The sequence below is a fragment of the Archocentrus centrarchus genome, chromosome 2, assembly GCF_007364275.1.
Source record: "Archocentrus centrarchus isolate MPI-CPG fArcCen1 chromosome 2, fArcCen1, whole genome shotgun sequence".
Taxonomy (NCBI): Eukaryota; Metazoa; Chordata; class Actinopteri; order Cichliformes; family Cichlidae; genus Archocentrus; species Archocentrus centrarchus.
In genome coordinates, this window is record NC_044347.1 from 4936352 (window position 1) to 5201109 (window position 264758).

Below are 264758 nucleotides of genomic sequence, written 5' to 3' on the forward strand. Positions count from 1 at the left end.
CCAACAACGTCCAAAGAACTGCAGGCCTCAGTTAAGGTCAGCGTTCATGCCTCCACCATCAGAAAAAGACTGAGCAAAAATGGCCTGCATGGCAGAGTTCCAAGAAGAAAACCACTGCTGAGCAAAAAGAACATTAAAGCTCGTCTCAATTTTTCCAAAATGCATCTTGATGATCCCCAAGACTTTTGGGACAAAATTCTGTGGACCGATGAGACAAAAGTGGAACTCTTTGGAAGGTGTGTGTCCCATTACATCTGGCGTAAAAGGAACACTGCATTTCAGAAAAAGAACATTATACCAACAGTAAAATATGGTGGTGGTAGTGTGATGGTCTGGGGCTGTTTTGCTGCGTCAGGACCTGGAAGACTTGCTGTGATAAATGGAACTATGAATTCTGCTGTCTACCAAGAGATCCTGAGGGAGAATGTCAGATCATCTGTTCGTGTACTCAAGCTTAAACGTACTTGGGTTCTGCAGCAGGACAATGATCCTAAACACACCAGCAAGTCCACCACTGAATGGCTGAAGAAAAACAAAATGAGGGCTTTGGAGGGGCCTAGCCAAAGTCCTGACCTGAATCCTATTGAGATGTTGTGGCATGACCTTAAAAAGGCCGTTCATGCTCGAAAACCCTCTAATGTAACTGAATTAGGACAATTCTGCAAAGATGAGTGGGCCAAAATTCCTCCAGAACGCTGTAAAAGCCTCATTGCAAGTTATCGCAGACGCTTGGTTGCAGTTGTTGCTGCTAAGGGTGGCCCAACCAGTTATTAGGTTTAGGGGGCAATCACTTTTTCACACAGGGCCATGATGGTTTGGATTTTTTTTCACCTTTACTAATAAACACCTTCATTTACAACTTGCATTTTGTGTTTACTTGTGTTGTCTTTGACTATTGTTTAAATTGGTTTGATGTTCCGAAACACTTAAGTGTGACAAACATGCAAAAAAACAGAAATGAGGCAGGGGGCAAACACTTTTTCACACCACTGTATATATTCTACCACTGGGATCAATTTTTAGGAAGTATAACCTGTTCTTTCATTGTTCTGCAGCCTTTCTTGGACATCTCGGTTTATGCATCCATAAATCTGTTAAAAATCTTGGTGTGATCATCAACAACTCCTTTAACTTTGATAGGCAGATTAGTTCTGTAGTGAAATCTATTTTTTTCCAGTTGAGATTGTTGGCTATAGTGAAGCGTTATCTTTCTTATAATGACTTTGAAAGAGTCATACATACTTTTATCATGTCAAGACTGGATTACTGTAATTCTTTGTATGTTGGTTTACCACAGTAATCTCTCCACCGGCTTCAACTGGTCCAGAATGCTGCTGCTCGACTTTTAACAGGGACGAGGAAGCGTGAGCTTATTACTCCAGTTTTAGCTTCACTTCATTGGCTTCCTGTCAATTTTAGGATCAATTTTAAGAGTTTAAACAGGCTGGCCCCTCTGTATTTGTGTGATTTTATTCATGTCCACACTCCTGTCAGAGCATTAGGGTCTGCCAGTCAGATGATCCTAAAAATTCAAACCTTAAATGATGCAGTTCTATGTTGCCTTTAAATGATGATGATACTTGATGATGATGATACTTTATTGATCCCACAAAGGGGAAATTACAGTTAACAGAACACTCATCCGAGAAGACAAACAGAACAAACATGGGGAGACAGGTGAACTGTGGCCATGCTGCCCCCCTTCTGGAGGTGCTGCCATTAAAAAGACAGAAACAATAGTGAAAACATATAGAGCTGAGTGCGGAAAAACAAATCATCTTTTACTTTGTATACATATGCACATACACAGTATAAGGTTACAAAAACCTCTGTGATAGAGCAGAAACATATAGCATGGGAGCACTAGGGTGGGGAGGGATGGACAGGGGAGCCAGCGGAGGTGTGTGTGTGTGTGTGTGTGGGGGGGGGGGGGGGTCGGGCTACTGTGGGGCTGACTCAAACTCCCTCCTCAGCTAACAGTTCTGATAAGATGTAGAGTTCATCAGCAGCTAGGTCAGGGAGATCAGTCCAACACAGGTCAGAAGAAGACAGGACGGCGGGGGGGTAGAGCATCTGTTTACAAACATCCCGGAGACAATTTGATAATCAGCAGTCCAAGAACGCCATGGAGCCAAATTCCTGATTGTACGACTTGTTTTGGTGCAGACTGTACTGATTAAATTGTTGACAGCCTTCAGTCTTTCTGGCACCTCTCTGTGGAGAAAAATCCAATTCATCCAAATCTTCTTGGTTCGTTCCTTCGCCGTGCAGAAACAGATACATACATCTCCAAAATCTTACCCCTCAGAATCAGCTCCAGATATACAGAGTCTGAGTTTGAGTCTGTACCTTCCTGCATTCCCATCATAAGCAGCATTACCAAGGCCAGACAGCTGCCCAGACTTCCTGAATTGCAACGACAAGCCAGGTATCTCCAGGTCCAATTCGGAGAAACCCCAGTGTCAATAAGCCAAATGTGTGTGTCCTCCATTGACAATACGGCCAGGCACGTCATCTATCCCACCACACAGGAATCCATAACGTAGCCAGCTGGAATGTCAATTAATAAGAGTGAATAGGGTTCTCCTTCCCCCAATCTCCTCATGGTGAAAATTTGATCAAAACAATGGCGTTGACCAGCTGACCAGATCCATAATTATAAATTCCAGTTCGGAAGTTGTGTGAAAAGAGGCTCTAAAGCAGCAAAGCAGGGCAAAAAGGAAGGGCTTTTACCACCTTTTCACCTGTTCCTCAGCAACCAAATGCAACATGTTACCATATAATTTTCTGATGGGTTGATATGGTCCATTTCTTCACCAATAGGAGAGGTACGAAGGACTATTAGGGCCACATTGAGAAAAAAATACATAAATTGTGAGTCTGCTATAGTCTGGTATACCTTCTACAAAATGTGGCCCTAATATTCCTTCATATTTATGTGTATTTATGTGTAGTGGACCTAATTCGATTGGGGCCTCTTGGCCAGGTCATGTTTGTAAATGAGAACTAGTTCTCAAACATTTTTACCTGGTAAAATAAAGGTTTAAAAAAAAAAATATATATATATATATATATAAACGGCATGTCAGGAATCATTTTGTTTTGTTTCTTTGTTTTTTTTTTTATTTATTTGGAAGCACTTCCTGCTACTGTTTCTTCCTGCACAAAAGGTGTGTCAAACAGGAAGAAGTATGGCATAAATTATTGTTCATAACTCTTTATTTGGCCTATCAACACAATTTAAAAACTAATAAATAGTATTAAGTCTGCAGTTTCAATTCATGTTGAAATGGAGACTCAGCTTAGCAGCATCCTGATGCTATGTCATCTCAAATCGGCGATGTCATTTTGATGCACCGGTGTGTCCATCGACCGCGCACAGGCAAGCGCACACAGACACACACATTCATAATGCACTTTATCCATCACATTGGGCGTGTGATGGATAAAAGGGTGTGAAAGTACAGCAGTAAAATAAATCTCATCACATCAGTTTGTCTCATCTGCAGCAAACTAACTGCAGCTGACATGAACTGAATCATCTGAGCTGAACTGAGCTTCAGAGAAACACAACATCCTGATATTCACTCTGAAGCTTTGAGTGGAAAAAGACAGAAAAACAACATGTGGATCCTGGAATAATGGCAGCTTCCATCTTTAAAGGACTGAAGAGGGAGAAGTTTACAAGGAATCATTGAGAACAGTTTCAAACATCAACTGATTGAATCCATGAATCTGAAAACGTGTTTGTGAGTGAAAGAGACAGACATGTACAGACTGAACTATCTGTTCAACAGTCAGAGTTTCTCTGACAGGAGGAAACTCTTTACACTAAACTCAGCACAGAGACATTGAGGCACCAGGCTGACCAAGCCAGAACCCAATCCCAGGATAAAGAGGTTCAGTGAATGTGGTGTTGATGGTGTGGAGGTGGATCAGAGTGTCAGAGGAGACTCTGTAGAAGGACAGAGTGCCAGCAGGACAGTCCACATACACTGCTACTCTGTGAGAGACAGAGGAGGAGGAGGAGGAGATGGATGTTTTTTTGTCTTTGTGACAGAAAAAGTAACGACCATCATAATGAGAGCACCACAGACTCCAGGACTGCTCATTCCTTCCAACCAAACAGTCATAACCGTCTCCTTTCCTTCTGATTCTTTTGTAACTCAGTGCTATATCAACCAGTCCACTCCACTCGACCTCCCAGTAACAGCGACCAGTCAGACCATCTCTACACAGCAGCTGAGGCCAATGGTCATCAAATCTGTCTGGATGATCAGGATATGACTGAACCTCCTTGACATATGTCACCTTCCTGTTGTTGTCAGACAGTTGTAGTTTTGTGTTCACTGTGTTTGTGTTGATTGTGAGTTGACAGGAATCTGATGGAGAGAACAAACACAATCCAGCTGCAGTTATTGATCCATCATCTGTTCATTGATTGACACTTTGATGATGACTCCTGACATCAGAGATGTGAATGAGTGATGTGACAGTTTGAAGATGGTTGAATGTGTGCTGCTTTGTTTTCATCAATCACATTAAAAACACACTTACACTTCCTCAGACCTGGACTCAACCATCGGACTCCAGCAGGCTCCACTCTGAAAAGAGGAGCATGCACACATGGACATTACATCGCTCTCATACACGTACTGTTAGACACTGATAAAGGAACAGTCCAACATTTGGACTTGTACTGTGTGTCGGTGACCTTTAAATTCTCAAACATATTTGAGCAGTTGGATATTTTTACATCCATTTTAAATAGTTACATGTAATGACTGTCCTCTTAGTTTTATGTTGAATTTCATACCGTTTTTGCTAAAGGGTAATAATGAATATCAGTGACATACAGTGAGTACAGAAAGTATTCAGACCCCTTTAAATTTTTCATTTGTTTCACTGCAGCCATTTGCCAAAATCAAAAAAGTTCATTTTATTTCTCATTAATGTACACTCACCACCCCATCTTGACAGGAAAAAAACAAAAAACAAATGTAGAAATGTTTTCAAATTTATTATAAAAAAAACATGAAATATCACATGGTCATAAGTAGGGCTGCAACGATTCATCGATTAACTCAATTAATTTGATTCTAAAAATTTATCGACACAAATTTACTGTGTCGATGCTTCGTTTAAACTCTGCAGCGCTCAGCTGTCTCCGTGTAAGCGGCGCTCCTCACTAGCATTAGCAGCATTAGTGCTCTGTCGTCTTTTTGTGGGTTTATTGGTGGCTGGCAAACCAACATAGAACTTCATTACCGCCACCTACGTGTGAATCACGCACGCACACACACACACGCACTCCGTGGAATACGGCTCCGTAACATGCGGGGTTCCGTACTTTACGGGACGGGTGGCAACTGTCGCTGACATGCATTTCCACGCCTCCACTGCTCTCTGTGTGTCTGTGTGTTGTGCTCGCTGAGAATTTCAGCTGCTATTTTTGTCTTTACTTCAGCTGTAGCTACCAGAACTGGTTTGCTAGCGAGCGCGGGCCATTAGCACTAGCGATGGTTCGGTACCGGAAGGCCCGCCCCCCAGGACCGAGGGGCTCCTTCAAAATATTTTTTATACTTTAATCCCTTATTAGTGACTAAATATAGACCTGCAGTAGAAACGTATCTTCGAGAATGCTTGTGAATACAAAGCATTACACCATTACTCACACATGCACCATGGCTCCCGCAGCCACTAGTTTTTCAAAACACTCATAGCAGGCAGCGGTTTGAACTGCGCAAAGAGGTGAAGCTGTTCAGGGGCGGAGATTCTGGAGGGGCTGGGAGGGCGGCACACCCCCGGCCCGAGGCTAGAGGGGGCCCGGATGGGAGAGAGGAGAGGAGAATAAGATTTCAGGTAGCCAGGCCTCTTTCACGTCCGAGGCAAGGTGGAGAAGGAGGGCCCTGTCTTGATTATATCGCAATATGCATGGCTCAGTGTGCACAGTATACAACCCACTATTACATCACCCATCATTCATGTTTTACACGGGGGTTTTAAAGGTTGCCACAGTCAGGACTGAGTCATGGTTGCTCAAAACTTTACAAGACCGACTGACTTTAGTGATGTAGTAGGTGTAAAATATTGAATAAGATGTTGGACTGCATGACTGGCTTTATTTTCACTCTAAAGGCCGTTTCACACCGGATGCGTTGCGTAAAAACGACATGAAATTCCGAATCTTTCGGATGTGAACTTGTCGAAACCTATATACACACCGGACACGCTGCGTTTTTGTGAATAAATCGGCCTCGTAAAACGCACTGTGAAAGAAAGAAAGTCGACATCAAACAATGATGTAAGATAAGGAAGAAACAGATTCTGGGTTCATCCAACTCACAAGAAAGCAGCAGCAGGGACAGTTTCATGGTTTGATCCAGGAGTTGAAGCTGCATCGCGGCCGCTTTGGCGCATACTTCAGGATGTCAGTGGGCAGTTGTTGGAGGCAGAGTTGGGATCACATGTGAGGAGGCAGAGAATAATTTCAGAGAGCCGACTGGATTAGAAGAGCGTGTAGCTGTGTGTCTGAGGTAAAATTTACTGTTCCCAGCTGTATATTCAGTACATCGGTGCGCGTTTTGAGTGCTTGCTAAATGCAGCGCTCTGATTGGTCAGATCTGTTTGTGCATCCGGTGCGTCCGGTGTGTAAAGGACCAGACGCATAAATTCCGTGCGAATGTCTTGTGCATTAAAAATATTTTTCGGACTCTCCTTTTCTTAATGCAGCCGTTCACACCAACCTCGTCATTTCACAGGACGAATTTGCAGCATTTATTTATTATTTATATATTATTTATTTTCGGATCAAGTTCGATTTTTCTAACTTTCGCAAGCGAACAAACAGGTCTGACCAATCAGAGCGCTGCACTTAGCAACATGTGAGGTCATAGCTCAAAACGCGCACCAATGTACTGAATATACAGTCATGTGGGAACAATAAAATCATAATATTTTACCTCAGACACACAGCTACACGCTGCTCCGGGTCAGTCAGCTCTCTAATATTATCCTCTGCCTCCTCACATGTGATCCCAACTCTGCCAACAAGAGCTCAAACTGTCCCACTGACATCCTGAAATATGCGTCAAAGCATCCGTGATGCAGCTTCAACTCCGGGATCAAACCATGAAACTCTCCCTGCTGCTGCTTTCTTATGTGCTGGATGAAACCATAAACTCTCTTTCTTCCTTCTCTTGTTTAGAAACATCAGGACCATTACATCATCGTTTGATGTCGACTGCATTTTTTTCCCTCCGTGCGTTATATAGGGAGGATTTAGTCGCAAAAACGCAACGCGTCCGGTGTGAAAGGGCCTTCAGTCGGCTCTCTGAAATTATTCTCTGCCTCCTCACATGTGATCCCAACTCTGTTAACAACAACTGCCCACTGATGATATGAAGTATGGGCGAAAGCATCCGTGATGCAGCTTCAACTCCGGGATCAAACCACGAAACTCTCCCTGCTGCCGCTTTGTTATGAACTGGATGAACCCAGAATCTCTGTTTCTTCCTTCTCTTGTTTAGCAACATCACAACCTCATTACATCATCGTTTGATGTCGACTTCCTTTCTTTCACAGTGCGTTTTATGAGGGCGATTTATTCGCAAAAACGCAGCGCGTCCGGTGTGTATGTAGGTTACACGACAGGTTCACATCCGAAACATTCGGAATTTCATGTCATTTTTACGCAACGCATCCGATGTGAAACGGCCTTAAAGGCCTTAAGTGGAACATTTTTACGGACTAAGCTAACATGAGTGGCACTTCATAACATACACATTCCCACTGTTCTGGGCATGTGTATGTTGTAAAATGATGTTATGATAAGCTTTATTATTTGGGTATAAAGGGCCTGGTCACTTGCCCTGCTCCCGGCCCGGCTCTGATTTGTTCTGCTAGTGAAGCTGTTATAAAGACGGTGAGCTCAAGTAGTGCAAAAGGAAACGTTTTTCCAGCGTCCAAAACAGCAGCTTTTTCTTTTATTAACCACCATTAAAATCTTTACTGGGAAACAGCTGGAGGTCCTTTATCAAGCACCTGATCAGCAAGAGTTAAGGTGAAGAAAAGAGAACTTTGTAGCTGCTCCATCCACCGCTGTTTGTTCACAGGGGAAAAACTGCAGTACGGAAGTTAAAATATGCAGATAAACTGTTAATATTAATAACTTATCCGATTACTCGATTAATCGATGGAATAATCGATAGAATACTCAATTACTAAAATAATCGATTTATGCAGCCCTAGTCATAATTATGCAGACCCATGCGCGTAACTTGCAGGGAGGTTATGACCCCCCCCCCCCCCCCCCCCAATAATCTGATCCAATCACTATAACCCCTCAATAAAGTCTAATTTCAATTTACAGTAAACATCTTACATTAATAACATGTTAATTTTCTTTATTCATTATCAATTATTGGTAAAATATTAGCATGTTTAAACATTTGGTAATGTAACCCCCCCTCTCCCCACAACAACTTGGTATCACCCAACCAGTGGCGGTTTCTGATATGGGCGACATGGGCAGCCGCCCAGGGCGGCATTTCATCTAGGGCGGCATGACCGCCCCCCTCCCCCCAACGCATTGCGATCGCCGCCGCAACGCCTACCGCACTACTCCACGTGTGGGGTAATGGGCGCCCTCTATTTGCTGTGTATTGCATGTAGCTTTCTGCCATGGTCTGACAGGTTGTAACAGAAGAAAAAGGGCAGGCGGGGGATTCTCTCTCTGTCTCGCTGTCACTGCTTCACTCGATCGTCACACACACAGCGCTGCCCCGCCCCCTTCTCCTCTCAGCCTGGGGTGCGAGTCGAGTGAAGCAGTGATGGCGTGAGAGTGAGACTGTCAGCCGGGTTCATTCATTCATGCCTGTACAGTTTGGGCCTGGTTACAGCCAACAGTAACCGCTGAATTATAAATAAAGGCGACTTTTGCTGGCAGTCTCTTGCCAAACCTTTTATCCTCACGGACACTGCCATATCAAGATTAACGCGAAGTGTATGTCCTAATATTGAAAAGTTTTGCGAGATCTCGCAAAAGTAACTCAGGATCTCGCAAAACTTTTGCGAGATATGCAAAACTGACTCTTTTTTTTTTTTTTTCCTCCCATGTTCCACAGAATGAATCTGTGCGTCTAATAAAATTAGATGCACACAACTGATAGAACACAAAGCCAATTTCATTTATAATACTGTAAATATGGTCATTAAATCACAGTATTTGTGTGAACCCGAATCCTGATAAAAAAAATAACACAAATACGAATCTAGACAGTTTGGACAAATGTTGGTGGATGGCGCAGTGTTGCCAGATTGGACAGCTTGTGAACACATTGGGGTGGAATATTATATAGATATTTCTATATAATTATAAAATTATATAGATATATAATTTTACAATAAAAACTTCCTAAAAACCTACCAAATATGGTGAAAAGCAGCCAAAATTTTAACAAGTTACCCAAAGCTTGTATATTTAAATATATATCACACCTGGTGCTATTAACATGAGTTTCAGTGGAGGTTTTGTTGTGTTGGGCTGGCAACTGTCAGTCAGATCTGACAACCCTGGGGATGGGCGGTGGTGGTGGCGAATTGTGGCAGATGGAAGGGAAAAGGTCAAAGCCATCAGGTGCACAGTTTAGGAAAAAGAGAAAAGAAGAAGAGGAGAAACAAGCAAAGATAAAGTTAAGCAGAAGCTGTGTAATATTTCAGTTTCTTCCATGTTTTTTCAAATAAAAATTTAAAAGAAATTCTGAGTGTGCCTGTGATGGTGGGGGGACCTTCTGTTAAAGCCTGTCTGTCAGACAATGGCAGAAAGCTACATACACCACACAGCAGTCGCTCATTACCCCCCCAAGTGTAGTAGTGCGGCGATCGCTATTGTGTGTGTGTGTGTGTGTGTGTGTGGGGGGGGGGGGGGGGGGGGCGCCGGCGGGAATGCTCGCCCAGGGCGCCAAACAGGCTAGGACCGCCACTGCACCCAACCCACTTTCTCTACCAAGTGGCGACGTTCACGTTTGCTTGTGGAAGCAGCTGCTGGGGAGTGGGTGTAGTTCCAAGAAAATGAGAAGAGCGACAAAAAGCGGACAACCAACAATTTTTCATTGTTGGTTGACAACATCCCCTTGTAAAAAGCTGAAAAATCAAAATGAGGTAATTAATAACTATGCTGCTGTGTAACAGACACTATGAATACCGGTTCAGGTATTTTAGCTCTGTTAGACCTGCTCCTCCTAATCTAACAATGAGTCAAAAAAAAAAAAAAAAAAAAAAGATAAAAGTGGTTATTTGCACACACATGGCACAGTACGATACCTGTAATATGTAATAAACTAAACTCATTATACAAGCATATAGTTTTACTCAAGTGAACACACACATAACATTTTATGTATTTAGTTATTAATAACTAATATTAGTACTGATAACAGGACTGAAGATGAGAGTCCCAGAAAGGTCCAGGATGAGACTCTTTATATTTTAAACACATCACGTTAAAACCTTTTTCTCTACAGAACGTGTTTAATAGTAAAGATTGCATTAAACTCTCACATGCTCAGTGGAGAACAGACTGATGTAAAATATTGTAATTATTATATTTGGCCAAATTAAAACAGTTTTTTTAAAAGTGGAATGAGGGGCTGCAAAATTGGTAGTAAAACAAAAGAGGTTCATGAAAGATATTTGTTACTGTTTGAAGAAATGTGAAAAATGTAAGCCTTAATTGTTGAAGGTGCAGAGTAAATACCAAGAAAGTTAAATAAATACATAGTAAAAGCATTACAATGTATTTCTAATACGGTTAACCCAAAATTCTCCTGAATCCTTAATAAATAAATTAAAAAAATGGGCAGAGATTCAGTCATTTTCCCATTTTAGGCTGATGAATGAAATTCTTGTATTTTTGCCAGTTATATTATGGAGCCATGTGACTACCAGGGGACCCCCGAGAGAAATGTGACATAATAAAACCTGCATTTAAAGGGTTAAAATCCTGAAAATGATTGATTGGTATTTTTGAATAGGTCTTAAGTTGATCAAGTGACTTAGGAAAAAAAGCAAAAAACATATTGATGTATGATAATTTTATAGTAGTTTTTAGGTGTGTGTACTTTTTTGCCACAAGAGTGTCCAGAGGGTGCAAAATGCTTTCAAAATGTAATGAAAAAAAAAAAAAAAGATTTCCTGCAAAAAATCATGCCACTAGCTGCTAAACAGTCAAAATAATTACCAAATGAAAAAAAAAAGGTTAAAAAAATGTACAAAAACGGCCGAGGTGGGCATAAGTGTTAACCCCCCCCAATGTTGGACCCAAACTTACGCCCTTGTACAGACCCTTTGCTCAGTATTGAGTAGAAAGACCCTTTTGAGCTCGTACAGCCATCGGTCTTCTTAAGAATTATGCAACAAGTTTTCCACACCTGGATTTGGGGATCCTCTGCCATCCTTCCTTGCAGATCCTCTCCAGTTCCTCAGGTTGGATGGTGAACGTTGGTGGACAGCCATTTTCAGGTCTCTCCAGAGATGCTCAGTTGGGTTTAGGTCAGGGCTCTGGCTGGGGCAGTCAAGAATGGTCACAGAGTTGTGGTGAAGCCACTCCTTTGTTATTTTAGCTGTGTGCTTAGGGTCATTGTCTTGTTGGAAGGTGAACCTTCGACCCAGTCTGAGGTCTTGAGCACTCCAGAAGAGGTTTTCTTCCAGGATATCTCTGTACTTGGCCGCATTCATCTTTCCTTCAATTGCAACCAGTCGTCCTGTCCCTGCAGCTGAAAAACAGCCCCATAGCATGATGCTGCCACCACCTTGTTTCACTGTTGGGATTGTATTGGGCAGGTGATGAGCAGTGCCTGGTGTACTCCACACATACCACTTAGAATTTACACCAAAAAGTTCAATCTTCGTCTCATCAGACCAGAGAATCTTATTTCTCATAGTCTGGGAGTCCTTCATGTGTTTTTTCATATGTCTGCACTGAGGAGAGGCTTCTCTGCCATAAATCCCCGACTGGTGGAGGGCTGCAGTGATAGTTGACTGTGGAACTTTCTCCCATCTCCCTACTGCATCTCTGGAGCTCAGCCACAGTGATCTTTGGGTTCTTCTTTACCTCTCTCACCAAGGCTCTTCTCCCACCATTGCTCAGTTTGGCTGGACGGCCAGGTCTAGGAAGAGTTCTGGTCATCCCAAACTTCTTCCATTTAAGGATTATGGAGGCCACTGTGCTCTTAGGAACTTTGAGTGCTGCAGAAATCCTTTTGTAACCTTGGTCAGATCTGTGCCTTACCACAATTGTGTCTCTGAGCTCCTTGGGCAGTTCCTTCGACCTCATGATTCTCATTTGCTCTGACATGCACTGTGAGCTGTGAGGTCTTATATAGACAGGTGTGTGCCTTTCCTAATCAAGTCCAATCAGTTTAATTAAACACAGCTGGGCTCCAATGAAGCGGCAGAACCATCTCAAGGAGGATTAGAAGAAATGGACAGCCTGTGAGTTAAATATGAGTGTTACAGCAAAGGATCTGAATACTTATGACCATGTGATATTTCATCACATTTTTAATAAATTTGGAAAAATTTCTACATTTCTGTTTTTTCCTGATGAGATGGGGTGCTGAGTGAACATTAATGAGAAATAAAATGAACTTTTTGGATTTTAGCAAATGGCTGCAATAAAACAGAGTGAAAATTTTAAAGGGCTCTGAATACTTTCTGTACCTACTGTAGTTTCGGTAAGGCGTGCTCTGAGCAGAGAAAAAAAATAAGAGTTTTTTCTTGTTAATAAGCATCTGGTTGACAGCGGCACTTTTTTTTTTTAACCTAATGTGCTCAAGGATACGTTGATATGCAGGTTGGAGGAGCCAAAAGTTGCAAACCAGCCTTATGATGAGTAGGTGACCCGCTCTACCTCCTGACGTACAGCTACCCCACAACAATTGTCTTAAGAAACAGTATAGCAGATAAGTGTCATAATCTTTCATAGTCAACTATTAAATGTTACAAATTATTCATGTTTTCTATTTTGTTGGTGGAGCTAGGCCAGCAGTTTCCTCTTAATTGCAGTGCTTATAGTAATACAGGACAAGCATGCCATGAATCCATTTCTGTACAGAGATGAAACTTACATCACAGTCACAGGATAAAAAACGAAAAAGAAAAAAAGAGGAATATTCTTTCCAAGAATTACTTTTAACAGGCTCCTATTATCTGCAGTCATGGTTGAAAATGTAGGCACCCCTGAAAAAGTTCTAGAAAGTATTTCTCCCAGAAAATTATTGCAATCACACATAAACCAAGAACCAACATTGTGGAAAAATATCAACAATCTCAGGGTTATAAGTCCATCTCCAGAGGTCTTGATGTTCCTTAGTTTATGGTGTGCAACATAATCAAGATGTTTACAGCCCACTGCAGTGTAGCTAATCTCCCTGGACGTTGATGGAAGAGAAAAACGGATAAAAGGTTGCAACGCATGATAGTCTGGATGGTGGATAAGCAGCTCCAATCAGGATCCAAAGAAATTGAAGCTGTCCTGCAGGCTCAGTGTGCATCAGTGTCAGCGTGAACAATCCATTGACTTTTGAATGAAAGGAAATTGTTGCGGCCTCCGACGCGCATCGCTCGGATCCGCTATGGCGGGGGTAGTTCAATCTTCGGACGCGTGAATTAAGTTTTGCATCGTATTTATTTACACTTGAAAAATGCTTTACAATCGTAGCCAAGATCACGGTCAAAAAAGCTTTGTCCTACCACCCCACCAGCTGATTGAAATCTCCCCACACCTGATCCCAGCGCACCTCAAATCAGCTCGCAAAAGGCGGAGCCGTGACAGTCTCTTCCCTTGCCACCATGACATAACAAAGTAAACAGGTTCTAACAATACATATAACAAATATTTATCAAAGCATAATACAGAAATGGCGCCAACAGAAATGCTGTGGCAGTAGACCCAGAAGGACCCCACTGCTGACACAGAGACATAAAAAAAGCTACACTGCAGTTTGTCAAAATATATGTGAGTAAGCCAAAATCCTTCTGGGAACAATGTCTTATGGACAGATGAGACCAAGATAGAGCTTTTTGGTAAAGTACGCCATTCTACTGTTTACTGAAAACAGAATGAGGCCTACAAAGAAAAGAACACAGTACCTACAGTCAAATATGGAGGAGGTTCAAAGATGTTTTGCTGCTTCTGTCACTTGATTCCTTGACCATATGCAAGGCATCAAAAAATCTGAAGATTTTGGATCACAATGTAGGACCCAGTGTCAGAAAGCTGGGTTTGCATCCAAGGTCAAGGGTCTTCCAGCAGGACAATGACCCCAAACATACTTCAAAAAGCACAAAGAAATAGAAAAAAACAAAAAGCTGGAGAGTTCTGAAGTGCCCGGCAATGAGTCTGGATCTAAATCCCAGTGAACACCTGTGGAGAGATCTTAAAATTTCTGTTCGGAAAAGGCACCCTTCAAATATAAGAGACCTGGAGCAGTTTAAAAAAGAAGAGTGGTCCAAAATTCCAGTAGGCAGGTGGAAGAAGCTGGCTGATAATTATAGGAAGCGGTTGATTTCAGTCATTTTTTCCAGAGGGTGTGAATCTAAATATTAAGTTGAGGGTGACAGTAAAATGATCCAGCCCATTTTTGGAGTTTTGCATAGAATTATATGAATTTTGTTTTTTTTTTTCCATGTATAAAACATGTGCATAACAAGATATGTGATTGCAATAATTAAAACAATTGCAATAATAAAAAATAAAAATTAATTTCTTCCTCTATCAGACACTGTCTGTGGCTGCAACAGGCCTCTCCATACCTGAGAGTTTCCAGTCTCAGCTGCTCCAGCAGCTTCACTCCTGCCTTTCCTGGATGGTTGTAGCTCAGGTCCAGCTCTCTCAGATGGGAGGGGTTGGAGCTCAAAGCTGAGACCAGAGACTTACAACCTTCTTCTGTGATCAGGCAGCCTGACAGCCTGCGGACACCAAGGAAGTTACTTAGCAGTCCAACTGGATGTAATTAATGTCATCTCCAACAAAGTATATTAAAAAAAATGAAATGAGATTAAGAACTAACAAAGTAATTTTGGTTTAAACATTAAATTCTAATAGACTAATAAATCTACATAAAGAGTGGTGATGAAGTTGGCAGAAAAATAATTAGTTTTGCAGCTATTTGGTAAAGTACTGGAAAGCCCTGGATGTCAACAATATGATTTCACTAAATTAGAATTATTATTCACATTATTTTCATTCAGTGTAAAAAAAATCATGAAAATTCGGAGCACATTTGACGACAAACTATTTTAACTTTCAATGTTAAAGACATTGAAATGTAGAACTGTGAAGACTTTCAAGACACACAAAAAAAAAAACACACTCTGAATACATTAAATTGTCATGATTACTGAAATCATTTTGAATCCCAAACCAATGAACAGTGTAGCAAAGGCTCTACTTCTATAGAAGGTTGCTTACTTAGGCTGCAAATGCTAACCGGATTTTAAATGATTTTAAAGAGCCTGACCTGAGTGTTTCCAGTTTTGAGTGTAGAATTTCCAGTCCAGAAAACAACTTTTTCACTCCCGAGTCTCTCAGGTCATTGTTACTCAGGTCCAGCTCTCTCAGACAAGACAATTGGGAGCTGAAGAGTGAAGACAGAGCCTCACAGCTTCGCTCTGAGAGGTTACAGCCTGTCAGTCTGATGAGACATTAATAAATAATTTTAAAAAGTTTAGTTTTTGTTTTTTTGCTTGCTTGTTTGTTTGTTTTTTCATTTCTCTTAAAAAGATGGCAGTGACTTTCAAGCATGAAAATTTATGATAACTTACAGAGCTTTGTTGGAGGCTTTGACCACTGGCAGCAGCCTCAGCAGAGCCTCCTCTGAAGCAGAGTATTTCTTCAGGTCAAACACATCCAGATCTTCTTCTGATGACAGTAAGATGAAGAACAGAGCTGACCACTGAGCAGGAGACAGTTTATCTGTGGAGAGACTTCCTGATCTCAGGGACTGTTGGATCTCCTCCACTAGAGAACGATCATTCAGTTCATTCAGACAGTGGAACAGGTTGATGCTTTTCTCTGCAGACAGATTCTCACTGAGCTTCTCCTTGATGTACTGGACTGTTTCCTGATTGGTCTGTGAGCTACTTCCTGTCTGTGTCAGAAGACCTCGTAGGACAGTCTGATTGGTCTGCAGTGAAAGACCCAGGAGGAAGCGAAGGAACATGTCCAGGTGTCCATTTGGACTCTGTAAGGCCTTGTTCACAGCACTCTGGTAGAGGTGTTTCTCTGTCTGGGAGGTTGTTTGTTGTTCTTCCAGCAGATTGAGTCCAGAGTTGATGAAGGTCAGATGGACATGAAGAGCAGCCAGAAACTCCTGAACACTCAGATGGATGAAGCAGAACACCTTGTCCTGGTACAGCCCTCTCTCCTCTTTAAAGATCTGTGTGAACACTCCTGAGTACACTGAGGCTGCTCTGATATCGATGCCACACTCTGTCAGGTCTGATTCATAGAAGATCAGGTTTCCTTTCTGCAGCTGATCAAAAGCCAGTTTTCCCAGAGACTCAATCATCTTCCTGCTCTCTGGACTCCAGTGTGGATCTGTCTCAGCATCTTCATCATACTTGACCTTCTTCACTTTGGTCTGAACCACCAGGAAGTGGATGTACATCTCAGTCAGAGTCTTGGGCAGCTCTCCTCTCTTTCTGGTTTTCAGCACATCCTCCAGAACTGTAGCAGTGATCCAGCAGAAGACTGGGATGTGGCACATGATGTGGAGGCTTCGTGATGTCTTGATGTGGGAGATGATCCTGCTGGCCTGCTCCTCAGCTCTGAATCTCTTCCAGAAGTACTCCTCCTTCTGTCGATCAGTGAACCCTCTGACCTCTGTCATCATCTGAACACATTGAGCAGGGATCTGATTGGCTGCTGCAGGTCGTGTGGTTATCCAGAGGCGAGCAGAGGGAAGCAGGTTCCCCCTGATGAGGTTTGTCAGCAGCACATCCACTGAGGTGGACTCTGTAACATCAGTCAGGATCTCAGTGTTGTGGAAGTCCAGAGGAAGTCGACACTCATCCAGACCATCAAAGATGAACAAAACCTGGAAGTCTTCAAAGCTGCAGATTCCTGCTTCTTTGGTTTCAGTAAAGAAGTGATGAACAAGTTCCACCAAGCTGAACTTTTTCTCTTTCAGCACATTCAGCTCTCTGAAAGTGAATGGAAACATGAACTGGATGTCCTGGTTGGCTTTGTCTTCAGCCCAGTCCAGAGTGAACTTCTGTGTTAAGACTGTTTTCCCAATGCCAGCCACTCCCTTTGTCAGCACTGTTCTGATTGGTTCATCTCTTCCAGGTGAGCCTTTAAAGATGTCTTCTTGTCTGATTGTTGTTTCTGGTCTGTCTGGTTTCCTGGATGCTGTTTCAATCTGTCTGACCTCATGTTCATCATTGACCTCTGCAGCCCCTCCCTCTGTGATGTAGAGCTCTGTGTAGATCTGATTCAGAAGGGTTGGGTTTCCTGCTTTAGCGATCCCCTCAAACACACACTGGAACTTCTTCTTCAGAGCAGATTTAAGTTTATGCTGGCACATAATGGGTAATTCTCAAAGAACACACGAAAGATATAGTCTTAAAAAACATGAACTTCATCACACATCACTTTCCGATATCATTAAGGAAATGTAAATTTACAAATTTCATATGATTTAAATAATATTTTATATCTTTACAGAAATCCTCTTACTGCTTTGCAGACGCTCAGCCAACTCATTTTGCTTCATTTTCCTCAGGAAGTACAAAATGATCTTCACAAATTTCTCTCTGCTGCTCCTCCTTTGTTCTTCATCCTCACTATCCAAAACCTCCTCATCCACCCTACAACTATCTAAGCATTCTGCCTGGTCTTGACTCAGAATCTTCTTGACTTTCTTCAGCTCATTTTTCATATAGGTGATGAGATTGTCCTCCAGGAGCTGGAACAGAATCACCAGATCACGTCAGGTCATAGTGAAAATCCACTGGTTTACAACCAAAACACTTCTGAAACAAATGTAGCCAAATGTCACATTTGGATCACTAGAAATTGTTCGCTGCGTCCAGTTTTTATTACTTGGTACCCAGACTCTTCCAAGACTAAAAGTTGTCATTTGAAACCAGACCACTGATCTTAGTGTGTTCAAATTTTGATGAAATTGAGTTTCTGTGAATTGGAGTTGTTTAAAGTATGAAATGCAAAGGTCAAATCTCAGATGTTATGATATTATCTTAAATTGACCATTCAGCCTATACTCCGACCCTGGAGCTGGCTTTCCTAGTAAGAGCAAACCTGTAATGCTGCAAGCCAAAGCTGAATGTTTTTTTTTTGTTTTTTTGTTTGTTTTTTCAGTGCATTAAAAACATCCCACAAAGAGTATTTGTCATTTTCTTTCACAATGTACTGTTAGAAGCATCATGACTCAAAGATGTCATAGCAGTGAAATGCATGTAATTGGATTTCCTCGACTGGCGTTTGGTTCTGCAGACCATCAGACACACATAGCCAGGGGATAAAATCAAGATATGCCTTCTCTAATCTGAGTAACTATTGAAATTGTTTGAGGTTGGTTGACTGAGAGCCAACAGATCGTTATCATAGGGTACAGAGTCTCAAATTGGGAGTGGTGGCTTTGAAGGAAAATGTGCAGTGTGCAAACCTTCCATCAGCCAGTCATCCAGTACTTCACGGAGATTGATCAATCAATCAATGACATTGTAGCCAATCCACTGCTTTAATTTTCCTATTTTAGATTCAGCCCATTAAAATTAATAATTTATTTTATCTTTCAGGCAATTTCTGAAAATTGTAGACCAGTGTGATACACTAGTCCAGCATGGAGATGACTAAAAAGAATAGATGTAAAGGTAGTTGTACAGACCATAAAAATGGAGTCCAGTTGTGTTTGATGCTGCTGGGCAGACTGACCACTGAGAACCTCTGAACTCTCCTGATCCACTCTGTGGAGGATTCATCAAGGATTAGCTCACATCAGTGCACAGAGAAAACACAAGCTAGATGTTCATGAAGTGATGCTTGGATGTGACCAGTGAACCAGATAGCTCCTTGTACTGGTAAAGGTTTACTAGTTGTTGCTCAGCATAACCCACAGGGATTGTACAGCTGTTTTTAACTATCAACTCAGTTTGATCTCTAGTGCTATCGAGCAATGTTAATGTTAATGTCAATGTCAAATTTATTTACAGTATACAGCACATTTAAACAAGCAGAGTGGACCAAAGTGCTTCAGTATTGAGTAAGATAACTGTCAAAAAGATGTGTGCATAATTCTAACATTCACATTCATAATTGTGAAACTTTGCAGATTAGGATTGTTTTTCTGTGAGTATGAATCTAAAAGCTGTGAGTGCAAAGTCCTGTGAATACAACTCTCTCCCTCTGTGTGGACACAAATTCAAGTTTGTTATGGAAGGCCGTTTTAACATAAAATCCGTTTGTCTGACAATCCGTAATTACATTTCAGATATCTAAAACTGCATTTTGACTAGACAAAACTACATTTTGACTATCCAGCAATTTAAGATATCCGCAATTACATTCTGACTAGTAAGAATAATAATTCAAGACATCTTCAATTACATTTTGACGAGTGAAAATTCCTTTCAAAATATCTCAAATGACATCACCAGATTCGTCATTTGACGGGTCAAACATCCGTAATTACATTTTAAGATATCTAAAATGTAATTTTGACTAGTCAAAATTATGTTTTAATCTGAATTTAGCGATTGCAAGTAAGCCCCTTGTGCTGTACTGAGCTGTTCAAACAATTGCCTGTGTAGAATTTCAGGTGGCTGCAATGGCGCTGGCCGTTGTGGACAAAATTGTAATAAAATGCAACAATATAGAAAGAGCTCCTCAGTATGGGATATGTGGAGAGAGTGAGAATCGTGTACTTAAAAACTGCTTCAGAAATCTGACTTTTTTCTCAGAATTCTGACTTTATTCTCACAATTCTGACTTTATTCTCACAATTCTGACTTTAATCTCACAATTCTGACTTTTTTCTCACAATTCTGACTTTAATCTCACAATTCTGACTTTAATCTCACAATTCTGACTTTTTTCTCGCAATTCTGACTTTAAAGTCAGAATTCTGACTTTTTTCTCGGAATTCTGGGTCTTTGAAGTAATCAGCTTAATGACAGACATGCAGAGGCGTGCAGTTGGTGAACCAACCTGCGGACGGACAATGGCTGATTTAAGTGAGTTTCTACGTGGGCGAGGGGTGCCAGAAGACACCATTTCAATAATGGAAGAGCAGAAGGTGAGTAACAAAGACAGTTTGTCGGCTGGCACTTTTTTCTCAGCAAGTTACCGTTTGTTGTTAGCATGTTTGTTAGCATGTTTAGCATGTTTGTGTGAAATTCTTCTAACTAGAATTCTGTGTCAGTACTATAGAATATGGAAATAGGAGGCTACACTCACTCTGCACTACAACTAAAAACAAGCTTAATGTTGGCTATGTTTTTAGCACCCTGAACTTTGACCCCGGGGTCATGTGACGTCTATTCGCGCGACCAATGGAAATGTAGAATGACTGTTACTGGGCGTATTGTACACATGAAGACAAATATAAATAAATACATACATAATAATAAATAACAGAATAATACCGGCCAGCAAACACTAAACACTAATCTGCAGAGAAGAAGAAAGAAAAGAATCATTTTCTTCAAAGTTCACATTGCAAAACAATTCAATTAAATTTTATTTATACAGCACCAAATCACAACAAACAGTCACCTCAAGCTGTGTCAGTGTCTCCAATTAACAGGAAAACCATGTATTCCGGGACAAATACAATAATGGGATAAGGGAGCTACAGTATGGCCTTTAAGCAAACAAAAGAAAGTCCAAGTCAAACTCTCTCACTGCATCCAGCAGTAAATAACCATGTGTACACAGAGTTCCATTGAGCAAATGGTTTAGTGTTTGCTGGCCGGTATTATTCTGTTATTTATTATTATGTATGTATTTATTTATATTTGTCTTCATGTGTACAATACGCCCGGTAACAGTCATTCTACATTTCCATTGGTCGCGCGAATAGACGTCACATGACCCCGGGGTCAAAGTTCAGGGTGCTAAAAACATAGCCAACATTAAGCTTGTTTTTAGTTGTAGTGCAGAGTGAGTGTAGTCTCCTATTTCCATATTCTATAGTACTGACACAGAATTCTAGTTAGAAGAATTTCACACCCCGGTGGTATACGTCGATCGGTTGATGAAGGACGGGATACAACCACTTGCTAAGCGCTAGTCCCCGCTTGCTAAGTAATTGTGGTCATAGCGATCACTTCTAATAGCGAACCGGTGAAATTCCCAGCCCGGTGCAGCTGACTAGAACCGTGCTGAGAGTTAGGCTAGCATAGAGTATAAATTGTGATTTCAGTCTTGAACAGTCTTAAACTGATATTAGCAGACGGCTAGCGCCCATAATGTGCTGCTTAATTGCCGTAGTAAACATACTCAGCTCAAACTGAAAAGAAATACAATAATACTCAAAAACCCGTCAATTCGCCGACTTTGAAGTAATGTGAGACGTGGCCTATTTGCCTAACATTATAAGCTAACAAACATGCTAACAACAAACGGTAACTTGCTGAGAAAAAAGTGCCAGCCGACAAACTGTTTTTGTTACTCACCTTCTGCTCTTCCATTATTGAAATGGTGTCTTCTGGCACCCCTCGCCCACGTAAAAACTCACTTAAATCAGCCATTGTCCGTCCGCAGGTTGGTTCACCAACTGCACGCCTCTGCATGTCTGTCATTAAGCTGATTACTTCAAAGACCCAGAATTCCGAGAAAAAAGTCAGAATTCTGACTTTAAAGTCAGAATTGTGAGGAAAAAAGTCAGAATTGTGAGATTAAAGTCAGAATTGCGAGAAAAAAGTCAGAATTCTGAGAATAAAGTCAGAATTGTGAGATTAAAGTCAGAATTGTGAGATTAAAGTCAGAATTGTAAGATTAACGTCAGAATTGTGAGATTAAAGTCAGAATTGTGAGATTAAAGTCAGAATTGTGAGAAAAAAGTCAGAATTGTGAGAATAAAGTCAGAATTGTGAGAATAAAGTCATAATTCTGAGAATAAAGTCAGAATTCTGAGAATAAAGTCAGAATTCTGAGAAAAAAGTCAGAATTGTGAGAAAAAAGTCAGAATTGTGAGATTAAAGTCAGAATTGTGAGATTAAAGTCAGAATTGTGAGATTAAAGTCACAATTCTGGCTGTTTTTTTGTTTTTTTCCAATGCCCCATTTTTTTTTATAGTGGCCCTAATCCTCTTCCGTAGTGTTTCAGATAGTCAGTAATTCATTGACGATATCTTGAATTGAAGCCGCCATAAAACTCAATGGTAAATCTGACGTCATTTTGACTAGTCAGAATGTAATTAGAGATATCTCAAATAGGGATTTTGTCTAGTCAAAATATAATTAGAAATATCTTAATTTACTAATAGTCATAAATCAATTTCAGATATCTGGAATGTAAGTGTGGTGAATCAGACTTTATGTTAAATCAGCCTGCCATAAGTTTGTGGGTACGAGTAGAAAAGTGTTGAAATGACATCAGAGGGCGGAGTAATCTATCCACCATTATGCCAAACACAGCCTGCTCCAAATTCAAAGATGGCTGAGGACAGTGGACCGGGTGGAGCTACTACCTCAGATATTACTTTAAATAGTATTTTTTTCTTAATATATGTCTATAAATACTGGATACATGTGTCACCTGAGCTGGTAGCTCCACCCTGTCAGGAACAACATTTAGACACACATTACCTCTCTGCAGGAGGATGAACACATCTTCTAAAGTCATAAACAGTCTCCTTTGACACGTCGCTCTTTAAGGACACACAGCTGGGTTCAGGTTCAGGTTCAGGTCCAGGTTCAGGTTGGTTCCTGTGAATAATGATGCAGCAGTGATGTGAGTGCTGAGCTGTGACATGGAGAAGAGTCATGGACAGTTAGAGATGGTCATCTCACCTCTGAGCTTTGGTCTGGCTCTCATGTTCCCCACACAGAGTGGTTTTAGAGGGAGGGACTCCCTCCTCTCTGTCCTCACACTGATCCATGCTGCTGAATTCACATCAGCTCACACACTTTCTACCTTCACCTGCAAAGGAAACACACATCATTCATGTGCACATCAACTGAAATCCTCCCTTCATCATGTGTGCTGTCCAAATATCAGCTGCTTCCTTTCTCTTACTGTCAGTCAACTAGATGGAGTCATATGGCTGACAGAGACATTCACTGACACACAAGCTCAATTCTAATCCCCATCTCTACCTACAAAGTCTCACTGCCTTTGCATTTGACCAGAATGTTTCCTGTTCCAAACCAACTAGACTTTAGGGTCAGCGGACTACATGGAATTTTTATGTATCCTTGATCCAAGCAGAGTCCAAAATGGCTCAACAGATATCTGCTCTCGTTCCCTGGTGAGTTCACCATGAAGAAAACACCACACAGGGCCTGCATGAGTGACTGAAAAATCAGACTCAAAGTTACCACTGGTGGAAAATTCCCAAATAAAAGCTCTCAGATTCAGGAGTGTTCTCAGTAAAATGTAGTGAAAGTAAATGTAGTGAAACAGACAGTGGTGGCCAAAGTACTGACATTCTGTACTTAAGTAGAAGTACAAGTACTTGTGTTAAAATCTACTCTGGTAAAAGTTAAGTACTGGTTCAACTTCTGTACTCAAGTAAAAGTAAAAAGGTACAGGCTCTGAAATCTACTCAAAGTAGGAAAGTAAAAGTAGCTCTTTGGAGGACGTTTCTTCCTCTTTCTTCCATCTTTCTCCATCTGAGTGAAGTTATCGCTCATTCTTTGCTCTGCCTTAAAATACAGCAGCTGTTCTTCACACTGTGTGACACACTGCAGACACTTTTATTGTCCTCTACTTTTTCTGTCATTTATTTTCCTCACCGTTCAGGTTGCAGCCTCTATGTAAAGCGCAACTTCCTCTGGCTCTTCCCGGTCTCCGAGCGAGCGCTGCAGGAGCCTCTCCCTCTACCGTGTGGGTGTCTGTTCCCTTCCAAGAAAAAACCGCTCGCAGTCAAAAGCCGGCTCCCGCACTGACCGGAAATGCAAACATTTCTCAGACGCATTAAACCTAAAGTAACGAGCTTGTTTTGAAAATGTAAGAAGTAGAAAGTACAGATACTTGTGTAAAAATGTAGTGAGTGAAAGTAAAAAGTTGTCAGAAAAATAAATACTCAAGTAAAGTACAGAGCCTGTGGGACTCCGGAGGCAGCTGACAGGTATCGACAGGCCAAGCGGAATGCAGCTCGGGTAGTGGCCAAAGCAAAAACTCGGGTGTGGGAGGAGTTCGGTGAGGCTATGGAAAAAGACTTTCGGACGGCATCGAAGCGATTCTGGCAAACCGTCAGGCGACTCAGGAGGGGAAAGCAGTGCTTCACTCACACTGTTTATAGTGCGGGGGGGGTGCTGCTGACTTCAACTGAGGCTATAGTCGGACGGTGGAAGGAATACTTCGAGGACCTTCTGAATCCCACTGACACGCCTTCTGTAGTGGAAGCAGAGTCTGGGGATGAGGGGGATGACTTGACCATCACTGGGGGTGAGGTCACTGAGGTAGTTAAACAACTCCTTGGTGGCAGAGCCCCTGGGGTGGACGAGATTCGCCCTGAGTTCCTGAAGGCTCTGGATGTTGTAGGGCTGTCTTGGTTGACACGCCTCTGCAACATCGCGTGGAGATCTGGGGCAGTGCCATTGGATTGGCAGACCGGGGTGGTGGTCCCCATCTTTAAGAGGGGAGACCGGAGGGTGTGCTCCAACTTTCGGGGGATCATACTCCTCAGCCTCCCCGGTAAGGTCTATGCCAGGGTGCTGGAAAGGAGGGTGCGTCCGTTAGTCGAACCTCGGATTCAGGAGGAACAATGCGGTTTTCGTCCTGGTCGTGGAACGCTGGACCAGCTCTTTATCCTCTCAAGGATATTCGAGTGTGCGTGGGAGTTTGCCCAACCAGTCTACATGTGCTTTGTGGACTTGGAGAAGGCATTCGACCGTGTTCCTCGGGGTGTTCTTTGGGAGGTTCTGCGGGAGTATGGGGTGTCTGGCCCATTGTTGCGGGCCATTCAGCCCTTGTACAACCACAGTGAGAGCTTGGTCCGTATAGCCGGTAATAAGTCGGATTTGTTTCCTGTGGGTGTTGGACTCCGTCATGGCTGCCCTTTGTCTCCGATTCTGTTCATAATTTTTATGGACAGAATTTCTAGGCGTAGCCAGGTGGCGGAAGGCTTCTTCCTTGGTGGCCTCAGAGTCTCATCTCTGCTTTTTGCAGATGATGCGGTTCTGTTGGCTTCATCAGGGGGGGGCCTCCAGCTCGCAGTGGAACGGTTCGCAGCCGAGTGTGAAGCGGCTGGCATGAGAATCAGCACCTCTAAGTCTGAGGCCATGGTCCTCAGCCGGAAAAGGGTGGAGTGCCATCTCCGGCTCAGGAACGAGTTCTTGCCTCAAGTGGAGGAGTTTAAGTATCTCGGGGTCTTGTTCACGAGTGATGGGCGAAGGGAACGGGAGATCGACAGGCGGATCGGGGCTGCTTCTGCAGTGATGCGGACGCTGCACCGGTCCGTCGTGGTGAAGAGGGAGCTTAGCGTAAAAGCGAAGCTCTCGATTTACCGGTCGATCTACGTTCCTACCCTCACCTATGGTCACGAGCTTTGGGTAGTGACCGAAAGAATAAGATCGCGAATACAAGCGGCAGAAATGAGTTTCCTTCGAAGGGTGGCTGGCCTCTCCCTTAGAGATAAGGTGAGGAGTGCGGCCATCCGGGAGGGGCTCAGAGTAGAGCCGCTGCTCCTCCACATCGAAAGGAGCCAGTTGAGGTGGCTCGGGCATCTGATTAGGATGCCTCCTGGCCGCCTCCTGGGTGAGGTGTTCCGGGCATGTCCCACCGGGAAGAGGCCCCGTGGTAGACCCAGGACACGCTGGAGAGATTATGTATCTCGGCTGGCCTGGGAACGCCTTGGGGTCCCTCCGGATGAGCTGGAGGAGGTGGCTGGGGAGAGGGAAGCTTGGGCTTCTCTGCTTAGGCTTCTGCCCCCGCGACCCGGCCCCGGATAAGCGGAAGAAAATGGATGGATGGATGGTAAAGTACAGATACCTGAAAAATCTACTTAAGTACAGTAACATAGTATTTGTACTTCGTTACTGGAAACAGGTGCCATTTTTCCACTACGAATGGCTAATACAAAACCTTATAGCCATTTTTTTAAAAAGTGCCTAAGTTTCAATAAGAATATTCAAATACGAATTAAAAACAATAGGTTACTGCTGCTGCTCTTTTCTGGACTCTGATCACGCTCAGAAAATGGCGGACACAGTCGGCCTCCTCCCGATTTCATAACTCCAGTGCGAATCAATTACGATGAACTAACGATGAAACAGCAGATTTTCTTCTGTTTCTAAGCTGCACACAGCTGATGTTAGCCAAGAAAACCCCACAGACTGCTTCACTACCTTCACGCGGAGCTTCACACGGAGACGATCATCGTCAGTCAGTAGAAAGACAAAGTTTATGAAAGTGAAAGCACCCAAAGAGGCATTTGTGGGCAACTTCACAATTAGAAAAATCAGAAACAGCTGTATACCTTTTCATTTCCTGTTATTGAAGATTAGTTTAAAATGATTTGTTGTATCCTTATTAATCAAATCGGAACTGAACAGAGTAGCAGGAAGCCTCAACACCATGAGAATATCAGCGTTTGTCTCTTTGACATTTTTGCACTTTAACAGACTGTAATCTTTATATTCTCATTTATACACGGTACCCTTTTAGTGCCTGTCAACCTTTTTTTTTTTTTTTTTTTTTAAACTTGCAAATCCTCTGCTACATTAGGGTAGTAAATACTCTGCAGTAAATGTGTCATAATGTCAGTATTATTGTCCGTGCAGTTGTAGTTACTGACAGTATATACAGACACACAGAGATGTTAGTCTCAATCAGATTGCAGGCTGTTTTAAATTATACCCATTTTATAAGAGAGTTCATCTACTCTCCTGATTATTTCACCCAAACTTTCCTCATAAAATCCTTAAGATGAACGTTAATTTGGTCTGAAATCACAGAATATTAGAAAAAAGTGTGAGTGTGATTTCCTAATAAGAGGAACAGAAACTCTTAGTGTTTCTCATTGACTCTTGTGACAAGTTGGTCTTTAAGGACACAAAGCTGGGTTGAGGTTCAGGTTGGTTCCTGTGAATAATGATGCAGCAGTGATGTGAGTGCTGAGCTGTGACATGGAGAAGAGTCATGTACAGTTAGAGATGGTCATCTCACCTCTGAGCTTTGGTCTGGCTCTCATGTTCCCCACACAGAGTGGTTTTAAAACTACCCTATTACCACATCTGGGTCATTCAGACCACTGCTCCATATTTCTAACTCCGGCATACACTCCCCTCAAAAGAAGATCAAAAACTATCACAAAGACTGTCCAAATATGGCCTAATGAAGCTTCCTCACAGCTGCAGGATTGCTTTGAAAAAAACAACTGGGACATCTTTGAGGATCAAGACCTGGAAGTGTACACATCAACTCTGCTACATCAAGAACTACGTGGACAGTGTAACAAAGAACAAAAGCATCACGGTTTACCCAAACCAAAAACCCTGGATGACAAAAGGGGTCCGGATTCTCCTCAACAAGCGTAACATCGCATTCAGGTCTGGGGACAGAGCCTTATACAGCATGGCAAGAACCAACCTGAAGAGAGGCATCAAGGAGCCAAGATTGCCTACAAGAAGAAAATTAAGGACCACTTTGCCAACAATAACCCACGTCAGGTGTGGCAGGGTATTCAACATATCACCAACTACAAGTCCAGGAACTGTATGACTGCTGGGGGTGATGCCTCATTGGCAGAGAAGCTTAATTGCTTCTTTGCACGCTTTGAGGTGGCAACAGCGGAGACAAATACAAGACCTCCATAAGTCTCCAATAACCACATCATCATGGTGCAAGAACACAAGGTGAGACGTGCACTTAAAGCAGTGAACGTATAGTGAGTGAATATAGTGAAGCTCCAAGAGGTTAAAAATAAAAAGCCCTTTAAGTATTTCAGGGCCACAGCTGTGGCGATTTAGTCATCTGTTACTGTTATTGCAGAGCGAAGCACATGACAGGATTTTGAATGACACTTCAGGACAAATTGTACATAAAATTAAGCAAACTGCTTCTTTTTGTTTCTCCAAATTAAAATCTTAGAGCAAATCAATTAGATCGCAGACTCTGTGACTTAAGAAGAGCTCCACTAACAAATTTTCACTTTTATCTAAATGCAGCTTTTTACTGTACAAACTGATCTTTATGCCTCAGTTCAAATGTCATTTAGCAGCTGATTTTTGTCCTTCATTATCTGTGTGTGTATGTGTATCTGTGTGTGTGTATGTGTGTGTATCAGGATTATTATAGTTAAAGAAAAATAAGGACATAACAAAAACTGAAATTGAAAAAACATTGTCGTTAACTGAAATAAATAAATAACTAAAATTAAAAAGAAAAAACAATAACCAAATAAAACTGTATTGTGAGTTTAAAAAACTAAAAAACTAACTAAAATTATAGATAAAATGACCTTCCTTTTCTTGTGTGTCATTTTATTTAAAAGCCTTATCTATTGATCATTTTCCGCTCTCCGAGTTTAAGCTGGGAGCGCCGTCGGGCAGCTGTGTGCGTGCTCACCGCGCTGGTCCCATGTGGAGTTTCTTTGAGTCCGATAATACAGATAGAAGAGCGTCTTGTTGTGAATGATGAAAAATATATGGAACACGTCTCAGTGAGGAAAAAATACCAACATCAAAGTCCACCTGAGACACAAGGCAGCTACGGAAACCGCTCTGAACGGAACAGCTCCGGGGAAATGTGACAACTCCTCGCTGCCACTCAGCTGCAACGTTGTGATGAACCTGTTCCGTCTTTGTGTGTTTCCGGCTACTTTATCAGTGAGAGAATAACAATCAGGAACAATCAATACAAGGACTCACAAATTCAATTCAATTCAATTTTATTTATATAGCGCCAAATCACAACAAACAGTCGCCTCAAGGCGCTTTGTATTGTGGGTAAAGACCCTACAATAATACAGAGAAAACCCAACAGTCAAAACCCCCTATGAGCAGCACTTGGCGACAGTGGAAAGGAAAAACTCCCTTTTAACAGGAAGAAACCTCCAGCAGACCCAGTCTCAGGGAGGGGCAGTCATCTGCCGCGACCGGTTGGGCTGGACAAATGTCAACAAATTCCTGGAGGGAGCTGCTGAAACTGTCGGAATGGACTCGAGGGAATGAAGAAAGTGAAAAAACAGGGACAAATATGTTTGCAGCCAAAAAACTGAGCACAAAGAGCGAGGACCAAAAAAAGTCCCAGCCGGCACCACATATAAAACACCAGCACACGACTGTAAGGTAATGAACACACACAATCCAGCTACACAAGCAGAAATGCGACATGAGGGCGGCCACATATGGAGCATCTAACCAAGCTAGCTCCAAAACAGAAGCTGTTGTTAATCTGCTGCACTGACACTGAACTTTATTGTAGTTTATTGTAGAATTTATTGAGTTTGGGAGATCATATTGTTCTTTGTTTCTCCCTGTTGATGTTCATGTGTGTCCTTAATATTACACACATTTAGCACGTAGTGCTGCTGTCTGTGAACAGCTGGTTGTTGAATATATTTCTTTAAAGGGTATCTTTGAGTTTTTATTACACAAGAGTTACTCTTGTACCTTGAATCTTGCACCTGACAAAATATGAAAAACTAAAACTAATACTGAGACTAACGAAACTAAACTAAAACTAAGCAATAAACCAAAAATAAAAACTAATAAAAACAAGCAAAACTGCTCTGAAAGCTAATTAAAACTAACTGAATTAAAGAAAAAAAAGGAAAAACTAACTAAAACTAAAGGATAATTTAAAATCCAAAACTATTAAAGCCCTGGTGTGTATCCGTGTGTGTGTGTGTGTGTGTGTGTGTGTGTGTGTGTGTGTGTGTCTGTATGCACGCAGGCCGCACCTTTATCTCTTCACTGGAAAATATGCTGTCTGACTGGCCTGACTTAGTTCACACACTAATGTGTGAAAACATTTTCACTATCAAAGGCTGGCTCAAAAATACATTTGGTGCTTTTTGAGAATCATAAAGTGGTTTCTGCTCTCATGTTCATCCTAAAAACATTCAGATCATCTCCATCATCATATACCTGCTGTGATGGGACTGTTTTTTCAGAGTCATCGATCACAGCATGACTGTCTGTGCAGTACTGACAGACTGAGTCAGTGATGTTAAACACAGCCTTTGTAGAACCAGCTAATATCCCACTGCTGATGTTTTCAGCCACAAACCTGAGCAGATTATTGATATGAGCTTTGACATTAAATCAGGCTGAGCAGGAGGTGAGGAGCCAATAAGAGTGCTGATGAAATTTAAAATGTGACTGATATGTAATCATCTTTAAATAGTTTGGGTAATTAGCAGACAGATCTGAGTTAATATGACAGCTTTTGGTCTGTCTAATCCTGTCACTGAGTATCATGACTCCTCTGTCTGGGAGTAAACAGTCAACATTACTTTCTGCTGGAGGAGAGCCAACAGTTTGTGGCGCAGTGTTTTTAATCAGAGGCTGATATGTTGAAGCTATTGTGTATCCAGGCTACATCTATGTTAAATATAGACTCACAAAGTCTGCTATGAACCACTGTGTAACTGTGTTGACCCCAAAGTTCAGAGCCTCTCTACCAGCCATCTGCTCAAGCTCAGGCCACATTTAGTGAGCAACAAAGCTGCCTGCAGTCATCAGTGAGTGGATCCACAGTAAGAACAAATCTGAGGTCATTTGCTGACCATCAACTAACTCTGAGCTGTTACTCTCTCTTTCACTCATGCTTGCTCTCTCTCTCTCTCTCGCTCTCTCTCGCTCTCACACACACACACACACACACACACACACACACACACACACACTCACACACACACACACACACACACACACACACACACACACACACACAGAGCCTTTTATGAGTCGTTTACCGTGAACTGTGGAGCTTCAAATTATTGCTGCTTCTGCTGGACCTAAGCTGCACATCTATAGCCTAATCATGTGGAGTGTCTTCAAACAATGATCCAAAGTTTGTCCTGAAATCAGAGCTGAACATCCAAACCTCACAGAGCAGAAACAAACAGTAAAGTTCCTGAAGACAAACTGTTAAAGGAAGAAACAGCAAACTTACAGTTTCTGCAAACAGAGCAGAAGAAGAAGAAGCTCCACTCCACACCTGGACACCAAAGTCTGACACACAGGTGAGCTGATTCCTGGAAGGAGGTGGAACTCCACCTGAAGCAGCACAGGTGGGAGGGGCTCAGCAGGAGCAGCAGTCTGGTTCATTTAACATCCTTCAAGTTCCTGAACATCAGACTTTAATGTGAAAGTGAAACTTCCTCTTTGCTCCTTTTCCCATTTTGGCCATTTGAAATTCTCCTTTGATTTTCTCAGAGAGGAAACAGGAACATTTCCCTCCTTTCTTTCCTGCTTCCTTCACATTAAATCTGCACTTTGATTTCCCTCAAACAACATGTTCATAAAGGAGGCACAGCTGAACTTCACAAAGCCTCTGAGCTCTGAATAATACAGTGATCTCATTAATAAGATCAGAATTTCTTTAGTCATGCTGTCTCTACACAAACAGAAAGCATTTATGTTTACACTGAAAACAACACGGCTGGTTCAACTGGTTTGACTCACATAGTGTATGACAGTATGCACCTGGAACACTATGGTTACCTATGCAACATAACTAACCATAGTGGATTTTCGTAAGGGCAGGTGGGAGGTGTTGGTAGAGGAAGTTAAACATCACCTGCTGTGCTCAATCCAGTCCAGATTAAATGACTATACTGCTACTGCTATTGAGAACGTTAATGTATCACTAAATCTAAAAATGTGTGTTTGATGTTTGTGTGTTCAGATGTGACTGAGCTCTGATGGTTTTGGACTTCTGGTGAATGTCCATGTCTGCTACAGACCACAACTAACAGCTCTCATTACTAGAAATCTCGCCAAATTTACCAGCCATTTATCAGACCTCCAACAAACAAAGTGATTGAAACCAGCAAAAAACAATTTAAGCACAAATCCACAAAGAAAGAACAATATAACATCCTCCTGGCTCCCTGTTAAATCTAGAATAGAATTTAAAATACACTGCTCAAAAAAATAAAGGGAACACTTAAACAACACAATATAACTCCAAGTAAATCAAACCTCTGTGAAATCAAACTGTCCACTTAGGAAGCAACACTGATTGACAATCAATTTCACATTCTGTTGTGCAAATGGAATAGAAAACAGGTGGAAATTAATGGCAATTAGCAAGACACACTCAATAAAGGAGTGGTTCTGCAGGTGAGGACCACAGACCACTTCTCAGTACCTATGCTATCTGGCTGATGTTTTGGTCACTTTTGAATGTTGGTGATGCTTTCACATTCGTGGTAGCATGAGACGGACTCTACAACCCACACAAGTGGGTCAGGTAGTGTAGCTCATCCAGGATGGCACATCAATCTGAGCTGTGGCAAGAAGGTTTGTTGTGTCTGTCAGCGTAGTGTCCAGAGGCTGGAGACGCTACCAGGAGACAGGCCAGTACACCAGGACACATGGAGGAGGCCATAGGAGGGCAGAAACCCAGCAGCAGGACCGTTACCTCCTCCTTTGTGCAAGGAGGAACAGGAGGAGCACTGCCAGAGCCCTGCAAAATGACCTCCAGCAGGCCACAAATGTGTATGTGTCTGCACAAACGGTTAGAAACCGACTCCATGAGGATGGTATGAGGGCCCGACGTCCACAGATGGGGGTTGTGCTCACAGCCCAACACCTGCAGGACGCTTGGCATTTGCCAGAGAACACCAGGCTTGGCAAATTCACCACTGGCGCCCTGTGCTCTTCACAGATGAAAGCAGGTTCACACTGAGCACATGTGATAGACGTGACAGAGTCTGGAGACATCGTGGAGAGCGATCTGCTGCCTGCAACATCCTTCAGCATGACCGGTTTGGAAGTGGGTCAGTAATGGTGTGGGGTGGCATTTCTCTGGAGGGCCGCACAGCCCTCCATGTGCTCGCCAGAGGTAGCATGACTGCCATTAGGTACCGAGATGAGATCCTCAGACCCCTTGTGAGACCATATGCTGGTGCGGTTGGCCCTGGGTTCCTCCTAATGAATGAATGAATGAATGAATGAATGAATGAATGAATGAGTTTATTGCCATGTGGGTGAACAAGTTCACACATTGGAAATTGCAGTTACAGAACACCATCCAAGAATACACAAAACACAACACACATGGGGGGATATGTGTCCTGGGGTCATGCAGCCGACTTGCAGCGCTACCTTTGGCAGGAGGAGAAAACAACACATCATGGGGAAGTTAGGTTAAAAAAAAGTCATCTGGTACAGTGCTCAAAAAGAGCACTATACCAGGGTCCAAAAAAACCACCTTAGCAACGCATTTGCACATGTAAAGCTAGGACAGCGGCGGTAGGTGAGGTCAGGTCAGGAGGGAATGCAGACGGAGACGAGAGGTGGGGGCATTGTGGAGCCAGATGCCAGGTCCTAGCCAAAACAGTTCGCTGATAGTGATGGAATTTCATCAGCAGCCGTGGTACACCAGATCCAGCTTCACAAATCACAACGCGGAGTGGGGGGAAGAGCAGCCGCACACAGAGCCCTGGAGAGAGATATGGTTGCCAACCCAAGGCCGGCAGGGGAGCCGAATTCCTGATAACAAATGTTGTTTTGGAACAGGCTGCTTGTTTTTCCAACAGCCTTCAGTCTTACTGGGAAACCATTCAAAAATCCAATATTCCAAATTCGTTGATTGCCGTCCTCACTGTGCAGAACCGAACTATATCTCCTGATCTAACCCCTCTCGCCTGCGAGCTCGCTAATCTTGCGGCTCAGGTCCACCAGGCTTTGAGTCTGAGTTTGTACGGCTCTGCTCAGCCCTTCCACCTGGGTCAGCAGCCTCTGCAGATGGCGAACCGCCGTCCAGATTTTCTTAATTTGCCAGTAAAGCAGGTATCCACCGAGCCCAAACAGAGAAGATGCCGCTACCAAAAAGCCGAATATATATGCGTCTTCCACGTCTTCCACTCCAAGGGCTGAGAAGCACACAGGTCTCCACGAGCTCCAAGAGTCGATGACGTATCCAACCGGGTCTGTTCCACTCGGACACGCAGGCTCCCCTGTCCCGGATCTCATAGTGGAAAAAATTTGATCAATGATGGAGAATGCCCAGTTTGCCAGATCCATGTTTCAATCTTGTTCTTATTCGGACAGTGTGTAAAAGACGCTCTCACAGCAAGCAGCAAGCGGAGAGATGGGGAGGGCAGGGAGAGAGAGATAGTGCGACCGTCTCCGACAAGAGCAGGAAGAAGATAATGCAGGACAATGCTAGACCTCATGTGGCTGGAGTGTGTCAGCAGTTCCTGCAAGATGAAGGCATTGAAGCTATGGACTGGCCCCTCCATTCCCCAGACCTGAATCCAATTGAGCACATCTGGGACATCATGTCTTGCCCCATCCACCAACATCACGTTGCACCACAGACTGTCCAGGAGTTGGTGGATGCTTTATTCCAGGTCTGGGAGGAGATCCCTCAGGAGACCATCTCATCAGGACCTCATCAGGAGCATGCCCAGGCACTTTAGGGAGGTCATACAGGCACGTGGAGGCCACACACAATACTGAGCCTCATTTTGACTTGTTTTAAGGACATTACATCAAAGTTGGATCAGCCTGTAGTGCGTTTTTCCACTTTTGTGTGTGACTCCAAATCCAGGCCTCCATTGGTTAGTAAATGTGATTTCCATTGTTGATTTTTGTGTGATTTTGTTGTCAGCACATTCAACTTTGTACAGAACAAAGTATTCAATGAGAATATTTCATTCATTCAGATCTAGGATGTGTTATTTGAGTGTTCCCTTAATTTTTTTGAGTAGTGTATTCTTGGCTGAGTGCCAACCCTTGAAAAAAACCTTTTGTTCAGGATGCAGTATAAGTGGAGTAATATTTCCAGATCTTCTGGCAAGAACTTTTTTCAATTATTTCAAGGTCTATGTTTATGAGTGAGATTGGGTGGTAGCTGGATTGGAGTGAGAGTCTTTGCCTTGTTTAAGAAGCAGGCTCATGTTGGTGGAGTTTAGATTTGGAGCTATTTCATCATACTAACAGCAGTAAAATAAATCTCAGGATGAACTCTGGCTGCGCACCAAACTTGTGTTCATTGGGCAATAATGTGTGAACGTCTCTGAGCAGTTTGTAAATTGATGTTTTGGGTCAGTGCAGCTCAGTGATTCCTCTCTGATATCACAGTTTGTCTCATCTGCAGCAAACTAACTGCAGCTGACATGAACTGAATCATCTGAGCTGAACTGAGCTTCAGAGAAACACAACATCCTGATATTCACTGTGAAGCTTTGAGTGGAAAAAGACAGAAAAACAACATGTGGATCCTGGAATAATGGCAGCTTCCATCTTTAAAGGCCTGAAGAGGAAGAAGTTTACAAGGAATCATTGAGAACAGTTTCAAACATCAACCGATTGAATCCATGAATCTGAAAACGTGTTTGTGAGTGAAAGAGACAGACATGTACAGACTGAACTATCTGTTCAACAGTCAGAGTTTCTCTGACAGGAGGACACTCTTTACACTAAACTCAGCACAGAGACACTGAGGAAGACAGTGAGACTGTAAATCCAGGATAAAGAGGTTCAGTGAATGTGGTGTTGAAGGTGTGGAGGTGGATCAGAGTGTCAGAGGAGACTCTGTAGAAGGACAGAGTGCCAGCAGGACAGTCCACATATGCTGCTACTCTGTGAGAGACAGAGGAGGAGGAGGAGATTGATGTCTTCTGGTTATTGTGCCAAACAGAGTAACCATCATCATCAGAGCAGAACAGACTCCAGGACTTATTATTCTTTCCAAACACACAGTCAATACATTTTCCTTTCTTGCTGATTCTTCTGTAACTCACTGATATATAAACCTTTCCTCTCCACTCGACCTCCCAGTAACAGCGATAAGTTGGACTATCTCTACACAGCAGCTGAGGCCAGCCATCAAACCTGTCTGGATGATCAGGATATGACTGAACCTCCTTCACACACATCACCTTCCTGTTGTTGTCAGACAGTTTGAGGTTTGTGTTCACTGTGTTTGTGTCGATTGTGAGTTGACAGGAATCTGATGGAGAGAACAAACACAATCCAGCTGCAGTTATTGATCCATCATCTGTTCATTGATTGACACTTTGATGATGACTCCTGACATCAGAGATGTGAATGAGTGATGTGACAGTTTGAAGATGGTTGAATGTGTGCTGCTTTGTTTTCATCAATCACATTAAAAACACACTTACACTTCCTCAGACCTGGTCTCAACCATTGGACTCCAGCAGGCTCCACCCTGAAAGGAGGAGGGGGGTCAGAGCAGCCTAGTCTCTTTCAGCATGCACACATGGATGTTACATCGCTCTCAGACACACACTGTTAGACACTGATAAAGTAACACCCCAACATTTGGACTGATACACTTGAAGGAAATCTCTCTATAGTCCTGTCCTGTGGTGGTCGTGTTCCAGTAAGGCTGTTTCATGGGACCAAAATCATCATTTTGATTATATTATCATATTAATAATATGATTAAGAAGTTGATGGATATCTCCTGTAAAAAGATATTTTAAGCTCCATAACATAATATTTAAGTTAATAAATAATTGTGTTGAGTGATTAAGATTACAGTATCAAAATAATGTTTTGGATTTTCTTCTACTCAAACAGCCTTATGGGAACATGACAACCACAGAACTTGGGAGACATTGCCCCAGAGGCTATCAACCACATACTAGCAGGATGTACAGGGGTTGGACAATGAAACTGAAACACCTGGTTTTAGACCACAGTAATTTATTAGTATGGTGTAGGGCCTCCTTTTGCGGCCAATACAGCGTCAATTCATCTTGAGAATGACATATACAAGTCCTGCACAGCGGTCAGAGGGATTTTAAGCCATTCTTCTTGCAGGATAGTGGCCAGGTCATGACGTGATGCTGGTGGAGGAAAACGTTTCCTGACTTGGTCCTCCAAAACACCCCAAAGTGGCTCAATAATATTTAGATCTGGTGACTGTGCAGGCCATGGGAGATGTTCAACTTCACTTTCATGTTCATCAAACCAATCTTTCGCCAGTCTCGCTGTGTGTATTGGTGCATTGTCATCCTGATACACGCCTTCAGGATACAATGTTTAAACCACTGGATGCACGTGGTCCTCCAGAATGGTTTGGCAGTCCTTGGCAGTGACGCGCCCATCTAGCACAAGTATTGGGCCAAGGGAATGCCATGATATGGCAGCCCAAACCATCACTGATCCACCCCCATGCTTCACTCTGGGCATGCAACAGTCTGGGTGGTACGCTACTTTGGGGCTTCTCCACACCGTAACTCTCTCGGATGTGGGGAAAACAGTAAAGGTGGACTCATCAGAGAACAATACATGTTTCACATTGTCCACAGCCCAAGATTTCCGCTCCTTGCACCATTGAAACCGACGTTTGTCATTGGCACGAGTGACCAAAGGTTTGGCTATAGCAGCCCGGCCATGTATATTGACCCTGTGGAGCTCCCGATGGACAGTTTTGGTGGAAACAGGAGAGCTGAGGTGCGCATTTAATTCTCCATGATTTGGGCAGCCGTGGTTTTATGTTTTTTGGATACAATCCGGGTTAGCACCCGAACATCCCTTTCAGACAGCTTCCTCTTGCGTCCGCAGTTAATCCTGTTGGATGTGGTTCGTCCTTCTTGGTGGTATGCTGACATTACCCTGGATACCGTGGCTCTTGATACATCACAGAGACTTGCTGTCTTGGTCACAGATGCACCAGCAAGACGTGCACCAACAATTTGTCCTCTTTTGAACTCTGGTATGTCACCCATAATGTTGTGTGCATTGCAATATTTTGAGCAAAACTGTGCTCTTACCCTGCTAATTGGACCTTCACACTCTGCTCTTACTGGTGCAATGTGCAATTGATGAAGATTGGCCACCAGGCTGGTCCAATTTAGCCATGAAACCTCCCACACTAAAATGACAGGTGTTTCAGTCTCATTGTCCAACCCCTGTAAGATGCAAGCTGGGACTGAGTACACTGAGAGGCACAATCAAGTGGCTGTGACAGTGTACATGAACATCTGCCACATATGGACTATAAGTCCCCAAGTCCTGACAGGAGATACCACCAAAGATGGTTGAGAACAACAGAGCTAAGTCCCAGCAGGACTTTGAGTTCCAGGCAGGAAAGCAGCTGCTGGTTAACCATCCAGAAATAGTAATGGCTGAGAAGGAAAAGAAGACTACTGTTGTCATAGACGTGGCAATCCCAGTGGGCAACAATATCAGTAAAGAGGAACACAAAAAAATAGAAAAGTATCAGAGCTGAAAGAACAGCTGGAGCCGATGTGGAAAGTAAAGTATGAAATTTATCCAGTCGTAATAGAAGCATTAGGAGCTGTAACCCCAAAACTGGACGAGTGGCTCCAGCAGGTTCCCGGCACCACATCAGAGGTCTCTGTCCAGTAGAGTGCAGTCCTAGAAACAGCTAATGCCGCATTTCCATTAGTACCTACTCAGCATGGCTCGACTTGGCTCAGCATGTTTTGTAGGCATTTCCATTAGTACTTGGTACCAGGTACTTTTTAGTACCCACTCAGCCGGGACTCCAAGCGATCTGAGGCGATCCAAAAATGTAACGTCGAAGGACAGCATGCCACTTATTGCCCAGGGAGTGTCATCACTAGCTGAATCATGAGAGTGACTCCTTCACCAGAATCAACCGTGCCATTTTTAAAACCTGACAGCAAGAAAATGGAGACTCGTAAACCGCTGGGAGGCTTGGTTGAATTCCCAGATTGATGGTTTGTAGTGGTAGTTTTGCAACAACAGAGCCTTCTGAAACGTGCACACAGCAAATACTTAACAATGATGACCTTCATCCATTAAAACTTTGTACGGGGGACTTACACATGATGAAAACAGTATAGTGGCATTTGCTACCGTTAGCTTGCCTCTATCTTATCCATTGTTGTGTTGTGTTTTGAGTCACATACAAATTCCATCAAGAGACTACTGCCCATGTTGCTATATCGACTCCACCAACACTGAGATGGTACTCAATTGCAATGGAAACAAAATAAGACCAAGGCAAGTTGTGTCAAGGCCTCTGGTAGAAGACCCAAGTTTGAGGAACACACACACAGACACACACACACATACCACCTCCAGAGGGTCAAAGGGACATATCCATCCATCCATCCATCATCTGGCAGATATCATCTGTAGCTGCAACAGACCCATCCATACCTGAGAGTTTCCAGTTTTAGGTGCTCCAGCAGCTTCACTCCTGCCTCTCCTGGATGGTTGTAGCTCAGGTCCAACTCTCTTACATGGGAGGGGTTGGAGCTAAAAGCTGAGACCAGAGACTTACAACCTTCTTCTGTGATCAGACAGCCTGACAGCCTGCAGACACCACATGATAGAAAGATCTGTGTCCAAAAAATACTTAAAATACATAAATACAAAAATACATAAATAACTAAATGACTGAATGTTTGTTAACCCACTTAACACTGACTTATGAATCATTCAAGCATGAAAATGGCATTTAACTCAAGGGATGAACCAGTGTTGTGTTAACACATAAACAATTTAACAGAGTACCAGTTTTAAATTGTACCTTCAGGGACTTTTTTACTAGCAGCATTTGTTAAAAAATGGTTAGGGTTGGTTGAGATTTAGTTATTAATTTGTAAAGCAGCACCTACAGACTGCTTTTAAGGTGGAATGTTTTCTTGTATCTTACCTTCATGCAAATGTTGACATTGTGAATCATAAAAGACTTAGCACCAGATTTACTAACACTGCACCAAAGCAAAACTCTGTTTTGGTGTTAAAAAGTTACTCTTACTAAAGAGGCACAGTGAGATTTGGTTCTAGAAGTGTTGCTTTATTTGGGGAGCATCAGACAGATAAAGAGGAGAATCCAGAAGAAAAATGGATATAAGGATCCTTGTTTTACAAGCGGTCAACCTAGTATTTTTGTCACAAGTGAGCCTTTTATTGAGGCTGATGTAGGGCTGAGCGATATGCACCAAAAGTAATATCTCAATATTTTTTAGCTAAATGGCGATATACAATATATATCTCGATATATTTTCTTCCCAAAAGGTATAAACAAAAAGGCCCTTCAGTCAAAGCTACGTGTCCCAAATGTCTCACAGACATTTTTATTAACATTCAGCTGTAGATGTACGTGAGAAATTGCTCAAAAATAAACTATTGGCATATTTAAATAGTAATGGTCCTCAAATGAATTTATGCTTTTTTTCCCTCTATAAGAAGACTCACAGCTGTGCTATTATAATGTAACTAGAAAAGATACAGAACAAAAACAGCAAAAGGCTGACTTATACTTTACAAAGCCAGTCTGGTGAAATCTACTTCATTGGAAAGTACTTCCTCCTGTGCGTACTCCTGTACATTCAGCACTGTGACAGACTGAATGAACAAAATTCCATCTGCAGGATTTTAGCATCTCAGTAAATCCACAGACATATGACGCTGACGTATCAGAGCAACGGGCCCAGCTGCTCAATGCAGCGTACACAAAACACTGCGACAGCGGAGGATTTCAGGTTTCCAAAACTCTCCGACCTCACCAAAAAAAGTAATTAAATTTGTCACTAGTCGCCAGCAGGGTCTGAAAAGCCACTAAATCTAGCAACTAAGTTGGGAACACTGCCATGTGGTTGCTTCCTGCATGACCAATGGGTGAAGTGGAGAGAGGCAGGGCAGTGCGAAGCTGTGCAGAGGCAAACTAAGCGAAAGGCGAACTGGTGGACCTATAAGTATAATTGGAACGCGACCTACACTATATCGATATAAACTATCTGATATCGCATATGAAAATATATCAATATTTTTTTTGAAACTGATATATCACCCAGCCTTAGGCTGAAGACATGAATGCAAAAGTGTACAAGGACAGAAAACTACAGAAAACACAAAATGGGACAACTAGGAAATGCTGGAACTAGGGAACACAGGACCGTAAACAGGAATGACAGAATGTAGACTGAGATGCATGCAGAGACTCTGACACTAGACAAAAGGAGACTGTGACAATAAATTCACAAGATGGGTGAGGAGAAAGCCGGAGTGAATGATTCACAGGTGACTGAAATCATGGGAGATGAGACAAGGAAGTAAATGTGGTGTCTGGTCGATCTTTGTGTTAAACTGTGTGTTAAACTGCATCTATGTATAGGTTTTCTCCTTTAGGATGATGGCCTTGAGTTCAGGGCTGCTTTGATCAGTAAATGGTATGAGAGAGTGTAACCTCTTGTTGCTCTCTCTAAAAAAGGAATGACCTCACATTCATGCAGGAAACAAGCTATACCTGGTTTTTCAGAAAATACTTTATGTAGTGTCTGTACTGCTATGCTAAAATTCTATGTATGCATATGTGTTCTCTTTCCTTAAAGTCTTTACTGGGTTGTGCAAGGCCATTTGAGAGGAAATGTGATGTAAACATCCCCCACACAAAAGAATGCATAGTATGTCCTTGTAGGATCTCTGGCTTGCCATATAAGGAATTGTCCATATGTTTAGCTGTAAGTTAGGAGCTTGGAGCTGTTTTCATAGCCATATATGGAAGTTAGGAATGTGGGGGGTTGCCAACACTATATAATCTCTGTTTCTCCGTTGTTTAGTGGAGTTAGGAAGATTGGGCCTCCTGTCCCCCGATGGCTTTACAAAGCATCGGTTCTGACATTGTCTTTTTTGTAAATAAACTCTATGTTATACATTAAGACTGTTGGCGAAGGATTTCTTCAACTACACCATCATGCTACCGAGAAACAACATTTTTGGTCACACAAACAACTACATAAACTAAAAGCAAAGCACAAGAGACTGACAAAGTAAAACAGGCACACCGAACATGGAGTCGGGAATGCAAACTTCACAACACATAGGAAGACAGAGACACTGAGGTAAGAGACACATGAATGAGCATAACACAAGAGGTAAGACACAACGGGGGGGGGGGAGCATATACTCAGGGGAAAACAGAGGAAAAAGTAAACGCTAAGGCCACTGGAAACTTAAGAACAAATCAAGTATACTTAACAAGAAACACTTGAAACTGTAAAAACCTTAAAATAAATCAAGAATGAACTAGTAAGAACCTTACACACTGAAGAAAATATGAAGAAAGTAAAAAACATTGAACAAACCTGAGATCACACAAAATAAATGAAATTAAAAGTCCAACAACTCAAAAACACTGGGTCACAGACCCAGGACCACGACATTCTCACAGTGAGCAGAGCGTTTTGCAGTGATTCATCTCTTTAGTCACATTTCTACATACAGATTGGTACACACTGAAAACAACTGTGAGTACCTGCTCACTATTTCTCACACAGACAGCAACTTTTATGGGGTTTCATTCTTCTTTTCTTCTCTCGTGTTTATATTGTGTTTGCTGTTCATTTTTTTGTCCCTATGCTTACTACTTATTCATTGGCTTATTTGCTGTTTTCTTGTGATAGTTCACTTTCTTCCCTGTCTCATTATCTTGATTGTCTTTGCCTGTGTCTTTTCCACTGCTGTGTCCACTTCTCCTCACTAGCCCTGTTTATTTATAATACTGTCTTCCCTCTGTTCCTTGGCAGAGAGTCAGTTAGTCATTCTTGTGTATTTCCAGTCTGTTAAGATTGAGAATTTTTTTTCCATCACCTGAAATTAATGTAGATTGCGATTTTACATCTGCCTTCCTAAGAGTGTGCATTTCTGTCCTAATCCTGCACTTAGGATCCATGTTCAGTAACAGCTCGAGACCTGATGGTGAATGAATGTTTTTTCTTATACACATCATGCTTATGGAGAGAATCTGTTATTGGCTGCATTGTATTGGCTGTGCGGTGAACAAAGCAGGACCCAAATGCAGGACTCTGGAAACAGGACTTAAGCTGAAAATGCTCAGCTGTTATTCTGTTCTGTTTTTGTTGCGTTTCCAAGTTTGCTTATGATGTGGTTTTTTTGTATGATTTTCTGTATTATTAGTTATAGTTATTTATATTAAATTCCTGGTTCCTGTTCTTGTCTTCCTCACATCTGTTTTAATGTCTGGTTTATTCTTGTGTCATTTTGTCGTCTCATGTGTTTTATTCCCAGTCTTGTGACAGGTCTGCGTCTCGGTCCCCGTGCTTACTTATTTCCTGTTTTACTTAGTCGTCTCTTGTGCTCTGTGTTAAGTTTACATCCTTGTCTCATTTTGTGATTATGTTCAGCTGTGCTCCCCACTTGTTGCCTGTTTTCTGATTGTCCTGCTGTAGTCTCTCAATCTTCCCCTTGTCTCTGGTCAGAGTCTCATCGTTGCAGTGTTTGTTCTCGTTTCCAGCGTTCCCTAGTCAATATTTCCCAGTTCAGGTTTACCTTAGTTTCTGTTCCTCTGACTTTGTGAGTTTTGTTATGCTAGCAACCAGAATAAAGGCTTCTTTTCTGTTAATCTCTGTCCGCCTGCCTCTGAGTACTGCAATTGGATCTTCACCTCCACACACTCAACACCTTCAGCTTCCATGCACCATGACATATTCAAATACCTAAACTATGACTGCCTGAGAATCTAATAAAGAAACAAAACAGAAATAACAGTAAAAAGGAACAAAACTACAGTAAACTAAGAATCAGTCCAGAACCAAAAGTGATGGGTCACAGACCCAAGATCTTCACAGAAACACATTTGCAAAAACTATGCTGTATTATTCTGTTAGTACTTAATTGTGACCTTGAACTATCTCACTGGGTCTAATTCATATACAAAGATGCAGGCAGTTCATTTCAATAATGATTTACGTAATCTACCAAGAGGAGTGCAGATTGAGTCAAAAATAAACAGCCATGAGTAATAGAACAATGTTCTTTCAATGATAATGCAGAACAGACTATGATGATGGTGAACTGTTTTATTAAACACTGATGGATGACTGTGTGTGGGGTCTCTGTTTTAAACCTGGAATCTCTGTGAGATGACCTGTATAATAAGCAGAAGAACACAAAGCGATGTTTACTGCCAGATCCTGACCCATCCATGTATCAGTAGTTACTGAACCCAAATAAAGGCTTTATACATTCATAACGAGGAGTTACAAGATGCAGCCCCAAGGACCATTTTTCCTATCCACCTCTGCCACCTCTGATAATACTCCATTCACAAATCATATCAGGCACAAAATAAATGATTTTTTTCAGTTGTTAAACATGAAGAAATTTGCAGTCATTGATGAGTCGCAACCCTGAGAACCTACTGCAGATACATGTGCAATAAGGCAAAAATACCTCTCAGTCACAAAACTGTGCCTCTTTAGTAAATCAAAAACCAAAAGATGGTTTGTACTGGTGTAGGCCCTAAATATACTGCATTTCCATGATTGTTTTTGCATGTTTTAATATGTTGTTTCACCTAGTTCCCATTTAATACAATGAAATAAAGAATGGCTCTAGACTTCTGCACAGTACTGTAAATGGAAATCCTCAAACATATTTGGACACTTCACAACACTCCTTGATACTGCATGTTTGATTTTAGGTGATCATCAGTTGAAAAACTTAAAGAATCCTGACCTCAATGTTTCCAGTTTCCAGTGTGTACTTTCCAGTCCTGAAGACAACTCTTTCACACCAGAGTCCTTCAGTTCATTGTTACTCAGGTCCAGCTCTCTCAGACTAGAACACTGCGAAGTGAGAACTGAGGAGACAATTACACAGCTTCTTTCTGAGAAGTTACAGCCACTCAGTCTGAGAAGACAATAATTGACAGGAAAACCATTAAATTAAATGTAAAACACAAAGATTAATAACGTACCTAATGCAATAATTATATGAATGAGCTTGTTAAAGTCAATTATGCTAACACATGCTAAGACAGTGTAAACAGCAGTATTTTTTAAATCAAGTTTTGTGTGGCATTCTAACACTTAGTTTATGCTTACTGTTGTCCCCTTGGCAAATGGTCTTGCAAATACTGGTGTGTACCATATTTGGTGTCTTTTCGCCTGCTGTGTACTGCTCAATTTTTGTAACCTGGGGGATGCACTGCCCAGCTAGTGGGGGCTGGATGAAAGCAATGGATGTATGATAGTGTCGGTCTTTACCGCCATTTCACTGTATGTCGGTACAGGAGTTAAGATATGTCCAGATCTTTAAAGGGAAATGCTGCAACAGTTTGAAAAGATGTCCCTTTCTGAAGAAAACTTCTGAAAAAATCTTGGAAATTTCTTTGCTTCCTGTTTCGACTTGTTTTATTTCTATACCTACATTGATGAAGAGTTTTTTTTTTCCTCAGTAGTGATATCTGATGTTCAGGGGAAGACTACATTTCTGTGATTAATATAAATATAAGGGAAATACCAATGTACATGCCAGCACACTGTGTTGAGGACATCTATGTAATTTTTTGTTTGTAAACAAAAGTTGACTGATTTTTTTCATGCAGTGTAGATGTCAAAAGGAGCTCACATCACAAACATCAAGCTCTTACATGAGCACTTCTAGGTTACAGTGTGAACCTGCCACTCCAGCCAACAGCAGCTCCAATCCTGAATCCCATAGATTATTGTTACTCAGGTCTAGAGCTCTCAGCTCACAGCCCTCTACTCTGAGAATGGTGGACAGAGCTTCACAGCTTCTCTCTGACAGGTTAGAGTTACTGAGCCTGAAGAGAGAAATGACACAAGTATGAGGGGTTTGTTTCCTTGAAAAAGATCATGAAAACTTTGTGATTGCTTACAGAGCTTTATTGGAGGCTTTGACCACTGGCAGCAGCCTCAGCAGAGCCTCCTCTGAAGCAGAGTATTTCTTCAGGTCAAACTTATCTAGATCTTCTTCTGATGACAGTAAGATGAAGATCAGAGCTGACCACTGAGCAGGAGACACTTGATCTGTGGAGAGACTTCCTGAACTCAGGGACTGTTGGATCTCCTCCACTAGAGAACGATCATTCAGTTCATTCAGACAGTGGAACAGGTTGATGCTTTTCTCTACAGAGAGATTCTCATTGAGCTTCTTCTTGATGTACTGGACTGTTTCCTGATTGGTCTGTGAGCTCCTTTCCTTCAGAGGAAGGAGGCATTGTAGGAGAGTATGGCTGGTATATAGCCTCTGTCTTGTTTGTGCCAGTAGGCCTTGTAATAGAGTTTGATTGGTCTTCAGTGAAAGACCCAGGAGGAAGCGGAGGAACAAGTCCAGGTGTCCATTTGGACTCTGTAAGGCCTTGTTCACAGCACTCTGGTAGAAGTGTTGCTCTGTCTGCGAGGTTGATTGTTGTTCTTCCAGCAGATTGACTCCAGAGTTGATGAAGGTCAGATGGACATGAAGAGCAGCCAGAAACTCCTGAACACTCAGATGGATGAAGCAGAACACCTTGTCCTGGTACAGCCCTCTCTCCTCTTTAAAGATCTGTGTGAACACTCCTGAGTACACTGAGGCTGCTCTGATATCGATGCCACACTCTGTCAGGTCTGATTCATAGAAGATCAGGTTTCCTTTCTGCAGCTGATCAAAAGCCAGTTTTCCCAGAGACTCAATCATCTTCCTGCTCTCTGGACTCCAGTGTGGATCTGTCTCAGTTCCTCCATCATACTTGACCTTCTTCACTTTGGCCTGAACCACCAGGAAGTGGATGTACATCTCAGTCAGAGTCTTGGGCAGCTCTCCTCTCTCTCTGGTTTTCAGCACATCCTCCAGAACTGTAGCAGTGATCCAGCAGAAGACTGGGATGTGGCACATGATGTGGAGGCTTCGTGATGTCTTGATGTGGGAGATGATCCTGCTGGCCTGCTCCTCATCTCTGAATCTCTTCCTGAAGTACTCCTCCTTCTGTGGGTCAGTGAACCCTCTGACCTCTGTCACCACGTCAACACACTCAGAGGGAATCTGATTGGCTGCTGCAGGTCGTGTGGTTATCCAGAGGTGAGCAGAGGGAAGCAGGTTCCCCCTGATGAGGTTTGTCAGCAGCACATCCACTGAGGTGGACTCTGTAACATCAGTCAGGATCTCAGTGTTGTGGAAGTCCAGAGGAAGTCGACACTCATCCAGACCATCAAAGATGAACACAACCTGGAAGTCTTCAAAGCTGCAGATTCCTGCTTCTTTGGTTTCAGTAAAGAAGTGATGAACAAGTTCCACCAAGCTGAACTTTTTCTCTTTCAGCACATTCAGCTCTCTGAAAGTGAATGGAAACATGAACTGGATGTCCTGGTTGGCTTTGTCTTCAGCCCAGTCCAGAGTGAACTTCTGTGTTAAGACTGTTTTCCCAATGCCAGCCACTCCCTTTGTCAGCACTGTTCTGATTGGTTCATCTCTTCCAGGTGAGCCTTTAAAGATGTCTTCTTGTCTGATTGTTGTTTCTGGTCTGTCTGGTTTCCTGGATGCTGTTTCAATCTGTCTGACCTCATGTTCCTCATTGACCTCTGCAGTCCCTCCCTCTGTGATGTAAAGCTCTGTGTAGATCTGGTTCAGAAGGGTTGGGTTTCCTGCTTTAGCGATGCCCTCAAACACACACTGGAACTTCTTCTTCAGAGCAGATTTGAGTTTATAAACAACTCCTGCAAGTGTTCCTGAAAGAACACACAGTAAATTAGCTCAATGAAATCATTATTGAATTAGTAATAAATAAGGACATATTTTAATTATCATTAGCACCACACAGGAACTTCTTTATGTTAAGTTTGTGTTGTCATGTGATAGGAAGACAAAAGAAAAGAAACAAAAAAAGTCTTCTTGCTTTTCTATAACCTGTTTCAAAAATATCTATATCTAAATTAACTTACATCATGTTGTTCTACCCCTAGTTTAACTCTTTAGAGAATTCTTCTTACTGCTTTGTAGATGGTCAGCCAGCTTCTCCTGATTCCCTCTCCTCAGGAAGTGCAGTGTGATATTCATAACTGCCTCTCTACTTCTTCTTTCTTCACCCTTCAAAATCTCACAATCCTTCCACTGCCTCACTAAGGATTCTGCATAATTTGGATCCAGAACCTTCTGGATCTCCTTCAGCTCATTCTTCACAAAATTGATGATGTAGTTTTCCAGCAGCTGGAGCAGAATACCACATGAAAAATCTAATCAGACTAAAATCAGGAAGCCAAACATCAATTCCATGTTGGACACATTGACAAGTCACTGGTCTACAAACTGATGCAAGACAGTGACTGAATGGAATAGATATAAAAGTGTTGTACATGTACAGACCTTAAATATAGTGTGGAGCTGTGTTTTATAGTTTTGGGGAAACTGACCACTGGGAACATCTGAGTTCTTGTAGTCTACTCTGTGGAGGAATGAGAAAGAATTATCTCATATTATGTGAGAGACAAACACAGAGACAAATTTGAAAAAAATTGAATAAAGATAAACTCATGATATAGAAAACTGAAGGACTGGGTGTAGGACTAAAACAATCAGAGAAAAAGAAGTAGAGTCCACACACCAGGAGTAACTCCTAAACAACTTTAGTTAGGATCACCTCACATGATGGATCAGGCATAATGGCCCTTCATCAGACCTAGAGAGCACTACAAGACACACACCCTACATATAAACATCTGATCATGATAATGTGATCAAATATAACAACAAACAAAACAAGAAATACATAAACAAATGTTCATGTATTTATAAATATACAAGATGCGATACATCATTAGTGAACGTGATCAAGTGAAAAATTGCATGCTTCCAGTACCTCAGGAACCAACAGAGCTGCTGATTCAGCATCAGTTAGTGTGGATGCAACTCATCTCCAGATATTCAGCAACTTTAAAAGCAGCTTTATATTACATTAATTCAAACAGAAGGGTGCAGAAAACAAGATCCAAAAGGCACAGTTGAAACAAGAAAAATGTGAAACATAAGCTCCAAAATAATCAATACCAATAGAAGTGTCATAATCCTGGGCCGTGTGCCCACCATTTTGTGTTTAGTTCTTTTGATTTTGTTTTAAATAAGTTCTGTTATGTTCTCTGTTTTTGGTTTGGATTATTTATCTTAGTTTCCGGTCTTGTTATTAGTCATTGCTTATGTTTGGTTTCCTAGTTCCCGTTGTTCCTGTCTCCCCTGCGTCTCTGTCCTAGTGTCTGCTTTGTTCATTTGTCATGTCCCTGCATTCTCGTCACTGTTACCATCATTGTTAGTTTCCTGCTGTGTGTTGCTGGTTCAAGATTTATGTTTATTCTTTTGTTCATGTCAAGTTAGGTCATGCTAAGTCCAGTTTAGTGAGCTGATGTTTGAGCCGCTGGCTCTCGTCCAGCCCTTCTTATGTTCGACTCCTGTAAATAAAGCCTAAGTTAAAATTCAGTCTTTCACCTCGGGTGTTGCTGCATTGGGGTCCTCAGCCTGCCTGCCACAGCAGTACCGTATTTTCCAGAGTATAAGTCGCACTTTTTTTCATAGTTTGGCTGGGGGTGCGACCTGTACTCCGGAGCGACTTATATGTGAAATTTATAACACATGAACCAAAATACTCCAGCCACTTGACATCTCCGTGAACCGGAGCTTTAAGGCAGTCTTGCGTAACTTGTGGGCGCAGTGGATGATGGATGGAGAGCACAGCTTAACGGCAACTGGGAGAGTGCGCCACCCAACTTTCCTGGAAGTCATTGGATGGATCAAGAAAACATGGGCTTCAGTGACAACCAAACCATCCTGTTGGGATTCAGAAAGGCTGGAATAATTGGAACTGCAGCTGATGACAGAAGAGGAAGCGGCGCTTTGTCTACCTATGGAGTGTACGGAGTTGTTTAGAAGTGACACCGAGGATGAAGAATTCAATGGATTGATGGTTTGGTTAACTTGTTAGTATGTTCTTTATGCTATGGTTATCTGAATAACTTAATGTTACGTTAACATACCGAACACGTACTCTGTTCGTTGTACGTCATGTAGCTGAATTACGTTAGCATAACGTAGGCGTAACCGTCTTAGCCCTGTTCTTTAATCCATTATTATTTTAAATTGCCTTTTAAGATGGAATTTCTGCTCTGGGTCTCGGATTCTATCAAATAACCCCCCCCCCAAAAAAGTGCGACTTATAGTCCAGTGCGACTTATATATGTTTTTTTCTTCTTTATTATGCATTTTTTGGCTGGTGCGACCTATACTCCGGAGCGACGTATAGTCCGAAAAATACGGTACATGACGAAGAAGGATAAAACCAAGAGAATCAAAATTAAAAGTAAGACTTTTGAAAGGCTTTAGACATAAAATTAAAAGCAAAACAAGATGAAAAACAATGAGTCCATAAGAACAAGAGTGAGTCTACTGTATTAATGTGTCTTCAGAAGTGACGTTTAAGCAAGTCACTTACTGTGAAATTGCTTATCTCCCGAAGGAGGACTGTCAAAATTTGAGGGGTTCTGATTTTAAAGGTCCCTTTTAGATTTGAGGCTGGAAAATGGCTTATGAGAACCAACTCTTTATCCTCTCGAGGTACTTGAGGGTGCTTGAGAGGAATTTGCTTATCCAGTCCACATGTGTTTAGTTAAATTGGAGAAGACATTTAACTACATTTCCCGGGGGGGTCCTCTGAGAGGTGCTTCAGGAGTACAGGCTATTTGGTTATACAAGTGTCAGTAAGAGCTTTGTCCCCATAGCTGGCAATAAGTAAGACCCTTTCCCAGTTGGTGTTGGACTTCACCGGGACTGCTCTTTGCCTGCTGATTATCACCAATTTTCAAAGCACAGAAAGAGTTCGCCTGTATGCGTCTCCATAATGACTCATCACATAAACAGACCATTTTTAAACTAACACATTATCCACATCAAAGCTCTCATGTCTGAATTATGAGGACCTTCTGGAAATAAAACTGGTTTTCTGACTCTATGGTAAGATTGTTGAGTTCCTATTAACTAGAAAATATACTTACTGCCAGGAAAATGTATGTATTTTTTTCAGCATCTATTTGTATGTTCCAAGTTAATGTTCCAACATGTATGGGAGGAAAGTGGAAGCCTAGAGGGAGAAGAAGAGTGTTTATGACCGGGAGAAAGAGAGAGCAGATTTCTCCCATATTGGCTTCTCTTCATTGGCTCCCTGTTAAATCTAGAATAGAATTTAAAATTCTTCTCCTCACATACAAGGTCTTGAATAATCAGGCACCATCTTATCTCAAAGACCTCATAGTACCATATCACCCCAACAGAGCACTTCGCTCTCAGACTGCTGGCTTACTTGTGGTTCCTAGGATACTTAAGAGTAGAATGGGAGGCAGAGCCTTCAGCTTTCAGGCCCCTCTTCTGTGGAACCAGCTCCCAGCTTGGATTCAGGAGACAGACACCCTCTCTATTTTTAAGATTAGGCTTAAAACTTTCCTTTATGATAAAGCTTATAGTTAGGGCTGGATCAGGTGACCCTGAACCCTCCCTTAGTTAAGCTGCTATAGGCCTAGTCTGCTGGGGGGTTCACATAATGCACTGAGTTTTCTTTTCATTCACCTCTTTTTACTCTGTTTCTACCCCACTCTGCATTTAATCATTAATTATTAATAATCTCTGGCTCTCTTCCACAGCATGTCTTTTGTCCTGTCTCTCTCCCCTCACAGCAGATGACCCCCCCTCCCTGAGCCTGGTTCTGCTGGAGGTTTCTTCCTGTTAAAGGGAGTTTTTCCTTCCCACTGTCACCAAGTGCTGCTCATAGGGGGTCGTTTTGACTGTTGGTTTTTTTTTTCATGTAATTAATGTAGGATCCTTACAATTAAAGTGCCTTGAGGAGACTGTTTGTTGTGATCTGCCACTATATAATTAATATGTAATTGAAAATTAAATTCAGCTCTGACATGAAGAGTCATAAAAATCTCGTATGGGGTTAGGTTAACTGTCATTATCAACTGGCCAAAGGTGTGTATATGAGTGTGAAGGATGGTCTGTCTCTCTGTTAGCCTTACAATTAGGGCTGCAACAATTCCTCGAGTAACTCAAATAATTTGATCATAAAATCCTTCCATGCTTTGTTCAAACTCTGCAGCGGTCCAGTGTCTCCCTGTAAGTGGAGCGTTTCACCTGCATCACAGTTCTCCGTTGCTGTCTTCTTCTTTTTTGTGGGTTTAATAGTGGTTGACAAACCAGATTACAGCTGTATTACTGCCACCTACCTGACTGGAGTGCAGATCAGGAGCAGTGATGTCAGTAGCGCGTTACTTAGTTATGCGGGGTGGGACCAAGATGGCGGCTTGAGCAGATGCTCCTTTTCAACCTGTTGCGCCAAACTTGCTAGATTCACTAAACGCTACACATTTATTAATGTTGCTCTTATCAGAAACCCAACCATATTTGACGGCACAACTGTTTTCTCGAGACAGGAAAAGATTCTCTAAGGAGAGCAAAAACCCGCCTGCTACCTCCAGAAACAGCCTGACTTCTGCAGGACACGACTACTCCATGATGGCTGATGCTGCAGACCTGACATTCCCGAACAAAGAAGACTTCCCTCCGCTAACTGTCTTGCCAGAAGGGACCCCTTATAAAGAACCAGCCCACAAAAAAGCCCTCATTGTACAAGGTGAGGAGAAAAGCAGCAACAGTTCCGACATAATTAAAACTCTGTCCAAGCTAATCAAATCCCGTTTTGACACCGTAGAAAAGATGGTCAGCGACAACGCGCTAAAAATCAAGGGGCTCAAAAATCTATTGACTTTGCATTTGAGGAAGTTAAAGATATGAAGAAAAGGGTCGACACAATTGAAAATAAGGCAACAAAAGATGGGGCTACCCTCCTTGAGTTAGAGAAAAGGATCATTGATGCAGAGCGGTACTCCAGACATTGGAAGATGAAGCTTTATGGAGTAGCAGAGACTGTCTCCAAAGAAGATGTGAAGAAAGAAACCATCAGGATCTGCAAGCCATTTTTCCAGAAGGGAAACAACAGCTACCTGATGTGATTGATACTGTTCACCGCTTAGGGAAAATGAAAGAGACTCAAAACTATCAAAGCCACAAATTAATTACTTGCTTTTTGTCTCAACAGTTAGGCTACTTCACCTTACCTTACATCACAATATTCTTGATCTTTGAAATGAATGCCAGCTTCCTTTGAATCATTGCTCTTGAAGGACAAACAGCTGCATTCATGTTCAGATTCTGTTGCTGGAATATCTGGTCTCTGATGGATTCTGATAGAAGATCAAAAATTGTTATATAACCTTAAAATACATATTTTATACAATTAATACATAACAACTCACATTTTACCAAAGGACCATTTTTGTTTGAAATCACGAGGAACGTCTTTTGACCGGTCGCTCTTTATGGACACACAGCTGGGTTCAGGTTCAGGTTCAGGTTGGTTCCTGTGAATAATGATGCAGCAGTGATGTGAGTGCTGAGCTGTGACATGGAGAAGAGTCATGGACAGTTAGAGATGGTCATCTCACCTCTGAGCTTTGGTCTGGCTCTCATGTTCCCCACACAGAGTGGTTTTAGAGGGAGGGACTCCCTCCTCTCTGTCCTCACACTGATCCATGCTGCTGAATTCAGCTCACACACACTTTCTACCTTCACCTGCAGAGGAAACACACATCATTCATGGTCACATCAACTGAAATCCTCCTTTCATCATGTGTGCTGTCCAAATATCATCTGCTTCATCTCAGACTATGGTGTAAGACACAGGAAGCTGGCATCAGCTGCTGTATTCATTGTCAGGACTGGTGCTCATGTAGCACTTTCAACTCGCTAAGACCTCAGGTTTTTACTGCTAGTTGTAGAATATTGACTGCAATGTGCACACAGTAATATTGACCCTTCACAGATGCCGTTGTTCTGGTTTCTGTGCATGCACACTGGGAGTTACATTGTTGTTTATGTTCTGCTCATTTTTTCCACTGGCTACTGCTATGTATACTTGTGACTAGCAGTCATCATTAAAAAAAACAAGTCAACAGATCTGTAATGAGACCCTTTGTTGCCACAACCCATAACACTGGTCACATTCACCCATTCATACAGAAATTTATTCAATCCCACTTTTTTATTGTCCTAATTAGTGTACACACTCACACCCAGTGGATGCAGCCTGGGCAAATTGGGGGGTTTAATATCTTGCCCAAGGATACTTTTTTTTTTTTTTTGCATTTTTGGCCACAGCAGCTTTTCTCAGCAGTGGAGAGAGACAGGAAATGGGGGGGAAATTACAGGGGAAGACACATGGGCAAAGTGGCAACGGGCTGGGACTCGAACCCGCACCGCCTGCACCGCAACGCCAGCCCAAGGATACTTTTACATGCCGATAGTGGAGGAGCCAGGGATGAAACCATCAATCTTCTTATTAGTAGACCTGAGCTGCTCCATATTTTCACTATCAGTCTACCAGATGGATTTGGTACGACTTAAAAGACCATGGGACCTATGACTAAAACATAACAGGAAGTCAACCATTTTGATCTTATTAAGCCATTTTGACAATTTTCTGGTGTCCTTTTCGAAGTCCTCCAAGGGTTTTAATGGGATCAACTTCATATTTGGTCAGTCTTGACTACACTCCTGGGTGAATCAAAATTGCTAACCTTCTGAGTTTTCATTGAAGAGATTGACCCCAGACCTCGATGCTTCAGTGTAAAAATTGTTTCATTTAATGGTGCATCCTGGTGGCATGGCGATTCATTGTGAAACAGGATGTGGTTGTTGAGGTGCTTGGAAAGCTTAAAGTCCTGAAATTTAGCACAAGCCTTCGGCATGATGAAGGCTTTCAGATTTTCTGGCTCTGATCATTGACTATGGCAAAATGAGAATCATCCTCCTATGAGCCTGAAATTTTAATTGGCAGTTCCATGCATGTTATACAGCCACTTGGACTGTAATTAGTGGGTATAGAAGGCATTCAGTAGCTAAAATGACACAACACCCGATTAGCATCTCGGGTTTAAAACATCCATGTCATCATGTGACACTCCTCACCTAGAGCATGTAGGTAGAGCATGTAGGTGAGGAGTGTCACATGATGACACTTTCTTTCATTCACTAACCAAAGCTCATGACAATAGGTAATGGTAAATGGACTGGTTCTTATGTAGCATTTTTCTGCTCTACTTTGAGAACTCAAAGCACTTCATACAACCAGCCTCATTCATCCATTCATAAAAGAACTTCTTTGTTAGATAAAAAGCTAAGTGCTTTCTAACATTCATACTCTGACGGTTACATTGGAGAGCAACTTGGGGTTTAGTATTTTGCCCAAGGATACTTTGGCATGCCAGTGATTTAACCACAAATCTTCTGATGTGTAGGTCACCTGCTTTACCTCCTGAGCTACCCGTGAGCGTGTAGTCATAGATTGACCAGTAAATCGACAGCTTCACTTTTATGTGCAGCTCTGCCTTTACCATGTCAAACCAGTCCAGCTTCTGCATCACTGCAGCCACAGCCCGAATCCATCTGTCAATCCCCCACTCCCTTCTCTCCTCACTCATAAACAAGCCCCAAAGATGCTTACACTTCTCCACTTGGGGCAGGAGGGAGCACTCCACCCTTTTCCAGCTGAGGACCATGGCCTCAGACACAGAGGTGCTAACTGTCATACCTGCCACTTTACACTTGGCTATGAACTGCTCCAGTGCAAGGGGGAGGCCACCACCCAGTGAAGCCAACAGCACCACATCATCTGCAAAAAGCAGAGATGGGATTCTGAGGCCACCAAGGTTAAAGCCTTTCACCACTTCGCTACACCTAGAAATTCTGTCCATAAAAAGTTGAACAGACCTGGTGACAAAAGGCAGCCCTAGTGGAGTTCAATATCTATGTGAAACAAGTCCAACTTATTGCTGGTAATATGGACCAAGCTCTTGCTGCAGTTGTACAGGGACTGAATGGCTTTTAACATCACTCAGCACCCTCCACAGGATACCCCGAGGAATGCAGTCTTCTCCGGGTACAAAGAACATGTAAACTCCCACACACACACACACAAACATCCCTGAGATGGTAAAGAGCTGGTCCTGCGTTCCACGACCAGGATAAAAACTGCATTGTTCCTCTTGAATCTGAGCGTTGACTAATGGCCAAATTCTCCTTTCCAGCACCCTGCCATAGAACTTCCCAGGAGGCTGAGGAGTGTGATCCCCAATATTTGGAACACATCCTCCGGTTCCCCTTCTTGAAGATGGGGACCACTATCCCAGTCTGCCAATCCAGCGGCACCGCCCCAGATCTCCATTTGATGTTGCAGAGACATGTCAGCCAAGACAGCCCTACAACATCCAGAGCCTTCAGGAACTCAGGGTGAATCTTATTCATCCCAGGGGCCCTGCCACCAAGGAGTTTAATTACCTCAGTGACCTCACCCCCAGTGATGGACGAGTCGTCCCCCTTATGCCCAGACTCTGCTTCCTCTATAGAAGGCACATTAGTGGGATTAGGGAGGTCAGGTCAGGTCAGGCAGGCCACACCTCCTGCTTCCTGTGGGTGGTTGGACTACTGGAGGGCCCTATGCTGCCTATTGTCCAAATATCAACTTCTTCTGTTCAGATTCATTTCAGTGTCAGCTGGATGAAGTTGGACAGCACTGAGGCAGAGGAAGCTGCCATCAGGTGCTCTATATCTGCTATCAGTGCACTAAATGGAGTCGTGACACACACGATGCATTCATGAAACACATCATTGGATTTCAGTTTGACTGAAAGGTTCATTTTGTACATTATCGTAAATTGTATCACATTTCCTTGAAATATGAAAATAATTTTGAGGCTACATCAATCACCCATATTAGTCAATTATTGTTGAAGTATGTGCTGTTTACAATTACCTGCTTGATTTATGGTTTTGCTTTTTACTCATTAAATTGATGGAATTTGCACTAATCAGTTGCTTTACATCTTTCTGTGTGTTTCATTAAATAAATGCTTGTTTTTTCTTTTAGCTGAGTATGTTGGAAGGGAAGTTATCAGTGAAAAGTGTCCTTTTTCAGCAGTGATGATCGTTTCACTTCCTTAGATTGCCGCTGTTACTCTGTGGTTTTTGTCCTTTGGAGTTGAGTTGAGGAGAAAACAGAAAATGTCATAAACTGTTGCTATGTGCACAAATGTCACACATGACTGGGATGATGTGTAATATAAAACTCACTGATAAAGAGAAATCAGAGTTCGGCTCACTTAAGGTCTACAGTAAATCATTTATATTTCTTTCAAAAATATTCAGTAGAATAGAAACACCCAGACAGTCCCAGAAACACTGATGCCTGTGACCTTGTTAGTTAAACACTGCACCATAGAAATAACTTTATGTATAATCACCAAACAACAGAGAAGACAATTACATTTTTGATCAATGAAATACAGAATAAATAAACTTAAATAAATCAAACACAATCAAACTCAAACTAAATGGATCACATGTAACTAACAATGTATCTGTGAAATAAGAGCTGAATACTGTGTCCAAAGATTACAGATGAGAAACAGAAGTTCCTGAAGACAAACTGTTCAAGGAGGAAACAAAGCAAACAGAGCAGAAGAAGAAGAAGCTCCACTCCACACCTGGGATGACAAAAGGCTGATTTTCAAATAAGAGGACTTTGTTCTTGCATTAATTGAAGCTGACATGGATGTTTGTGACTGTTTAACTTGGTGTTATTGTCATAGTTGAAGTAACAAATGTACATAATCTGATTGTGCTCTGAACAAAATAAGAAGAACCACCTTCCACTGGTTGGCAATTTCCCAATACCAGCAAAGGCATTTCTCATATTATCCTCGAACTCAGGAGAAACTCTGGCAATCCACTGTTGGAGTCTGTCTTGTGAACTCTAAAGTAGTTTTTGTTTACATAGCACTTTCCTCCCAAATAAACTTAGACATTAAACAGTTTGATGAAGTACAGTAACAGAGGTGCAGTCTGGGTCTTTTTAAACAAACTTGTGAACACTGAACAGTGAAGGCCTGCGGGATGATGCTCATCAAGGTCAGATTACGAGTAAAATCTTCCTGTGAAATGACTGAAATTAAAATAAACTACTGCTTCCATGATAATGTGTCTAGTAATAGAAGACTGCATTACCACAACAGAAGTAGGCCTGATGCTTTTAAAAACTAGTATCACAACCTCAAAGAAATGTTTTCAGCAAATCTCTGAATCCAAACAGCAGCATCACTGTGACAGCTGTCAGGGAGCTGCCTGCAACACACCAGCGAGCAGAGCCAAAGCAAACTACAAACACACAGACAGCCCCACAGATACAGTCATCAGGCAGAACAGCAAAAAAGAAAAGTGAACATTATATACACACTAGAAAATTAGCATTTAATACAGCAAAACGTAGAAGACAGAAGCTGATGGTCCACAGACCAGCATGTCTACCTACTGCCATTTTCAGCACTTTAAGTTACAGAGCTGATCAAATTTATAAAGAAGTTTCAAAATAAAGGACACAGTCCCTCTAACATCTTGATGAAAATAGGAATTCAAAATCAAATCTACTGCTGCTCTCTTTCTCAGATTCTGCTCACACTCACAGATGATCTGTTGGTCGGGCTCCTCAGTCCTGTCCTCCCAGTTCCAGCTTTGAGTTTGTTAACATGAACTTTGGAGCTGCAGATTTCTGCTGGAACAAAGCTGCACACAGCTGATAGGGAAACACCCTGTTTCCACTAACGTCACACAATTTCAAACTCATCTGAGACACAACATCCAAAAAAAGAAGAATTGAAACTTAAGAAGAAGGAAACAGCCAGAAGATTTTCTGGAGAAACTCTGAATCAGCAAAATCAGGAACTTTAGAGGGTTTATAGAAACCAACATCACTGTCCTGTTATTGAACGCAGCCTTCACTGTATTGTGACACTTTGAATCCAACCTGGTTTCACTACGTATTAAAGTTAAGACTGCAGTTTAGTTTGAGCTGCTTTTACCTGAGCTGTGACCTTAATCAGATCAGAACAGTTAACAGCAGAGCTCTTCAACTCGAGGGCCGGTGTCCTGCAGGTTTTAGATGTGTCTCTGCTTCAACACACCTGAGTTAAATATAGAAGTCATTAGCAGGACTCTGGAGAACTTGACTGCATACTGAGGAGGTCATTCAGACATTTGAATCAGGTGTGTTGGTTCAGGGACACATCTAAAACCTGCAGGACACTGGACCTCCAGGCCTGGAGTTGAAGAGCCCTGGTTTACAGTGTTGAGGAGCAGGAAGCCTCTTTTGATGTATCATTAAAAAAAATCATTGTCTCTTTGATATTTTTACACTTCATCTGTTGAATTATTGTCTGCACTTTGCCTTCTTACAAATCTCCGTCATTATTTCATGTGTTTTTGTGTCTGTGATCTTGTTTTGTTTTTTCACTCGCAGTTCTTCTTTGTGGCCATTTGAAGGCAGTAAATTCTCATCAGTCGTATCTGCTGATATCAGTTTAATAATCTCTGTGTTCACATATAGACCATCATTATGATAAACAATTAGTGAATACTCCTTATACAAGTTATATAGTTTCAGTTTAATACTAGATTCTCTGTTGAAGGAATACATTGTTTATATACAACCTGTTGAGCTGCATCTTACTAACACCACATAAGGAAAACATGCAGTAAAGTTACAGCAGTACAAAAGTTGCATAATCACAGGAATTTACCTGCATTCAGGTGCTGATGAAAAAAAAGGTTTTATGTTTGATCTTAATCTGCTGATGAATCTGTTTCACCTGCTGGAATCATGACTGATCAGGACAGATTAGAAAACTGATCATTGTTTGTAGGCTGTTTATCATTGAGAATATTCAATCAGCTAAATTACATTGATCCAAAGTGATTTCTACATCTTCTTTATGAGGCTGTGGGACTTTGTCAGACTTCAATTCTCTGATGTCTCTGAGCTTTAATGTGCAGCAGTCACAGTAGAAACAAACAGCAGCATTGAAAAATAAACATTCGCTTATGAATTGACAACAATTTTCTGCAACATTACTCACTTGACTTGTTTACATGACAAACTCTGGCTGCTCACCAAACTTGTGTTCATTGGACAATAATGTGTGAACGTCTCTGAGCAGTTTGTAAATTGATGTTTTGGGTCAGTGCAGCTCAGTGATTCCTCTCTGATATCACAGTTTGTCTCATCTGCAGCAAACTAACTGCAGCTGACATGAACTGAATCATCTGAGCTGAACTGAGCTTCAGAGAAACACAACATCCTGATATTCACTGTGAAGCTTTGAGTGGAAAAAGACAGAAAAACAACATGTGGATCCTGGAATAATGGCAGCTTCCATCTTTAAAGGACTGAAGAGGAAGAAGTTTACAAGGAATCATTGAGAACAGTTTCAAACATCAACTGATTGAATCCATGAATCTGAAAATGTGTTTGTGAGTGAAAGAGACAGACATGTACAGACTGAACTATCTGTTCAACAGTCAGAGTTTCTCTGACAGGAGGACACTCTTTACACTCAACTCAGCACAGACTCACTGAGGCTCTATCCCAGATTCCAAACCCAGGATAAAGAGGTTCAGTGAATGTGGTGTTGAAGGTGTGGAGGTGGATCAGAGTGTCAGAGGAGACTCTGTAGAAGGACAGAGTGCCAGCAGGACAGTCCACATACACTGCTACTCTGTGAGAGACAGAGGAGGAGGAGGAGGACGAGGAGGAGATGGGTGTTTTCTTGTTATTGTAAGACACACAGTAAGGATCAGTTTTAGAGAACCACAAACTCCAGGAATGATCATTCCATCCAAATGCACCAGCATTACTTCTTCCTTTCCTTTTTATTTTGCTGTAACTAACTGAAAGATCAGACCATCCTCTCCACTCGACCTCCCAGTAGCAGCGACCAGTCAGAGGATCTCTGCACAGAACCTGAGGCCGTTCAAATCTGTGTCGATTATCAGGATATGACTGAAATGGTCGTCCACGTGTCACCTTCCTGTTGTTGTCAGACAGTTTGAGTTCTCTGCTTATTGTGTTTGTGTCAATTGTGAGTTGACAGGAATCTGATGGAGAGAACAAACACAATCCAGCTGCAGTTATTGATCCATCATCTGTTCATTGATTGACACTTTGATGATGACTCCTGACATCAGAGATGTGAATGAGTGATGTGACAGTTTGAAGATGGTTGAATGTGTGCTGCTTTGTTTTCATCAATCACATTAAAAACACACTTACACTTCCTCAGACCTGGGATCAGCCATCGGACTCCAGCAGGCTCCACCCTGAAAGGAGGAGGGGGGTCAGAGCAGCACAGTCTCTTTCAGCATGCACACATGGACGTTACATCGCTCTCAGACACACACTGTTAGACTCTGATAAAGGAACAGTCCAACATTTGGACCAATCCAAATCTAGAACATTGAAATCTGGTTTAGTCACTCAAATACTTTTTAGGTATTTCATTAATCTGTTTATGTTGGCCATTGCCCGGTTCATTCCCTGTCACTTTGGTGAAACAGTAAATATATATTTTCTCTTATTTTTGGTCCTTTGTACCTATTTACATGTATGTATTTGTTGATTATTTACACAGCTATGTTGCTGTGTAAATACTTGCCAACTGTCAACTTCTTCCTCTGCACAGTTTCTGTGGTTGCAGCAGCTCTGTACCTGAGAGTTTTGAGACTCCAGTGTGGATTCGCCACTCCAGAAGATAAAAGCTTCACTGCTGAGTCTCCTGGATGATTGTAGCTCAAATCCAACTCTCTCAGGTGGAACGGGTTGGAGCTTAGAGCTGAAGCCAGAGAACTACAACCTTCTTCTGTGATCAGACAACCTGAAAGCCTGCAGACACAAAATAACTCACATGTCTGAAAGACCTTTTGTCTGCTGTGAATAAGACTATTTCCAACATACAGTTACTGAATCAGAGTTGGTGAGTTAGAAGTTAGCATGTTGGTGTGATCTAGATGTTCAACATCTTGTTTTGAGCAAAATTATACAACCATTTAATGAAGCTGATATGCTTCTTCAAAATTTAATTATGCTGACATATAATATGTTTACTTTATCCCCCAACTCTGTTTAATAGACTTGGACGAACTTTTGGTTTTTAGCAACAATTACTACTCATTAATTTTCTCAAAAAATAAAAATCAAATAGAACATGGTCTGACCTGAGAGTTTCCAAGGTACATTGCAGACTCTTCAGTCCAGTAGAAAGCAGCTTTACTCCTGAGTCTTTCAGGTCATTGTTGCTCAGATCCAGCTCCCTCAAAGATGTGGAATGTGAGCTAAGAAATGAGGAAAGTGGCTCACAGCTTCTCTCTGAGAGGTTGCACATAGACAGTCTAAAAAAGATAATATGACATCAACATATATCTTTATGTGATTAACTGCATGTCTTAGTGATCAAACAAATTACAGAATTCTATAAATGTATCAACCATTATAATCCAGGTTCTAAATGGTCATGAGCTGGAACAGATCATCATAAACTGACCTGAGAATTTCAAGTTTACTGTGTTTAACTTTCAGTCCGGAAACCAGCAGCTTCACTCCTGAATCCTGAAGGTTGTTGTTACTCAGGTCCAGCTCTCTGAGATTAGAGGACTGAGAGCTGAGAACTGAGGACAGAGCTTCACAGCTTCTCTCTGAGAGGTTACAGTCACACAGTCTGAAGAAACATTAATAAAAAGAGAAATGTGAAATGATTTTTATTCTGATTCAAACTTGAATGTTTGATCATTATGTCTCATTTGTAATCATCTAATGTGTTTTCATATTTGTGGAGTTTGGAGATGTCTGGGGATGCATTTGTAGAGGAGACGGGATGACTAGGCTTAGAGAACAAAATAGTATATTTATTGATTAATCTTTTGCTGTATCTATACTCACAGAGCTTTGTTGGAGGCTTTGACCACTGGCAGCAGCCTCAGCAGAGCCTCCTCTGAAGCAGAGTATTTCTTCAGGTCAAACACATCCAGATCTTTTTCTGATGATAGTAAGATGAAGACCAGAGCTGACCACTGAGCAGGAGACAGTTTATCTGTGGAGAGACTTCCTGATCTCAGGGACTGTTGGATCTTCTTCACTAGAGAACGATCATTCAGTTCATTCAGACAGTGGAACAGGTTGATGCTTTTCTCTGCAGACAGATTCTCATTGAGCTTCTTCTTGATGTACTGAACTGTTTTTCTATTGCTTTGGACACGTTCTATCAGTATCATCAGACATTGTGGCAGATGTTGTTTGAGCCATGAGGTACTTCCTGTCTGTGTCAGCAGTCCTTGCAGAAGACTTTGATTAGTATGAATTGAAAGACCCAAAAGGAAGCGGAGGAACAAGTCCAGGTGTCCATTTGGACTCTGCAGGGCCTGATCCACAGCACTCTGGTAGAAATATTTCTTTGCAAATATTCTTCTTTTAAACTTCTTGGAGGTTGTTTGTTGTTCTTCCAGCAGATTGACTCCAGAGTTGATGAAGGTCAGATGGACATGAAGAGCAGCCAGAAACTCCTGAACACTCAGATGGATGAAGCAGAACACCTTGTCCTGGTACAGCCCTCTCTCCTCTATAAAGATCTGTGTGAACACTCCTGAGTACACTGAGGCTGCTCTGATATCGATGCCACACTCTGTCAGGTCTGATTCATAGAAGATCAGGTTTCCTTTCTGCAGCTGTTCAAAAGCCAGTTTTCCCAGAGACTCAATCATCTTCCTGCTCTCTGGACTCCAGTGTGGATCTGTCTCAGCTCCTCCATCATACTTGACCTTCTTCACTTTGGCCTGAACCACCAGGAAGTGGATGTACATCTCAGTCAGGGTCTTGGGCAGCTGTCCTCTCTTTCTGGTTTTCAGCACATCCTCCAGAACTGTAGCAGTGATCCAGCAGAAGACTGGGATGTGGCACATGATGTGGAGGCTTCGTGATGTCTTGATGTGGGAGATGATCCTGCTGGCTTGTTCTATTCTGAATCTCTTCCTGAAGTACTGTTTCTTCTGTGGGTCAGTGAACCCTCTGATCTCTGTCACCATGTCAGTGCACTCAGGAGGGATCTGATTGGCTGCTGCAGGTTGTGTGGTTATCCAGAGGCGAGCAGAGGGAAGCAGGTTCTCCCTGATGAGGTTTGTCAGCAGCACATCCACTGAGGTGGACTCTGTAACATCAGCCAGGATCTCAGTGTTGTGGAAGTCCAGAGGAAGTCGACACTCATCCAGACCATCAAAGATGAACACAACCTGGAAGTCTTCAAAGCTGCAGATTCCTGCTTCTTTGGTTTCAGTAAAGAAGTGATGAACAAGTTCCACCAAGCTGAACTTTTTCTCTTTCAGCACATTCAGCTCTCTGAAAGTGAATGGAAACATGAACTGGATGTCCTGGTTGGCTTTGTCTTCAGCCCAGTCCAGAGTGAACTTCTGTGTTAAGACAGTTTTCCCAATGCCAGCCACTCCCTTTGTCAGCACTGTTCTGATTGGTTCATCTCTTCCAGGTGAGCCTTTAAAGATGTCTTCTTGTCTGATTGTTGTTTCTGGTCTGTCTGGTTTCCTGGATGCTGTTTCAATCTGTCTGACCTCATGTTCATCATTGACCTCTGCAGCCCCTCCCTCTGTGATGTAGAGCTCTGTGTAGATCTGATTCAGAAGGGTTGGGTTTCCTGCTTTAGGAACACCCTCAAACACACACTGGAACTTCTTCTTCAGAGCAGATTTGAGTTTTCTCTGATAAAGGGGAGCAAACACTTCTGAAAATAAAAAATAAGTAAATGAAATTAATAATTTATAGTACTTGAGCAATCACAACATTCAATTTTGTCTGGCGAATGGATGCAGTTCTGTGAAAAACTAAGTACATCCTATGACTGTTTCAGTGTTTTGCTGTGACTGAGACATGGCCTTTGACTGAGCCATTGCAACATTTTGATTAGTTCCTTTTTCACCCATTCTGTTATAGATATGCTGCTGTCCTTGGAATTATTGTCGTCCTGTCCCATGTCCAAATTTAGTCCAAACTTTAGCTGTTTGGTATTTTAACCCTAGAATACTTTAGTATACAATGGAGTTCATAGTTGAATTAATTAATGCAAGGTGCCCTGGTACTGGTAATTATCATCCTCATGCACTCTGCTTGACAGTTAGTATGAGGCATTTTATGCTGCATTTGGTTCTCTCTAAGCATGGAACTGTTCATTTAGTTTTTGTCTGGCCAAACAACATTTTTCCAGAAGTCTTGTGTTTTGCTTATGTGTAACTTTGCAAATCTAAGCTTTGAGAACAGGCATTCTCCCGGAAACCCTCCCAAACAAGCCATTGTTCACTTATTTTTTTAATAATACATTTATTAACCTTAAGATTTAATGTGCTAACTATGGCCTGTAAGTCTAAGATGTGGTTCTTGGGTTTTTTTGTAATTTCTCTGACACCTCATAGTCTGATCTTTCAAGGAATTTGGTGCAACATCCACTCCTGGGATTATTCTGGATTGTGTTAACACATTAATGAATGCCCCAGTGGTATGCTCTGTTGGGGTGATATGGTACTATGAGGTCTTTGAGATAAGATGGGGCCTGATTATTCAAGACCTTGTAGGTGAGGAGAAGAATTTTAAACTCTATTCTAGATTTAACAGGGAGCCAATGAAGAGAAGCCAATATGGGAGAAATCTGCTCTCTCTTTCTAGTCCCTGTCAGTACTCTAGCTGCAGCATTTTGGATCAGCTGAAGGCTTTTCAGGAAGCTTTTAGGACAGCCTGATAATAATGAATTACAATAGTCCACCCTAGAAGTAATAAATGCATGAATGAGCTTTTCAGCATCACTCTGAGAAAGGATGTTTCTAATTTTAGAAATATTGCACAAATGTAAAAAAGCGGTCCTACATATTTGTTTAATATGTGCATTGAAGGACATATCCTGGTCAAAAGTGACTCCAAGATTTCTCACAGTGTTACTGGAGGCCAAAGTAATGCCATCCAGAGTAAGTATCTGGTTTGACACCATGTTTCTAAGATTTGTGGGGCCAAGAACAAGAATTTCAGTTTGATCTGAATTTAAAAGCAGGAAATTAGAGGTCATCCAGGCCTTAATGTCTTTAAGACATTTGATGTGTGTCATCTGGCTTCATGGATAAATAAAGCTGAGTATCATCTGCATAACAATGAAAATTGATGCAATGCTTTCTAATAATACTGCCTAGAGAAAGCATGTATAGCAGGGATCCTCAAATCCAGGCCTCGAGGGCCGCTGTCCTGCAGGTTTTAGATGTGTCTCTGCTTCAACACACCTGAGTCAAATATAGAAGTTATTAGCAGGACTCTGGAGAACTTGGCTGCATACTGAGGAGGCAATTCAGCCATTTGATTCAGCCATTTGATCTGGAAACACACATCATTCATGTGCACATCAACTGAAATCCTCCTTTCCATCATGTGAGCTGTCCAAATATCAGCTGCTTCTTTTCTGCTTCATCTCAGTGTCAGCTGAATATAGTCAGACAGCAGTGTGAGGCAGAGGAAGCTGCCATCAGCTGCTCTAATTCTACCATTATTCCACTAGATGAAGCCATGAAGCTGCAGCCCAGCACACATGATGATCACTGACACACTGTGATTCACTTGTACTGAATAATATTTTAACGATTTCCCCACCACCCGTGACCCTGAACTGCACATTTGTACTCATATTCAAGCAAATCTTTTGGATAAAATAACTTCCTTCACTGATCACGTTTTAACTGCTAGTTTAAACACTACTGTCTGCTTTTACAAGATCATAAAGGGTTTTCCATCATGAAACTGGCTCAGAGCTGCAGCTGGCAAACATAACAGAGCTGCACAGCTGAATTATACACTAGAGACATGACGCACAATAAATTCCAGAATTAAAATCATTTTGACAATGTAGGTAATTTAGCTTTAAAATTTAAATTAGTCCCCAAAGGCATTTAAAGATGACAACCAAGTTGTAAGACTTCTGTAAGAACTTTGCTTTTGCTTAAGTTTGAACATGTTTGATGTACAGACTCTCTAGATTAATAAATGTCCACTAATGCTACACAGCATCAGGAGTTAGTGAAAGTGTTATTTTACCACCATTCTCCTCCATATAACATATTAATTATGTTAAACATTAAATGAAATGTTGTTCAGATAAACACTGAATTTTTACTTCATCTGAAAGTGGTCAGAATCAGCAGTCTGACTCAGTAAAGCTGCAATTTCAAAGTTTATGGTGGATTTCTTCATTTTTATGAAAAAAAAATGTTCATGAAGGAAAATGTTATTAAATTGCCAGATGCAGATGTGAGGAACTAACTACAGTCAGACTGCAGTGAATTTCTCAAAGCTACCATAAATCCATCCTACAGGATCACATTTCCTGTTAAAAATTCACCACGAATTCTGGAGATTATTTACCAGCTGAACATCATAAAATAACTTGTGCATAAAAGTCAAACTGGACTCCAGCATCTGAACCAGGATCTCATGACTCCATTTTTATAGTTTGATTTTAAAACTGTTCAAAGTCCACATGGACACTGAGTTTTAGTAAACATCACATCACAGTCAGACTTTCACTGTTAATGAGGATCAAATGATGGCAGATCTGTCATGATCTGATGAAGAGAACCACACAGTCTGATGTGATGTGAGGAGAGCAAATTTCCTCCTGCAGACACTCAAAGTCTCTGAGCTGATGTTGAAGAGTTTGTTGTTAAAGAAATTTTGTGATGCAGAGTTTATATTCAATACAATATGGAAAGCATCCTTATGTGTTCTCTACATAAACACACACAAATAATGAGCAGCTGCTTTGTGATTAAGAGGAAATATCAGAGACCTCTGTGAATTAAAGTTTCACTTACTCTGCAGCTCTCTGCTGTTTGAATGTGGTCTGTGTAGAAAAAGAGAAAATCCTCTGAATCTTCTCTGTGATCAGTCCTCTGTGTCCTCAGGCTGCTGTCACATTAAACACTTCAAACAACAAGTCTTAAGATACAGCTCACAGGTCAAAGATCAGCTGCTGCACCTTAATATGACTTTAATTTGATCAATGATTAACCTGCAGCAGAGTCAGCTCTGCTCTGTGTACTGGTAAATAAGGAAATCAAGCAAATGAAAGTTAACTATATTGCAACTTCAGAAAAACTGATCTAAGGTCCACAAACATGATATAAATAAAATAAAGTCACAAATCCATCTCTAAAATATAGCTTCATATGATAAAAACTGTTTATTCAAACAACATTGAAACATGTTTCAGTCACTGATTAAAATGAAGAATAAGAGCAAATTAACAGACACATTTAAGCACAATTTTAATATTGCAAGATGTGAATAGTCTGACATTGCAATGTACCAACACTTTTAATTATGTTTAAATTACACATTTTTTAAAAATGTGTAATTAAGGTCAATAGAGCTTAAAATTAATAGTACAAAATCAATGTTTACATGTACAGTGCTTAACAAATTAATTAGACCGCCTGTCATAGAAACAACAAAGAACTCCCAGCAAGTGTCTCAATGCAGAGTCCTTCCTTCTCATTGAGTTCTCAGCATTTTACCATTTTGAACATGAATGCGAGGTTGCAAACTTAATTTGCATTATAATACTTCTCTGACAAGTATAATATTTAACCACTAAAACTGAATTTTCTGTTCAGGAATGCAAGTAAATAAGTGTAATTTGGCATCTTAAAAAAAATAATAATATTGAGCTTTACTTTTTTTTCTGCACTGTTGTAAAACAGTAAATTGAAAATGAATGGAAACCAGGTAATATTGTGTCCAGTGTGAATGTGTAGGTGTATATTTCTGTTCCCTGTGCGGCTGAAAGTTTTTCCACAATAGTCACAGCTAGTGATGGGAACTGTTAAGAATTTAGCAATTCCGATTTGATTATCGATATCACTTATCTATTTGATTCCGTATCGATTCTCTTATCAATTCTCATTAGGTTAGTGAATAAAATATACCACAAATAGGTTGGTTTGCATTAACTCTTTTTAATGTAAAGTAGAACAAAATTAAAACTGGTATAAAAAAATAAGAATTCCTCTTTCAAAATTAATACCATTAATATTTTAACATAAAATACAACTGCAAGGTGTGCGAGAACCAGCCTCTGAGCCAGCCAGACTCTGGCAGTCCTCATCAACTAAATATTACAGGAAATGGAGATTATTCATACAGTATAGAGAAATCAGTACAGCAAAATAGGGTTGCAACTATCAATTATTCCATTGATTAATTGAGTGATTGGATTAGAAATACTTTTTTAGTATTAACGATTCATCTGCATATTTTAACTTCCATACTGAAGTTTTTGTGTTTTTTTTTGTTTGTTTTGTTTTGGTTTTTTTTGGGGAAGGGGGGGGGGTTGCTGTGTGAAAAAAAACAGTGATGTATGGAGCAGCTACAACGTTCTCTTTTCTTCACGTTGGCACTTACTGATCAGGTGGTTGATGACGGACCTCCAGCTGTTTCAAAGTAAAGGTTTTAATGATTGTTACAGGAAAAAACACTACTCTTTTGGACGCTAGAAAAATGTTTCCTTTCACTCCATCCGAGCTCACATCTTGGTAATGTCTCCAACTTTTTGCGCTTGCTGCACAGACTGCATTAAAAACACAGCTGCTGCTGTTGCTGAAACACTGAACAAAATTTTTCTAATGCTTTTGATCTTGAAGCTTCTGTCTTGATGCTGTTGGATAAATTCCAAACCAAATAAGGCGCATGTGTAATGCAATCACGTAACTGTGTCCTCACATCAGTGGAATCGATAAGCTGAATCATTAAGCAAGCAGACTAACGATTCCAAGGAATTGAATTACTAGTTCTCGATTCCCATCCCTAATCACAGCTGTAGGCCTTAATTCCAGAGTGGCTAACTTGATGAAGCTGCAAGTTGCTACTTTGAGTAAAAGCTCTGCCACACTGATCACAGCTGTACGGTTTCTCTCCACTGTGGATGAATTGGTGTCTTTTCAAGTTTCCAGCCAGGGTAAAAGACTTTCCACCGATGTCACAGCTAAATGGTCTCTCTCCAGCATGGAAGACTTGATGTTTTTTCAATGAACCCTTTCTACTAAAATCCTTCCCACACTGATCACAGATGTATTTTTCGTCTCCCTTCCTTCTGTGAGGTTTGTCAGCCTCCTGCGAGCGCTGACTTCTCAGTCTATGTTGGTCCTGCAGTGACAGAGATACAAACAGAGGCAGTGAGTGAAATGCAGTCGTGGAACAAACTGAATCTTTAAACTCCATTAATATTAGAGGTTTGTTTGGTTTTTTTTGGTAGACTCCAAACATCTTTTAGGTCTATTACCACCACCTGTTAGTGACAATAGCACATTACATGCAGCCATGTACATGGGAATGAAAGAGGAAACATAAATTTATGTAAAATAATTTAAAGCATTGTTTTGACATCCTAATTATAACCAATTAAAAAAGCCCCACTTCGAAATGCCAAAGGCTGTGACAACACTGCAAATGGATGAAAGCCATCCTGGAAACTTGTTTTATCTGTGAGCTAACAGACACATCCTGGTCAAAGATAAATCCAAGATTCCTCACAGGGTTGCTGCAGGCCCCATGAATCTCATAAAAGGGCAGCAAAAAAACAATTTTTCAAGTACTGTATGCATATATTTTCTAACAAATAAAGCAAATATGAGCTCTCTCTCACCGAGTTTCTCATCACACTGACAGACAAACTCTACAGTGCTAAACTGTAGTTTGTGATGGTTGTTGTTCTGCTCTGCACCCTCTGTGAGTTTGGTGTAGCAGCACATGAAGCAGCTCTCCACCTTCTGCAGCTTCTGCATAGAGTGACCCCAAAGCTTGAAGCAGATCTTCAGAGCAGAACAAGGACTACTGCCACCAGCTGCAATACAACACAGCGGAGTTGGACTGTGTTGAACCATGGGATGAGAGACTCTGGGGATCACCACAACAGCAATGTGAACAGCTACAGGTACAGCATTTCCAAATCAGTAAGAACTGGAATCAAACTGGTTGGAAAAACAATTATATATAATGATGAGAGCGTGGAAAAGTGCTATGAAAATATGAAATGTGTAATTTTAACAGTAATCAAACTGACATTATAGATCAAATAGTGTTCAATGAAAATTATTTATCATATGATAAATTGTGGGTTTGATATGAATCTTGATTATTAATGTCTTTGTTTCAGTGTCCTGTTAAAATGTGACCTTTTTATTTTGTCTTGCTTTAATTAGGGATGCGCCAATCTGATATTCAGTATCAGTATTGGTCTGATCCTGACCTAAATTACTGGATCGGATATCGGGAAGAAATAAAAAATGCGATCTCATCCGATCAGACCCACATTAGCTGAAAAGCCTTCAGCTGATCCAAAATGCTGCAGCTAGAGTACTGACAGGGACTAGAAAGAGAGAGCATATTTCTCCCATATTGGCTTCTCTTCATTGGCTCCCTGTTAAATCTAGAATAGAATTTAAAATCCTTCTCCTCACATACAAGGTCTTGAATAATCAGGCCCCATCTTATCTCAAAGACCTCATAGTCCCATATCACCCCAACAGAGCACTTCACTCTCAGCCTGCTGGCTTACTTGTGGTTCCTAGGATACTTAAGAGTAGAATGGGAGGCAGAGCCTTCAGCTTTCAGGCGCCTCTTCTGTGGAACCAGCTTCCAGCTTGGATTCGGGAGACAGACCCCCTCTCTATTTTTAAGATTAGGCTTAAAACTTTCCTTTATGATCAAGCTTATAGTTAGGGCTGGATCAGGTGACCCTGAACCATCCCTTAGTTATGCTGCTATAGGCCTAGTCTGCTTGGGGGTTCACATAATGCACTGTTTCTTCTCATTCACCTTATTTACTTTGTTTATACTCCACTCTGCATTTAATCATTAATTGATATTAATCTCTGGCTCTCTTCCACAGCATGTCTTTTCTCTCACCTCACCCCAATTGGTCGCGGCAGATGACTGCCCCTCCCTGAGCCTGGTTCTGCTGGAGGTTTCTTCCTGTTAAAAGGGAGTTTTTCCTTTCCACTGTCGCCAAGTGCTGCTCATAGGGGGTCATTTTTTTCTCTGTATTATTGTAGGGTCTTTACCCACAATACAAAGCGCCTTGAGGCGACTGTTTGTTGTGATTTGGCGCTATATAAATAAAATTGAATTGAATTGAATTGAATTGAATTGAATTGAATTACAGGTCTCTGTCATTGTCTTCTCCTTATGAGTTTGCAGTTGACCAAATCATCTTGCATTACCACCACCTACTGGACTGGAGTGGATCAGGAGTTAGAAAAAAACCCCTCAGATTCTAAAAAGTTCTGTCACTGTGATGGATTCCCTTCAACATTGTGGATCAGCGCTGACATGTTTTCCACGCCTCCACCACTCTCTACTGTATTTGTGTGTTGTGCTCGCTGTGCTGAGAATTTCAGCTGTTATTTTTTTCTCTACTTCAGCTCCCAGAACGGATCGCTATACCAGTTTGCTCGCGAGTGCCGCCGTTAGCACTAGCAATCGTTTGGCACCAGAAGGACTCCTTCCCTATCAAAATATCTTTTATACTTTAATCCCTGATTAGTGACTAAATCTTGACCTGCAGTAGAAACGTATTTAGGAGAATGCTTGTGAATATAAAGCATTACAAGATTATGCTCACGCAGCCCCCAGTTTTTCAACATAAACACTGATAACACAGCAGCAGCAGTTTTACATGCAGTCTGTCTGCACAAGCGCAAGGCAGAGGCGGTGAAGGTGAGCTCAGATGGAAAGGAAGGAAACGTTTTTCTAGCGTACAAAAGAGTAGGGTTTTTTCCTGTAATCATTGTTAAAACCTTTACTTTGAAACAGCTGGAGGTCCTTTATCAATCACCTGATCAGTAAGTGAAAAAAGAGAACGTTTCAAACAGGGAAAAACTGCAGTACGGAAGTTAAAATATGCAAAACTGTTAATACAAAAAAAGTATTTTTTATCACGGCTAACTAACAAGCAAATACTGAGATTATTAACCTTTCCTTTCACTATATCATAAAGATGATGAGGATCTGTGAATTTTCCGGATAGGTCACCAAGGTGAAATCACACTAGAAGTAAAGATACCCCGTAAAGAGTCAGAACGGAAGTTGACTGATGTAATTGTGAAAAGGGCCGATTGACCAGTACAGGGTTCTAATATGTATGCTGATGGCATGATACCACTTTTTTATGTTCAGTCCCGATACTGATATTTTACATTTGGATATCTGCCATTACCAATGCAAATCCAATCTTTTTTAACCTGTTAACTGGCAGCACCAAAATCACCTGGAAAAAAAACTACGTAAGGGTCTCTGGTTATTATTTGCTCTGGAAAACCCATTTCGTAGCCTATTAACTGAGTCCAGTCTACAGGTGAATGAAGTGCATTTAATATGGCAGGCTAGACCCTCCCATTTTGATTGACACCTCATTCGGCCAATCATGTTAAGAAATGGGTTTCACAGAGCCAGTAATAACCAGAGGGCGTCACATAGTTTTGTCAGGTGATTTGGTGCAGCCAGTTACATGATTGGATGAATGAGGTGTCAATCAAAATGGGAGGGTCTAGCTTGCTATATGGGATGTGGCCAGTCAAGGGGTTAAGCCCTTAAAAAACAATATTTTTACTGGTGAAAATTCAAAATTCAGATTTCAAAGTCTTCCCATGATGCCAGGATCTCTCTCACAGACCACTTAATGCAATATTCCTATTATTTCAGGACAGGTGTGTGTATGGAACAATTAGCTGGAGCAAGAAGGCAGTCCTCCTCATTTGCATAATGAGGCAGAAATGCATACGGTAAAGTAAAAAGAGGAGACGAGGAAATGTAAAAAGGACAAAGGCATGTATAAGGAAAAGGAAAAACAAAATATATACACTATGTATATTTCTGCTTTTATTTTTAATTATGTCAGTTTTGGTCCTCCATGTGAGGCTCCTAACTTCTTATCAACTCTCCTTCATGCCTTTCCTTCACCTCATGACGTTTTCCATCCGCATGAAGGTAAAGTGAGCAGGAAAAGGAGGAAGGAGGGATTTGGACTCATTTCTTTGGGAGCGCAGACTAGACTCTGTAGCGCCCCCTGCTGCACTCCCGGCTCAATCGCAGCCACTTCCTGTTCAGTGGGATTAACCGGAAGTACCCGCAGGTCTGTGCTGACCTCTTTGTGTGTTTGGAAAGAGTTGCAGCTTCATCTAAAGGTAAGCAGGAGCTAACTTTAATGTGAGTTCAGTTAATCTGGAGCTGAGCTCCTGAATGAGCTCTTCTGCTGCTCTCCTCGGTGTCTGTTCACTTTATTGTGAACACGCTGAGAGGAGAGAGAGTGTTTGGAGACCAACAGCAGCTAATCATTAGCTCAGCATGCTGGCAGAAGGTGGAGCAGAAACGCTTTCAGCAGCCGGTGGGGCTGTTATTGTTTCAAAACTATCTGTGTGCGTGTTCAGATCCGTGTGAGGAATCAGTTTGTAAATGTGGAAATAAATCTGCGGAGACACACATACGCGTGTGTGGGTCGGCCCGTTACTGTGTCAGCGTGTCCGCCATGTTGGATGTGATCTGCGCTGTCAGTGTGCTGCAGTTTGGCCTTCGTTAGCAGGATAATATCTATGAATCAGCTTCATGGTACTAGCTAAAAAATATTTTCAGCCCGGCGCCCCTTCCCCTGCGCGGGAGGGGGTGCTAATGTTAATTACCACGTTAAATGCTAACAGGTAAATGCTGTGCCCACTTGCAGTATATTTCAAAGTGGATCAGGTCAAACTCATTAGAGTCTAGTGCCTGTTCTAGATCCAGCCATGGCTGGATCTAGAACAGGCACTTCGTGGGAAACTCTCGGATCTTTCATTAGCCCCAGTATTAACCGTCATAAGGACTTTAAAAGCCTTAGTATAAACACCTCTCTGACAGCCTGGTGGGAATTTTTGAAAATAACCAAGTCCAGTGCCCAGGTAGCTCAGTGGTGCAGCAGGCGACCAGATATATATATATACAGCTTTGTGGTGTGGGCGGTTGGAGTCTTGGCCTGTTACTGATTTGCCTGCGTGTCTTCCCCGTATCTTTTTCCCCGTTTCCTGCCTTGGCTACACTACAAATAAAGCTGCTGTGGCCAAAAAAAAAAAATAATAACCAAGTCTTCACTTATCCCCTGTAAACTATCACCCATTTGGAACAATCCAGATATTTGTCAGAAGAAGAAAATATGCCATTTTCCATTAAAACATAAACATATTATTCAAGATGGAAACAGCTGAAGCAGTGTTCTAGCTAGTGGCTGATCGCCACTGAGACGCTCATGCGCCGGGCTGAGGATTTCACCGCTTCACTTTCGGAGCTCTGCTGTCACTGCATTTAGCAAACAGGAGCGCACCCCTCGGACTCCGCCCCGGCTAGATCGCTGCTTTCATCGCTGCTTGCACCTGTATCATTTCACCTCATTTTACAATCTACCACAGAGCACGGGCAGTTTCATTCACAATGTGCATGTTTGATCTCGTGCGCGGGCTTGATTTCAAGGGCTACAGAAATCGAAACAACAATTGATATGAATGTGAGGAGAAGCAAGGGGAAAAATGATCTAAGGACAATTTCAGGTTTTAACACGAGTGGATCATTGCTGACAAGTTTTTCCATCCCTCCATTGTTCTGTGCTATGAGTGTGCATGTGTGGGTCTGCGTGTTGTGCACGTTTTGCAGAGAATGTCAGCTGTTATTTTTTTTTCTTTCCTTCAGCTGTAGCCACCAGAATGATCACTATAACCAGTTTCCTAGTGGTGGCTGCCATTAGCACTAGCGATCGTTTGGTGCCAGAAACGCCCTCCCCTCCACCCCTCTTCAGTATTGAGGGGCTCCTTAAAATGTTTTTTATGCTGTAATCCCTAATTAGCGACTAAAAATAGACCTGCTGTAGAAATGTAATTTGGAGGATGCTTGTGAATAAAAAGCATTACAGCATTAATATGGAGAGAAAATTGACTCAAAATATCTGTTTGCTATTTTCACAATTTGCTAGCAGGCGCTGCCGTTAGTATTAGCAATCAATTGTTACTGGAAGGACGTTTTTGTTCTAGCATCCAAAGCAGCAGGAACCACCATTAAACCTTTAGTGGGAAACAGCTGGAGGTCCTTCATCATCCACCTGATCAGCAACATGAAGAGAACTTTGTTGCTGCTCCATCCACTGCTGTTTGTTATCCAATTACTCAATTAACTAATGGAATAATTTTTAGAATACTCAATTATTAAATTAATTGATAGTTACAACCCTAGAGGCACATGAGGGATCCAGTGTTTACTTGGGTCAGAGTGGCACACAATTCATCATCAGATGGTTAGTGTGAGTCTGTGTGCGCCTACAAGTTTATGAGTGCACTGACTCCTCCACAGAGACTTTAGATCACGATGCACCAACTACACATGTGCCCCAGGTGGTGAACCTGGAACAGGAGGAACTACTCGGCTGTGGTGTGTCCAGTTGTCTTTGTTGTCAGTAGAGTAGAATCCAAACGATGATGCTGATTTTCTGCTGTTTTTCACTTTGTGCACCAAATCTCATGAGGTTCAAATGGAGCACCAAACTTCAGTTACTCAGTCAGTGGAGGTGCAGCAGTGCAGTTTCTCCGCAGTGGTGTTAACTGGCACACTGACTGAAGACATTTAGTCTGAGTGGATCTGAACTTTCCTTCTTGGTGGTTTTCATCTTGCTCTGACTGCAGCTGTAACAACACTGATTCCAGCAGGATGTGTACAAAGCATTTTGAGAGACACACAAAGCTGGACAGCTTTTGTTCTGAGGCTTTGGAGAGAGTCTGTCTCTGTGTGTGTCTGCATTCACTTTGTTCCTCCAATAGAAAATCAGTGTGCAGATGTTGATTCATGCACTGACTGCTGTTCTTCAGCCTGTAGAAACCATCCTGTAGCTGCTGGAACAAATGATTCTTCTAAATGTTGCTTTGCTCAGGTTCTTGTTTGCACTGCTTCTTTTTGTCAGGGATCAAATACAAACAGAGATGTCAGCATCTAAACAGGGAGTTCAACCACAAACCTGTGGGTTACTAGTCGGCTGTTCAGAGCTTCTGTATTTGTTTCAAACAGGTTTCCCACCTACTGTTTCTAGATGCTCACCCTAACATAGCAGGCTGGAACCGGCCGTATCCCACAAAAGTGTATAAATCCAAATGCAGCCTTAAAGGGTCATTTCCCCAAACAGTGCAGTGTGGTGGGTTCTGATAAAGATGTCTGTGTAGATTCTCAGTCACCCAGGTCATAATGTCTCTGGAGCTTGAAAAAAAGGCAACTGAACGTCTTTTTGTTTCTTGAAGATGTTCCTCCTCTCATCTGAAAGGCTTCTTCAGTTCTCAAACCAAATGGTGGAGAGACCCAGGTATTTAAACCACTGTGGGCGTGGTCCTCTGGAGGTAGTTATGACCCTCTATTGTTCATGTGCATGTGCCAAGGTGTGAAAGGAGGCATTGGCCATTTCTATCAGTGGTTTCAGATGAAACCAATATAGGACTGTCCAATGCAGTGAAGTGTGCTTGGACTCTACATTGGAGAAACCAAACAGCCTCTTCACAAACAAATGGCACAACACAGAAGACCCGTCTCAACAGGACAAGACTCATCTGCATCTGAAGGAGAAAGGTCACTCTTTTGAGCATACCAGTGTTCACATTTTGGACAGGGAAGACAGATGGTTTGAAAAAGGAGTAAAAGAAGCATCTATGTCCACTGTGAACAACCATCATTGGTGAACAGAGGAGGTGGATTCCATCACCAACTTTACCCCGCTTACAGTGTTGTCCTGAGCTCCTTTCCCAGACCTCTCAACCACCATTCACACATTTGTTCCAGTGATGTCAATAGGTTACATGAAGCGATGTAACCTATAGGTCCTATATATTGGTTTCATCTGAAACCATTTGGTTTGAGAACTGAAGAAGCCTTTCGGATGAGGGGTGAAACATCTTCAAGAAACAAAAAGCAGTCCAGTCGCCTTTTTTCAAGCTCCAGAGACTACTAATAAAGATCTGTTCTCCTGCAGCTGATTATCAGGAGGAGGAGAATCTGACGGAGCAGCAGAGGAACATTTTCAGCCTCTACAGAGGAAACAATGAGTTCAACACAACAGGTGAGAAAAATATCAGTGTTACACTAATATTGAAACTGTGTGACTTCATCAGCTTCATGTGCACTTCACTTGGTTTGTTTTATTATGGTCCCAATTAGCGCTGATGTAAAAAAAAAAAAAGACAAAATAAAACAGTCTTTTTTTTTTTTTTTGCGTTTTTGGCCACAGTGGCTTTTGTTAGCAGTGGAGAGAGACAGGAAATGGGGGGAAAGATACAGGGGAAAACACGCGGGCAAATTTGCGACATGCCGGGACCTGAACCCGTGTCGCCCGCACCGCAACGCGGCATATGTATGCGGCCGCCGGCTTCACCACTAAGCCACCCAGGCGCCATATTTTATATTTTTTCTCTGCAGAGTTTGTCAGTATGATGCCCCCCCTCCCATTCTACTTTTAAATACTCTAGGAAGCACAAGTAAGCCAGCAGTTTGAGAGCAAAGTTTATTTAACATCTCTATTTTCTGTAATTTTAACAAATTATATTTTGCATTATTTAAAAATTTTTTGAAATTATTTAAAAGAAATGCAAGACTTAAGTCAGTGTATTTGATGTGTTAACTTTGGTGAATTTTTCAAAAGCAATCTGAATACAGCAATACAGAAGACTTGACATAATGCAAAAAAATCAAAAAAGAGGCTGTCAGGGAAGTCCCCCTACATTATAGCAACGAAATGACAGGAAATACACACCTTTGTCTCATAAGAAACCCGCTTTTTGGCAGACCGCTTCATCGTATTATCCAAGGGAAGCATTGCTAGGTTATGACACAGTAATTGTAACATACCTACTTTAACTTAAACATAATGAATACTTTAATCCATTATCTTCCTCTTTATCCCACTAGTCGGGGTCATGGGGGCTAAAGTTTGCCAAGTGTGTGTTTTGCCAGACATCTTAACTGATTTAGGTTTGTCTTGGAATGCGGGTTCCCGAAACTTTCCATGTTCCTCATACTCGTTGATGATGGAACAGGTTAGTTGTTAAACCACTTTCTTACAAAGTCTGCAATCTGCCATCTTTTGAGCAATGTCAGTGTTTTCAAATCTAAACCACCTCCACGTAAGTCAGTGGTTCTCAAATCCAGGTGTGTTGGATCAGGGACACACCTAAAACCTGCAGGACACTGGGCCACGAGGCCTGGATTTGAGAACCACTGACGTAAGTGAAGATGATCCTCGCCTATGAATTAGGCGGTAGACTGCGAGGCTGGTGATGTCTGAATTTCTTCCCCTGGCGCAATGTGTTCACTCATTTCCAGCTTTAGGTGTGTTGTTTAGGCAGCTATGCTAGCACACAGTATGGGCACTCTCAATGCGCACATACATCAGCCTATACTAAAGCATGAAGTAGTGAACCCATGGAGTTGAGACTTTTTTTTTTCTTCTCCCAGTCATTAGCATACTCAATAATGTAGGCTCATACATCGTTAACACTGCAATTAAGATATTATTGTAGACTATTCTAGACTATACACTATATATCGCACACTCCTATTGGGACATAATAAAAATCATCTGGTCTTAGCAGGTTTTACCAGTACCAGGTGTTTGGAGCCATGCTCCAACCTCAGGTTTAAAACTAGTATTAATGGAGGGAGTTTGAAGATTCAGTTTGTTCCACGACTGCATTTCGCTCACTGCCTCTGTTTGTATCTCTATCACTGCAGGACCAACATGGACTGAGAAGTCAGCGCCCTCAGGAGGCTGACAAACCTCTCAGAAGGAAGGGAAAAGATCATCAAGTTATCCACACTGGAGAGAGACCATACAGCTGTGATCAGTGTGGCAGAGCTTTTACTAAAAGAAGCCACTTACAGTTTCATCTAGTTATCCACTCTGGAATTAAGGCATACAGCTGTGACTATTGTGGAAAAACTTTCAACCACGTAGGGAACAGAAATAAACACCTACGCATTCACACTGGACATGTGTTCTGCTGTGATCAGTGTGGCAAAAAGTGTGTAACAGACTCACAGTTACAACAGCACATGGTTACCCACACTGAGGAGAGACTTTATCAATGTGACCTGTGTGATAAGACTTTTAAAGCTCCACATACCCTGAAAGCACACCAACAGGTTCACAGCAGAAAGAGACTCTACAAGTGCAGTTACTGTGAGGTAAGTATTTGTAATTACGTATTTTGTCTTTATTGATAGCTCAGTGCAGCGTGTGGGCAGGAAGCAGGGAAAAACAAGAGGAAATGACAAGCAAGAAACTGGAACAACTCTGGTCATTAAACTGTGTTAGCAGACAATTCTGCTGCATGAAAATGTAGCACTGGGTGTTCCATCAAATTTGAATTTATTATTCAGGAAAATTTGATGTGACATGGTAGCTATTATTATTTATTATTATTATTCTAATAAAACAGAAATAAAAACACCATCATAATAATAATTAAAAAATCAAAATAATCTGCTCTTCTGCTCAGCTAACATGGTTTTTAAATATTGGGCTTAGGGTTTCAGTCCCTTACAAGGCCGCCTATTCTGCTGTTTGCTTATGACACTTTATCACCAATGTTTAAAAAGCCATTGTGTGGGCGGAGCTGCTTGAGCCCTGCCAACAGTGAAAGTCCAATGAGGAGAGAGCACAAAAGCAGCACGAACTGAAAACTTTCCTAACAGCAGGCACAGCTTCTCTCTTGGTCTCTGGTTTCTTTGGTGCATCTCTGCTTTCTTCCCTAGTCAAGACTTCTGACCCACCTGCATCTATTTTGGGGGAGTGACTCATATATTTTCAGTTTGACAACAAAATTTTGCATGAGCTTATTAAAGTAAGCCTTAAAAAGGCCAATGGGGTACTGTCGCCCTGCCAGGCGGCCACTTTTCAACTTTGTGAGCACGCTAACTTGAGAACGATGTCACCTAGGATTTTCAAATTCACACCAGAGATGCATTGGCTAAAAATACTGGAAGAGTTTGAATCTCAGCAACATTGATCTCATGGTCAGAGGTCAAGTTTGAGGAAAAAAAAAAAATAATAATCTTGTGAACACAATAGATGTCAGCTAGGATTTTCTGATTGATGTATGTCATAGATGTATCTTCTAAAACTCCCGGACGACTTACTTCTTACCACAATAATGCCAATCGTAGAAAGTTAGAGCATTCTCAGTGGTCTATGTTTATTATAATTTTAGCATTTTTTATTCCTGGTTCTTACTTAATTTGGTTTTAAATTTATATGCTGAATAAAGTCACAGAGGCTTATGTGCACCCAATTAACCACATAATGCCAGCGATTCCTGCTGAAGCCCTGGGTACCTGCCCTTACTGGCCACGATCATCTGTTTAAGACATAGCAAATTGGCAGCGGGCTGACTGATCAAAGAAATTGATCAGCTGCTCTTTTTACCATAATTCCACAACTGTTTGTCCTATCAGTAAAATTCCAACCGTTCCTGAAAGTTGAGAAATTGCACGTCACAGCCATTATAGTTATTATGGTAATTATTGCCTGAAGTCCACAAACGTTGGCACGTTTGAAGTACCATGTCTCAAACGACACATGATGAGGTTCATATCTTCCGAGACCTTGTAATTGTAATTGTGTTGTAGAATTTGTGCTTCCAGGGGATTTGTGCCACCTAAAAGAGGTGAGGGGTAACACTGGTGGCTGACAATATTTTTCTTTTTAGAATGACTGAAATGAAAAATTAAGTGTTACTGTAACCCAGTAAGCTGAGTGTTATAATGTAAACACTAAAGTGTAATTGGACGTTGGCAGAGATGCTCTTTATTTCAGACGACGTACAGGATAAAAATGTTGAAGGAATTCCCGGACTTACTCTGTCTTTGTGTCGTTCTTTAGAAGCAGAGCCACACAGATGGATCCGGTTCTCAGTCCTGTCATCGCTGTGGTGGTGGGAAAGCGTTTCGCTGTGACCTTTGTGGGAAAACTTTCTGTCAGCAATGGAGCCTAACACTGCATCAGCGTAGACACACCGGACACAAACTGAACTACTGCAAAGAATGTGGGAGAAGCTTCCTCACAGCAAGGGACTTAAAACGCCATGAACTCATCCACAGTGGGGTTAAAAAGCACCTCTGTGACCAGTGTGGGTCATCCTTCACTGCTAAAAGTGACCTTAAAGTACATAAACGAGTCCACACAGGAGAGAAACCATACAAGTGCAGAGACTGTGACAAAAGCTTCTCATGTGCAAGTAATCGTAACCGTCATGAAGATGCACACATTGAAGGGAACTACAGCTGTGACCAGTGTGACAAGAGCTTCAGGACTCTCAGTTCATTCTCATACCACAAACGATCCCACGCTGCAAAGAAACTGTTTCACTGTTACCAGTGTGCAAAAACATTCTCTTCATTATCTGCTCTGTCCACACATCAGCGTGATCATGCAGGGCTGAAATCATTCCCATCATTGGACCACAATGAATCTGCAGACACACAAAGATCCTCTTCTGGTTGCAGAGTCAAACTTGAAAACCTTGAGATCCGGCTCCACAGAATTCCGATGGAATCTCCGGTAAAGATCTAATGAGGGAACTCTGAAAGAAAATGTTAGCCTAGTTAATTTTTTTTTGCTAGAAATTAGTAGCATGCAGTTATTTGTATTTTTAGTTTTAGTGTTTGTTTTGTTTTAAAGTTGCAGAAATGTGTGTTTTGTTCAGGAGATAATGCAACAGTATTAACAGTTAAGATAAGATAAGATAAAACTTTAATGATCCCACGACGGGGAAATTTGCGCATTACAGCAGCTCAGTACAGAAAACTAAAAATAGAATAGAATAAAAATAAAATAGAAAAACACTATACACATATACATAAGCACTATATACAGAAAATATATAGTCAATACACACATTACACACCACAAGTGTTGCGAAAAAATGACATGAAATTCCAAATCTTTTGTATGGAGACTTGTTGTGTAACTTACATATACGCCAGACACATTACGTTCTTGTGAATAAATCATTCTCATAAGGCGCATTGTGGGGAAAAAAATGCTTTCAATATCATGCGATGATGTAATGAGATCCTGATGTTTCCAAATAAGATAAGGAAGAAACAGATTCTGGGTTAATCCAACTCTTACAAGAAAGCAGCAGCAGAAAGTTTCATTGTTTGAACCCAAAACATTTGCATGTATTTTATACATCTGGTGTGTAAAGGCCTTAATAAGTTTACCATCCAGTGGGCTGGATTGGACTAATTTCATATTTTGGTGGGCCTCAAGCCACATGATTGACAACCCTGAATTTAACACATCTAAGACAAAAGATCCATAAGATTCAAATGTTTAAGGAAACTTTCTTTTTCCTGGCTCTACAGTGTTTTAGCTGTTCGAGTTCATGTTTAGGCCTTTACACACCAGACGCGTAAATTTTGTGCGTTAAAAAATGTTTTTCGGATGCGCATTCCATCCATCCATTCGCTTCCGCACATCCTGTTCAGGGTCACGGGGGGGCTGGAACCTATCCCAGCTGTCATGGGGCAAGAGGCAGGGTACACCCTGAACAGGTCGCCAGCCTGTTGCAGGGCCAACACAGAGTGACAGACAACCTTTCACACTCTCATTCACACCTATGGGCAATTTAGAGTAGCCAATTGACCTAACCCCAGTAAGTGCATGTCTTTGGAATGTGGGAGGAAACCGGAGTACCCGGAGGAAACCCACGCAAGCACGGGGAGAACATGCAAACTCCACACAGAGAGAAGGAGAGGTCTGGGCCAAGGTGGAATCGAACCCAGGCCTTCCAGATGTTATTCTAACTGTGAGGCAGCAGTGCTAACCACTGTGCCACCGTGCTGCGGATGCGCATTTGCAGCATTTATTTTTTCAGATTAAGTTAGATATTTCTGACTTTCGTAAGTGAACAAATTGATCTGACCAATCAGAACGCTGCATTTAGCAACATGTGAGCTTATAGCGCAAAACACACACCAATGTACTGAATATACAGTGATGTGGGAATAAAATCATACTATTTTACCTCAGACATACAGCTACACGCTGCTCCGGGTCAGTCGGCTCTGAAATTACTTCTCTGCCTCCTCAGTAGGGATGCACCTATCTGATATTCAGCATCCGTATCAGTCCGATCCTGACCTAAATTACTGGATCGATATTGGGCAGGAATAAAAAATGCAATCTCATCCATTGTGTCGGTCCTCATATTCTGAATGAATTTCAGTGTGATTACTGTGAAATAAAGGAAGCTGTCTGTAAAGAGTCTGGTGTGCAGCTGTATTATCCGGGATTCATTTGGACTCACCTGTGTGAAGCTTTTGATGTTTCAGAGGTCCTTTATTTCATTGCTTACTGTCAGGAGACAAACTGTGACCCTCAGCTTCACGCTGTAACCACGGTGATATGATGTGGTCCAAAGGCTGACCTCAGTCTGTGTTCACTCACTAAAGGCCACAGTAACACTGAGCCATGATGGAGAGAAACTGCTGCTTGTTTCCCTGCTCCTAATGTTACTAACACACACATCTGTGCAAGAGTAGGAAGCAAGTAGATACATTTTATTTATATAGCACAAAGGATTTTAAAAATAAATAAAAAAAAATATATTTTGTTTCCATGGAACCAGACCTGGATGGGGTGGAGTAGTGGTTAGCACTGCTGCCTCACAGCAGGAAGGTCTGGGTTTGAATCCACCATCAGGCCTTTCTGTGTGGAGTCTGCATGTTCTCCCCATGTCTCTGTGGGTTCTCCGGTTTCCTCCCACAGTCCAAAGACATGCAGTTAGTAGAGTGAGGTTACCTGGTGATTCCTGTAGGAGACGGCCTACAGGAGAGAGGTCTCCCGCCTGCAGAACTGGTGCCAGGAGAACCACCTCCTGCTCAACGTCAGCAAAACAAAGGAACTGATCGTGGACTTCAGCAGGAAGCAGCAGAGGGACTACCATCCACTTGTCATCAGTGGTGCTGAGGTGGAAAGAGTGGACACTTTCAAATACCTGGGAGTGACCATCTCACAGGACCTGTCCTGGACTCATCACATAAACATCACTGTGAAGAAGGCCAGACAGCGTCTCTACCTCCTCAGGCGGCTGAGAGACTTCAAGCTCCCACTCAAGGTGCTCAGGAACTTTTACACCTGCACCATCGAGAGCATCATGCGTGGGAGCATCACCACCTGGATGGGAAACTGCACCAAGCAGGACTTCATGGCCCTAAAAAGGGTGGTTCGTTCAGCTGAACGGACCATCAGAACCACCCTCCCCAACCTGCAGGACATTTACACCAAGCAGTGCAGGCTGAGGGCCATGAAGATCCTAAAACAGCCCAGCCACCCCGGACACTCTCTCTTCTCCCTGCTCCCATCAGGCCGGCGTTACCGCTGCCTGAGGGCTAAGACTGAAAGGTTGAAGAAGAGTTTTTACCCACAAGCCATCCGTCTGCTCAACTCTGAGCCCTAACTGGACCATTATTGCACAATGTAAATATTATAATTTATAATCTATAATTCCACGTAAAAGTGTGTATAGTGTATAGTATATAGAGTATAGTGTATAGTGTGAATTACTTATTTTTATTTTTATTCTTATGTGTGTGTATATATATGGTTGCAGGTACAAAATACATTTCACTGTGCATTGTACTGTGTATAACTGTGCATGTGACAAATAAACACTATCTTAATCTTAATCTTAATCTTAATTGCCCATAGGTGTGAATGTGAATGGCTGTCTGTCTCTCTGTGTTAGCCCTGTGACAGGCTGGTGACCTGTCCAGGTATTCCATGCCTCTCACCTGTGGCAGCTGGGATAGGCTCCTACAACTAGAGGCGTGGCCCTGATTTCCATGCAGTGTTGCAGATACATGCAGAGCCTGAAAGCTCTGCTTCCAAGAAGTTATGTAACTATCAGTAACCTCACCTGCAGTGATGGCTGACTCATCCCGCTCCTCCCAAGACTCTGGCCACTTTTCCACTGACGGGGTGCCAGTGCCGGTGCCAGTATTTGAACCGTTCAGCAGTTTTTCCACCATAAATGTACTTGGTGCTTGGCTGGAAAACGGGTTCAACTCTGGTCCCACAAACTAGCTGGTCTCAAACCAAGAAGGCGTGATGAAAGCAGCAGAAGGGCGTGACTCTGCCATCTCAACATCATATTTTCTACCATATTACATGTGTATTACATGAGAAAAGTGAAGCGATTTTCACGGCTGTGAATTAGGTTGGGCTCTAAGGCTGAACTTGATGCTTTGTATCAGTTTATATCACAGATAAAAGGACACAAAGTGCGTACTTGTCGTCTTGCTCTAATCGCTGTCTGTTACCCTCTGTGCTGCACACAGATGCTGCAGTAGTTTGGTTTGGATCATAAAACGTATTTGCAGCACAAGAAAGGGGATTGGTATTGGTGACTGTTGCGTTGGTTTGCAATGTAGTTGAGCTGATCTTTTTTGGTGATGGAACCAGCTAAGAGGAAATTTTCCCTGTCTGGGAACATTTTCAGCTGATAAAAGAAAACGCCTGAAGCTCAACACTGTGGCAAAGCTGTTATTTCTAAATAAAAATCAATAAGTAAAATGTCCCTAGTGAGCACACTTACCAACCAACACAATCACATTCACATCACAACTCTCTCCCCAATTTATTTCCACTTTCCCTCTTGACCCCAGCATTGTATCATAAAGACAGACTCATATTAATTAGTTCAGGATTTATTTATTGTCATCACAAAATCATTTATTCTGTTCAAAGCTTCACGCACAATCAGTCTGCCTGTTTTACATTGACTGTCCTCTTGATGGCCCAGTTTCGATCCATGGGTTCATCGACTGACTGGAAAGCTTAAATGCTTCATGAAGTTTCATCTCACTATCACTAGATTATAATCACTCTGCCTGTTTTACATTTACTGTCCACTTGATGGTGCAAGAGAGCAAATGAAGCACCATGAAGCTTCGACCCATGGGTTCACTGATTGGATGGAAAGCTTAAAGGCTTCATGAAGCTTCATCTCACCATCACTAGTCTCGGGGTCAGGGTGCTGTCTCACTGCAGAGTCTTCAGGCTGAGTCCTCCTGAGCTCACACACACAATTATTTCTATATTATATTTAGCTGACATTTCAAAAACAAAGCTCCATTGGAGTGAACAGAGATGAGGCCACTCTGACTGTTTGAGGTCTCTGCAGTTGTTCCAACTTCCAGCTGATCTGAGAGCAGTGAAAGCAGAGCAGCAGCAGCTGGTCTCCATCAAAGACTGCAGGTTTATCCACAACGAACAAACCAGAGAAAAGCTGCTCCACCCAACAAGCTCCAGCCACCTCCAGCTTCTTAACAGCACACACACACACACACACACACACACACACTGAAGCTTCAGCGACAATAGCCAACTGTGGCCACAAGATGGCAGTAATATAATAAATGGATGCAAACAGGTGAGGGCGCTGTGGGAGTCAGGTGACTGAAAGCAGGAGGGGAGTGTGAGGACACCTGGTGGCTGGATGGAGAATGAAGAGGTGAAAACAGCAAAGGGCTTAGACAAGAACGCAGACAGGGGGCGCTGATTGATCCTGCTGCTGGAAACTGCTTCAACACACTTTCAACGCACTTTGGTCCCTCTGCCGTGTCACAGGGCTGTACTGTGCAGCCTCTGATTGATCAGTAAGGAAGACTGTTGGGTTTGCTGCAGCTTCTTCCATGTCGTAAATGATCACACACTTCTTAGTCTCTTGACTCCTTTATTCTTAACTTCATCACAGCTCTGGAAATGTGCTCAGTAGCCATGGTTGTAAAACGTTCACACTTGTCGTAAAACAAAGTAAAGAGAAAAACACAATAGTTTCTGCAGGAAGTTCCATTCGCCACACAGGATATATCAAAATAAAAGTGCTCACCAAAATAAAACAGTGTCTAACAGAAGAATTTGAGAACAGAACTTAACACCCCCCCTTGTTCTCATCATTGTAACCCAGATACTTAATTTCCAAAGAACCACATTTTGAATTTAACAAGTTTTGCTTTGGTTGCGGGTTTTGTCAGTATGTCAGCAGCCATGTTTTCTGTTGGGCAATAGATGACATCTATTTTTCCCTGGCTGAATGCTTCACGAATGAAGTGGTACTTTACATCAATGTGTTTAGATCTTTGTCTGCTCACTGGGTTCTTACTCAGTGCAATGGCTCCCTGATTGTCTCCGTGAATCACTGTGCATTTGTACCCTCTTTTATCCATACCATTTAACAGCTGAGTTAGATATATGCTTTCCTGAGTGGTGCTTGCTAAACCAATGTATTCAGCTTCACAAGTTGACACCCTAGGTCGCAGGTCGATGATCGATTTTGTAATCGTATCATCAGATCTGCGGCCGTATGTTCTGGACACTCGGGTGAAGAGAGGAGCTGAGCTGTCAACTGATCACCACCTGGTGGTGAGTTGGATCAGGTGGCGGGGGAAGATGCTGGACAGACCTGGCACACCTAAACGTATTGTGAGGGTGCGCTGGGAACGCCTGGCAGAAGCCCCAGTCCGGGAGATCTTCAACTCCCACCTCCGGCAGAACTTCGACAGCATTCCGAGGGAGGCTGAGGACATTGAGTCCGAATGGACCATGTTCCGCACCTCCATTGTTGAGGCTGCTGCTCAGAGCTGTGGCTGCAAGGTGGTTGGTGCCTGTCGTGGTGGTAACCCCCGAACCAGATGGTGGTCACCGGAGGTGAAGGGAGCCATCAAGCTGAAGAAAGAGTCCTATCGGGCTTGGTTAGCCTGTGGGACTCCGGAGGCAGCTGACAGGTATCGACAGGCCAAGCGGAATGCAGCTCGGGTAGTGGCCAAAGCAAAAACTCGGGTGTGGGAGGAGTTTGGTGAGGCTATGGAAAAAGACTTTCGGACGGCATCGAAGCGATTCTGGCAAACCGTCAGGCGACTCAGGAGGGGAAAGCAGTGCTTCACTCACACTGTTTATAGTGCGGGGGGGGTGCTGCTGACTTCAACTGAGGCTATAGTCGGACGGTGGAAGGAATACTTCGAGGACCTTCTGAATCCCACTGACACGCCTTCTGTAGTGGAAGCAGAGTCTGGGGATGAGGGGGATGACTTGACCATCACTGGGGGTGAGGTCACTGAGGTAGTTAAACAACTCCTTGGTGGCAGAGCCCCTGGGGTGGACGAGATTCGCCCTGAGTTCCTGAAGGCTCTGGATGTTGTAGGGCTGTCTTGGTTGACACGCCTCTGCAACATCGCGTGGAGATCTGGGGCAGTGCCATTGGATTGGCAGACCGGGGTGGTGGTCCCCATCTTTAAGAAGGGAGACCGGAGGGTGTGCTCCAACTTTCGGGGGATCACACTCCTCAGCCTCCCCGGTAAGGTCTATGCCAGGGTGCTGGAAAGGAGGGTGCGTCCGTTAGTCGAACCTCGGATTCAGGAGGAACAATGCGGTTTTCGTCCTGGTCGTGGAACGCTGGACCAGCTCTTTATCCTCTCAAGGATATTCGAGTGTGCGTGGGAGTTTGCCCAACCAGTCTACATGTGCTTTGTGGACTTGGAGAAGGCATTCGACCGTGTTCCTCGGGGTGTTCTTTGGGAGGTTCTGCGGGAGTATGGGGTGTCTGGCCCATTGTTGCGGGCCATTCAGTCCTTGTACAACCACAGTGAGAGCTTGGTCCGTATAGCCGGTAATAAGTCGGATTTGTTTCCTGTGGGTGTTGGACTCCGTCAGGGCTGCCCTTTGTCACCGATTCTGTTCATAATTTTTATGGACAGAATTTCTAGGCGTAGCCAGGTGGCGGAAGGCTTCTTCCTTGGTGGCCTCAGAGTCTCATCTCTGCTTTTTGCAGATGATGCGGTTCTGTTGGCTTCATCAGGGGGGGGCCTCCAGCTCGCAGTGGAACGGTTCGCAGCCGAGTGTGAAGCGGCTGGCATGAGAATCAGCACCTCTAAGTCTGAGGCCATGGTCCTCAGCCGGAAAAGGGTGGAGTGCCATCTCCGGCTCAGGAACGAGTTCTTGCCTCAAGTGGAGGAGTTTAAGTATCTCGGGGTCTTGTTCACGAGTGATGGGCGAAGGGAACGGGAGATCGACAGGCGGATCGGGGCTGCTTCTGCAGTGATGCGGACGCTGCACCGGTCCGTCGTGGTGAAGAGGGAGCTTAGCGTAAAAGCGAAGCTCTCGATTTACCGGTCGATCTACGTTCCTACCCTCACCTATGGTCACGAGCTTTGGGTAGTGACCGAAAGAATAAGATCGCGAATACAAGCGGCAGAAATGAGTTTCCTTCGAAGGGTGGCTGGCCTCTCCCTTAGAGATAAGGTGAGGAGTGCGGCCATCCGGGAGGGGCTCGGAGTAGAGCCGCTGCTCCTCCACATCGAAAGGAGCCAGTTGAGGTGGCTCGGGCATCTGATTAGGATGCCTCCTGGCCGCCTCCTGGGTGAGGTGTTCCGGGCATGTCCCACCGGGAAGAGGCCCCGTGGTAGACCCAGGACACGCTGGAGAGATTATGTATCTCGGCTGACCTGGGAACGCCTTGGGGTCCCTCCGGATGAGCTGGAGGAGGTGGCTGGGGAGAGGGAAGCTTGGGCTTCTCTGCTTAGGCTTCTGCCCCCGCGACCCGGCCCCGGATAAGCGGAAGAAAATGGATGGATGGATGGATGGAAAATTCTGTCATTTTAGATAAGCTATATATAGTTGGAGATCAGAATGAGCAGACCAAAATAATAATAATAATAATAGTAATACTAATAATACTAATAATAATAATAATAATAATAAATTGAAAACTAGTATTTTTTAATTAGTGCATCATGTGTGCTGTCGAAATATCAGCTGCTCCGTTTCTTCTACTGTCATTCCAGTAGATGGAGTCATAAGGCTGACAGAGACATTCACTGACACCAAGCTCAATTCTAATCCCCTTCACTTCTATTAGATATCGTTGCTCACTGTTCATGCTGGGACAAGTTCAGAAATAACCGGCCCCTAGTGCTTTACAAACAACTGAGTCCACAGGCTGTTAGAGAAAACTGAGCTAAATTGCAATTTGCTCAGAAAATGTTAATAGAAAGCATTACATAGAGTGTGTTTACTTGTTTTTGTTTTGATTTTTATTTTCAAAAAATAAAACTTGAAAACTCCCTGTAAAAATTGGATACATTAAAGATAATGAACAAATTCTGTAAGCTGCAAAAGTTCAAATATGAATTCTGATACAAAAGCCACTAAATGCCACCTCCATCAGAAATGAGAGTTATATTTTTATGTAATCCTTTCCACATGTACTGGATGCCAATCAAATTGTTTCATGTCACAACCCAAATTCAGTGGCTGCATCCTTCAAAGATGCGAGGTAACGAAGGCTGTCCAAATTCGAAGACTCCTCCATGTCATGTCCTGGGCCGTTTACCCAGCGTTTTGTGTTTGGTTTCATATTTCCTGAGTTTTTGTCCCCAGTATGTTTTGATTCTTGTTCCCTTTGTCCCTGTCTCCCCCTGTATCTATGGTCTTGTGTCTGTTTTGTCAGTTTGTCTGTCCTCTGACCCTCGGTGTTCTTATGGTGTTTTATTCCTAGTGTTGTGACTAGTCTGCGTCTCTGTCCTGAGTCTGTGTGCCAGTTCTCCGTGTTGAGTCTGCATGTTCCTGGGTCAGTCACTTCCTGTTTTATTTTGACAGTCTGGTTTTCCCTGTGCTTTGTGTTTAGTTTTGTTTCCCCTGTGTTATTAGTTTCATTTGCCTCCCCTGCTGTTTCCTTATGCCCTGATTACCTATTGTGTATTTAAGCCCTCAGTTTCCATTGTCGTTGATGTTATCGTGCCAGTGAGTTCCCGTGTTTCCTGTGTTTTCCCTTCAGAAGGATTTTGTATTCGTTCCCCCCGACTTTAATAAACACCTTTTACGTAATGCCTATCTCTGGAGTTCTGCGTTTTGGTCCATCCACGCCCGTCTCATCGCTGGCTGTGACAAATGTGTCCTTGGAAGTTTCTCAGTATGCATACTTGTGCACACTTGTGAACTGTTCCAATTCAAAGTATGTACATAGGCAAGTATGCTCAAAATACCCAGATGTGTTTTTGCTCCGCCCTTCGATGGAGGATGCATTGTGGTGACTTGTGTGGCCTTGGTGCAGTTGTTTAACAGCTCATTGAGGAGTGCTGACATCTGCTGGACACTTGATGTACAGCAGTCCTTCTTTAATTTTACATGTTGACTGGCAAATCTTTTAGCATAATTATGCAATTATCTACGGTGGCCGGGAGGTGCAAACCAAAATTACAAAATCTGAAACACTTTTACAAGTGGCAAAACAAATTTACATTTTAGAAACAAAATCACATTTTAGAAAACAAATTAACAATACGAGAAACACTTTTACAAGTGGCAAAATCAACCGGAAAGGGTAGGTACTAATTCCAAGGCTGACCCGGAAGTGATAACGGAAGCGGGCATTTCAACCCAAGATGGACAGCAGTTCAGTGGCGTTTTGCCCGTTTTGCGGGGCACATATGAGTAGATTAACGCGGTTTTGTTTTTCTTGTGGACGGTCCTTAGAGTTTTTAAATGGGACAGAACAGACGGAAGGTCCAGAGGCACAGGGGATATGTCAACAGCCGGATAATGCTAAACAAAGTAAGTGCAGCATAGCGCTCGCTATCTGAAGTAGCCAATACGAATGAAAGCTATTAGTGTCATTGGTTAGCTCATTTTGTTTTTTGAGACAGAGCTTTGTTAATTTCAGCAGAAAAACCTTGCCCGTCATATAAACAGTTCCTGGAATACTGAAGCTCGAAGTCCAAAGAGCGTCAGTCTTTTAACTACGGGCCTAGAGGAAGACACCGGGCTAAAGAACAAAAACACGTCCAGGTAAGTTGTATAGTACTGATCGTGTAATCAGTACTGGACTGTCTGATTCGGCTCACTGTGAAACTGTGGTGGCACAAATTAGCTATTGAAGCTATTAGAAACTGCTGATAAATTTATGCACTTTCCTCACAGGTTTTTGAACTCCCAAAGATAAGTCTGAAAATGAAAGGTAAGTAGATTTTTGCATCTAGCCTTTTTCACAGAGAGAGAACCTTTCTAATGATTTATCAACCAAGAGGAATCTGTCATGTACTTGTTTACATTCTTATATGACTATTGTGGTAATCATTTTATTATTTTCATTGTGTTTAAGAGATGCACTGGGACATCAAGCTACAATTCAGCCAGGACAGGTAATGTCATTTTCAGACGTTCATCATATTCTGAAAACTGTGACATGCTGGTCAGATTTACCGATGATGCAGGTGTTTATGAGGAAGGGATTGACACAGGTGGTCCAAGATGAGAATTTTTTAACTCTGCTAATGAAGCACCTGAAAGACCGGCCAATTTTTGATGGACCAGAGGGACATCGGTTCTTGGTCTATAATGCAAATGGTATGCATAGGGTTAGATATGTGCTATACTAATGGATGGTTATTAGTAAACAGATATGTGACACAGAATATGTTTTTTTTTTTTCCCCCCAATATCTTAAAGTAAATAATGTATGTTTTCATTTTACAATATGAATTCATTCACAGCTGTTAGGGAGGATGAATACTTCCTGGCAGGACAGATGATTGCAGTTTCAGTTGTACATGGAGGTACGGGACCCCATTTCCTGTCAGAAGATCTTGTACAGTATCTTGCTGGCCAGCCTTCATTCAAACCAACAGTTAATTTAATAACTGATGAAGAAATAGGGAAAGCTTTGCGAGAGGTGGGGATAACATAAATCCAGTGTGGTAGGACAGAGTTTAACATAGTTCCTGCACTGTTCAATGATGATGTTTAGTTCCCACACATATACATTTGCAGAATTATGAATTTATGGTATTGTAGGGTTACAGCATGCTATATATGTCACTAAATAAAAATGGTCAAGATTAACACATAGTTATTTAATGTGTTGGGTATGTCTCTTTGTCTTTCAGATTGAGAATGCTGCTACATTGGATGCTCTACAAGAATGTATCATGAGACACAGCACAATGTTGCAGACAGCAGGCTGTCTTAGACATGTGGCTGCTGTGGACGAAAAGACAGAAATTGTGGCCAACTACCTCCAGTGGTATATTTTTGACCGCAACTCATCTGTAATTGACAGGTAAGATATTTTTAATGATGTAATTTTCTTTTTTTTTTTAATGTAGGAATGTTTAGTTTGTAATGCTCCATGGCACGTGTATCTGTTATCAGTCACTGTGACAAACAATTTTGCCTTAGTGTGCAACATCTACATATTTGTGTAACAGTGTGTTCACTTTGTAGATTCAAAGATGGTCTTTCAGCTCTTCAGTTCCTGACTGCACTACAGCAACACCCTACTTTGCTGACCCCTGTCCTGTGCCACTGTGAAAAGCGACTGACTGCCTTTGAGCTTGAGAGACTCTTCAAACCTCAACTCAGCCCTTCAGGGAGTAATAGGAGACTGAAAGAAAGCCAAACCTTGGCCTGCTGGGCAGACTATCTCCTTGATTGTGAAGGTTTGTAAGGTTTTATTTGTACCTACTTGGAAAACCACGTTAGCCTGGTATATTTGAACATTTATTTCTTTGCAGAAGGCGAGGCTGCTGTGTCTGTGGAAGACATTTTGATGTTTGCAACTGGGCTGACATCACTTCCCCCATCTGGCTTGGAACCACTGCCACAAATAGAGTTCCTGGATGACGTTCCACTCCCAATGGCAAATACATGTTCAAACTTGTTGAAATTACCATTTCTGGATTCATATAGTGTGTTTAAGTCACAAATGGACTTTGGAATTCAAAATAGTCCAGGATTTAGTTGTCTATAAACTATATAGCTAGATAACCATTAGAGTAGTGTTTTTCAAACCTGGTCATCCAGGCACAATGCCCTGCACGTTTTAGATCAGAGATCCTAATCCTGAATAACTGATTAACAGGCTTTTTTTTTTTTTTTTTTTTTTTTTTTAAACTGCAATCATCTGAATCAGGTATGTTAAAGCAGGAAAACTTGGACTCAAAATGTTTTTTGTTCTTTGTTGGTATTATGTGCATTTAAAGGTGCAGTTACTTTTGTTAAAATACTTTAAAATTGCGGTAAGCAAGCATGTCTTTTTTTTTCCCCTCAGACAGCATTTGGACAATTGTTTTTCATTCATTTATTTCCAAATTTTAAATACTGAAACTGTGGGTGACAAGTTGTGTACATGTTCCACCATCATTACAATAAACTTCCCTTCAATTCATAGCTGAGCAATTTCTTTTAGTTTCAGATATAGTTCAGTTGAAGACTGCCACTGTTCTGGCTTCTGTAAATGATTGTGCTCCACTGCAAAGTCCAAGTATTCTTGCATGTTTGGGTCCCCACATGGAGCTCTTGTCAGATGAACGTCAGGAAAGGCATCCAGTTCAGTCATTTCGATTTTAAATCCACAGTCTCTGGAGCCAAACCTATATTACAGAGAAGATATGATTACATTTAAATTTATGATAAAATGGAAAATACCATCTATCACCAAAGTATTACCTGTGTGGTAAGTAGTAGAGCTCATTTGGCACTCCTCCTGGACATGATGCTGTTCTGGAGGGGCGGATCCTGTGACTGTTCCACAGTCTCATACACTCATCCAAGTCCCTCTGAATAACATCACCAAAGCAATATCTCAGCAGACACTGATGCTCGTGACTCCCATTTAAGTATCCAGCTTCTCTAAGGTCTGCAAATAGCTCCATCCAGAACTGACACCTATAAAAAAATCAGTAATATAGTGTTATAATTTTCATATCCATGTTTAAACGATGGTCACTCAAAATGAATTTAAAGTATGAATACCACTTACCTTCCCTTTCTGAATATGGACCACCAGGACTCAATCCTCTGGTTGGTTGTGGATGAGCCATACATGTGGCTGGACGCTCCAGAGTAGTAGTCATTGTGGTGGTGGCGTAGCGTGCACTGAATTGCGGCCATGGTCCCGTTCTCCGTGCCGCAATCGGTTCTCAGTCTCATGGGGATGACACCGAGGTTTCGCACACATGACAGGAAATAGTGAGCGATCACAGATGGGTCATTATTTGTTGCGCCACATATAAGCCACAGTACTTTATGGGAAAATCCATCGATGCACCCTGAAAGTGCCAGACCGAATGGCTTGAGTTTATCATAACCATCCACGTGCCACATATAGTTCGGTCCCATGGAGTGGTAGGTTCTTCTTATAAACCTTCTGCGTGCTCTCCTCTCGCACCCTTGAGGATTAAGCTCCCGGAGCAAATTCATTACATGATCCCTCCTCACTCGCAGATTGTACTTTTGTCTGAGTACCTGCCACATCATGCGGTAGCCAAACAGCTGTCCAGGTCCACGAAGTTCCACTCGTATTGCTCTAGTTATGACGTCGGTAGAGGACAAATCCTTTCTGCGATATAACCCGGCATCATTCAGTTTGCTTTTCAGCGACCTTAAGCTGATGTGTACACCGTGTAAACATGCCATCATGTCTACGATTACAGCGTATGAGTGACCCTCATTAATATATCGTATGCACTGCTGCAGCATATCTGGTCGTTCTGTCTGTTCTGTGCCGTTTAAAAACTCTAAGGACCGTCCACAAGAAAAACAAAACTGCGTTAATCTACTCATATGTGCCCCGCAAAACGGGCAAAACGCCACTCGACTGCTGTCCATCTTGGGTTGAAATGCCCGCTTCCGTTATCACTTCCGGGTCAGCCTTGGAGTTAGTACCTACCCTTTCCGGTTGATTTTGCCACTTGTAAAAGTGTTTCGAGTGATGTTAATTTGTTTTCTGAAATGTTAATTTCTTCTGAACTTGTAAAAGTGTTTCTCGTATTGTTAATTTGTTTTCTAAAATGTGATTTTGTTTCTAAAATGTAAATTTGTTTTGCCACTTGTAAAAGTGTTTCAGATTTTGTAATTTTGATTTGCACCTCCCGGCCACCATAATTATCATATCAAAATCTTCATTTGAGGTATATTAAACCAGATTACTCCTGCTGATTTTTGCAGCTGACTGGAAGTTAAAAAGGTATAACTCACTCAAATGATTTCATTTCACAGTTTCATTTGTTCCTGAGCAAGTCAGTTTAACTGAGGTTAAAGTTAAGCTTCATAACTGGATAATTTTATTTAATTTTGATGTCTTACTGGAGAACTGTTAGCTTATTTAATTTGCTCATCTTTTTTCCCCAATTTATAAATGTGCCACACTTGTTTTAACAGTTTATTTCACATTAAAACTGATATTAAAGATATTTGAGGAAGGTGTGAGTCTTTTCACCGGGAGCGGAAAAATCCCAGCGGCATGTTGGTGGTTTTCATGGAGATGGTGAAGACTGATGGCAAGCCTGCTCCCGTAATGACCAAATTATTCTACTCTATTTTAAATGTCATCTGTATTCTTCTAAGTGGTGGAAGTCTTCTGGAATAAAAAATAACAATTTTAACATCTGACTCATTGGTTTTTGTTCAGTAAGCTGCATAGCTGTGTATATGTGTGTGAGAAACGGCACTGGTTCTTCAAAGGATGCAGACCCTGTGTCTTATTTGACTTATTTGTTTTTGTGGGTCTATAGGGCCATGACACCCTGAATTTGGACACAGCTCCTTGTCTAAAGCATCTATGACCTTAAAACCACTCAGAATGCAAGATCGGATCATGTGACTTCAAGTATTTTCATCTTTGTGGCACACCAAGGAACTGGCTTTTGTTGGTGGAAATGGATGATAAACGCTAAATGGACTAGTTCTTAAACTAAGTTCTTATATATTGTTGGACTTTTATTTTTTACTCAATGAATAAAATGACAAATGTTTTTTTGTAAACTTTATTTTTATTTGCTTTTATAGTAAAAAAAAACACTTTATTTACAGGGTTTTGCATCTGAACTCTTTAAATATAATTTGAATTTGATTGATTGAATTTGATTTTAAAAAATTAATATAAAAATAATATAATATCTCAGTGATTTACACATGACAAACAGTCTAGTTGTAATTTCATCATTCTAACAGCAGTAAAATAAATCTCAGGATGAACTCTGGCTGCTCACCAAACTTGTGTTCATTGGACAATAATGTGTGAACGTCTCTGAGCAGTTTGTAAATTGATGTTTTGGGTCAGTGCAGCTCAGTGATTCCTCTCTGATATCACAGTTTGTCTCATCTGCAGCAAACGAACTGCAGCTGACATGAACTGAATCATCTGAGCTGAACTGAGCTTCAGAGAAACACAACATCCTGATATTCACTGTGAAGCTTTGAGTGGAAAAAGACAGAAAAACAGCATGTGGATCCTGGAATAATGGCAGTGTACTGTTGCACTCAATGTGACCCCGTGTCCTATATTGAGATTCACAGCCAGCTAAACTCTCTCTTATATCACTTCCTCCAAGGAACAGGCGCGTGTTGTAGTTGGACAGGATTTAATGTAAAAAAGTGTGAAACTGAAACAATACAAAATACAGAAAAAGTACTCAGTATACAATTATAATATGATCACTTAAATCAAATTAACATCTCCTTTGATATATAAGGCACATTAAAGGGTTCCTTCCAATTTAGCGGTCGCACTGCATGAACTCAGATTGGATTCACTAGATTGACACATATAGCATATCAAACATCTCAAACTTATTTGAATAATCACACGCATAATATCTTACAAACACATACAACCTTGAAACTTACTCATATTGCCACTCAAAGGGATATGAAGGAGCGGATGGCTTTGGATTGTCAGAGATGCACCATGCTTTCTCTACCTCCTAAGAAAACTACTTCCGTTCACTTCTTCTATTTACAAATCAGCCTAACATAGCGCATTGTGAAAACCTGCGCCCCCCACAGGCTCGGAGAGGCAACAACACAAAAACAGTTCCAACACACTCCCCGCCTGGCATTATTGTAAGAATGCCACTATAATCTATTTAAACATTGAACTAATCTCTTAGAGACAAAAGAAGGATACAATCCGAAATAGGTCTATAGAAGATCTTGGTAGTCTTGTCATGCGTAACCTTCACTTCCACTTTCCTCACAACTCCATCTCTGCTTGGAAGGGTCTTCACAATGACTCCCATAGGCCATTCATTTCTTTTTAGTTGCTTGTCTTTTAGAAGGATCACATCCCCTTCCTTCAAGTTTGGTCTGTTGCGCTGCCATTTCTGACGACTCTGGAGCATGTTGAGGTATTCTTTCTGCCATCTGGCCCAGAATGTGTCAGCAAGGGCTTGAACTCTCTTCCACTGATGTTTATGCATGTCGGCCATGGTGAAGTCCCCAGGTGGAGTTGGGATTGGACCAAACTTCTGGGTGAGTAGAGTCAAGGGGGTCAGGATCAAAGGGGCCTCTGGATCTCAAGAAACAGGTACCAAGGGCCTCGCATTAACAATAGCCGTGACCTCAGCCATTAATGTTGTCAGGACCTCGTGAGTTAGAGTAGGGTTCCCTGCTTGTAGGAGCATTGAGTCTAGGATGCGTCGTGAGATGCCTATCATACGCTCCCAGGTGCCACCCATGTGAGATGAGTGGGGAGCATTGAACACCCAGGAACACCTCTGTTTGTGTAAGTAGTCCTCCACACTCGTCTCACCAGACTTGGGAGGATCCAGCTTCAGTTCCTTGGAGGCACCAATGAAATTGGTGCCACAGTCTGATCTTAACTGCTTAGCGGGGCCTCTGATTGCAAAAAATCTACGAAGAGCATTGATAAAACTGGATGAGCTCAAAGTTTCAATCACTTCAATATGAATGGCCCTTGTAGACATACAAGTGAACAAGACTGCCCATCTCTTGCTGTTAGCTTGACCACCTTTAGTGCGGCGTGTTGTAACATCCCACGGTCCAAATACATCAAGGCCAACAAAAGAAAATGGCGGACTACTCTGTAAGCGTTCAGCAGGCAAGTCTGCCATAATTTGTTGCTCTGTTCTGCCTCGAAGCTTTCTGCAGGTGACACATTTGTGTATTACACTGCTGATGGATCTCTTAGCACCAACTATCCATAAGCCACTTGCTCTCACCGCTCCCTCAGTGAAGTGTCTCCCTTGGTGCTGGACGGCTTCATGGTGATGTCGAATGAACAGTGTAGCAATGTGATGCTTTCCTGGTATCAGAAGAGGGTTGGCTTCATGACTTGGCAAGTTGGATTCTGCAAGTCGTCCTCCCACACGCAGTAAGTTTTCATGATCAATCATTGGATTAAGTTTATGAAGGGAACTGTTACGTGGTATGTCTCGTTTTGCCATGATACACTTTAATTCCTCTGCGTAAACTTCATGCTGGACACACCTGATGATCATGTGCTCTGCGTGAGTTAAAGCTTCACCTGTGAGACTAGCCTTACAAAGGTGCCAGCCGCTACAACCACCACCATCTTTGGACTTGAAACTGTGAGAGATGTGATGGAGGTAGGCCACTGCTTTGACGAGGGGAGTCCATTTTGAAAACCTTTCAAAGCGGGATGAACCTAAGGCATCTGGAGCAGTTGTGGTCACAAGCACAGTCACATTCTGTCGAATTTCAACATCTAACTCTGGATCAACAAGTTCAAATGGACCTTTTTCTAGGGAAATGCTCTCATGGTTAAGAAGAAATGCTGGGCCGTACAACCACGAGGTACTAACAAGTTTCTCTGCTGCTACAGACCGGGAGCCATGATCAGCGGGATTGTGCTCTGTTGGTACATATCTCCACTGGTCTGGTAGGGAAGACAGCTTGATCCTCTGTACACGATTGTTTACATATACATGAAATCTTCTGTTTTGATTGTTAATGTATCCCAACACCACTTTACTGTCACTGTAAAACGTTGTCCTGTCAATCTTTATTTTCAGTTCTTCCTTGAGAACCTCCGACATCTCCACAGCAAGCACTGCTGCGCAAAGCTCCAATCGGGGAGTGGTGAGCTCTGGCACAGGAGCCAGTTTGGCCTTACCTATGACAAACCCAACTTCGTTGTGCCCATCTTCATGTGTGACCTTCAGGTAGGCCACTGCTGCGATGGCTTTCACCGAGGCATCTGAGAACAGACAAAGCTCGATGAAGGTGGCTTGTGAGATGGAGAACGTGACATAGGTACGAGGAATGTGTAGGGTTGTGAGACTCTGTAGTGAATCGTGCCATCTTCTCCAATCATCATACATGTCTTGTGGCAACGGGCTGTCCCACTCAAGGTTGCTGCTGGAGAGCTGTCTGAGAAGAAGTCTGCCTTTGATGGTTACAGGTGCAAGCAAGCCAAGAGGATCGAACAAGCTGTTTACTGTCAAGAGTACACCACGGCAAGTGAAGGGTTTCTGCTCCTGTGGAACATGGAATGTAAATGTGTCCGATACAGGGTTCCAACTCACTCCTAAGCTGCGTTGGACTGGAAGCTCGTCAGTTGTTAAATCGAGATCTTTGATATCTTTGGCCCTATCCTCAGGGGGGAAAGCATCCACAACTTCCACTTTGTTGGAAACAATCTTGTGGAGAAGTAGATTTGAGAGGGCAAGCATTTTTTGAGCTCTCTGTAAAATGTCAATAGCCTCAGCTTCGGCTGAGAAGGACTTTAATGCATCGTCCACATAGAAGTCTTTCTCTATGAAGTTTCGGGCGTCAGTTCCGTATTCACTTTCTGCCTCCTTTGCTGCCATTCTCAGCCCATAGATCGCCACTGCTGGGGAGGGACTGTTACCAAAGACGTGCACCCTCATTCGATAGTCTACTACATCTTTGGTGAGGTCGTTGTCTTCATACCACAGGAAGCGAAGGTAATCTCTGTGATCTTCCTGGACTACAAAGCAGTAGAACATTTGCTCGATGTCAGCAGTGATGGCAACAGGTTCTTTCCTGAAGCGAAGCAGCACACCCAAAAGTGTGTTGTTCAGGTCCGGGCCAGAAAGCAGTATGTCGTTGAGGGACACTCCATCAAACCGCGCACTCGAATCAAACACCACACGTATCTTTCCTGGCTTTTGCGGATGGTATACACCAAATATCGGGAGGTACCAGTTCTCTTTGTCTTTGTTGTGAGGTGGTGCAAGTTCTGCATGTTGGTTGTCGAGCATTTTCTGCATGAATTCAACGAAGTGTGCTTTCATTTCTGGTTTCTTGTCAAGCATACGTCGCAGGGACATGAGCCGCTGGTAGGCATAGGACCGGTTGTCAGGAAGTTTGCGTCTGGGGGTTCGAAATGGGAGTGGTGCAACCCAGCTGTTAGTGTAGTTTTTGAAGAATCCCTCCATCTTCTTCAGGAAGATCATGTCTTCAACGGAATGAGCGAGCTGGTTATCTTTATTGGTGCGACAAAACACAGCCTCTCCTAAATTCTCAACTGTGAGCTTTTCGTGTGGGTGAACAGGTAGCAACTTATTGGAAATGGTTTTGGCTCGGCTCAGACTAAAGTCCTCCTTCACACTGAAGCGACTGTTGCAGGGAGTGAGATAGCTTGGGCGGCCATTGTCCAATACATGTGTTTTCAGAGCGTTCATTTCACTTGGCTTGTGAGCGTTGCCAAGACACACCTGCCCGATGATGACATAGCCCAGGTCAAGCTTCTGTGCAAATGGGTCGTTGTGTTTGCCGTTAATTTGCTCCCTCACCTTGTGAACTCTCAGAAGGTTTCGTCCTATTAGCAACAGTATATCTGCACTTGGGTCGAGAGGCGGTATTTCAGCAGCTATTGCTTTCAAATGGCGGTGGTGTAAAGCAGCTTCTACAGTGGGTATCTCTTCTCTATTGTTGGGGATGGCATTGCACTCTATGAGAGTGGGGAGAGAAAAACTCATTTTTCCATCTAATGACTCAACTATGTAGTCACACGCTCTTCTACCAGTCACTTGTGCTATACCACTACAGGTTCTCAGTGTGTATGGTTCAGTTGGGCTTTGTATATCGAATATGTCAAAAAACTCTGTCTTTGCAAGAGACTGGTTGCTTTGATCATCGATTATCGCATACATTCTTTTGATGTTGTCTCGCTGACCTTTGGGATAGACTTGCACCAAGCAGATCTTAGAACAGGATTTCCCTGCAATCTCATTTCCACATACCTCTGTACATGTGGCAGTAACATCTGAGTCCTGTGCAGTTGTTTGCTCCCCGCCGTGCTCTCTATGGAATGAGGGAGGCTTGGACATCTGTGGAGCAGGGCCAGGGTGAAGAGCTGCCAGGTGTTTCTCACTGTCACAGTCTTCACACTTAATCGTGACTGTACAGTCTTTGGCTCGGTGGCTGGTGGAAGCAAGGCAGCGATAGCAGATGTTATTGTCTTTGAGCAGCCTTTTCCTGTCATCAAGCAGCATAGTTCTGAAACCCCTGCATCTTTTAAGTGGGTGGGGTTTGTGATGTATAGGACACTGTCTTTTAATGTCTTCACCTGCTTCTTTGGTCCTGCATCCCTCTGATGCTACGTCTGTCTTGTGCACTGTGACTGATAGCTTTTGGTTGTAGTTACCTGTTGATTTCCCTTTTTTGTAGCTGGATGTGTGATTGGCATGCGAGAGAGTCATTGTGTTGAAAGTTGTGGCGAAGCTTGGGTCATTCCTTGCTTTGGCTTGACCTTTCACAAATTCCACAAAGACTGAGAAGGGTGGGAAGCTAACATGGTGGTCTTCTTTAAACTTTGAACCCACCATTGTCCATTTTTCTTGGAGATGAAAGGGCAGCTTCTCCACTATTGGTCCTACTCCCCTGGCTGTGTCAAGGTAACTTAACCCTGGTAAATATCCATCTAGTTTCGCCGCTTGGAGTTCACACAGCAGATCTGACAGATCACGAAGCTTGTGTGGTTCTTTACTGGAGAGCTTTGGAAAACTTTGTATCCTAGCAAACAGGGAGTTTTCTATTGCCTCTGGTGAGCCATAACATTCTTCTAGTCTTGACCATATCATGTTCAAACCGGCAGGTGGATGCTTTATGTTAACTGCTTTCAGTCTCTTGGCATGTTCAGAAGACTCAGGTCCCAACCACTTTATGAGTAGATTCATTTCTTCACTGGCTGTAAGACCAAGGTCCTTGATGGTGCTCTGAAATGTGGCTTTCCAGCTAAGGTAACTCTCTGGCTTATCATCAAATTCCGACAGTCCTCCAGTTACTAGCTGGCTCTTAGCTAGAAATCTGGCTAGGTCACTCGTTGTGCTGTCAGCATTATTGTGTGGGCTTAGTCCCCGTTGTGGCATAAACGGGTATTGCATCAGTTCCTGTTTGGGACTGCGAGGTGTGTACACTACTGGTTGTTCGCATTGTTCATTTCGATAATTGCTGTCATCATGCTGAAATGTATCTCTATTGTCTTGAGCCAGGTCAGTATAATTGTGCTTATTCACGTACTCACTCACTTTTTCCTCTGGGGTTGTTTGTTGAGCCAAAAATGTCAAGTCTTCCTTTGGTTCCGCTATGCCAAATTGAGCTGCTGCTGCCTCCATCACCCCTGCTTTAGCCACGGCTGCATCAGCTTCCTTTTGGAGATTGAGTACGTCAAGAGACGCTTCTAAACGAGCCTTTTCTATCTTGATGCTCATTTCCTTTTGCGCGTAGGCTAATCTGGCTTTTGCTGCTTGCGCTTCTGCTTGTGCCCGAGCTGCCTCCATACTAGCTCGGGTTGAGGCTGATGACTTACTTGAACATCCTGCTGATGACCTAACGGTAAGTTTCCCCGAAGACTTTGCAGATGCTACTGAGTGAGTGGACCTTGTTTCCTCGTTGCCTTGCTGTTCAGCGTCTGACTTCTCCATGGTCAAGTCGACTGCCGCTCGTGGACCCTTGTCGAGTGCTATGATTTCACTGTACTGTTGCACTCAATGTGACCCCGTGTCCTATATTGAGATTCACAGCCAGCTAAACTCTCTCTTACATCACTTCCTCCAAGGAACAGGCGCGTGTTGTAGTTGGACAGGATTTAATGTAAAAAAGTGTGAAACTGAAACAATACAAAATACAGAAAAAGTACTCAGTATACAATTATAATATGATCACTTAAATCAAATTAACATCTCCTTTGATATATAAGGCACATTAAAGGGTTCCTTCCAATTTAGCGGTCGCACTGCATGAACTCAGATTGGATTCACTAGATTGACACATATAGCATATCAAACATCTCAAACTTATTTGAATAATCACACGCATAATATCTTACAAACACATACAACCTTGAAACTTACTCATATTGCCACTCAAAGGGATATGAAGGAGCGGATGGCTTTGGATTGCCAGAGATGCACCATGCTTTCTCTACCTCCTAAGAAAACTACTTCCGTTCACTTCTTCTATTTACAAATCAGCCTAACATAGCGCATTGTGAAAACCTGCGCCCCCCACAGGCTCGGAGAGGCAACAACACAAAAACAGTTCCAACACAGGCAGCTTCCATCTTTAAAGGACTGAAGAGGAAGAAGTTTACAAGGAATCATTGAGAACAGTTTCAAACATCAACTGATTGAATCCATGAATCTGAAAACGTGTTTGTGAGTGAAAGAGACAGACATGTACATACTGAACTATCTGTTCAACAGTTAGTTCTCTCTGTTTCTCTGACAGGAGGACACTCTTTACACTAAACTCAGCACAGAGACACTGAGGAAGCAGTAACCAAAAAACGAGGATACCAGACTGCAAATCCAGGATAAAGAGGTTCAGTGAATGTGGTATTGCAGGTGTGGAGGTGGATCAGAGTGTCAGAGGAGACTCTGTAGAAGGACAGAGTGCCAGCAGGACAGTCCACATACACTGCTACTCTGTGGGAGGCGGAGTAGGAGGAGATGTGTGTTTTTCTGTTTTTGTGCCAGACAGCGTAACCATATTTGTCAGAGCAGAACAGACTCCAGGACTGATTATTCCTTCCAAACACACATTCAATACTATTTCCTTTCCTGCTGATTCTTCTGTAACTCACTGATATATAAACATCTCCTCTCCACTCGACCTCCCAGTAACAACGACCAGTCAGACTGTCTCTACACAGCAGCTGAGGCCAATGATCAAATCTGTCTTCATGATCAGGATGTGCGTAACCGAATGGGATAATATGTGTCACCTTCCTGTTGTTGTCAGACAGTTTGAGGTTTGCGTTTACTGTGTTTGTGTCGATTGTGAGTTGACAGGAATCTGATGAAGAGAACAAACACAATCCAGCTGCAGTTATTGATCCATCATCTGTTCATTGATTGACACTTTGATGATGACTCCTGACATCAGAGATGTGAATGAGTGATGTGACAGTTTGAAGATGGTTGAATGTGTGCTGCTTTGTTTTCATCAATCACATTAAAAACACACTTACACTTCCTCAGACCTGGGATCAGCCATCGCACTCCAGCAGGCTCCGCCCTGAAAGGAGGAGGGGGGTCAGAGCAGCACAGTCTCTTTCAGCATGCACACATGGACATTACCGTGGGTGCGGAAAGTGGAGCCTTTAAATTTTTCACTCTTTGTTTCATTTCAGTCATTTGCTAAAATCAAAAAAGTTCATTTTATTTCTCATTAATGTTCACTCAGAACCCCATCTTTACAGAAAAAAACATAAATGTAGAATTTTTTGCAAATTTATTAAAAAAGAAAAACTGAAATATCACATGGTCATAAGTATTCAGACCCTTTGCTGTGATGCTCATATTTAACTCACATGCTGTCCATTTCTTCTGATCCTCCTTGAGATGGTTCGACTCCTTCATTGGAGTCCAGCTGTGTTTAATTAAACTGATTGGACTTGATTAGGAAAGGCACACACCTGTCTATATAAGACCTCACAGCTCACAGTGCATGTCAGAGCAAATGAGAATCATGAGGTCGAAGGAACTGCCCAAGGAGCTCAGAGACTGAATTGTGGCAAAGCACAGATCTGGCCAAGGTTACAAAAGGATTTCTGCAGCACTCAAGGTTCCTAAGAGCACAGTGGCCTCCATAATCCTTAAATGGAAGAAGTTTGGGATGACCAGAACTCTTCCTAGACCTGGCCGTCCAGCCAAATTGAGCAATGGTGGGAGAAGAGCCTTGGTGAGAGAGGTAAAGAAGAACCCAAAGATCACTATGGCTGAGCTCCAGAGATGCAGTGGGGAGATGGGAGAAAGTTCCACAAAGTCAACTATCACTGCAGCCCTCCACCAGTCGGGGCTTTATGGTAGAGAAGCTTCTCCTCAGTGCAAGACATATGAAAGCCCGCATAGAGTTTACCAAAAAACACATGAAGGACTCCCAGACTATGAGAAATAAGATTCTCTGGTGTGATGAGACGAAGATTGAACTTTTTGGCATTAATTCGAAGCGGTATGTGTGGAGAACACCAGGCACTGCTCATCACCTGCCCAGTACAATCCCAACAGTGAAACACGGTGGTGGCGGCATCATGCTATAGGGGTGTTTTTCAGCTGCAGGGACAGGACGACTGGTTGCAATTGAAGGAAAGATGACTGCAGCCAAGTACAGAGATATCCTGGAAGAAAACCTCTTCCAGAGTGCTCAGGACCTCAGACTGGGCCGAAGGTTCACCTTCCAACAAGACAATGACCCTAAGCACACAGCTAAAATAACAAAGGAGTGGCTTCAGAACAACTCTGTGACCATTCTTCACTGGAGTATCTGTGGAACAGTGTTAATTTTGTTAATGAAATATTTTCGTGATAGGTTTCGCCAACGACTCTTTATTCCATGACGAAAACGAGACAATAACTAAATTAAAACCACCTAAAAGGATAAAAACAATGACGATTCGTCAAGACACAACCATTGTCGAAAGTGTAAATTAATTTTCTTATGAAATTAACACTTTTGTCAAGACGAAAGTGTCGATTAATTTCGTCATTGTTTTTATCCTTTTAGGTGGTTTTAATTTAGTTATCGTCTCGTTTTCATCATGGAATAAAGGGTTGTTGGCGAAACCTATGACCAAAATATTTCATTAACAAAATTTACACAGCTGTGGAGAGACCTGAAAATGGCTGTCCACAAACATTCACCATCCAACCTGACGGAGTTGGAGAGGATCTGCAAGGAAGAATGGCAGACGATCCTCAAATCCAGGTGTTTTTTTGCATCATTCCCAAGAAGACTCGTGGCCGTACTAGCTCAAAAGGGAGCTTCTACTCAATACTGAGCAAAGGTGAGCTCAGCGCTGGACCCTCTGCAGTTCGCCTTCCAGCCTGGCATCGGGGTGGACGATGCCGTCATCCACCTGCTGCACAGATCCCTCACCTATGTTCTTTGACTTCTCCAGTGCTTTCAACACCATCCAGCGGGTACTGTTGAGAGGGAAGCTGGAGGGAGATGGAGTGGACAGGCAGCTGACAGCCTGGACCATTGACTACCTCACCAACAGATCCCTGGGGGTCTCACTCTGGGACCACTTTTGACAGCATGTGACTGGAGTGCTGGTTGGCTGCATGGCCACCATGCAGGCTCCTTCTGGAGCTCTCAGTGCCCTCGTCTGCCACAGCACACATCCCACAGTGCAGGCTGCAGGCTAACAGGACCAGCAGGTGTCCTTGTGAGATCGGCTTTACAGTCAGAAACACCCCAACAGATGACCTGTTTCCTCCACCTGCTCCACCTCTTTGTTCCTTCTTCTTTGCTTTTTCTTTGATTGATTATTTCTTATAATCATTTGAATGATATTTTCAAGGTTGATCAGGATACCTACAGCTGCTACCACCAAAGTTAGCTCACTTTGACTGCAGTGGATTTTTCCTTAGTTTTCTACTCGCCATCATCACAAAGTCCAGAAGATCAATTCACAATTCAATCTTTGAGCACAAACACGTGTTTAAGTCATTACTGTCAGAAGCAGCAACACAGCAGTGCAAAGCCCATTTTCCTAGGTGGACAGTTAGGGTAGCCCCTTAACTGGCAAGGGCCCGGTGACGGGCCGTTTGTAGTCCCTTTTATATGGCAGGCTAGACCCTCCCATTTTTATTGACACGTCATTCGGCCAATCATGTAACTGGCTGCACCAAATCACCTGACAAAGCTACGTGACGCCCTCTGAGTATTATTGGCTCTGGGAAACCCATTTCTTAACATGATTGGCCGAATGAGGTGTCAGTCAAAATGGGCGGGTCTAGCCTGCCATATAAATGCACTTCATTCGGCCCGCGGACCAGACGCAGCCGATTAATAGGCTATGAAAGGGGTTGTTCAGAGCCAATAATAACCAGAAGGCGTTATGTAGTTTTTGTCAGGTGATTTTTTTGCTGCCAGTTAAGGGGTTAATGAGTGAGCCAGTAATCTGTTTATGCTTCCACTTGTTTGTTCTAAGCTAGGCTAACAGCTTCCCCCTACTTCCAGTGTTGGTGCTAGGCTAGGCTAAACATGTCCTGGACCTGTCTCTGCACACACAGGAAACTTAATCCCATTGATGGTCAGAGGGTAAAAATGTGAGACTGTTCCTCTGCAGAGATCACTTTGAACTGGTTGCTCCATTGTTGTTGATGGAGATTTTCTCCTTTGAGACCCCCATACAGATATCTACTGTTTCTCTTCAAGCAGACTTTCTGATAGAAGCAAAGTAAAAAGGTTCCTCTGTGTGTGACTGTTCAGATAACACTCGTATCCAGCATGAAGTCATCAGACAGGGCCAGAGTGAAGTACAGCTTCCTCCTCTATCAGACACTGTCTGTGGCTGCGACAGGCCTCTCCATACCTGAGAGTTTCCAGTCTCAGCTGCTCCAGCAGCTTCACTCCTGCCTCTCCTGGATGGTTGTAGCTCAGGTCCAGCTCTCTCAGATGGGAGGGGTTGGAGCTCAAAGCTGAGACCAGAGACTTACAACCTTTTTCTGTGATCAGGCAGCCTGACAGCCTGCAGACATGACAGATACTCTTAGAGAACAGCAGAGCAGCTGCATGCAGACAACAAACTGCAGCAACAAATCATTTGAAAATGAAATGACTGAAACAGGAGTTCAAAATAACCAAGTCAGTCTAAATGTTAAAGTCTACAAGTGATAAAATCAGTGAAGTCAAAATGATGATCAAATCTACATAAAGTAGGACTGAGGCTGATGGGAGTGTCATTAGTTTTGCTGCTTTTTGGTTTGAATCAAAGTTTTGGTCAAACTAGAAGTCTGAGCAGATGATGGCACTAAATTAAAAGTCTGCTGATTGTTGAAGTTCTTATATTTCATTGTGAGGACAACATGAACATCTGAAACTAATTTGATCACAACCCATCAAATCGTTGCAGAACCAAAGTGGCAGCTAAACATCATCCTCCACTGAACTGTGCTGCTGGTGAGGATGACATCATTTAAAGGTGCACATGAGGAAAGACTTCATTCAAATCCCAGGAACAAAGTTTGAAGACATATTTAAAATAAAGAAACTCAAAAAAGAAAAATTTTTGAGAAGTTAAAAAAAAAAACTTCTGAAGTTTAGATAATTTGACAAATCACAGCAGACACAGTCCTGCATCAGTTAGACTCTAATGGAAACCAGATTTTAGTCATCTGTTGAACATTTGAAGAATGCTGACCTGAGTGTTTCCAGTTTACAATGTGGATTCTTCAGTCCAGAAGATAAAGCTTTCACTCCTGAGTCCTTCAGGTGATTGTTACTCAGGTCCAGCTCTCTCAGAGTAGAGGACTGGGAGCAGAGAACTGAGGACAGAGCTTCACAACTTCCCTCTGAGAGGTTACAGAGACTCAGTCTGAAAAGACAATAATAAGAAAGTAATAAACGATTTGTCTAAGAAATAATAACGTGAACTTCTTTTGGAAATTAATGAGGAATTTGCAGGCAACACAAAAAAGCAGCAGCTGAAGCAGAGAAGCCCAGATGTCCTTCTCCCCAGCCGCCTCCACAAGCTCATCCGGAAGGACCCCAAGGCATTCCCCGGCCAGCTGAGAGATATAATCTCTCCAGCGTGTCCTGAGTCTGCCCTGGGACCTCCTCCCAGTAGAGCATGCCCGAAACACCTCACTCAGGAGGCATCCTAGTCAGATGCCCGAGCCACCTCAACTGGCTCCTTTCGATGTGGAGGAGCAGCAGCTCTACTTTGAGCCCCTCCCGAATGGCTGCACTCCTCACCCCATCTCTAAATCCGCCTTCCCATCTGGAACGACTCCGCACAGGTTGCCTCGACCCGCCGCAATTTGACAGCTTTTCCATTAGAATCAGATACACTTTGCAGGTCCTTTTACTGTACTCACTCACCCAAGGTCCTTGGCGATCCGGGGTGATCCGAAAATGTGATGCAGAGGACAGCATGCCACTGATTGGCCAGGGAGTGCCATCACTAGCGGAGTCATGAGAGCGACTCCTTCATTGGAATCAACCATTTTTAAAATCCGTCAGCAAGAAACTGGAGGCACAAAGTACTGGTTGAATGCCCAGACCGACAGTTTGCAGCGGTAGTTTTGCAACATGAGAGCCATCTGAAACGCGCACACAGCATACATATTATAACCCTATACTGCTGGGTGATCACCGATGAAAAACAAATTACCTGCCCCTACAAGCCGAACAGCTGGTTAGCACCGAGCCTGAGGCGGCTCATCAAAGGAACTTTGAATTACCGTAATAACACGACTGTTTAGCAGGTGAAACCATCACTTCAGCTTCCATCCAGTCCCATTCATGAAGTTTACCATGTGTGAAGGACACAGATCAAAGAAGTAATCTCACCTGACATAATTAAGACACTTGAATGTGACTTTAATGAGAAGGTTGCTGAGGACAACCATTTCTCCCAAGATGATCTTCAGTTTTTATCAAAACTGAAACAGGGAATCAGCACAAAAAAGATGGTTGTGTTGAGATGCCTCTCACATTTAAAAAGGAATTGCCAAACTTACCAGACAGTATCCAGTGTGCTGTCCATCACCTCAAGTACCTAGAAAGAAAGCTAAGGAGAGACAGACAGGCAAATCGTGTCCAGCGTATTAACCCCTTAACTGGCAGCGGCCTGCCCGCGGGCCGTTTGTAGTGCTTTCGCATATCGAAAAAATTCAAACAGTTTCTGAAACCTGAGAAACTGCACTTCACAGCCACATACAAATTACGTCTAGACAGTACTGCCCCCACTGCTATATCGACTCCATCCACACTGTGGTGATCCTCAATTGCAATGGAAACACAACACGACTGTGGCAAGTTGTTTTGAGTGAGTTGACCCGTGCTCAGTCATTCTGTACGGAAAAACAGCATAAGAGATAGGTCAGCCACCCTTCGGAGGATTTCTGCCACTTGGATTTGCAATTTTATTCTTTTGGTTGCTTTCCAAAGTGAAGGTAGGAATGTAGATCGACCGGTAAATCAACAGGTTCACTTTTACGCTCAGCTCCCTCTTCACCAGTGTCCATGTAACCCAGTGGGTTCATAATTACTTTTCTCCCTCATGTATGTCATGCGTTAATTGTATGTCAATCACTGATACCCCATCTGTTCAGGCCTTCAATGGACTGATCTGTAATCATCTGAATCTCATCCATTACCCTAACCCTCCTATGAGTCTAGAATTTGGCCCAAACATCTCACGGTCAATATCCACGTGAGCACTGAAGTCTCCCAGCAGGACGATGGAGTCACCAGATGGAGGACCCTCAAGCAACCAGCCCAGCAACTCCAAGAAGGATCAGTACTCTGAATTGTCTTTGGTCCATAAGTGCAAATAAATGCGAGGACCCGTTCCCCAGCCTGAAGGTGAGGGGAATCAACCCTCTCATCTAAATGGTGAAAATTCCGATGTACATTCAGCAAGCTTGGGGGATACAACAATACCCACCCCAGCTTGCCGCCTCGTACTGAGGGCAACTCCAGACTGGAACAAAGACTGATCTCTGACTGGTCAAGCTGATTACTGATTTACATTTTAATTTAATTGGTGCGCTACTATTAAGGGGCTAAAGCCTATCGCAGCTGCCATAGGGCGAGAAGTGGGGTACACCCTGGACAGGGACCAAACTGTTATTAACAAAGAGACAGACCATGCAAATTCTATATAGAAAGGTCCCAGTGATGGATGTTACTGACAGTGAATTTGTTCAATGCTCTTCTTTGTATGTCTGCAACAAATATTTGTAATGTTCCTTTAAAGTTAACGCATTTGGTCCAGAACTCGGTTAGAGGAAGTAATGTTCAGTGCAGACTTTTTAGAGTATGACACAAGCAAAAAAGACAGTGGTTAGGTTGGGTTTCTGCATCTCATCGTTGTCTTCATACAGGGCTGAAGTATATAAACGACTCATGTCAAATATTATGGTGAAGCTATGTGTCATGTCCAATTTTTGATCTGCTCGTTGAGAAGTGTGAAGTGCAGCTCCGAAGCTGATCGTATTTCTCCCGTTTGGTTACAGCAGGCAATGAGTTCTCACGATGGCAACACTGGGTGATCCTGTTGGTGAGCTTGGAATAAAACATCTGTATATAAAGAACTTGTCCTCATGGTGACTGATGGGAGTAACACTGGATTTGAACTCAGGACCGTCTCGCTGTGAGGTGATAGCACTAAGCACTGTACCACCATGCTGTTCATGTTCACCATTAGTTAATGTTAACTTTATTGGTCACAACACTGCATACTTCAGCAGATTGCTTAGAGTGCTGTGAAAAAGTATTTGTCTCTTTCCTGATTTCTTTTTTTTTTTAGTATTTTTGTCACACATGTTTCAGATCACACACATTTTAATGTTAGACAAAGATAACCTGAGTAAATACAAAATACATGTAACCCTGTGGGTTTGAGAATCCCAATTGTGCAGTGTTGTGGTTTTTTATGAATGAATGAATGAAGGTTTTATTGCCATGTGGGTGAACAGGTTCACACATTGGAAATTGCACAATTATCACTCTAATGCTGATATTTAAAGTTATTTTTCCTGCTCTTGTTTATTTGCAACTAAACTGCCTTTTTTATACTGAACTAAAAATGCATACTGTGTGTCTAAGGATGGTGGGAGGATTTGAGGCCAGCTAGAGTAGCTCTTATTCATGTTCAGGCCCCAGAAGCTCTGCTACCCCGCCCTAGCAGTCTGAGTCTACTCTCAGAGCATATTCATCTTCTAGCCCAGTGTTGAACCTGTTGCTCATTCAAATTCATGCTTAGGGGTCTCAGCTCATAAAACTGCCCATTTTAGGTTCACGTATAGGACACCAGTCATCCTGTTTGCCCATTTTTTGATTTATACAGTTTATAGGGATAACTCTGTCCAGTAGACCTAGCCATAGGCTATCTTGCCTATGTAGCACAGCCAAAAATTTTGGAAATGCAAATCAAAAAAGTGTAAATTTAGTCTAGGGTCACATTGGGCTCCACCAGGGTTATAACAGTTTTGGATTTTACATTATTGTTTAGTTTTAGTTAGTTTTTACTTTTTTCTTTAATTCAGTTAGTTTTAATTAGTTTTCAGAGCGGTTTTGCTTGTTTTTATTTTTGGTTTATTACTTAGTTTTAATTTAGTTTTGTTAGTTTCAGTATTAGTTTTAGTTTTTCATACTTTGTCAGGTGCAAGATTCAAAGTACAAGAGTAACTCTTCTGTAATAAAAACTCAACAAAAGATCCCGTAAAGAAATATATTCAACAACCAACTGTTCACAGACAGCAGCACTAAATGCTAAATGTGTGTAATATTAAGGACATACATGAACATCAACAGGGAGAAACAAAGAAAAACATGAACTCCCAAACTCAATAAATTCTACAATAAACTACAATAAAGTTCAGTGTCAGTGCAGCAGATTAACAACAGCTTCTGTTTTGTAGCTAGCTTGGTTAGATGCTCCATATGTGGCCGACCTCATGTCGCATTTCTGCTTGTGTAGCTGGATTGTGTGTGTTCATTACCTTACAGTCGTGTGCTGGTGTTTTATATGCGGTGCCGGCTGGGACTTCTTTTGGTCCTCGCTCTTTGTGCTCAGTTTTTTGGCTGCAAACATATTTGTCCCTGTTTTTTCACTTTCTTCATTCCCTCGAGTCCATTCCGACAGTTTTAGCAGCTCCCTCCAGGAATTTGCTGACATTTGTGAGTCCTTATATTGAATGTTCCTGATTGTTATTCTCTCACTGATAAAGTGGCCGGAAACGCACAAGGACGGAACAGGTTCATCACAACGTTGCGGCAGAGTGGCAGCGAGGAGTAGTCACATCTCACGCCAGATTAAGTCGGTTCAGAGCGGTTTCGGTAGCTGCCTTGCGCCCACTTCTCAGGTGGACTCTGATGTTGGTGTTTTTTCCTCACTGAGACGTGTTCCATACATTTTTCATCCTTTACAACAAGACGCTCTTCTATCTGTATTATCGGACTCAAAGAAACTCCATATGGGACTCTGCCGTTTTCTCGGCAGACCGCTACCATTACTTTTTGGACCACGGTGACAGTGGCGGTTTCTGATATGAGCGACATGGGCAGCCGCCCAGGGCGGCATTTCATCTAGGGCGGCATGACCGCCCCCCTCCCCCCAACGCATTGCGATCCCCGCAGCAGCGCCTACCGCACTGCTCCACTTGTGGGGTAATGGGCGCCCTCTGCCTGCTGTGTGTTGCATGTAGCTTTCTGCAATGGTCTGACAGGTTGTAACAGAAGGAAAGGGGCAGGCGGGGGATTCTCTCTCTGTCTCACTGTCACTGCTTCACTCGATCGTCACACACAGCGCTGCCCCGCCCCCTTCTCCTCTCAGCCTGGGCTGCGAGTCGAGTGAAGCAGTGATGGCGTGAGAGTGAGACAGTCAGCCGGGTTCATTCATTCATGCCTGTACAGTTTTGGTCTGGTTACAGCCAACAGTAACCGCTGAATTATAAATAAAGGCGACTTTTGCTGGCAGTCTCTCGCCAAACCTTTCATCCTCACTGACACTGCCATATCAAGATTAACGCGAAGTGTATGTACTAATATTGAAAAGTTTTGCGAGATCTCGCAAAAGTAACTCAGGATCTCGCAAAACCTTTGCGAGATATGCAAAACTGACTTTTTTTTTTTTTTTTTGTCCTCCCATGTTTTTTTCCCCCCATGTTCCACAGAATGAATCTGTGCATCTAATAAAATTAGATGCACACAACTGATAGAGCACAAAGTCCATTTCATCTATAATACTGTAAATATGGTCATTAAGTCACAGTATTTGTGTGAACCCGAATCCTTATAAAAAAAATAACACAAATATGAATCTAGACGGTTCGGACAAATGTTGGTGGATGGTGCAGTGTTGCCAGATTGGGCAGCTTGTGAACACATTGGGCTGGAAAATTATATAGATATGTCTATATAATTATAAAATTATATAGATATATAATTTTACAATAAAAACTTCCTAAAAACCTACCAAATATGGTGAAAAGCAGCCAAAATTTTAACAACTCACCCAAAGCTGTGTATATTTAAATATATATCACACCTGGTGTTATTAACATGAGTTTCAATGGAGGTTTTGTTGTGTTGGGCTGGCAACTGTCAGTCAGATCTGACAACCCTGGGGATGGGCGGTGGTGATAACCTATTCCGCTTCAGTGAATTATGGCAAATGGAAAGGAAAAGGTCAAAACCATCAGGTGCGCAGTTTAGGAAAAAGAGAAAAGAAGAAGAGGAGAAACAAGCAAAGATGAAGGTAAGCATGGTGGGGGGACCTTCTGTTAAAGCCTGTCTGTCAGACCATGGCAGAAAGCTACATGCACCACACAGCAGTCGCTCATTACCCCCCAAGTGTAGTAGTGCGGCGATCGCTATTGGGGGGGGGGGCTCGCCCAGGGCGCCAAACAGGCTAGGACCGCCACTGCACGGTGAGCACGCGCACAGCTGCCCGACAGCGCTCCCAGCTTAAACTCGGAGAGCGGAAAAATTATCAATCCACAAGGCTTATAAATCAAATGACAATCAAGGAAAGGAAGGTCATTTTATTTATAATTTTAGTTAGTTTTTTTAAACTCACGATACAGTTTTAGTTAATTATCCTTTTTTCCTTTTAATTTTAGTTTTTATTTATTTATTTCAGTTAACGACAATGTTTTTTCAATTTCAGTTTTCATTATTTTGTTCGTTTTATTTAACTATAATAACCCTGGTCCCCACTTTCTCCCTCATATCTGGTCTGTATAAGTGTGAGCAGTTGTAAATCCTTCTTATGGAGTACTATAGGATGGCCACAAGGAGGTTGTTTCTGATAATTATTGTGATGAATTTTTCTTACTGTCTTGTTGATGAATTGAAAATGTTCTGGGATGTTTGTGCTCTTTTAGATAGTACAAGAAGATTAATGAGACCCCTAATGTATGCTTACAAAGTGCAGACTCAGCACAAATCTTAGACAAAGAAAGAGAAAGAGTATAAATACCACGGTTAGAAGAGGAGAGAGAGGAAAAAAGAGAAGATGTAGCGACTGTCTTTGTCCGCGTTGCCCATTTTTCCAGCAACTACTAAGGCACAACCTCCCAGGAGGGCTCTTGACTTTTGTGTTTGTATATTTCTAAGAACTAGTAACTTTTTGTAACAGAACTTGCTCATCACCATGGATCATTTGGACAGGTTGATTTTATTTGGACTCACACTTAATCTCAGCACGGGCTCTCCTCGGTCAGAGAGTCGGAGAGTGTGACGAGGAAGCCGGGGCATGATCAACAGGTTCTTTCTTCTTTTCTGCTACTCTGTGTGTGTATCTCAGTCTTCACTATGCTACTGTCTGTGTCTTTTTAACTATTTGTATGCTACTAAGATGTCTAATAAACAGCCTGCATCAGAATCTGCTCAACCCTGTCATTTGTTGGTAACCATGGTTTTAATTGGGTTTGAATTCGCAGTCAAAAAGGAACGTGGAGACCCCTAAAATGTATCCTACAGCAGTAATCACAGATATTCCCCCCTGTTCAGACCTTTAATGGGTTGATCCACACTAGCCCAAGACTCATTGCCTGAATGAGTTAAGCCAGCCCACTCCCACAAAGAGAGGTAAGTACAAGCTGCAGAAGCAGAGAGAGAGGAGGAGGAGAGGAGGCGACACCGCGTTTGCCGAGTGAACAAACAAATGAAATAAGCTAATGACGAGAACAAACCGACAATTTGGTTTGCTTAAAGCCACAAGTGAGAAGAAGACAGAACCGACCGCTTGGTGGTTTCGAGCAGTGCGAGCGCCTCAGTGAGTGGAGTTGAGTTAAAGAAGCTAAAAGGCTAAAGTAGCGCGGAGGCTAACATAGCCCGCCAAGCTTAATTGACAGCTAATAAGGGCCAACGAGTGGCGCCAAACCGGATAGCTGTGGGAAGCAGGTGCTACACATTAGTATCCCAAGCTAATTCTAAGATTGATAATGTCATGTTTTATGTTGAATTTTACATTTTGATGATGTTTTATTTTATTGACGTCATGTGAGTTCAGCTTTTATTTTATTTGCTGTGATTATGTTAACTGTGATGCGGAATACGTGTGTTACCGCATGGGGAACGTACTTTTATGCATTTCTATTTTAATTTGTGATTGTTTCTTTTAAGTTAAATTGGAAGTGCTGGCTCTCTTCTTCCAGGTTGGGTTTTTTTTTTTTTTCCCTTCCTGGTCATACCCCCCACACACACACACACACACAGACAGACACAGACACACACACGTAGGGTGGAGAGTGGAGAGGCCACGTGCAGAGCCGCGCGGCCACTTGCCTCTCCTTTTTAATTGCATTATAGTCATTATAATTCACAACACATACACACATACTACTCGATACACACAGGACCTTTGGGGCAGGCATGTTACTCAGAGGTCGATGAGATGGGGCCGCTGAGGTGGCCTTGCTGGTTGCCTCCTCCCCCCTGCCCCCCTGGGGTGTGGGTACTTCCGGGTTCCTGGGTCGGGCTGGATGTTCTGACGTGGGTGGTGGCCTGCTCCCCTGGGGGCTGCGGCGCAGGGCTGCATTGGCTTCTTCGGCGTTGGGGGGGGGGGCTCTGTGGGGGCTCGGGCGGTACCGGGGCCCTGGGGCCCTGCTGCCGGACCGTACAGGGAGCTGGCTGTTGGGGGGGGCTGGCTTCTCGTTTCCTCGGATTCTCTGGTGCCCTTGCTCCTTGAATGGAGGGACTCCGTCTGAGACCTCCCTCCCCCGTCTGCTGGGGTGGGTGTGCGGTTGTCTTTGGAATGAGTGGCCGCAGGTCTTCTTAGGTTTTGGTGGGCTGCTGGCGGCCTGGGCTTCCTGGGGCTCTCTTTGTCTGCCTCTAGCTTCTGATGGGCAGGGCTGCGGCGTTCTGCCCTCATTGGTAAGTACATTTCATGACACAAACACAAACACTCACGTAATCATAATACAAAATGGTTGGTTTGTGTAACCAAGCAATTTTTGTTTTCCCCACACAATTTTTTATTTTGCAAGTATTGTCAGTATCTTTTATGTTTAACAAGTGACTAATTATTTGGTTTATTTACTTGTGTTCTTTCCTATTTTTTTCTCTCTCTATTCTCTTTTTTCCCCTCTCTCTTTCTCTCTCTCTTTTCTCTGTCCCTTTTTCTTTTCTTCTTTTCTCTTTCCTAAGCCTGTCAGCTCTGGCAAAATGTGTCACACAGTATGCTAAAAATAACTCAAATAAAATAAAGGCAACACTAACAAGAGAAGCCTATAGAGAACCTGTTCATCTTGAAATAGCAAATGTGTTTGGCACAACAACGCATTCAGATCACAGTTCTGTTTGCAAGATCTGCCAAACATGACAGGCTAAAAAAAAAAAAAAAAAAGTTAAATTGGAAATGGTATTCAGAGACACTGAATTAAAGTGAACTCTTGTGCTTGTCCTGTATTTTATACAGGCTCGTTTTTTTTTTTTTTTACATATTGGAACTGGGATCAGATCCTGTTGGATTCTCTCCCTGCAGAAGGAGATGGCCAGCCACCCATTGGAACATTGGAACTGAGACCAACTGATGCTGTTGGCCTGTGAGGAACAGGTTGTTCTACATCTCAGCAGCTCGTGACTGTGTGGTAGGACAAGTGTGTGCCACTGCAATAGAACATTGTCTCCTGAAACTGATTTGACTAACTTGACTAACTGGTGCTGGCCAGACTGAGTTAAGTGCGCTCAATGACTCAAGGACCATTTCAATTTTGTTTTTACTGTTGATGTTGTTGCATAGTTGTTGTTACATCCTTTTCTCTGTTGTTCTGTACAAGTTGTGTTCACTACCTGTGGCTCCATTCAGTCTGTGTGTGTCACTCACTACCCCAACCCTCCTATGAGTCTAGAGTCTGGTCCAACAATAAGGTTAATTATTCATAGCCTACATATTTTTCCTGTACGTGCTACATACAGTTTGTAAATGATGATTTAATTCATTAAGTGAAAAAGCTATCCAAACCTACCTGGCCCTGTGTGAAAAAGTATTTACCCCTTAAACCCAACGACTGCCATGGGTGTCACCATAAAACTCTAGTCAACATATGTTAAGTAATTAAGAGGCTGAATCAGACAGTGGTGTTTGTCCACATGCAAATGTGTCTTCATGCTGGAAGTGAGAAACAAACTCACAATGTCCCTGTTTGTGTTTCACAATGTTTTTTTTATTTATTTTTTTTGTATGATAAGGAGGGTAGATAGCAGCACCATAATTACAGGCTCCTGTCACAAGGCAGTGATGCCACAGAGGAGCAATAGGACAACTGAAACTATGAAGCAAATTGCTCAAACCTAATGCAGTGCTGTGAAAACGTATTTGCCCCTTAATGATTTCTTGGTTTGTTTCTTATTTGTCACACTTGCATGATCGTCACTATGTATTTAATGTTCTCCACTGAACCATCCAAGGTTTACTCTCAGTGGGAACCACATGAGAACAGCACCCCCACCAAGGCTGGAGATGGAGCAATACTGGAAGAGCATATGGGAAAAGGATGCGTCACACAACACCAATGCTCAGTGGTTAGTGGATCTAAGAGAAGACCACAGCAACCTCCCTGAACAGGTTCCAGTAACCATCACAGTGGCAGACATCCAAGAAAGAGTCTCACATATGAAGAGCTGGACAGCACCAGGCCCTGACATGATACACACCTACTGGCTAAAGAAGCTAACTACACTCCATGAGTGCCTGGCAACAAAAATGAACCAACTGGTATTTTTAAAACTCATCTTAAAACTTATTTATACTCTCTGGCTTTCAACCCAGCATGAGACATTGATCTTACCTATTTTACAGTTTTTATTTATTTAATTTTATTATTTTTTTAATTGATTGCTTTTTTTCTCTTAATATTTGTATTTATTTGGTGTACAGCACTTTGTATTTGCTGTGGCTTTTTAAAGTGCTTGATAAATACAGCTTCATGATGATCATGATGATGATATGATGATGATGCTAGAGGCTGGAAGTCCTACCCAGAATGGCTGACTGAAGGCCATATGGTCCTGATCCCCAAGGACCCCCAGAAGGGACCGTCAAATCCAACTATTGGCCAATAACCTGCCTCAGTACAACATGGAAACTCCTGTCAGGCATCATAGCAGCTAAGATGAGCAGCACGTGGCTCAATGCATAAGCGGGGCCCAGGAAGGAATTGTCAGAGATACCAGAGGAGCAAAACACCACCTACTGGTAAACAGAGCAGTCACTCAAGACTGTAAGACCAGGCTGACCAACCTGTGCACTGCCTGGGATGATTGCAAGAAAGCCTTTGACTCAATGTCACACAAACGGACCTGGAATGCCTAGAACTCTACAAAATCAACAGGACACTAAGAGCTTTCATTAGGAACTTAATGGGAATGTGGGAGGGTTTCACCCCAAATCCAGCACCCTGAGATTGTATGCTAAGCGGAAGGAAGAAGGCCAAGGACAAGTGAGTGTCTGAACCACTGTCCTAGATGAAACAACAAAGATCCATGAATACACCCCAAGGGTGGTTAAAAATAACAGACGTAAGATCGTGTGGGACTTCGAGATACAGACAATCTTGTGATGGCTAACCAACTGGACTTAGTGGTGGTGGGCAAAAAGAGGAAGAAAGCTGTAGTGATAGACGTTGCAATACCAAGTGATGGCAACTTCAAGAAGAAATGCAAGAAGCTCAGAAAAATACGAAGGGCTGAGAGCAGAGCTAAAATGGACAACAGTGGTCCCAGTGGTAATTGGACTCAGAGCAGTGACGTCCAAACTGGGAAAATGGCTCCAGCAGATTCAAGGAACGATATCTGAGATCTCTGTACAGAAGAGCGCAGTCCTGGGAACACCTACAATACTGTGCAGGACACTCAAGGTTGCAGGCCTCTGGTAGAGGACCCAAGTTTAGAGGACAAAGACTGCCTGCAGGGTGAGCTGGGATTTGTATTATAAAGAATTAAAGACTAAGGGACAATAATAATTGAAATAATTAAATACGCAAAAACTAAGAAATCAGTGTGTTTTCACACTGCTGTATGGCTAAGAAGAGGAAGAAGAAGAAAAAGAAGAAGAAAAGTGATTTCCTTTAAAGTGTTTTTAAGTCATGAAAGCTTTGTGATAACTTACAGAGCGTTGTTGGAGGCTTTGACCACTGGCAGCAGCCTCAGCAGAGCCTCCTCTGAAGCAGAGTATTTCTTCAGGTCAAACACATCCAGATCTTCTTCTGATGACAGTAAGATGAAGACCAGAGCTGACCACTGAGCAGGAGACAGTTTATCTGTGGAGAGACTTCCTGAACTCAGGGACTGTTGGATCTCCTCCACTAGAGAACGATCATTCAGTTCATTCAGACAGTGGAACAGGTTGATGCTTTTCTCTGCAGACAGATTCTCACTGAGCTTCTTCTTGATGTACTGGACTGTTTTCTGATTGGTCGGTGAGCTACTTCCTCTCAGAAGACCTCGTAGGAGACTCTGATTGGTCTGCAGTGAAAGACCCAGGAGGAAGCGGAGGAACAAGTTCAGGTGTCCATTTGGACTCTGTAAGGCCTTGTTCACAGCACTCTTGAAGAAGTGTTGCTCTGTCTGGGACAGTTTCTGTTTTTTATCCAGCAAATTGATTCCAGAGTTGATGAAGGTCAGATGGACATGAAGAGCAGCCAGAAACTCCTGAACACTCAGATGGATGAAGCAGAACACCTTGTCCTGGTACAGCCCTCTCTCCTCTTTAAAGATCTGTGTGAACAATCCTGAGTACACTGAGGCTGCTCTGATATCGATGCCACACTCTGTCAGGTCTGATTCATAGAAGATCAGGTTTCCTTTCTGCAGCTGATCCAAAGCCAGTTTTCCCAGAGACTCAATCATCTTCCTGCTCTCTGGACTCCAGTGTGGATCTGTCTCAGCTCCTCCATCATACTTGACCTTCTTCACTTTGGCCTGAACCACCAGGAAGTGGATGTACATCTCAGTCAGGGTCTTGGGCAGCTCTCCTCCCTCGCTGGTTTTCAGCACATCCTCCAGAACTGTAGCAGTGATCCAGCAGAAGACTGGGATGTGGCACATGATGTGGAGGCTTCGTGATGTCTTGATGTGGGAGATGATCCTGCTGGCCTGCTCCTCATCTCTGAATCTCTTCCTGAAGTACTCCTCCTTCTGTGGGTCAGTGAACCCTCTGACCTCTGTCACCATGTCAACACACTGAGCAGGGATCTGATTGGCTGCTGCAGGTCGTGTGGTTATCCAGAGGTGAGCAGAGGGAAGCAGGTTCCCCCTGATGAGGTTTGTCAGCAGCACATCCACTGAGGTGGACTCTGTAACATCAGCCAGGATCTCAGTGTTGTGGAAGTCCAGAGGAAGTCGACACTCATCCAGACCATCAAAGATGAACACAACCTGGAAGTCTTCAAAGCTGCAGATTCCTGCTTCTTTGGTTTCAGGAAAGAAGTGATGAACAAGTTCCACCAAGCTGAACTTTTTCTCTTTCAGCACATTCAGCACTCTGAAAGTGAATGGAAACATGAACTGGATGTCCTGGTTGGCTTTGTCTTCAGCCCAGTCCAGAGTGAACTTCTGTGTTAAGACTGTTTTCCCAATGCCAGCCACTCCCTTTGTCAGCACTGTTCTGATTGGTTCATCTATTCCAGGTGAGCCTTTAAAGATGTCTTCTGGTCTGATTGTTGTTTCTGGTCTGTCTGGATTCCTGGATGCTGTTTCAATCTGTCTGACCTCATGTTCATCATTGACCTCTGCAGCCCCTCCCTCTGTGATGTAGAGCTCTGTGTAGATCTGATTCAGAAGGGTTGGGTTTCCTGCTTTAGCGATCCCCTCAAACACATACTGGAACTTCTCCTTCAGCTTAGATTTAAGTTCATGTTGGCAGATGATGGGCAATTCTCAAAGAACACAAAATATATACTCTTAAAAATATGAACTTCAGCAAGTCCCACTTTCAGAAATAGAAAATTAAATATACATTTACAAATGTCATGCTGTTCTGTCAACATCTTAAATCTTCAGAGAAATCCTCTTACTGCTCTGCAGACGCTCAGCCAGCTCCTCCTGCTTCATTCTCCTCAGGAAGTGCAGTGTGATCTTCACAAATGCTTCTCTGCTTCTCTCTCTTTGCTCTTCATCCTCACCTTCCAACAGTTTCTCATCCTCCTTCTGACTATCTATGAATTCTTGGTAACATGGATTCAAAACCTTCTTGATTTTCTTCAGCTCGTTCTTCACAAAAGTGATGATATTTTCCTCCAGCAGCTGGAACAGAAAACTATATGAATGATTCAATCAGACTGAAATTGTGAAGCCAAACATCAGATTCATGTTGGACACTCTGACAATCAAGTGTTGAACAGACATCTTTGGTAACAATGTTGAGCAGTGCAATCCACTGGTGTACAAAGTGCAGCATGGAGATGACTGAAAGAACAGATGTAACAGTAGTTGTTGTTCATGTACAAACCATCAATATGGAGTCCAGCTGTGTTTGATGCTGCTGGGCAGACTGACCACTGGGAACCTCTGAACTCTCCTGATCCACTCTGTGAAGGAATCATGAAGAATCAGTTCAATCACAGGGTAAAGATCCAACAGGTGATATTCTGACAGTGACTCAGGCGGCTCCATGTCAGTTAAGTTTAGCAGCAACTTTGAAGTTCATGCTGTGATTTTCTGGTTTTCAGTGCTGATTTTTTTCCTTCAGTTGAAAATGTTTTACTGTGTCGTCACCATTCATGAACATAAAGATTTTTTTCCAGAAGAGTTTTATTTTTTCAGCTTTCTCTTGATAGAAAACATTCTGCATGGCATTTAAGAAGTCACAAAGACACTTACAGTAAATTCAACACATAAAACACTGGACTTTATTGTTTCTCCAAGAACATGATGGCAGTGGTGATAAATATCTTCAGTTATGGAGCTGCTGTCATGTCACAGCCTTATACAGTGCTTTGCAAAAGCACTCATACTACATCTTCTTCACATTTTGTCACATTATAACCACAAACTTAAATGTATTTTATGGCTTTTTGTGTGATAGAACAACATAAAGTAGTTCATCATTATGAAATGGAAGGAAAATGATACATGGTGTCCAAAAATATCTGGTTTGCATTTATACCCCTGAGTCCATACTTTGAAGGATGTACTCAGGGCCTTCTGGCATTCTGACCATACTTATCGTTGGGTTGTTTAACTTGCACCTGTGGTCATTCTCTGAGACCTGCTGTGTTGCCCGTTGAGGTTTTTGATATTGTTTCTGCTGCAGTATTTTGCTGCCAGTGGACCGTGTGAGATAAATAAATAAAAGAGCCTATTCACAAGTGCCTTAAACCTGCTATCTCAAGGCCACCAGATGGTGATAGTGTAGTGGTTGCAACAACACTTTCAGTCATGTAGAAGTGTTCTGGTAAATGGGTCTGTTTTGTAAATCTTGGTCATACTTTGTTTCAGACAGGAAGTTCATCCAGGTTTGATCACTCACTAATGACTGATTGACAGTCGTTACACAAAGAACATGCAGTTTTACAGTCACAACTGATTTCAAAATACCAAAATGGAAAGACCAAAAACAGAGTTTTAACATTAGTTAGATCATCTTTAACACTGTCATTCAGCAGCATGCAGCTCTTTACTGTGATCACAGTTTCAAAGGATGTCGCCAGAGTTCAGGTTAAAGTATAATCAGTACAGGCAAAATGGTTTTACTGTCTTTAGGAAACACTAACTAGCATTCAAGTAATTTTTAATGCTCAGCCTGAGTTTTGTGAGTAAAATGTAGAAAGCATGGATAAGACTTCCTGCTTGTTGCAGTGGATTATCAGTTCTTTAGAAACCAAAGTCTTGTTTTTAAGAGACAGTTTGAATGAGATTGAAGGGATGATGGTGTTTGCACTGCAGCTAATGTCCAGTAGCATGAAGCAGGTAAATCAGCTCTCTAACAGTTAATATTACCAACAGCTCACCTCTGTGCAGCAGAGAACTGCCGCCTCTTAAAATTAACAAAGTCCATTTTAGACCGGTCACTCTTTAAGGAACAGCTGTGTTCAGGTCCAGATTCAGCAGGTCTCCCACAGATCCTGTTAGACAAAGATTTGTTTTTTCATTTCCACAGAAGCTGATGAAGACTCACTAACATCATCATCCAAAAGACAAACTGGTTTCAATAAGGTGAAACAAATGATTTTACTGTTTTTAGAGGATTAAAACAAACAAAGAACTCGAACCAGTGTTTGATTTTTGATGCTCAGACTGAGTTTTATGATTAACAGTGATTTCGTTACATGAAAGTTGGTACTTTATTTTATTTAACTACAAAATTAAACCAACATTGTACACATTTTGTTAAAGTAGACGCTATAGTTCTATAGAAATTTTCTGTTTTTAGGAGAAGGTTGAAATGGGACTGAGGGAATGACAGTGTTTGCACTGCAGTTCATATCCAAAAACATCAAGCAGGTAAATCAGCTCTCAGAACGTTCATGTTACTAACAGCTCACCTCTTTGCAGCAGACGGTTGTTGTCCTTTAAAATCAATGGGCCGCAATTTAGACCAGTCGCTCCTTAAAGACACACAGCTGGGTTCAGGTTCAGGTTCAGGTTCAGGTTCAGGTTCAGGTTCAGGGTGGTTCCTGTGAATAATGATGCAGCAGTGATGTGAGTGCTGAGCTGTGACATGGAGAAGAGTCATGGACAGTTAGAGATGGTCATCTCACCTCTGAGCTTTGGTCTGGCTCTCATGTTCCCCACACAGAGTGGTTTTAGAGGGAGGGACTCCCTCCTCTCTGTCCTCACACTGATCCATGCTGCTGAATTCACATCAGCTCACACACACTTTCTACCTTCACCTGCAGAGGAAACACACATCAGCCCAGCACACACACACTGATTCACTTTGACACTGTGACGTGTACTTAAAGTACTGAAAGTAGATCCTGTTACACTCAGTAACATGTAAGCTGTACTTTGAATCTGTACAGGCTGAAGTAACTGTAGCTGTGAAAAAGTGTCGAGCAGAAAAAAGAGAAACAACCTGCAAATATTCAAATATAGTAGCAGAACTTTAAGAGAACAAAGAAGTAAAGTACTGCAGTAAATGTACTTGATACTTTAACTGTGGATTTGTGTTGGTGTTAAATCTGTGCTGGATGTAAAAATCCATGTGAAACTCAGTCATCACTGAGGTGGATTTAATGGCAGAGCCAATAAAGACAAACTGGACTGTAGGCCTGCAATGATTCTTTGAGTAACTCGAATAATTTGAATATAAAAAAATCCTTGAAGCAAATTTGCTGCTTTGATGCTTCTTTTAAACCCTGCAGCGTTTAGGTGTCTCCATCTAAGTGGACTTTTTCACTATGGTTTCACCCACATCAGCACCATTATAGTTCTCCGTCGTTGTCGTCTTCTTGTTGATTTAATTGCGGTAGACAAACCAGCTTAGAGCCGCATTACTGCTACCTACTGGACTGGAGTATCAGGAGTTTAATAATCCCCTCAGATTCTAAAAAGTTCTCCCTTTAACCCTGAGTGGATCATCACTGACATCTTTTTCCACACCTCCACCGCTCTCTACCGTGTTTGTGCATTGTATTCGCTGTGCTGAGAATTTCAGCTGTTATTTTTTTTCTATTTCAGCTCCCAGAACGGATCACTATTAGCCGACATATTGCTAGCGAGCGCCGCTATTAGCACTAGTGATCGTTGGGTACCAGAAGGACCACTTCCCTGTCAAAATATTTTTTATACTTTAATCCCTGATTAGTGACTTAATATAGACCTGCAGTAGAAATGTATTTAGGAAAAAATAAATTTATTTATAAGAATGTTTGTGAATACAAGCATTACAATATTGTGCTCTTGCAGCCCCCAGCTTTTTATGAAGGAGTATTAGGGCCACATTGAGAAAAAATTAATTAAATCGTGCACTTTGAGAATGAATTCAAAATTTCAAGGAAAAAGTCAAATTTCTATTTCAAGAATAAAGTCAAAATTTCGAGAAAAAAGTTGAAATGTGCAGATTTAAGTTGTTTCAATTCAAACAACTGCCACGCCACGTCTGCTATAACCTCCAGAATGTCTTGTGTTATGAGTTAGTGTAACTGTAGTTTAGAATCGGTTTTAGTAACCAGGAACTTATTTCTCTTTTAGTACACAAACACAATGTAGTGATAACTATGAGGACGTTAATGAGATGTGCAGAAAGATGCATCGGCTCAGAAGGAAAAACCACACAAACTGGCAATGCTCAGATGCAAGGATTTGGATGATTGCACCTTCGTGCAGTACAGAGGGGATTTGCAGAATCACAAGACACAATAATGGGCTCGACACACGTGGAGCAATGTCGCTCGTTCACCATTCATTTCCTGTGGAACTTGTGTGATGAGGCCACAATCGCTTCACACGTTCCATGAATGGAGAGGGAGCGATGTCGCTCCCCTTATGTTGAGCCCCTAAGACAGCTGATCAGGTGGTTTCATCTACCCATTTTATAGCAACTGTGGCTATTTTTTGACTTGAAATGACAAATTCAATTTTTTTCTCGAAATTTTGTCTTTATTTTCAAAATGCACGTTTATTTATTTTTTCTCAATGTGGCCCTAATACTCCAAAGTAGCTTTTCAACAAAAACACTGATAACACAACAACAGTAGTCAGCTGTTTTACGTGCAGTCTGTCTGCACAAGCCCAAAAAGGCGGAGCCGGTGAGCTCAGATGGAGCGGAAGGAAATGTTTTTTAACCTGTTAACTGGCAAGGGCCCGTGGGCGGGCCCTTGTCTGTAGCGATTTCCGACTTTGAAGCCTCATAGTGTCACAGTAATGCTGCAGTCCGCGCTTACGATGCTTTTATATGCCAGACTAGACCCTCAGAATTGGATTGACACCTCATTTAGCCAATCATGTTATGAAATGGATTTTCCAGAGCCAATAATAACCAGACAGCGTCATGTGACTTTTCTGGACATGCCCCCAGATGTTCTCCAATTGTTCGTATTGGTCAACTCTGACCCGAAATCCAAAACCACAGATGATAGCCAATAAAATTCCCGACACGTGGGTATATGGCGCTATGGGGTGTGTTTTCACATGAGTCCTGAAGGAAATGGGTTTTTATGAAGTTTCATGAGGTTCATGCTATATGTTTGTCTTTACTAAATGTATGTTTACCTCCCTGAGAAATTTGTTTGGAAAATAACATAACTGATGAAAAATATAGAAGCTCATAGTGTTTTGTGTCATCATGAACTTTGTATCCTGACTGTACACTGAAGAAGACTAAACAATGATAGAAATGGAGACTTCGAGGTCACCCTGTTGTTGAATTTCTCTGTTTTTCACATTTCTTGTTTTGTATAATGATGTAAACAAGACTGATAAGCTGCGACTATATGATAACTGTAACTTGAATTAGAAAGTGCCAGTACTTCATGCCATCTCACACGAGTATGCTATGCAGTCTGACCCAGATTAATCTGTAAAACTGTTTGACATGGCTTTATTAAATTTAATAATTGGACTCCTTATTCCGTTGTATTGTCTAATTTCTGTTTAATAAACGAACACGCCGGAACCTGGGGGGATAGGCTGGTTTTTCAGGTTCCTTCAGTCCATAAACTCCCTGCATATTCAGTGCATAGTCAGTGCGTCCTCCATGCGTAAACTGAGCAGGAAGTAGGAGTCTAAGCGCTGACGTGCGTAAACAGTCTTTACAATGCTTTCTCTCGCCAACGAATTGCCAGAATGCATCAAAAACAGACTACATTTATTCAACGAAGTGACGAAAGTAGGGATGGCACGATACCACTTTTTTATGTCCGATACCGATATTTTACATTTGGATATCGGCCGATACCGATACTGAATATCGGATCGGCGCATCCCTAGACGAAAGGACTCACACGAGTGGATTATTTTGCATTAGAGGATTTCATTGCTTATTCAACCGGTTTTATCGCTGCAAAAGAACACTTGTTATTAAGAAGGCGATTCATGGTAAGTAAGTTTTTATTCTCAGCTTGTCCTCGTATTATATGCCGTTCTGATGTAAATATGTATCTAATGGTGAGCTTGGAATGCACCATTACACAGAAAATATAACTGTGCGCCGCTGTGGCGCCACTTATATTGTGTGTTTGTGTGGGCGCTGTATACTGGCGTGATTTACACATTGAAATTTGCAAGAGTCCAGGTGTTTGGGGGTAGGGGAAGCTGTATTGTAAGTATCGATTGGGGGTTTCGCGGGCTTCTCTATTACGTCAGTATCACCCGATAAAAGGGCACGGTGAGGTGGACAACGTCTCAGAGCTTCGTTTGAGATTCGTCGTGATCACATCGTTGTTTTGGAGTTTGCGAAATGGCACAGCAGGCCGCCATCAAGACCAAGTTCATTGCTCTGGAGGTTGTGGAATTGCTCACACAGAGGGAGAGCGACGTTTCAGCATTAGAGTACACAGTTTGCTGTGTTTTACACTTTTTTTTGTTTTTTTTATTACTCTGAAAATAAAATAGCATTTACAGAAATAGTGATTTTTTTGGGACTTGTTTTTTTACAATGTACAATAGTGTCATATTTTATTGGATTAATATGGCTTTATTTATGATTTATTCAGTAATTTTGTGTATAGTAGAGGATTCCTCAGGTTAATATCTTTGATTAGAGCCCTCATCGATGACTGTATGTTGAAGCATTGAGGAGTTACAGCCCTTTGAAGTTTGCATATCACAGGGTGCTTAGATGCGGCACTTGGCCTCTCCAAATGGCACGTGAGAGACCGCGCCAGGACATCAATGCACAAAAACCTTTACAAAACAATAGGCTTTTGTGCTATCTTGATGAAATTTGAAATGCACGACAAAAAGACTTCATTCTACAGCTTCAATGTATTTTCCAGTCGATACCTTCTATATTCAGTGTGTAGTTACATGAAAACAAACAGGAAAACTCTAGGTGAGGCAAAAATTGTCTACTTTTCCAAACTTAATAGCTACATACTCATTACAGTTACAGCATTTTTGACTGCAATTATTGTTTTCTTGAGATAACAAGATAAATAACTAATCTCAAGCGAACTTTGTTTTCTCAAGATCACGAGATGATTATCTTTTCTTGAATGCTCATGATCAGTTTCTCAGTGTTCTTAAAACTTTTCCAAGAACGGACTCAAGCTGAAAATGTCAGATTGTGGAGAACCTGACATAGATCAATGCATCAGATCTTACTTCTGTCGAGGTCCAACACAGGCTGAAATTGCAATTTGTTTGTCTTGTAGAGATAACTTTCATATCAGCCTTCGTCATTTAAGGAGAAGGCTGGCTCCACTACAGCTCAGTAGGCGTTTACTCGCGATAGCCAGTTTATCTTGTTATCATGAAATAACGATTACCGTTTTCTCGTGATGAGATAAATGCACTGATGCCTGTTCATAATTTCCCCAAAGTTAATAAACTGTTTGGTAAATGTTCTTGTTGCTGTTATTATTCTTCACACATCCTGTTATTGATCTGAGCACATTCAGCTCTACAACTACAGGATCAATGATCTGCACTCAGATGGAGGGATGTGAGTCCATCAGTGCTGAACTGTGACAGTCCAACCAGTTTAACCTGTAACACAGCTGCATTCATTCAAGCTCAACACTTTCTGTTTCATGTTCAGTGCAACACACACAACCTCTGCAGCTGTTTTGATGTACTGCAAATAAACTATGTAATAAGTTATACAATCCAATGTATTTAACAGGAACATGATGTTAACACTAAAGATTGCTGAGGTTTTGAATTTTGCTTTGTTATATAATAACAAAAGTGTAACTGTGTGACACTCTGCAGCACACTGTTTGTTCCTGTATATCAAGCACTATATCCTGATTGCTTCAAGTCTCAAAGGAAGAGAAAATACATGTTTTCCTTTTCATGTGTTGCTTGTGTGACCGGGACAATGAATTGTAATGTAATTACAAATTTATGACAAACATATAAAGTTCTAATGCAAAGACTGAAAAAAATAGTCCAGTTTAAGCATTTTACTGAGGGTGCTATGAAAGATCATTTGTTCTTTCAGTTCTCAACACACACAGACACAAGCTATTTTCTTTGGGGTGCTTTGGGGGTGCTATGACTTTTCCAGGGGGAGCTATAGCAGCCCCTAGCGCCCCTCTGGCTCCGCCACTGGTTTAAAGTGAACTATGGAGCAGCTGATTTTAATCTATAACCTGATCATGTGATTTGTTTCAAAGAATGATCCAAAGTTTGTCCTGAAATCAGAGCTGAACATCCAAACCTCACAGAGCAGAAACAAACAGTAAAGTTCCTGAAGACAAACTGTTAAAGGAAACAAAGCAAACTTACAGTTTCTGCAAACAGAGCAGAAGAAGAAGAAGCTCCACTCCACACCTGGACACCAAACACTGACACACAGGTGAGCTGCTTCCTGGAAGGACGCGGGACTCCACCTGAAGCAGCACAGGTGGGAGGGGCTCAGCAGGAGCAGCAGTTTAGTTCATTTAACATCCTTCAAGTTCCTGAACATCAGACTTAAATGTGAAAAGTGAAGCTTCCTCTTTTCTTCTGTTCCACTTTCCTCCCTTTGAAACTCTGATTTTCCTCTGAATTCCACTCTCCCAGAGGACACAGCTGAAAAACATCAGTGTTTGTATTGAGCTCATCAGGGCTGGTTCAACTGGTTTAATCAGACTGTAGAGGGGGGGTTGGTGCAGTGATTCAACCGTCACCTGCTGATCCTCCTGTGATTTAATGTCAGGATGAGTCACTTTTTGAGTATTTTTCTGTTTTTAATCAGCTGAGTGAAATTGGATCACTTTAATAATAAAAACATGCTGATGACATCGTGAAGAAGGTCAAAGTGACACAATGTAAAAATTTGTGTTTGGTGTTTGTGTTGTGACTGATGGTTTTTGACTCTCCTCCTTTGAACCTCCATGTCTCCTGCAGAGCTCAGCTGATCCTGCACACACGACTCACATCTTCACTAATCTGACTTTTACACACTTCACAGTTTCTGTTCCTGCTCAAACATCAAAACAGGAAATATGTGATGGAGCAGCTTTGTTCATCACAATAAATGTGATGAACAAAGGTCGTCTCTGCTCCACTCTCTACACTTCATCTAAAAGCAGCTTTTTACTGTCTGTGTACAAACTGATCCTAATATATGTCATCAAATGAGTGTGTCTGCAGAGTCTGAGTGTATGAATGGGACTAAACACTAAAAACAACAAGTAGCTGAGTGGAAGAGGCCGGGGGAAGAGGGAGGGAGAGGATTTTTGAGGGCTGTGTCAGTATTCCCAAACATCCTGAGAATCCTCTCAGAGCTCCGAATCAGCCAAAAACTAAAGGTCAACTGAAAGTTTGACCTCAGTGAGGAGGTGTGCTTCAGCTTTTTGCAGCGTGTGACATCATCACACTTTAGAAAGGTGTGATTGGCTGAACCAATCAAACTTTCTTGATGATAATGAACAGAATGGACACTGAAAACAGAGACATGTACAGTTTGACACTCTCAACATTTCACTGGTTAATATTAGAAAAGCTCTACATGGATGTGAGTACTTTGCATCACATTTGTAGCAACAATCACAATTTCAGCATCAGAGGTTTGGAGCTGAATTCTGTTTAGGAGCAGAAATGCTTTGAAGCCTAAATGTGTGTTTGTGTGTTTACAGAGACCAACATCACTTTATATTAATGCTGTTTGTGTGACTTTGTGTCTTTGATTGTGTTGAGTTTTCTGAATACAGTCAGAGTTTGTTAACGTTGCTGGGAAACAACCTCCTCATTTTTTTCAGTGTGTTTGTGCTGCAGTCTGATTAAACCTGCAGTTCCTCTCGGTGACCACCTGAGGGCAGTAAGTGAGCAATCAAAGACTTCCACATAGGACACATCTATGCTTCCTCAATCTAAGCTCCTCAGAAACCTCCTCTCTCCTTCCTCACAAATGAACAACCAGAGTGGCAACAAAGCAAAAACAGCATTGAGGGGAAAACTGTCACAATCAGATCATCATCAATGCTTTGTTAAAGTAATGCAGGGCTGCAGAGGACACTAGAAAATAAAGAGGTCAGAAACCAGTGAGGACTATACTAATGGAGGACTCAAGTGCAGACACATTAGAGACAGAGGAACCAGCTTCAGGCTTTATTTTTCACCACAGGGATTTTCAGCAGACGAGGGTCAAAGGTGAGACTGACACAGGGAGCAGGTGCCTCGAGGCAGGAGGTCTCTGTGGCAGAAGAGAGACGTGTTAGTCCAGAAGCTCCAAGGAAAGCAAATCCACAGAAAAGGAGTGTGAAGATCAGAGCAGTGAGTAGTGCTCGGTTACTCGGCCAAATGAGCCAGTGTGTCCTAGGGAGGGGTCGCTGCTTAGTTAGTCCATGGGGGGAGTATTTTCAGGAGGCAGGCAGGGAAGCTGAATGCAGACCAGAGAGTGTAGATGAAGAGGAGCAGACTCAGCAGGTGAGTTATGCAGGTGAGCGGTCGTCCTTTGGAGACTGCAAACAGGGAAACATTAGTGATGTTCCATCTGATACTAAAGCCTCGAGGTCTGTGTGGAGCAAAGGGGGCGTTTTCACATCAAGTCTTTGTGGAGGTCCGAATCGTTTTTCACAATTTCACGTGATAAAAGCCAAACGAGGCGCCGTTTCCTGAAATCACGTGACTGCTTCTTCACACCTGAACTCAAAGATTAAGAAGTGTGGCCCAATGTTTTTGTTTAGAGCAAGAACAAATCTAATGCTGAGTGAGTCCATTGTGAAGAGTTTCAGTGCTTCCAGCTGCAAAGAATGCTGAAAGGAGGAAAACAGCTGTTTGCCCTCATCCAGATGTGAGTGGATGTTTGTGCAGATGTGTAACAGCAGTTTGTTGGAATCAGACAGTCAGAGACAAGAGTGTTATTTACAGGGAGAGAAGAAGAAGGATCTCTATCTGTGTCCAACAACAAGAGTTGATGAAGGTGAACAACTGTTGAACAACTGTGCTGTGAAAATGTTCACGTCTGTCAGATCCAAGAATGACATTCAGATCACGAGCTCGGCTCTTAGAGCTGTTTTTACCTGCAGCTGTTTCTCCACATCTGCAACAAGAGTTTCACTAAATCAGACAAAAGGATGAAGCAGAGAGAGAAAATAGATCTTCTAGACATCTATATCTATGTGTGCGATTGTTTTAGAAGAACTCTGAATAAGGGAATCGTTACATTTCAGACAGATTACATTTCAGATTGATTGGTTGAAGCAAACAAACGTTCTTAATAATAATGACCAGGATGGACGGAGAAATGGATCCAATCACTGCATTTCCTCTAAACTACAGGTTTCCTCCAGGAAGTGAATCCACTGATGTTTCTATTTTTGCACAGTTATCAACCATGATGCAATGATTTTGATCTTTGATATTAATGCAGAAATCATTGAGCTTCTTTGAAATGAACAAACTCACCTGTTCATACAAACTCAGTTCTTTCAACACAGCATCATGTCAGTGATCAGCTGATAGGCTTAAACAATACAGCCTGCAGTCCATCTTCATCAATAATTACTCTTAACTGATCATCAAATCAATGATTACCTGCATGAAAATCTTCCTCTTGAAATAATCTTCATTTTTATATCAATTTTATAATCCAAATGTCTCAGTAAAATGATGAATCCAAACAGATCAATGTTGTTTGTTGGAAAGGTCACAGTGTGGGGATGAACCAAGGCCAACACTTTACCTCAGAGGAATATTTTGACATTTTGGGCCCAAACAGATCTCGTCTTACATTTTACAGCCAAGACATCAAATGAGTAGAACTTGAGCCTCCCGAGCCTTTCTGTGTGGAATCTGGAGTGTTGTAGTCGCCTAACCCGAGACCGAGACAAGACCAAGACCAGTGCCTGATGCTATATGACATAATGTAATGTGAAAAATTATAAAAATCACTTCTCAAATTGATCTGAAAGATCCACATTCCCATAAAATCATCCTGATATTAAACACTCACAGCTCAAATAAATATAACCATCTTTATTTAATACTCCTGGGTGACTTCCATCATTTATCACAGAATGTAAAACAATTATTCATAGTTCATCACAATAGTCTCAACTTTTCTCTGCCTTTCATAAACAATGCATAAAGTTATATTGTTTTTAAACCAACAACAATCTTTACAAAAATGTGCGCTATTTTAAAACCACATAGCTAAATGTGTAAAAATGGCAAACACTCATCGACAGTAAGAACTAAAGCTACAGGTTTCTCTCATATACAGATTAAAGCTGCAGGATGTAACTTTTATAAAAAATCTGTTTTTTACATATTTGTTAAAACTGTCACGACAGTATGAGACTGATAATCTGCGAAAAAAATGAAGCTCCTCCCCCACCTCCCTGAACCGCTCCCAGTCAAAAACAACCAATCAGAGCCAGGAGGAGGGTCTTAGCACTGTCAATCACTCCTCGTGTATGCTGCTCAATGTAGTTGTGTGCGATATTTCAAGATTTGGTATCGATTCGATGCCAAGTGAATACAGGGCCACTATCGCCGATACTGATACCAATACTTTTTAATAATTATGAAGAATTTCCATTAAGTTTAACTGGTTTGAGATTTTTTTCCTTTGGATCATTAATTAGTTAAAACCCAGGATAGAATTGGGCAAAGTTTATATATAAGTAGAAAATACTTTATCAAAATAAAAGTTATTGTTCTGAAACAATAGAACATTAACAAAACAATTTTCCCCACACATTGATGTCTGGATTTTTTTTATTTATTTATTTTGGTAAATGAAGTGTACCAAATCATCACTCAAGAACAAATGCAAACTGTTTTCCTGGTAGAGTGTTCAGAAAGTATAATACATAAATTTAATAAAAATGTCCCTTCGTTCACTAATTTTCTAGATTTTTTCTTAAATAAACAAGCTGTACAAAATTTAATTAAATTTTTCTTTAAATGTTTCATAGCAAAATCCTTTTTTCCCCCCAAGTAAAATATGTTATGTGTCATATGCCAGTATAACAAAACACTGTGGGGAGGGGAGGAGCAAAGTGCTCTGTGCTGTGACAGGAGCGACACTTAGACAGTCAGCTCGCATCTTTAATGAAACAGCAGCACTGCATACAGGAGAGAAACTCAAGCCAAAGTATCGATCTCATTACACTGATATTGATCAATACCAATACCAATGTTGGTATTGATATTATCGATATTAGAATCGATCTGCCCACCACTAGCTCAATGTACTAATGGTGGAGAAACAACTTACTTATCTGCCATCATTGGTAGCCATGGTAACTACAGGGTTCAAGCAAGAAATATTTTTCAGCCCAAAGCTAATGCTAATTAGTAAGCTAATGCTAAGCACTAAATACTGCTTCCTCTTGTTAACTGAGTGACAGGCCCTACGATGTTACTGCAAACCACCTCTGAAGCCTAGGCAGTGATCACCGTCTTTGTGGACATGTAGTTACATTTCTCGAGGTGCATGTCAGGTCTGGTTCAGAGAGGATTTTCAGTTATGTACAATGGACCAATGCAGAACTCTAAATCAGGCCTTATTAGATCGATAGAGTGATAAATTTTGCATATAATCCAGAAAAGTTACATTTATATATCAAGCATTTAATGTGTCCCAGAGTGCCGTTTCCTTCCACTGTCTTTGCAGAAATCACATAAAAAACATACACAACAAAAACATAATCCAGATTTTTTAACGATCAGCTGCTAAAATCTCTGTGTGAAACAAACAGGGTGGATGGAGCAGCTACAAAGTTCTCTGTTCTTCATGTTGCTGATCAGGTGGTTGATGAAGGACCTCCAGCTGTTTCCCAGTAAAGGTTTTAAGGTGGTTACAGGAACAAGAGCTCCTTTCACTCCACCTGAGCTCACGGTCTCTGCCTCATTGCAGTTGCTGTGCCTGTGCAGTCTGACTTCACATAAAACAGCTGCTGTTGTGTTTTTGTTGTAAAACTGGGGGCAGAATGAGCTTAATGCTGTAATGCTTTTTATTCACAAGCATCCTCCAAATTACGTTTCTACTGCAGCTCTATTTTTAGATAAAAAACATTTTGACGGAGCCCCTCGGTACTGAAGCGGGTGGAGGGGGGCACGGAAAGATTGCCAGTGCTAATGGCAGCCCCTGCTAGCAAACTGTGGTTATAGGTCTGTTCTGGTGGTTACAGCTGACATAAAGAAAAAAATAACAGCTGACATTCTCTGCACAACACACACGTGCACATTCAAACATGCACACTCACAGCACAGAGCATTGGAGGCGTGGAAAATCTTCTAAGCAATGATCCACTCATGTTAAAGAGTCGGTTTTTTTTCCCAAATGATGGAAATTAGTTGAAGCCACTGAGAACTAACGTGGATGAAATGCTCCGCTTACACGGAGACACCTGAGTTGTAGAGTTAAAAGGAAACATGGAAGCAACAAATTTGTGTCGAGGATTTTTCATAATCAAATTGATTTACTCCAAGAACCGTTGCAGCGCTAAAATTTGCATTAAATTTTCAGTTTGTGTATCAAAATACACGAAGGTTGGTATTTATCTTTCATGCTGGGATTTTTTTTTTTTTGAATAGGAAGCCTGAATTTTCCTTTGACTTTTGTTTTCCCTCTTACTTCTCGCGTTCATCCTCGTCATTTAATTGTCATTTTAATTTCTGTAGCCCACGAAATCAAGTGGACACACGACCAAATGTGCACATGGTGAGTGAAACTGTCTGTGCTCTGTGGTAGATTGCAAACTGCGGCGAAATGATAGAGTCTGCGAGGTGCGCTCCTTTGAGAGGCAGAGGAGCACAATCTTTGTTGGACTTCAATCAGTACGTTTTGCATCCAGTAAAAGCAAAGATGTTAACAAATTAACTGGACAATATTCTGGCAATTTAGTGATATTTCCAGAGCTGTGGTCTTGACTGGTCTTGAAATAAAATCCCAAGTCCACAAGGTCCGAGTCCATGACAAGACCGAGACCAAATGCAGTCGAGTCCATGACAAGACCGAGACCATCAAAAAGCGGTCTCAAGACCAAGACCGATCTCGAGTACTACAACACTATGGGAGCCTCAAAAAAAACTCTCAAATGACCTGAAAACAAAGACTGTTCAACATCATGGTTTAGGGGAAGGATCCAAAAAGCTCTCTCAGAGATTTCAGCTGTCAGTTTCCACTGTGAGGAACATAGTGAGGAAATGGAAGACCACAGGCACAGTTCTGGTTAAGGCCCGAAGTGGCAGGCCAAGAAAAATCTCAGATAGGCAGAGGAGAAGGATGGTGAGAACAGTCATAGTCAACCCACAGAGCAGCTCCAAAGACCTACAACATCATCTTCCTGCAGATGGTGTCACTGTGCATCGTTCAACTATTCAGTGCACTTTGCACAAGGAGAGGCTGTATGGGAGAGTAATGCAGAAGAAGCCTTTTCTGCACACACGCCACAAACAGTCACTTGAGGTCTGCTAAAGCACATTTGGACAAGCCAGCTTCATTCTGGAATAAGGTGCTGTGGACTGATGAAACTAAAATTGAGTTATTTGGATATAACAAGGGGTGGTATGCATGGTGGAAAAAGAACACAGCATTCCAAGACAAACACTTGGTACCCACAGTAACATTTGGTGGTGGTCCCATCATGCTGTGGGGCTGTGTGGCCAGTGCAGGTACTGGGAATCTTGTTAAAGTTGAGGGTCGCATGGATTCCAGTCAATATCAGCAGATTCTTGAGAACAATGTTCAAGAATCAGTGACAAAGTTGAAGTTGTGCCAGGACTGGATACTTCAACAAGACAACGACCCCAAACACTGCTCAAAAGCTACTGAGGCGTTCATGCAGAGGAACAAGTACAACGTTCTGGAACGGCCATCTCAGTCCCCAGACCTGAATATTATTCAAAAATCTGTGGTGTGATTTAAAGTGGGCTGTCCATGCTCAGAAACCGTCAAACCTGACTGAACTGAAGATGTTTTAAGAAAGAAGAATGGTCCAAAATACCTTCAACCAGAATCCAGACTCTCATTGGAAGCTACAGGAAGCATTTAGAGGCTGTTATTTCTGCAGGAGGAGGATCTACTAAATATTGATGTCATTTTTCTGTTGAGGTGCCCAAACTTTTACACCTGGCTAATTTTTTAAAAATAATTATTGCACACTTTCTGTAAATCCTATAAACTGCATTTCAGGTCTCAAATATCACTGTTTTCGTCTGCTATATGATATATTTAACTGAAAGTGCTGATCCAAACAACCAATGATTTATGAAGTAAAATCATGAAAATGATCAGGGGTGCCCAAACTTTTGCATACCACTGTAAAATAATCATAGTGGGTGATTTTAACATCCATGTAGATGCTGAGAATGACAGCCTCAACAATGCATTTAATCAATTGTTAGATTCCATTGGCTTCTCTCAAAATGTAAAGGAGCCCACCCACCACTTTAATCATACTCTGGATCTTGTCCTGACATATGGCATAGAAACTGAAGACTTAACAGTATTCCCTGAAAGCCCCCTCCTGTCTGATCATTTCTTAGTAACATTTACATTTACTTTAATAGATTACACAGCAGTGGGGAATAACTTTAATTACAGTAGAAGTCTTTCTGAAAGTGCTGTAACTAAGTTTAAGGATCTAATTCCTTCATTGTTATGCTCTTCAGTGCCAACACAGTGCAGAGCAGCTACCTAAACTCTGCTCCCAGTGAGGTCGATTATCTCGTCAATAGTTTTACATCCTCACTGCGTATAACTTTGGATACTGTGGCTCCTCTGAAAAGGAAAGCTTCAAATCAGAAGTGCCTGACTCCGTGGTATAATTCACAAACACACAGCATAAAGCAGATAACCCGAAAGCTGGAGAGGGAATGGCGTCTCACTAAATTAGAAGATGCTCATTTAGCCTGGAAAAAGAGTTTGTTGCTCTATAAAAAAAAGCCCTCCGTAAAGCTAGGACATCTTACTATTCATCATTAATTGAAGAAAATAAGAACAACCCCAGGTTTGTTTTCAGCACTGTAGCCAGGCTGACAAAGAGTCAGAGCTCTGTAGAGCCGAGTATTCCTTTCACGTTAACTAGTAGTGACTTCATGGATTTCTTTACAAATAAAATTTTAGACATTAGAGAAAAAATTATTCAAAACCATCTCAAAGATTTATCTTAGTTAGCTATGTACCACAGGCCTTCAAGGTGGCTGTAATTAAACCTCTACTTAAAAAGCCATCACTTGACCCAGCTGTCTTAGCTAATTATAGGCCAATCTCCAACCTTCCTTTTCTCTCAAAGATTCTTGAAAGAGTAGTTGTAAAACAGCTAACTGATCATCTGCAGAGGAACGGTTTATTTGAAGAGTTTCAGTCAGGTTTCAGAATTCATCACAGTACAGAAACAGCATTAGTGAAGGTTACAAATGATCTTCTTAGAGCCTCTGACAGTGGACTCATCTCTGTTCTTGTCCTGTTGGACCTCAGTGCAGCTTTTGATACTGTTGACCATAACATTTTATTATAGAGATTAGAGCATACTATAGGTATTAAAGGTACTGCACTGCAGTGGTTTGAATCATATTTATCTAATAGCCTCCAATTTGTTCATGTAAATGGGGAGTCTTCTTCACACACTAAGGTTAATTATGGAGTTCCACAGGGTTCTGTGTTAGGGCCAATTCTATTCACATTATATGCTTCCCTTAGGCAGTATTATTAGAAAGCATTGCATGAATTTTCATTGTTATGCAGATGATACTCAGCTTTACCTATCAATGAAGCCAGATGACGAAATAACCGGCCCCTAGTGCTTTACAAACAACTGAGTCCACAGGCTGTTAGAGAAAACTGAGCTAAATTGCAATTTGCTCAGAAAATGTTAATAGAAAGCATTACATAGAGTGTGTTTACTTGTTTTTGTTTTGATTTTTATTTTCAAAAAATAAAACTTGAAAACTCCCTGTAAAAATTGGATACATTAAAGATAATGAACAAATTCTGTAAGCTGCAAAAGTTCAAATATGAATTCTGATACAAAAGCCACTAAATGCCACCTCTATCAGAAATGAGAGTTATATTTTTATGTAATCCTTTCCACATGTACTGGATGCCAATCAAATTGTTTCATGTCACAACCCAAATTCAGTGGCTGCATCCTTCAAAGATGCGAGGTAACGAAGGCTGTCCAAATTCGAAGACTCCTCCATGTCATGTCCTGGGCCGTTTACCCAGCGTTTTGTGTTTGGTTTCATATTTCCTGAGTTTTTGTCCCCAGTATGTTTTGATTCTTGTTCCCTTTGTCCCTGTCTCCCCCTGTATCTATGGTCTTGTGTCTGTTTTGTCAGTTTGTCTGTCCTCTGACCCTCGGTGTTCTTATGGTGTTTTATTCCTAGTGTTGTGACTAGTCTGCGTCTCTGTCCTGAGTCTGTGTGCCAGTTCTCCGTGTTGAGTCTGCATGTTCCTGGGTCAGTCACTTCCTGTTTTATTTTGACAGTCTGGTTTTCCCTGTGCTTTGTGTTTAGTTTTGTTTCCCCTGTGTTATTAGTTTCATTTGCCTCCCCTGCTGTTTCCTTATGCCCTGATTACCTATTGTGTATTTAAGCCCTCAGTTTCCATTGTCGTTGATGTTATCGTGCCAGTGAGTTCCCGTGTTTCCTGTGTTTTCCCTTCAGAAGGATTTTGTATTCGTTCCCCCCGACTTTAATAAACACCTTTTACGTAATGCCTATCTCTGGAGTTCTGCGTTTTGGTCCATCCACGCCCGTCTCATCGCTGGCTGTGACAAATGTGTCCTTGGAAGTTTCTCAGTATGCATACTTGTGCACACTTGTGAACTGTTCCAATTCAAAGTATGTACATAGGCAAGTATGCTCAAAATACCCAGATGTGTTTTTGCTCCGCCCTTCGATGGAGGATGCATTGTGGTGACTTGTGTGGCCTTGGTGCAGTTGTTTAACAGCTCATTGAGGAGTGCTGACATCTGCTGGACACTTGATGTACAGCAGTCCTTCTTTAATTTTACATGTTGACTGGCAAATCTTTTAGCATAATTATGCAATTATCATATCAAAATCTTCATTTGAGGTATATTAAACCAGATTACTCCTGCTGATTTTTGCAGATGACTGGAAGTTAAAAAGGTATAACTCACTCAAATGATTTCATTTCACAGTTTCATTTGTTCCTGAGCAAGTCAGTTTAACTGAGGTTCAAGTTAAGCTTCATAACTGGATAGTTTTATCTAATTTTGATGTCTTACTGTAGAACTGTTAGTTTATTTCATTTGCTCATCTTTTTTCCCCAATTTATAAATGTGCCACACTTGTTTTAACAGTTTATTTCACATTAAAACTGATATTAAAGATATTTGAGGAAGGTGTGAGTCTTTTCACCCGGAGCGGAAAAATCCCAGCTGAACTCTTTAAATATAATTTGAATTTGATTGATTGAATTTGATTAAAAAAAATTAATATAAAAATAATATAATATCTCAGTGATTTACACATGACAAACAGTCTAGTTGTGATTTCATCATTCTAACAGCAGTAAAATAAATCTCAGGATGAACTCTGGCTGCTCACCAAACTTGTGTTCATTGGACAATAATGTGTGAACATCTCTGAGCAGTTTGTAAATTGATGTTTTGGGTCAGTGCAGCTCAGTGATTCCTCTCTGATATCACAGTTTGTCTCATCTGCAGCAAACTAACTGCAGCTGACATGAACTGAATCATCTGAGCTGAACTGAGCTTCAGAGAAACACAACATCCTGATATTGACTGTGAAGCTTTGAGTGGAAAAAGACAGAAAAACAACATGTGGATCCTGGAATAATGGCAGACACAGCCCACAGTGAGTAAACAAACACTAGAGAGGGACAGCCTCAAAGTTCGCTTGGAGACAGGAAAGAGCCAGAGGAAGCTCTACTTTCTGTAGATGCTACATGCGGAAAAATGAGGGACAGGAAACGTCGTAAAGTTTGGACACATTTTAACGTGATAGACAGGCAGAGTGCAGACTGCAACGTTAAAATTTCATATGAAGCAGGCTCCACAAAGCAGAAAGAGCCAGCTCTATGAAAAAAAGACGGAATTCCCATCACTAGTGTTCAGTCACTATTTCTCTAACAGGAGGACTAAACTACACACAGACTCACTGAGGCTCTATCCCAGAGTGTAAATCCAGGATAAAGAGGTTCAGTGAATGTGGTGTTGAAGGTGTGGAGGTGGATCACGGTGTCAGAGGTGACTCTGTAGAAGGACAGAGTGCCAGCAGGACAGTCCACATACACTGCTACTCTGTTAGAGGAGGAGGAGGAGGAGATGGGTGTTTTTTTGTTATTGTAAGACACACAGTAAGGATCAGTTTCAGAGAACCACAAACTCCAGGAATGATCATTCCATCCAAATGCACCAGCATTACTTCTTCCTTTCCTTTTGATTTTGCTGTAACTAACTGAAAGATCAGACCATCCTCTCCACTCGACCTCCCAGTAGCAGCGACCAGTCAGAGGATCTCTGCACAGAACCTGAGGCCGTTCAAATCTGTGTCGATTATCAGGATATGACTGAAATGGTCGTCCACGTGTCACCTTCCTGTTGTTGTCAGACAGTTTGAGTTCTCTGCTTATTGTGTTTGTGTCGAATGTGAGTTGACAGGAATCTGATGGAGAGAACAAACACAATCCAGCTGCAGTTATTGATCCATCATCTGTTCATTGATTGACACTTTGATGATGACTCCTGACATCAGAGATGTGAATGAGTGATGTGACAGTTTGAAGATGGTTGAATGTGTGCTGCTTTGTTTTCATCAGTCACATTAAAAACACACTTACACTTCCTCAGACCTGGTCTCAGCCATCGGACTCCAGCAGGCTCCACCCTGAAAGGAGGAGGGGGGTCAGAGCAGCACAGTCTCTGTCAGCATGCACACATGGACATTACATCGCTCTCAGACACACACTGTTAGACACTGATAAAGGAACAGTCCAATCAGACATCTTCCTTGCCTGACTCTGACTCTTCTTATTTCAATAGTTTCTTCTTATTCCTGCATACTTTCTAGTATACAATATTTGGTTTAATGTAGCTAATCTTTAGATGCTGTTGTTCTGTGGTTCTTTTTTGCAGTTCAGCCTTCTTGGTATTCAGATATACCCGGAGAACAACAGAAAACATTTTGTTTTACTTAAAACTGAAAAGGCATTGACCCCTCATCGAATCACCATCTTATCGTGATGGAGGGGTTTGTTTGTCCCAGTTATGCCAGGAGCCATGTTGTCCAGGGGCTTTTGCCCCTTGTTAGGGTATTCCAAGGAAAATTGGTCCTGGGTGAGGGGCCAGATGACAAGTCCAATGAACCCTATAAAAGAAATAGAATTGTTTAACCTGCCCATGAAAGTGTTACCGGAGCCTCAACCTGGATCCAGGTTGGGTAGGGTACTCAAGGGGGCTGGGGCCTTACCCATGTTGCCCAGCCAGGTGCAGCCCAAAGAAGAGACATAGGCCCGCCTTCCTGTAGGCCCACCACCTGCAGTTGGCATTGTAGTGGTTGAGTGCAATGTGTGTTGGGTGACGGCCAAGGGCGGAGACCTGACGGGCCAGTCCCTTGCTTCTGATGCTAAGAATTGGAGCATGGAATGTCAACTATCTGGTGGGGAAGAAGCCTGAACTAGTGCATGAGGTTGAGAGATACCGGCTAGATATAGTCGAGCTCACCTCAATGCACAGCCTGGCCTCCTGGAGACGGGCTGGATTCTGTTCCAGTCTTGAATTGGGCTTACTTGTTTGCGGCCTGTATATTGGAGTTGCACATTTGAGCCAGGGAACGGTTCCTGACTGTTGTTTGAACTTATGCACGAGGTCAGAGGACCCAGTTTTCTTGGAGTCACTGAGGGGAGTGCCTGATCTGGCCTGCCTGATCTGAACCCAATTACTGTTTTGTGGCATATCAAAATCAGTATGTAAATGAAGACAACACAGTCAAAGTACACATGAAAACAGCATGGAACACAATATAGCCAACTGTCAACTTCTTCCTCTGCACAGTTTCTGTGGTTGCAGCAGCTCTGTACCTGAGGGTTTTGAGACTCCAGCGTGGATCCTTGACTCCAGAAGATAGGAGATTCACTGCTGAGTCTCCTGGATGATTGTAGCTCAAATCCAACTCTCTCAGGTGGAACGGGTTGGAGCTTAGAGCTGAAGCCAGAGAACTACAACCTTCTTCTGTGATCAGACAACCTGAAAGCCTGCAGACACAAAATAACTCACATGACAGTCTGAACGAACTTTTGTCTGCTGTGAATAAGACTATTTCCAACATACAGTTACTGAATACTGAAGTTGGTGAGTTAGAAGTTAGCATGTTGGTGTGATCTAGATGTTCAACATCTTGTTTTGAGCAAAATTATACAACCATTTAATGAAGCTGATATGCTTCTTCAAAATTTAATTATGCTGACATATAATATGTTTACTTTATCCCCCAACTCTGTTTAATAGACTTGGACGAACTTTTGGTTTTTAGCAACAATTCCTACTCATTAATTTTCTCAAAAAATAAAAGTCAAATAGAACATGGTCTGACCTGAGAGTTTCCAAGGTACATTGCAGACTCTTCAGTCCAGTAGAAAGCAGCTTTACTCCTGAGTCTTTCAGGTCATTGTTGCTCAGATCCAGCTCCCTCAAAGATGTGGAATGTGAGCTAAGAACTGAGGAAAGTGGCTCACAGCTTCTCTCTGAGAGGTTGCACATAGACAGTCTAAAAAAGATAATATGACATCAACATGTAGAAGATCTTTATGTGATTAGCTGCATGTCTTAGTGATCAATCAAACAAATTACACAATTCTATAAATGTATCAACCATTATAATCCAATGGTCATGAGCTGGAACAGATGATCATAAACTGACCTGAGAATTTCAAGTTTACAGTGTTGAACTTTCAGTCCAGAAACCAGCAGCTTCACTCCTGAATCCTGAAGGTTGTTGTTACTCAGGTCCAGCTCTCTGAGATTAGAGGACTGGGAGCAGAGAACTGAGGACAGAGCTTCACAGCTTCTCTCTGAGAGGTTACAGTCACACAGTCTGAAGAAACATTAATAAAAAGAGAAATGTGAAATGATTTTTATTCTGATTCAAACTTGAATGTTTGATCATTATGTCTCATTTGTAATCATCTAATATGTTTTCATATTTGTGGAGGTTGGAGATATCAGGGGATGCCTTTGTAGAGGAGACAGGATGACTAGGCTTAGAGAACAAAATAGTATATTTATTGATTAAGATTTTGCTGTATCTATACTCACAGAGCTTTCTTGGACACTTTGACCACTGGCAGCAGCCTCAGCAGAGCCTCCTCTGAAGCAGAGTATTTCTTCAGGTCAAACACATCCAGATCTTCTTCTGATGACAGTAAGATGAAGACCAGAGCTGACCACTGAGCAGGAGACAGTTTATCTGTGGAGAGACTTCCTGATCTCAGGGACTGTTGGATCTTCTTCACTAGAGAACGATCATTCAGTTCATTCAGACAGTGGAACAGGTTGATGCTTTTCTCTGCAGACAGATTCTCACTAAACTTCCGCTTGATATATTGAACTGTTTTTCTATTGTTCTGGACACTTCCCAACAGTGTCAACAGACATTGTGGTTGAATTTGTTTTATCCGTGATGTACTTCCTGTCTGTGTCAGCAGACCTTGCAGAAGACTTTGATTAGTATGAAGTGAAAGGCCCAACAGGAAGCGGAGAAACAAGTCCAGGTGTCCATTTGGACTCTGCAGGGCCTGATCCACAGCACTCTGGTAGAAATCTTTCTCTGTAGATTTTCTTGCTTCAGACTTCTGAAAGGTTGTTTGTTCTTCCAGCAGATTGACTCCAGAGTTGATGAAGGTCAGGTGGACATGAAGAGCAGCCAGAAACTCCTGAACACTCAGATGGATGAAGCAGAACACCTTGTCCTGGTACAGCCCTCTCTCCTCTTTAAAGATCTGTGTGAACACTCCTGAGTACACTGAGGCTGCTCTGATATCGATGCCACACTCTGTCAGGTCTGATTCATAGAAGATCAGGTTTCCTTTCTGCAGCTCCTCAAAAGCCAGTTTTCCCAGAGACTCAATCATCTTCCTGCTCTCTGGACTCCAGTGTGGATCTGTCTCAGCTCCTCCATCATACTTGACCTTCTTCACTTTGGCTTGAACCACCAGGAAGTGGATGTACATCTGAGTCAGGGTCTTGGGCAGCTGTCCTCTCTCTCTGGTTTTCAGCACATCCTCCAGAACTGTAGCAGTGATCCAGCAGAAGACTGGGATGTGGCACATGATGTGGAGGCTTCGTGATGTCTTGATGTGGGAGATGATTCTGCTGGCCTGCTCCTCATCTCTGAATCTCTTCCTGAAGTACTCCTCCTTCTGTGGGTCAGTGAACCCTCTGATTTCTGTCACCATGCCAATGCACCAAGGAGGGATCTGATTGGCTGCTGCAGGTCGTGTGGTTATCCAGAGGTGAGCAGAGGGAAGCAGGTTCCCCCTGATGAGGTTTGTCAGCAGCACATCCACTGAGGTGGACTCTGTAACATCAGTCAGGATCTCAGTGTTGTGGAAGTCCAGAGGAAGTCGACACTCATCCAGACCATCAAAGATGAACACAACCTGGAAGTCTTCAAAGCTGCAGATTCCTGCTTCTTTGGTTTCAGGAAAGAAGTGATGAACAAGTTCCACCAAGCTGAACTTTTGCTCTTTCAGCACATTCAGCTCTCTGAAAGTGAATGGAAACATGAACTGGATGTCCTGGTTGGCTTTGTCTTCAGCCCAGTCCAGAGTGAACTTCTGTGTTAAGACTGTTTTCCCAATGCCAGCCACTCCCTTTGTCAGCGCTGTTCTGATTGGTTCATCTCTTCCAGGTGAGCCTTTAAAGATGTCTTCTTGTCTGATTGTTGTTTCTGGTCTGTCTGGTTTCCTGGATGCTGTTTCAATCTGTCTGACCTCATGTTCATCATTGACCTCTGCAGCCCCTCCCTCTGTGATGTAGAGCTCTGTGTAGATCTGATTCAGAAGGGTTGGGTTTCCTGCTTTAGCGATGCCCTCAAACATGTACTGGAATGTCTTCTTCAGAGTAGATTTTAATTTACATTGATAATGTTGAGTGGACACTTCTGAAAATGCACACAATATAAATAAAATTAATAAATGGTTGTATCTGACGTATGTCAACATTCAATTTTGTCTAGAAAATGAGTGCAGTCCTTTGAAAAACTAAGTACACCCTGTGATTGCTTCAGTGCTTCACTCTGATTGAAACATGGCCTTTGAGTCATTGCAACATTTTGATTCTTTTCTTTTACCCACTATGTTGCAGATGCTGTCTTTGGGAACTGTGCATTTAGTCTTGTCTGTCCAACTAACATGCTTCTAGAAGTTTTGTGGTTTGCTGAGATGTAACTTCGGAAATCTAAACTGTGCTGCCATGTTCTTTTTTTTTTTTTTGTCTTGTTTGTTTTGTGGTTGGTTGGTTGGTTTTTGTTCCAATTTCTCTGACACCTTACAGTCTGACCTTTCAGGTAATTTGGTAGGACATATTCTGGGAATATTCTGGCAATATGTTAACACACAAATGAATGCTCCAGCAGTAAGGGTGAACTTAGTTTTTCATAGGACTGCATAGAGTCTTGTGCAAACTTTCTTTTTAACATTTATTCATCAGCCTAAATCTTTAGCAAAATACTCTTACTGCTCTGCAGATGGTCAGCCAGCTCCTGCAGCTCCATTCCCATCAGGAAGTCCAGCGTGGTTTTCTGACATCTCTGCTCTTGATTCTTCTTCTCCAACACCTCATCATCGCCTTTCTGACTCTCAGGGTATTCCTCCCCTAGCTGGAACAGGATACTACATGAATGAACTGGTCCGACTGAAATTATGGAGCAAAATATTAGATCTGTGTTGGACGCACTGAGAATACATTTTGTTATGATCAGCAGAAGTGAGTGGGTTTTTGTTTTCTTTTTCTCTTCTCTCTCTCTTTTCTTCACTCTCTTTCAAATATTCTCAAATGAAGTTGCCCAGCTGGGATCATCTCTGGTCTCTGGCTAAAGGCAGAGCTTCTCACTGTGGGTCAGCCCTTCCTCACCTGTTGGCTATTGAATCATCAGGCCAAAAGGATAAGATGGACAGGTGGTGCCACAATTCCCTGCCAGATTATTCCTGTGACTCCGATTCCGGTGACTCCTAGGCTCTCTCAGTTTGTGACACAAGAATCAACAAGAATCAACTTACATGCAGTCTGGTAACAGCTCAAGCTGTTTTCCTCATCATCACCACCTCGACCTCTGAACATCTCAAGATACCCACCTGCTAAATCCATACTCTTCCTATGTTCTGCCTCTCTGCAGCTTCCAGTAAGAGTAAATCTGGTTCAGTTAATGCACAAACCTGCTCGATTCACTTCTTAGACAGTTAAATTAATTTTCATTCTCTCCTCTGCCAGAGCTCCCACGATCAATGACACATGATGCCATTCTATTTCCCCATCCACAGTCCCTTATCTTGATCACTTTCTTTCTTTATTAAAATTCACTCCATTTAAGAAGCTGCTTGTTGGGTTTGCTTTGTGGATCCAGTCAGTCTCACATTATGACAACACCAGTCTACAAAGTGCAGCATGGAGATGACTGAAAGAACAGATGTAACAGTAGTTGTTGTACATGTACAAACCATAAATATGGAGTCCAGCTGTGTTTGATACTGCTGGGCAGACTGACCACTGGGAACCTCTGAGCTCTCCTGATCCACTCTGTGAAGGAATCATCAAGAATTATTTCAATGACAGCATAAAGTAACTGATATTTTTCTAACAGTAAAGTGACTCCCTGCAATTGTAATATAATTGAAATCAGGGGTTTTAAATATACTGCTCAAAATAAATAAACACTTTAAAAAAACATAAGAACAACATCATGACCACCTGCTTAATATTGTACTGGTCCCCCTTTTGCTGCCAAAACAGCTGTGATGCACTGTGTATTCTTACACATTTCAATCAGAACTATCATTAACTTTTTCAGCAATTTGAGTGACAGCTGCTTGTCTGTTGGATCAGACAGCATTGGTCTTCTCTCATTCAGAATCATTACAGGATCATTACTTTTGGTCATTGTATTACATCTATTAATTATACTGCATTTCAAACAAAATTACCATTAGCACAATTACGTTAGATATTAAGTTTTCTATGTAAAGAGTCCAAAGTGGATAAGGCTTTGGGGATCTCAACATCAGTGACACATCAGAATATTTTTTTCTTGTTCTATTTCAAGATATACTGCAATCCATCACTGTACACAGCCAGGAAAAAAAAAGAAAAAACACAACTCAGAAAAGCAGAGATGCACTCCTGTTCTTCAAGACTTGATCAATCAAAAATATCCAGCACATGCTGCTTCACATATGAACACAGAAATGTGTGTGATAAAGAGTTAGGCTGACATTAAAGATCACAGAGAATTTATTCAGAAAAAAAGATACAACATTTAGCTGCAGGTTACCTTTCTGTGGGAAAATGCTGTCCTTTAAAATCTTCACCAATACCCTTTGACACGTTGCTTTTTAAAGACGTGTAGATGGGTTTAAGTCTAGAATCAGGATGATTCCTGTGAATAATGATGCAGCAGTGATGTGAGTGCTGAGCTGTGACATGGAGAAGAGTCATGGACAGTTAGAGATGGTCATCTCACCTCTGAGCTTTGGTCTGGCTCTCATGTTCCCCACACAGAGTGGTTTTAGAGGGAGGGACTCCCTCCTCTCTGTCCTCACACTGATCCATGCTGCTGAATTCACATCAGCTCACACACACTTTCTACCTTCACCTGCAGAGGAAACACACATCATTCATGTGCACATCAACTGAAATCCTCCTTTCATCATGTAGGTGTCCAAATATCAGCTGCTTTTTTCCTGCTTCATCTCAGTGTCAGCTGAATGCAGTCAGACAGCAGTGAGGCAGAGGAAGCTGCCATCAGCTGATCTACTTCTACTATCAGTCCATTAGATGGAGAGATGAAGCTGCAGCCTAAAACACACATGATGCATTCACTGACACACAGTGATTCACTATATTTTGATTTCCCCCCCACCTGCAACCTTGAATTGGGCAAGTGAAAGAAAATGGAGGGATCTTTGAGCTGATGTACTGTAGTGTATGATGAATAAAAATATATTCTTATCCATCATACAGTACAGTACATCAGCTCAAAGATTTTTGTTCTTGGCGTAAACTGATTGTGCTGTTATGTTTAACTGAATTTTTTTTGTGAATGAGAAGTATTTGCACTTTTATTCACGTGAATCTTTTGGATAAAATAACTTCCCTCATTGACATGATCACATTTTAACTGCTAGTTTAAACAATACTGTCTGCTTTTACAAGATCATAAAGTCAGGTTTTCTATCATGAAACAGGCTCAGAGCTGCAGCTGGCAAACATAACAGAGACATTATACGAGACGTGACGCACAATAAATTCCAGAATTCAAATCTGTTTGACAGTTCAGCAAACGCAAAGACAGATGTAGAAATATAACTTCCAGAGGAGCCAGCAGACTTTTTGAGCTTTTTAAAATAGATTTGACTTATCAATCTGTAAATGCATTTTTGTCTTTGAGTAACTGTTGAATTTATGTACATTTAAGTAATTGTTGGTATTTTAGCTTTAAATAGCTTTTAAAATTAGTTCCCAAAGGCATTTCAAAATGACAACTAAGTTGCAAGACTTCTGGAAGAACTTTGCTTTTGCTTAAGTTTGAACATGTTTGATGTACAGAATTAATAAATGTCCACTAACTACACAGCATCAGGAGTTAGTGAAAGTGTTATTTTACCACCATTCTCCTGCATATAACATATTAATTATGTTAAACATTAAATTAAATAATCAGTTGTTCAGATAAACACTGAATTTTTTTCTTCATCTGAAAGTGGTCAGAATGAGCAGTCTGACTCAGTAAAGCTGTAATTTCAATATTTATGGTGGATTTCTTCAATTTTATGTAGCACCCCACCGCTTTATATTGTGTTCTGACCGGGAACCCCAGGATTGACCAAACTAGGTGGGGTGTGGGTCCGATGCAAAGTGGATACCACGAAGGTTCACTTGTGGACAATGATGTGATGACTATTAAGAAACTTAAATCACACACTATTTAAAATAACACTGACTCAGATGACTCTTTAACTCCAAAACTGAACATTTACTGAACGTGAACGCAAGATAGAAAACCACACTTTTAAACGCAAAATGTAAGACACAAATGAAACACTAAAACACTTGTATTCTTATAATACCAGTAAAAATATTGAACTCAACCTTAGCTTTTCCCAATCAGTCCGAATGGATTAGGCTTATAAGGGTTAATTCTAACTACTCCGTCATTCAAATATACACAGTCACTTAACAGTACTCATACATGGGCCCCACACACACGCTCGCATTCACACAAACGTTGCAGGCCTGATTGTTGTGTGCTGCAGCACAGTGGCGAAACTCCTCTTCACTCACCGATAGCTGCACCAGAAACGTCTGACTTACAGTTCCGCGTTGCGAACCAGCTCACCCTCTCGTCCCCTCCGGACGACAGTCAACCAGTTCTCGTCTGCAGTCTGTTTCCGCTCAACACTCGCCACCGACAGGGCAAAGAAGATGGGGCTCGTCACCACGACGAGCTCCTGCTAGCCGTTAGCTGCTAACCGCCGATGCTGATGCCTCGCTCTGAATCACCGTCGTCTGCGGCTGCACAGCTGTCGGGCAGGCGGTTTCCCAACGCCTCCTACTAACAGTCACTGGATAGTATTTACTAATCAGTTCTCTTCTGTTAGTTTATCGTGTGCTAGCGCGCTCCGAGCCAACACTGCTGCGTCCGTTCTCCGTTTTTCTCTCTTCTCCTCTCCTTCCTCTCTCATCACACCCAGCCAAATACAACAGGTAGACCTGCACAGACCACCTTCACTGACCACTCAGAAAATACGAACTAAGAGTGTTAGCTCTGTTACATTCAGCAACTTTGTAAGAAAACATTATATTTACATAACATTATTCCTCTTCCATTACACAATACACATTATATGCAAAGTACATTACACTCCTGTTAACTTTGCTTTTATGTCCAAAGGAATTAAGCTTATTTAATCCCCATTTTTCCATCCGGGCTACATTTATGAAAAAAAAGTTCATGAAGGAAAATGTTATTAAATTGCCAGATGTAGCTGTGAGGGACTAACTACAGTCTGACTGCAGTGAATTTCTCAAAGCTACCATAAATCCATCCTACAGGATCACATTTCCTGTTAGAAATTCACCACGAATTCTGGAGAATATTTACCAGCCGAAGATGAACCATCATTATCATAAAATAACTTGAACATCAAAGTCTAACTGTCTCAGTTCAGCATCTGAAACAGGATCTCATGACTCCATTTTTATAGTTTGATCATAAAACCTGTTCAAAGTTCACATGGACACTGAGTCTAAGTAAACATCACATCACAGTCAGACTTTCTCTGTTAATGAGGATGGCTGTGGCTCAGGAGGTAGAGCAGGTCACCTACCAATCGGAAGGATGGTGGTTTGATTATGGGCTGCTCTGAGTTGCATGCCAAAGTATCCTTGGGCAAGAAACTGAACCCCAGGTTGCTCTCCAACGCTAGCTAGTTGAACGCTGGATGGAGTGTGAATGTTAAACAGTAAAAGCACTTAGTTTAGATTCATATGGTTGTGCTTGTATGAATGGGGTGTGAATGGGTAAATGCACATGTGTTGTACGAATGCTCAATTAGAGTAGGAACGTGCTGTATAAGAACTAGTCCATTTACCAAATGATGGCAGATTTGAGTGAGAAATATTTCATGATGTTGAAACCAACCTGTAGTCATGTGATGAGAGAACCACACAGTCTGATGTGATGTGAGGAGAAAAATAATCTCTATCTGCAGACTGTTTGAAAGGTTCTGAGCTGATGTTGAAGAGTTTGTTGTTAAAGAAATTTTGTTGTACGGAGTCTTTATCCAGTACAAGATGTCAGAGATTAAATGAATCTGTTCTCTACACAAACGCATTAACAAATAAAAAGCAGCTCCTTTGTGATGAAGAGGAAATATCAGAGACTTCGATGAATTAAAGTTCCACTTACTCAGCTTCTTCCTGTGAACTCTGCAGCTCTGCTGTTTGGATGTGGACTGTAGAAAAAGATAAATTCCTCTGAATCTCCTCTGTGATCAGGCCTCTGTGTCTTTGGGCTGTCGTCACATTAAACACTTCAAACCATTATAGAGTCTTAAGATGCAGCTCACAGGTCAAAGATCAACTGCTGCACCTTAATGTGAATTTATTGTGATCAATAATTAACTTGCAGCAGCTCTCTGCTCTGACTCTGCACAGTGAATAAACCTCTATATATCTAACAATGCCAACACCTAGACTACCTGCTTTATCTGGAATATGGACATTTATACTCTTAGCCCTGTAACTGACTGGTGACCTGTCCAGGATGTAGCCTGCTATGACAGCTAGGACAGGCTCCAAATCTGCGACACTGAATTAGATATGTGGAAAAAAATGGTTGGCTGGACACTTGTGCTGCAAAGGTTCAAATACTTAGCAATCTGTTTCTCTGTTCACAGTCTACTAGATTCACTCAGCTTATCCAATAATCCAAAAGGAATCACGTTACCTTTGCAGCAGCTCTCAAAGACCTTCACCTGTACAGGAAGCAATGAGAGCAGAGCTGAAACCATCATTCAATCACCGATTAGCATCAAAATATGAATCAGGTAGACAGACCAGAGCTAATTAGTTGTGAGATGTTGCACTACATTTTCTCATCTTTTGGTTTCCCCAACTTTGCTCTATGAAGCTGGGACAGGCTCCAGCCCCCACAACCCTGAAAAGGATAAGCAGATGGATGGACGGATGGCCCGACTCTTAAAGGTTTTGCTGCCGTGAAATATCAAAATGAGCATTTCAAGAGTTCAGATGTCCTATTTTCAAACACGTAGTTTAAATTATTTATTTATTTGTATGTAATTGTCTTTTGAAGCAAAAGATGTGCAGTTTTTTTTTAATTATTGAAGCTACAACGGGAAACCTCACAAACGAAAACACAATTCACAATGAAACACTGAACAAACTGATTGGTAATAAAAGGACATAAAATTGACATTTTATTTGCATTTTATTGCTAAACAGTAACAGAAAATACAACGAGCAGAAGACAAACACAAACATTACACCACACTGTTCAAAATAAAGATGTAAAATGAATATAAAATGTTAAAAAGTAACAATAAAAAATGAAGAGTATATAACTTCACAAGCAAATTAAAAGTGGATGAAGTTGGCGAGCAACATTATGATAATCTGAACAAACTGATCAACGAGACTTGGACTGTTTGAACGCAATGCAAAAGCATTTGATTGTCTCATATCGCTCACTGATAGCTGCCACTTTTGCATCTACAGGCTTCATATGTATTAACACATGTGACAAACTTCTGAACTAAACTGAAGATTTTACCACAGACATAAATTATTTCTTAAATGTCTTGAGAAACCTTTGACTGGACTATTTTCACAATATAAGACATGAAATAAAAGCTTCTGTATTAGGTGGAGTGTGACAGCTCACTCAGGCTGTATCTTCAATAAGCTGAAGTTCAGTGTTTCTGTCATCAGACGAGGATTTCAAATGCAAAACACTGAGGCCAGCTGTTTATTTGGGCTGATAATAGTTCAAATATAAATCCAAACCGGGAGCAAAAACAAAGTCCAAATATCACAGGGCACCATGGAAGATGTGTCTCACATTTCAAGGATTTTCTGTTTCACAGTTTCACTTTTCAAGTTGTTCTCAGTTACATCAGTCCGGCAGTAAAAAAATAATACATCAGTTTATTTTTAAAACAATTTTTTTCTGCCATTTTACATACTTTAAACCTCAGCCACTTTAGCAAATAAAAAAAGCAACAGAAGATGCTGAACTGCGCGTCAGAGAGTACACTAAACTGAACACAGAGACACTGAAGAACCAAGAGTGATTCAAAACCCTGATGAAGTCCTGAACACAAACCCAAACCCAGGATAAAGAGGTTCAGTGAATGTGGTGTTGAAGGTGTGGAGGTGGATCAGAGTGTCAGAGGAGACTCTGTAGAAGGACAGAGTGCCAGCAGGACAGTCCACATACACTGCTACTCTGTTAGAGGAGGAGGAGGAGGAGGACGAGGAGATGGGTGTTTTCTTGTTATTGTAAGACACACAGTAAGGATCAGTTTTAGAGAACCACAAACTCCAGGAATGATCATTCCATCCAAATGCACCAGCATTACTTCTTCTTTTCCTTTTTATTTTGCTGTAACTAACTGAAAGATCAGACCATCCTCTCCACTCGACCTCCCAGTAGCAGCGACCAGTCAGAGGATCTCTGCACAGAACCTGAGGCCGTTCAAATCTGTGTCGATTATCAGGATATGACTGAAATGGTCGTCCACGTGTCACCTTCCTGTTGTTGTCAGACAGTTTGAGTTCTCTGCTTATTGTATTTGTGTCGATTGTGAGTTTGTGGTGTCTGATCGATCTGTGTGTTAAACTGCATTTATGTTTAGGTTTTCTCCTTTAGGATTATGGCCTTGAGTTCAGGGCTGCTTTGATCAGTAAATGGTATGAGAGAGTGTAACCTCTTGTTGCTCTCTCTAAAAAAGGAATGACCTCACATACATGCAGGAAACAAGATATACCTGGTTTTTCAGAAAATACTATATGTGGTGTTTGTACTGCTATGCTAAAACTCTATGTATGCATATGTGTTCTCTTTCTTAAAGTCTTTACTGGAATGTATGTATTGTCTCTTTCCTTAAAGGTTCAGGCAAAGGAGATATGATTTAAACTTCCCCCACAGAAGGAATGTATAGAATGTCCTTGTAGGATCTCTGGCTTTCCATATAAGGGATTGTCCAGATGTTTAGCTATAGGTTAGGAGGCTGGAGCTGTTTTCTTAACCATATATGGAAAGGCAGGATGTGGGGGTTGCTAACACTATATAATGTCTGTTTCTCCTTTGTTCAGGGGAGTTAGGAAGATTGGGCCTCCTGTCCCCCGATGGCTCTACAAAGCATCGGTTATGACATTGTCTTTTTTTGTAAATAAACTCTATGTTATACATTAAGACTGTCGGCGAAGGATTTCTTCAATACACAACATTATGACATCAAGATCATGAAACTACAATTTTGGCATCGTGAACTACAAGTTGACAGGAATCTGATGGAGAGAACAAACACAATCCAGCTGCAGTTATTGATCCATCATCTGTTCATTGATTGACACTTTGATGATGACTCCTGACATCAGAGATGTGAATGAGTGATGTGACAGTTTGAAGATGGTTGAATGTGTGCTGCTTTGTTTTCATCAGTCACATTAAAAACACACTTACACTTCCTCAGACCTCCTAATGTCAAATACTGGATTCCAGCAGGCTCCACCCTAAAAGCAGCAGGGGTGGGGGTTAGACCAGCACAGCCTCCTTCATATAAGTGACTGATTAATTTTTTCCTCTTTTGATGGATCTAAATGAACTAATTTTGCTTCCAGTCTTTGTGCTAAACTACAATGACAGAGTACTCCTTTAACACAGAGATCTGCTCAAACTAAAACAGACCAACACCTTATAAGTGGTGTTCCTGAACCTGCTACACAAATATTTCCTGAAAAGAAAAGGTTAAAAAAAAACACACATCTAATGCACAGCAAACAAACAAATTAAAAACCAGAGAACAATTTCCCATGTCTTTTTCCTCTGTCAGACACAGTGTGTGGGTGCAGCAGCCTTCTTCATACCTGAGAGTGTCCAGACTCCATTGTGGATCCTCCAGTCCAGAAGACAGGAGCCTCACTCCTGCCTCTCCTGGATGATTGTAGCTCAGGTCCAGCTCTCTCAGATGGAGGGGGTTGAAGCGCAGAGCTGAGGCCAGAGAATTACAGCCTTCTTCTGCAATCACACAGCCTGACAGACTGCAGACACACAACAACATACATAACTCTGAGGGCAATTGCTGTGTGCTGTCAAATAAAAAAACAAATTTTAATAAGAAATGTGATAACTGAAACAGGGAGGTAGCAGTTATCGCACAATGGTGTTCTAAATATGCTGTTTGTGTTTATATTGATGTATCTTGTAATGTGTTTCCTGAACAGAAAGGTATAGTAACTTCCTGCTTCACTGTGTCAATTAATTTTACCTGTGGCTCTCCTGTGTTTTTTTTTTTTTTTCTGTCTTTATGTCCCACCAGCTCAGCAGCTCCCTAATTGTTTCCACCTGTGTCTTGTGTCCATCAGCTCTGAGGTCATATCTAGCATTGTCCCCCTGTTCATCAAATTTACCATCTTTGCCAGCTTTGTAGACCTGCCCTAATGTTTCTGCTGATGGACAATAATCTTGGAAAACAATGATGATTAGAGTGATTGGCAATAGATGGTCAATCAAGATAATTTTTAACTCATAGAAGACCCAGGCATCAGTCACATTCCTTTACCAATCATCTAAATCACTATTTGAAGAACAAGTTATGCTAATAGATTAACAGTAAATAAATAAATATTGTCAAAACAACTATATATATATATATATATATATATATATATATATATATATATATATTTGAGGTGGCCCCTTGTACAAATCTGTGTACCACGCAAGAACTATTTGCTGCCCGCTGATGCCTTGGAATCGCTTTTGCTTGCGGGTGTTTCAGTTACGGATATTGCTGAAAATTTGCTGCTGCTAAACTGAAGTCAAAGGCGCAGGCATGCACAATCGATCTGCACATGATTCTGCTCCTTCCTGTATTGACCAATAATAGAGGAGCTGGAGCAAGAAGGCAGCCCTCCTCATTTGCATAATGAGGCAGAAATGCATACGGTAAAGGAAAAAGAGGAGACGAGGAAATGTAAAAGGAACAAAGGCTTGTATAAGGAAAAGGAAAAACAAAATATATACATTTATTGACAAAAAAGAAAATATATACATTTCTTGATGAAAACGCATGTATAACAAAAAGGCAAAACAGAATATATATATATATATATATATATATATATATATATGCTTTTCTTTTTAATTATGTCAGTTTTTGTCCTCCATAAGAGACTGGCAGCAAAAGTTGTCTTTAATTCATAATACAATGGTTACTGTTTGCCGTAAAAATGCTAAAACTGTTGTTGGAATATTCATGGTATATTGTTGTTGAAACTGTTTGAAAATGGCTTTATTAAATTTAATATTTGGACTCCTTATTCCTGTATGTTTTGGGTCCATTCCTGTTCGAGAAACGAACACGCAGAAACATGAAGGCTTAAACAGCATCAGCACTCACAAACTCTTGGTATTATTTTTAAACTCCTTCACTGTACAAGTATGAACCTGCTGCCGGTCTCGCTCTCACTCTTTCAGTTGACACCCCCTCCCTGACACACACACACATGCACACCTGTGTGTCTGATTGTGCGAGTTTCCATTGTTTTTGAATGGAATTTCATTTTTGGCTCATAACCAAATGAGGTGGTGTCAGTGAATCACCTGAACCAGCCAGGTAATGAAGCAGTTGTTGCATGTGATTTTTTTCACCCTATGGATCCAGTGGTTCTATGGAGTTGGAAGCACATATTGAAGCTGCAGTTTCACACTCTCATAAATAGTTGAGAGAAACTGAAACATATCCCCTGGTCATTAAGATCAGTGTGAGCGCAAGACATCGAGCTAGTGAGGGAATTATCATAGTGGAGTACTGTACCAGTCAACCTAGTGTGAGTACAACCTGACTTTGTCTGCCTATTATGTGTACTGTATTTTTTTCTCTCTCTCTCTGGGAAATCATTATTCTTCTCTCATTTCTGTAGGCCATCAGTAGACCTTTTCATGATTTCTCTATCTCTTCTGTGCAAGACACACTGAGCAAAAACAACTTGTAAACCTTAGTGAGCTTTGCTCTTCTTGATAATGCCTAAAGGGGATCTTAAAGGGGTAGCTCTCACAATAAGACAGAACAGAATGTTTAACCTCACAGTGTCCACGTGTATTTGGGGCCCGAGTACAAAGTGTGTGAAGGCTCTATTGGATTTGTTACATTATTTCTTATTACTCTTTTTAACAAATTATGCACACACGTCAGGTCTGGTGAAACTTTATGCCCCCCCCAAGCTCAACTAAATTCATTAGGAAACTTTGGTTTTTTTTAACATGCCAATGTCCTAAAAAAAAGCGCAAACTATTATAACACACTTGTACAGTTGAAACAATACTAATTTAATGAGTAGGCTACTTGCTGACTGACTTCCTGTGTCAGTGTTGCAGGTCTCAGCTGACATGGCGACGCCATTAAGAAACAGAATGTAATCACACCCATGCTCTTTTTTCTAACACGTTGCCATGGCGGCTAAAACTGGCACGGCCGGAAAAGCACGGTCCAAATCGGCACCAGCACTTGGGCGGCGGCCGGCGAGGGCCTATTATCGCTGCTTGCAGCTTTAATTATTATTATTATTTTTCTTTTCCGCAAATGATCGCAAATTTGACCCCCTGAACATTTACGAAAACGCACCAATTTTTGCTGTAAAATAAATGTAGAGGGAGGGTAAGAAGCGCACAACACTGTGGATGTTAATTTCTTTTCAACTCATTTACGATGATTCAGTGCTTTAAATGTGCAGTACAAACCATCAAAGTGGATAAAGTCAAAATAGAGTGACATTCTGCTTTCATTCATTTCTCATGACTCAAAACCATCTGCAGTTACAGCTTTTTCACATCTCCAGATGACTCTTTGAAATCCTGGTGAACAGCACATGTATACTGCAGCTTTAATGTGCTACAGGCTCCTATTTAAACAGAGCAAACTCAGTGCATCACCTGTGCTTTCACACAAGTATGTTTAGCTTATTGATAACTGGACTCAGCACTTTGTTATTTTAATGAACTCTAAACTCTCTTGGCTGTAACAAACTTCTCTAATACAGCAAGTTCACACTGACAGTCTGGCATTAACAACATTAATAATCTGGAACTGTGCAGAATTCTCTGCTTATAAAACTCATCAATCACATCAGGAGTTATACAAGAAAGACTGGGAGACATTTACATATGAAGGATGTGATTGTTATATTAACTCCAAACATGCTGGGTCAGAGGAGAGGATGGGCATGTCTCCCCACATCCTGGTTTCCTGCACCCACCTATGGTGGGGACTACATGATTATGATTCTGTTCGCAAAAACAGACATGACAGGCATTTAAAAAAAAAAAAAGTATCTATCTATAATAATAATAATAATAATAATAATAATAATAATAATTCCGGTTCTTGTATCCAAATTTCAGGCGTGGATTCAAAATCACAAGAAATACGCTAATTATCATGAGAAAGATGTTAGTTATTGTGAGACTAACAAGGTATCATTGCTCAGCTTTACCGCCATTATCATCGCGGCTCAGCAGTCCTCAAAAAAAAAATCAGTCCTCACAAGTCACACAATGTCTGCACTCCAGTTAACTTTTACCATTATGGAAAGGGAATCTTACCAAGACATTCCAAGGTAGATGATGCAAAAGGAAGTTTTCTACAGGAATAAGGTTGTGTATTTCTCTGTTATCTGTGTTTTCCATGAAGTGATGACGTTATAGTAGGTATAAAGTCCATGAGCTGAAAATACATATATGTATTTTCAGCTCATGAAATTTAGGCTGTCAGTACATTAAAAAAAGCATAACATGTTCTTTTAACAAAATAATTTAATGTTTCAAAGCCAAAAGTGACAAAATCATGTCAGATAAGCATGAAATTTAACAACCTGATGTTTGAAATCAGTCATGTTGAGATAACATGATTCAATATAGTCAGAATAATCTTGCACTGAAGACGAACAAGCGTTTGATGTGCCCGGGAAATTTCGAACAGCAGTTATCACGTGAAGAAGGAAGTTGGCTGGGCTGCATCAGAAAAGGTAAGATTCAGTCTTTTATTTTTTCATCCATCTAAATGCAAATGATAATATGTGAATGAAATCATCAGCAGACTTTTAATCATTTTCTGCAGTGTTTGGTCACATTTCTATGCAACTGTGCTCAAGCCACTGGCTAACGTGTTCATGTTAGCTAAAGTGACGATAGTTAGCTGGCATCAGGCATATGTCCTAATATGGTCAAATATGGTCAATTATATGTTTATGAGAATCGGGCGTAAGATCAAATATGGTGCCCACATTTTTCATGCCGTAATTTCACTCATTTCACTAAGTCCTTCACAAACAACACATATGCCATTAATACAACTATTCAACAGTAAATTGTTTTATCAGCTTAGCATAGTTAGTTTTGATGTTTTGAGCATAAATGAAGAGCGAGCTGAGCGTCTTTTTTTCGATTCCGTGAAAACACAAACTTTGATGTGTCCCAGGTCTCTGCTGATTGGTCGAAAACTACAGTGAGGTGTTCAGTGATTTAGTGTGATCTTTGCTGATTGGCTGTATGAAAACCACATGCTTCTTAACCTGACTGCAATGAAGTACTGTCATTTATCAAGTGTGTGGAGATTACCAAATATGGTAACTTTCCCTACAAAGGGTTAATCAAGGTGTTTCTCTATCATTTGTGCCAACTTTTTGCCAGTTCCATGCTTGCATGTGCCACATTAGTTAATGTTGTGTGGATTAAATAGGTTAACTTTAGGCACAAACAATGCTTCATTTTAATTCTGTAGCTCCGGGAGCAGCGTCGCTCACTCTCCATTTCACCGCTATGTGTTTCACACAGAGGAATATCTGCAGTACGGAAGTTAAAATGTGCAGATGAATTGTTAATACGAAAAATAATTTCTTATCCGATTACTTGATTAATTGATGAGTAACTGATAAAATACTCGATTACTAAAATAATCGATAGTTGCAGCCCTACTTGTATTCAGAAAGTCATAGTCAAACATTCAAACATTAGTTTTCAGCACCAGTGGAGCTGTGAAAGGCCTTCAAAAAAAACCTACAATTCCCAGCAAGATGATGTCACTTAATATTGTTGCATTAAGAACATGATAACATAATTTGAGAACATAATTTCTGCTCACAACATGGTGGCTGATATTTGAACCCGCGGAGAGTTACCTAGTTCACAGCAGCGTGTTATGGGCTTGACACACGGGGTGCGACGTCATCGGAATGTGAAAGCTTTCCGTCACGCGGGGTAAACCAAACACATGGAACACAGCAGTGACAGCAACAAAAGTTGAATGTTTTTCAACATTCTTGTGTCGTGTTGCTTGTCCGCTTGTGCACATCTACATGTACAAGCTTGAGATTTCGCTGGCCATATTGTTTGAAACAATAAAACATTTTTATAAACATTTTTTGAAAATGTGCATTTATATTTCAAGCTTACAAAGTTAAGCATAGTGATTAATCGTGATTAATAACAGTACTACAGTGTGATTTATCTGATTAAATTATTTAATCGATTGACAGCACTAATTTTTATGTCATTTAAATTTAATAATGACATTTTTTTTAAAGTTTTATAGAAAAGCTTAAGATACTCATGATCAAACCTTATTTGGTATTTTCCCCTGTGATTTATATACAGCATTCCCTACCACCCCTAACGTGCTCTATATTTCCAGTGGTTATTATCATGTTGCATTCAATAGATGTATGACAAAAGTTTGAATACATGTATAGATGCACCTCTTCTCAGGCTGAATTCAATATTTTAATGGTTGAAAATGTATCTGATCTCTATCAGAACATCACTTGTCTGTATTTCATCTGCATGAGTATTGGTGAAGGGGGTCATCGGCCATCAAGATTTGATTTCAGTGGTTAATAGTAAGTTTTGCCAGATCTGAAGCGACTGATTCTAATGTTGGAGCGCTGATAAAGCTAAATGTGCACATGGTGTGAAGAAGCCAAAAAAAAGCAGAAGTAAATTACTGCCCCAACTATGCAGCCAGTGAAACAGCAGAGACACTGGAAGAGTTGAGAGTGACGCTCCTCTCAGAAGTAAAACGGAGAAGCAATCATCAGAAGTTGGCAGAAATGATGGACAAGACCTTTGCACTCAGAAGGCAAAAGGTATTTGGAGAGGCCCCCATGATAGCAACAAGGTGGCGAGCTCTCTTCCATGTGTGTGAGGTAAGTGGATGAATGCGTATAAGAACATCCCCACTGCACGTGATGTGTCACAATAGATATTACCAGACTCTGAGAAGTTACTCAAACTGATGTGGATTTACTGAAGGCCAGCAACTGTAACCTAAGGCTATGTTCACACTGCAGCCTGAAGTGAGCCAAATCCTTTTTTTTTTTTTTGCCCTTATGCGACTTGTATCTGATCTTTTCATGACAGTCTGATCAACAAAATCAGATTTCACAAAAAAATTGGAATTGAGCATTAAGGCCTGTAGTGTGAACGTAGCCTTAGTTGGCCTTCTGATGAAGAAAGCTCATGTATAGATAAATACATATACTATGCATTTACATTTCTTAAACAGAACTGCTATCTCAAATGTGTACCAAAGGTGACGGTACAGTACCAAACTAAGTTTTGTCTACCTTTTTGTTTTCTGTAGGTGAGTGCAGAGTTCAAGAGAATCACAACAATCCATTTGCAGTTAACATTCTTCTCCGGGCTTCCTGTTCAATCTGCGAACCTAATGAAGGTGTATGCCAAGAAAGGTGGAGTTCAAGAGAGAAAAAACAAGACCATCTTGTTACCCATAACCAGGTATGATACCAGTGTAAAAGTGACATTACTGAAAACTTGTCTATTGTAGAAATGACTTTGAGCAACACATCCTTTGTTAAACTAGAAGGATGTAAACTCTTTTGGAATGGTCTACTTCGACGTTTGACTCAGAAGTGCGTTTTTGTTTATACCTTTTGGGAAGAAAAAATATAGAGATATATATCGCCATTCAGCTAAAAAATATTGAGACAATATACCATTTCCAAATGGAAAATCTAATGCTGGACTCACAATTACCACATTCACATGGTGGAGCTTAGTTGTTGGAAGTATTTCACCATGACTAAGCCAAACAATTTTAATGTTAATTGTTTATTTGATTACATGTGTTTTGTTATGAATATGGATTAGGGTAGTGATACCTGTTTAACAGGAATACTGTAAAGATTGTGTGCTGTAAATATGAGTGCAAATCAATTTTAGAAGTCTTTATTTTTATTTTTTTGCAGGACATTGATGAAGGTGCTCAAATGGCCATAGCAGAGACTGTGTTTGGAATCTTTGTCATTCGAGCAGAAGGTGCAGAGCCTGGCGATGACCCCGGCGATGACCCCATGGATATTGGGGGTGGAAGTGATGAGTAACTTGGACAATGTATCTTTTGCTGTGGTGATGTTGCAGGGTCTTGTCTATGTGCTAAGAGAGGCAAGAGAGTTTATTCCTTGTTTAGTAGTCAGCAAGCACCTGCACTGCCCATGTACAAGAAAATGCATTGCAATTTTGGAAATACATTTTTGGAAATACAATTCTATTGTATCTATTCTAATTTGTTGTGTTATTTACACCCTTTCAACCAGTACTGTGTTAAAACACTTTTGATTTTTTAACACTATAAACCTATTCTTTGAAGTAACATAACGGGTGGCTGTAGCTCAGGAGGTAGAGCAGGTCACCCACTGATCAGAAGGTCTGCGGTTCAATTCCTGGCTACTCCAGGCTGCTGTATCCTTGGGCAAGATACTTAACTCCAAGTTGCTCTCTGACGCAAGCGTTGGTGTGTGAATGTTAGATAACAAAAAGCACTTAGCTTAGGTAATCATGAAAGTGGTTGTGTGAATGGAGTAGATGTAAACATGTTGTATAAGTGCTTTGAGTGCTCAAAACAGAGTAGAAAAGTGTTACATAAGAACTAGTCCATTTACCGTAATTCAATCATGGAAAGGATTTCCACAAGATTAAATTGCCTTTCTTTCAGCATAAAGCACTAACTTAATTTCCATGAATTGGATCAACCTAATTAAGTAGTGTAGTTATACCGCTGTAATTCAGCTGAAACAAGTAAATTAATTTAGTTGGTCCAAAACATTGCAAATTAGTTGGGCTGGCTCTATTAAATTAAATTGGGCCCAACTATAGTAAATAGGTTAAATCAACCTTAATAAATTCAGTTGAACCAACACAGGTGCTTTAAATTGGAGTATCAGAATTACATAATGCTGAAATAAAGCATAGTAATCATGTGGAAATCTTTTCCATGATTTTTTGACGTCAATCCAACAAGTTATTTTTTGAGTATATCCAATTATGTTATCATTTTAATATGATTTTATGTTACATGATTATGCAAATTAATATGTTTGGATTCTTATTCTAAATTCTTTAATACTGTTTTGCTGTTAGATTGTTTAGATTGGACCCCCCCCCCCCCCCACATATTCATCAAAAAAGAAAACAGAACATTTTTCTCCAGTTTAACAATAAAAATTACAAATTGGACCAGATTAAAACAGAACTTTCATGAATTTCTGGTGTTATGTTATTATTATTACCATCTTAAAACAGTTCCACATTAATATTTAATGTCATTACAGGTTATCTTTCAAACAACATGTTTAGGGATTTTTCCATGAAGTGACGCATGAAAACTGTTCATATTGTAAAGTCTTGACTTGGATAAGCCAAAAAAAAATGGATGGGTTTAATGTCTTTCTTTATTTTTGTAAATAAATAAATATTAATTATAAAAATGCTTTAGCCTAGAATGGCATGGGTTTTATAACTGTCATATCTGCAGGGAAATAAAAAATATTATTTTACATCAAACATGTGCTGGTGGAACCTGCTTTTAAATATTAGTTTAATGGGGTTTTAAATTTCTTACTTTTGACTAAGTCTGACACCCCCCTTCCCCCCTCAGGCCCAGTACCAGATGACCTGGGTAAACTGCTACATTGTAGCCAGAAATGGGGACTCCAATCATGAAGAAGGTTCAAGTTGATAAAAGAGTGACGTATGGCTGCATATGGCTCTTCCTTTTGGCTGCATTTGTCATCATCTTCCTGGTATATAGCGAGGGCATGCTGAAGGTGAGGACTCATTTTTTATTTATTTGTCTGTTTTAAATTACTACATTTTGAAACATAAGGAACAATAGGACAAGACATGGGAAAAGGACACTGAATAAATATTACTTTGGTATGCACGGTGAATGTGTCTCTGTAGGGGCTGGGGAATTTTGTGGAAATGCATGGTTATATTAATTCACAAAGCTGGTATTTGCCAAATAGGGGAAAAGGAAAGAAAAACAAAAAGCAAACAACAAAGTGCCATGGTGGTTAGCACTCTTGCTTCACAGCAAAACATTCTGGGTTCAATTCCACCTTGGCCAGGGCCTTTCTGTATGGAGTTTGCATGTTCTCTCCATGTTTGTGTGTGTCCACTTAATGGGGTTGGGTTAATTGGTGATTCTAAATTGCCTACACTGAAAAGGATAAGTAGATGGATGGATGGAAGGAAGTTATACACACAAACACACCGGATTAAGGCTCTTAGGGCCCTGTTGATTTTGTACAGTTCTAGGCATTTCAGGATCCATGGGTGTATGGCATTGAGTTACAGGCCTTCTTGTTGTTCAGTTCAATTCAGTTTTATTCACATAGCACCTAAACAACAGTTTCCTCAGTGTGCTTCAAACTGTGGGGTAAAGCCTTTACTTTCTGTTATTATAGACCAGGAGTATTCAAATAAAATTTAAAGAGGTCCAGTCAGACAAAATTTCATGAAGCCAAGGTCCAGAAGTCCAAGTATTTAATATAAAACAAAAATTCCAGCTCGCCCCTACGGGCGGTCTATTTTGCCCTCCTCCAAGCTCGGGTCCTCTACCTGGGAGCTTGAGGGTCCTGCGCAGTATCTTAGCTGTTCCCGGAATTGCGCTCTTCTGGACAGAGATCTCAGATGTTGTTCCAGGAAACTGCTGGAGCCACTCTCCCAGTTTGGGGGTCACTGCCCCGAGTGTTCCGATTACCACGGGGACCACTGTTACCTTCACCTTCCACGTCCTTTCCAGCTCCTCTCTGAGCCCTTGGTATTTTTCAAGCTTCTCGTGTTCCTTCTTCTTGATGTTCCCATCGCTAGGTATTGCAATGTCTATCACCACGACATTCTTCCTTTGTTTGTCCACCACTATGATGTCCGGTTGGTTAGCCACCACAAGTTTGTCTGTAACATAATGAAAAACATGAACTCCAAAACTCAATTTCTACAACAAACTTCATTGTCAGTGCAGTACACGTGGTGTATAACATCAGAACACAGTGAATGTTAGACAAAAACAAATTGAACTCTTTGAGGAGTCAAAGCTCAAATCCAGCTGCATCCTGATGTTCTCCACCACATGTAGCTCCTTCTGGTTTGGAGCTCCAGTGTGTCTCCAGTGTCTCCATGGGGATAATTGTGAAGAAAGTTGACTTCCCCTCTTCTGGGTGTTTTGATGTTGGCCTTGGATGCGGCACCTTCTGGATTGGTCTTGGTGTACTTCCCTGCATTCACTGCCACATCCTTAATGCCAGTCTTGCTCAGTTTGGTACTGTAGTTGCCAATTTTAAAACACAGGCTGTTTTTCCAACCCTCATACCCTATTTTGGAACCATTTTCTTTCAGACAAGGGTGTTTGCTCACAAGAACCTCTGCAGCCTTGCTAATCTACATGATACCAGGATATGCTTTATGTTTATATATTTCAGCAGCCATTACATCTAGTATGTTGGGTTTTTGGTCCTTAGTCAACTGAATTTTTATACTCTCTCTCATGAATGCAGAGTTTCCCTCTCTTAGAGCATACTCCACCTCACAGGAGAATGTTAGAATGTCAAAGATCTCTGGCCATCGGCTACAATGCTCAGGTGAATCTGTGTTATCCGAAAGTAACACCTGTGCTTGTTGAACCCAGGTCTAAATCAACAAATGTATCTCTAACTATCTTAATGGTTGCCTTCAATGGTAGGTCTTCCATGTTAACTAAATTGCAGAGGGCACTGTCAACCTCTGAGTCTTGAAACTGAAGGGGAAGTCATAGGTCAGTTTCAACTTATTTTTCACCTTGAATATGAGGGCACTTATAGTCTCAGAAAAACAAGCCTCTTAGAATTGACATCATCAAGGATCACTCTTAGTTTCAGGACATCAGTTGCGTCCATTTACACTGTGTTAGGTAGACCTGTAACATAAAACACTTTAGTTTATTGTTACTTTTATATATATAAGACAATATTGAATTATTTAGCTCCTCCAAAATGAAATACTTCTTTGCAATCAAACCTTTCAAACAATGTGCCAACTGCACAGAAACCACACGTTCCAACGGGTCATGTAGGATATCAGGTGGAAATCCTGTGATAGGATGGAAATGTGAGAGATGGTCAGAGAGAGCACAACTGTGTTTTACGCCATAATTCTCTTCACCGTCATTGTTCTGTATTTCCTGAACGAGGTTATTGTGCAAATCTTTTGCCCGCATCTCAAAACAGCATCTGACGGTTGGACTTCTGTCTGGGTGGAGATAAAATCTACAAAAGTATGTAGCCCTGAAGCACTCAGTCAAACCAGCTAAGCTGTGGGTAGATTTGCATATCCAAATGGTTGTACATCATTTGAATTGCACAAAAGAGCCAGTTGAGTAGCATGTAGGGCTGAGCAGCACTTTACTGGCTAATTAGCCAGTGTCCAGAAAACCGCACAGACTTTGTGTGTTTTTTATGTCCCTAGAGGGTTCACAATTTCAGAATCATCAATATAGAGAATTAGATAAGATAAGATAAGATAAGATAAGATAGTGTTTATTTGTCACATGCACAGTTATACACAGTACAATGCACAGTGAAATGTATTTTGTACCTGCAACCATATATACACACACATATAAATAAGAAGAATAAAAATAAAAAAAAGTAATTCACACTATACACTATACTCTATATACTATACACTATACACACTTTTATAAATTATAATATTTACATTGTGCAATAATGGTCCAGTTAGGGCTCAGAGTTGAGCAGACGGATGGCTTGTGGGTAAAAACTCTTCTTCAACCTTTCAGTCTTAGCCCTCAGGCAGCGGTAACGCCGGCCTGATGGGAGCAGGGAGAAGAGAGAGTGTCCGGGGTGGCTGGGCTGTTTTAGGATCTTCATGGCCCTCAGCCTGCACTGCTTGGTGTAAATGTCCTGCAGGTTGGGGAGGGTGGTTCTGATGGTCCGTTCAGCTGAACGAAACACCCTTTTTAGGGCCATGAAGTCCTGCTTGGTGCAGTTTCCCATCCAGGTGGTGATGCTCCCACGCATGATGCTCTCGATGGTGCAGGTGTAAAAGTTCCTGAGCACCTTGAGTGGGAGCTTAAGTCTCTCAGCCGCCTGAGGAGGTAGAGACGCTGTCTGGCCTTCTTCACAGTGATGTTAATGTGATGAGTCCAGGACAGGTCCTGTGAGATGGTCACTCCCAGGTATTTGAAAATGTCCACACTTTCCACCTCAGCACCACTGATGACAAGTGGATGGTAGTCCCTCTGCTGCTTCCTGCTGAAGTCCACGATCAGTTCCTTCGTTTTGCTGACGTTGAGCAGGAGGTGGTTCTCCTGGCACCAGTTCTCCAGGCGGGAGACCTCTCTCCTGTAGGCTGTCTCCTCATTGTGAGAGATTAGTCCCACAACAGCAGTGTCGTCAGCAAACTTGATGATGACGTTGGACTCTGACGTGGCCTCGCAGTCATGGGTGTACAGTGAGTACAGCAGAGGGCTGAGCACACAGCCTTGGGGGGATCCAGTGTTGAGGGTGAGGGAGGATGAGGTGAGGTGACCCACTCGTACCACCTGTGGTCTGCTGGTCAGGAAGCTGTGAACCCACCTGCACAGGGATGGGCCCAGGCCCAGGTCCAGCAGCTTAGAGACCAGCCTGGAGGGAACTATGGTGTTGAATGCTGAGCTGTAATCTACAAACAGCACTCTCACATAGTTCCCCTTACCGGTGTCTATGTGTGAAAGGGTCTTGTGGAGGAGGAAGGATATGGCGTCATCTGTGGATTATTGATAATTATTGATCATTTCTGACCCTCATCTGAAAGCAGTCCATTTTCCCGGTAGAAGCAGCCATCACAATATGACAAATACTGTCCAGGTAACTGTGAAGTAGTTTCTTAGACTTTCTTAAGTACATCTGTTTTTTTCAACAACAGCTGCAAAGATGTGAGAATGGGCACATACACGAAGGTATGCTGTGATACTCAACAGTATACCATACAGGCTTAGCAAAGGGAAACTTCTCCTCACAGTATTTTTTTTTCTCCTTTTAGCTGTTGACCGTGGTCCTTCAGATGTAGCAGACTTATGTCAAACAATGGTTTCTGAAACTGCATGGATAATCTCATTTATAAGTGTGTCCATAAATGGACAGTTGTGTTTTTCCAGTATCTTGGTTACAGATTCTTTGACTAGGCTCAGACAGTGAAAACAACTGATCAGTGTGCTCTATGGTTTTCTGTGTTGCCGTCTGTGAGACATGGAGAACAGTCTGCATTTTTTAGAAGAAGGCAGCCAGATTGTACTGGAACTGCTCTGCTAAACCGTCAGTGGTACTATCTGCTACTGGGGCTGTTCAACTTTCATCAGAAAGTTCTATTGGATCATGTTCAGTGTCACTATCATGAGAGACATTTTGCACTACAACTGCTGCATCATAGTCTATTGAATATTTATGTTCTCTGCATTCGTGTGAATTACATGTGGAATAAACATTTGTTTTAAACCTGCATGCACTGAATGGACAGAACACCATTTCTTTCTTTCTTAAATGACCCCTTAGATGAATGAACATGCCTCTCTCAACAAATGGCTGCTTAAATTCACAAACAGGGCAATTAAATGCCCAATTAATAGTGAAATCATGAGTTTCTGAGGTCAACTTCCCCAGCCTGACCTCGGGGGTTCAGCCAGGACTGCACTGATGTTAAGAGCCAGAAGAAGATTCTTGTGAAAACTAATCTCATACTATTGTGATTGTGAATTTAGCAAAAAATTAGACAGAATTTAATGTCATATTTATAATGGATGTACCTACTTTCTATACTTTCTTATGGCCTGGAAAACAAAAAGAAAACAAGCATTAGTCTTTCATAAGTCAGTGTTGTTTAGTGAAGTGGATTAGCATTTAAATGTAATCATTCCAAAGTAAATCCTGCATATAAATTGGCCCACATGACAAACAGTAACATGAAACAGTCACTATCTAATAATTTTCCTCAAATTCATTAAAAATGTGGATTGCATCCCTTCAGGATCAAATCCAGTTCCAATCGATGAAAATCTTACTGCAAACATAAAGAAATGATCACTGATCAGTGCACAGGTAATAGTTATATATGCAGCCTTCTTTCAGCCTTCAGCACAGCTGCTCATATTGACCAAAGCCATGATGTTCAAACCACAGTAGTCAGCACTCGTCTCTGGAGATGCATTTCTGCACCTCTTTAGACATCAGCTGTTCACATGTGGCTGTTGTAAAAGAGGTGATGGGAAATAATCCACACTTGTGACCTCTAAAGGATTGTATAAGGCAACTGATTTAGATCCTCAATCTCCCCAGGTTGTCCGGCCAGAACAGATGAGAGAAGACGTCAGTTACACTCATGCCACTCTTTATTCCCTTGGGATGAGGGTTATGCTTATAATGATGTTTATGTTTATAGTGAAGTTTATGGTTTAGTCTCATGGACGCATAAACATTGAGGATACAAAACCCATGAGTGTCCCGGCAAGATAGTCCTCCACTGAGGTGAAAGAGTAACTATTTTAGCAACTATTTGAAGGTACTGGTCCAACTAAAGGAGAGCGAACGGTGAGCTCCGAAGCGAAGTCCTGTTCCGACGTGAGGAGGAAACTATTATGGGATGGGCTGTGAGAAAACAACTATTATGGGATGGTGATGCGTTCAATGAGTCCGGAAATGAGTAAATCAGGAAACCTTGTTAACAGCCGTCATCCTGGTTAGTTTCCTGTGAAAGGCTCATAATGTCTCAGGTATGATCTCAGGTACCTGTGGAAAAAGTCCAGTGAAGAAAGTTCCAATTTTTTCCTGTCAATTAAACAAAATACCATGAACTGCAGGTCTTTGTGGGTCAATAATTAAATTTGCACAAACTAAGACAGGACATCAAAATGCCCATAAATATTCTAAGGATGTATTTATTCAATGGCTTTTAGTTATAAATCTTTTATTTTGTTAATCAGCCTGAGGAAACTGAGCTTGCAATTTTCATATACCACTAATTTGCTAATTTACTAAGTAAGTGGATTCAATCCACCAAACGTGAACCTGATTTAATGCACATAGAGTTAAATGTCAGATCAAGCACAAAGCTAATTTGAGCTTCTGTCTGTGAGTGAGTGTGAGTGAGTGTGTGTAAGCTGCTTCTTCATTGCAAGTGTTTGTGTTTTTTTTTTTTTTTATAAGCTCAGTGTCAGCTTCTCATTTTCATTCAATTGTAAAGTTAACTTTTGCAACTCATCAGAAAATTCAAAACACAGTTTTAAACAGCTCTTGGATAACTTTGTCTGTACCTGTAAAATTACTGTTCAATTCTGACTCCTTTGACATGAAAATCTGAGGAAATAAAATATCTTAGAGAGACTGACAATCAAAATCATTTCAACGCATTATACTGGACTCAAAATTATATTTGTGTAATTCTATGCTTTTAAATCTAAAACCCCTGCAGTGGGATTTTCACCACAAAACAAACAGATATAAAAATAAAATAAAAATGTTATGGACAGTCTTTAGTCAAAATGTAGATACTTTTAGGGTCAGAGGTCATACTCACAATACCATTGTTGACCTTACATGCAGCTCACTGCAGAACAACAGTTAGTGTTGGAGGAAGCATTAAACAAATTATACTCTTGAAACCACAAAATTCTGGCCCCTGTAGGGGTCAGACTACTGAATATATCATAACTGAAATTAAAACATTGAAATCAATTTCTTTCTGCCTGGGAGTTCTTTGACCTTTGACCCTCTAATGTGCTCTGGTTCTTCACTGACCCTCTGACTGAGCGTGCATAAGGCCGCTCCTCACGTCAAAGAGATCTCCTGTTGATGACCCTCTTTCTGGGCTCAGACTTGTGCACAAAGATCATCGGTCAAGAACTCTCAGGTCACCTGTCTGTGAGATGGTTGGCCTCCTCCTTCTTGAGCACCAGGAGCCTTTTTATATGAGTTTATGGAGCTTGAACACCTCGATCTGCACCAGTTTCTTTACTGGTAGCTGATCCAGTCTCCTGCAGCGCCGGTGTTGTTGTTCAGGCTCCTGTTAGAATAAAACAGAGATTTTCATTAGTTAAATCTTTACTTTTCTCCTAGTTCATATCCTCCTTTTGAGACGAACTCTGTTTGTCTCAATAATTTACCTTAATTTAGGTTATTTATCTAAAGGGCATACTGATGTTTGTATTATTAGCTTCTGAGATTTTTTCCTTCAATGCTTGATTCAATATCAAATTGTTTAGACATTCAAATTTCAAATGTTCTCTGCTTTTCTCTTATAATCTTAGCTTTAAAGAAAACTACCAAATAAATAAATGTAAATGCACAAAAGAATAAATCGGGAACTTGTATTCTATCCTGCATGGGCAAACAAATAAGTTTTTAGTTCTCGATGTTTTGCTGTGTAACAGAGCAGCAGCTCAAAGTTTGGCTCTTTGTTTTGGGTCTCAGATTCGGCTGTTTCACAAAGTTTTTACATGCACTGTTTTTTCTAACCTTTCTTTTGAGGTTTTACTAAAACTGAGCTGCTCACATAAAATTTTTCTTGAAATTTAACAACAATCTTCTGGAAAAATGACCTCTAATAATTTGCTAAAAATACTTGAGACCTCAACCTGAGATTTTCAAGGCATCTATTTTACTGGCTTTGTTTCTTCATTATTTATTTTTAAAGCAATAAACTCCTGACTCCTTTTTTTTGTGATTTTTCAAATTTTTTTTTTTGTCTTTTTATCCATCTGTGGTTGGCTTATCTCTCATATGTATCGGAAGCGAAACCTTCCTTCCGAGAATTTTTGACCAGCACACCCTTATACAACCATCTCAGTCCAAATGAAAGAAAAGAAAAAGAAGAGAAAAACTTAGAGCTATAACTCTCATCCACACGCACGACTTCTGTCTCTGACTCTCACTTAGATTCACACACACACATCCTTGAGATAGAAATGCACACACACACACACACACACACACACACACACACACACACACACACACACACACACACACACACACACACACACACACACACACACAGCAATGCTAAAACCTTGGCACCATTCTCTTTTCCTTTTTTCCTTTTTCTTTCCTACACATACTGACACACACACACACACACACACACACACAGGTATGACATTACAAAACAGCTAATATGACCACTGGAAAATTACCTATCAAAAGTACCTATCAGAACAACTGACAAATGATAAAAAAGTCAAATTTGTCAAAGTCCGGTAATAAACGTGTTTTTTAGTTTATTTTTACTGACTAAATGAACAGAGATCCAGCTCAGCCTACCTCATAGTTAACATTAACCTAATGTCTACAAGTTACCACCGTCATGGCTGTTCTCTCTTTAAGTGAACAACAGTGGGCAGGCAGGAGCGAAGAGTTGGCAGAATTGGGCCACTTGTAAGCTAATGCTAATGCTAACTTGCTAAATTAGTAATACTGCTGAAGAATGATTGAGTGTAAAATAAAAAATAATAACAGTTTTTTTTAAACTGTAATTTCCCCATTGTGGGATCAATAAAGTATCATCATCATCATCATCATAATAATAATAACAGCCACATGCAAAGCAGGGATAAACAGAACAGCGTTACCTTATGTTGCAGACAACTTGACGTAAACACGCAACAGTGCAGCTGTTGTCAGAAGCTCCGGTGCAGGGTAGCGCAGAGAGGTGGAACAAACCCTGTCCCGCTCTTTCTATCTGCCACGAGCACACAGGAGCCGCAGCCGCCAACAGTCCAGATCGGTTCAAACACCAAACCTTTCACTGACTTATTAGAGAACCGAAAGCCACAAATGCTCTGATTTGATTAAAAGGAAACATGACATGATTGGCATTTTTTTTTTTTTTGGCCTTTTGTGGCTTTATTTGACAGTCGGCAGTAAAGAGAGACAGGAACTCAGGAGGAGAGAGATGGTGGAAGCCATGCAATAAATGGTGACAGGTGGTTGCCTGCTCTGCCACTGAGCCACCCGGGTGTCCACGTTTAAATGTTTTCTTTAGATCTACAAGTGTCCATCCACCCGTCCATCCATCCATCCATCCATCCTCTTCCACTTATCCTGTCACCAGGGGGAGGGGGGGCTGGAGCCTATCCCAGCTGACATGGAGCAAAAGGCACGGTACACCCCGTACAGGTTTCCAGCCTGTCGCAGGGCTAACACAGACAACAGACAACCATTTACACTCACATTCACACCTATGGGCAATTTAGAGTGACCAATTGACCTAACAACAATTGAAAGATGAAAGATGAAGTGGTGTTTACATTTTTGTAATGATAAGGTAATGATAAGGTAATGATAAGGTAAACTCCAAGAACATGAGTTAGTGGAGCTAACTGGAATTATGTTATACTCAACAAAATACTCAACAAATTTAAGTGCCTTCAAAACAACTGAATTAGAACTTCAACAATTAATTTGTAATTATATTTAAGTTATTAAGGAAATGAGTGGCACCAACTTTTTTGGCAGATTAAATTAAATGAACCTACTGTAGGATACATTTTAGGGGTCTCCACGTTCCTTTTTGACTGCAAATTAAAACCCAATTAAAACCATAGCTACCAACAAATCACAGGGTTGAGCAGGTTCAATGCAGGCTGTTTATTAGACATCTTAGTAGCACACAAATAGTTAAAAAGACAGACAGTAGCATATGAAGACTGAGTTACACACACAGAGAAACAGAAAGGAAGAAAGAACCTGTTGATCATGCCCCGGCTTCCTCATCACTCCCTCCGACCGAGGAGAGCCCGTGCAGGGATTAAGTATAACTGTCCAAATGATCCATGGCGATGAGCAAGCTCTGTTGCAAAAAGTTACTAGTACTTAGAAATATACAAACACAAAAAACAAAGGACAAAAAGCAAAAAGTAAAAGCAAGAAGCCCTCCTGGGAGGTTGTGCCTTAGTAGTTGCTGGAAAAACGGACAGCACGGACAAAGACAGTCGCTACATCTTCTCTTCTCCTCCCTCCTCTTCTAACTGTGGTATTTATACTCTTTCCCTTTCTTTGTCTACGATTTGTGCTGAGTCTGCACTTTGCAAACTTTCATTAGAAACTGCCATTAATTCTACTGTCATTATCTGAAAGGGCACAAACATCCCGGAGCACTTTCAATACATCAACAAGACAGTAAGAAAAATTCATCACAGTAATTGTCAGCCACCTCCTCCTTGAGGCCATCCTAAGGCACTCTTGGAGAAGGATTTACAACCCCTCACACATATGCTTGACCAGATATGAAGGAGAAGGACCAGATATGAGGACGAAAATGAGGCCCATTTTGCCCCCGGACCTGTTGCATGGACAGATTTATACTTTCTTGATTTGCATTTCCAAAGTTTTTGGCTGTGCTACACAAGCAAGTTAGCCTTCGGCTAGATTCACTGGACAGAATTATCCCTATATCCAGTATAAATCAAAAAATGGGCAAACAGGATGACTGTTGTCCTGTACACGAACTCAAAATCGGGCAGTTTTATGAGCTGAGACCCCTTAGCATGAATTTAATGAGCAACAGGTTCATCACGGGGCTAGAGCAGAAGATGAGTATGCTCTGAGGATGGTCTGAGAGGGCCTGCTGGGTGACAGCAGACTATTAGGGAGGGGTAGCAGAGCTGCTGGTGCCTGAACACAAATAAGAGCAACTCAAACAGGCCTCAAATCTTCCTACTACTTTTAGACCACAATATGCATTTATTACAGTGTAGAAAGCAGTTTAGTTGTAAATAAACAGAAGTAAGAATAATAAATTTAAATGTCAGTATGGTTGATAAAAATAAATCCTAACACTACTTCTTTTATTAAGGTATACTGTTAGGTTTTACAGTGTATTCATGATAATCTGGATGTTGAAGCTTTCTGAATTTAGAAGAGCACAAACAAAATACATTATCATTAGTTCTCGATTCCCATCCCTAGTGCTACATACTGCATGTGTGATGGGTTAAATGTAGAAACTGCATGTATGTGTACTTGACAAATAAATTTCTATTTATTTGGGTTAAAAACATTAAATCAGTTATGAATTTAAAAAAGAGGCTGCAGGTTAATCAAAATCAGCTTCTTACAGACTCAGAGCTCTGCAGAGCCGAGTATTTGTGAAGTTATCCATGAAATCAGGAATACAGAAATCCATGAGCAGGACTCAATGAAAGATTTGCACGCTGGATATTTTCTCTTTTTACAGACTGTCACACAAGTGTGTCAGGATTAAGATCCTATATTGTTAGCGGGTATTTATAGAGGAATAATTACACCAACTCTGCATATGGACATATGAGTATTGCACTAAATTAGTCCTGCAAACTTGCAAATCTATCTAATAACTAATAAATTTGTGATGTGAATTTTTGTGCTTCAACTTCGTTAGAAATTTGATGGTAATCAAATTCTTCACTCATGATTCGCTCTCCTTACAAATTTATTCAGGTCTTCATCATGGCCTGCACAGCTGATTTTGCAGACATCTGGGATAGGCTCCAGGCTGGATAGATGGATGTGGCTAATATTCATGCACAAAATCATAATAAATAAACCCAGGGTCAAGTTATAGGACTGTACCATTGTAATTATAAATTGACAATTCTGAGTCTATTTAATGAACTCAGTCCAGTGTGGTTATATTTTTTATAAGGCCATTAAAGCTTATCATTGATAGGTGACATGGAAATTTTCTGTAGATTCAACTTCTGCCTTATCCACTCTACCTGGCTGTGATAAAGACTTGAAAAATTTCTAATGACAGCGAATCAAATTTCACACGACTAAAGGAACACATCTTTATTGAGGAAAAAAATAGGACTTCTGGAGCTGTACTTCTCTTAATTTCCCCAAAACAACACACACACACACACACACACACCACAACTTTGTCTTAAAATCCATAATTCAATAAATGTTATTATTATATGTCATAGTGTTTTACAGAACGAGAACACATATATAAATCAAAAGCATCTACTGGTTATTTTTGTTCCGCTGTACAGAAATCGGCAACGAAGGACGAGCATTACCATAAAGCTTAGGGTAGAAGCGCAAGAAAATTTACGCGACAGCTGATCTGCGGCTGGCTTGACCGCGGCTCAGAATTGACGGCTCATTTGACCGCAGTGACCTGCACAGGTGAGCTGACACAGCAGGAAACGCTGCGCAGCAAAGTCCTGAAGACACAACGCGTCAGCACCGTAAAACAAACAGTGCCGGCGATCGTCGCTGAGGCATCCGGTTCGTGCCCTTACCTGGCGTGAACAGCTGTTTAACACTATCACCGCTGACCCGGCTGATCAAAGGAATTTTGAATTACCGTAATTCCGTGGCCGTTTGTCCTATCGGAAAAATTCCAACAGTTTCTGAAAGCGAAGAAATTGTGAATTGCTTCACATCTAATATAGGCTTTATTACAGTAAAAGTTCGCAAATGGCGGCATCTTTGTCCCTGCAGCTTCAGGGATGGAAATCAGAGCAGGTTTCCATCGCTGTGTTTGCAGCTGCACTTTTTGCTGATAAACTGGACACACTGCGCAGTTTATGCAGCGTTTTCCGCATATGAAGCGCAAAAATTCACATCACAATTGTTACCTGAAAATTTAGCAAACTTTCATCAGCTTGAAATATTCTTATTTTTCCTGATGTGATTTTTGAATAAAAATATAATTTTATATTTTATTAATTGTGTTGAGGAAAAAGTTGCTGTATTCTGACCATTCAAATCATATTGCTGATTAAAATGATTTTTAGTTCTGTTTGGCCTGAGACTCAGACTGTGTCTTCAGTTTTGGCCCTTCATATGATTAAGTTTGACACCCCTGCATTAGAGACTGACTAACAACTAATATCCATCCATTTTCTTCCAATTCAGGGCTACCTACGCCTATCCCAGCTGCCACAGGCAGAAAGGCAGGGTACACCAAGGATAGATCAGCAATCTGTCACAGGGATAACATAGACAAACAATCATTAGCACTTACGTTCACACCTATGGGCAATTTAGAATCAGCATTTAACCTAATCCCACTAACTGCATGTCTTTGGACTGTGGGAGGAAACCAAAGTACCCAGCGAAAACCCACACAAACATGGGGAGAACATGCAAACTCCAACAGAAAGGTCCTTGTCAGATGGTGAATCAAAACCCACGACCTTCTTGCTGTGCTAACCACCACGCCACCGTGCTGCCCAAGAACTAACAACACATAAAATTTTATAAATCTGGCCACTAACTCACCAGTTCAATTAAATTTTATTTATATAGGACCAAGTCACAACAGTCCTTTCAAGGCACTTTATATTGTAAAGTAAAAACTATACAATAATTAAAGAGAAAACACAACAGTCAAAACGACCCCCTGTGAGCAAGCGCTTGGCAACAGTGGGAAGGAAAAACTCCCTTTAACAGGAAGAAACCTCCAGCAGAACCAGGCTCAGGGAGGGGGGTCATCTGCTGAGGGGGGGGAGAGAGACAGGACAGAAGACATGCTGTGGAAGAGATCCAGCGATTAATAACTCATCATTAAATGCAGAGTGGGGTATAAACAAAGTAAAAAGAGGTGAATGAAAACAAATACTCGGTGCATCATGGGAACCCCCCAGCAGCCTAGGCCTATAGCAGCATAACTAAGGGCTGGTTCAGGGTCACCTGATCCAGCCCTAACTATAGGCTTGATCATAAAGGAAAGTTTTAAGCCTAATCTTAAAAATAGAGAGGGTGTCTGTCTCCTGAATCCAAGCTGGATGAATGTGAGCGTAGCTCTGTGGCTCAACACAGAGTGGAGAGCTACAGTAATGGCATCCTCTGTGGATCTGTTTGCACGATATGCAAACTGATGGGTGTCGAAAGTGTGTGTATGTGTGTGTGTGTGTGTGTGTTGGGGGGGTCTTTGATGTGCTGGAGAACCAGTCTGTCAGAGCACTTCATGATTACCGGTGTGAGGGCCACAGGGCAGTAATCATTTAGGCTGGTGATGGTAAGCAGTGAGATTTGTTAAGTATGCAAATTGGAGCCTGATTGGCTTGAAGAATGTGGGCAGAAAGATGATTTGACTAGAGCAATAATGTCAGTGAAGAATAAACTAGCAGCCAAATACCCAGGAAAGCAGACAGAGAAGTGAATATAGATTTTCCTTATTGAACTTATGTCTAAGCTTCATAATAATGGAGGAATTAAATCCTTAATCTTCAGTACAGCACTTTCAGAAAGACTTCTACTGTAATAAAATGTATTCCCCACATTTGAGCAATGCATTAAAGTAAATTGAATTGTTATTAAGAAATGCTTAGACAAAATGTTTTTCTATGTCATATGTCAGCGCAAGATCCAGATTTTGATGGGTGGGCTCATTTACCACCCCGTCTTTCTATGCAAATGCATTTGTTCCAGTGTGTCATTATACATTGGCATTTGCAAAAGTAAGAGAATGAAAGCAGAGAATACCATTATACTATGTTAATAACGAAAGATGACGTACTTAATTTGTTAGAATTTGCTTCAGCACTGTTTTCCCTTTTCCAGTTTCAGAATAAAGCGGTGGACGCCATCAGTATCCCAAGAGCTAGCTCCGTCACTCCATCTGCCAACATACAGTACGACTTCTGCAAGTTAAAGCCACTGCCGCCTAAGGAGGCCCTTGAAGAACACAACCTACTAGAGTCTATTGCTTGGCCTCAAACTCCACCTTTATCATCACCTCTTAACCTGATTAGTACCAGTGATCCAGCCCACAGCACTTTCACCATTCTACCAAGTAGAGGAGGGGGACAGTGGCACGTAGGAGATAAACTGAAGGTTATGATTAACATACACGATTTCCAGGGCCATCCAAAGAAGTCGGGGGGAGACGTCTTATTTGCCCGGCTGCACAACCCGACTCTTGGTGCAGGAGTGGCAGGGCAAGTGAAGGATTATCTCAATGGCGCCTACTCTGCTGTATTCTCTTTACTCTGGGAAGGAAGTGCAAATGTTGAGGTAATACAACTTATGTTATCAACTTTCCCTTTTATGTAAAAATGAAACTTTAGAATAGAATAGAATAGAATAAAATGCCTTTATTGTCATTATACAGAGTGTACAAAGAGATTGGAGGGCCACTCCTGTTCAGTGCCATGCAGTAGAAAGTCACACTTTCTAAAATATAAAATAAAACTTTATACAGAAAATAAAATAGAAGCTATAAAAATATATACTTTGTAAAAAATAAAATACATTATATATATATATATATATATATATATATATATATATATATATATATATATATATATATATATATATATATATATATATATATATATATACATAGAATAATGAAGATGGGTGAGTGTTGCACTTGGTGAATGAATATTGGATATTGCACATTATAGGGGTGATAGATATTGTTCAGTGTTGGATATATTCAGAAACTTATAAAAAACCAGAGGCCACACAATCAATTCTCCAGTAAAGATAATTTAATTCTCTTGCTAGAGAATTAAAGGAGCATGTACATCAGTACAGGTTCAAGTAATTATCTCACTGAAAGCAGGCAGAAAGTGCATGAGGACATAGCATTCACAGTGAGATCAGCCTAATTTAAATTAGGTAAGGTTTGTCATTTTTACTGGCACAATTCCCAGATCTTTCTGATCACACCTTATACTGTTATAATTAGGCATGCGCCGATCCGATATTCAGTATCGGTATCGGTCTGATCCTGGCCTAAATTACTGGATCGGATATCAGAAAGAAATAAAAAATGCAATCCGATCCGATCCGACCCACATTAGCTGTATTACAGTTCTCCATCGTCTTCTTCTTGTGGGTTTGCGGGTGACCAAACCAGCTTAAAGCTGCATTACCCCCATCTAACAGAATGGAGTGGGGATCAAGAAATAACCCTCTCGGTTCTCCTTCGCTGCGACGGATTCCCTTTAACACTGAGTGGATCATCGTGTTTTTCCACACCTCCACCGCTCTCTGCGTGTTCGTGTGTTGTGCTTGCTGTGCTGAGAATTTCAGCTGTTATTTTTTTTTCTCTACTTCAGCTCCCGGACATACTGCTAGCAGTACCGGAAGGACCCCTTCCCCGTCAAAATATTTTTGATACTTTAATCCCTGATTAGTGACTAAATATAGACCTGCAGTAGAAACGTATTTAGGAGAATGCTTGTGAATATAAAGCATTACAAGATTACGCTCACGCAGCCCCCAGTTTTTCAACATAAACACTGATGACGCAACATATTAAAAGAAAAAGAATAAAAATAAAGTCAACAGAAAGCCTGCTTAAACAGAAAACTTTTCAACTCATTTTTTAAGACTCCACAGAGTCAGCTAAACGGAGCTGGAGTGGTAAACAGTTCCAGAGCTTTGGTGCCACTGCCTGAAAAGCTCTGCCCCCGCTGGTTCTTAGTCTTATACGTGGGACAACTAAAAGATTTTGATTTTGTTGTGTGTGAGACTGTTGAAGTATGTAAAATGTATCCAGGCATTTGAAATCAATTGTTTATTTTTGTTTTTTTTACAAAGATAGGATTTGTATCGGTATCAGCAGATAAAATATCGGTATTGGTATCGGACCTAAAAAAGTGGTGTCGTGCCATCCCTAGTTATAATAGACCTCTTTATTTTGGAGGAAACTGCTGTTATAAGTTAATTTTAGACACATGTCACAGACTATAAATGCATAAATACTATAAATAATACTGCATAAACATTCACCAAAGTACTCTTTCTAATCCATGCTACCACCACTTACTGGCCTTAAAATGTATTTGTTGTATGTATTATTGTAGGGTCTTTACCCACAATACAAAGCACCTTGAGGCGACTGTTTGTTGTGATTTGGTGCTATATACAGTTGTGCTCAAAAGTTTACATACCCCAGCAGAATTTTTGCTTTCTTGGCCTTTTTTCAGAGAATATGAATGATAACACAAAAACATCTTTTCCACTCATGCTTAGTGGTTGGGTGAAACCATTTATTGATAAACAACTGTGTTTTCTATTTTTAAATCATAATGACAACAAAAAACATCAAAATGACCCTGATCAAAAGTTTACATACCCTGGTGATTTTGGCCTTATAACGTGCACAGAAGTTGACACAAATGGGTTTGAATGGCTACTAAAGGTAACATCCTCACCTGTGATCTATTTGCGTGTAATCAGTGTGCATGCATAAAAGCTGAGTGAGTTTCTGGGATCCAGACAGACTCTTGCATCTTTCATCCAGCCACTGACGTTTCTGGATTCAGAGTCATGGGGAAAGCAAAGGAATTGTCAGCGGATCTACGGGAAAAGGTAGTTGAACTCTATAAAACAAGAAAGGGATACAAAAAGATATCCAAGGAATTGATAATGCCAATCAGCAGTGTTCAAACTGTGATTAAGAAATGGAAAATCAGGGGCTCTGTTAAAACCAAACCACGGTCAGGTAGACCAACAAAAATTTTGGCCACAACTGCCAGGAAAATTGTTTGGGATGCAAAGAAAAACCCACAAATAACATCAGCTGAAATACAGGACTCTCTGAAAACAGGCGGTGTGGCTGTTTCAAGATGTACAATAAGGAGGCACTTGAAGAAAAATGGGCTGCATGGTCGAGTCGCCAGAAGAAAGCCATTACTGCGTAAATGCCACAAAGTATCTCGCATGCAATATGCCAAACAGCACAGAGACAAGCCTCAAAACTTCTGGAACAAGGTAATTTGGAGTGATGAGACCAAAATTGAACTTTTTGGTCACAACCATAAACGTTACATTTGGAGAGGCATCAACAAGGCCTATGATGAAAGGAACACCATTCCTACTGTAAAGCACGGAGGCGGATCGCTGATGTTTTGGGGATGTGTGAGCTACAAAGGCACAGGAAACTTGGTCAAAGTTGAAGGAAAGATGAATGCAGCACGTTATCAGCAAATACTGGAGGCAAATTTGCACTCATCAGCCCGGAAGCTGTGCATGGGACGTACTTGGATGTTCCAACATGACAACGATCCAAAACACAAGGCCAAGTCGACCTGTCGCTGGCTACAGCAGAACAAAGTGAAGGTTCTGGAGTGGCCATCTCAGTCTCCTGACCTCAATATCATTGAGCCACTCTGGGGAGATCTCAAGCGCGCAGTTCATGCAAGACAGCCCAGGAATTTACAGGAACTGGAGGCTTTTTGCCAAGAAGGATGGGCAGCTTTACCATCTGAGAAAATAAAGAGCCTCATCCACAACTACCACAAAAGACTTCAGGCTGTCATTGATGTTAGAGGGGGCAATGCACGGTATTAAGAACTGGGGTATGTAAACTTTTGATCAGAGTCATTTTGATGTTTTTTGTTGTCATTATGATTTAAAAATAGAAAACACAGTTGTTTATCAATAAATGGTTTCACCCAACCACTACGCATGAGTGGAAAAGATGTTTTTGTGTTATCATTCATATTCTCTGAAAAAAGGCCAAGAAAGCAAAAATTCTGCTGGGGTATGTAAACGTTTGAGCACAACTGTAAATTAAAATTGAATTGTATGGAGTTTGTTCTCAGTTGTCTCGATAGCACCCCCTGCTGTCGAGGAGGAAAAGTAACTTTTGGCACAAACTTACCGTGGAACTGTTTCGTACACGAGGAGAAGCTGTTTTGTATGCGAGGAGAGATTATTTTTTGCTCAAGGATAGTTTGTAAAATATGTTTTGTGTGTGTGCGATGTCAGAGGACAGTTTTTCTTTGTGCGCAACAGGTTTTATTTGTGTGTCGCATGTGTTCTTTAGGTGCAACCTTTTGGCAGGAAATTAACTCCATAGAATTGAATTGAACTGAACTGAACTGAACTGAACTGAACTGAATTGAACTGAACTGAATTGAACTGAACTGAACTGAATTTGTCCAAACTTCTCAAGTACGTCTAATGCCAGAGGCCGAGATGTCTCTGGGTCTGAAAGAAAAAGCAATAGTTCGTCAGTCTATCCACAGGTTTCTGTACGAGCACACGTAGGCTGCCATGACAGACGGCTACTTCCGCTGTTCGGTTTTATACTTCCGGTTACCCAAAGTCAGAGCCAGAGTTAATGACAAAATTCGGTTACTTTGTGCTGTAACAGGCAGCTTTATTAGTTGGAACATGAGCTCGGATTCAACTTGTGCTGTTGTCGGTTGTCACTACATCAGTTTGTACATTTTTTCAAATTATTTTATTCTGTAAATTTGTTCCTTTTCTCCCAAATAATACTACCCAGTTGCACATCCTATTACTGTATTTTTTCCTTATGTTTTAAGTTTTCCTTTAATGTACAGCCTTATATTTTTTTTACGTTATTTTATTTATAGTGTGACACTACAGCATACTACGGTGGCCCTGAAGTGCAAACCACAACAACATTAACAAAAGCACAACAGCATTAACGAAAGCACAACAACATTAACAAACCCGAAAAGGTAGGTCCCAGTGGGAAAACCTGAGAAATCGCTGATTGGACGACGCCACTTTTGGCTTTTGAACCGGAAGTTGGGCCACAGCTGCTGCAAAAGTTCGGTGACAGGTCAACCAGCTCTTTTCCGCAGCTAGGGTAATACATAGCGCTGTGACTAGCTGTGTCCAAATTCAGGGGCCGCATCCTGCGAAGGAGACGGCCCACATAAACTGGGTCTTTCGCAGCCCACGAAGACTGCAAAGACCGGAAGTGAGCAGCTGTAAAATTGGATGGTCTGTCCTTCATATCAGCATCACCTGCCCTTACATCCGTGTAGCTCATGTCGCCTAGCAACCGTGACAGTGCCAAGCACAGCTGTGTAAAAGCACCTGGTTAAACGGAGAATGAACGTTTGCTCCTTTTTGTGTTTTAATTTTAAGTCTTAATTCAAAATAAGCTGTTAAAACAAGCATATCACATTTCAACATCAACGAATACAGCTGAGCTAATGATTAATTTCAACCATATTAAGTGAGACATTAATGTTGAATAAAACTATCCAGTTATGAAGCTGAACTTTAATTTTCAGGCAAACCCGCAACCGTAAACAACAGCGCAAATGGAAGTAAACTACCGGAAAATTTACAGCTTTAATGGTTGCAGTTTGTTTTTAATCTGATCTAAGATCAGCTTCATTGATAGATGACAGCTCTCTCACCGCCAGAGCAAAGCCGTTTCACTGAGTTACTCTTAAAGGTCAGAGGTCAGTCATAGTTTCATATTATCAGAAATGTCTCCACTTTATAGGTTTTAAATATTTCAGTGCAGTTTTGGGAGGATGAGACATTTTAATTAAAGAATGCAGATCGTGCCAGGTTAATGAATCCATTGCCAGTGTTCTAGCTGGGGGTTGATCACCAGGCTTTGCGCCTTGCTGAGACACTTTTGCACTGGGCTGAGGATTTCACCACTTTATTTTCAGAGCTCTGCTGTCACTGCATTTAAAAAACAGGGGGGCACCCCCCGGACTCCGTGCCAGCTAGATCGCAGCTTTTATTGCTGCTTGCACCTGTATCATTTCACTGCAATTTGCAATCTACCACAGATCATGGACAGTTTCATTTACGTTGTGCACGTTTGATCTCCCTACAGTCGTGCACGGGCTTGATTTTGCAGGCTAAAGAAATTGAAATGACAACCGGCATGAACGTGAGGAGAAGTAAGAGGAAAAACGAAGATCAAATTAAAATTTCAGGCACGAGTAGATCATCGCTGACAAATTTTTCCATGCCTCCATTGCACTGTGCTGTGAGTGTGTGGGCGTGCATGTGTTTTGCTTGCTGTGCAGAGAATATCAGCTGTTATTTCTTTCTTTGCTTCAGCTGTAGCCACCAGAACGATCACTATGACCACAGTTTGGTAGCGGGGGCTGTCATAGCACTAGTGAACGTCTGATCAGCAACATGAAGAACAGAGAACTTTGTAGCTGCTCCATCCACCGCTGTTTGTTTCACACAGAGAAACATCTGCAGTACGGAAGTTAAAACATGCAGATGAGTTGTTAAAATGAAAAATGATTTCTTATCCAATTACTTGATTAATTGATAGATTAATCGATAGAATACTTGATTACTAAAATAATTGATAGTTGCAGTCCCATTTGTATTCAGAAAGCCATAATCAAACATTAGTTTTCAGCACCAGCAGAGCTATGAAAGGCCTTCAAGAAAAAAAAACTATAGTTCCCAGCAAGATGATGTCACTTCCTTTTGTTGCATTAAAAAAAGTGATAATTTATACTTACAACATGGTGGCTGATATTCAAATGTAGGAAATGCTTTTGGCAGCTAATTGATTTTTTTATGTACGTGATTTCTGTAAACCCATTAGTGGAAGGAAATAGCTCTCTGGGACACATTACATGCATGATATATAAATGTAACTCTTCTGGATTATATGCAAAAATTATCGATCTAATAAGTCTATAAGATTTAAGATTTAGATTAGAAATAAGATTTAGAGTTTTGCGTCGTCCTACATATATAACCAGGGGCGCAGCTATATACTTTCTGAGGTGTATGCGGACATGCCTTTCACAGCTCCACTGGTCCTGAAAACTAATGTTTGACGATGGCTTTCTGAATACAAGTGGGGCTGCAACTATCAATTATTTTAGTAATTGAGTATTGTATGGATTATTCCATCAATTAAACAAGTAATCGGATAAGAAATCATTTTTCATACTAACAATTCATCTGCACATTTTAACTTCCGTACTGCAATTTTTCTCTATGTCAAATGTGTCAGACTCGAGGCTTGCGGGCCACTTCCGGCCCACGATCTAATTTTATACGGCCAGCATGATGACTTCATTCAGCTATTATTAATAACCCGCGGGTAAATGTGCTCCCACCACTTATACTACAAATCCCACAATGCACTGCAACAGCTGTTGGCAGGTTAGGAACTGTGCGCTATCCCGTTTTCCGTGTCGCCGATTGATCAGGGATCAGCGGATAAAACATCGGTCAGCACTTTTTACAGTGACATTTAAGCTGCCTGACTCCCCAAAAATGACCAAACGAAAAGTGGAAAACAGGGATTTTCCAAACAGGTGAGAGGCAAAAGACCTGAACGCTGACATCAGAGGTAAACCATCTGTCTCTTTTTCTCACTTGAGATGCGGGGAAAAGAGCGCATTGGTGGGACAGATACAGGAGAAGATAAAGAGGAGACCTGCACAGGTGAGCTGACAGTGCATCACTGCGTCACACAGCAGGAAACGCTGCGCAGCAAAGTCCTGAAGACAGAACGCGTCATAAACACCGAAACACAGACAGGGAACTTTATAAGAGGTTTAAATCACAGCAGTTTCAGTCTTTTCTGGAGTAAATAGCTTCTGAATTTGGTGACGTGCCTTATTACACAGGTGCGATGAGCTGCCTGAGGAAATCTGTCAGTTCATAGAAAGTGAAGGAAACGGCACCAAACAATCACACAACCAAACCACAATAGTGTGATTACCACCAGATTGTGGTTATAGTGATCGTGCTGGTGGCTACAGCTGATGTAGGGAAAAAATAACAGCTGCCATTCTCTGCACAGACAATGGAGGCCTGGAAAAAACTTGTCAGCGATGATCCACTCGTGTTAAATCATGCCTGAAATTTTCATTTGATCTTCGTTTTTCTTCTTACTTCTCCTCATTCATGCTGGTTGTCATTTCGATTTCTGTAGCCACGAAATCAAGTGTGTGCATGACCTTAGGGACCTCAAACGTGCACATTGTGAACTTTCCCTGCTGTGGTAGATTGTAAATTGCAGTGAAATGATTCAGGCGCAAGCAGCGGTAAAAGCAGCGATCTAGCCGGTGTGGAGTCCGCGGGGCTCCTGTTTGCTAAATGCAGAGACAGCAGAGCTCCGAGAGTGAAGCGGTGAAATCCTCAGCCCGACTACAGGGCGTCTCAGACCGGCGCGGCGCCTTGCGATCAACCGCTAGCTAGAACACTGCACACACACACAACGCACCATCCGCAGCCTCTCATTACTGTGTTCCTGTGTGCAGGTCACTTATTCATGGACTTATAAAATACAAGACTTCTATGACAGAACTTACTGACTGTTTTTAAATGGGAACAGGAGGAGGGGAGGTGAGGGAGCGCAGGGGTGCCTAATCAGTGCTGGGCCTCTGTTATTGATCATGTCATATGCACAGCTGTTAAATACAGAAAACGCAACTACAGAAATATTTTCCCACATCGTTTTGGCACCCCCCCCTCTTGTGCGGCGCCCCTATGCATTGCATATGTTAGGTTCGGACCACCGTTAAATAAAGAAAGACACAGAAACCCGTAGTTGGTCTTTTTACCTGCAGGGAGAGTCTCAGTCAGCTAACACTCACGTGCCTCTGAAAGAGAGTCTGACTTTCTTCTTCCTGCCGGTGCTTTTATTTTAGCATCACGTAAGTGTGTGTGGGGGGTGTGTGTATGTGTGTGTGACGTCAGGAAACAGGCGTTACCTGCTTTCCTCACCTGGAGGGTCCAGGTGTATGAGAGTATGTTTTGTGCTTACAGTCTGATGGTCATGTGCATGTTTATGATGAACACATTGTGATACATAGAAAAACAGTTACATGTTTATCTATTCTAACAGCATATGGTGCATACCCCCCTTTTTGCGCCACTGTATATAACTGAAAACCTAACCGACATGCACCTCAAGAAATGTAACTACACGTCCGCAATGATTGTGATTACTGCCTAGGCTTCAGAGGTGGTTTCCAGTTACATCGTAGGCCCCGTCACTCAATTAACAAGTGTGAACGGCTCTTAGCGGTTAGTATTAGCTTTCTAATTAGCATTAGCAACCCCCCCAGCAACAGCTGAGCAGGGCAGCAGACCAACTTGCACACATGCATGTGTTACATGTCTAATGTGCTAATAATGAGTAATGGCATAAATATCAGGAATAAATAAGCATGTTTCTGTATAGTCTGTGTAGGTTCTCAGTCATCAAGGTCATAATATTGTAGCGTCCCTCAAACAGACCACAGCGAAAGCTTGTGCCAGTTTACTTGCTGTTTATTTGGAACCAAACACAGGCTACTGTAGGCCGTAGCCAACGCCAAAACAACAGAACTGTTCCTAGGAACTACTGCAATGCTCATCAGCCGTCTCTCTCCCTCTCTCGCACGCGGGCCCCAGCCCACACTCCCACCCCCCATGCACTCAGCCAATCACCAGCATGTTCTCTTGTAGACTCTCTATTATAGGTAACTAGACTGATTGACAAGCTTTGCAGCCTCTAAGTCATTACACATTTAAGGACACTCAGTTAATCCTATTGCTGCAGTGTAAGAGTGCCTCTGCCTTAACTAAATAGGAATTCTGAACACTATAACGTTAACACATCAAGAACTTATAACTCAGTCTGTTACACTACCCCGGCCCCTCAAAGTCCCTCGCCCACGAGGGGCAGATAAAGTCTCTCAGATGACCAGGCAGCCTGTGAAGTCTCCTAGGGCGAGAGCATCCAGAGGAAGGAGCAGGCAGGGATGGAGAAGGGCCCAGGCAACGAGGCAACAGGGCTGCATCAGAGGGGGCCACTGGCCCAGGAGACACAGGGCTCACGGAATGTGGGTTTGAAACAGGGGAATCAGGCGAGGCCACATTGTTGGTGGGAGGACCTGTAGACTCCGGGTCTGCCTGTGATCCACTAAGTTGCCCCAGGAAAGTAGCTGTGCCCTGATAGGGAGCCAGTCTGTCACGGTGTAGGGCAACCTTCCGTCCCCTTGGGGGTAATTGGACCCTGTACACCACCTCCCCTAAGCGCTCCAGAATCTTACAGGGCCCAATCCAATCACTGTCCAGTTTGGGGCACCTACCCTTCTTCCTCTGGGGACTATACACCCAGACCAATTCTCTAACATTGAAATGTCGGCCCCTGGCGTGTATGTCATAGTTCCTCTTTTGCCTTGCCCCTGCACTCAACAGTTTCCCCCTTGCAAAGTCATGTGCAGACTCCATGCGATCCTGAAGCTTCCTTGCATACTCGGGTCCTGGTGGGACCCCAGCAGTGTCAGGGGGTCTGCCCATCATCATATCTGCAGGAGTCCGAATCTCCCTGCCCAACATCAGTAGGGCAGGGGAACAAGAAGTGGAGTCTTGGGCTGCTGAGCGATAAGCCATGAGGACCAGGGGAATGTGAGCATCCCAGTCACGCTGGTGTTTAGCCGTTACTATCGCTAGCTGCTCAGCCAGTGTGCGGTTAAATCTTTCAACGAGTCCATCACTCTGTGGATGGAGGGGTGTTGTACGGGTCTTATGAGAGCCCAATTTCTCACACATGGCCGCAAACACACGGGACTCAAAGTTCCTGCCCTGGTCCGTATGGATTGCTTCTGGTGCCCCGAACCTGCTAAACATCCCCTCCACCAGTGCATCCACAATGGTCTCAGCTTCCTGGTCAGGCAGGCTGTATGCCTCTGGCCACTTTGTGAAGTAGTCCATGGCTGTGAGGACATAGCGGTTTCCGCTCTCTGTACGGGGAAAAGGACCCAGGACATCAATTCCCGCCCCCCATGCACTCAGCCAATCACCAGCATGTTCTCTTGTAGACTCTCTATTATAGGTAACTAGAATGATTGACAAGCTTTGCAGCCTCTAAGTCATTACACATTTAAGGACACTCAGTTAATCCTATTGCTGCAGTGTAAGAGTGCCTCTGCCTTAACTAAATAGGAATTCTGAACACTATAACGTTAACACATCAAGAACTTATAACTCAGTCTGTTACAATAATCTCTGCCACTTGAAATATTCCTGGGTTTCTCCACCTTTTGGTTTGAGAAAATGCAGGCACAAATTTAAATGTCTCTCCACCACACTTGAATGCTTCCACCTTCTTTACTAGGTATGTGGCTGGTGACATAAAAAAAAATAAAAAAATTACAAACCACAAACCTGTGCTCGCACCTATGTATTTTTAATGAATTAATTGTAAGTTTGTGAGAACGCATTTATTTATTAATCCATGTATATTTATGAGGACAATTTGTTTTGTTTTTTTATTAAATAATTCAAAAAATATTGGCTGTACCTTAAAAAAAGCTTTTTAAGTGCTTTGGCAAAATGCTGGGCTATAAAACAACCATCAATGTGATATAATTTGGAAAGATTGTAGTAAAGACCAGACTGATATGATCATCAATTTACATTGGAGTGATCTCACAAGGTGGTAAAGAAATGTTCACTAATCAACAGACTTATAACATGTAACATACGTGTACTAAAGCAGAGGTCCCCAACCCCCGGGCCGTGGACCGGTACCGGGCCGTGGGACATTTGGTACCGGGCCGTACATAAAGAATAAATAACTTAAATTATTTCCGTTTTACTTATTATCTGCGCCTAAACTATATTTTATTTTGAAAAATGGGCGGATTCGCTCCGTTACTTCCCTCCATGACTTCCTCTTGACGTGTCAAGACGTTTCTGCTCACATGATACGTCACCGCTAAAATTAAACCCAGAAGCTTCAGGCCTGTCTAACGAAATCGGTTGGTTGACCTACATAACGCTTCTTTAAATTTTTGAGTGCTCAACAAGAGTAGAAAAGCGCTATGTAAGAACTAGTCCATTTACCATTTTTATTTATCAACACCGGGGATAGCAGTGAGGTAGACCCAGCCATCAAACTGACTCTCCAGCGCTTGACACCGCGGCTCTGCAGCCACGCTCCATGTGAAATCGGCCGAACCCAGTCAAACCAGAAGCCAGCAAAAATGAGTATCAGAGAAACAAGCTCAGGGGGCTTACACTGATTCAGTGTTATGGTGAGTTGTATTTTTCATGCGCTTTATACAGTAAAAATCACCTAAGTCGAAGTCGCACAAATTGGGTTTTCGCTCTAGTTGGATGGCATCTGCAGGTCCTGATTTTTCCTAACATTAATTCCAATAAAATCATCACATAAATCCGTCGGATATTCACCTACCTCGGATGAAAAATCTGGTCCCATTGTAATAAATTTCCAGTTAAATGTGATCGCATAAACTGGATGAGTTTAGCGCTAAAACCCTCCTCAGCTCCTGTCCGCCCACTTCCATGCATCGGCTCGTTCGTGCACAACTACACACACACTAACAACGCCTGGAAATTGTTTTAGTGTTTATATCAGTTCATTTCACCGGGGACAATCGTGGCAAGTGTAAGCTACAAACTTGCACTTACGAGTAAAATTTCAGATTATAAAATTTGCAGAAGCAAATTCATAGATGAAGCAGAAGCCATTGCAGCGAAATTCGATAATAGACCCCAAACTGGGCCATTTGAATCCGACTGAGGTGATTTCTACTGTATTTGTTTTTGCGGTGTATCTTATTTTGAAGGCATGTTTTACCATGGCTCTAACAGCTGACCAGGGAGCGCTGTGGGCAGAGAGCCTGTTATTCATGTTGAGGCGGGATGTTACGAGAACGCTGCTGATAGAGTTGCATACGAATACAAAGTGGATTCCCGTTTTTTATTATTATACGTAGAAAATATCACACTTGGTTATGGTCGTATCATTTATTTTGACGTATTAAAAGCCGGTCCGTGGAAATATTTTCTAACACTAAACCGGTCCGCGGCTCAAAAAGGTTGGGGACCACTGTACTAAAGAACATCTACTGCCTTAGTCTTCACCATGACCATAGTCATCAAACATCCATAGATTTATATGATCATCTTCATCACGTCAACAAACTTCATCTCTCAAATAAAAAACATTATACATGTATAAACAGCTCATGCTTCTTATCAGATTAAAACAAACATTATAGAATATTTCAAAAAATGTAACTGTCATACTGATCATCTGCTGCCTCCACCAGTGTAAATTATATTTTCAGAGGAGTAATGTGAGTTAATTTAAAAAGGAGAGTAATAAAATATGCATATTACTGTACTTCAAACTGTGTTTTTACATTTACTTTTACTGTATGTATAGTAAATATGACTACTTTAGGAGAATGACCTGTTTCTTATCTCTATGGATTTCACAAGTGCTTGAATAACAGGAGTAACACTAGCTTTTTTTTTTTTTTTAAGCTATATCTTTGTATGGTTTTAACAAGCAAATGAGGCTCCTGTTAAAGTAAATACAACTAATAAATCATGTGTTGTTGGAACTTTAACATCAGTTCTTTGAAATAGTAATTCTGTCTTTACAAACTCAAAAGTGCATCATTTTCCCCCTTGGCATTGTTTCCTGTTACCATCATGTAAATCAAATGCATCACTTCAAACCAACAACAAAGTCTGTGTTAAAAGGTTATAGTGATTATGTATCTGTGAGACCAGGGTGTAAAACGCTGATTCTTTGTCTTCCCAGGTAACACTGGTTCACCCCAGTGAGGCAGTCACAGAGCTGCGCAGGCTGAACAGAGAACATCCTGACCGAATTTTCTTCAAGAGCGAGTTTCGCTCAGGCTCGGTCACTCAAACTACCACATGTAATGTGTGTTTACGTCCAACCCAGCAGCCTGTATGTAACTACACTGACCTCAGTACAGGTGAGGTGTGGTTCTGCTACAAGCCAGAGAATCTGAGATGTGATACCAGAGTCAGCAACTTCAAAGGAGGATATCAACAAAATATCTCCACCATGGAGAAGCTTTTTCAGAAGTAAGCATTACTTGTATGTATGTCCTTGGTGGGAAATTTTCTGGAGTGTGTGTGTGTGTGTGTGTGTGTGTGTGTGTATTTCAGGCATCTGACATCTCTGTCCAGAAGAGCACAGTCCCAGGAGCAGCTAAGATACTGCACAATAATTTATACATAGAGTCTAACCTGATACAACTTGGTACAAATGAATCACAATGCCCCTTTTCAGAAACTTAAAAGTACAGCATCCATTTTTAAGCTACTTTAAAAGTTTTTCCACAGACATGATGCAATACTTCATCTGTACTTGTGTAAATAAATCCCCTGTTCATTCTATTTTTGTTTATTATGGTCACCATGAACTAAAGAGATAACTACCTGGTTCTCTAGTTAGAAACTGTTCTCCTGATCTATTTTCACCAGCTTGTCCGTCAGCTGTTTAATGTTTGTAGTGTTTAACTCAAGCTGTTTTTGAAGCCTGTTGTGTTGAATAAATTTCAGCTTTAAAAATAATTAAAGTGCTCTCCAATTGTTGTTAAGAGGTTTTATTGTATGTGCTTTGCCCCAGAGGTGTCAACATGAAAGTGTCCATTCCAGCTTCAGGACCTGCAAGTATTACTGTTTTACCCAAACAAAAAGGTAAAACCCAATTTTTATGGCAAACATCTGTATCTAAATGATGATAATCTCAAAGAGACTGTGCTACAGATTGTGAATGATTGGCAGGCCAAAATATAAATATTTCTAGAACATTTCCTGCCTTGTTCTAAACAGATATTTCCTTTACAAAGACATTTTAAGGCCAGTAAGTGATAAAATAGAGTACTTCGATAAATGTTTATGCATTATGTATTTATAGTCTATAACATGTGTCTAAAATTAACTTATAACAGCTGTTTCCTCCAAAATAAAGAGGTCTATTGTAACAGTATAAGGTGTGATCAGAAAGATGTGGGAATTGGCCAGTAAAAATGACAAACCTTACCTCATTTAAATTAGGCTGATTTCACTGTGAATGCTATTTTCTCATGCACTCTCTGCCTGCTTTCAGTGAGATAATGATATAATTAATTATAATTATAATGATATATAGATAATTCCCTGGAAGTCCCATTGTGTTTCATTGTACTTGTGTCTTTGCAGTGTGTCCTGGATCTCCCCGACTGTACAGTAATCAAAAATAGTTTCTGAGTTTTGTGTTGGTAAAGTTGACAAAGTCAAAAGGAGACATTTAGAGAGGGCTGTGTCAGTGTGGCCAAAATACACTTGCGCCCTGTTTGGCAAATGTTGCTCTCTAGCATGCACCACAGTTCAGGTCATATCAGCCAGTGTCATAATATCACAATATGGAGAACCACCTTGACACATAGTATAGTCTTCAAATTTTCCATTACATTCTTCCCTTCAACTGAAAACTGCTAGGTTGTGGTATGAAACCCAGCTCTCATCACCAGCTGTGATCCTCCACACAAACTTGAGGTTATTTTGAAACAGAAGCACATGATCTCTCTCTGCACGCATTCAAGTCCATCAAAACATTACAGTGAGGACAGTGCAAGTGATGGGACTTCCAGGAAGTGAGCTAAAAGTAGATGCAGCATTGGTGGAGCACTCTGGTAGTGTCTGTAGGTGCACAATGAGATGGTCTTCAACATCATGAAAGTTAGGATTATTCTGGGCCAGCTCCCAGAACAATCTGATCACACATTGTGTACAACAGCTGAATGGCTTCAATGTGCTATCAAACTTTAGCTGCTCTGTCTTTAAACATTGCATCACTGCTTCTTTCAGGACTGAAGCTTCTACCTTTAAATATATCTGATGAGTTTGGTATGCTTAAAATCTGGAAAGGTTATGATCCCGTAATGAAGTAGTGTCATGGTCCGGGGTCCGTGGGACCCTGTGTGTTTTTGGTTTGGGTTTTGTTTGACTGTTCTGGGGTTTTTCTTTTGTTGTGGGGTTTGATTTTCTGGTTCCTTGTGTTTCCCAGTTTTCAGTGTTAGGTCTGCGTCTGTTATGTTTAGTATTTCCTGTTTTATTTTGACAGTCTCGTGTTCCCTGTGTTTTGTGTTTAGTTTTGCTTCCCCTTTGTCAATAGGTTCATTTGGTTCACCTGCCGTCCCCTGTTGTTTCCACTCTCCCTGATTTCCTTGTGTGTATTTAAGCCCTTAGTTTTTCTCTGTTCTTGGTTGCGTCGTCGTCATTGTTTCCCCCCCGTGTTCCCCTCTTAGCTGTGTGTTTTGTTTTTTGCTTTCTCCGAGGCTTCCGGTTTGTTTTTTTGCCCTGGTGGAGATTTTGAGTTTTTGTGTTTTGTATTATTTGAGTTCCTGCAAATAAACAGTTTTAGTTTACGTCTGCGTCAGTCCTGCATTTGGGTCCTCTCCCTCCGCACACAGCCCCTCACCGTGACAAGTAGTGAATTTCAGTTGCTGTTGTCAAAAAAGTTAATTGAGCTTTGAACCAAACTGATTTTCTGAGATTTATTGAGAGAAACCGATCAATACAGCATGAACAATCTTCGCACTAGCATTGAACAAAAGGCAAAGAGGTTATTTGGCTTGAAACACAAATTTCCACTACAATAACAAGGATTTTTGCCATAGGACTCAACTCTCCTAAAACTAGTATAGTAGAGCAGTAGCATAGTTTATTTAGAGTTCATGCGCTGTTCTGCTAATCACCAGTGTCACTACATTTGTATTGATCTTTTGGAGACTGGAAACAGCCCCAAACAAAGTGGCTGTACTTCTATTTTACTAAGGTTAGAAAACTGCATTGATCACCTGTTTTATGAAATTAAAGTTATGTATTTGCAAGAGTGGGAACTTGTGTTTGATTGTGACAGAAAGGTTAAGGAAAGGCTTTGTTTTAGCAGTTTATTTGTTTTACATTTTCTCAGGTCAGTCAGATGCAAATAGCAGCAGTGTGGAGTCTGGACCCTCTGGCTATTACTACCAGGGTGTGTGGAGAGCACTAGGTGGCAACACAGTTCGTCAGTTCGACACTTCTTCAGCCATCACTCAGTGCCTGAAAGGAAAGGTGGTTCATATGTATGGGGACTCCACCATGAGACAGTGGTATGAACACCTCAACGAAACACTACCAGGTACAGTAACTGCCCCACAAACCTTTCTGACATCCATCCATTCACACTGAAGTTTAACTTATTCCTTCTGTAATACTTTCAGATCTAAAGGAGTTTAACCTACATAGCAAAAAGCAATCTGGACCTTTTATGGCTATGGACTATGCAAACAACATCTTGGTGACGTACCGCGTCCATGGTCCTCCTCTCCGGTCCAGCATTGTCCCAGCCATTGAGCTGCATTATATTTCCAATGAACTGGATAACATAATTGGAGGCAGCAACACCGTTGTGGTTCTTGGTATCTGGGCACACTTCGGCACTTTTCCCATGGAGTTCTACATCCGGCGTCTGCAGAATATCCGCAGGGCAGTAATGCAGCTGCTGTCCAGGGCTCCAGGCACACAGGTTGTTATACGAGCTGGAAACCCCAAATCCTTGAGACACTTCCTTGACGCATCTGTTAACAGCGACTGGTACTCACTACAGCAGGTCAAGGTGCTAAGGGCCATGTTCAAAGGATTGAATGTCCATATGGTAGATTCCTGGGAAATGGTCCTGGCCCACCACCTGCCACAAGAGCTCCACCCAAAACCTCCCATCATAAAGAATATGATTAATGTTCTCTTGTCCTTCATATGTCCTTAAAAGGGTCAGTAGATGTGTATGATTAAAAAATATAAAATATTTGGGTCTAGGCTTGGGTGAGAAAAACGTCCTGACACCAGGGAACAAATTTCTTTTTTACAGGCATTGTGTGAAGGATCTAATTCCATTCTTTGAAATGAATGATGACATTGTCTATTTTTTGATGCTGAAGGACTTTTTGCAATGGTTTGTGAGAAAAAAAATGTGGGACAGGTTTTGGATTTGCGCAATATTTTTCCCAGAGTGATCCTGAAAAGCTAATTGATTTTAAAATTTTTCAATTGAAAATCCTTCTCCTCACATACAAGGTCTTGAATAATCAGGTCCCATCTTATCTTAAAGACCTCATATACCATATCACCCCAACAGAGCACTTCTCTCTCAGACTGCTGGCTTACTTGTGGTTCCTCGGATACTTAAGAGTAGAATGGGAGGCAGAGCCTTCAGCTTTCAGGCCCCTCTTCTGTGGAACCAGCTCCCAGAGAGACAGACACCCTCTCTATTTTTAAGATTAGGCTTAAAACTTTCCTTTTTGATCAAGCTTATAGTTAGGGCTGGATCAGGGGACCCTGAACCCTCCCTTAGTTATGCTGCTATAGGCCTAGTCTGCTGGGGGGTTCCCATGATGCACCAAGTATTTGTTTTCATTCACCTCTTTTTACTCTGTTTCTACTCCACTCTGTATTTAATCATTAGTTATTATTAATCTCTGTCTCTCTTCCACAGCATGTCTTTTGTCCTGTCTCTCCCCCCTCAGCAGATGACCCCCCCTCCCTGAGCCTGGTTCTGCTGGAGGTTTCTTTCTGTTAAAAGGGAGTTTTTCCTTCCCACTGTCACCAAGTGCTGCTCATAGGGGGTCGTTTTGACTTTTGGGTTTTGTCTGTATTATTGTAGGGTCTTTACCTACAATACAAAGCGCGTTGAGGCGACTGTTTGTTGGGATTTGGTGCTATATAAATAAAATTGAATTGAGTACAATGCAGATAAGTGTGGGCTGTTCATTGACAGCTTTAAAGCTGAAATCATTTAATTCTCCTAATGCCACTGTTATGGTGTTTTTTTTTTTGTTTTTTTTTTTATTTGTAATGGAAGACATCTAAAACACTTTAGTTTAAAATTAAATAATTAATCAGAGGATAACACATGTACATGGGACTCTTTGTTCAGGAAACCACAGGCCATTCTGACAGTCTGGCTGTGGCTCCCCTCCCCACAGAGCGAAAAATCTAGGCTAAACATTTTTACACTACAAGCAATATCTACAAGCAGTATTAATTCAAAGAACAGTTGGAGAGAGCCAGGGTTTAGACTTGGCCTCCTCAGATTGGTTTGTCCAGTGGTTGGTTCTGACATCATGACACAAGCTTCTCCAATCAACAATAAGAGCTTCTGTAAAACAAACACACCCCTCCCTGTCTTCAAGTCCCTAATCATGACTTGGCAGTTCTATTCAGCTTAGTAACAGGACATGGTGATATTTACTCCTGTACACCTAATTGTACATATTGTGGCAAAACCTTCAAGGATAAGGTAAACATATTCTTCCTTGAGACCAGGAAGGCCATATATAAGATAAACATATCTCCCAAAGGCTGTGAAGTTAGTCTGGCACTGTCTATCTGTCTGCTCGCTGTCTAATTTATTGATTTAATTGTCTGTTGTTTGCTTCAGCCACTACTTATTAATTTCCTGGAGTTTACTTTTAACATTTGTTATTTTATTTATTGAGTAAACAATAAACCCCAACAACTCCCTCCGTTTTCACACTTTAAGTGTGAAACCAATTTTATACCACCATGATTATCGACCTATTGATCAAAACTCTAAAAACTAATAATCACATCACAATGTATTTCTCAAGCACACTAAGTCTTATTAAGACACACATGCTCCAAACTACTCCCTGAGTCTCACTCTGTCCTGTTATCTGTGTTTATATTTTACCAAGGTCAGTTCACATTCTTTCAGACACACAGACAGCAGTTGAGCATGGAAAAAAAGCATATTAAAAAACATATAAAAGCATAATGATTACAAGCACTCATATTTTCCAAAATTTCCCTCCTTTTCTTTAATAATTATGTAATTTAAAACAAGCAGACAAAATGACAAGCAACTGGACTAATGCATGGAACACAAAAATCATGATTACTTGCAAACACCTAACTCAGAATATATCTTTTTTTTTTTCTCTTACAGCAACTGCAATAAAGACCACAAGAGAAAAAAATTAGTCTATCTGATTTCCTAAAACATTTTCCCATTTCTCTTGTAAGTGTAATGCATTTTTTGACTATGCTCTTTTTTTAGTTGAATGTCCAGCACATGTCCCATCTATGCCATTCTATTCTGCTGTCAATGATGTTTTGTTCTAGCATTCCCTAAATTCTTCACTGGGTCTCTAGTTGAATTATGCAGCATTCCTGTTTATAGTATTATAATTAACCCAATCTAAATTTTTGTTTAATTGTAGCCCAGAAGGCATACAGTGACTCAAACTCTGCTGCTAACCTAAAATTTGTTAAGAGCACCCTGGGGATCTCTTATGGCATCTGTATTTTTTTTAAAAAAAGACTCTGTGGGGGTGACTATTTCATTCTTTTAATTGAGACAACAACCTTGACTAGTGCACAGGTACCGTCCCATTCTCCAGACGTCAGCTCTTCCGGGGGTTGGAGGGAGGGAGCGGCTACTGGTATTCAGGGCTTTCAAATTGTTTTGGAGTAGCAGGGGGGCATGCCAAAGTAGCAGGCACCTTATGATCGAGACCGAAGCCATGACGGCAGCAGATAATATGAATAGTCACATCGCAGTCTTGAACCAATCAAATAGCTCAGATTTAAAGATGGTAAATGTATCCACATGGCGCTGGCAATGGAAACGGCGGACGGCACAAAAATTTTGGGGTGGTTTCCACTCGCCCCATCTTCAGAGGGTGGGTAGCTATGGGTGAATGTGTGTCTTTGTGTATTTGTCACAGTCTTCGTGAGTATGGGTGGGGTGAGTGAATGTGTGCTTACGGTGTATCTATGGTTATATGTGTGTGGGTGAGTGTGTATGTGCATGTATGTGTATTTGTACATAAATGTGTACATGGGTGTGCTTGCGAGTGTGCGTGTGTGTTTGTATGTATGGCTGGACCTGGGTCTGGGCCTTGTGCCGTGCCTCCTGGCCGCTCCCTGCTGGTTGCCTCCTCCCCCCCTGCCCCCCTGGGGTGTGGGTGCCTCAGGGTTCCTGGGTGGGGCTGGATGTTCTGGCGTGGGAGTTGACCTGCTCCCCTGGGGGCTGTGGCGAGGGGCTGCGGTGGCTTCTTCGGCATGGGGGGGGGCTGGCTTCTCATCGCCTCAGGTTCTCTGGGGCCCTTGCTCCTCGGCTGGGGGGGGGCTCCGTCTGGGACCTCCCTCTCCCGTCTGCTGGGGTGGGTGTGCGGTTGTCTTTGGAATGAGTGGCCTCGGGCCTTCGTAGGTCTTGATGGGCTGCTGGTGGCCTGGGCTTCCTGGGGCTTTCTCTGCCCGCCTCTAGCTTTTCTGATGGGCGGAGCTGCGGCGTTCTGCCCTCATTGGTAAGTACATTTCATGACACAAACACATACACCCATGTAATAACACAAAATGGTTGGTTTGTGTAACCATGCTTCTTCTTTTATTTTGTTTTTCCCACACAATTTTGCAAACATTGTCAATATCTTTTATGTTTAACAAGTGATGAACTATTTGGTTTACTTACTTGCACTCTTTCCTGTTTCTTTTTTCTATTTTCTCTCTGTTTTCTCTTTTCTTTCTTTTCTCTTTTCTTTTTCCTAAGCCTGTCAGCTCTGGCACAATTTGTCACACAGCATGTTAAAAATAATTCAATTCAGCCTAACAAGAGGAGCTTATAGAGAACCTACAGAGCTCATCTTGAAATAGCAAATGTGTTTGGCACAACAATGCATTCAGATCACAGTTCTGTTTGCAAGATCTGCCAAACATGACAGGCTTTATAAAAAAAAAAAAAAAAAAGTTGAGTCAAGGACTGCAGGCCTTTGGGGTCAGTATTTAAATTTGAATAGAAACTGTGGTCAGATGAGGTCTAACTATTCAACATGCAACATAATTTGATTTATTAATTGTATGCTAAATATAACACCCTGACTATCAACTTAAAATCTACACACAACAATTTGATAAGACACCTATTTGACCTCAGAAGTGTATGTTTGAAAGGTCTATAATTGAATACGTTGCAAACAGTTTGTTTAGTCGTGGAGAAAATATTCCCTTTCATCCTCTCATGCCAATTGTCCTCCTTTCACAAATCACTTTGGGGTCACCATTTTGTTACCTATTTTAGACAGACAAGTTAAAGTCTAGTTGTGATTTCATCATTCTAACAGCAGTAAAATAAATCTCAGGATGAACTCTGGCTGCTCACCAAACTTGTGTTCATTGGACAATAATGTGTGAACGTCTCTGAGCAGTTTGTAAATTGATGTTTTGGGTCAGTGCAGCTCAGTGATTCCTCTCTGATATCACAGTTTGTGATAGTGGAAAAAGACAGAAAAACACGTGGATCCTGGAATAATTGCAGCTTCCATCTTTAAAGGAAGTAGAAGAACTGATTGAATCCATCCATCCATTTTCTTCCACTTATCCAGGGCCAGGTCGCGAGGGCAGCAGCCTAAGGAGCGAAGCCCAGACCTCCCTCCCCCCAGCCACCTCCGCCAGCTCATCCGAGGGGACCCCAAGGTGTTCCCAGGCCACCTGAGCGATATAATCTCTCCAGGGTGTCCTGGGTCTGCCCTGGGCCTCCTCTTGGTAGGACACGCCCAGAACACTGCACCCAAGAGGCAGCCAGGTGGTATCCTAGTCAGATTCCCAAACCACCTCAACTGACTCCTTTCAATGTGAAGGAGCAGCAGCTCTACTCTGAGCCTCTCCCAAATGACTGCACTTCTCACCCTATCTTTAAGGGAGAGGCCAACCACACTTCAGAGGAAGCACATTTCTGCCACTTCTGTCACGATGTTGTGCTACTTAGTGTCCAGAATCTGCAAAGGTGCAGAGCCTCTTTGTGGCTGATAAAGATGAAACCACACGCACTTCATTTCATTAATATTCAGTCGGTTCAACACGTCTGAACATTTTCAAACTTTTCAGTTGATTAGTGAACAAAGAGTCAAAAACTGCAGATAAAAAATGTTTTTCTAAAAATTAATAAAAACAAATGTTATATATCATGTAGTCTGAGGCATTTTCAAAAATAATAACAGTAAAAAGAAAAAAAGAAACATGCACACTGCAGTTCCCTTTGCCTCCAGACAGTAAAGATCTACTTTCAGTACCAGTTAATCTGCATATTAAGGGCTACATGCAATAAACACAAGAGAAACCAACAGATCACATGCAAAATTCAGCTGTTTTTATTGGATATTTTTTTCAAACTGCAGTTCAACACATTTAACTGATCAGAGTGAAGAAAAGCTGAATACTGCCTTCCAGTGGTCACTGTTAGTAACTACAACTCCACACATACAATGCTGATGAGAACAATATTCATATTTGCATTCAGTGTTAATGTTCATCACTGATAATGAGAATATAAATAATATCAAATGCATGTAAAAACTGTCTAAAACTGCAGGAAAACACGGAGAAAACACAGAATTCTGTACTTTGAGAAAACAGCATCTGATGCACAGAGCGACAAATTAAACAGATATTTGAGATGTGAAAGGTCACAGAATCACATTTATGTTTTTTTTATTAAATAAGAAATTGAAAATCTTGAGATTAAGAATATGTTTTGTGAGACCATCCAGATCCATAGGCAAGGTCAACCAAGCATGTTTTTCAATGGGAGCAGAAAGCTCCATACAGAGTGGAGCTTCTCTTTATCCTCTCAGCAGTGCAAACAAATGGAAAGTTTAAACAACGAGAAAAAGCTGCTCTCAGAGAGACAAACTGCTCACCTGCAGCTCTCTCTCCTCTGTCTGTGTGAGTCCCAGCAGGTGCACCTGTTCTCCATTTTCCAATCACTTGCAGTACTGAATCCCAGCTCTCACCACCAGACTGTCCTATAATCCTGTCATTGTGCACTCTCTGGAAACCAACCTGCTTTGGAAACTTGGAGACTCGGAGCTGAACCTGCTTCAAGGAGGAAAGACTCACCTGTGAATGGGCCCAGTACTCAGTTACCTGAGTCAGACATTTTACCTTCCAGAAACTTCAGAAGACTTACTGATTTAGTAACGACCTTCTTATCCATGTTGACAATAATTCTGCTGAGGAAGATATCCCAGGAGTCTTCCCTGCTTTGTGACAAATATTTGCTTTCAACAGGATCTTTAGTTTCCTGTGTTTGACTAAACTTTGTGATCTCTGACACAGACGGTAGTTTGAGTGTGGGTTTGACTGCTGCTCGAGCGAAGAGTGTTTTCAAATGGAGACACAGTCGTCTGCAGGCTGTGATTCAGTGGAAACGTTCGGTGAAACAAGTGATGGAAACCAAGAGTGTGAAATGTGAGGTACAGCTCCAGCTGTATGATTTTATATACTGAAACACATTTCAGTAAGAATGTTTCTGACTCTGCTTTTCCAGCTCACTGCTTCTGCCTGTGTGTGCAGCATGCTGGTGGAATACAGTCACACTGTAATGAGGAAAAAACTGCAATAAAATATCTGATGTTATACTCAACTCCAAGCAGACTCTGCCCAGGAATATATTTATACCATACAGAATTATGAGGGAACTTTGATCCTGTTAATACACCAAAACTTTACTTATGACTAAATGTAGAAAAAAAAAATGTTCCCATTGGAATCCTTGTAGCTGGTAAAATGAGTCAGTGAAAGGGAAAAAAAAAAACCTTATAAATGCAATATTTGTGATCAGGCTGAAAAATTAAACAAATCTGATTCATTGTCATTTTTAAAATCTTCTACATACCAGTTGAAAGACTTTACAGTTTTCTGTGAGGAGCCTTCACTCCTTTTTGTCCTCTCTAACGTAGTCTTTGTCACCACTATGGTGTCTGTGGGCTACAGCTCCTCCATGAAATCTGCGCCTGCTCTGACTTCAGCATTCAAAACCACCTGCAGCTGCTGCTCATCCATCACCATGAATGTTAGAATCACGTCATCACAAATAAATCAAAGCTGATTACTTAAAAAAGAAAACAGGCAGCGGGTGTGAAGCGGTTCAGGTTCGAGGCTATTTTTTAATATTTGATGCTAATGGTAACTAAATAAAATGACACCTCTGCAGACACTTTAAATGTGTCCAACATTAGAGTGAAACAACTTCTTGAAAACAGTTCAAGGTTTCTGAGTTGATTGCTTCTAAACACCATATAATGAGATTTGAATGAACATCACTTACTGCGTTGCACTGAATGAGGTTGTGAGGGACGGCTGAGCAGTGGAGGCAGAAAGAAAAGGTTTGAAATCATCACTGATAATTCAGCCTTTTCCTCTCTGTCGTCACAGCAGTGGATCAGTGCACCGTGTTTATAGTGCAGATTAATTGGCCAAAGTGAGGAAAAGTTCAAGCTGAGAAGAAAAACTAACGAGGTATCTCCAACTTAAACACAATGATCCAAAACTAAATGAATTCTCCACCAGCTTTTACTCAGTTTCATTTGGCAGTGCAGTCACTGTGGCCTGACGCACAATACTTCTGTAGAGGAGCTGCAGTTTCTCCCACTACAACCAACAATGACAAACCAATCAAACATTAGTTATAGCAGTGCTCAAACTATCACCCAGAAGACAACTGTAATGAGTTAACTGTGGAAAGTAACTGCTTAAAATTTGGATTTGGCAGCAATACATACACAAGACATTTTTTGTTGTGTTTAGAGACCATGGGCCTCCCTGTGACAGAGATTCACTTACTGGACAAATCCACAAGCAACCAGCAGTGAGACTTATGGTACATGAAGCTTTTGTTCTCACATGTCCACAGTCATCATATATGTAGCCACGCGGTGTGTTTCAGCAGCATCACGTCTGTTTGATGGGGTAGTTACTCAAGTTGTCCTTCATATTTATCTGGGCTACTTGTTGCAAATTAGGGCAGACGGTGTGTTTTTGGTGCCTCTGCAAACACTCAAACAGGCTTGATAGACTTTTGAACAAAATCATCTAAAAATAAGCTGCATTTCTACAGGATAGTGGCACGGTGTAAAGTTCATCAAGTGGCCAATACTGTGCAAAAACAGCTGGTGGACACACACCAGTAGATCAGTGACAGTCAGCAGCACACAGTGTCACAGCATCAGATCTGTTGGGTTTAAAGAGACTCCCAACACTGAGCTTACATATGAATGTCTTCGTCTAACGAGATTCCAGATAGTCGAGGCTGAAACTGAATGAGCAACACACAAACAGTAGAGGTGTTTAAAACCCAGAGGAGGTTTGGGTGAAAAAGCAACACCACAGAGGAACCAGCAAAGCCCAGTCAGCCCTGGTTCTTCAACACCTGATGCAGAGCTTGTTAAAGTGGGTCTGAGCTGGTATGACTGACAGCATACGGCCTGAAAACGATGATGCATCAGTTTGTCACACGGAGACAGCGCGACGCAGAGGTAGAAGTTTCATTTCTTGGTCATTTAAGCATTTATTCTTGATGTTTCAGTTTAAAATAATAATAGGAACGGTTCAAGGTGAGATTTAAATCTTAAGCTTTTAAATCATCTTTCTTCATCTTTCAGATATTTTTGTTGTTTCATTGTGAAATTGTTCTTCATAACTGGGGTTAAGTCAGTCAGTAAATACAAAGACTTATGGGGTCATACACTTTACAACATTAAAAGCAACAAAACAATGTTTAAATCTTAATATTTCTCAAAAGCTAAATTCACATCTTTAGACACTAGAAATGTGTAGTCATATCATCTTAATGAACAACGGCTGCACTCAGAGCAGTTTGTAAATTCATCTGCTGGCTCAGTGACTCCTGACTGATATCACAGTTTGTCTCATCTGACATTACACTGTTTATACTAAACTGAACACAGGAACACTGAAGAACCGAGAGTGATTCGAAACCCTGATGAAGTCCTGAACACAAACCCAAACCCAGGATAAAGAGGTTCAGTGAATGTGGTGTTGAAGGTGTGGAGGTGGATCAGAGTGTCAGAAGAGACTCTGTAGAAGGACAGAGTGCCAGCAGGACAGTCCACATACACTGCTACTCTACCGGACCCAGAGCAGGAAGACGAGACGAATGTTTCCCTGTTATTGTGCCAAGCAGAGCAACCTTGTCCAGATAAGCTGAGACACCAGGACTGATCATTAAATCCAAATTCAATGTCATTTCTCTCATCACGGTCTCCTTTTCTTGGGATTCTTCTGTAACTCATTGATATGTGAACTTTTCCGCTCCACTCGACCTCCCAGTAACAGCGACCAGTCAGACCATCTCTACACAGCAGCTGAGGACACCACTCATCAAATCTGTCTGGATGATCAGGATATGACTGAAGCTCCTCCACATACGTCACCTTCCTGTTGTTGTCACACAGTTCGAGGTTTCTGTGTATTGTGTTTGTGTCGATTGTGAGTTGACAGGAATCTGATGGAGAGAACAAACACAATCCAGCTGCAGTTATTGATCCATCATCTGTTCATTGATTGACACTTTGATGATGACTCCTGACATCAGAGATGTGAATGAGTGATGTGACAGTTTGAAGATGGTTGAATGTGTGCTGCTTTGTTTTCATCAATCACATTAAAAACACACTTACACTTCCTCAGACCTGGGATCAGCCATCGGACTCCAGCAGGCTCCACCCTGAAAGGAGGAGGGGGGTCAGAGCAGCACAGTCTCTTTTACAGTCTCCTCTTATGAGGACAAATAAATCATCACTGCCACGCTGAAACGACAGCGTGCTGCTTCAACATACAGAGATCTGTCTAAACCAGGGGTCGGAAACCCGCGGCTCCGGAGCCGCATGAGGCTCTTTCATCCTTATGCTCAGTGTGACTTGGTCCAAGTCATGATGATATGATGGCATCATGGCAAGTAATATACCAACAATGATAAGAGAAAATACATTTGACCACTTGTCTGTGTAGATTCTCAGTCATCCAGGTCATAGTAGTCTCTGGAGCTTGAAAAAGGCGACTGGACTTCTTTTTGTTTCTTGAAGACGTTTCACCTCTCATCCGAAAGGCTTCTTCAGTTCTCAACCAAATGGTGGAGAGACCACCTCTTTGACTCCCACCACCCTCTGGAACACAAACTTGGGGTGATCAGGACCCTACAACACCGTGCGGAAAGTGTTCCCTCTAAGGCAGAAGGGAAGCATAAGGAACACACACACATTAAGAAAGCCCTCAAAACATGCGGTTACCCCAACTGGGCCTTCATCAAATCAGCTAAGATGCACAGGAATGAAGGCCAAACACAAACTACAGAGAATGGGAAGGACAAGAGGAACAACATTGTCATCCCATATGTGTCAGGCTTGTCAGAGAAACTCAGAAGAATTTTCTCCAAGCATGACATCTCAGTATACTTCAAACCAAGTCACACCCTAAGACAAAAACTGGTTCATCCCAAGGACAAACCCGCCAAACACAAGATCAGCGATGTAGTGTATGCTGTTCAGTGCAGTGAAGAGTGCTCGGACCTCTACATTGGTGAAACCAAACAGCCTCTTCACAAACGAATGGCACAACATAGAAGAGCCACCTCGACAGGACAAGATTCAGCAGTACATCTGCATCTGAAGGAAAAAGGGCACTCTTTTGAGGATGCCAATGTCCACATTTTGGACAGGGAAAACAGATGGTTTGAAAGAGGAGTGAAAGAAGCCATCTATGTCCACTGTGAACAACCATCATTGAACAGAGGAGGTGGATTACGTCACCAACTTTCCCCCGCTTACAGTGCTGTCCTGAGCTCCCTTCCCAGACGTCTCAACCCCCATTCACACCTTTGTTCCAGTGACCTCAATAGGCCACAGGAAACAATGGAGCAGAGTCCTAAATTGGTTTCAACTGAAACCACTGATTAAATATGACCACGCCCCCTTCACACCTGGGCACATGTGTTCACGCACATGATCAATAGAGGGTCATAACCACCTCCAGGGGACTACGCCCACAGGGGTTTAAATACCTGGGTCTCTCCACCATTTGGTTGAGAACTGAAGAAGCCTTTCGGATGAGAGGTGAAACGTCTTCAAGAAACAAAAAGAAGTCCAGTCGCCTTTTTCAAGCTCCAGAGATTTGACCACTTGACTGTTCTATAAAACTGTTCTATAAAACTGTTTTATGAATTATTTCAACACTTTAATGGTCAAAATCGCAGAATTTACACATCGCCTGTTCATACACATGTAAGAAATGCGGGGTGAACCAGTGCAGTACTGTGGCTCACCTCTGGTGGCGCTGTGTCACTTACAATAAATGGAGCAGGCAGCTGGAGCAGGCCCATAGCTGTCTCTCTTTATATCGCCAATATACATGTTTGATTACACCTGTGCTGCACATGCTGATGTTCCACAGTCTGTCTAATATGCTGAATGAATGTGTGTGACATGTTTATTCTTTGTGATCGGTCATAAATGCACGGTGAAAATACACAGAGGGAGGCAGGAAGTACCGCACCGCACCGACAGGGGGCAGCAGTGCAGGATAGGGAGAAGGATGGGCGCATCTTCAAACAAAGGTAAGATAATACATGTTTTTTTTTTTTTTAATTCATTTAAAAAGAGACAGCCCCCACCCCACAAAGGTTTGACCTCACATTAAACATTTTGCTTTTCTTGCCATCATTACTGAACAGTATGGAGCTGATTAAAGCATAATTAACCACTGGCATAATTTTGGGTTCATGTATGTGAATATCCAACTGCAGACGAGTTTGTGCCTCACTCGTCACAAACCTCAGGTCACTGCCAGTTTGCTAGCAATGGTAGTGCTGGGAGCCCCCCCTCAGTACCGAGGGGCTCCGTCAAAATGTTTTTTTATGCTTTATTCCCTGATTAGACCTAAAAATAGGCCTGCAGTAGAAACGTATTTAGGATAATGCTTGTGAATAAAAAGCATTACAGCGTTAAGCTCATGCAGCCCCCAGTTTTTCAATAAAAACAGCAGCAGCTGTTTCACAGTCTGTCTGCAGCGCAAAGAGGCGGAGCCAGGAAACAGCTGGAGGTCCTTCATCAACCACCTGATCAGCAACATGAAGAAAGGAGAACTTTGTAGCTGCTCCATCTACCTTGTTTCACACAGAGAAATCTGGAGTGCGGAAGTTAAAAAATGCAGAAGAATTGTTAATACGAAAAATTATTTTTTATCTGATTAATTAATAGAATCATTTGTAGAATACTCGATTGCTAAAATAATCGATAGTTGCAGCCCTACTTGTATTCAGAAAGCCATAGTCAAACATTAGTTTTCAGCACCAGTGGAGCAGTGAAAGACCTTCAAGAATAAAAAAATTACAGGTGGCTGATATTCGAATGCAGGAAATGCTTTTAGCAGCTGATCGATAAAACATCTGGATTATTTTTTTTGTGTGTGTGTGTGTGTGTATGCTTTTTACGTGATTTCTGCAAACCCATTAGTGGAAGGAAACAGCACTCGGTGCACATTTTAATAGATCACTTTTTGTTGTAGGTCTAAATTGTGACCTTGAAATAATAAAATAAAATAATTTTATTATTATTTTTTTATTTTTCATCTCTCAACATAGAGAGGAAGCCGGTAGCAACTACCAGCTTCAGGTAGTCGCTCTCAGTGTTTTCTTTTCCATGGAAACCGGGTCAAAATGGCTCTTTGAGTGTTAAAAGTTGCCGACCCCTGGTCTAAACTTTCAAAGTGACCAAGGTGTTGCTGGACCTGCTACATGAATATCTACAATTTATGTTCACCTCTTGCAAGAGGTAAAATGCTCCTATATCAGTGACTAACATAACAGGTGTATCTCATATGAGGCCAATAAACAGATCCACAGTGAATAACTGAGAAAAACATTTCCATCATTCCTTTTCTCTATTAGCCATCGTCTGTGGGTGCAGCAGCCTTCTCCATACCTGAGAGTGTCCAGACTCCAGTGTGGATCCTCCAGTCCAGAAGACAGGAGAGTCACTGCTGAGTCTCCTGGATGATTGTAACGCAGGTCCAGCTCTCTCAGTTTGAGGGGGTTGGAGCGCAGAGCTGAGGCCAGAGAATTACAACCTTGTTCTGCAATCACACAGCCTGACAGACTGCAGAGACACACAACAAATTGCATAACAGAAACTATGAGAGGAATTGCTGTGTGCTGTCAAATAAAAGAACACATTTAAATAAGAAATAAAACAACTGAAAAGGGAGGCTAGCAGTAACTATATAATACCCTTCTAAATATCAGTCTATAACTGCCATTTGTGTGCTCATTTAAAGTTGGGTTTCCTGAATTGATTCCAAATGTTCCAAATTTACTTGGTGTATTTAGTATTGTATTTCTCTCCCAGTCTTATAATCTTTTCTACCTCTCTACACAACCCCATTTACTGCTATTGTTTCTGCTTTCACTTGATATCCTTCACTTTTTAATATTTATATTTTCATGTGTGGTTACTGTGTCCTTGTTGTTGTTACTTCCTGCTTTATCTTTTCAATTAATTTTCCCCATGCATCTCCTTTTTTTTTTTACTCCTTGTCTTTTTCTCCCATCACCACAGGAATTCCCTGTTTCCAGTATGTCTTGTTTCCTTCAGTCCTCAGTTTATCTAGCACTGTCTCTGTCAGCTGTTTACGCTTTTTACAGCACTGTAATAGATCAGCAGGCATAAAGAAAACGAGCCAGGCAAACATTATAACTTAAAACTACTTTAGCTGTTCAGCTAAAATAGGTGTATCATCCACTTCATTAATGATGACTGGCTAATTAGTTTTTCACAGTATCCTTTCCAGCTCCTTTGGTGGAATCCCAAGGTGCTCTCAAGCCAGATATTTTATCTGGCTTATGGTGAACTTTCACATATTCTATAACCATTGCACATAAAGTGAAATGTTTCAAGCATTTCTTATAACATTCATAATTATGGCTTATACCTCAAGACAATCAAAAATCTGGTATCTCAATGAATATACTCATATTACAGGAAATAAGTACTCAAATTGGTTCACTATGTGCAACCAAAATCAAGGAGAACAGTGTAAATATTTAACAGCTGTACAGATGACAATGATCAACAACTTCCACAAGGTGCATAAGCCACAGATGTTCAAATGTGGCCGTTTGCAGAGCGATTTGCTAAAGAACACTGATGAAAATCTAACTGCAAGAGAAAAGTGTGGTAGGAAAAAGTGCACAGGCAACAGGAAGGAACGCAGCCTTAAGAGGATTGTCAAGAAAAAAAATCTGGGAGAGTGAACAGGTGGTCGTGGTAGTGTATCAAGAACCTCTACGCACAGGTCTTCAGCAAAGAGCCTACAAACTACTCCAGAACCAGATACAGCATCAGCCTTAGGTAAAGTACCAAAAAAAAAAGTGGAAAGATTTAGGAAAGAGATTACAGACGAAAGCATTGCCTTTGATTCTCTGACTTTCAGAACAGTTTAATGTGGAGAATTATAGAATCATTTGTGAATGAAAGGCACAGCTAAGGCAGCTAAATTTTTTGGAGATGTGGTTCACTATGAGATACCAGAAGGTTTCTCTGAATACAAAAAATCTCTAAGAGATGTTAATTATCATATGCCTAGTGGTATTCATTTACTCTGGTTCTGTTTATATTTACTAAATTAAAGAGCAACACTAATGTGTCTAAGTAAAACATGCGAGCTCAACTTATGCATAAATCCTCAAAGCTTATAACCTACCAGGCAAGGTAGTGGGTGTTTCTAATGGTCAAAGAAGCTGTATTATGGTAGAGGTGCAATGTAAAAATGGCAGCATGCAAAGCATAGGCCAAGGTTGCTGTGCGAGAATTAGTTCTCAAATCATACAGTCTTATAAATTCATCCATTACTGTAAAGCAGATTCTAAGAGTTATGGATTGGAACAGATTTATGAATCCTGACCTGAGAGATTCCAGTTTACAGTGTGGACTCTCGAGTCCTGAAGCCAGCAGCTTCCCTCCAGAATCCTGCAGGTTGTTGTTACTCAGGTCCAGCTCTCTGAGATTGGAGGACTGGGAGCTGAGAACTGAGGACAGTGCCTCACAGCTTCTCCATGAAAGGTGACAGATATTCAGTCTGGAAAAAAATGTGAAAAAATAAGAGAATATGAAAACAGGCACTAAGTTGTTAATTTATCTCCACTATTATTGAGACAGAAGTGAATTTTAAAAGAAAAAGACCATTTACTTACAGAGCCTTTTTGGAAGCTTTGACCACTGGCAGCAGCCTCAGCAGAGCCTCCTCTGAAGCAGAGTATTTCTTCAGGTCAAACACATCCAGATCTTCTTCTGATGACAGTAAGATGAAGACCAGAGCTGACCACTGAGCAGGAGACAGTTTATCTGTGGAAAGTCTTCCTGATCTCAGGGATTTTTGAATCTCCTCCACTAGAGAACAATCATTCAGTTCATTCAGACAGTGGAACAGGTTGATGCTTTTCTCTGCAGACAGATTCTCACTGATCCTCTCTTTGATATACCGGACAGTTTCCTGATTGGTTTGTGAGCTTCTTCCTGTCTTTGTCAGAAGACCTTTAAGAAGCGTCTGATTGGCCTTCAGTGACAGACCAAGAAGGAAGCAGAGAAACAAGTCCAGATGTCCATTGGGACTCTGCAAGGCCTTGTCCACAGCACTCAAGTAGAATCGTGTCTCTGCAAATTCTTCTGATTCAGACTTCTGAAAGGTTGTTTGTTCTTCCAGCAGATTGACTCCAGAGTTGATGAAGGTCAGATGGACATGAAGAGCAGCCAGAAACTCCTGAACACTCAGATGGATGAAGCAGAACACCTTGTCCTGGTACAGCCCTCTCTCCTCTTTAAAGATCTGTGTGAACACTCCTGAGTACACTGAGGCTGCTCTGATATCGATGCCACACTCTGTCAGGTCTGATTCATAGAAGATCAGGTTTCCTTTCTGCAGCTCCTCAAAAGCCAGTTTTCCCAGAGACTCAATCATCTTCCTGCTCTCTGGACTCCAGTGTGGATCTGTCTCAGCTCCTCCATCATACTTGACCTTCTTCACTTTGGCCTGAACCACCAGGAAGTGGATGTACATCTCAGTCAGGGTCTTGGGCAGCTCTCCTCTTTTTCTGGTTTTCAGCTCATCCTCCAGAACTGTAGCAGTGATCCAGCAGAAGACTGGGATGTGGCACATGATGTGGAGGCTTCGTGATGTCTTGATGTGGGAGATGATCCTGCTGGCCTGCTCTTTACTCTTGGATCTCTTCCTGAAGTACTCCTCCTTCTGTGGGTCAGTGAACCCTCTGACCTCTGTCACCATGTCAGTGCACTGAGCAGGGATCTGATTGACTGCTGCAGGTCGTGTGGTTATCCAGAGGCGAGCAGAGGGAAGCAGGTTCCCCCTGATGAGGTTTGTCAGCAGCACATCCACTGAGGTGGACTTTGTAACATCAGCCAGGATCTCAGTGTTGTGGAAGTCCAGAGGAAGTCGACACTCATCCAGACCATCAAAGATGAACACAACCTGGAAGTCTTCAAAGCTGCAGATTCCTGCTTCTTTGGTTTCAGTAAAGAAGTGATGAACAAGTTCCACCAAGCTGAACTTTTTCTCTTTCAGCACATTCAGCTCTCTGAAAGTGAATGGAAACATGAACTGGATGTCCTGGTTGGCTTTGTCTTCAGCCCAGTCCAGAGTGAACTTCTGTGTTAGGACTGTTTTCCCAATGCCAGCCACTCCCTTTGTCAGCACTGTTCTGATTGGTTCATCTCTTCCAGGTGAGCCTTTAAAGATGTCTTCTTGTCTGATTGTTGTTTCTGGTCTGTCTGGTTTCCTGGATGCTGTTTCAATCTGTCTGACCTCATGTTCATCATTGACCTCTGCAGCCCCTCCCTCTGTGATGTAGAGCTCTGTGTAGATCTGATTCAGAAGGGTTGGGTTTCCTGCTTTAGCGATGCCCTCAAACACACACTGGAACTTCTTCTTCAGGGTGGATTTAAGTTTATTCTGGCACATGATGGGCAATCCTAAAAGAATAGATGAACATTTTGTAAAAGAAAGAAAGTCAACATTCTACCACTTTTTGAATTAAGAAATTCACTTACTGCTCTCCAGACGTTGAGCCAGGTCTTCCAGCTTCATTATTCTCAGGAAGTACACTGTGATCTTCAGAAATGCCTCACTGCTGCTCTTTCTCTCCTTCTCATTCTCACCCTGTGACACCTCCTCAACTGTCCCCTGTCTCTTTATGTCATCTAAACTCAGAACCTTCTGGATCTTTCTCAGTTCATTCTTCACAAAAGTGATGATGTTTTCCTCCAGCAGCTGGAACAAAGTATTAAATGAATGCCCCAATCAGACTGAAATCATAGAGAGCCAAACATCAGATCAATATTGGAAATACTGACAATTCAATGGTCTATTTCTTTCTTCATCTTCTTTTTTGTTTTGCCCTTTGACATGACAATAAGTAATAAGGTAGTATACAATCTATGCCTTTTGTTATACAAGATACCTTGCAATTTGTCCACATAAGCAACAAAAAGTGCGATACATTAGCAACAAGAAAGCCAGATGTTAGTTAAATTCCTGGTAGCCCAGACCGAGCCTTCAATTGATAAAACTGGCTTTCTTCCTGCTAATATTAGCTAACATTAGCTTAACTTAAAACACAAACTCCTAATCTTTCTCCTAATTTTAATCCAAGTTGGTTTGCTTTCACTCCTTACATGAGTTTTGTTAGAGTACTAGTTCCACACGGAGCTAAATGAAATCATACTTTTTGTTTTTTATTCTTTGTGCGTAGCAAAAAGCATAAAATGGTTAGACAACTTGTGCTGCTTAATATATGAATATAAATTGAAATATTGAAAAGAAAACAAAGTATTTGTACATGCACAGACCATAAATATGGAGTCAAGGTGTGTTTTATCCTGCTGGACAGCCTGACCGGTAGGAATATCCGAGCTCTTGATTCTGTAAAAAAGAAAAAATATTCAAGTATTGGCTCCATTCAGTTTCATACATTGGCAAGTTGTTTCTTATCCATATTCAAAGTTCAAGTTTACTTCTCTGCAGCAGATGGTTGATGTCCTTTAAAATTAACGGGCCATTCAATTGAGGCAACACTGTTATAGGACACACAGCTGGGTTCAGGCTCAGGTTCAAATCTTAAAAACACCATAGAGAGCTTTTGAGTGAAGGTTGAATGATGTGAATGCTGAGTTCTGAATAATATTGTTATTTAACACTGACTAGGATAAGTTACTATGGCAATACCATGACCTTGGTCAGAAGTTTACCACCTTTGTAGTATTGAAATTGCAAGGTTAACTCTGAAGTTACCTGATAAGACAAAATCCTGCTTCATAGCACAGGCCACTGCACTCTGACCCATATCAAACAACGTCCTGAAATCTGTACTGAGCTTGGAAGATCTGGTTTTAATTTCTAAACTCTGACCACCCAGAACTCTTTACAAGACCAATTAAAGTTTAAATGCTATCCAAAAGATAAAAACAGGATGCAATGATTTGGAAATCTCATAAACCTGTATTTTTATTCAAAATAGAAAACATATAAAAAGTTTATACAGAGAACATGTAACATTTTAAGATGAATCTCAGCTCATGTTGAATTTGATGGCAGCAACACTGTCATCATAAGCAGGCAAAGAGACATAAAAGCAGAATCCACAGGCAGGCAGGATTAAACAGAAAGCACACTGAAAAAAAAATCAATACCAAGCTGTGTATTATACACCCTACCAAGACAACTGGTAGAAATAAACATTAACTGAAGACTAAAGGCTCAAGGTATAAAGAAGAAACATAAAAATATAACAATTAAAACAAACTAGGGACCAGACAGAACTTTAAATAATAAACAAGAATTCATTATAAAACTCCAGCTCAAAGACCCAGGACCATGACAAACATGTACCAAAAAGGTGTGACGGGGCAACAAAAAGCTGGAAATGTCACAGTGAGGCTGTGTGGCTGGCAGAGGTGGACCTAAGTGGAAGACGGATGAGGCAAAGCTTTTGAAGGAGGTTTTATTGCTGAAGCTCTAAAAGTCCAGGATACAAAATATCAAAATCCAAGGAGAAACACCTACCAAATACGCGCACTAGGTAATCAGGGCAAGTGGAAACAACAGGTGAAACCAGTGAAACTAACACAGAGGTAGCAAAACTAAAAACAAAACTCAGTGAACAAGGAGCTGTCAAAATAAAACAGGACATGACCAAACAAGATGCATGCTGACTTAAGACAGAGGGAACCTCAACACCAAACACAAGGAAACCACGGGAAGGGAGACTAAACATGAAAAGGGGTCAAGACACAGGAAAGCCAAGAACACAGTGAATACAGGAAGACAAGGACCAAGGAAAACCCAAAGTCGCAATACAAAACTACAACAAACTGAGAACCTACACAGTGAAAAAAACTAAGAAATAAAACCTGAAAAATACCGTATTTTTCGGACTATACGTCGCTCCGGAGTATAGGTCGCACCAGCCAAAAAATGCATAATAAAGAAGAAAAAACATATATAGGTCGCACTGGACTATAAGTCGCACTTTTTTTTGGGGGGGGGGTGTTGATAGAATCCGAGACCCAGAGCAGAAATTCCATCTTGAACGGCAATTTAAAATAATAATGGATTAAAGAACAGGACGAAAACGGTTACGCCTACGTTATGCTAACGTAGCACATTCAGCTACATGACGCACAACGAACACGTGTTCGGTATGTTAACGTAACATTAAGTTATTCAGATAACCATAGCATAAAGAACATACTAACAAGTTAACCAAACCATCAATCCATTGAATTCTTCATCCTCGGTGTCACTTCTAAACAATTCCGTACACTCCGTAGACGAAGCGCCGCTTCCTCTTCTGTGTCGCGTTAGTCAGACTCGTCGTCAGCTGCAGTTCCAATTATTCCAGCCTTTCTGAATCCCAACAGGATGGTTTGGTTGTCACTGAAGCCCATGTTTTCTTGATCCATCCAATGACTTCCAGGAAAGTTGGGTGGCGCATTCTCCCAGTTGCCGTTAAGCTGTGCTCTCCATCCATCATCCACTGCGCCCACAGGTTACGCAAGACTGCCTTAAAGCTGCAGTTCACGGAGATGTCAAGTGGCTGGAGTATTTTGGTTCATGTGTTATAAATGTCACATATACGTCGCTCCGGAGTATAGGTCGCACCCCCAGCCAAACTATGAAAAAAAGTGCGACTTATACTCCGGAAAATACGGTACTACAAAAACAGAACTATACAAAATGGAACTAACACCCTGGGCCAAGGGCACAGGATCATGACAGGAAAAGTAAGTGGTAGTAAACAGTTGGAGAACCATTTTGCAACTAATTCACTGGGAACAGGTCAGTTTCTCAGAATTAAAGAAAGGCAGAGGTTCACCAATCTGCAAAAAAACTGCATCTAGAAATTGTGGAACAATTTCACAACAATGTTTCTCAGCATAAAATTGTGAAGACTGTGAGTATCTCATTATCCAGAATATCATCAAAAGATTCTGAGAATCTGGAGAAATCTCTGTATGCAAGAGACAAGGAACCGCCCTGCCTGCAGGCCAGAACTTTAACAAACGGGAACAAAAAGGTTCACGATAAAAAGAAAAATATGACAAAGACTCAGGACGGCTAAGCAGCTGGAATCATGTATCAGAGAAGAAAGTCCAGCAACTCAACTCCTCAATTCCCAGTTTTGTTTATGGACTGTTGCTCAAAGAAGCTCAGATGCTCCACACTGAGAAACATGCTGCCATCAAATTCAAAATGAGCCACAACTTTTCTTAAAATGGTACATTGTGTCAGTTTAAACATTTGATTTGTTTTCTATGTGCTATTGTGAATAAAATGTGGGTTTATGAGGTTTACAAATCTTCTAATTTTAGTAATTTTTTAAAAAGTGTCTTTGGAACTTTTTTGGAATTGGATTTGCACACTTAGTTCACACTGTAGCCTGAAGTGACCCAAATCTGATTTTTTTGCCCTCATGCGACCTGTATCCGATCTTTTCAGGACAGTCTGAACAACACAGATCCGATTTTTTTCAAATGCGACCCAGGCCACTTGGATATGTGGTCCTAAATCCGATCTTTTCATCTGACCTGCACGTCACTGACTCTCGACAAACGTCACTATTCTGCGTCCTGCTATGCAGAAGCAGGAAAAAAACAAATTTACTTCCTCAAACTCTGAGCACGCTCGCTACCTGTGACGTTATCGTGTCCTCTACTGCACATGCGGGACACTTTTAGGTTTGTTTGCAGTTCACACACAGATCACATCCAAGTCAGATATATATTTGGAAATGTGAACGACCACGCAATAAATACATAAATGAATAAATAAATAAGCATTGGGTCTCTTCCAGCTGCAGTGTGAACGCAGCCTTAGTCAATTTAAAGCCTTAAACAGGAACCATTTAGCATCCGTGTGCAGCTGTTTTCCTGGATTTGTCTCTGATATCTGGATCTTGGATGCTTCATTAACTGAATTTGCATCCTGTTTTTTTTTTTTTTTAAATCAACATATTTTTAAATGCTTTTTCTTTTCATTTTAACCTCTTACTACACTATTAAACTCTGTCATGAGCAGGAAAAAAATTCCTCTAGCTTTAAGATTTGTTTTCTTTAACTTTCACTGGAAAAAAAAACTCTCCTGTGCTCATGTTGAAAAATCCACAGATTCCACAGAGGATTCAAATCTGACAAACAGGCTGAGCTTTGTTAGATATTATGGAGCTCTTAAATGAGCAACACTGTTTAAAAAAGTGCTGTGATTTATCTCTTTGGAGCCAAAACAGATTTCAAGCTCCGGAGCAAAGTTCACGTTTACCTCTCTGCAGCAGAGGGTTGTTGTCCTCTAAATTCAATGACACGTTCAGCTGAGGCGACGCTCTTCAAGGACACACAGCTGGGTTCAGGTTCAGGTTCAGGTTCAGGTCCAGGTTCAGGTTCAGGTTGGTTCCTGTGAATAATGATGCAGCAGTGATGTGAGTGCTGAGCTGTGACATGGAGAAGAGTCATGGACAGTTAGAGATGGTCATCTCACCTCTGAGCTTTGGTCTGGCTCTCATGTTCCCCACACAGAGTGGTTTTAGAGGGAGGGACTCCCTCCTCTCTGTCCTCACACTGATCCATGCTGCTGAATTCACAGCAGCTCACACACACTTTCTACCTTCACCTGCAGAGGAAACACACATCAGCCCAGCACACACACACACACGCTGCATGCACTGACACATCAGGCACACTGTGTATTTGAATGGAGGGTCTGCTGACAGAGTGTGTAGGTTATAAATCCCTCCAGCAGTGACTGCACTGATGCTTCTCATTAATGGTGACGGTGCAGCACCCCTTTGTGACCGACATGGAGGAAACTCCACTCATTTATAGACCCCCAAATTAAGAAGCCACTGCACATGTACAGACATGTCATGGAATGAGAGGCTGTACCAGTCAGCCTTAAACTGGACCTCTGGATCACTGTGACTGCACGCTTCATCTAATCCAACATGTTATCAGACATTTCCACTGACTGCTGAAAAGAGTGTTAAAACTTTCTGATAAATTATTAATTTTCCTACAACAAAATAAGAAAGACTGATGTTACAGCTCATACAGAGTGAGACATGTATTAACAAGAACTAAAATTTACAGGCCTGTTTTCTTCAGAAGCTGCTGTTAAAGATCATCTTCCCTCCAGTAACAATCTGTTTACATGAACATTAAATACCGAACATATCTCAATACTCTCGAGTCCTTCTGAGCCAAAAAAGAACAGGTCTCATGCTCATTTCCACCTCCTCACAGCAAACTGTTGTTCTGAAATTAATGTTCAGCTCTTATAGGACACACAGTAGATGCAATAATGCAGAATCATGAGAAAACTTGCAGAACAGCTCATTTCTTCATTTTAAATAAACCCCGTTTGTAAATTCTGTTTATGGAGCCTGACTAACATAAAGCAGGATATCAGATATAAGAAAAACACAAACACCGCCAATCACTTTTTAACACGACAGGTCAGCGGACATGAATTTGCAGTAAATTGTGGTCCACGGACTTAAATTTGCGTGATTCATTTAAATATGTACCCACTGAAAGGGAAACTCTTACGGCATGAGGCCAGCAGCAAAGTTTCCTTCACTCCGGTCCTTCAAAAACAGCATTTAAAACAGATTTTCCGCGCAGGGAAAATTATTGTTGCCTTGACCTGAATACATTATTCACGGATGGCTGGAAGTCGTCGTTTAAAGTTGAGAGTGCTGAGAGCTCTTCAGATTACAGATAAAGACTTTCTCACCGTCTGTTTCTCCACATAACGGCAGTTTTTGAAGCTCCGCCCTGCGTAAAGTTACCAAAGTCAGGGTAAGAGCCGAAAGTAGTGCCAAAGTAGTTATCCCTGACATAATTTGTATCCCCACCCTCGAGAGCGCGCAGAGGAGGCGGAGCCAGTTGCCATGCCTCAAAGCAAGCTGGTTCTGTAAGCTACTTTTTCATAGTGTGTATTCGCTCCAATAAACCTGAAACGCTGAAAAACAAAAGTATCGTATCGTTTTGTAAGTAAATTGAATGAATTTTAATACAAATTTCAGGACATTGCAGTGTACTACTAGTTTAAACTGCACTACACACACTGTGTTTCTCCGTCTGCCAACATCTGTGCCCCCCTGCTAGATAGTCACCGTGCCTGTGGTCATTTCTGGAGAAAATGTCGAGGTCGTAAACCAGTATAAATATCCGGGAACGACCCTTGACGATAAGCTGACCTTTGAAGCCCACGTAGATTTACTCTGCAAAAAAAGCAATAAAGCAGTTACTTTCATACCGGACAAGTTTACTGAACAGGTAACGCCATGAATGAAGCACATTTAACAGAACAGTTTACAGTTCTTACCGCAGAGAAGCGCTGCCGTCCACTCCCTGTGTGAGAGCAGCCGGTACATTTTGAAGAAAGAAAATAAAAAAAGGCGCGTTTGCTGAAGGGGAACTGCTGTGAGCCGCTGTCTGTGAGCGGGCGGGTACTGTCCGGAGAGCCAAACTGAGAAACAGCGTGGGCCGGGCTGACTTGAAGGCGGGTCCGCCCCGAAGTGCTTTTGCTATGTGGGTTCTTTCTCCCACCGAACCACCACCTCTGTATCCACGGCAAACATCATCATTCCATAGTACGTTGAATACAAAAAACTATGGTAGCATTTACTGTGCTGGATGAAAGCATGGTAATAACATGGATACGATAATGCATCTTTTTTTTATTACCATAGTAGTCCCATAGTTGCTATATGTAAACCATAGTAATACCACAACTACCATGAAGTGCTATGAATAAACCATGGTAGTACTATGGGTAGGACCATAGTACTTGTAATCACCATGAGTTACCATGGTAAAACCATGGTTACTGCATAAAAACCATAGTAAACCATAGTGAATTTTCGTAAGGGAGGCCCATCAGAGGATGCACTTTTATCGGAAGCTCCGTGGATTTTACATTCATGAAAATGTTTTACTTTTGTGTTATTGATTCTGTTCTTACATTTAATCTTATCTGCTGGTTCGGATGTTTAAATGCTAAGAACAGGAATAAGCTGCTAGGAGTTGTAAAGGTGTGTAGAAAAACTGCTGGCACAGCCTTAATCAACCTCACTGACTTACGAAAGGTGAGGTCAGTGAAAAAGGCCAGACTGATCCTAGCAGACCCACACCACCACTGCACCAGGAGTTTAAGTTGCTTCCCTCTGGATGCAGATATCAGGTCCAAAGATGCAGGACAAATAGATTAAGAGAAAGTGATAAAGTTAGTGAAGCGACGCACACATGAAGGCCTCACTGTCAGAAGAACATCATGACAGAAAGCGTCATATCTGACACAGCTCAGTCAAAGCTCTGAGAAGCACACAAATAAAGACAAAGGAGGTCAAAGAGCAGCAGGAGCAGCATTTAAAACACTCCAGATTTTAGGCCACATTTGCTTTTACAGCTCAGTGCAGTGGAATAAAGTGAACACACAATCTTAAAGCTGACTCCATCTAAAGCCAGTTATTTTGAGCCAGTCCAGCCGTTCAGGACTCGTTTGCTTTACTGACTCTTTCTGATTGCACTCATCAGAGGAGGAAACAGCTGCAGGCACAGATTTGCTCTGGCTCACTAAATATCATTCAGAATGCTGCTGAGCTCATCAGCTCCTCCACACACTCTCAAACATTCATTATTGCATCGCTGATATCAACAAGTCCAAGTGCATCATCCATCAGTGACAGAGAGCAGTGAGAGATTTCCCAGCATGCTCTTCCACCATCATGTTTCAGAGCAGTTTCTACTGGAAACAATGGAGTGTAAAATGAGTGAGCAAATATGTACAGAGCTCAGATTCAGCTCAGAAGGAAAATGTTTCCTTCCTAAATAAAATGAGGCTGTTTCACAAACTGGATCCATGACTGAAACAATATTAGTGGAACTCTTCATCTGCACACTTTGATGCACTTCTGTGAACACACAGAGAGACAACAATGAAACAGGAGCCACACAGCACTGCAGCAACACTGACCCTCGATGCCTTTATTCCTGACGTCCTGCAGAAGTGGCTGTTTTCTCCTGAAGGCTCTGAGCTGCTCGACACACAGATGAAGCTGCTCCGTCTTCATGTGGACATCCAGCAGGGAGCCCTGACCTCTGACCCTTTACAAACCAATGGATGCTGGTAATGATGCATTCAGGTGAGCGTGTTCAACACAGACTTTATGAGCGTCCGCTCTGAGCCGGTCCTGAACATCATGAACCCACTGGTGTGTCTGTGTGTGATCCAGTCACAGCTCTGACTGAAGGACTTTAAAGCTCTCCTTCACTGTTTCCACATTCTCACAGAACATGTGAAAATCTGACGTTCACTAAACCAAAACCCTAAATTTGGTTCTTCATGCAGGTGTGTGCAGAGTGTTTGTGTGTGTGTGCAGAATGAACTAATAACAGTTTCCTGTGCTGTGTATCAGTGGACGTGCTGCTAACTGTCACAGACACGTTTATAATGCAGAAATCTGAAAATGATTCTCAGCTGAGTTCTGCTGCGTAACCATCGCTGCCTCAGCGCACAAATACCACACAAGTTTGTGAGATTTCTGCAGCATCACAGTGATCCACTGATAGTTATCAGCACACACAGCAGGAGAAAGCAACAATAAAGTGTTGATCATTCATTTCTTTCTAAAATGAACACAATCAAACTTTACCTGAGTTACTACAACAGGTTTGAGGAAATCCAGATTTCCGTCTTTCTTCGGAATTTGCCGGAGAAACCCGAACACGTTATTCACACGACCTTTCATGCTCGACCACTAGAGGGCGCTTCATGTTGAAACGTAGGTGTTGGTGGTAAGAAGGTGCTGTACAAACGACCTATGAGGTGGTTTAGGGCGTTTTCTCCCCTGCAGTTCGTTCACTCTGCTCTGAATCAGCTGATGAGTTTGTAAACTTGTAGCTTTTTCCTGTGGTTTGGTTTCTTTCCACTCAGAAAAAACTCCAAGCCAACTCCAAGTGAACCAATCTCACATCTGCAGAAGCGAACCGCACCAAGGGGGAACCGAACCAGAGTCAGACTGCAACGGACTAAAGAGCGCAGGTGTGAAAAGAGCCTTAAATGAGGAGAGTCTCACACAGGAGGATGAACTGCTGCTTGGCTCAGTGTGTGTTTGATTCCCGCTGGAAGAAAGATGTTTAACAGAGACACAGACACAGATAAACAGGCTCTGACTCAGTGACACATTCAGACAAACACTGAGAGAAGAAATGATGTGAATCATAACGAGTGGATATTAATACTAACAGTCATTTCTATAATGTTGTGTAGCGGGGAATTCTTAGTGGAAACTGCTCCTCTCCTGAGTGCTGCTTGTGAATGCAGCATGAACCCTGAGTCCTCCTCTAGCTCTCTAATCAGAGCTGATTATAGGGCTCACCTGGAGTCCATGGTTCAGGCTCTCCTGGCTTTTTGCTCTGATCTTGGTTGCAGATGGCAGTGATGCTCACAGGTATGTGGGAAATGGATTCAGTGTGTTTAGATGAGCTGTTAAGCACATTTAGTGCTTTCTTTTCTCTTCTAGTCTGATCCTGCTGTTTGTGGAGCGCATTCATTTCCTTTGGTGCTTGTTTGGCTGCCCAGTGCCTGATGGTGGTGAGCAGGATCACAGCATTAAGTGTGTAGTGTGGGATTATAGTAGGGTGGATCCCAGATAATCACTGTTTCTCCTTTTTATATCTCTGTCCTGCTGCTGTGCTGTTCAGGCCTGTTTCATTGTGTTTGAGCTTGATTGCATATTTTAATATGTGAACAAGTGTTTCTATTTATCTGAGCTGCCCTGTTTTTGGTGTCTGTGGTTATGAATCTGTTTGTGGTTAGTGTCTGTAGACTGCAGGGTCATTTTTGATCTGAAGTTTGAAGCTGATTAAATGTAAGGGTTCAGAAAAACAGTATCAAGGAGCACCAAGTGTAGAAAAAATATCCAGACCCTGGTCCTATCGGGTTCTCAGGCTGTTTATCTCCCTGATGTTCCCTCCTGAGTGAGCAGGGTACGATGACCCTCTCACCAGGAACTGTGGTTCTGCTCTGAGATAGAATATTTAAGCTCTGGGCAGAACCTCGATCACCTTTGTCCCCAAAGTGGAGCAGAAAGGTCACCTCTCTCCTTCCAGGCTGGCTAAGGTCACCACTTTAAGACACTTCCTCCCACAGAGCAACAACTGAGCAGAGGGAATAACTCAACACATGAAAAAAGCCATTTAGAGTTAATTCCTCTTTTATTTATTAATAAAGAAAAATAACATGATTACAATGATAAAGCACTTAATGTTAAGGAGACCTGACAGTCACAGGTACAATATTCCAAAAGGGAAAAAGAATAAATCCAGAGGAACTCCTGTCCTAACTAACACACTTCTCTGGCTGACTACTACACACACACACACACACACACACACACCACTCATGTTCTACAACTACCACCCCCATCTTCAGCATCAGTTGTCTTTATAGAGCGGTGTCCTCCTCCTTTTGCATCAACACATACATAAAGATTATATAGGATATATGTATATAAAAAAATTACATTTAGATCAAATACTGATTACAGTGATTTAAAAAAACAAAACAAAACCAAAAGCAGAAAGCAGTATGTCAGCATAGTATCAGCTTTTTGTTCCTCTTTCTGCTGCTTTTGACTTCTTGTTCAGTTTGTAGTTAAAACCACACAAAGTGCTGCAGCACTCATGTCTCCTCCTTTTCTATCACTGCTCTGCTTCTGAACAGCTCTGCATGGTCACCTTATTGGAACAATGAGTAATGAACATAGCTACTTCATACTAAAAAAACCAGAAATATCTATGAAAGCTTCATTTATTTTCTAAAATATGATTATCACTACAAACAAACTTTAAAAAAATTAAAGGATTACTTAAAACTGAGATTATACTGATATTAAAGAGAAATAACACTTCTACACTCTATTATTGCTTCTGAATTATTTCTTTATTGCTTTGCAAAATGTGGATGTCTGATATGCTTTCATGTATTTGTTTTTGACACACAAACCAACAGTGTTTCACACAGTGTTTCTTGTTGGGAGGTTAGCCACTTATGGTGAGGTCTCCTCTCCACATTGATGCAAAGCAGGAGTTTGAAGGACACAGTTTGCAGTGAGGACTGCAGAGACACACTTGGTGAACAGCTGGTAGCACTCCTCCCTGCAGACGCCTCCCTCACTGCTAATTGTATGAATGTGTCAGTTTGGCTGTGCTGCTGTTTGAACTATTGTAGCTTTGTGGTTCTAAACCTGCTTTTAGACATCTGTGCTGCACAGCTGGATCACATGACCAACTGAGTGGTACAAATAACAGAAGCTCTTCTCTCAGCTTTATAGAACAAAGCAGATATTTAATCATTTGGATCAATAAATGAATGATTTACAGACTTTTGTCTTTTCATTGGAGTCTGAACCACAGAAAAATCAATGTTGGCAAATAATGAAATTTCTATCTATTTTCTAAAGGATCATTTAATTGTCCAAATGCCACCACAGACAACTTAAAGTCTAGTTGTGATTTCATCATTCTAACAGCAGTAAAATAAATGTCAGGATGAACTCTGGCTGCTCACCAAACTTGTGTTCATTGGACAATAATGTGTGAACGTCTCTGAGCAGTTTGTAAATTGATGTTTTGGGTCAGTGCAGCTCAGTGATTCCTCTCTGATATCACAGTTTGTCTCATCTGCAGCAAACGAACTGCAGCTGACATGAACTGAATCATCTGAGCTGAACTGAGCTTCAGAGAAACACAACATCCTGATATTCACTGTGAAGCTTTGAGTGGAAAAAGACAGAAAAACAACATGTGGATCCTGGAATAATGGCAGCTTCCATCTTTAAAGGACTGAAGAGGAAGAAGTTTACCATGAATCATTGAGAACAGTTTCAAACATCAACTGATTGAATCCATGAATCTGAAAACGTGTTTGTGAGTGAAAGAGACAGACATGTACAGACTGAACTATCTGTTCAACAGTCAGAGTTTCTCTGACAGGAGGACACTCTTTACACTAAACTCAGCACAGAGACACGGAGGAACCAAGCTGACCAAACCAGAACCCAAATCCAGGATAAAGAGGTTCAGTGAATGTGGTGTTGAAGGTGTGGAGGTGGATCAGAGTGTCAGAGGAGACTCTGTAGAAGGACAGAGTGCCAGCAGGACAGTCCACATACACTGCTACTCTGTGAGAGTCAGAAGAGGAGGAGGAAGAGGTGGAGGAGGAGAAGGAAGAGATGGCTGTTTTTCTATTACTATGACAGACGGAGTAACGACCATCATCATCAGAACACCACAGACTCCAGGACTGATCATTCCTTCCAAACACACAGTCATATCCATCTCCTTTCCTGCTGATTCCTCTGTAACTCACGGATACATGAACCTCTCCTCTCCACTCGACCTCCCAGTAACAGCGACCAGTCAGACCATCTCTACACAGCAGCTGAGGCCAATGATCAAATCTGTCTGGATGATCAGGATATGACTGAACCTCCTCCACACATGTCACCTTCCTGTTGTTGTCAGACAGTTGGAGTTTTGTGTTCACTGTGTTTGTGTCGATTGTGAGTTGACAGGAATCTGATGGAGAGAACAAACACAATCCAGCTGCAGTTATTGATCCATCATCTGTTCATTGATTGACACTTTGATGATGACTCCTGACATCAGAGATGTGAATGAGTGATGTGACAGTTTGAAGATGGTTGAATGTGTGCTGCTTTGTTTTCATCAATCACATTAAAAACACACTTACACTTCCTCAGACCTGGGCTCAACCATCGGACTCCAGCAGGCTCCACCCTGAAAGGAGGAGGGGGGTCAGAGCAGCACAGTCTCTTTCAGCATGCACACATGGACATTACATCGCTCTCAGACACACACTGTTAGACACTGATTTTCACATTGTCACAGCCCGTCCTCTGACCTGCAGGGCCGGTGCCTTCTGCAGGTCAGAGGTGGGTCTTGAGTAATTGGAGCCACCTGGGCTCAGTAATTTAAGCAGGGCTCTACTAACCATTCGCCCCTCTCTGCTCCTCCAGGTAACTTTGGTTTGTTTTTTTTTGTTTTAGTTTGGTTTTGGGTTGCAATATTCATCCAGATTTCCACATACATGTCCACTCACTCATACACTGCATACACTGGACATACTAACATGTTCATATCTCATATTTCTTTCTTTTTGGTTAGTATATTTTTCAATAAAACTAATCTAGTGATGGCAAAACGAGGCTTTCTGAAGCTCTGAATCTTTTTGAACCATTGTGTCAGAAATTGATTCGCTACTTGAAGGTTCATTCAGTACTCTTGGGTGACATCTGTTGGCCACAATGGTTGTTCCTCAGCCAAATGAAGCCCTGCAGATGTGATGCACATGTGTATAATAACACTTGGGTGTGTTGGGACAATTCCTGAAATGACCTGCAATCCAACTGTGCTTTATGTCTTTGTTCTTTGTAGCCCATATTTAAAAATGATCTGCCTGAGTATTTCCATCTACGAAATGATAAAAAATAAATAAATGCATTTGGAAAATGGTTTGGTTTGTCATTGATTCTAAATTACAGGGAAAATGTTCAATAATGAGGCGGTAGGTGAGACTGATCTGTTTCCCACTCTGTTTTTGGTGTACAGTTATTTCCTTTGTTATTTTGCTTGATATACAGGAAATGTGTGCCTATGCACCTTGGGTTTTTTTTTTATTAATCAATAATTTTTCTACAGTAGATGAGCTTAAACGGTTTCTCTCTCTTTAGGGACAGCTTCCACAGCCTTTGAGAACATCCTTTCACAAGGAACAGAAGCAGCTGGTGTCACCAGGAAGTAAGAAAGGGAGAAAGAAAGGCACCTCTTAAATGGTGGCACTATGAGTATTATATTTGAATAACCAAGGTGATGTATAAGGTGATGTAGTGGTGGTTGTAGTGTTCGTCCTGATGTTTTTCCAGTTTGTGCAGTAACCCATGCTGCCTCTTGAGTTAAAGAGGGTGTGGTTATGCCAAAGGATCTAGAGTTGAAAGTTAAGCTCCAGACAGACCAGTTGGGTATATCTAAAGATGCACTGATAGCTGAACAGGGGTGGCTACAACATTGTCTGACCTTTTTGACAAGGTTGTGCCAGAGTCTGTGGTGAGAGAGTGCTTTGTGTTATTTTCTGCAAGATGGGTTTTAGTCAGGAAATGGGTTCCGCATAATGACCTGGGTTTGGGAGATCCGGTATTTCAAGTTGTGGTGCCATCTGTGTGGCGAAGTAAGGTGTTACAGACTGTGCATGGTGACGGGACAGGTCATATGGGTGTTCGTAAAACTTATCATCCCATACTTCAGTATTTTTTTCTGGCCACGGTTAAAGCGAGATGTGAGTCAGTTTATCAGGACTTGTCATACGTGTCAGCTCACCAGCAAGCCAAACCAAGTGTTAAAGCCGTCGCCTTTATACCCGATACCAGCTTTCGGGCAGCTGTTTGAACACCTTATTATTGATTGTGTTGGGCCATTATCACGGTCAAAAATGGGACATAGCTATCTGTTGACTGTGATGTGCCAGGAAACTAGATATCCTGCTGCTTTTCCACTTCGCACTGTCACTTCATAATCAGTTGTTAAAGCATTTACTCAGTTCATTTCTACGTTTGGTATTCCGAAAATCATTCAGTCAGATCACGGTTCTAATTTTCCCTCTCACTTCTTTTCTCAGATTCTTAAACAGCATAAGGTAAAACACAATGTGTCTACTGCATTCCATGCTCAAAGCCAAGGAGCTTTGGAAAATTTTCATCAAACATTAAAATCCTTGCTTCGTGCATATTGTACAGAACTCTCTGCAGATTGGGAGGAAGGGTTACCCCGGCTATTGCTCGCTGCTCGCGAAGTAGTGCAGAAAAGCACAGATTCATTATGTTCATTTATGTATGCAGAAATAATATTAATGACAAATATAGCCACAAGCAGTGATAATAGGCCCTTGCTGGCCACTGCACCGGTGCTGGACTTTGCTGGCCAAGCATTCCAGTGGTGCTCTACTTCCAGTGTTGGTGCTAGGCTAGGCTAAACATGTCCTGGACCTGTCTCTGCACACACATGAAACTTAATCCCATTGATGGTCAGAGGGTAAAAATGTGAGACTGTTCCTCTGCAGAGATCACTTTGAACTGGTTGCTCCATTGTTGTTGATGGAGATTTTCTCCTTTGAGACCCCCATACAGATATCTACTGTTTCTGTTCAAGCAGACTTTCTGATAGAAGCAAAGTAAAAAGGTTCCTCTATGTGTGACTGTTCAGATAACACTCATATCCAGCATGAAGTCATCAGACAGGGCCAGAGTGAAGTACAGCTTCCTCCTCTATCAGACACTGTCTGTGGCTGCAACAGGCCTCTCCATACCTGAGAGTTTCCAGTCTCAGCTGCTCCAGCAGCTTCACTCCTGCCTCTCCTGGATGGTTGTAGCTCAGGTCCAGCTCTCTCAGAATGGAGGGGTTGGAGCTCAAAGCTGAGACCAGAGACTTACAACCTTCTTCTGTGATCAGGCAGCCTGACAGCCTGCAGACATGACAGATACTCTTAGAGAACAGCAGAGCAGCTGCATGCAGACAACAAACTGCAGCAACAAATCATTTTAAAATGAAATGACTGAAACAGGAGTTCAAAATAACCAAGTCAGTCTAAATGTTAAAGTCTACAAGTGATAAAATCAGTGAAGTCAAAATGATGATCAAATCTACATAAAGTAGGACTGAGGCTGATGGGAGTGTCATTAGTTTTGCTGCTTTTTGGTATGAATTAAAGTTGTGGTCAAACTAGAAGTCTGAGCAGATGATGGCACTAAATTAAAAGTCAGCTGATTGTTGAAGTTCTTATATTTCATTGTGAGGACAACATGAACATCTGAAACTAATTTGATCACAACCCATCAAATCTTTGCAGAACCAAAGTGGCAGCTAAACATCATCCTCCACTGAACTGTGCTGCTGGTGAGGCTGACATCATTTAAAGGTGCACATGAGGAAAGACTTCATTAAGAATCAGACACAGAGAGAGGAAGAAGAACAAACTGTGCAGACAACAGGATTTCACCATGGTGACCAACATCAACACTTTTAGTATGTTTTTGCTTTTTGATCAGATCCATCAGCCAGTTTAGAAAAACTGGCTCAGGAGCTGATTTAAAGAAATCTTTAAGATAAAGAAACTCAAGAAAAAATATTGAGCTACAGTTTGTTTCAGATCAAATAATATTGATTAGGGATGCGCCGATCCGATATTCAGTATAGGTATCGGTCCGATACTGGCCTAAATTACTGGATCAGATATCGGAAAGAAATAAAAAATGTAAACCGATACATTAAATAATGTTTCGCTCACATTAGCTGTATTACAGGGCTCCGTCTTCTTCTTCTTGTGGGTTTGCGGTTGACCAAACCAGCTTAGAGCTACATTACCACCACCTACTGGAATGGAGTGGATCAGCAAATAACCCCCTCAGTTCTCCGTCGCTGCGACGGATTCCCTTTGACACTGAGCGATCATCGCTGACATGTTTTTCTGCCTCCACCGCTCTCTGCCTTGTTTGTGTGTTGTACTCGCTGTGCTGAGAATCAGCTGTTATTTTTTTCTCTACTTCAGCTCCCGGACATACTGCTAGCGAGCGCAGCTATTAGCACTAGTGACCGTCCGGTACCAGAAGGACCCCTTCCCCGTCAAAATATTTTTGATACTTTAATCCCTGATTAGTGACTAAATATAGACCTGCAGTAGAAACGTATTTAGGAGAATGCTTGTAATATAAAGCATTACAAGATTGGGCTCACGCAGCCCCCAGTTTTTCAACATAAACACTGATGACGCAACAGCAGCAGTCAGCTGATTTACGTGCAGTCTGTCTGCACAAGCGGAAAGAGGCGGAGCCGGTGAGCTCAGATGGAGCAGAAGGAAATGTTTTTCTAGTGTCCAAAAGAAGCCTTTTCGTCCCTGTAACCTCCATTAAACCTTTACTGGGAAACAGCTGGAGATCCTTCATCAACCACCTGATCAGTAAGTGAAGAAAAGAGAACTTTGTAGCTGCTCCATCCACCCTGTTTGTTTCACACAGGGAAAAACTGCAGTACGGAAGTTAAAATATGCAGATGAACTGTTAATATGAAAAAAGTATTTCTTATCTAGTTACTTGGGTAATCAATATAAATAGAATATGCAATTGCTAAAATAATCGATAGTTGCAGCCCTAATGAAATTTGCAACATGCCATAAGCATCACCTTCTCACACAGAAGCAACAGGATTCAGGTGATAGTTATTGTTGTAAGTAAGTAAAGTTTATTTATATAGCATTTTTCACAGACAGAAAGAAGCTGTACAATAATTAAAACACAATATCACCGCCCCGCCCCCCCCGGGAAAACACTATGTTAAAAACATAATAACATTACATATTAAAAAGAAAAAGAATAAAAATAAAGTCAGAAACCAGAAAGCCTGGTTAAACAGAAAAGTTTTCAACTATTTTTTTAAATGATGCCACAGAGTCAGCTAAATGGAGCTGGAGTGGTAACAGTTCCAGAGCTTTGGTGCCACTGCCTAAAAAAGCTCTGTCCACTGTGGTCCTTAGTCTTGTATGTGGGACAACTAAAAGACTGATGTTGTTGTGTGAGAGACTGTTGACTTCTTTTTTTAATTTATTGTAATGTTTTTAAAGGCCTGGATCAATTTTAAGTATCGGATTTATATCGGTATCGGCCGATATCCAAATGTAAAATATCGGTATTGGTATCGGACATAAAAAAGTGGTATCGTGCCATCCCTAATATTGATAGACAATTAATTAATAGGCAATTAATTAGAAAAAGATGGCCTGAGTAAATACAAAATGCAGTTTATAAATCATGATTTCATTTATTAAGGGAAAAAGTTATCTAAACCCATTTGTCCCTGTGTGAAAAAGTAATTGCCCCCAAACCAAATAACTGGTTGTGCCACCTTTGGCAGCAATCCAGCATTTTTGAAAACTGACAATGAGTCTTTCACTTCAGTGTGGAGGAATAATGGTCCACTCTTCTTTTATTTCAGGCAAATTGGACGGCCTGGTTAAGGTCAAGCTAAAGAATCTTAGCTGGACTTTGTTTTAGCCAATCAGAGGTGGACTTGCTGGTGTGTTTTGGATTATTGTCCTGCTGCATAACACAAGTAAACCAAGCTTCAGTTCCTCTATGTGATAAAAGTACAGAAGGTTCCTTTAAAAGTTAAAAGCATCAGTGATACTGGCCCTGTGTTTACTTGGTATCAGATCAATACTAAATTTTCCAGTACCACAGATCCAATGTAGCTTTGTAAGGGGCTTAAGTCCCATATAATATTGGACAGAAATAGTATTAAAAGGGTATGGAGACATGGGTTGTGTGTGTGTGTGTGTGTGTGTGTGTGTATATAAAATGACAGATACTTGTGTTTAAAAAAACAAACGTATCTGTCATTATACATACAACGAAATTAAACATCATACATACAACAGAATTCGTTCAGAACAACCATCCAAGAGTGACAAGCCTAGCATAGGGGAGATGGGTGTCTGCAGCTGCAGCCACTAGGGGCTCCACCAGCACAATCAATCCCAGGAAAAGGAAAACAAAAACCAATGGAAGAGTTAAGTTCAAAAAAATTAATCTTGTACTGTGCTCATAATGAGCACCTTACAAGGTTCCAAAAAAACACCTCAGCAAAAGCATATTGCACAGTCAAAGCCTGGGATAGCAACATGGTGGGGTGGGAGGGGTAGGGGTGGCGATGCCGACAGAAGACAAGAGGGTCAGGGCATTGTGAAGCCAGAACCTAGCTCCCGCCTAAACAGTTTGCTGATAGTGATGGACAGCAGTCGTCGTAGTCCAGATCCCAGTTCACACAAATCACAGAAGGAAGGTAGGGGCGGGGGAGTGCATCTGCTGTCACGTCAACACGGAGAGATATGATTACCAGCCTCAAGGCCGGCTTAGGGAGCCGAATTCCTGATAATACAAATGTTTTGGGACAGACTGCCTTGTTGTTTTTCTCAGCAGCCTTCAGTTTCTCTGGGACACTCTCAGTATATCCAATGGTCCACATTTGCTCGGTGCCCACCCTCGCTGTGCAGAGCCGTACCCTTATCTCCAGATCTAATCCTTTCCACCTGTGAGCACATTCGCAGCTGGACTGCTAGCATCCAGCCTGCGGCTCAGCTCCATCATGTATTGAGTCCGAGTCTGTACGGCTCTGCATAGCCCATCTGACTGATTGTCCAGTCTCACCAAATGCCGAACTGCAGCCCAGATTCTCTTAATTTCCTGGTAAAGCAGATATCCTCCAAGCCCAGACAGGAGAGATCCCACCACCAAAAAGCCGAATATGTATACGTCTTCCACGTTCTCAACGGACAGAGCTGACAGACACACAGGTCTCCACACACTCCACGAGATGACTACATATCCAACGGGATTTACTCAAATAAAAGTAAAAGTGCACGGTGTGAAATGTACTCAGAGTAAGAAAGTAAAAGTATCTCTTTGGAGCACATTTCTTTCTATTGTTGAGCAAAGCTAACTGAACCTTGTGCTGCAGCTGTCTTACTGTTTTCAGCTGCTGGGAGTGAAGCAGAGTGGATAAGATGCAGATAAGTGACAGACTGATGATGATGATGAGGATGTTTGATGAGGAGGAGCACATTAGAGGTCTGCTTCACAGCTAAATCTCTGAGTCTGAATACACAGGTTCCTCTCAAATGTTTTTGTTTCTTGAATAATAATTCATATTACAGTTTGACCCATAATAGGACAGTAATATTAATGCAATTACATGAATATAAAGCCTAAAATAAGTGAAGAAATGTTGATATAGGTTTATTAAACCTACACAACAGATGTTTGTGTTTTGAGACATTTTCATGACAGATCTACCCATCAGTTATTTTATTTTATTTTTTTTTTGGTAGTTTGTGCCTGAAGTGAGTCCCTCTTTTTGAGATTTGAATTTGTATGTATGTTGAATATGTTTGTTTTAATCAATTATCCCTTTTTTTTTGTCTTGTTTGTTGGTTGAAAATTTAATGAATATAATATTAAAAAAAAAAAAAAAGAATTTGTATGTTTCTGCCAGACCCCCACATCATCCAGCTGCCCCTGAGTTATTTATGTGTTCATTTCGACCATTTTCTCAGTTAACTGAAATAAAACTGGAAGCTGGTTTTAGATGCAATGAAACAAACCAAAAAAAAGACTTTGAAAGAGATTTACAAGTAAGGACATGTCAGGATATACATTAAATTTAACAAGAATTTAGTAAACAGATCTCACATCAAATCTCACACCACATGATCTGACCTGAGTGTCTCCAGTTTACAGCGGGGACTCTCCAATCCAGGAAGCAGCAGCTTCAATCCTGAGTCCTGCAGGTTGTTGTTACTCAGGTCTAGCTCTGTCAGCTCACAGTCTTCTAGTTGAAGAGAGGAGGACAGATCTTCCCAGCTTCTCTCTGACAGGTTACAGCTGCTCAGCCTGAAGAGAAATAACATATAGCCTAGGATTGTACTGATGGATGAGGGTATAGTTTTGCATCTTACACAAATAAATAATCTACTGGCTAAAGAAGCAAGCTACACTCCATGAGTGCCTGGCAACACAAATGAACCTACTGCTAAAGCCTAAGACACACCCAGAATGGCTGACTGAAGGCCGTATGGTCCTGATCCCCAAGGACCCCCAGAAGGGACCGTTCCCGTCCAACTCCATGCCAATAACCTGCCTCAGTACAACATGGAAACTCCTGTCGGGCATCATAGCAGCTAAAATGAGCAGGCACATGGCTCAATACATAAGCAGGGCCCAGAAAGGAATTGTCAGAGATACTAGAGGAGCAAAATACCACCTACTGGTAAACAGAGCAGTCACTCAAGACTGTAAGACCAGGCTGATCAACCTGTGCACTACCTGGAATGATTGCAAGAAAGCCTATGACTCAATGCCACTCAAATGGATCCTGGAATGCCTAGAACTATACAAAATCAACAGGACCCAAAGAGCCTTCATCAGGAAGGTGGAGAACAACACCGTAGTCCAACTTCAAGCCAACTGCACAAGTCACAATCAAGTGCAGAATTTACCAAGGAGATTCTCTGTCCCCACTGCTGTTCTACATAGGCCTGAATCCCCTCAGCCAGATAGGTGACAAAACTGGTTATGGATACTGACTACGAAATAGCCACTGATGTCAAGACGAGAATGCCCCTTACCACGCATGGAGGGTTTCACCCCAAATCCAGCACCCTGACACTGTACGCTAAGCAGAAGGATGAAGGCCAAGGACTAGTGAGTGCCAGAACCACTGTCCCAGATGAAACAACAAAGAACCATGAATACATCCCCAAGGGTGGTCGAGAATCACAGAGCTAAGATCGTGTGGGACGTCCAGATACAAACAGACAAACCTATAATGGCTAACCAACTGGACATAGCAGTGGTGGACAAACAGAGGAAGAAAGCCGTAGTGATCGAAGTTGCAATACCAAATGATGGCAACTTCAAGAAGAAAGAACAGGAGAAGCTCAAAAAAATATCAAGGGCTGAGAGAAGAGCTAGAAAGGATGTGGAAGGTGAAGGTAACAGTGGTCCTCGTGGTAATCGGAACACTTGGAGCAGTGAACCCAGTGCTCCAGCAGATTCCAGGAATGACATCTGAGATCTCTGTCTGGAAGAGCACAGTCCTGGGAACAGCTAAGATAATGTGCAGGACCCTCAAGCTTTCAGACCTCTGGTAGAGGACCTGAGCTTGGAGAACAAAGACTGCCCACAGGGTGAGCTGGGATTTAAATTAAAAAAGGATGAGTTAAACAATTAAGGGACAATAATAATTGAAATAACTCAATTCCTTCAATGAATGAACTCAATTATCTAAAAATTACATGTCTAATATTTACAGTGGTTAAATTATTAAAATTTGTTTGCTGATCTGAAAATATTTAAGTGTGACAAATATGGAAAAAACTAACAAATCAGTAAGTTTTTACACCATTGTATAGATAATAAGAAAAGTGATTTCCTGTAAAGTGTATTTAAGTCATGGAAGCTTTAGGATAACTTACAGAGCTTTGTTGGAGGCTTTGACCACTGGCAGCAGCCTCAGCAGAGCCTCCTCTGAAGCAGAGTATTTCTTCAGGTCAAACACATCCAGATCTTCTTCTGATGACAGTAAGATGAAGACCAGAGCTGACCACTGAGCAGGAGACAGTTCATCTGTGGAGAGACTTCCTGATCTCAGGGACTGTTGGATCTCCTCCACTAGAGAACGATCATTCAGTTCATTCAGACAGTGGAACAGGTTGATGCTTTTCTCTGCAGACAGATTCTCATTGAGCTTCTTCTTGATGTACTGGACTGTTTCCTGATTGGTCTCTGAGATACTTCCTGTCTGTGTCAGAAGACCTTGTAGGAGGGTCTGATTGGTCTGCAGTGAAAGACCCAGGAGGAAGCGGAGGAACAAGTCCAGGTGTCCATTTGGACTCTGTAAGGCCTTGTTCACAGCACTCTGGTAGAGGTGTTTCTCTGTCTGGGAGGTTGTTTGTTGTTCTTCCAGCAGATTGACTCCAGAGTTGATGAAGGTCAGATGGACATGAATAGCAGCCAGAAACTCCTGAACACTCAGATGGATGAAGCAGAACACCTTGTCCTGGTACAGCCCTCTCTCCTCTTTAAAGATCTGTGTGAACAATCCTGAGTACACTGAGGCTGCTCTGATATCGATGCCACACTCTGTCAGGTCTGATTGATAGAAGATCAGGTTTCCTTTCTGCAGCTGATCAAAAGCCAGTTTTCCCAGAGACTCAATCATCTTCCTGCTCTCTGGACTCCAGTGTGGATCTGTCTCAGTTCCTCCATCATACTTGACCTTCTTCACTTTGGCCTGAACCACCAGGAAGTGGATGTACATCTCAGTCAGGGTCTTGGGCAGCTGTCCTCTCTCTCTGGTTTTCAGCACATCCTCCAGAACTGTAGCAGTGATCCAGCAGAAGACTGGGATGTGGCACATGATGTGGAGGCTTCGTGATGTCTTGATGTGGGAGATGATTCTGCTGGCCTGCTTCTTATCCCTGAATCTCTTCCTGAAGTACTCCTCTTTCTGTGGCTCAGTGAACCCTTTGACCTCTGTCACCATGTCAACACACTGAGCAGGGATCTGATTGGCTGCTGCAGGTCGTGTGGTTATCCAGAGGTGAGCAGAGGGAAGCAGGTTCCCCCTGATGAGGTTTGTCAGCAGCACATCCACTGAGGTGGACTCTGTAACATCAGCCAGGATCTCAGTGTTGTGGAAGTCCAGAGGAAGTCGACACTCATCCAGACCATCAAAGATGAACACAACCTGGAAGTCTTCAAAGCTGCAGATTCCTGCTTCTTTGGTTTCAGTGAAGAAGTGATGAACAAGTTCCACCAAGCTGAACTTTTTCTCTTTCAGCACATTCAGCTCTCTGAAAGTGAATGGAAACATGAACTGGATGTCCTGGTTGGCTTTGTCTTCAGCCCAGTCCAGAGTGAACTTCTGTGTTAAGACTGTTTTCCCAATGCCAGCCACTCCCTTTGTCAGCACTGTTCTGATTGGTTCATCTCTTCCAGGTGACCCTTTAAAGATGTCTTCATGTCTGATTGTTGTTTCTGGTCTGTCTGGTTTCCTGGATGCTGTTTCAATCTGTCTGACCTCATGTTCATCATTGACCTCTGCAGTCCCTCCCTCTGTGATGTAGAGCTCTGTGTAGATCTGATTCAGAAGGGTTGGGTTTCCTGCTTTAGCGATGCCCTCAAACACACACTGGAACTTCTTCTTCAGAGTGGATTTAAGTTTATGTTGGCACAGGACTGGAAATTCTCAAAGAACACAAAACATATATTCTTAAAAATATGAATTTCAGCATGTCCTACATTCAGAAATAGATAAATATAGATTTACAAATGTCATACTGTTCTGTCACCATTTTAAATCTTCAGAGAAATCCTCTTACTGCTCTGCAGACGGTCAGCCAGCTCCTCCTGCTTCATTTTCCTCAGGAAGTGCAGTGTGATCTTCATAAAAGCCTCTCTGCTTCTCTCTTCATCTTCACCTTTCAACAGCTCCTCATCCTCTCTCTGACTCTCTAAGCATTCTGGGTAATCTGCACTCAGAACCTTCTGCATCTTTTTCAGTTCATTCTTCACAAAAGTGATGATGTTGTCCTCCAGCAGCTGGAACAGAATACTATATGAACGACCCAATCAGACTGAAATTGTGGAACCAAACATCAGATCCATGTTTGAAACACTTTCATTGTCAGTGTCATGAGCAGTGTTCTACAAAGGGCAGCATGGAGATGACTGAACAGAAAACTTTAAAAGTAGTTGTACAAACCATAAATATGGAGTCCAGCTGTGTTTGGGGCTGTTGGGCAGACTGACCACTGGGACCCTCTGAGCTCTGCTGATCCTCTCTGTGGAGGAATCATGAAGAATTGGTTCAAGCACAGGTTTAAAGATCTAATAGGTGATATTTTAACACTGACTGGGGTGGCTTCATGTCACTGTTTAAATTTAACAGTCCTGCTGATCACACATACAATGAACAGGTCAACAATATGCTTTGAATTCAAGACCTCACTGTTTTTTGTTTCGCTTCAGTGTTCAGAGAATTTTTTCAAAGTTTAAAATTGTATCTAAGACTAAAAATGAGAAATTGTATTTACTCTATTTTAAATACTTACTGGTGTCCAACAGTCCTTTCCTTCAATTGAATAACTATTAATGGACATAAACATTTTTAGTGGTATGCAGTTTGAGCACGCCTGATCATTTTCATGATTTTCCTTTATAAATCATTGGTTGTTCAGATCAGCAGTTTCAGTTAAATATATCATATAGCAGATGAACACAGTGATATTGGAGAAGTGAAATGAAGTTTATAAGATTTACAGAAAGTGTGCAATAATTATTTTTAAAAAATTAGGCAGATGCATAAGTTTGGGCACCCCAACAGCAAAATGACATCAATATTTAGTAGATCCTCCTTTTGCAGAAATAACAGCCTCTAAATGCTTCCTATAGCTTCCAATGAGAGTCTGGATTCTGGTTGAAGGTATTTTGGACTGTTCTTCTTTACAAAACATTTCCAGTTCAGTCAGGTTTGATGGTTTGATGGACTGTCCGCTTTAAATCCCACCACAGATTTTCAATAATATTCAGGTCTGGGGACTGAGATGGCCGTTCCACAACGTTGTACTTGTTCCTCTGCATGAACGCCTCAGTACATTTTGAGCTGTGTTTGGGGTCGTTATCTTGTTGAAGTATCCGGCCCCGGAGCAACTTCAACTTTGTCACTGATTCTTGAACATTGTTCACAAGAATCTGCTGATATTGACTGGAATCCATGCGACCCTCAACTTTAACAAGATTCCCAGTACCTGCACTGGTCACACAGCCCCACAGCATGATGGAAACACTACCAAATTTTACTGTGGGTACCAAATGTTTGTCTTGGAATGCTGTGTTCTTTTTCCAAATAACTCAGTTAGTTTCATCAGTCCACAGGACCTTATTCGGAGCTGCTCTGTGGGTTGACTATGACTGTTTTCACCATCCTTCGCCTCTGCCTATCTGAGAGAATAAAATGACAAGGGTGCCCAAACCTATGGCCCTGCCTAATTATGTTTAAATAATTTTGTTTAAATAATTTTTGCACACTTGCTGTAAATCCTATAAACTTCATTTCATTTCACAAAAGTCACTGTGTTCATCTGCTATATTATATATTTAAGTGAAACTGCTGATCTGAACAAACAATGATTTATAAAGGAAAATCATGAAAATTATCAGGGGTGCCCAAACTTTTGCATAACACTGTATTTCCTTGGGAATTTTGTTCATCCGACTTTCTCTTGAAAGAAAACTTTCTGCAAGCCACTCTAAAATTCACAGACATTTACTGTAAATTCAATACATCAGATAAAACATTCTCAAAATATTATGAAAACCTAGACTGAAAACTCATTATCAGTCTAGGTTTTCAAACATTGAATACATGACTATGACTGTCAGCCACAAGAAATTGACTTTATAACTGAAGCCATGTGAATTTTTTAACACTTTCTCTGAGGGTTCATATAAGGCACAGGGGTGCAGGGGTTTTTTGGGGGGATTTAGCCTTGGGGGGATAACCCTGATCCCCATTCACTTCGGCTCTCACAATACTGAAGATCATCTAAATTGTACTTATTTTTTTGTTTTATCATCAGTTTTTAAGGATTAGATGGATAACATAAAAAACTTAAAGTAGAAATTTAATATTCTTTTTCAGTACATAAACAGTGTGTGATAAAACATCCAGTGATGTTCACATCTCACACTTTTGTATTTCAATTTGTTTATTAAGATTTTTTAATTGACTAAACAAAATTTTAAAATAGCATTTAAAATTTTTATTCCTTTGTATATCATGCTTCCTTTTCATATGTAAATCATTCACTTGTGGTCTATATAAAGTAGAACTGCAATGCTTTGGTCTGAATTCCTCGTTACTGGAGCTCCACAGACCCCTATTTTACACCTTTTCTGAGACGTCTTAGAGCAGCTCGTTTTGGTGCGGTCTCTTTAAATGTGAATCAGACATTTCACGCCCTGCCCCCCTCTAGGTCACAGAGCATTCCAATCTACCCCATTCAGCCATTTTTGTAGTTTGATAGCAGCGATATGATTAGCTACCAGCAGAGAAACAAGCACTTCAAAGAGGCTCTGATGCCGGGAGGGGGGGGCAATGTAAGTATTCATATAGGTTAATACACCCAACAACCGAACATTTTGACTTGTCTACTTGCAACTTTGGCATAACTTGGACTACAAAATCACTCGGCAAAAAAATGGCAGATTCACGAAATCTGTAAGCCGGAAGTCCATGACCTTGTTTACTAGTTCCACAGAAAATACTGTGACGGAACAGATAAGAAAACTGAACAGCCTGAAAAATATGACCCAAAAAGATATCATTCAAGTATTTCTGATTCTGATTACAAACTTAAATGTATTTTATCAGGATTTTGTGTGATAGACACAAACAAAGGAACACAACAGACAGGTCTGGAATGAAGTTGTGGAGAAGTTTAAAGCAGGGTTAGGTTACAAAAACGTATTCCAGGCTGTGAAGCTCTCACACAGCGCTGTTCAATCCAGTATCAATAAAATGGAAAGAGTACGGCCCAACTGCAAACATTTTTTTTTTTTTTTTTTTTTTTTTAAGCCTGTCATGTCTGGCATTTTTCGCAATCGGAATGATGATCACACAACTGCAAACCTAACGAGACAAGAGTTACCTAAACTGACAGGCTGGGCAAGGAGAGCAGTAATCAGAAGCAGTAAAAAGGCCATGGTAACTATGGACGTGCTGCTGTCACGGTTCGGGCTGTAGCCAACGAGGTAGAGGACCCCAGTGCAGGACTCGTAAGGTGAATCCAAACCTTTATTAACAAAACATAGCGAGAACGATGAACATAGACATAAACACGAACTTGGAGCATAGACAAAAGCACACAGCAGGAAAAACCAATAATAAACTGACGACGCAACAAGGACCTAAACAACAGAGAGACATTAAATACACAGAGACCTAATGAGGGAGAAGGGAAACAGGTGAAAACACAGGTGAACGAAATACACTAACGAGACAAGAGGAAGTAAATCTAAACACAAAGCACAATGAACACATGAACGTCAAAATAAAACAGGAAGTGACCAAACCAAATACAAGCAGACTAAAAACAGAGACTGACAAACAGAGGGAATGACAACGTCACCAGCTAAACAAGACCTGAGACAAGGGAGAGACACTAAGAGAAACAGGGAGAACTAAACCAGAGCTAAGGGAAAGGGAACCTTAACACAGCAGGGCCACGACTTAAACACACAGGAGCACAAGGAAGACCACAACATGGAAAACTAAACAGAAAACAAAGACAACCTAAAATTCCAATACAAAACTATAACCAAAACTAGAAATAGAACAAAACAGAACTTCACAAATAGAACTCAAAACACTGGGCCACCAGCCCAGGATCATGACAGCTGCAGAGATCCACAGCTCAGCTGGGAGAATCTGTCCACAGAACTATTAGTTATGGACTCCACAAATCTGGCTTCTATGGAAGAGTGACTAGGAGAAAGCCATTGCTGAAAGAAAGCCATGAGAAGCCATGAGAAGTCCGGTTTGCTACAAGCTATGTAGGGAACACAGCAAACGTGAAAGACCAAAACTGAACATTTTTGACTACATATAAAATTTGACAAAAACCTCACACTGCTCATCAGTCTGAACACACCATCCCCATTGTGAAGCATGGCGGTTGCAGCATCATGCTGTGGTGATGCTTTTCTTCACAGGGACAGGGACAGTAGTCAGACTTGATGGAAAGATGGTTGGAGCTAAACTCAGGGCAATCCTGGAAGAAGTTGTAAAAGATTAAACTGAGGCAAATGTTCACCTTCCAGCAGAACAACAAACCTAAACCTACAGCCAGAGCTACAATGGAATGTTTAGATCAAAGCCTATTCATGTGTTAGAATGGCTCAGTCAAATCCAGATCTAAATCCTATTGAGGATCGATGGGAACACTTGAAACCTGCTGCTCACAGATGCTGTCCTGAGTGAACTACAGCTAAGAAGAATGGGCAAATTTGCAGCCTGTAGATGTGCAAAGCTGGTAGAGACATGCCAAAAAAGACTTGCAACTGTAATTGCAGCAAAAGGTGATTCGACAAAGTATTGACTCAGAGGTCTGAATACAAATAAATGACACACTTTTCAGATTTTTATTTGTAAAAACATTTTGACCATGATTATTTCCTTATATTTCACAATTGCACACTGCTTTGTGTTGGTCTATCACATAAAATTTCAAAAAAAAATATTTAAGTTTGTGGTTGTAATATGACACAGTGTGGCAAAGGTCAATGGGTATGAATACTTTTTCAAGCTACTTTAGATAGATACTTTATTGACCCCACAAAGGAAACTGTGTTACAGCAGCAGGATAAAGAATAAAAACAGAGTGTGGTGGACACATATATGCACATTTCACACCAGAAAGCCCTGAGCTCTTATTGTGAAGGAGGAGACCGGAAAGTAGGGAGTAGGGCGGAAAAAGGCGGGCTGAGCCAAAAAGGTTTGACTGTTCCTTTCATTTAGTCATCTGCTGAGTCCTATTTTTGGTTGTGAAGTTTACCACCAATAAAGCTGAGACTCTACATACCTGTTCGTGTCTCCTTTCAACGACTCCTACAAGAGTACAGTTTACAATAAAAACACATTAAATGTTAACGTTCCATGAGTGGAAGTGTGTGTTTGTGTGTGTGGGGGGGTGCATGTGCATATGTCTGGTGGGGTGGTTCGGGTGGGGGTGGGCTTGGTGGTCTTGGTCTTTGGTGCCTGTGGGGGCTGTGGGTGGCCTTGGACTTGTGGTGGGGACACTGTTGTGGCTTCTCACCCTCTATACAAGTATGTTTCATGACACACACACTCACAAGCAGCAGAACAAGAGTTTTGCCTTATACTTCTCTTTCAGGTGCTGTTGGCTGTTGTTGTTGGTCATTTGCGCTGTCATCTTTTTGTTTGTGTGTGAGGGAATTGATCATTGCAGATTTATGAAATGCAAGGCTCATTGTGGAGGTGCATTATTCTGATTAGGGAAAGAAGGTTAAGAAGTCTGAGGGGAGTATTTCTCCCACTGCTTACAGCAGGCAGGAGAGGAGTGGGGGTCGCATAACTGAGAGAGGAGAGTTGGCCCTGAGGGAAAAACAATTCCTTATAAGGTATTAGGGCCTAAACCATAAAGAAGGGACGCGCGGATGTAGCAAGTTAATTTAGATGAACGTTCTCAAAACTCCGCAGTGAAAGCCAGTTCATGTTTATATATATATATATATATATATATATATATATATATATATATATATATATATATATATATATTTTTTTTTTTTTTATATATTTCTTTGTATCAAGCTGTTAATGTTATTGTGGCTTTTTACTATGGTTCCTTATTGTGGTTCCTTATCGCCACCTGTTGCTTAGGGACATTAAATGACGTGACACACCCCAGCTACATGTGTCACAGCTGCCCTGTCTCCCGCTCAGTAGTGGTGTGCGATACTGCAAATTTTGGTATCGATCCGATACAAGTAAATATAGGGCCAGTATTGACGATACCAATATCGATACCGATACTTTTGACTTATAAAGGCTGCTTATGTAGGGGAGAGCAGTGTGTCATGATTTGACATGAATCGTCATCACTTTGCCACATCTGAACACATTTTAATGACCAACAAAATCACTCTGATTTTTACTTTCCACAATAATTAGTTAACACAATAAAGATAAAATATTAAAACAATTAAATCATAGACTTAGTCTGTTACAAAATTGATGAGTCCACACAAAGGGTAGGTTTCAATAAAGTAATTTAACACAGTTTAATGGGCTGAATATATATATGACTGCCTGAATATTGTCTTTAGGAAATCAGTCTGCTGAAGTAACAGCTAAGATGATAAGTTACTTTTTAACATTAACTAATCCTGAAGAACCGACATGAGTGATGACTGAAACATGACTTTCACCACTATATGAGCTACCTGGTTATTCTTAGCCTCTCTGAAGGACTGTGACAGTGGGCTCTGTCTCCGGGTCTGGGTCTGTCTGAGGGATACCCTTCCTCCTGCTCCTCGGGAACCAAGCCTTTTCTTTTTTGTGCTCTTTCACGTCTTTCACGTCTTTAAATTAGTCCATGGTGTTCCCACTGTTTACGCATCACTGTTTACACTGTTTTCATTTCCAGCTGTAAAGTACAGCTGCACGACGCTCCGCTTTCTCACTCACTGCAGCCAACATGACTGCTCAGTACTGCTGAGTCACGTGACCGCAGACAATTAATCACAGCGGTGCAGAGACTCAGGAGAGGAGGGGGCGGAGCAAAGAGTGCCTACATGAGAGGAGCTGTGTTTGCACAGACATATCTTACTCTCTGATGAACAGGAGCAACACACTGAACTTACAGGAGACAAATAAACTAAAGTATCGATCCTATCACGCTAATATTGTTCAATACCAATACCAGCTTTGTATCGATAATATCGATATTTTGTATCGATCCGCCCACCACTACCGCTCAGAGGAGGCAAGCAGCTTGTGATAGTAAGATGTGTTCCTCCACTCACTGCTGGTAAACTAGCTAGCAGCTGAAAAGACTGTGTTAACAGACTTTGAAAATATGTAATTACTGCAATAAGCATTATAAAGATGATGTTAATAGGGTTGGATCTATTTCCAGCCTGTGAAATAATAGATTTTAAATCATCTGTGTTTCTTTCATCCATGTCTTACAGAGAGTGTAGCCTGGCTGTGTACACCAAACTAATGCCCCTCGTTCCCCATTTTAAAGGTGCGTTTTGATTATCTGTTTTATTCATATTATTTTTGTAACATATTTGGTCACTCAGTAATTTTGTGTTGTCAATTCTCTTTGAGTGTATATATTTTTATTTGACTACCCATGTTTTGTTTTTCTATGTACACTGTTGGCTGCTGCGTTTCTCGCTCAGAGGAGACAAGCAGCTTGTGATGAGAGTGTAGCCTGGCTGTGTACACCAAACTAATGCCCCTCGTTCCCCATTTTAAAGGGGGATTCAAATAAAAGCTGTGGTGACCAGAGCAAGTGTCCTCGTCTCATTAGCGACCGATTCAGAGCTGCTACACGGACACACAGTCAGATTTGCAGTGCGCTTAGGGGGAGAACAGCATACATGCGGTAAGGGAATACTGATCTGCAATCTCCAAGCGTGCTTGTTTAAGTCTGCATTATTTTTGGCCCTCATGTATTATGTGTGGTGATTAATAAATTTTAAGAATGAAACTGAAAGTCTCACTTTTACCTTTCTTTATTAACGAACCCGGGAGGGAAACGGGACGGAGGATTCCTGTCATCCTAACATGTGCCTTAGTATTCTATCATAGGTACCCCGCCCCATCACTTTCACCTGTCAGTTATGATATAGTTGGACCATACAGTTTAAAGCTTAATAAAGAAAAATGAATATTAACAAGAGGAGCATATAACACAGCTCCTCTTGGCACAGCAAAACTGTTTGGCACAACAGAGCATGCAGACAATAATTTTGCTTTCTTAAGTTGCTGACAGGACAGATCCTGAAGCATCACCAAACCATCGCACCACCACCACATTTGACTGTTATGATGTTCCTTGTTAAATTACTGTATTTATTTTATGCCAAACACATCAGGAGGTAAACCTTTCAAAACCTTTCTCTGATCAGTCCACAGAAGTTTTGGGGATCATCAAGATGTTTTGGGGCAAATGTGAAACAAGTCTTTGTGTTCTTTTTGGTCAGCAGTGGTTTTTCTCCTTGGATGGATGCTATTTTTGCCCAGTATCTTTCTCATTTTTGAATCATGAACTCTGACCTTAACTGAGCCAAGTGAGGTCTGCAGTTCTTTAATGTTGTTCTGGGCTCTTTTGTGACCTCCTGGATGAGTCACTGATGCACTCTTGGAGTAATTTTGGTAGGCATTTACTCAGTTATCTTTGTCCAATATTTACATTACTTTAATCATCTGAAACATGTAAATGTAACAAATGTAAAAACTACTTTGAAATCTGAATGGGAAAAATATGTTTTCTTGGCACTGAATATCATGAGCTTCTTCTGGCTAAGACAATGACAACAGAGCAAGGCTGCAGTCTTACTGGGCATTTATGTCTCAGCACCAAATTTACACCATAGCTACATCATAACTACAAACCCCTTTGAAACACTGCGCCATAACCTGATGTGCTCCTCCCTAGAAATTCAAATACATGTGGCACTGATGCAGCCCACAGTGACTATGACTTGCCTGTTCAGTGAGACTAATTCCTCCTGTGCATTTCCAGATACTTTTTCACCACAGTTTTTTACTTTATCAGTGAGAGAATAATACTTTAATATATTTAATAATATTATGAAGGAACAATAATCGTGACTGCTAAAACTATTGGGATGAGTGTGAGGGAATGGACAAAGAAGTGGAAAAAGCTGAGGATCAAATGTGTTTGTTCCAGAACAAAAAAACTGACCAAAACAAAGAGCGAGGACCCAGGAGGGAAAAAGGTCCCAGCATTCTCTTTGTTTCTGTCGGGCGGTACCGCATACAAAACACTGTGAACACAACTACACAGTAATTAACACATAATGCTCCAACACAAGCATAAATGTGGACAACAGTGTTGACCACTTATGTAGGTTACATCGTGAGTGCTACAAATATTCCCAGCAGGAGTCTAAATCAGGCCTTACACCATGTTTCCATCAACACAGGTGTAGTGTAAACAGCATGTTAGCCAATCAGCAGCAGCTTCAGTCTCCTGGGTATAGACAGGATGCATTCAAGTGCGGGACTGACAGTAGTTCAGTTGTGTATTGGGTCAGCTCAGTTAGTGGAGTTACAAGATTATTTAGATGGACATTTCCCACATACAGCACATACACAGTGAGTAAAACAACACAACTTGTGTGGACAGATGGACTAACTTATATCAGTGAACTCTTGCATCCATACATTCCCCCCAGGTCTCTGAGGTCATGTGATAAAGTCCTACTGGCTGTACATCACACAAGGCTGAAAACTAAAGGAGATAGAGCTTTTGCAACAGTAGCTCCCCGACTCTGGAACTCTATCCCCTTGTGTATAAGAACTGCGGATTCGGTGGTGTCTTTTAAAAAACAGCTAAAAACTCATCTTTTTAGGCTTGCATTTGGTTAGTTTATTTTCTATTTTATCTTATTTTATTTTATTTTATATAGATAAATATATTACTCCAATTGTAATTTGTTTTAGTGTTGTGAAGCACTTTGTGATCTATGTCTTGACAGGTGCTATATAAATAAAATTTTACTTAATTACTTACTAAAGCCTACAAACATTTACACTGACGTGATTCAGTGAGCAGAAGATCAACAGATCTTTTTATAGACTTTTTTTTTAATCATGTGTATTTTCAGAGTGGGCAGAGTGGACAGTGTCTTGTTGGGTCAGCTTTATACACTGCAATGTTTAGAAAAGATGTTTGACTCTTACTTCAGGACAACATTTAGACCACTCTTAAATATGAAGAGAAATCCATGATAACAATCAAATAGTTTGATCAGCAGCAGATGTTTGATTTCTTCACAAACAAACAAACAGAAGAAAACTGTCTGGTTTCATTTCTGAGAAGGAAGCTGTTGTATATCTCAGCCACTATGAAAGATGGTCAGCAAAAAAAAAAAAAACCTCTGTATAAGTACCTTAAACCTGCATTCTATCTGAAGGCCACCAGATGGTGATAGTGTTGTGGTTGCAACAACACTTTCAGTCCTATAGAAGTGGGTAAATGGACTGTTTTGTCATCTTAGTCATAGTTTGTTTCAGACAGGAGGATCATTGAGGTTTGATCACTCACTAATGACTGACTGACAGTTGTTACACAAAGAGGATGCAGTTTCACAGTCAGACCCGTCCCTCAGCCGTCACATTTGATTTTCAAATACTAAGATGGTGACGGTAAAAACCATCATCTCATAGCTTCAAAACCAGCTACATCCAACTGAAGTTCATATAAAACATCATCAAGCAGGTAAATGTTACTAACAGCTCACCTCTCTGCAGCAGAAGGTTGTTGTCCTTTAAAATCAATGGGACGCTTCTTAGACCGGTCGCTCTTTAAGGACACACAGCTGGGTTCAGATTTACATTTACGTCTAGTTCTGCGCTTTTTCCTGTGAATAATGATGCAGCAGTGATGTGAGTGCTGAGCTGTGACATGGAGAAGAGTCATGGACAGTTAGAGATGGTCATCTCACCTCTGAGCTTTGGTCTGGCTCTCATGTTCCCCACACAGAGTGGTTTTAGAGGGAGGGACTCCCTCCTCTCTGTCCTCACACTGATCCATGCTGCTGAATTCACATCAGCTCACACACACTTTCTACCTTCACCTGCAGAGGAAACACACATCATTCATGTGCACATCAACTGAAATCCTTTCATCATGTGTGCAGCTGAATGCAGTCAGACAGTGTGAGGCAGAGGAAGCTGCCATCAGCTGCTCTATTTTGTAAAGAGATCAAAACTGCTTCCAAACTCTGGAGATCATCTATGCAATAAATTCTAACAGATGATTCATTGTTGCTCCTGAACATGGAGAGACTTTAACACAGATTTTCAGAATAAGAGCTGCTCTCTGTTTTCTTTTCAAGCTAAATTCATTGAGATTCATGAACATCACAACAGGCCTGCATAAAGATGGAGATCAGGAGTTTAGAGGAGGATCCAGAAAACTGCTGATAGAAGTTCTCAAAACTAATGTAGAACTATTTACAGCACTTTTAAGCTATTAACTATGCATGCTTAAAATTACAGGATGACATGAACATCAAAATACAGCAAACAGGCTAAAGTACCCGATATAATAAAACTATGAACATGAGTAATAACCTGAATGCAGGACTGTAATTGAATTTTTCCAAAGTGCAGATCTGAACTTCTTTCACAGTCTAAAAGAAACAGTTCAAGGATTTAAGTTACTGAGGGAAATTCAGTGAAGGTCACATGTTTTCATACAAATATATTGAAGTTACAGATGTTTAATACTCAGCTTTTATTTGCATTTACATTGAAACTGGATGAAGGGTCAGGAGTTACAGCTCTTAGGAACGACCTGTTCAGTGGGAGCGTTGTTATTTATTTCTTTAACTAAATTAAACACATGAAGGTGTGGACATTATTGAAACTGTGTTAGAACAGTGTGATCTAATCAGAGGAAAAAAATAAAAACAAAAACAACAACAACACACATAAAAAAACCACACACACACACACACACACACAAGAAGGCCTGTTTGTGCACATGTCTGGATGACTTGAAGAAAGCTGTTCATCACAGCATGCAGGGACAGGGAAAAATAATAACAATAAAAATAAATAAATAAATCAGCGTGTGGTGGTGGGGCGTGGTTTGGGCCACGTCTGCAGGAAATATCAGAGAAGGAGAAGTTTGTAAAAGTCCAAAACAAAGAGTGAAATCTGTCCCTGCAGACTGTCTCTGTGAAGGTGTGTCAGGGACCGAGAAGCTACACAGCGCAAATCCAGAAAAGTGACCTGTAAACACCCCTAAAGCCAAACAACAACAAAACTGACCATACAAAATAAGCACAGTGTATCTGTTCTATAGGTTATGATGAAAGGAACAAGCAAATTTAAGAACATTTACTGATTAAATCCAAATGTTTCAATAAAATGGTTTTATAATACAAAAAGATCAATGTTCTTTATTGGAAAAATCATGTCTGCAACACTCAGTAGGTTGAAGCTCCTTAAACACGAGCGCTGATCTTCACCTTTTTCATGCTGACACGTCAGAACACAAAGTCAAACATGTTGATCCATGAAACACAATAACTCTGATTGGCTCCTAGCCAACAACAATGACTCCCTGACTTCCCCTCAGGATCATCATCCCGCCTCTATTTTGCTGACTACATGTCAACAATAGAAGTTGCCATTCCAGTGTGTTGTTGGTCCTAACAACATTTAGTCGTCTAAAGAGCACAGGTTACCCCTGACAGGGTCAGAGAAGGTTGTTAGCAGCCTGCAGCACGTCTGCCATAAATACCAGGAATTACTGTGATCCTGTAATCTGTCCTTCACATCCACAGACACTCTGAAGGAGACCAAATCATTTCCACCCACAGCTCCGAGCTCCCTCAGCCTGACCTCAGATAAGGTCGTGGGTCATTTTCAGGGTTTATTTGTAACATTTCCCACAAACTGCAGCTGATCATTTCACTCACAGCTCCAACATTCAGACACTTTCATCAGTGAAAAACATCCATCATTAAAACTACATCAGATGATCCAAATGAGTTTCTGTCAGTCAGTAAATTCCTAAAAAAAAAAACAACAAAATTCCCTAAAAATGTCTGATTATCATTTCCAACTGATCATTGTTCAGTGATTAATAATTTATCATAATAATCTTTCCTCATGTAATCATTTTTTTGATATTTTCATGTGTTTATGTTGAGTTAAAACTCTGTACTTTACTTTTATTTATTTTTCCATTTAATGGTCTGAGAGCATTTATGATGATATTTCAGATCTTGTGAATATTTCAGAGTGAAATGCTGCAGAACACATTCAGACTCTGTAGCAGCTGTTTCAGAAACTCCTCAGAAATACTTCTTATAACTGTTTCTGATGCATCACAATCATCAAAGTGTCAGCTGGAAAGTGTTGATCAATGATCACAACATGAGAAACGATCGTCTGAAACTTCATAGATTAAACAGACTCACATTTCTAATGATGTGAAGCTGAGAATGAACCAAACCACAGATCACTGGTTCTGTCTCTGCAGTCATTACAGACTGATGTTAGAACCATGTGATATTTAAACACAAACGTCTGCAGATTAATGCGCTCTGATATGAACTCTGACATTAACTATTTGAATGAGTAACAGCTGTTTGAGGCTCAGCAGGAGTCAGAGACAGAAACAGAGCTGAAGAAATAATAACTGGTTTCTAATCATCTTTAAATGGTTTGTGATTAACAGTCAGATCAAAGTTTGATAGCTGTTGTACTGCAGCTGTAACATGACTCATGTCTGGGTGTAAACAGTCAACATTAAGCCTGTTTAGTTTCACAGTCATCCAGGTCATGGACGTCTCTGGAGCCTGAAAAAGGTGACTGGACTCTCTTGAGGAGGTTTCCTCTCTTATCTGAAAGGCTTCTTCAGGTCTAAAACTGAATGGTGGAGAGTCCCAGCACAGAAACACACAGTAAAGTTCTTAAAGGCGCACAAAGGTGTGAAAGAAGGTGTGGGTCATTGTAACACCAGGGACTCTCCACCATTTGGTTTAGACCTGAAGAAGCCTTTGGGCTGAGAGGTGAAACATCTCCAAGAAATGTAAAGAAGTCCGGTCTCCTTTTTTCAAGCTCCAGAGTCCAGTCAGCATCACTTCCTGTTGGAGGAGAGCCAACAGTTTGTCAAGCAGTGTTTTTTTAACCAGAGGCCGACATGTAGAATCTATATCTAGGCTACAGAACATCTGTATTAAATAATAATCTACAGATTTCTGCTGTTCTGATTAAATAAGCTGCTCACAGCTGATGTTGATCAATAATCATGTGAATCTGTCTGCAAACAAAGAGTGATCCACAGTTTGTGCTGAAATCAGAGCTGAACATTTTCTCCAAACATGAAACAAACATAAAGTTCTTAAACTTACAGTTTCTTCAAACACAGCAGAAGAAGAAGAAGCTCCACTCCACACCTGGACACTAAACACTGACACACAGGTGAGCTGCTTCCTGGAAGGAGGCGGGACTCCACTTGAAGCAGCACAGGGGGGAGGGGCTCAGCAGGAGCAGCAGTCTGGTTCATTTACAGTAACAACATCCTGAACAACAGACTTTAATGTGAAAGTGAAGCTTCCTCTTTTCTCATTTTTTCGTTTCTTCACTTTGAAACTCTTTGATTTTCCTCTGAATTCAAACTTCCTGGAACTCGGGAACATTTCTCTCCTTTCTTAACTGTTTCCTTTACATTTAATCGGCTCTTTGATTTTCCTCAAACCAACATGTTTAGGAAGTTTACAAAGAATCTGAGCTTTGAATAATACAGACATGATCTCATGAATAAGATCAGATCAGTTTTTCTGTGTTCACACAAACAGGAACCATTCATGTTGGATTGAACGCATCACTGTTCAGTGTGAGTCAGCAGTCAGGAAATCTCCACTCACATTGAGTCTGTATTTGTAGTGGAGTTAGAGGATTCAAACAATCAGAGTTAGTGAGAATATTTGTTTTGAACCATTTCAAATGTTCGTACAGTCATAAAGTAACACCTTTATCCCAAATCTACACCTGCTGCTGACACAGTTTCTGACTGAGAGCGATGGAGATGACGTGATCCTCACTTTCTCTTATGTTCCTTCACCTGGTTCTTCTCAGGTTTCCACAGCTTTCCTACTACAAACCTGCATGTTATCCTGCATGTTTCCCGTATCTTTATGCCATATTTAGCCGGCTTACTTTACATATACTGTTTGAAATGGCAGCATCACCTAAAAGTGACCAGATGATCATCCACTGTGGTCTTTTACTTTGGTCACAGGTATGTGGCAGGTACTCCACCCACTTGTCCCAAACCTCTCTGATTGCTGCCAGTTTGTCTTGTTGACATGAGCCTGAACTTGTATCACAGCTGTCAGAGCAAATCACCCGTGACAACAGTGGCCCAAAAAACCGTCTGACCAGACTCTGCATCCCATCAGCTGCTGGTAGATTCATTTCTGGATCTGTACACCTCCTTCCAATTGTCCTGTAAATCTGTTTCCCCTCCAAGTTGGTCCTGTTTACCTCTGTGGTTTATGGTTTATATGATTTATAGTCAAAGCACAGAACAGTGGCCAAAGTACCAGTGAGGTCAGGTTCAGCACAGCAGATCACTTGGCCAAACTCACCCAGGTCAAAAATGCAAACTGATGCCATGATGCTGCACGCACAAGGAAGACCAAATACATCTGCATGTGGCACTGTGTTCTGGATGTTTTGCCAATTTTCTTGTAGCTTAAGATTGATAAACTGAGCATAAGCTGAGGTTAGGAGTTAGGAGAGGAGTTTTGGAGATGCAGATGTTCAGTGATGCAGTGACATGGAAGATCTACAGTTGTGAAGACTGTTTGTCCTCTTTGTTTAGGCTTAAACAGTAGAGCTGTTAGAGTGTGTGAAAGTATGTTCAAGTGCTTTTCAAAGCATACAGTGGAATATGTGCTCATGGATTTATGATCAAACTCACATTGATTAATTCTTCCATTAAGTTTATACTGTTTTATGTTGAGTGCTTAAGTGCATGTAGTCCACTGTTGTGGACATGTCTTCTTGAAAAAATCATATTTTTGAAAAAAAAGTTTAAATGTCTTTTTCTCAAACCCTAAGAGGAGTAAAGACACATTAAAAAAAATCTTGACTGAGGATTTCATAATTCATGCATCAAAGGGTTAAAAAACTCCAACAGAACATAATCTACAGATTCTAGAGAAATTTCCTGTTTTTTAATAAGTGAAATATCAATAAAATCACAAAAATATACACTCAATTAACAACTCAAATGTAGAATAATGTTAAAAAATTACCTGTGAATAAACATGATTTTTAATTTTTCTTTATTGAATTTTAACAGCTTAACATACAATATTAATCAGTGGAACACTGAAAAAGCAATAGTCACAAAGAGGAAAAATAAGAAGAAAATGTAAGCTAGTTTCTCCCTAACCCCCTCACTCCCACCCCCCAACCTGAACACTCCCACTCTAGGTCCAAACACAAGATTGACATCTAGCAGAGATCCAGTCTCTGTAACTATACACAGGAACACTATATGAACTCGCACATCCATACATCCACACACATTACACAAAAAAGAAGAAATAAGTAAATAGATAAACAAGAAAAAAGCCTAGTTTTCACAAAAGCACTTTAAAAATACAGTCACAAATGTAACATATGAATATGTCATTTTAAAGATAAAACTGTTTAATTCCAGTTCATTGATGTAAAAATATTTCTGAAATCTGACGCATTGAGTACAAAATGACACAAATGACAGATGTGTTGTGTCATCATGGAAGTGCCTCCTGCAGGAGACGTCCTACTGTCCAAACAACCTCAACAGGCCCAAGTGGATCACTACACAACTGCTGTGCAGCTCCGGTCTCCAGGACTGGAGAAGAGAGCGCTGTCTTTGTTATTGTTTGAAACACACATGACTGATACTGACTTTATGCAGCAGTCACTGAGTTCATAACAGCATGACTGACAATAATGTCCCAGTTTAACTCTGGTTGTTGTTCCACATGTTTCTGTTTCTCTGAGAACTTTAATGACATATTTGGTCCTAAATTTAAAGGTGAAAGTTCATTGCTGAGCCCATACACACTGCTGTATGCTGTAGTAACAGATTACATCAACAGTGATTTGTCTGGTTTGATCCTGTTACAGGGGGAAGTGGTCTTTACTGTATTTGCCTTTCTCAGGTGCGTCTCTTTGGGCGTCCCAGAGTTCCTGGTTTCCTGACAGAATCAAACAGCTGCTCATTTGCAGCATCTCCAGATGTGAAGACTGAAGCTCCAAACTGACGCTGAACAAGAGAAGATGATTCTGCACTAATGTTTGCACTTCTGTTTAAACTGAGAGAAAGTTTCTGATCACACTAACAGCACAAACCTGAGTCCTGTCTATATTCTGAAGCTTTTACACAATGATTCCTGGATGACTGCATTTCTCCCTAAAACTGGAATTCTGTATTTCACTCTGATGTAGCAGCAAATTAAAAATATCCATTGTTCAGATTTATATTTGAAACAGTGTAAAAAAAGTACAAACATTAGATCATTTTTGGTCTCCACCATGAAGATGTTTGTTCATGCTGCACTTCTTTGTGCCATAATCACTGTGATCAGAGCTGCTGTGAGTATTTATGAACTGCAGGTTTATTCTCCTTCTGATTATGAGTGTAAAAAGATGCAAACCAGAGGAGAACGTGCTGAGAAACCAAGGAGACGGTTTCTGCAGCTCCTGCAGTTGTAAATAAACTAAAGGTCGACTAAACTTTGACCTCAGTGAGGAGGTGTGGTCGACCATGTTGGTATGTGTGATGTAATCACATTTTCCAAAGTTGTGATTGGTTGAAGCAAACAAACGTTCTTAATAATAACGACCAGGATGGACGGAGAAATGGATCCAATCACTGCATTTCCTCTAAACTACAGGTTTCCTCCAGGAAGTGAATCCACTGATGTTTCTATTTTTGCACAGTTATCAACCATGATGCAATGATTTTGATCTTTGATATTAATGCAGAAATCATTGAGCTTCTTTGAAATGAACAAACTCACCTGTTCATACAAACTCAGTTCTTTCAACACAGCATCATGTCAGTGATCAGCTGATAGGCTTAAACAGTACAGCCTGCAGTCCATCTTCATCAATAATTACTCTTAACTGATCATCAAATCAATGATTACCTGCATGAAAATCTTCCTCTTGAAATAATCTTCATTTTTATATCAATTTTATAATCCAAATGTCTCAGTAAAATGATGAATCCAAACAGATCAATGTTGTTTGTTGGAAAGGTCACAGTGTGGGGATGAACCAAGGCCAACACTTTACCTCAGAGGAATATTTTGACATTTTGGGACCAAACAGATCTCGTCTTACATTTTACAGCCAAGAAATCAAATGAGTAGAACTTGAGCCTCCCGAGCCTTTCTGTGTGGAGTCTGCATGTTCTCCTGGTGTCTGCACAGGTTTCTGTTTAGGTTTCAGTGCTGTGATTGGTGAACTTCATCATCAACAGTTCATTGTTAGACTTGTGTGACCGCGTGGGGCTTGTTTCTGTTTGGCTCCAACATTCAGACGCTGTGATCACAGTGAAAAACATCAACACATCATTAAAACCACATCAGATGATCCAGATGAGTTTCTATCAGTCTGTAAATTCCTGAGAAAGACAAAAAACTCCCTGAAAATGTCTGATTATCATTTCCAAACAATAACTGCTCATTGATTTGATCACAGTAATCTTTCCTCATGGAATCATTTGGACTCTTTGAGCCGAGACTCTGAACTTCAGTTTGATGGATTTTCTACATTTAATGGTCTGAGATCATTTTATGATGATATTTCAGAGCTTGTTAATATTTCAATGTGAAATGCTGCCAGAACACATTCAGACTCTGTAGCAGCTGTTTCAAAAACTCCTCAAAGATACACACACCATTTCAAAATCTTCAGATTGTTTTTCTTGGCTCAGCAGAGCATGCAGATATATTTATATATTTGTTTAAGCTGCAGAAGAAGAAAAGCAGGAGCAGCAGTTGAGATTTTTTACAGTAACATCATCCTTCAGATTCCCAAACATCAGACTTTAATGTGAAAAGTGAAGCTTCAATCTGGCCTCCTTTTCTCAGCTCTTACTTTGAAAGTCTTTGATTTTCCTCTGAATTTCCCTTTCCCAGGAATACAGCAACATTTCTCTCCTTTCCTTCCATCTTCCTGTTCAGGAGGCAGGAGCTTAAACTCAGATCCTCCTCTGAGCTCTAACATGTGTTTGCTGCTATCAGCATCCTGTTGGATTGATTACAGTGTGTGTCAGTGACAACTGTGTGGCACAAAAAGAGTCTTATTGTCATGATTTCCACTTCCTGTTGTTTCATTTCATTCCTTTCAAATCTTTGTGTTTGATTGTGTTACGTTTCTATCCCAACAAGTAATCAACTCTTATGGATAATTAAGTTTACAGTTTTAGTCATTTGCTCTTAAGTGTGCACAGCCCGTGTGTCACTTCCTGTTTACGTCTCAACGCAACAGCAACACCCGAAGGAGCAGCGCTAACCCACAACTTTCTGATTTGGAGTAACAAAGACATCTTCTACAAATGGAAATCTCTGTTTTTGGAATATTGGTTTCAGAACATCATCATATGGGTTGAGCAGTTATTCAATAGTGAAGGACTTTTGCTCAGCTATGAAGAATTTGTCAGAAAATGTAATATCCCTGTAACTCCTGGAGACTATGCCAGGGTATTTGGAGCCGTCCCCTCTGGCGTATGTTTGCTTTTCAAGGGCCAAAAGAGGCTCGATGCTTTCGACCTCACCTGTCTGTCTCCAGCAGACACGCCTGTAGGGAAAACCTGTCTTTGTGGTCAGCGAGCAAATAGCAGAGCTAGAAGAACGTTTGGTCTTGTTAAAAACTGAACACAGAAAAATAACTCTGGATACTTCATCAACTTTCTGATGTTAATGTCAAAATATCATATTTATTGTTGCAAACAACAAGACAGATCGCACAAATAGATTTTGTGAGTCATAAAAACAAGAACTTTGCAGAAATGAACCCTCTCTGAGCTCACAAGTGGGCAAAAATGGAATGATTTGTAATAGTTTAATTTGAGCACATTTGGTTTCCACTGTTGTAAATATTCCTTCATAAGTCGGTACTGTGTGAATATGTGAATATGGACCTTCACTTTGTGACTGAGGGAGGCACAGCAGATGTGATCTCATGAATGAGCTCAGATCGGTCACTCTGTGTCTCCACACAAACAGAAAGCATTGATGTTCAGATTGAACTCCTCACTGTTCAGTGATCAGTGTGAGTGACAGCAGCAGGGAAAGCTCCATTCACTCTGAGTCTGTATTTGTAGTGGAGGTGGAGGGATTTAAACCTCACATGATGAGATGCTAGCAGGCAGAGCAAACATGGAACGCTGTGACCAAGGAGCCGACATAGTACAGGAACATCTGTGCCGAGTATGACCCGGAAGTCCCGAGGTACGAGCCCACAGGGGGCGGAGTTTAAAAAGACACCCAAAAATCACAGAGAAAAATGATGCAGCAGGCTGGTCTATTGTGATGACATTTCATTGGAGCCACTGAAATCATACTCAGTAGTTTGTGTGGTCCCCATGTGCTCGCACGCATGCCTGACAATGTTGGGGCATGCTCCTAATAAGACCACAGATGATGTCCTGGGGGGTCTCCTCCCAGTTTTAGACCAGGGCATCACCGAGCTCCTGGACAGTCTGAGGTGCAGCTTGGCGGCGTTAGATGGACCTAAACATAATGTCCCAGAGGTGTTCTGTTGGCTTTAGGCCAGGCAAGCATGGGGGCCAGTCAGTGGTATCAGTTACTTTATCCTCCAGGAACTCCCTGCATCATCTCACCACATGAGGCCGGGTATAATCATACAGCAGGAAAAACCCATGACCCACTGCACCAGCGTGGGGTCTGACACTGGGTCTAAAGGTTTGCATCCCAATACCTGATGGCAGTCAGGGTGTTGTTGCTGAGCCTGTGGAGGTTTGTGCGTCCCTCCGTGGATATACCTCCCCAGACCATCACTGAGCCATCACCAAAGCGGCCATGCTGAATGATGTTACAGCAACAATGTTGTCCACGGCTTCTCCAGACCCTTTCATGTCTGTCACATGTGCTCAGAGTGAACCTGCTCTCATCTGGAAGAAGCACAGGGCACCAGTGGTGGACCTGCCAATTCTATGGAAAACAGCAGCTGGCTTCACGGTGCCGGGCAGTGAGCACAGGGCCCACTCGATGACATTCGGCCCTCAGGCCACCCTCATGGAAACTGTTTCTGATTGTTTGCTCAGAGACGTTCACACCAGTGACTGCTGGAGGTCATTTTCTATATCAGGCAGTGCTTGTCCTGTTCCTCCCACAAAGGAGCAGATACAGGATCTCTCTCCGTCTCTATTAGAGCTTCAGTCAATGTTCAGCACATTTTGAACACATAGAGGGATTTTCTCTGCTGATCAAACAGGAGAGTCTCACTGATGTATGGTTTAATCACAATCACTTTATTATTCTGACACTGAACAGACTCACAATCAAACTAAAAACCTGAAGTCCAGGAACAGGAAATGATGTTCCTGCTACATCACTGAAACTGTCACATTCAGCAAATATTGCTGATCCAAGTTACACACTTTGACTTTAGTACTGTACAGATTCTCTGCTGAAGCAAAACATTTAAAACCTGCTGAGCCAGATCTGACTAACACAACACAATAAGGTCATGCAATGAAGTTACAACAGTGTAACATATGCTCCATAGTCAGGAATTTACATCAGCTGGTGATGCAGGAAGTAAATTTCACAAAATATATTAAAAAATCAATGTTGTCAAATAATGAAATTTCTATCTAGTTTCTAAAGGATCATTTAATTGTCCAAATGCCACCACAGACAAGTTAAAGTCTAGTTGTGATTTCATCATTCTAACAGCAGTAAAATAAATGTCAGGATGAACTCTGGCTGCTCACCAAACTTGTGTTCATTGGACAATAATGTGTGAACGTCTCTGAGCAGTCTGTAAATTGATGTTTTGGGTCAGTGCAGCTC

At 41.6% G+C, this 264758-nt stretch overlaps 10 protein-coding genes across 13 annotated transcripts; 3 read left to right on the plus strand and 7 right to left on the minus strand.

The window, feature by feature from the left end:
- Positions 1–3761: 3761 nt before the first annotated feature.
- Positions 3762–23126, minus strand: LOC115796275 (protein NLRC3-like). The gene is made up of 9 exons (XM_030752602.1): positions 23038–23126; positions 22834–22953; positions 18912–18990; positions 17741–17969; positions 15826–17599; positions 15522–15695; positions 14815–14970; positions 4558–4604; positions 3762–4382 (listed from the first exon to the last, which is right to left on the minus strand). The coding sequence occupies exons 1-9, from the start codon at positions 23124–23126 to the stop codon at positions 3838–3840; spliced, it is 3213 nt and encodes a 1070-aa protein (XP_030608462.1). The 3' UTR covers positions 3762–3837.
- A 12672-nt stretch (positions 23127–35798) lies between these two features.
- LOC115796231 (NLR family CARD domain-containing protein 3-like) lies at positions 35799–53713 on the minus strand. The gene is made up of 10 exons (XM_030752535.1): positions 53625–53713; positions 53436–53540; positions 48451–48529; positions 48078–48294; positions 45989–47816; positions 45740–45913; positions 44824–44997; positions 39499–39654; positions 36501–36547; positions 35799–36325 (listed from the first exon to the last, which is right to left on the minus strand). Exons 1-10 carry the CDS (start codon positions 53711–53713, stop codon positions 35799–35801), a joined length of 3396 nt encoding a protein of 1131 aa, XP_030608395.1.
- Positions 53714–60489: 6776 nt separating this feature from the next.
- LOC115796187 (NACHT, LRR and PYD domains-containing protein 3-like) lies at positions 60490–127230 on the minus strand. Its single transcript, XM_030752478.1, has 10 exons — positions 127142–127230; positions 126926–127057; positions 124891–124969; positions 124457–124685; positions 122551–124318; positions 110629–110802; positions 62604–62777; positions 61772–61945; positions 61337–61383; positions 60490–61161 (listed from the first exon to the last, which is right to left on the minus strand). The coding sequence occupies exons 1-10, from the start codon at positions 127228–127230 to the stop codon at positions 60626–60628; spliced, it is 3402 nt and encodes a 1133-aa protein (XP_030608338.1). The 3' UTR covers positions 60490–60625.
- On the plus strand, positions 78201–82846 carry LOC115796640 (zinc finger protein 420-like). The gene is made up of 3 exons (XM_030753007.1): positions 78201–78254; positions 79922–80374; positions 82071–82846. Exons 1-3 carry the CDS (start codon positions 78237–78239, stop codon positions 82758–82760), a joined length of 1161 nt encoding a protein of 386 aa, XP_030608867.1. The 5' UTR covers positions 78201–78236; the 3' UTR covers positions 82761–82846.
- On the plus strand, positions 92569–95103 carry LOC115796733 (G2/M phase-specific E3 ubiquitin-protein ligase-like). 3 transcript variants are annotated; one of them, XR_004021332.1, is made up of 7 exons: positions 92569–92804; positions 92914–93038; positions 93171–93207; positions 93352–93391; positions 94136–94308; positions 94457–94687; positions 94763–95103. XR_004021332.1 is itself a non-coding variant. In XM_030753126.1 (3 exons), the coding sequence occupies exons 1-3, from the start codon at positions 94106–94108 to the stop codon at positions 94996–94998; spliced, it is 654 nt and encodes a 217-aa protein (XP_030608986.1). In that variant the 5' UTR covers positions 93824–94105; the 3' UTR covers positions 94999–95103. The 3 variants fall into 3 exon arrangements, 1 of the variants encoding a protein (XP_030608986.1); XR_004021331.1 differs by having other exon boundaries at positions 94473–94687; XM_030753126.1 differs by lacking the exons at positions 92569–92804; positions 92914–93038; positions 93171–93207; positions 93352–93391 and having other exon boundaries at positions 93824–94308; positions 94473–94687.
- LOC115796675 (uncharacterized) lies at positions 95329–96697 on the minus strand. The gene is made up of 3 exons (XM_030753040.1): positions 96010–96697; positions 95697–95915; positions 95329–95620 (listed from the first exon to the last, which is right to left on the minus strand). The coding sequence occupies exons 1-3, from the start codon at positions 96666–96668 to the stop codon at positions 95413–95415; spliced, it is 1086 nt and encodes a 361-aa protein (XP_030608900.1). The 5' UTR covers positions 96669–96697; the 3' UTR covers positions 95329–95412.
- Positions 127231–144393: 17163 nt separating the features above from the next.
- LOC115796143 (NACHT, LRR and PYD domains-containing protein 3-like) lies at positions 144394–225201 on the minus strand. 2 transcript variants are annotated; one of them, XM_030752415.1, is made up of 15 exons: positions 225044–225201; positions 224832–224939; positions 223196–223327; positions 222980–223111; positions 219178–219279; positions 219013–219085; positions 218215–218434; positions 216345–218136; positions 216056–216229; positions 214078–214251; positions 147336–147509; positions 147009–147182; positions 146497–146670; positions 145258–145304; positions 144394–145082 (listed from the first exon to the last, which is right to left on the minus strand). In XM_030752415.1, exons 3-15 carry the CDS (start codon positions 223282–223284, stop codon positions 144556–144558), a joined length of 3852 nt encoding a protein of 1283 aa, XP_030608275.1. In that variant the 5' UTR covers positions 223285–223327; positions 224832–224939; positions 225044–225201; the 3' UTR covers positions 144394–144555. The 2 variants fall into 2 exon arrangements, with proteins under 2 accessions (XP_030608275.1, XP_030608282.1); XM_030752422.1 differs by lacking the exons at positions 144394–145082; positions 145258–145304; positions 146497–146670; positions 147009–147182; positions 147336–147509 and adding exons at positions 208085–210605; positions 210781–210827.
- Positions 147727–153037, minus strand: LOC115796411 (protein NLRC3-like). The gene is made up of 5 exons (XM_030752817.1): positions 152151–153037; positions 151962–152066; positions 151132–151210; positions 150152–150293; positions 147727–149576 (listed from the first exon to the last, which is right to left on the minus strand). The coding sequence occupies exons 1-5, from the start codon at positions 152237–152239 to the stop codon at positions 147727–147729; spliced, it is 2265 nt and encodes a 754-aa protein (XP_030608677.1). The 5' UTR covers positions 152240–153037.
- On the plus strand, positions 161098–201285 carry LOC115796457 (NXPE family member 3-like). The gene is made up of 7 exons (XM_030752882.1): positions 161098–161263; positions 168382–168550; positions 183308–183760; positions 197046–197338; positions 197886–197956; positions 200217–200423; positions 200506–201285. The coding sequence occupies exons 2-7, from the start codon at positions 168428–168430 to the stop codon at positions 201048–201050; spliced, it is 1692 nt and encodes a 563-aa protein (XP_030608742.1). The 5' UTR covers positions 161098–161263; positions 168382–168427; the 3' UTR covers positions 201051–201285.
- A 5503-nt stretch (positions 225202–230704) lies between the features above and the next one.
- Positions 230705–243152, minus strand: LOC115796386 (protein NLRC3-like). Its single transcript, XM_030752785.1, has 9 exons — positions 243109–243152; positions 242726–242945; positions 240818–242591; positions 239061–239234; positions 234104–234259; positions 233533–233538; positions 231476–231522; positions 231092–231300; positions 230705–230903 (listed from the first exon to the last, which is right to left on the minus strand). The coding sequence occupies exons 1-9, from the start codon at positions 243109–243111 to the stop codon at positions 230844–230846; spliced, it is 2649 nt and encodes an 882-aa protein (XP_030608645.1). The 5' UTR covers positions 243112–243152; the 3' UTR covers positions 230705–230843.
- Between the last annotated feature and the right edge of the window lie 21606 nt (positions 243153–264758).

Coding starts and splice junctions, on each gene's coding strand:
- LOC115796411 (XM_030752817.1), bottom strand. CDS start 152,239: ATGGATCAGTGTGAGGACAGAGAGGAGGGAGTCCCTCCCTCTAAAACC. Junction 152,067..152,150: donor AGCCAGACCAAAGCTCAGAG/GTGAGATGACCA, acceptor CATTATTCACAG/GAATCATCCTGATTCTAGAC. Junction 149,577..150,151: donor GGCTGACCATCTGCAGAGCA/GTAAGAGTATTT, acceptor GTGCATTTTCAG/AAGTGTCCACTCAACATTAT.
- LOC115796275 (XM_030752602.1), bottom strand. CDS start 23,126: ATGGATCAGTGTGAGGACAGAGAGGAGGGAGTCCCTCCCTCTAAAACC. Junction 17,600..17,740: donor GGCTGAGCGTCTGCAAAGCA/GTAAGAGGATTT, acceptor GTGTTCTTTGAG/AATTACCCATTATGTGCCAG. Junction 14,971..15,521: donor TCAAAACTGGAAACACTCAG/GTCAGGCTCTTT, acceptor TGGTGTCCGCAG/GCTGTCAGGCTGCCTGATCA.
- LOC115796457 (XM_030752882.1), top strand. CDS start 168,428: ATGGGGACTCCAATCATGAAGAAGGTTCAAGTTGATAAAAGAGTGACG. Junction 168,551..183,307: donor ATAGCGAGGGCATGCTGAAG/GTGAGGACTCAT, acceptor TCCCTTTTCCAG/TTTCAGAATAAAGCGGTGGA. Junction 197,339..197,885: donor ATGGAGAAGCTTTTTCAGAA/GTAAGCATTACT, acceptor GCTTTGCCCCAG/AGGTGTCAACATGAAAGTGT.
- LOC115796143 (XM_030752415.1), bottom strand. CDS start 223,284: ATGGATCAGTGTGAGGACAGAGAGGAGGGAGTCCCTCCCTCTAAAACC. Junction 219,086..219,177: donor CAACCATCTGCTGCAGAGAA/GTAAACTTGAAC, acceptor TCTTTTTTACAG/AATCAAGAGCTCGGATATTC. Junction 214,252..216,055: donor TGTAAACTGGAATCTCTCAG/GTCAGGATTCAT, acceptor GTGTCTCTGCAG/TCTGTCAGGCTGTGTGATTG.
- LOC115796640 (XM_030753007.1), top strand. Junction 80,375..82,070: donor ACAAGTGCAGTTACTGTGAG/GTAAGTATTTGT, acceptor GTCGTTCTTTAG/AAGCAGAGCCACACAGATGG.
- LOC115796187 (XM_030752478.1), bottom strand. CDS start 127,230: ATGGATCAGTGTGAGGACAGAGAGGAGGGAGTCCCTCCCTCTAAAACC. Junction 127,058..127,141: donor AGCCAGACCAAAGCTCAGAG/GTGAGATGACCA, acceptor CATTATTCACAG/GAACCACCCTGAACCTGAAC. Junction 110,803..122,550: donor AAAGCCTCCAACAACGCTCT/GTAAGTTATCAC, acceptor TTGTCTTTTCAG/ACTGAGTCTCTGTAACCTCT.
- LOC115796231 (XM_030752535.1), bottom strand. CDS start 53,713: ATGGATCAGTGTGAGGACAGAGAGGAGGGAGTCCCTCCCTCTAAAACC. Junction 48,295..48,450: donor AGCTCCACACTATATTTAAG/GTCTGTACATGT, acceptor ATTCTGCTCCAG/CTGCTGGAAAACTACATCAT. Junction 36,326..36,500: donor GAGACCAGGTCTGAGGAAGT/GTAAGTGTGTTT, acceptor TCTCTCCATCAG/ATTCCTGTCAACTCACAATC.
- LOC115796386 (XM_030752785.1), bottom strand. Junction 242,592..242,725: donor GGCTGACCGTCTGCAGAGCA/GTAAGAGGATTT, acceptor GTGTTCTTTGAG/AATTTCCAGTCCTGTGCCAA. Junction 239,235..240,817: donor AAAGCCTCCAACAAAGCTCT/GTAAGTTATCCT, acceptor ATTTCTCTTCAG/GCTGAGCAGCTGTAACCTGT.
- LOC115796675 (XM_030753040.1), bottom strand. CDS start 96,668: ATGATGGCATGTTTACACGGTGTACACATCAGCTTAAGGTCGCTGAAA. Junction 95,916..96,009: donor TCCATATTCAGAAAGGGAAG/GTAAGTGGTATT, acceptor ATTTTTTTATAG/GTGTCAGTTCTGGATGGAGC. Junction 95,621..95,696: donor CTCTACTACTTACCACACAG/GTAATACTTTGG, acceptor TCTGTAATATAG/GTTTGGCTCCAGAGACTGTG.
- LOC115796733 (XM_030753126.1), top strand. CDS start 94,106: ATGTGTTGGGTATGTCTCTTTGTCTTTCAGATTGAGAATGCTGCTACA. Junction 94,309..94,472: donor AACTCATCTGTAATTGACAG/GTAAGATATTTT, acceptor TTCACTTTGTAG/ATTCAAAGATGGTCTTTCAG. Junction 94,688..94,762: donor CTATCTCCTTGATTGTGAAG/GTTTGTAAGGTT, acceptor ATTTCTTTGCAG/AAGGCGAGGCTGCTGTGTCT.